At 40.9% G+C, this 288,358-nt stretch overlaps 1 protein-coding gene across 1 annotated transcript; it reads left to right on the top strand.

Annotated features, from left to right (window-relative positions):
• Window positions 1-108,291: 108,291 nt before the first annotated feature.
• On the top strand, window positions 108,292-287,615 carry adarb2 (adenosine deaminase RNA specific B2 (inactive)). Its single transcript, XM_058644435.1, has 10 exons — window positions 108,292-108,855; window positions 223,118-223,204; window positions 224,077-225,029; window positions 255,473-255,587; window positions 265,513-265,681; window positions 268,997-269,148; window positions 271,665-271,833; window positions 276,623-276,804; window positions 284,480-284,661; window positions 286,864-287,615. The coding sequence occupies exons 1-10, from the start codon at window positions 108,753-108,755 to the stop codon at window positions 287,038-287,040; spliced, it is 2,289 nt and encodes a 762-aa protein (XP_058500418.1). The 5' UTR covers window positions 108,292-108,752; the 3' UTR covers window positions 287,041-287,615.
• Window positions 287,616-288,358: the final 743 nt, after the last annotated feature.

The raw sequence follows: 288,358 nt of genomic DNA, 5'->3' as shown, positions 1-288,358 counted from the left end.
CAGAATATGTTTTAGACAAGATAGTCTGCCTTTGTCCTGTATTTTTTTCAGTCTAGTCAAATAATTCACCTTTTTTTTGTGTGTCTGCAAAAATAACCAAACAATGAATAAGAAGAGCAATTAATGAGAAGACATATTTATTATTAATTATGCTGGGGTTTCACAGATTTTTATTTTTTTGTCCCTGAAGGTTTGCAGGAAAACAAGAAAAGTAGGAGTAAGGGACAGTAATTAAACATTCAAGATAAAGATAAATATAAATACACACACTGTTCTTCAAAGCACAGTATTTGAATGCTTCTTAAACAGAGCTGAATGATTTTAGAAAATATCAAATTGGGATTTTTCGAAAAACATTTGATTTGCGATATAATTTATTTGAGGGTAAGTTCATTTTAATACTTACACATTACTATCAAAACATTCAGGGTTGAAGATGGATTAGATATAGTTAGTTATTGTAAATCAGTTGCATCATTGTGCAAAGATTTGTTCTCGTCATGATTAATATCGTGATTTGGAAAATAGAAAAATTAAATTGCAGCCTTTGCAATTTGGTAATAGCATTGTTTCAAAATTGTGATTTTTGATCCCTGCTCTTAAATCATATTTTGAAGGGGTTCTCTAAGTAGGAGAAGTCCTCAGGGGACGGCTGCTGGGCCGATCGGTGCAGATTTGTGGTCCCGTGGTGCTGAGCAGCACAGCTTGCAGACAACACGTCTGGTGCTGTGTTCTGCAGCTGGGTCGTGACGTGCGCTGAAGCCTTGTCACGGCGCTCCCACACCGCTCCTGTCATCTCCAGCATCTGCTGTGACTTCTTGTTGGAGAAGCTTCTGGAACAATCACAGTTCTCTGCTTGTCAGCACCTGGTGTTCCTGTCTGCTTTCCCTGCAATATGTCACTCACACACTCATGCACACACACACTCAGTGAGGTTTCCACGACTTCAGAGGATATTCGATTCACTTACATGCATTTCCTGGAGAAGTCTTACCATAACTACTACTGGCCTAATCCTAACCCTATCCTAACACAGAGCGTTGTATATACATATGCAGATATAAAGAGGCTATAAGGTTGTGCAATATAAAGTGTCTTATATCCTTTTTTCATCACAATCTGATTAAACATTTATTTTTCATTTTCACCATCTATAACAACACACCAAGTACTCCTAATGTTTAAAATCAGATTGAATTTGTGAAACAGTTCAAAGTTCACTTGGCTCGTTTGTATGAACAAAAAGAAAAAAAAAGGACCATTTTGTGACTCCTGCATAATTTTTGCTACTTTGTATCACTACTACAAACACGATATAAAATGAATCATAACTTTGACTCAACAACTCGTAAGAAGAAGGAAAAAAATGCATTCTTTTAAAGCCTGAATATGTGATAAACACACACCCCCAGGATGTCCATATAAGGAGTTGTGTATTCCCATGGCAATTAACCGTGGGTGCACCTGTGGCACAGATCCGTGCCGTGTGACCACTAAGGGTTAAAATGTCACAGGAAGAGACGTCCGACACGAATCAAGCCGAACAATGCCGAACTGTAGATCAGTTAAAAGTACTTATCATAAACGTACGTTATCATAAAAACGTGGGTTACTCTCCATCAATTGCCAAGGAAATGTCTCAAATTTAACGGGAGTCTGGTGTATTTAGTGTATTTAGTGGTGTATTCTAATGATTCAGTTACACTGAAAACAACTGCTTTACAAGTCACTAGTCACTCGTTTGTGTGTAAAGCAAGTCACAGCAGTTTCATGCAGTGATGACTCCGCCCACGTCGAGTACTATTTGTGGTGGAAAACCAACCTAAACCGCGTCGTGCTGTGGCATAGTGGAAAAGGGCCATTACTCTAACTTTAACCATCGATACTCCTGGTGTTAACCCCAACCCTAACACTCCTCCTTTAACCTAACCAGTAACTTTAACCTAACCTTAATTTAAATCTTAGCCCTAAAGTTAATGAGTTCCGCAAAAATTAGGTTCTGCCTCATTCGGACCAGGTTGTGTGTGTGTGTGGGTATGCCAGAAAAGGTCCTGAGGAGGACTCACTCACACACACGACCATTTGCGGAGTGCACGTTATCTTAAAAACATGACTAAACTATAATCATAGTAATGTCTATATTTTCACAGTAGATAGTGCAGGCCTTTCAAATCTCCACAGTCTTTGAATCACATTAAAATGCAATTTAGCGTTCCCTATATTCAAAAAACAGCAGAAACCGCCATCTGCTTTGGTGTCACACTTTGACCCAGAAAATGCGAAGAACATTTATCAATACTGCGGAGAAGTGGACTGTATAAAATGTTTATATCTTATATACTGTGTGTGTGTGTGAACTAAGCTCGTTGTGCTCAACAATGCCTTTGTGCTGACACTGCAGGCCCCGGGCACTGAGAACGTTATTGTCTTTGTAAAGTGGATGAAGCCGCATGCCATTACTAAAGAGTCATGCACTACACTACAGTAAGACCAACGCTTGTTTTGCAAACAGCGTTAAAAGACATGTTGAATTATAAGCACGGTGCAGATTTAATATCTCTATATCATTATCACGTTTTTGCATAAAGGGATCAATGCAATGCATTTCAGTAAACATTCAAAATCATGTGGAAACAAATAACTAATCAGAAAGAAATGATCAATAAAATACATCAGTATGTTCTTTATTTTTAAAAGTCTTTAAGGACCCTGTTTTTTAGTCTGTTTTTGGTATTTTAAGTTATTTTAGTATTGGTAGTCTTTACTCTTATTTTATTCTTTTGTCTTATTTTGTAATCTCTTGCACTTATTTTTACCCCTTAAATGTACTTACTCTAACAAAGGTATTAGTATTGGCTGCTATTAAACATTATGTAAATGACACATATGGTTAGAATGAGGTTAGGGTTGGTTAAGGCCAGTAGTTATGGTAATGTCCTCTGAAATGGAAACCAGTCTATTTGTCCTTGAGGGAGTGGGTTGGATTAAGGTGGCGGTTCATTTTATTGTATTTGTATGAAAAGTGATATTTAAATTAAGTCTGGTTCATTAATAAATTGGTTGATTGACTGACCAGTATGTAAATTGTAGTAAATACAATATGACATTTTTTCTGTACTAAAAACTAAAAAGGTCTCGCTCTGTACATTTTAATTAAAAAATATACTGCATGTAGGTGAATGGAGTACACAATAGTTTAGTTGTAATAAATAACAGATTTTTAAACCAGAAGTTCCATGTATTGGACAATGTTCTGTACAAATAGTCTAACTTATAAAGTTCAAATACCACCTTAAGAACAAGAGTAACAAGATAACTTCAAGACCAGCTTTGTTTCAACTAACAAAGTGAATTTCTTCAGTTGAAATACTTAACATCATATCCTGTTAAAGAAGACCTGATACTAATGATTGAGACAATTAACTCAGGAAAAGGATTATTGTTGATTATTGTTGTTACAAAACAAGTGGCAAGTAAAGGCTTATTTTCCCAAACCAGACCATGAAAGATTTGTAATTATTGATTACTTTGATTGTATAGGTGCACACGATTTCAGGAGGTTACATCACCTCCCCCTCAAACCTTCCAGAACTGTTTGAAACTCAGAAGAAAAGATAGTGAATAAGAAAAGGTCTGTGGTAAGAGGTGAGGAGTTTTGACTTGAAGTTTTCACTTTCCATTAAAGTGAACTGATGCTGTTACAGAGACCAAATGGAGTCCGTGGGACTTTATTTTTGGACACTGTTGTAAAGATGCAGCAGTAACAAGACCTTGGTAAGGGCACATGCAGAACACCGCCGCATGGAAAAAACACAATGGAATATTGGGGCGAATGCTACTCTCGTAATTGTTTTGGATACAGAATAATGCTCTTTTTTTATGGCCCAAGTCGAATCATCATTTTTCTGCATGAACTCCATCGCAGTGGCAAAGAGAATAAAGGTAGTGGAAGCCAGACTTTTAGAGATCAATAAGCACAGAAGGTGTTGTTTTTTTACTTCTCATCACCATTACAATCAGTTTATGACAGGTTCAAGTCAAAACGGTGTCTATTTCAGCTGCTTCTTTGCCATTTAGGCCAAGTACGAGGCAGTGAGTGTAAGCTACCGAATCGTGAAAAGGTGGAAATATTGCATAGTTCTGCTTAAACAGCTTTGGAGTCATTGCGATGGTTAAATGGCTTGTTGTGGGGAGATTGGTGGCTGTCTCCACTCCCCCTATTGAGCTTAGGGTGCATAAACCAGCCTTGCAAGATCAGGGCCTCCTCAGCATCAGGAGGTCTCGCAGAGTAGTGTTTTGTGGTTTGCAATCTGAACTGAACTGAAATAATCATTTGTTCATCTCACAGTTCAACTAAGCTGAGCTCTGGGGAGACTTCAGAGAGCGCTGGGAACGAACGTGAGTCGTTCCCTGCACAAGTCGCTCATTTGTACACTGAACGTGTGTCCTGATATTCAGAGGCTTAAACTGTCATCAGCCTCAGCAAATCCAAGAACAATGCCGAAAGTGTAGATCAGTTAAAAAGCCTTAAAAATCCTGAAAACATAAGTTAATCTCCCAAATTTGGCAAGGCCATTTCTAAAATCCTCATGAAAAGTTTAATGAACTGATTCTAATGTAATAAACTACTTTGCCCATAACTATCCAAGTCTTGGTCTCTCTCACGAGAAACATAAATTGCTTTATGCTACTGCACACACGCCCTAGATCATGGCAGCAATACAGTGGTTTCAGACATTCATTATGGCAGAGCCACTGAAAAAAGAAGCAGAGAAAACTGTTGTCATAGGAAGCGAAGAAGAGGAAACGAGGGAGGGGCCACAGACGAGTAAACTTCAGATCAGCTTTTTTTTTTTTTTTTGAATTGTGAGAATTGCAAAACACAGCAAAAATCATGCAAAACAGATGCCGACTTGGCATCTTACTGTTGCACTTGTAAGTATCTTTGGGATAAAACTCGATGTCCTCTATGTATTTGTGTGTAGTTGCATTTTCTTGAGGTTTGCTGTCGCTGTGAAGGCGTTACCAAGCTCGAGCATGACTGTTGCTGGTTTGTTTTCGGTGGGTGGTTGACTGACTGTTCTTCCATCGGCATGGACATGGCTCCGCGGCTTGTGTTTGCGGGTGAGGATAAATTTGAAGACAATGGACAATGGGGGTGTCGTATTAATATATGCCGTAGAGAAAAAGGTGACATATTGACCAAAACTGAAAACTTTCCCCTTCCCTGAATAAGAGATTCCCAACTATGGAGGTATTTTTAGCCTCTTTACTATTCACACCATTCTTCAATCTCTTTTTTTAACCCAGTATCTTAAGTGGGATACTGTGGCGTCGCATCTCTTCCTCATCAATCATGAATTAATGATGAAATGATGATTAAAAGTTCCCTCACCTGACTGCTTATGGAGATGTATTTAGTTTGATAAATGAAGTCTCTCAATCAGGTCTGTAATCATCACCTGATTACAACATGCAAACACGCAGTGGTCCAGCCCCCCCCTTCCCCATCCCAAATGCTACTCTCATCCTCGCTCTGCTTTATTTGAATTAATCTGCTAATGGTGAGTAAACACACTACACATAATAACACATTTTGAATCAGATTCACTTTTTCTCTCCGTATTGAATTAATTAACACTTTAAAACACGTCAGAGACGGATTACATGAAGCTATGTCTTACCTCTACGATTGACGGGCCAGTCATTTGAGTGCTGGGGTCAGATAAACTCATCCAACAGCCAACAATGTGTCTCAGTTTAGTTCCATCACATTTGATGCAGACACAAGATTTCCTTATTGCCATCAAGATGCAGAATATGCTGCATGAGGTGAGGCATTTTTAACTCCTGAGCAACACTGATGTGTGATGCTAAATCAGGCTCTGGGACATGCAAATGAGCGACATCGGATTTTCAGGAGACTTGACTTTGATCACATGGGGAGTTGCCTACAGTCACACAAGTGAAAAGTCTTCCAACACAGCAGGAAAGGTGTAGCGTTGGAACAAAAACACATGCAACACCTTTTGTTATTGACTCTGTGCACATTAAGGCTTTGATTTGTGTGCAGTGAAACACAGTTTTATTTTTTTTATCACATCTCATGGAATATATCCCTACCAAAAAACATTTAATTGTGAAAACTGAATTTAGTTAGTTACAGAGTTGCTCATTTTTAAGAACTATGAAGGCAAATAGTCAGAAACGGGATAGGTTTGATTAGCATCAAAGCGACAGACTGCATGGCACACCTATTAAGGATGGGCATTTCAAGCAAAAATGCTATTTGAATATTCAGATTATTTGTCAAATATTAGAATATTCTAAAGTCCAATGCATGAGAACTAGTGTAAGTAATGTGGGGTTCACAGAGTGTGTAGCTAAAGGCCCATTTATACTCATACTTTGCGTTCATTTCATTGAAATGGAGCGTCATTGCGAGATGGTGCAGAATATAAAAATGTATTACGCATGCATTCCAAGACTCAGATTCTAGATTTCACACGAGATGCATTCAAGAAACCTCTTAAATGTCAATACTTCTGCAAACACGCGCGTAAGACACCTTGAAGCCACCATGTCTTTTTTATTCTTTAAATCTCAGGAAACAAGTGCTCTATTAATCACTGGCTCGTTTCCTTTTCCATGTGTGTTCTCTCAGTCTCACGTTAGAAAGAGGGACTTGAATTTGTCTTAGGCAGTAGCCTTCTTAGTGGTTGGTTGAACAGTCACATGGTCGTATATATCTGAAAGATATTTTTTGTTGGGAGCTCTTTTTAAAAAAACAAACAAAACAGAATCCAAAAAAGCAGTCTGCCTGATCCATCCACAATTTTTAGACTCCAATGCTGTGTTTCCATTACAGCCACATTGTTCAGTTCCAAATCATTAGAGATTGAAATTGATTATTCACATGCAAAATTTGACTAAAGGCATGACCATGTATCAGCTATAAATCTTGGATTTTTGCATCAGTCAGAGTCGGATCAGCACAGACCTTTGTCTGTGTCCTTGTTTTAGGGCCATAAATTGGGTTTGAACACAACAGTGTTTATTTAATTAGACACCCTGTTGGGTTTGGTACAGTAATGTGATGTGATAATATCTGTAAATCCGCATCATCAATTTTTTTTCCCGAGGCTTTCTGGGTTTACAGCATCTGGCAGTTATTCCCAAAAAATCCAGCTCCCCAGCTCCCCATCCTGGCTCAGGAGCCGGGGATATACAGTCGGGCATTGCAATTTTACTCCTGAAAAGGATCGTCATGAAATACTGATTATCTGACAAAAGGGAAATGAGACTATGGCCAGTGTTGGTGGGGTTTTCCCAAATCTGAATTGACAGGATGGCGGTGGGTGGTTAAGTTCAATCCACTACTGCTGATGAGCAGGCTGATTTCTATTAACCTACAGCCTGCAGATCAAACAGACCACTGCATGCTGCTGCTGGGAGACAGAGAAACTTTTACGACACAGAAAGTCTGCTTAATGGACTGGAAGATTCTTCCCATTTAGCCCTGTGCGGAAATAAAAGGGAGCCTGTCGGTGCTTAGGAAAAAATGGCTACTTCCAGTTAAGTCCCCCAGTGGATTGGAAATTAGGAAATTATAAGCAGAGTGATAAATCACGGCGGTGTATGCGCTCGGACATGAAAATGCCCCAGCATTCTCCGAGACTGGAGAATGGAGAGTGACGTAAAACTTCATATGAGCAATTACGGGAGGTGCATCACTGCCTGTCCCATTAGTTCAGCCACGCCTGACGGAGCATGCCCATGACTTGGTCACAATTTCTGTGTGGCTACTCACAGACAGACACAGTGGAGGCTCACACAAGCTGCCATTGTGGTTATTTTTAGGCACTGACACCAGAAAGTCACACAGCATGTCCTGTGTGTGTGTGTGTGTGTGTGTGTATATAAATGAGTATCTCTCTCTCTCTCTCTATATATATATATATATATATATATGTGTGTGTGTGTGTGTGTGTGTCTGTATGTGTGTGCCCAATCTAATCTCAGTGATATCTGTCATAGTTTGTCTCCAAAAAGCAACATTAGTTTTGATTCATTTCTTTGTTATGTTATGTCAGGCCAGACGTGAAGCCCACTGGTGACAAACAGCCACACAAGATTGGCGCTTGTTTCCCAGCCTCCCCTTTATTTGACAGCTGGAGCGCCCCAAACATGAGCAGACAGAGCCGGAGGAGATGGAGGAAGCCATGGTGTGAGATCATGAAGTGCTTAAAAGAGAAGCAGAGCGGCTACTGCGAGGGTTGGGGTTGGGGGTTGGGGGGGGGGGGGGGGGGTAGAATATTAACGCAGAGTAATCATGACAAACTAGATGCAAGTTGTCGTCGTAAAGAATCGTAAAGAGTCAGACGAGGATGGTTTGTGGTTATAGTTTGTCACAAGTAAAATAAAATACAAACTTTTTTTTGATTCATGCAGAATTTAAATGAATTATTTCCGCCTTTCTTCTTAGTTCTTCCACCGACTCATTCTATTCATAACGTCTTACAATGGTCAGTTTTCTAGCAGCACTGAGGCGCTCAAACCGTTTCAGGTCAGTGTAATCTAGCCAGCCACCATTTTGTCTTTATGTTTGTGCAAAAAACCTCAGTCAGGGTCTGATAAATCACAGCCCAGAAATAGTTCATGAATTAATGTTGTGGTGGTTTTGGTGGGAGAAAGAGAGTGTTTAATGTTGTGAAATAAAGCCTGTAATGAAAATAGGACCAGTGATGGAAATGGGAGCTGTGATGAAAGGTGTGGGCAGGAAAATCTTTTATATAAATTGTCTCTATGGGGTGGAGATGAGAGGTGAGGAAGACAGAGGGAGTAATGGCCAGAGAGCTGAGAGATGGTCTGGGATGACTATAAGATCAGAGAGAGAGAGAGAGAAAGTGTGTGTGTGTGTGTGTGGGGAGCTGCTGCAGTGGCGGCTGTGCACTGATCATTCATGATGGCACCTTAGAGGCCATCCTGTAAGGAAGAAAAATGAAAACTATTAAAGGCTCGCTGGGCTATGTTGGCTTTGGTGTGTCAGCAATTATTAGCCAGGGACAGCAGTCTTTAGGTGCTCAGATATAGAAGAGTGGGAGCTGGGACACTGGCAGAGGAGGGAAGGACACTGTGATCCCGTTCTGTTCTCCTCTCTGATCTATGCAGCAGAACTTTCAGTGCAGAAGAGACTTTTGTGTTTTGTTAATGGACGTTATAGCGTGCCAATGTAGAGGTGAAATTGTCATAATCCTCTAAATCCTTTTTTTTTTTTTCCTGACTCCATCTGGAGAGCTAAGCTGCCTGAGACGCTGCAGTGCGTCTGTATTAAGTTGTCAGAAATCAGCTGTCAGTCAAACGGCACTGTCCCCTCTTACCCGTGGATATTCTGTTGATGAAAGCAACGCTGTCTCTCTTCATCTGTTCATCCACGACGAGGTCACAGCTCACACTGCAAGGCCTATTCCAGTCCTGTTTGTTTTTACATTTCCATTTTTAAACGGGAAACACTGTGATTCATGAAAATGATATCTCAGGAACAATGGCAACGTTAAGAAAAGACCAAACAATCCTGGAAATGTGGGTTGATCTCCAATATTTAGCAAGGAAATGACCCCGCCCCCGTTGAGGATGTACTATATCGAAATGGAAAACCAACCAAACCATGTAGAAGCGAGCCGGGGTGGTACTAAATAGTGGATCACCTGGCCAGTCTCCGTTTTGTTATGTTGTTGTTAGTTGTATACAATATTTATTTTGTGTTGCTTTAATATTATGACTATATGAAAATCTGTTAAGCTTCCGTTTAATGTGTTCATGTTTTATTGTCATGGCTTATGAGCCAGGCTGTGACATCTGTAACAAGGATTCTGGGAATATGACTGGAGTCATTAATTCGTTCATTCATTTTCTACGGCTATATCCTCCCCATTATGGTCATGGGGGAGGCGGGGCTGGAGCCAGACCCAGCTGACATAGGGCAAAAGGCGGGGTGCAGAGATAGATAGATAGATAGATAGCTAGATAGATAGATAGATGGACCACAAACTATGTAGTCGTTGGAGTACAAATAATTCCTTATTAATAGTAGTAATAAACTTTTTCCAATTTTAATACAATTGTGAATATTCAATTAAACTGTTTGATGGATTATAATCAAACAAGTAATCAAATAATGTAATATTCATATCCGTCCCTATTCAATAATCAGAGTACTGGTGTCCATACAAAATACAGAACATGTATATTTAGATAAATGTGTTGTATATGGAAACTTTTTTTGTCACATTTCACTTTAATAAGTGACAGCTTGAAAGCTTATGTATAATAAACTATAGCTGGGACATTGTCATTTTTGGCTGCAAATATAAAGTACATGAGTGTGTTGTGTTGACATGTCTGAGAATCATATTTGCTTTTTAGGAAAAAAAAATTAAAAAAAAAAAATTAAAAAAATTAAAAAAATTTAAAAGGTCATTTCAATATTACGTTGCAACAATAAAGTTGCAAAGTTGGCAAGAGAAACTTGATTTATATCAAAGTGCCTCAGATTATTACTTTAATATTAGATTTTCCTCGTCAGTAGCATGAGAAAACGACCACAGGGACAGGCATTTAAAAAAAAAATCCCTTAAATGAAGGTCACCGTGTCCATTAATGCATAGCCTGCTGGTCATATTCACATATTGTATTATCAAACGTCTACCTGCTGGTGAATGGGGTGTCCTTGCATTTGTAGCCCCTGCTGGAAGACAGAACCCTCAGTGGACCAACTCTCATTACTCATTACAGTGTTTGAAGACGCGGGGGACCACCTGCGACACTTATAAATGACTTGCTTGCACAGTTTGCCTCGGGGCAGAACTGTGGTTCGGCCTGACCAGATGGCCTGTGATCGACTCTCATGTGGTGCAGCACACATGCAGCATGTGCATCGCTCTAGGGCCCCGTTTACTTATTTTAAAACATGTATTGTACACTGAGGTGAGAGAAACGCAGACTTCCATGACTCTTTCTGGAACATATTCATTTATTTTTTACAGATCAGCCCCTATTGGTCTATTTCACTCCGATTGTGAATCCTAAATGTGAGGCTGTCTTGGAAGGTTTTGTCTTTAAAAAAAAAAAGTCCTCTAGGATTCACAAGAACAATTGGTATTCTGCTTGTAAAAGAAAAGTTGTAAAAAAACCAAAACATGGATGGCTGTGTTTGTGACAGTAATCCATGTCGGAGCGGGAAGGTGACGCGAGAGGTCAGTGAATGTAAACGTTGCCGTTATTGGGGTAGTGTTAATCCCTCGGGCGTAGCGACTGAGCATGCATCAATCACAGCTGTGTGTGTTCAGAGGTGAGCCAACAGGCATTAACCTTGAACCAGAAGTCAAAGTCTGGCTGCTCCACCCCAGCGGCTACAAGATAGACCACCATTGTGTGTCTACTCGCACAAATACAAGCTAGAACTACGTCAAAGTTAAAGGAGACCTGTGCAGATAAAGCACAACTGCACAGTGATACAGTTTGCCGGACAGAGGGCCCTCGTGTTGCTTTTATTAAAATCATCAATGCTATAGCTTCTTCCCTTTTGAACGATGAAGTCACTAGAGTGGCGACCAATCAGGGAAAGAATGCAGATAGCTGCGTCATCATTTTCATTGTCTCTTCTCTTCTTGTCTCCCACAAGAAATAATAGGATTATAACTTCACCTTCTGATTTGAAAGAGAATTTGTGTAAAATATATAGTATTCAGATTCAGCCCTACGGTAGCTCAGTGGTAGAGTGAGTCGTCTTTCAACTTGAAGGTTGTGAGTTAAAATCCCTAGTTTACATGCCGGCGTGTCCTTGGGCAAAACACTTAACCCCATGTTTAATGGGTATGAAATGGGACATGAAATGAGAATTGGTGTGAATAGTTGAATGTCAAAACTGTAGTGTGTAAAAGCATCTTTGAGTGATCATCTTGACCAGAAAAGTGTTATATAAAGACAAACCATTTACCTGTGTCAGCTGGGATTGGCTCCAGCAGCCATTTTTCTTTATTGTTAAGCGTTATTGCAAGAGTTTGACACAAGAACTAGTAAAAAGTCAGTGGCTCTTGTCTTGAAAGGCAGGTTAACAATAAATGGTGCTATACAAGATTGGTTGATTGACTATTGGTCAGATGGTAACTGGTTCCTCCACCAGTTTCCTCCTCTTTTGTTTTTAGCTGCACAGAATGGGTGTTTTGTTTTTTTAATTAAATAACTACTGTCCTGAGTGTACTAAACCAAAAAATACTATAAAAACCTATATTTTATCATAAATAATACAACTAAATGTCAAATACAGACATGCATTTTATTTTTCTAAGAATAACATGTATTTATTTTATACTTCATACATAATATAAAATCATTTTAACTCCCTGAACGTGCCGTAAATTGTTTTCGACAAGGAAGTAGTCACACTTGTGCGCATGTGCAGAACAAATCAGGTAATGACACCGGGCGACACACAAACACTGACTACAGAGGGAGAAGCTTTTGCCTGAAACATTTGAAAGTTCTGCACTGCAGCTTTAAAACTTAAACCGAGAAATGCAGATGGCGCCTTAAAGGTCAAGGTCCATTTCCTCCAGCGTGTTTGGTGGAAATTGGTTTGAATGTTTGACAAGACAACAAACAGACACCTTAAAGCTCTTTAGCTGCTGAATCGTTCACTAAATACCTAGTTTGGAGGCTGTGCAGGTAATATACGGCGTTTGTTTGACTGCTGAAAGCAGTGAGAATGAACTTAACTGTAAAGTTTGTGGCGTGGAAAGCCACAACAATGAGTGAAAGCAGGCTAAATGCTGTGCGGAGGGAAAGAAAAGAGTTTGGCAATAATTCTGTACGGGTTAGTCGCTGAGAGTGACGCGTTTGCCTCAGCGTGTTTAATGTCAGACTGCACACAGGTGGCACTTATCAATAGCCACTGAATTTATTAGTGAAGGAGATGCACCTGCACAGGAAACAACAAGCTTTGAGGAGAGAAAAAAAATGATGGAAAGATTAGAAGAAGAAACTTTTAGTCTCTTTGTAAAAAAAAAAAAGAAAAAAGGGGAGATTTTAAAGGGCCAGTTTGTAGAAATCAGGTGGAATCTCTGCAGAAATACGATATGCGTTGGGTCCGTGCGCTGAAGTATACCACGGCCTCATATGTGTTTTTGCAGTTAGGACCCTTTATTTTATTTTCATAATCAATTCATCCGTCTATTATTTTCTTGTTTACTCAAGTAAATGTTTGGTCCATAAAATGTTGGAAAATGTTAGAAAATATAACATTATTCGGTCTTAATGATGTCTTTGTTATATGAAGCAAAGAAACCAGAAAATATTCACTGATGAGGAGCTGAAAACAGCGCTAATGCCAGTGTTTTGCTATACTTTATAATAAGTTCACCATCTCATTTGACAGCTCTACAGAGATCCTTTTGCATGTTTTTGTCACCTGATGATGACTCGTCATTTACACCTTTCATATGCACTTTTAACTGCAGACACAGATCTCGTTTTGATAGTATAACTGTTCATGTGGTATACATCATCAATACCTGTCTGATATTAACAAATGAACTGGGTTATAATATTAAAGTGTGGATGTGAGGCGCCTTTTTCACTTCATTATTTTCTCCTAACATAATGAAAAACAGATGAAGTCTTCACTGTGAGATGTAAATAGAGATTTTAATTTGTAAATCATTATAACTGTGGAGCAGAGTCTCACTTCTGTATTTTCAGCATCTGAAAAATACAGTGCTGCCTTGTGAGCGTGTAAATAGGAACATTTTACATCCATTATCAGAGCTGCAAGATTTCAGGTGATAGTTCAAGACGCCGCACTTTTATATGACAAACACACACCCACACACAACTGTACCATACGCACTTAAATAACACGAGAGGAAACAAAAGAACAATCCAAATAGTGTGATTATGCTTCTGCGCTACAGAAAGAATGGGAGTAATGTCCTCTTCCACAAGTGTTCCTTCCTGTAAGAGCTGTATTTGGCATTGTTATCTGTCCAATATTGGTCAAAATGAATTATGTTTAATTAAAGTCAAGTCTAATATGATTTAAAAAAACAACAAAAAACCCTCAGTATCATGTAAATGTCCATTAAGCACATGCTTAGAGAGGGATGAGAGGGATGCAGAAATCATGTGATTTTAAGATAAAAGAAGAAAAAAAAGCGAAACAGGAGAATATAATTCGACTGTATCAGACTGATATGAGTAAATATTGCTGGGGAAAAAAATATCGCTGTATTTCCAGATATCCTGTGGCACACTCAACAATGTCAGGTTGATTGTTTGACCGTTTTGTCCTACAGATTACATTTTTTTTTTCTTTTTTTTCCCTATGGTGAGAACTTTTTGCCTCGTGGCTATTTCAGAAAAACACTGAAGTGACTTTATAGCTTAGATCTAATCGTGCTTCCTCAGCAAGCGGCATCAGATAGGCCCCCACACCTTATCAGCCGAGGCAGGCAGAGGAATCATTTCAGCATCTACGTCCAGGAGGGGAGGGAGAGAGGGAGGAGCAGGAGTAATTCATGGCTGTAATAGCAGTGGTTGAACAATTAGAGAAACAGGACAGAGAAAAAAAAAACAACATAACACGAGTATGCCTCAGAGGCTTTTGTGATTGGAAACCAGGCGAAAAAGTAAATGAAGAAACAAGTGCAGACTTTTCTAAAAATTTCAAAAGCAGATGAGGTTGATAAGCCTGCGTAGCGTCGTTTGATTCCTCGGGGTGTCGAGCGGCTTTTGATTCCCCGCTAAGTTATATAAATTGTGCTCATAGGGAAAACATGGAAATTCAATAAGACCCTTTTGAGATGCACGTTTTTAGATTTTCACGTGGGTTTACTTCAGTTTTATCTCACATCAAAGGCAATTTTGGGTTAAAAAACAAACAAACAAACAAACTTGTTTGTGTGTGTTTTCTCCAATGAGACATAATTATTATCAACATGTAATTATCATAAGCTTGAGCCTGTACGGTTGCTGGTCTTGGTGTGGTGTTGTTTACATGTAATCAAGGATAAATCATGCTTATGATGTATTTAACAGATGCAAAGGTTGTAAAAAAATTGTAAAACTGGTCATTTTGCAGGATTAATTCACTTTGAACGATCATTTCCTTTTATGACTTCCTGTTATATCACAAAAACAGAGGCAGTACATTTACATGTACGTGTTAAAAAATGATGTATTATGGTCACATTATATAGCAATTAAAAACAGATACATTAGTCTGATTGAGCCTGATTGCTTTACACTAGTTTAAGTTATTCATTTTCTTTCTTTTTTTTTTTTTAAACAAGATCATTTTTTCTCACACAGCGTATATTTGTGTTAATTCTCATTCATAAAGGTGACAGTTTGTCCAAAGGTGTTAAGTCATACATGCATACAATAAACCTGATTTATAGAACATTATTATTCAAACTGAGTGTTTCTCCAATTTATGCAGTTAGGGTTAGGGTAAAAACAAACAAAAACAAACTATTAAAATGTCAGTAAATAGAAGAATTTTTAAACTGGCTCCATTCAATGATCAGGGTATGTTTTGGAAATGTATGCAAATTAGAACATTTACTAAGGTAATGCTTTTATTTGCACATTTAATCACGGCGTTTTGGAAAACGTGTTGTACAAAAAAATGTCTATTATTAGATGCACTCTTAAGTGTTCTCCCCTGAGGCTGCAGAGAATATTTCGTCAGCAGTTGGCGATGTTTAATGCGGAGCTGGGAATGATTTGCCACAGTGAAATGCAAAACGGGACAGAGGCACAAATTAGCCTGGAAAAGCCTGCTGCATGTAATTAAAGACCCCAATGAATTCCAATAATCAAATGGACCATCTCCTGAGAAAACTATTACAGGAGGATTATTAGTGTAGCAGGTTTGACTAATCACTCACTGACTGACAGACAGGTTCTCTGCCTGCAGTCCTGTCTGTCTGTGCTTTGACTGTAACACACAGACGTCATCTACACTGTAAAACATATCCGTAGATTTTACAGTGAAAAACTGTCAAACCATGACAGAAAAAGACCGTAAACTTAAAAAGAGTTTATTACAGTTTTTGTAACAGTGAAATACTGTAAATATATATAGTTGCTGAAACAGTCATTTTTGCAAATTTTTTCCTGTAAAAATTACACTAATCTACCACAGCTGCCAGTTTTAACGTAAAAACAAGTATTATTTTTTTTTTTATAGAATAAAGTAGAATTTTATGTTAAAAAATGCTGTTTTAGTTCATGGAGAACTCTTTTACTTATCCTTAACTAATACTTTTACTTTCAATTAAAAACAATGTTATTTATATGATAGAATATGGAAAAACCTCCAACCTTTACTGTAAAAACAGCAGTACTCCTTTACCGTAACGTAAGAAAAAGTCCTACCCTATTTATTACGGTAGAATTCTGGCAACCACAGCTGCCAGTTTTTTACCGTAAAAACAACAGTTGTTTTTTTTTTACAGTGTACCTTTTATACGAATGAATTAACAAATTAAATATGAAAAATATTTTTGTCAGGACGTGAGCACCAACTGGTGCAAAGGCCATATTGCAAGTGCTCTGATTATTCATTTTTTTCATAATTTTATTTTTTACGTTCACTTACATTTGAGCAGTGTTGGGCACTAGTTATTAGTTACTTCTCCCAAAAGGTAACTGAGTTACTAACTTGTTACCAGGGAACTGTTGCACTCCTTTTTATGAATGTTTAAATATGTCAAAGACTGAAACTTTAGATTCAAATGTATGTTGGACCAGCACAGGAAAGTCGGGGTACACCCTGGACCGGTCGCCAGTCCATTGCAGGGCCATCACACAGAGGCAAACAACCATTCACTCTCACATTCACACCTAGGGTCAATTTAGAGCGTTCAACTAATCTCTGCATGTTTTTGCAAAATGGGAAAAAAATTTAACAAACCTGATGAGCAGCATTGCAAACTAACATTTGGGGTCATTAACTCGTCAGGGAAAAAAGTTTATCAGTGTTATAACACAAGTGAGAAGTCGGCTCATCAGACTATTGGCTATTTAATATATTCTCCCATCCTGAAGACTGTCCATTTTTAAATATTTTTTTCCTCTTACTATGTCGCACCTTTGTGATACATTTATGTCTGTAGTTTGTAAAATCAAAAACATTTGTGCATACTAAATTGGTTAAAGAAAAGGAAAATGTCATCTAGAGCCCAAGCCACAAGGGCAACTGTGAATTCAGAGTCATACAAATGCATGTATGCATCTGGACTTCACACACACACACACACACACACACACAAGCACAGACAGTCAGTCAGTCCTATTGATGTCAACCTTTTGCTCTCAGTTATCATCTGCACACAGGCAGGCTTCATATTGAATCAGAGGGACAGGGTTAAATAGAACTGGAAGGCTTTCACTTTCAATCTCATCCAGCCTCCAACTTACATGCCTCGACCGACAGATTCAGGAGATAGGAGAGGGGCTTTGGATGTCAGCACGCAGGGAGAGGCAGCATGTTCGGGGGAGGTTTTCTATGCCGTGCATGTGTTTAAGAAAACAACAACACAGAAACACTACTTTTGTCTCTTTTTCCATCCGAGGAGCTACAGTTTAAAATGACAGCGGCGTTTTTCGAATAAGAAACATGATCTAAATGCTGATAACGCGTCGCCCGCTTTGATGCTTGTTTCTCCACAGCTGTGAGGTATTTACTACATCGTTAGCTGTCAGCCGTCTGCGGCTCCGAAGGACCCCCGGTAAAATTAATCAGTGGCATTAAAGAGCAGACCAAAATGTGTCACGCTTTGATGCAACCCAATGTGTTTATTGATTAATAAAGGGTCAAAGGATTCCATTTCCCAGATATACTGTCTCTGCCTGCCGCTGTTCTCTTTGCTGCCGAAGAGGCTCTTTCCCTCAGGACAAATGCGTTTCAGCTGAGCTGATCCAATCCCTTCTCTGCTGTTTTTATGTACTTGTGTTTAGCGCTCCCCGAGCCCCACTGACTACCTGTCTGTTTAGAAGCCTATAAACATAAATCAGACTTGTTAGGAGTCTTTTCCATAAATTCCTCAGTACATAAGAAAAAGCCACTTCAACAGATGGATGAAACTGCGTCAGGGCTTTTTTGTTCCTCTTGAAATGGATGAAATGAGTTTCTGTCCTGGCGCCGTTCGGGACATTATTGGTGCCATTAAAGCCCTGATGTAAATCTGTGCTAGTAAGCCCAGAGTCATCGCGCCAGGCTGTTGTTTTATGTCCACATCGCTTATGAATTACTGGATCAGATCGAGGGCCATAACCGATCCTGAAAGACATTGATTTATAATTTATACTACAAAGCCCAGAAGGCCAATTCCCTCTCCTCTGTTTTCTGTTCACAGACAATAGCAAACAGTAAACACAGCTCTTGTGTCATTCAATAAAAGTCTTCAAATGCAGTGCTTAGGGGTGTGAATCTCTCCCAATATGTATCACAATACATGGGCTTTGATTTGATTCAGGAATGATATTTTTTGAATGATTCAACACGATTCCTTCAATAGATATTTCATGAGAGACCAGAATCCTATTTTATTTGTTCCAAGAAAACTTGAGGTCTAATGTATTAATAAACATTTTTAAAATAGTAAATATAAAGTCTCTCTCTGACACACTTTGCCAGTCGGGGGAAATTTGTAAAAAACAGAGACAAACCCTAACGAAATAGTTATTACAATTTCAATTTCATTAAATTTTTTCTCATTACATAAATTTGAGTGCACAGTGTTGCTGCATTTTTAGCAAGCTGGCATTTCTCTTTTTCTGAGCATGCGTGATTAGTGCAAGAGGGGTACGTGCATGGAGGGAGGGGCAGCCGATGGCAGTTTGAGTGATGCATCACGATCCAATGAATTTGTTTGGGCTGTTCAATATGATTGGATGGTGTTTTTTTACAGGCCTGACATTTTTCATTGTCGTGACACTGCGTTAATTGGTTACAATCGAGGTGTGAATTGGATTTCAAGCAATACAGGTAAAAAAAAATGCTCCTGAAAATGATCTCCCACGCTATCTTTAAGCCAGATCATTTGGACTTGAGAAGTAAGGTAACACAACAGTAACATAAAGATGAAATGAAAATTTGTCTCGCAAAAGTCTCTAATGAGAGCTGTAAGACACCGCGAGGAAGAACCAGCACAGCAGCTTCATCAAACCACTTAACATACATTTATTTATATCTGTTTATGTGTTTGTATGTATTACTTTTATAAATGATGACGGATTTGTTTTCAACTGCAGCAAAGTTCACTCCTGCTACTTGATCTGTATCACAGTGGCCTTTATTTTAAGCCTAAATTGTTATTGTTATTCATCATAATACTTTATTTTTTTTCCTCTCTCTAGTCTTTTCGTTGGGAGGTTTGACCTTTGTTGTCCACCAGTGAAGAATCTCAGTCACCTCTGGCACTCCCATTTGTCCCCTCACTGCACTTGAGTGGGAAAGATAATTACGCCTCAAATGAAGCTCCGTTCATTGTGTCGGCCGATATTTAAAGCGCTCTCTCTCTCTCTCACACACTGACTCCCTCGGAGTACAATGGTGAGGGTCAATGGATCCACGCTCACCTCTTATTTACAAGATTCATGTTAAACTAATGCAAAATCAATAGCTCAGCACCAGGGAGAAGTTAGGGCTCGACTAACAATCGCTGAGAGCTACTTAACGCTACAACTGCCACAGCTTTAGTGGGCCGTAAAGGAGAGGGATGGGCGTGGGCCGGCACTCAATAGTGCTGAAGACCGTGTGTCCAGACTGAACACAGGGTCAGCTGCACATTTGCTCCGTCCACCTACTGTAATGTCCTTAAATATTTTATAGCCACTCAGTGTGCAGTAATGTCCTGGCCACTGGGGGGCAACAGAAACCAGCTATAAACACAACAGACACTGCTAACTTAAAGATCCAGTGTGTAATTTTTGGAGGGTTTATTGGCAGAGACTAAATATTCTATCAATTAGTGCCTATTCTACCAACATCTGCCTAAATGTATTATATAATTTGGTATAATTTGGTTTCCATATACACCATCTTGTCCCACCATGTTTCTACACCAGCTCTAACAGTGTCCATTTTAGTTTTCGTTACCACAAAAATGAATAACGGCATCCCTTCTGGTGTGTGAAGGCCACCGTAGTTGCCTGACGCAATCTGCAGTCCCACCATTAGATGTCACTAATTGTTACACACTAGACCTTCAGTGTCTGCATGTTGTGTCATCATGGCATTAGAATTTTGACTTTCCCTTTTGCAGGCAGAAATCCAAAACAACTTGGAAATCACACATTCCGTTCCTGCTCGTCCATATCCGTGCACATGGATATTTAAAGTTATCAGCTGCTTGCTGCTGCTTCACTATTGGAACTTCATTATGGATTTCTAGCACAGCTCAGCTTGACTCAGCTTGTTTTTTTTGTTTTTTTGGTAACGTCTGGTTTCTGGTCTGTACCTCATTAGGAATAGTACCTGGTATCTTGTATTTGCTACCTGCTCTGGCGAGGTTCCAAGAGAGCTGAGCTGATACTAAAATCCGACAGTCACTGTTGTCAGTGGAAGAGTCATTAGCGTGACTTTTGACACAAGAATCAAACCGTTCAATGCCACATTGATAAAAAGACAAACATTTAGCACGGGCATTTCTAAAATCTCAATATTGAACAAAGAAGTCTGGTCTATTTTGCAACAGCTGTGCTATGACGACCCCGTCTACACCGAGGAGGTACTATGAAGTAGCCTAATGGAAAGTCATGAGCTTGAAACAGGAATCAAACTGTAGATGCGGTTAGAAAGATTTAAAAATCCTGAAAACATCCGTTTATAAAACGACGTAACAGCAGTTTCGTGCAGCCGTGCTATGACAACCCCGGCCACGTTAAGGAGGTATTATAGTAACGGAAAACAGTGGTACCAAACCGAGTAGAGTCGAGGAAACGGGAAAGCCCGGAGGCTGAACCTGAAAACTAAAGTTGTGGGTCATGAAGCCAAAAAACACTGAGTCGGTACATTACATTTCACACACAATAATAATTATATACCATATAATTACTTTAAATAAACGTTAATATACACGTCATTTCTCATTTTCGAGTTGCCAGCACGACTTGACTTTACGAGCCAGTGATGTTCAGTAGGTACACACTGCTGCCAAGCGGTGTTGCAGATTTACAGCGATTTCCATCTTTGTGACTGAATTTTCTCTCATTCGAAAGAAACTCTAACAATTTATAAAAACATTGTCGTCTTCAGCACGTTTTTATGTCCGTATCAGAAAAGTTGAGAGATTCTGGGGCTTTGATGAAGGCCTCTGTGCTGTGATGAAGTTTAAAAGACTAATTTACTAAACATGAGGATCCCTAAATTATGTCTCTTCATCATGTAAAACTCCCTTGACACAGCCGTATAATATCCCGTAGACCTATAGAGACACCTCCACCTTATTTCTTGGTTCCTTGCACTTTGAATAGATCAGCACTTAAAAATCTGCCTCAGTGGCTCTGCTCGGGGGCGTGTATCATTTGGCCCCAAAATTCACTTTTCCCCACCACTAAGCACTATCTGCCTCGCACCCCCGTGAACCCCGGCAAAGACCTTGCCATCTGTCAGTGTCGTTTGCTGCAAAGTGGCTGCGATTAATTGAAAAACAATGACCGGGCCAAGTGGGAGGGTCAAAGCAATATGCATCACAGCCTCGCCGGGTCGCCTCCTCATTTCCTCATTGTCGAAATGCTTTCGCCTGACATTAGCCGCTGATGTCGGGAACACGTTGTGTCTGTTTGGTTTAGTATCCTCCCGCCTTGAGGCGGTGCAATCAGACTACAGTTCCAGAAGTAATCTGTGTCCATACTAATACACCTTAACATATATCACATGAGCATTCGGGTCTGGGCGTGCACATGTATGGTATAAACAGGAAGTGGATTCTGCTGTTCAGCTGTTTCCTAGATTTAGTATTGAAGCCACTTTCACACCAAAATTAGCTGGTAGATTACTGCTGTGTCACCCGTGCATGAAATGTGAATTTCACAAACATGGTGAAACGAAACAAAGCAGTCACTACGTTAGAGCGGAAAAAAACAATATATATACTGAGCGCTGTCGGAAGTTGTAAAATGTTCCCCACAAACATTCATGGCTAATGGTTATGCTAACCGCTAAATGTGTACACAAAGTAGCATTTCACGGAAAATAATCCTAGAATTTGTTACCAAAGAGCGAAGGAAATCAAAAACCCTATATAAACCCAGATTATAATTTTTTTTTATTTGGGTATTACCAACTTGAAACAATGGTGAAAAGTTAATTTTTTTCACCAATGATGAGATACAACTGAATAATTTTTACTTGACCTTTTCATTTACAACTGATAGTTGTGGCCGGTAAGAGCCAACTAGGAAGTGAATGTGGTTAAAGCGACACAATGTAGGATTTCAACTTTCAAATAATCTCAGAGTCTCGAGTTATTGGCATGTCTGTCATAGCCTATAGGCTAGAACGCCTGCATTGGTACAGTGTAACCTCTGGTTTCTGGTCCGTGCCACAAAAATAACTACAACATTGTACTTTATGGCATACGCTGGGATTAGTTTTTTGTTTCCAATATCTGAAAACATAAAACAATGTAATCATATTTGTATAAAATGCTCAAACTTAGGCTTCTGTACCTGGCCTGAAGATGAAGACCTGGTTGTTTGTACATTGGAAATCGCGATTGTATCCGATGTGTCCAACACCAGGTTTCAGGTGTAGCCAAAGCCGAATATGTACCTTGTCATGAAAACTGGACGTAGTGTGGATGCAGCCTTTGTCTCTGCTCATGTGACACAGTGCTTATCAATGCTGGGCGAGATAACATGGAGTTAATCTTGGAACATGAGGTGTCTTCCATAACAAAGCTCTGTACGAGTTATGAGTGATGGACACTGAAGCGCAGCAGGGAGAATAATCAGCACACAGGAGGTTAACAGTGAATGTGAGCTCTCAGCAGGACATGATACGTGTTATTCTTAATCCTGAACGCGTTCTGAGCACCTCCATCTCCAACTTTCAGCTCTCCTGCATCCCGAGTGAATTTTTCCTTCGTGTGATGGGTTTTCCTCCGCTGTGCAGCCTCAGCAGATCGAACTCCCCGGGACACATGCTTTCAAGCTTGACTGAGCAACTTCTCGCCCTCAGTAACCAGGTGAAGTGACCCTGTCTATATGCAGACTAACAGCTCGACACCGCTGGTTACAGCCACCCGCTCCATTTTGCTGACAATGTGATGTGGGCCGACGCATCAAAGCGACAGAGCGTCTCGATCACTGCCACATGCGGAATGGCCATCTTTATGTCAGCCACAGGACTCAAGCATCCATCACTCGCTGATCGATGACTCATGATGGTGGACCAAGGTGAAGGAATATGCTCAGACTTGAAAACATGAAACTGATTTAAATCCTGGCAAACACAAAAAAAAAACAATTTACATTTTAAAGCTGCAGTGCACAAGTTTCGTCGTCGCGGATGTTATTATTCTGCTTTATTTAATATGCATTTTATGAATAGACAAGCTGTAACATTCAAAAAGGGATTCCATTAGGGATAGTACCGGGTACATGGTGCTTTTTTTGGTTCCTGCTCTGGCGAGGTTCCAAGCGAGCTGAGCAGATACTGAACTGTGACGTCAACAGACTGCCGGGCCACTAATTGGCAGAGAGTGTCGTCACTGGAGTCAAACCGAACAATGAAACAATAAAAGAAGTCTGGTCTATTTAGCGACAGCTGCGCTATGACGACCCCGACCTAAATTGAGGAGGTACTATGAAGTAATGGAAAACGACGTGTCTGATACTAAACCGAGTAGAGTACTAGAACTGTATAATGGAAAAGTGCCAATAGTCTTCTGTATTACTGGCTGATGCCAACTAGGAAGTACACATTTACTGAATAGGCACCAGGGGGCGACTCTGTTGATTGCAAAAAGAACAAAAAGTTTGAATGGAAGTCGATGGTAAAATGACTTCTTACTTAACCGTTACAGTAACCATTTTCCTGAGAGTTTATGGTCTCAGTTCATAGTTTCAGGTTTTTAATAGCGCACACGATATCCGTCCATTTTGTAAAGTATGTTCCAATGGCAATGGACAGCTGGTATCATCCAATAGGTGCCTGGTGGTTGCTGGTGAGGTCAGTGAATTTCCAGGTGCAAAGTCCCATTGTGAATCTTGAGATTTCAAAATCACGTTCAGATTCCAATGGGTGATATCATGATCTGTTGACCCTGTTGCCTCTGTCTGTCTTGGTCTAGGTCTAACTGTATGATATGTGACCTTGTAGTGTGTACTGTATGTGGCAGCGTCTAAAGTCCCAACATGTAACTATTTACTCCTAACCATCCAGTCCACATAGACTTGTGGATCAATACTGTACATAAAGTGCTGATCCCAAATGGAATGCAGACTGTGGATTTGTAATGGCTGGTTGGAAGTGTCACTGTGAATTCGTCGTAAAAGACTAGGGCTCTGCAGTGTACCATATATAAATCGTGATTTGTTAGACGTGAAGAGGCAAACGACAAACTCCACTGTCCCTAAAGTGATCCCAGGCAAGTTACTTTTAAGTCACAGTTGGAAGGGGACGCAGCATGTAGCAGGACACGGGTATAGAATGAAAGTGCATTTCCTCAGAGCCTGTGTTGTGTTGTGCACCTATTACAGCAGAACACCACGTCCTGAGGAAGAGGTAAGATGTACAGAATGTGCACTGTAGAAGTAAGGTGAAGATTTAACTATGGGAAGAATTCTGTGCCACTAGGAAATGGGATTCTTTATATCGGAATGTAAACCAACTGCTCATAAAATCTGAATTTGAAACTGAATGCATTGCACTACAGCCAGTCAACTGTTTATGTGCTGAGTCAAGAGTCCATAAAACATCTGTAGTTCTGTGCTCGGCTGATTTTGCCTTGACTTGAGAGAAGGGGAAGTGAACAGTGAGAATTAATTAAAATACAATTTGAAATTAAAATTTCAATTTTTCAACAAAATCATTTTCAACATCAAGTTGAGTGATTCACATTTATATCAATTTCACTTCCTACTGGCACAGAATTATTCCCTAGGGTTATGTAATGATGTGTATTGCATAGTAATAACCTAAACTGAATAAAGTTATGCGGGTGAACACAATTCTCTTCAGTGTTTTGGTTACGGAATAATCACATCTTCAATGCTGTAAATCAAATTGTCATTTTCCATAAAAGCTGCGTCCCAGTAGCCAAGAGAAGAATACTGGAAAAACACGGCATTACAGCATGAATAGGATTGTCTATCATCAAAAAGCACAACCTGAATTCCAATGGATCAAGGTTGACATCTGGATTAGTAAAATGGCCAATCTCTATGACAATTCAGCAGACGGTCAACATCGTACCATGTTTTATATCATGTTGCTGGTGTTTGGGCACGTCGCTCAAATCAATCTTCTATTTCGTTTTTAGAACGGAGCAAGTCACGGTGTTGTGAAAATGAGATAATTGGCAGTTCTGTAGACGTTCCGACAAGATCGCAGCAGGTGGATGAGCCAATCAATAACTTATATTCTCCAAAATTAAATGTGAATCATGTCCATGAAAAACAATATCAGAGTCTCAGCATCTAGAATAAATTACATTTGTGCTCCTGGGGAAACGGAGAGCAGTAAGTGACTCTCTCTTGTCTGTATATGATCTTTAAAATGCTTCTCTTCCTCCTGTTTTTACCTCTGTTCTCACGGTGATGTCTTATCATCATATTATTATCTTATTAGGATGGGTTCTGCTTTCACAGCACATGTTGTTCTATGCTTTAAAAAAAGGCACAAATAAGATTATTATTTAGAGAATGAGTATGAGTCTGGAAAGGGTTTAGCCACCTCCCACTTCCAGCATGAACAACAGACATAGACCCAAATGCCTCTGTACGCTGTTATATGTTGGATATATATATATACAATGGCTGTTGAATGTCACTTCCCTGTGAAAAACCAGCTTGTGATTGGTTCCCTTTGTTGTTTACTGGGCCTCCCTTCTGTAAATAACAACAGGTGGTGAGAAGATGGTGCAGAAAACACTTCATATAAAGACAACTTTATTTGTTACAAGCCATGCATCAGGTCAAGCTCTGCAGTTTGAGAGAGAGAGAGAATGAGTGATTCGGCCGAATTCTAGAACACTCCGTCCTTGAGATCATACATTTTAAAGCTTATGTGACATCATCATCAACATCACATTTGCCCTTATTTGGTATTCTAGTTTCAGCACTGAGTTAACTTATTCTATGCTCTCTTATGATCGTAAATATTCCAACGCACAATAATAGATTTGACAGCGCTGCCGTCCAGTCTATATCTATCTATCTATCTATCTGTCCATCTGTCCATCTGTCTATCTATCTATCTATCTATCTATCTATCTATCTATCTATCTATCTATCTATCTATCTATACATCTATACATCTATACATACATCTATACATACATCCATCCATCCATCCATCTTGGTTTAGTACCGGAGAATGTTGAGCCAAAATTCTCTGTTCCATTACCATGTAATCACTTCCTGTCATTTATGGGTGGAGCATTAATATGAGGGCTGATTGGAGGTAGGGTGTGTGGGAGTGGCTGAATTTTATTTGCATTTCTCCAAACTGGAAAAGCAGAACAGCAACGATTCCTATAGATTATTCCACATTGCAGCCCTCCAGTTCTAACTTGCCATTGAGAATAACTTCTGATTGTGTTTCTGAACCAAACACAGCCAGCATTTCCTGCCACAGTGGAAATAAACAGCATCTCAGTGCTGGTGATGTGTTGGTGATATAACTCTCCTCTCTACAGTAACAACCACAATTCAGTGGTTAGTATACAGAACGGTAAGGCGGAATAAAGGTGCATCAGTCTCACTCACATAAACCATTTATAGTTGTCATGTCTGTCTCATCAATATTTATTTAGTTCCCATATTTAAAGTGACAGTGAGTAGGATTTATTGGCATCTATTGGTAAAGTTGCGTATTGAATATAGTGAATTTCTTTGACTGCTCATGATGGTAATATGAAGGGCTCATTTTGCCATAAAATAAAGAGTTAATAAATTATACACTCAAATATAATTTTGTAATTGGTTTTTGATATTTTCTTCAACCAAATGGAAAATAATTTTTTACCTGAATCTTACACACTGGACTTTTAAGGCCATCTCTTATTTTGTGTGAGCTTTATTTTGAAGTCTTCTTCTCTGGTTTCAAGTGTCTTCACTTTCTGCCCTCCTGTGTTCCCCGCCTCTTTGATTACCTGCACCTGCTCTAATGTGCTCCACCTGTGTTTAATTGGCTCCCCCTGACCTAGTATATCTATATATATATATATATATATATATATATATATATATGACTACAATTGGGATGTTCTTTGGATACTTCTGCCTGTGCTTACTACATTAAACCTTAAACCTGTTCTCGGTACTGACAGCAGTTGCTCGTTAAACTACCCTGCATGTGTGAGGCCTGTTGGAGGAAGCGGATAAATCTGGCATGAGAACAGAGAGCGTTACTTTGGAAACTTATCTTAACTTTCAACTCATATCAGAGGGAAGTTTACTTCAGCACTTGCGACATTTAGAGTATAAATATACCGCAGCCATTCACTCTCCCATGTCCCCGCTTTTATTTAAAAATACCTCTGGGAAACGCGTTGAACAACATCTTCAACTTCCTCCATCGCCCATCACCGAAGGATTTTCCACTGTATTTCTCTCGCTGTATAATTAACATTAAAAATTATTCATCTGATACTCGTCAAATTGCCGACAACCAGTGGTTATGTCAGCCACTGCTCTATGAAAGATGGCAGAGGGTCTCAATTACCTCCGACTGAACAAAACCACTGTCTCCAGTGCTTGATGCATGGCCTAATACCGCATGATTTGATTATTCTGCACAAGCAAACACATGCAAATCGCACTCCGGTTTGAAGTTGTTAATTTCTAAGTATGTCTAATGGCATATCCTGCCTGGTATTCAAAAAAATCAAAAAAATATGCCTGAGTTTGTAAGTTCAGATATATATTTTTAATTTACAGATGGGGACATTTTGTAAAAGGCTAGAAGAGAGTCCACTTACTTATTTTGTTTTTGTATTTTGTGTATTACCTCCTAAATAAAACCAAAATTTGCCTTTGAGGTAGTTTCTGCAAAGTAAAGGCAGATAAAACATGGGCCGACCTGGTTGTTCACTCTCCATCCAAGCCTTTGTTTTCCCCACTGTGTGGATGGCCATCTATCAACTTTACCAAGACACAAGGCAATGATTTTTGCTCGCATGAGTGAACACCCAGCAAAGCAATATTTCACATGTTAGTGCTGGAAAAAAAACCCCGACCCATCTCAGGGGATTTTTCTTACCGGAGTGATGTGGTGTTATACATCAAGAGTGATAGTCGTGGTTTGACGATGGAGTTGCAGAGAGTCGGGTTAACTAACACCAGACTCTGCTAAAACCCTGATAATACTAACTGTTGGCCTCTGCTGCACTGTGTGTTTAACCATCCTGCCTATATGTACAGCCTCAAGGAGCCGTTAACACGGGGGTGATGGGGGGAGGACAGGTTCAGGAATGAGCAAATCAGAGGGACAGTGCATGTGGAAAGGTTTGATAATAGCTGGCGGAGGCAAAGATTGAGGTGGTTATGGACACATCCTGAGAAGAGATACAGAGGCTCTTGGAAGAAGAATGCATGAGACGGTACATGGATGTGCTGAGAGAGGACATGAAAGTACTGTTAAGCAGCCATTAGTTGGAAGTCAGGTCATGTTTTAACCCTAACCCATACAAAAGTAAACCATTTTATGGATTCTCATAGCCACCAACATGAGTTTTCTATGTAAATATAAAGTAAGGCGTGTAGGTGGCTTAATAATCTTTAAAGCATAACAGTTAAAGCTGTTATAGGGAATATATGGTTAGGTTTACTGGTCAGAATTATGTGAATGTATTAGCAGGATTTAAAAGGATACAGCCTTTTGGAAATCAGGACATCAGGCAAAGAAGAGGGAGAGAAGACGCTTCCATTGGTTGTTTAAGTATCCATCTTGTTCCTGGCCCCATGATATCTTGCGTGAATTATTGGGTGTGACTTCTGATGTGTCCTGTTGAAGGAGAAACGGTGCTTTCCATCGTAACAGGATGATAATCACTGAGAGCGACTGTGAAATTTAACATGAGAGATACCTCAAAATGGATATTATCCTACCTCCGCCTTTTTCCACGCAGTCAATTTTGCAGTGTGAAAGTAACACTAAAAGTGTCAAATTAACACCATTTCATGTTTACACACAATTGGGATTTATGTTTAATTGAACTTTTATTGTTACTTTAACACTGCCAAACTACTTTATTGAATATATCACATACCGATATGTTCACATACCAATGTGTGTGTTGCATTGCGAGTAACGTAAGGTGGACTCAGGGTCCTGTAGTACCCCACTTCACCATCAGGTGGCAGTACAATCCTGGACGCAGGGAATAGGATGCATTGCTACCAAAGAAGAAGAGGACTATGCTACAGCTGCCTCGGACGTGTCTGGTTTACAGATGAAAGGCCCGTCGCGCAGGGCAGTCAGGGTGTTAGCCGGTTCGTGGGTTGCCAGGTTGAGGCTTGGATGACTATCCTTGGCAACCACTTCTTCTGTTGCCGAAATATTTTTTCTGCTTGGTGAGCAGGGCTAATACTCCACCTATAGGTGGGGCGCAAGTTCAGTTTGTGCATGTGCTGTCCGCGCGCACCTAACGTGCTCTTTGTGCGCGGTTCCAAAATCTGGGCTGCATGCGTAGCCCAGAACTGCAAAACTCTACTTACATCACAGACACCCCTGGGCTGAAAACACAAGCTACACAAACTGTCCGAAGACATGGTTGTTTGCACATTGCTTCATTGTTCGCCAGTATCGTTAGCTTGTCAACAAATGCATGTGTTAACTTAATGCAACATTATGTTTTACAACAGTTGTAACAGACAATAAATGCAGGAGGACCCTGAGAGCAAATCCTGTTACTTTAATTTAGAGTTCTTTCATGCAGCCCTCCACTTAATATCAGGATCTAATGAGTTATATATGTGTCTTTTTTTTAATTTATTTATAGACTTGTTTTGCATCACAAATACAATTATTTAGTATATAAAAACATCCATCCATCATCTAGCGCTTTAACCTACACCGGCGGGTCGCGGGGGGTGCTGTGCCAATCTTAGCTGACATAGGGCAATAGGCGTGGTACACACTGGACAGTTCGCCAGTCCATCACAGGGCCACACACATAGAGACAGACAAGTGAGTGAGTGAGTGACCAATTTACCTAATCTCCAATATTGCATGTTTTTGGACTGTGGGAGGAACCTGGAGAACCCCCCCCCCCCCACACACACACACGGAGAACATATCAAAACAGACATTTTTATTTTGAAATTCAATGAAATTTTTGTCAGTATGGAATGTTGTGGTATCATTTTAAGCTTATTTTGCCTGCAGAGTTGTTTTTCCCCTCAAAACGTTGGACTTCATTTCACTTCACTGACCAGACAAGATGCTGAATGACCCACAGGTCATTTGAGTTTGAGACCCCTGCTTTAGATACAAGTTAAGGGAAGACTTATCCATCCTCGTGTGGCCACAGGAGACACATCCATGATGCGTGTGCTACTTCACTCCACATGCGATCAGTTCACTGAGGAAGCATGTTAATAGCAGGTCTTGGATGCAGACAGTCCAGCATGTGTGGTTTCTGTGCAGTGAATGTCAATCTCCCTTTAAAGTGACCAACACGCAGTGACACCTTGCAAAACGAGTCATTACACCCCAGCCATTAGCCTCTCCAGTGTGGGGCATCATTTTTCAGATCTCAACTTCTCTTCAAGGTCGTGGTCTACAGTCGGGCTATAATTCAACAATCATCTTAATTAAGGAGGCCAATGATCATTTGAAAGGAGTAATGAAGTATAGAAAATGCCTACGTCAGACCTTATTAGTGCCAAGCAGGACACTTTTAGAAGTGATGAGCCATTAGCCAGAAGGATACAACCAAATGAACCGCTAATTAGCATCTCAAAGGAAACTTAAATTGGTTAATAATTATTGTGATATCTCCAAAAAATAAATATTGTCACATCGCCTGTCATGCACCGAGCCAGTTGGTGGAAATGGTAACATTTTGGTGTGGCATTAATCAGGTTGATAATGAATCTCCCTAATGTGCATGTAGATGAGCAACAATTATCCATTTTGTAAATATGTGTTAATGAACACATTTGTACGGATACATATTTTTGCCCCTCAAAAATAAAGAAAAAAAAACAAAACAAAACACCCAGCTCTTTGAAGTGTAAGCTTTTGTGCACAAGTGAACAAAACTCCAAACTTCAGTTGTTTGGACTTTTCAAATTGCCTCCATTTAGCAGCCATTCGTTCCAGAGGCATGTAATTGTGTTGCTGTCATACACTCCCCTCTCCCTCCTGATGAAGCTGTGGATTCTGAGTCTTTATCTAATTTATGCATCTCGTGAACGTAGAAGTCTGAATTTATTTAGCGCTGGCCTAATGGCATTCATTAACCTTCGTGACAGTGAAATGTTTGATTGGAATATGGCGTTTCCGCCTTCAAAGGGATGTTTCATTCCCTTTGCAATTGGAATACCTCAAATAGGTCATTAAATGCTATTTGACTTCAATCGTCCATTTTATGTATGGTAATAACGATACCTCATCACGCTAAATGTGCACACACACACACACACAGACACAGACACAGACACAGACACGCAGACGGTCCAAAGCAGGAAGTTACTTAGGTGATGACAGACAGTCACCAGGCTGGGTTTGAATATTAGGGCTTGATTAGACACAATGCATCTGGAGAAATAATTGTGTCTTATCATTAGGCTGATCTATGACTAATTATAGCTTGTAATTAATGAGCCCTGTGTTATGAGACTAATTATGTATTCTGAGTTGAAGTTTGCATGGTGTTAAAAATATTACAGCATTAAACTGAAAGAGCAGACTTTGGTGACTTAAAGGGAACGGAGCTCATCTGCTTTCTAACTTTTGCTGATGGATTGTGGACGCTGGATTTAAAGTGGAACTTTTGCCTTTTTCTCTTTCTATGGAGCCCTCCCACACGTTCGAAGTACATTTTTTATAACACCACCATAAACATCCATCCATCTATCACCTACCGCTTTATCTTCCCCCTCTCCTGGACATGTGCGTTTGTTTTCAATGCAACTGAGGAACACTCGTAAAAGGCCAGTCGGAGGTTTGCTCATGTGCGGCCCCATCATCATTTCTTCTTCATCGTTTCCTCTGACAATGGTATCTCTGCAATATATTATATCAAAAAAATGCTATAGCTGCCTTGATCTTATAGCCGGTAACTAGTGTGTGTTTGTAGTAGCATGAAGCAACTATGGGGAGTGGAGACAGCCCCCAATCTCCCAGCAACAACCCATTCAACCATCAGAATTACTCCAAAGCTATTCAATTAGGGTAAAAATCTTGCAGAGTTCTGCTTTAAAGTAACAGGACTTCTTATGTACAAACAAGCATCTTTTCAGACCAGGTACAGTAGCCTTCATGATAAATAATTTTATTTGTCATGGTACTAATTTTGTATTTCTTATTGTGGAATGGAACCAGAACCAAAAGTTCCATTCTGCCAATACAGGAGACGCAGACCTTGACGGAGGTGACATTTACCCTTTTGTAAGTTGACGTACCATCAAAATGATCTTAGAGACATTATTTGCATTGTTTGCATCAAGAAGACCTGGGTTCGAGCCCTGGTTCGAGCCTTTCTGCATGAGGAGAACATGCAAACATGAGTTTGCATGTTCTCCCGTGTATATGTATGTGGCCCTCCAAACAATATCAAGTTGTAACCAGTCATTTCTATATGTTTTTATTTTTAAATGAATAGATTAATTTTGCATCATAAATATGTTTTTTTTTTTATTGTTGCATATTAAAACAACCACTTGCTCTAAATTGACCATAGGTGTGAGAGGGTTCTTTGTCTCTATATGTGGCCCTGCGATGGACTGTCCAGTCCAAACCCCGCCTATCGCCCTACGTCAGTTGAGACTGGCACAACAATCCTCCTGTGGACGATATAGCGGTAGAAAATGGATGGATGGATTATTTGAAGGTGGAAATATTATATGTATCACTTAATCTCTGCTTTTATATATGTTTTTATCAATTAAATAAAAAGAAAATAGGTAATATCAGTATTTCTACTTTGGCAACTGAATAAAAAAAGAAGTAAAACTCAACCCTTTAGCACATTTAGCATCTCTCAGCTCATTGTTTTGTTTCTCAGGGGCAGCAGATCTCAAGCAAGGAAAAAAATGTACAATAAGACGCGTACTACAAATCATTTGAATTTTCTCTGTAACTGTCACACGTCAGAATTATTTGGGGAATCTTAAAACCACAACAAACCCTACATAGTGAAGCGGATTGTTTTTGTATGGTTTCCTGGGAGCAGTTACCCTGGCAACAGCTAATCATACATGAAATTGTTTTTGATAAATAATTTAAGAACATGCCATTAATTTGCATTAGTACAATTAGGTGAGGTGAATATTTTCGTTCTCAAACTTCATGAAACAGTTAAGTCGAATTATTCAGAGCATAGTGGATTAGAATGTATTAAAAGTGCCTTCAAATCTGTCATAATCATGTTGCATGACAACATTAAGGAAGGAAAACAAATTACAGGGCCAGCAAATTTACAAAATACTAAACCAAAACAATGTCATAAAGTATGTTTTTTTGACATTCAGATCACATGCTACATACAAAGATGAATAGATACAGACATCTGAGAACAAATGATCTACAAGAAATGAAATAATGATTGCATAAAATATTGAGAGAACCCCTGATATGACTCTCCAACTATTGTTTTTTTTTCATGTTTATTGATTTTGCACAATAAAGAACATCTATCTTACATATATACCAGTATCAGTTATCAGCACTAAAGCACCAAGCACTCAAGATATATCAGCATATTGGCCCTAACACATCTGTGGCATAAGTATTAGTCTGAATTATTCAGTCCATTGTTTAATGTAGGGACGAGCCAATACTGATACTTGGTATCGGTATTGGGCCGATACTGGAACTCACTGGATCGGATATCAGAATGTAAAATCTGATACAATCCAATGTAACATGTCGATAAAAATCAGCAACATAATTTTAGCTGAGTCCTGTTGGGGGCAGTTTATTATTATTATAATAACTATTATTATTATTATTATTTAGTTAACAAAGGTCTAAAATAACAGTATCTGATAGCTCTAATATAATAACACACTGATATCGGAAGATACTCCAGTTTATGATATTGATATCAGTATCAGACACAAAGTGGTATTGTGCCACCCCTAGTTTAAAGTAGATTGATATCAAATAACAGTTGTGATAAAACATTTAAAATGTATAAAACAGAGCTGTCTTTAATAATGCACATACAGCAGGACAAAACAACACAAACAGTACAGTGTGTTTTACTGGCAGTCACAAGCTCTAGTCCACTCTCGATTAAGCTTCTGACCAGTGTGACAAGGAAGTGTTTCCTTCAAAGGCGTTTTGGTCACGGAGTGATCCATGCAGCCTCCCAAGCGGACGATCACCTCCCTCAAAGTTATCCAAAACGTTCCGGCTCTGTGTAATGATTTTTCCAGACAGCTGACTGGCCCAGTCCACTTGTGTCACTCCACAGATTTCACCTGATAATACGCTTAGACACAGTGGCCGATCACATTCACCTGACCTTGCTGCGCCGGCTAACTGGGGAGAAGAGAGGAGGAAGAAAACGTTTGTGCTTATCTGTTCCATTCGCTGAAAGAGGAGAGATTCACCAGCACTCACTCCCCAGCAAGGCTCACATTGACTTTGAGCCTTTTGTTCCACTGGGGCCACAGATAGCATCAGTGTGGTCGCTGGAATCGTGCACACGCTCTCGAAATACAATTAGCCTTTATGAATTGAATAAACATGAGCAGTCTCTGAAGGGTGTGACTGATTTATCTGCCTTGTTTGGCACAATGTTGTCTCATTTTTGTTGTTTAGTTGCACTAATTGCATTTGTCATCGAAGGCAGCCCAAATCAGGCAGTTGCAGCACTTAATGAGATGCTGATGAGAGATTCTGAAATTTGCTCAGTGCTGATTTGGTGTCATTTTAGCAGGAAAAAAAATTAGGATAATTTCCACTAATGCCACTTGTTAATGTAATTACTCTGTAATTGCCTTATCAAGGTGTCATAGAGGAGTCAGGGCGAAAAATATCACCACCCCTCAGGGCCACTTTGTCACTCTCCATTTAGGTTTTGTTCCGTTAAATACACTACTGTGACAGACTGAGTGAGTAAAAGAGTTTGTGTGACATCTGTGAAGATTATTCGCTCATATCCACAGGCAACACACATGGTGGCGCGGTAGCAGGAACCTGCTGCATATAAATAGAACAGCACTGTGAGTGAGGGATACAACAAAATCTTTATACTTAGATTTTCTAAAGGAGGCCCTGCATGATTTAATTCATCTCATTAAATGTGATAGATGTTAAACATGTACAAGAGCAGCCTTTAGCATTTAAAATGATCACTGCAATCCCAGTTGAAAAGGTCGGAGACCCTGGTTGCTAAACTTTGCGAGACACATAAAGTTGAGGTGTTGAAAACTATCATTTTTTAAGATGCATGCGGTGACAACACATAATCAATGCAACGTCTCCCTTGCGGGTGGTTGCAAGGCAGTCGGTCAGATGTGTGTGATGAAGTGTGGCTGTGCTGCGAGGGGACAATTTCACAACTACACACATCCCTCCCGCCTACGCGGTGGTTTAGTGTCTCACGCTGTTGCCTTGCAGCAAAAAATACCCAGTCAGAACAAGGGCCTTGGAGCTGGCATGTTGTCCCTGTGAGTGTGTGAGTGTTCTCGCTCGGTCCTCTACTTCCCTCCCACATGCTACGGGTTAACTGAACACTCTATATTGACAATAGGTGTGAATCTGAGAGTGAATGGCTGTTGCGATCCCTGCGATGGGCCTGTCCACGGTGTACCTCGCCTTTTGCCCTGTGTCAGCTGGGATAGGCTCCAGTGACCCTTGACCCATTTAAACCCCTAAACCACTTCTTTTTGTGAGAGAACATTCTAATCTTCAGTCAACTTTAAGTTTAATTACTCACATATTCTCTTTCAAGGTTCCCTCCCTAGATACCAAGGTGCGAGGCCTCAGAAATCCAGTTGTTGTCATATGTATACAGGAAATACAATGATGGGCTCAGCATACAGCCTTGTGGGACACCTGTAGTGAGCACAGTGGAGGGGGACCAAGTTTGACAGTTGGTCAAAGAGGTTAGTGGGGACGTCTTCCCATCATCCCTACAGCTGACCCTATTGGGGTGTTGACCCCCAGGGATTGTCCCTCTTCTTGCTGAATGGTCCACAATTGAAACCCTGGCATCCGACACAATAGTGTAATATTGAAGCACTGCCATTGGCATTTTGTCTACATGGAAATGGTATTTTGGGAGACCTGAAAGACCAGATAGGGAATATATATATATATATTTCCACAGACAGAATTCGTTGCTTTTTTGGAGAAATAAAAAGTCGCCAAATTATCAACACGTGTTTATGTTGTTTGGTCTTCTTCTCTATTTTTGGTGTAGCATTACAGCACCACTTGCAGGCCTGGCATATGTACTACAGCATTATGAGCATTTTGTTTTTGGGGGGTTTCCGTATGGATGAAGGCATTTCCTGAAACGGTGCCATGGGCACGGCAAAGAGAACCGCTTTCCCTGTGGATAGAGCCTCAAACAAACCTGAGGTTAACAAATAGTGAGGAACATTAGCAGACGTCTCAGCACCAGTGCAGCTTAGCATATGAATTGGAATGCAGCCATATCATTGTCATGATCGAGGGCAGCCATGATGCCGACATAAGCACATACATGAGAGTCGTACAACCCACAATGTCGTAATCACCTTCTGATTGTGGTCTCAACACACAATATGACTTCCTGAGTATGTTTTTTTTTTTTTTGTATGTTCTGGTATTATTTATTTATTGTTCCATGCACAGTGAATGGATCTTTTTTTTTTTTCTAAATGTCAATAACCTGCTGTGCACAGCAACAATGTACAATCACTCACAACACAATAACTATGTACACTATTATCAAGTGACCCTGTACATGAGCTGTTATTCAGGTGTCTCAGGTTGTTGGTTGCCTGATTAGTCTTTATTCTTACTGATGTAATAAAGCAGGTGCACTTACCCTCTTTTTTTTTTTGCTTATTTATTTCACATTATTGTAATTTCTAAATGTCAGTTGTTGTTTATATACACATTTACATTTTGTGCAGCACTTTGGTCAACTGACATTGTTTTTTAAATGTAAATGTATATATGTATATGTATATATATATATGTATGTATATATATACATATATATATATATATATATATATATATATATATATATATATACACACACACACACACACGTGTGTACACATATACAGTTGGTCCAGCTTTCATGTACAAGTGGATTATGCTGGATTGCTCAAAGTAATATAACGGCACAAATAATCCTCTTTCAATATAGTTTATTTTAAAATTAATTCAATTAACAATAAACATATGTCAGTGGGCCTTACACACACACAGGGAGATATTGTTAATGGGAGTGTCAAATCAGAAAAGGTCTCTGTGCTGTTCCAAAGTAGCAGTTCTTTATTTATCCAGCCTTGAGACCGAAATACGTAAAAACAATCCACATTCATAAAGCTTTAAAATAAAAAAAAATATGGAAAAACAACAACAACAGTATTTCGTGTGGAGTGGAAGCCTAATTAATGTCACTGGTAAAACCTGTGTTAGTCCGAGTGCAAGGGAAGCTCTGCTTCCTCTAAAACGTCAGAAAATAAATGGTCAAATATTTACTCTAGTATTTGCATTTCATTATTAAAATTGCACCAGAACACAATCAACTTGTTCAGAGTCAGCTGTTCATCACAGTTCGTCTGACGTGGTTTTCTCTTCATACTTTCCCATAGCAGCACGGGAAGCGCATACACACACACACACACACATGCATTCTGTTTACTGTTGTGTCTGGCTCTATATCTAAACAGATGAGACGCCGCCGTGCAGCCAGACAGCTCTGAAGTGTTTGTGTCTGGTTTCGTTCTTCCCAAACTTTCTTGAACTCTCTTTTTTTTCCAACATCTTCTGTTGTCATGTTGCAAAGTCACAGGACTGTTTTGATTCCACCCATCCAGCCGCCGCTGGACGCTGACAATAACCACGACAGAACCGCTTGTCACAGTTTGTGCCATGAGGCTGGATGTTGCCCTTGGACCTGTCTATCCTATTTTCACAAGAGCAAAGCCCGTCTGTCATAACGTGTTACAGTGAATGATGGCTTTTCTGTTTTTTTTTTTCAGTATGGAGAAGCAGGAGGTTTTTATTTCCTCCAACTTAAAGGTCTTCTTCGTGTGACTGGACTAAACAAGGGGTGTGTTTGACGCACAGTGTGCAATCCATGCCCGTTTATGCAGCCTATCCCTTATTTCGCTCCACTATAAATAACCAAAACCGCTCCCTAATGGAGTAATTTACACACACCCTACTACAGCCATTGACAGGACTCTTTCCTCTAGCAAATGTCTGGCATTTAGCAAATCGATGACATGAGTTATGAAGAGGAGCCGGGGCCTCGCTGTGTCTCCATTCTTCTCAATAACAAAAGAGGAAGTGCCTTAAAAACTAGCATTGATGGGTTGTTGGAAGTTGCAGTCAATGAGCGCTCAGAGTTTCAAATTAAAAGGCTCTTAGGGTGAAAATTGTTCTCCCTGGTCATCCGTCATGTTGTTAGGGGTCTTTTTCATGGTGATTAATTAGAAAGTAAAAGGGTAAAAAGGAAGAGGGGGGTCAGAAATCCAGTTGTTGTAAAATCCCGGCGTACTTATCCCTCGCAGTTGTGAGTTAATGGCACCAGCTTTTACCTTGACTAAGTGTTATTGCTGCAGTCCATAATTTCATCTTGAAAACGGGCGAGGGAGTGGATCTTCCTTGTAGTAATTGAGTATTGATTTGAAAATAAACAGCAGCGAAACTCCCACCCGACTGACAGACCCATCTTTTGGATGGAACCGACAATAAATGGGCTCCTGGTTGGGAGGGAAAGTTATGGATCAGGATGATACAGTCAAGCGCGCCTTCTCCCCCCGCGATCTCTCTTCCAATACATATTGGATTTTAGATAACCCATTTACAAGGCCTGTCATCTAAAGCCTATAGTTTTCAGCAGGAAGATGATAAGTTAAAGCCTGGACTCTGCTCACAGCTACGCTGCTTATACTCCCAGAAGTACAGTATGTATCATGCAGGAAACATGTATTGGGTGCAAAACCAGAATAAATGGAGATTCCGAGATGGTGTTAAGCAAATGTTTGATGTCTAACATAATGTACGCTCTCACATCTGTCTCGCCGCGGGCTCATCCTTTATCTGAGAGCGTGGTAACAGTTCAACAGCTCAGTGAATCGACATAATATGAGGAGTCTAACACTTATGTCAGGCTGGCCGTTAACCTCTGCGTAATCACTGTTGAACTGTGTTCACACACCCAACACCCCTCCCCCCCTCCCCACACACCCCCGGGAGCCCTGGCTCTGCGCTAATGATATACAAATGTGCTATTCGTTTTCATTAGCCACCACTTCACTTTTGATTCAGGGGAAACAGTGGAGAGGGGGAGGAGTTGGGGGGGATGGGGGGTGGGTGAGTGTACATAGAGGAGTAACGCGCCGCTCTGCCAAATGACCTCTAGGTTGGTATCGGGCTGCAGAGCAGATGAACAGAGAGATACGAGCGTCACTTCATTCCACCGGCTGCCCTCAGAGAGCTGGAGGTGATGTCAGAGCGCGGCCGTGCCGCTGTGCCATTGTGTTGTCATTCACACCTGCTTAATGACTCATTATCATTCACATGCTAATGCTCCATTTGTTATCGGCGTGACCCCGTATCAGGAGCATTATGAACCCGTTATCTATATTTATCTTGTCAATTATTGATTGCTTTTTCCCGCCACACGTCATCATTAATTTGACATGCTGTGTCAAGCTCACTGTTAATCATATTTAAACAGATATGGGGGAGATAAAAATCAATTTTCCATTATCCTTGAGTTTTTTTTTTTCCATATCCATCCGGCACTGCCAAGGGGACTTGAGAGATCGGCTATGCATGACTGAGCAGATCCAAAACCCTGCAGGGTAAATAATCATCTAATTTGAGTTTTAATGGCTAAGCAGTCAAAAACTGGAAGTGGGTTCTTGAGTTCTTCTCATTTTATAATATAATGTCATTTTCAGATGTTTTACGGAGCTGCTGTTGTGTTTATTTTTTTATTTCTTTAACAGTGCGGCCTTGTGTCCATGAGGAGATGTTATCTCTTCTATCACCATGTGTTCCCTCTGCTTTTATGATATAGAATATCACTGAATGCATGTAAAACCTGAATAAAAATAATTATCTACAATTATATTTATATATTACATATTTTCCGGGGGGAAAAAGGAACAAAAACAAGCGTTCCTCTACTGCAGGTCAGAAAGACAAGAGGCCTAAAGAGCAATTACCAAGTGGAAGGTAATGGTGCGAGGTGCTGGAGGATACAAATGGCTGAGGAAGGGCACTTCACCCAGATAATGGGGTTGAAGGATTCTGGCGCGGCGAGATTCATGTCCAGACAAGGCTCCTCTGATGCAGTGACATTGGAGAGCCCATAAAAGCCATAGTATAAAATACAGAGGCGTTACCTTGAGCTAATAGGATCCCTGGCTTTTTGAAGGCGGAAATAGCAGAGCCGGACGTGGGAGACACAGAAACACTAATTGGATTCACCTACCCAGGGTTCAATAAACGAACATGAGCAGATCCATCAGAGGGGACGGAGTTTACTTTAAGAGCTCGGTGAGTTTAAGAGCCATGAAACAATGGTGGGAGTAGCACTGAGTTTTGCTTTCAACTAGTAAAAAGTTACCCAGCACAAGAAGCATTATAGTTTTTATACTTATATATGTGCGTGTTCCATTTTGTCAATTTATACTTTGATTGATAAACTGTAATAGTTATTTGGTTATTGATTGATTCTATAAAATATGCATGCATATACAGTAGTTAGTTAAAGTAGCTCTACTTTGACATGCATAGATAGTTCATTGATATTATTGAATTATTATATAGTTATATAGGCTATAAAAGGCTAATTCTGACTGAGAAATACAACATTTTGATGAAAACAGTTTGGAAGTTTTAGTTCTAATGTATTTATTTTGTGTTTCTATTTCATAATAGAAATGTTGGAGCCACTATTTACATGATTCAAATGTCAAAATATGAAAAAAGAAAGAAAAAATAATTGTCTTGCTTTCATCGGAAATTTGATTCATTGCTAAAATTAAAATATTTATTAATATAACTAGAAGGTCTGGTGTGTAACATGGCAGAAATGATATATACTAGCCATCGATATATAATTACTTTTAAAATAAAGATTGTTTTCATTGCTTTTAGATAAAGCTTTTGATATGTACTGAAGGCAAGGACCTTGCTTTAGGGAGGCCGCCATTTTGCACCACCATGTTTCCATAGTAACCCAGACAAGCCAGGCCTTTCTGGCATGTGAAGGCCAATGTAGTTCAGCTGGTTCAGTTTGTTATAATCTGCAATCTCACCATTAGATGTCACAAATTCTTACACACTGTACAGTCAAATTAAGTCCACATTTTCACTAATTTCTATTCACATCTTTACACTTGAAAATTGGTGTCCTTCAGTATAAAGTCTTCATGACAATCATGTAAACCTTTATTCCAGACCTTTCTCTTTGTGAAAAAAATGTCACAAACACAAAGTAAATGATTTATTCCACACACGGGGAATTGAGGTTTGATTCTCATCGTCTGTATCCAGCCAGACACTATTTAGGGATGCTGTAAGAAAAGCTCTTCAGACGGACTAATCTTTGGCCCGCTGACAGCTGTGTCCTCTTCCAAAATGAACACAAATTCCCTCAGACCTGCCTCTCCTCCGGCTCAGATCAATATGGCTGTGATAAGGCAGGGCATCTTCCAGGAGCTGCGGGGCATGAGGAAGGGCTTTGACATATCATGATCGGGGCTTTAATTACTTGGGACATGCCGCTAACTCTGGTGCATGTTTAAACGTGGCTATTTGGTGGACGTGTGTGTTTTGTACATGCGAGACTGCGTGTTCCTGCGAGCGGTTATCAATGTGATTGATTTCAGGACACATACATTTAGTGTACTAAGCAAGGCTTGTGCACTGGGGTGTTTTTTTTTATTTTTTTTATTTAATGAAGAATTGCTTCTATTACATTGCGGGTGGATGCTATTGTCATTCAGGATTCTATACATTTAGACAAGATTTTTACCCTAATTTAAGAGTTACTGTGATGGTTAAATGACTTGTTGCGGGGAGATTGAGGGCTGTCTATACTTCCCCCTACTGTATGTTTGTGGAAAACCAGCCTTGCAAGTTCAGGGCAATCATCCTGTCAATCATCCATAAAGCAACACAATGTAGTTTTGACCTTCGACTAATGTGTCTAGGATCACATCAACTCAAAGCCTGAGTGGGTCTGCATCACCTGCATTGACACTTCAGGTGTCCAGGACATCCATCATTGAGACATGAAGATAGATTTAATTACCATCTTTAGCTGGACCATTTTTAAATAAATAATTATGCCAAATTGAAAAATCACATCTGCATAATAAAATTTAAAGCAAACATGTTGTCATTTGGTGTTTAGAGCACAAAGAATATAAGCATGCTTGGTTGTTTTTTGCTTAAAGTGATTGTATTTACTCACTTTATAATGTTTGCTGTTGTCCTTCCCTTTAAATTGACAAACTAAACATAGCCATTTCTTTTAGATTCTACATACATACAGTTCTTTTCTGCACACTGGAATGAGAACTGAACGACACAAATGAGAGGAAACCTGTTGTTCCCTCTGAGCCCACAGGTCCTCACATAAATAGCTTTTAACATGGGGGATCGATATTGTTAAGTTGTGTTTAAATAGATTATTATGTCGAGAATTAGCCACCCCAGGGTCCAACACATGTTCTCAGAATAATCAAACTGGAGCTGCTCTACTCTCAGATGTTGTTTGCAGGTATTTTTTAATATTTAAAGGTAAATCATACAGTTCTTTTGCAATAAAGTGGACAGGAGAACAAGCTGATCCAGGTATTTATTGGACTTCTGCCTCAAACCCTAAAATATGACCAGAAAACAATGGATTTTTTTTCTTTGACATTGTTTTTTTCCTCCTTTGGTCGGATTTAACCTGTTACAATCTTATGTACATTATCCAATTTACTCTCTTGTTCCAAGTCAAGTTTTTTTCTTCTCCCTTGTTCAATAAGTTGTCCCTCAAGGGTGTGTTTTAGGCCCATTTGTGTTTATTCTCTTCTCCATCATTTGGACATTTAATTGCAGTAACTGTGGTTTGTTCATCACCATTATTGTCATCATACTCATAATCATTGTAATCATCACCATCATCATCATTCATTCACTTGACTGCATGCCGCAGCTGACAACATTATCTTTTGATACTCCATAGAAAATGAAATTATAGTCACATCAAAGTCTATTGTCACTGCTCAGGGATAAAATACAGACATGCTTGACATTTGACATCCACGGGTGGATAGAGGTGGGGAAGATATATCGTCTAAGACAGTATCGTGATTGTTGTTTGAAAGATTATTGACATTATCGATTATTTGAATAACTTTGCGAAATGAAACAGATTCAAAAACACAAACGACAAACAAATGCAATGTGAGAAACACTCTGGAACTACTTGATTCTTACTTTATTAAAATACCTTTATTACAGTAGCTGGTGTTTAACCAAAGAGGCAGTATATATGCCAATTTCTATTTTTAAGATTTGCACCTGCATGGATCAACAAATAACAACTAGGTGCACTGGTTTTCACCCCCCGAAAAAGAGATTTAGAGGTTTAGTTACGCGTTGAAAACAATGCTACCTTTTATTTGGTAAAGAGTGATATGTGTGTGTGTGTGTGTGTGTGTGTGAAATCATTTTCTCGCAGCGCTGCCACTTTACCGACAACACGGAGTAAAGGAGCTGGCTTATATTTTAGCATAAGTTGTAAGTGAAGCTCCGTGCAGATTTCAGAAAAGGATGGAGCATTACTAGATCATCAAAATATGAACTACTGTACTGTAATTATATATATATATATTTTTTTTTTAATTGGCACAGAAGAGAAAACAGTCAAAACCTTTTGACCTCATTAGAAATGATTGTCTGTGCAGTCAAGGACCCAAGAACCAGGCAGATATTTTTACTCCTCCTAAAAAAAAAAGCTTTACATCATGTGACAGTTGATGTGGTTTAGTAATACATATTTTGTTGTTGTTGTTCTGAAAGTGTGATTTCACCGGCGCTTCCTCTCCGCCAACACATCTTTACTTATCACTTCACACAGGTTGTTTTCACTGGAGCCCGTTGTGCTTTGTTTTGCCAATAGACCCTGCGTAGAACACAGCTCCATTCTTTAAAAAAAAAATTGAGCTAAACTTGTTTTACAAGGTTAATCCATTTCCGACAGCTCCGCTTGTTCTTCCAGCATAATAGGACCCCTAGTTCCTTTCATTTCTGGCTGCGAGTGTGCGTGTTAAAGTGAGAGAGTCTACCCAGCAGCCTTTGCCAAATCCATTTGACTTCACACAGAAGTTCATTTATTACTTCTTTCATGGGCCCTTTTATAATGTATGCTTATACAGATCCTAATGGAGATGTAAGGTAATGTGATTCAGCTTTCCTGAAAAGCTAATTCATCTTTCTAACTTTTATGTTTCAAAGACAACCTGCTCCGATTGGGTCTGATATTTTATTCACAAGAAACATTCGGTTTAATTAACAAAATGTGATTTTTCATGCTTCCCCCGTATTCCAATTAGGGCTGTGTATTGTTCAGAAACTGCTGATATGATACATATCTGGACTTGATGGTCTATATATAAGAATATTTGTGAAGACGTTGGTCTGGGATGGAAGGATTTGAATTTCTGTGCTGAAGAATGTATTAGAAGACAAAGAAGTGGAGTGGAACATAATGTAAGCAAGGTCAGTTTTTCCCCAAAAATAGTCAATTTTTTAAATAGTGGACGAAGGGAGAGAGAGACAAATGACCAGACACAACATAAAAACATATAAATACACCGGTCAATGACATAATACAGCATCATGCTATGAAATATTGCAATATTTAAGTGTGCTGACATTTTCTTACACCCCCTAGTTCAAGTACACAGTGGATATATGATGAAATGAAATTGTTTTTCATACATTCTAAAAAGCATTTTGATTATATACCAATGTTTATCCATAATATTTTGCAATCTGATCAAATCATCCTCAAATAGGCCAAAAATAGACTCCAATTTCACGTGTGCTCGAAGTGGGATGAGAAGTGGTTCATAGAGGAGAGTTTGGTGTGCTGATAAGTGGCAGATAGAGGTTTTACACTTGGCCGGAGCATATCGGTAATAGCTCCTGGAGCACAAGTGTATTGACTCCAGTGGAGGAGTGAAACGAGGAAGCATTTCTGTGTGTCGTTTGATGACGGTGACGCCCAGAAATGGAAGAGTGCAGGTCTACAGGGAAGAGTATCTGCCATAGAACAGATGTCCCGGTCACAGAGGCTGAGGGTAAAATCACAACTCCCGTTTTTTTTTTTTCCTTTTTTCCTTCCAGGAAAGTGGAAAATGAGTGAGTGGAGTGGTGCGTTGCTAAATTTACTCAAGTTTACAGTGTGTAAATTGTACAGATGGACTGTCCTTATATGTGTTTCATTTATTTTGTGTATATATATATATATATATATATGGTGGTAACTCAGTGGAATCAGAATAGACTGTACGAAAATATCAATTTTATCCATGAAACTTCCTGTCATAGGTCACCGATTTGCATCCCAGTTCAGCCGAGGTCTTTTCTCTGCCCCGGCTTCCTTCCAGTCCAAAAACATGCAGAGGTTAATTGGGATGTTCATCTCTATGTTGGCCCTGTAAAGGACTGGCAACCTGTCCAGGGTTTACCCAACCTTTTTCCATATGTCAATTTGTCGTTCTTTCTGTTTTTTTTTTTTTAAACCTTTGATTTTTATTTCTTTGTGACTGGTTTTCTATTCCTTCTTTTATTTTGTAGTATTTCCTGTTGTGTACCTCTTCCTGTCCTGGTTTCGCTCTTGATTGTCTGCCCCACCCTTATGTGATTCACCTGTGTTGTTTTAGTTTCCTCCCAGTCTTCCGAGTAAAGTTTTCTGTGTGTCAAGGTATTTTTCTCCTCCTTTGGATTTTTTTCGTGTTTTTTATTATTAAAGACTCTTGCAAAATTTTTGAAACCTGCCTCTTTGGTCTTTAATTTTTGTAATAACAGTTGCAGCTGTTGGCTGTTATTGGTCGCCCACTAAGCATGCCTGGACATGCTCATCCCCAAAAGCTTAAAGAGTCTACAAAGGAACTACCAATCTCTCTTGAGTTCTCTTAAAATCAATTGAAAATTATGTTATTATTTGGTGTTATCAGAATTTGTTCTCCCCTTTTGGCATCAGTTCAGTTGAAATAAACATTTATTTACCTTTTATATCTGGTTTTATATTACTTCCATTTCCCCACTTGAGCGTGGGTGGTAGCAGTCCATCAACAGAAATTGAACATTATTTTTTAAATTATGTTTGATTAGTCTGTTATTGGATCAAAAACAAACTCTTGTATTTTGTTCCCATAGAGTGAGCCTTTTATTTCACGTGGAGAGCACATTCTCTTCCACAAGGTTCATTATGTTTTACTACCATGTCCGTACAGAAGCCCAGAGTGGACAAATCAAACACTGGCTCTACAGAGGGCTTTTCAGTTTTATGCTGTCAGAGGGCCACCATCATTTCTCATCCATGGATAGAGAGTGTGAGGCAAGTGGTATTTAGTTTACCTCTAGATGCCAGTTAATCCAACACACTGGTCCTTTAATATTAAACCATTGTGATAAGGTCTGGAGCCTTTCCTCAAGCACTGATCTGCAGATTATTGTTGGAATCAAGTTTTAAAGTAATCTCCAGTGCTAATTTGATGCGTGCGTCTCATCAGCTCAAAGCAAACTACAGGTGTTAAAGAAGTAGTCTGACATTTTTGGAAATGCCAGACTGATACCACTCAAATGGCTGCACAATTAAAATAATAAGCTTCAGTAAACAACAGTGCTTGGCAGAAAAACTAAATCAATATAATGAACAAAATGCCCAGCAAAGTTTTATTATTCCCATTGATCTAGCATATTGAAAAAAAATCAAATTTTCTCTCCTTTGTCTATAGCCTGGATCACTTAAAAGGTTGTGTGAAGATTTCAATAATCCCTTTTAAAGCTTCTAACGGTTTAACACGTCTAAATCAGTTCATTAAAACTTCCTTTTTTTTCTCCTCACCACAAAACTGCAAACATTACAGTCAGCACTTAATTTTGGGGCCTTAAGCACACGGTCCAGAAGTGCAGCCATTTGCACTTTTTATAAGCTTCATCCCCACCTAGTTATTCTAAGATCTGCTGCTAAAGTTGTCTCTCATTCCCTTTCCCTAAGCTTAAGCCGTCAGCCCAGTAATACAGCTTGAAGAGCACATCTCCGACCGAGTTATTTATTTATATATGTGACTTTGGTTCAGGCAGCTACACTGTCATGGTGCAGCACATTATGAGACGAAAGACTCAGAAAATGTTTGCGTTACTTCACTCGTCTTAAGTCTCTGTGGTATAGCTTATCTGGGAAGCGCTGCGTTTGATGCAGCCAAGGTCCTTTAGATAAGTTAAAAATGCAGCCACTGAAGGGTTTAATGTATTTGCACACACGGTTTGTATGTCTGTATATGAACATTTTGAATATTTCCTCAAAAGCAAAGCTACTTGAAACATGAAATGCTGTGGCGTTGATAAGTCCCTCAGTATGTTTCCATGCACAGTTAAGCTGAGCTTCAACTATGCCTTTTATTTCTCTAACTATTGTTCAAGTAAAGCACAAATTTACTCATTTATTTATGTCTTCACCTCCGCTAGGCTAGTTGGCACATGTTAGCGTTAAGCTAGCTGTTAGCATATCAATCACATTACTCTACCGTAACTTCTCTAATGTAGGTCCACAAAGCATACAATTTGTCTCCTTGTCACTCCAGTTGTCTTCTTTTTCTGTGTACCAGCTTTTATTATTTTCCGGGTTAAAGTCTGGGGGTGGGAAATGATGCTAGCCATTGTTGGCCATTAGCTACTAGCCGATAGCAACACTCTACATCGTATTTTGCGCACACAAACAACATAGCAACATGTCCACAGTTAAGAATTAGACTACTATGTGTAAGACTGATTTATTGGGAAACAAATAACAAGTGCTGTTCATGGTAACAAGTTAGATACAATTTTTTCTAATGTCATATAAAAGTAGTATGTGAACACAAAATACCATTTTTTTGTTACTTGTAAAGCTACATCTTCTGTCTCTCCGGATCTACTCCATTGTTGTTGTTGTCACGCCATGAGTGATGCAGAAGACACTTCTGAAATCCTATCTGAGTGAACGAGACATTCAGATAGAAATGGATCTGTAAAAATCTGATTTGAATCGCATTTTAAACTACCAGTCTAAACAAAGCCTTTGTCTCAAGTGGAGTTTATTTATTTTTTTATAATCTATGGAAATTATTTTTCCTGTAAAGCCGTTATTCCAAGCTTTATCTTCCTCTAACATGATGAAATGGAGTGCTTGCAGTGTGTGGTCAGGCCTGCAGACAATTGTGTTTCTCATGCTGTTTCTCCCCACTGTCACCAACCGGTGAGGTGATATTTGGGTAACGGCAAACTGCGAGGTGGAGCATTATATTCCACCAGTGCGCCTGCAGTCAGCAAAGGGGAGGGACATCATGATGTGTCAGCTGGCATCACATCATGTTGGGCTCCCAGCAACGCAAGGGTCTCCGGCCGAATGAGTTTATGCAACAGTCAGTATGGAAAAAACAACGTCCTCAGTCAGATGCAGTCTGTGCACTCAGACATAATGGGAGCTGCATGTGTGTCCCAAAGTGTATTCAAGCACAGAAAAACTAAAATGCTCACAAAATGCTCGCACAACAAAAAATCTAAATGCCTCTCCTGTATGAATGACTAAATCAATAACTGTAATTTCATGATTGCCATAAACCCTTAGCATATATTTCTAGGCACATTTTAAATAACACTCTCACTCTGAGTTTTAAAGTCATATAAAACTTCCTTTACCTCACACTGTTATAGTCTTTATTATTCAAATAATTCCAGATCTTCCAGCCCTGGCTCTGTACTCAGATTGTATATATATTTTTTATCTAAAATCACTGGAATTATTTATTTATATTATACACCTTATATACACCTTTCCGAAGATGTATTTAATCTCTAATTAAAAAGGGTTAATCACAGATAAAAACAATACAAATACTTTCATTGCAGGTTGTGTGTAGGCATTACTGCAAACTTAACCTGCAGATCACAGCACAGGCAGTGACTGTGGACAGCAGGGGGCGCTGTATTCTGCCTTACCTGAGAAACACCTGTTTGGGTCCAGCAGACAGGACTCGGTAGAACAAAGAAGGAAGAAGTGTGGAATGAAATGAAATGACCACAAAACAATTCATCTGTTTTTGCTCTTTTTTGCATTGTTTTGACGTTCATTTTCTGGTTACTGGTGTTTTTTATCCCTGTAGGTTTTGTGGATTTCCTGTTTTATTTCGACACATCCTGTTTTGTATGTATATACTCAACTCTCACTCCCGGGTCTTTGCCTGGCCCAGCCTCTGCCCTGCCCTAATTAGCTTCACCTGTGTCCATTTGTGTCTTCCTTCCTAGTATGACATGACATGACATGGGTTTGATGAAATGCCATGTTGGCAGCCTAAGATGCAAAATTAACAAGATCTGTGCCAGATTCAACCTATCAGAGTTCACTGTGCACTTTAAATCCAAGAAGATTTACCAAAATATCTCAAATTGTTGAGCGTGGCGTGCTTTTTACGAGTTTGGAAACAGCCAGAGAGGACTTCATTCCAAACCTGCAGTGTCCTGACATCTTCAACTTCCTGATTAACTTCCATTCATCTTATTCCGGAGAGTCACTGAAAGTTTACAAGAGCCTGGAGGGAAACAAATGGACGCAATCAGACCCTGGAGTCTGCCGGCTAAATTGTCACTGGAAGGGTAAGTGTTGCATTAGCATTGAGTAACATGCTGTTAGCATTAGCAACAGGGAATGTAATGTAAACAATTGCTGTGTAAATGTTGCCGTGCAGACTATTGAGTCGGGCTAGATTAACAGCAAAACAGTATTTCTGATTTTCCTCCAAGTACCACCGGAGGAAGCTCCTGTACCACTGGTGGTACACATATGACAGTTTGAGAACCTAGTATATACGTCTATAGAGGTGAACAGCATTGTTTCCTGCCAGAGGGCATTACCTTGGTTGTGTGACGCTTTGCTGTTTGGCTTCTCGCATCCTGTTCTTCCGTGGTTCCCGATAATTTATTATTATGTTTTTTGGGTGCATTTGGGTGCAACATTGTAACCGTGACAGTTTGTGTACGTATTCAACAGAACATGTGACATTATGAGCATGTGTTGTATGTGCAGGCTTTATTCCTACATTCCCTAAATGAACATTATTTCCACTTGAATATGACCTGGCTGTCAGCAATTGAACCTAGTCTGAGGTTGGAGAGCTGGATAGCTTCACACAGTACAGGTATTACTGTAGCTGCTGTGACTCACAGTCTTTCCTTTTGTATCCTTTGCAATATGATGATGTATTTAAGCCATCATGCTGTGCTAATGCAGCCCTGCCCACTGCAGCATTACTCACCTGAGAACTCGGTCATAATGGGCACAATCGGCACACTGCTTTTTCCGCTGCTCCTGCTGCTCTTACTGTGCATCAAGTATTTCATCAGCGGCCTCCTCTGGTGTCACTCGCTAGTCTCTGCTGTGCAGGGATCACACTGATGAGAATAGAGATGTTTTGGCTGATGAATAACATGAATTTAGAAGATATGTGTCCATAACATATTGGAGATTGTTCAGCAGACAGTTGTACTATGTTTGTTTTTTTAGTTTTTTTAAACATGGAAGGGACAAGTTTTGTGTCTTTAGCTAAGTTGTAAATGTACAGCCACTTTCAGACTGTAATGTGGCTTATAAGGAGGGAAAATGGTCACAATTTAAGAAAGCTTTATGTATTACAAGCAAATAAGTTCTGTCATGTTGACTTTAAATGAGTATCGCATTACTTGATTAAGCCGATTTTAAAATGTCTACCTTTTCGAATTTCTGGTATTTACAATCCATGATGGTGAATTTTACTTCTGTATTTAACATAGTTAACACACACCATTAGTGAACACACAGACCAGGAGAAGTTGGAATTTAATCATAATTTTACCAAATTTTCTGGTATTTGAAGCGTACGGTAACTGTAATATATATTTTAAGACAACATTTGATATTTCTTCTAGTGCAGAACTTGTTTTTCAAAATCATTTTTTTCTCTTAAGTCATAAACAAGAGCAATTTCTCAGAAACAATGTTCATTTTAATTTCTTGAAAATCAAATCATTATTTGTAGTGCAGATACCAATATTTATTTGATACAACATAATGTAGTTCCTTTGTGCCATAAATGGGGTGGTCCCTGTAGCAAAGAGAAAAACACATTTTTATTCAAGCGTGTAGTGAAAGTGTAATTTTTTCTTTCATCATCACACTGTAAAAGTATTTAACACCAATATTTAAAGTGTAGTCAATTTTAGCTTTAAATAAAGATTTCTAACTTAAATATTTTATTTTAAAATGTAAAATATCAATATTTCATGCTAATCAGTATTAGTCAAAATGTTATTCCCATTGTAATTAATTCCACGTCAGTTTACCTGGTGGAAATTGTCCGTAGTATCCAACCTTTCTTTCTCTTCTCTGTTTTGTTGTGGGTTTAAAGCAGCCTACATAACATCATGCTAAATATTTATTCATGAACAAGAATCTGCCACTGCACAAAATGCTGATTCATGTTACAACACACACAGAAGTAGCTCACAGAACAGGGGAAACAAATAATTGCTGAACACTTTCAAACAAAAATGACCTTTGAGAGTAATTTGTTTGTAAATGTTACCTTTCAGTTCGTATTTACAACCATAATTAAACTGTTTATTCATCAAACACGTCCTAATTTTTGATCGCACTCCACTGTGCGTTTGTTTCTCGCGTGTCCTTCGTACAAAAGGCACTAATTAAAGATCTTTCGATACAGCAATCACCAACAGAGAGCGGCCTGTAAACACAAACCTACACAAATGAATGATGATAGGTCTCTTTGAGCATCTCGCCGTGACAGGACATGAATCAGTCGGCACGCGACACTGACTCATTCACTTTCAGCTCAAAGGAGAGTCGTGAAGCTTAATTCTGCTGAGGGAGTTTTCTGCCTCTCGGGTCCCAGAATCAGCCAGTCGTATCGCTGATGATGTTGGAAGAGCCACTCAGTGTGATCACTTTCAAGTGATTGGTGGAGGTGGGGGGTGAGGGCAATGAGATGTTTGTTTATTGAGGAGCCAGGTGCACATAACGGGGCCATTAATGACTGGAAGTTGATTACAAGTCACTTCTACAGCGTGATGCGGCACAGTTTAATCAGGAAGGAAAAGTTAATAGGTGCAGTTTCACGTTTGTTTGGGCATTAATAATATCAAAGTCAATTCATAGGCTTCTGTGGCACGATCTCTTAAGGCCCTGGTATACTTGCCGTGCACGCCGAAGTGTCCATCGCATATCGTGGACCCTGGTATACTTGTGCGTCAGGGTCCTGTAGTATGTGACTTCACCATTGGGTGGCGGTACAAGTCTGGACGCCGGGAATAGGACGCATTCCTTACCAGAAAAGAAGAGAACGATGCTACAGCTCCCTCGGACACAGGGAAGTCAGGGTGGCAGCCAGTTTGAGTGTTGCCAGGTCGAGGCTGGGATGACTATCCTTGGCGACTACTTCTTCTGTTGCAGAAAAAAATATTCCCCGTTTTCATATTATTTGTTCGAGATGTGAAATTTTAACTTTGGCGAAAACTTTACCTCACACAATGATGAAAAAACCAATTGGCGGCGAATCGCCAGCCAGTCTTAGTTGGTTCACGATGGAGGGAAACTTATCCCTCTGTTTTCACACCTGGAAGTTTCACGACAAACGCCAAGGCCAAGCCACAGAACCTGCCCCTGAGGTTTATCACCAACTTGCTTGTTGGTTGGAATTCTGTGTCTACAAGGAGACTAAAACATTGGCAGATATTTAATTACAAAGCTATTCTCGGTCTTCTTCCCTCCTAACTGTTGAATTTTATCAGTCAGAGGAGCTTCGTTCCCAGGATATAATCTCACTGTCTGAACCAAGGGTCATGATGGGTTGGTGTGTTTTGACCATTAAAAACACTAATGTAGACAAAGGTGAAGTACTTTAGCATCAGAAACATGAGCTTGTGGTTTGCAGAAGTGCAGCATGTTATTCTGGCAATGGTTTGAATGTCCGGATTGAAACTCATGTTATTGAAATCGATGAGGAAAAAGCAGTAAAGAAATGAATTCAGACTGTGTCGTTTCAAATAGCTGGTTTGTATTGGCATTATTTCCATATCAACGTTAATTATTCAACGGTTATTTAATTTTCCAATGAAGTCTTTAGTTCCATTTAAGATTTAAATCAATTTGGCCTTTGTGAGCCTCCATAGTCGGAATTCACACAAAGGAGTCGTGTTCCCTGGTTTGGACGGCGTCTTTAATGAGCACTTTTCTCACTGTGGAGACTGTCTGTGCTCTGCGCTCTAAGGCTTGAATATAATCATTCTCCACCAGTATGAAATAATGAAGGATGAAGGGTAAATGTTAAACAAGTGGCCTCCTGGGAATCCTTACAAGACGGTACCTGACGTGTGCGAGGCGTCGTAACACACACACACACACACACACACACAATATAATACAGATTAAACCTTATTAATGCAAACTCAAAGCCCGAGTGACGTCTCCAGCAGCTTAATGAGAAATTCAGAGGGAATCTGAGACTGATTATCAACTGCAAATGTGTTGTAAGGCTCATAATCAGAGAAGGTGGTACAGTGGAGAGGGAAAAGAGAAGGGAAACCAACAGCGAGCCTGAGCACTAATTAAACCGTACCTGCAACATGTCTCCTGCCATCTTCTTTACATGACAATGATGCCAAGGCCCCCGAGGAGAATTCACTCCTCTGCCACAGAATAAAGCTCCGATTTAATGCCGTTAATTGTCTAGTCCATCTGCTTTTTTGGCTTAAGTGACTAATGAATAAACATCACAAATTCTTTCTGTTTTTTGCAATTAAAAATCACTGTTTTCAGCTTGAAATCTTTGACACTCACTCACCCGTCGCAAATGAGCGTCCCAATGTCGGCGAGGTACTGCAAACTAAAAATGATAATCGCCTGATGATATTCTTTCCTGCTCAGGTTCACAGGGTTAATCACAAAATTAACTTATCATCTTCATCGCTGAAGTAATTAAGCAGCGCACGACTATTCACTATTCCCATAATTGAGGGTGAATAATGAGGAAGAGGAACAAAGTCTAGAGGGAGAGAGAAAGATGGAGGAAAGATCACAGATTTGTAATTAGGACACTTGATGGATTTTGTAGGAGAAATGTTGTTGTGCCACTTATGGCACAGTTCCATCGCTGTGATATAAGAGTGCGGCAGTAATGGGCGGATGCGTACACCGTGAGCAAATCCTGTTTTCATACCTTACTCTTAATAAACTACCTATGTGTGACTAAACCAGGCCAGAGTAGATTTATTTAATACACAGAAATAGATCCGATGATGCACAAGCCGCACATTAGTGTTCGTGCATTTACATAAAGTTTGCAAGTTTCAGAGAATCCGCCTCGTTTAAGGTCAGGTGTCGTGTGCGTGAGATCTCGCTGTGAGAATTTTTGGATCCTTCGTGTCGTTGATGAAAGAGAGTGAAACTCGACCTCTGCAGTAACGGAACGTTGGTGTCTATGTTCCTGCGTTTGTGTCGGTTTAAAGAAACATTTTCTGACTTAAAAAAAGAGGTTAAGATTAAAAAAAACTAATCATAATAGCAGTTTGAACAAAGAGGTTCGCTCTGAACATGCTGTCAAAGGCTGAAGGATTAGGGAGAAGATCTATTACTCTGGTCTGGTCAGATGCAAAAACCCGATATGATCTCTAAACCCTAGATACGTGTTAATGTGTCCCTGCTGTCACTTTACCAGTATATAAATGAAGGCACTCACACTGTACTAATTATGTCAGCCATATGGAGTTTTCTTTTTTTAAGAGAAGAAAAAATGCAGAAGAACTGAATTTAATCATGTTTGTGGAAAAATATAAATATAAAGAAGCAGCGCTAGTGTGTGAAGTGTGAAAAAACAAGTGCCAGTACTCCCTTTATCCATATGAGGTGTGTGTGTCTGTCTACGCAGTCATTATACACTATATTATGGACTTATGTTCCTATTAAAATAACTAAAAACTGGACACATTTTGCCAACTTTATACATTGAACATGTCCAACAATGATTCAAACTTCAAGCACACAGTCTATTTTATTTGCTGTCCCGTTATCATCCTGTCCTCCAGGACACAAATGTGGCAAGAAGTCAAATTTAAAAAGAAAAATCTACCAATATTGTTCTTAACTTTTAACACCTGAGCCTCAAAATGTCCATCTTGACCATTTTTTTTTTGGCTAATTTTAAAAGGGAACCAGAAATTATCCTGTGCTTTTGACAATTTTTCCAGAATGAGTTTCAATATCTGGCAGTTATTTATTTACAATAGTATTTACAATATTGCATGTTAAAATAGTGTATTAACAATTTAAAATGTAAACACTAGTTGTACACGAACACCAGATTTAAACTTGAAATTTGAACAGTATAAAACTTTGAAAATAAAACAAGAAATTAGTCTCAATGTTTCCAACTTTTCCGCTTTTGCGAGTGAAATTACAGTAATAACAGTTATAGTAACATTACAGGTGCGTTACTGTGATAATAATGTGCTCCAGCTTCAAATATAATAAGAAATGTGCCATTATACATTTTTAAAACTTGACATGATTTTTTTCATCTTGTAAAAAGCAACCACTGACTGCTGAGTAATCAAATCAATTACCTGTTTTAGCTAAATTCAATACATTACAGCCAAAGAATAATGTTCTGCACACTAATATCGGAATAAAAAAAGGTTTTCCCTTAGTGCATAATCCCAATAATTAGGTCTTATTTCAGGTCCTTGAACTAATGAATAATAAGTATAAGTATAAAATGGAATGAATAGGGGTAAGCAACTAAAATTATGATCTAATTGCACAGTGAGGTGATTGTGTTAAATAACTTTACACAGGGAGGGCTTTACAATTCATAATGTACTTGTTGGAGAAAAAGGTTGAGACAATTAATTCAAAGTGCTTCAAATAATCAAAGATGAGTGGCTGTGTCACAGTATGTATTAAATCTCAGTAAACCTGGACGCATCTTTATTTTGTATTGCACATACACATTTGAGTTAATTTCCTCAGCTTTTACATTGAAACGATGGGTGAAAACGGCAGTAAAATGTAATAATTAAGACTGTAGCATATTTTCAGTTGAGGGGCTACTATACTATGATATGAATGTATCGATTTAAGACATTAGTCAAACACTTATTGATATTTCACATTGAGAAGATGAGAAAAAGTGTAATAAAATGTAATAATGAAGAGTGTAGAATAATTTAATCTCAATAGCTATGATAGTATCAAATTAAGACATTCCTTTTTGTGTCATAAGAACATTGTGCTGAATTTTATGAATTTACTGAATGTATTTTTAACTCCCTCCACAGTTCATTAGAGCCTCACACGTATTTGCCTGGAGATACATGCAGCATACATGTGTCCACTTTCAGATGTTTGCTGTGTGTTTGATAGAATTCTCAAATGTGTCATTCAACTGCCACCAAATGTGGCTCAAGTCAGTTCAGTTTTATTTATATAGCCCAAATTCGCAAAACACACTTTGCCTCTGTAGGATTTTGCATCCGCTACCGATGGCAACATCCTCTGTCTTTGGTGAAAGAAGTGGAGATTAAGGCCATGATTAAGACTGGTGAATTAGTTAATTCAAAATAAATGTGTCCATAATCTCCAAGATAGTAACAACTGTTTGATGTTTTGTAATAGTTTAATTGCATTAAATCACTAACGACCAATGGCGTCTTTGCCTGAATGAATAACCGGCTCATGGCTAAATACTTTACTTAGTCATAAATTGTTGCATCAGCACCTTCATGTAATTTCACTGCAATATCCCTGCGTTGGTAATGTCATGACATGGGAGGGAATTGTTTGCTCAATATATCAAAAAAAAAAAAAAAACGGCTACAGCTGAATACGCAGCAGTCAGGAGAAACGCGTCGTTGGTAAGAATAGAAGCATATGTTTGTTTCCATGCTGGTTTAAAGCACCAAGAAAAGTAACAAATTGGCTTTGGAGGACACTTTTTTTCATGTGTGTGTGTGTGTGTTGATTGTTTCTCAGTCAACTGTGTGGACTATAAAGAGAAGTGCATAAATCCCATCACGGTGTTTGATTACAAGCAACGCAGACAGACAGCACATGAAAGCCTTGAACACTTCACTGACGCACATCTCATGAATTTCTCATTATAATTTGAGTCTGTTGTTTGGCTCTTATCCGAGTGTAACAATGGGGTAATGAAGCAGCATTTGCATAATGTGATGCAATGTGATGGTCTTAAGTTGAATCTTTGAAATGAAGCAGATGTAAGGCCTGGTGTAATGTCAATATAATGCCCTCAGATCTCAGTGTAGTTTTTATAAATGTCCAGGGGGGGACGGAACTCCACGTCTGCTACAGCCCTCGGCGCTAATGTTGGTTTAATGTGCAGGACTGTAGGTGTTATTAGGGCCATTATGTTTCCCAAAAAGACAGCATCTATCTCCTCCACATTTTCTGCACGGTGAGCACATGAATACAGCAAATCAATACAGAGAATAGCTATCATGAGAGAGCGCTGGAGCGTTCGTAAAAAGTGTGACACGGAAAGTGGCGCCCGCTATTTAACGTAACATACCCGTGCTCAATTTATTGACTGCTGAAAGAAATCAACAGTGGCAAGCAGCTTAGCAGCTCCCTCGTCCCATAATAGACTCCATTCATACTGGCTTTTTATTCCGCACGCGAGCAAGGTGACAAATGGACATAATGTCTGCCAGCCTGCCTCCTGAATTTATTTGATTATTTTCTTTCCCCTCACGCCTCCTCCTTCTGGCCCTCCCTTCACTTATGATCCTCACTGATGTATCTTGACTCTCTGAAGTATCCAGAGTAAATTCAGTCTGTCTGTATTGCTGTTTATAAATGCCACACTGCCAGGAATGATCTGCGTATGCAGAAAGGCATCCTTGACTCATCCCTGAATAAGAGAGGAAAAAAAGCAGGGCTATTTTTTTTTTTTTTTACAAAAAAGGGCAGAAAAGAGGAGGAAAAAAAAATGATTGCATAGGTTAGAGCAGACGTTCCCAAACTTAAGAGCCCCGGGGCCCGCTTTGAAATCTGAAAATCCTCAGGTCAACCTCAGGTCCATCAACAAGGTCTGTTTATTATTTGTCAGAAGTAGATTAGGACATAAAGAAAACTGTACCCAAGAATGAAAAGGATACATAAGAATAAAACTGTAAAGCAAATGACGCAGCTACATGTATGTACACATGTGCATAACATGTAACATTTAGAGTTAATGAAGTGGAATGTGTAATATTTGAACAGTGCAAACTCTTAAAGGTTGTAATTTTCTAACCATTTACGAATTAAAATGACCAAATGCACAGTGAGTGCAAATACTAGAAATGTTAGGCCTATGCTGATAAGCTGACACTGGATACTTGCACATAATATGTCACAATATTGCCATTTATATTACACGCTGTACTAGAAAAGAAAACATAAGACATTATTTCAATGCCATGGCTTTGTTTTATTCCTTGTAAGTATTTCTTAAAAGCTAGCGTACATATTTTACAGCAATTTCAAACTTAAATACGTCACACCAAACGCACATTTCCGCATCGCGCTGCGTCGTTCGTGCCAGCAAGATAATTTTTTTGTACTTTTACGTTACAATTACAATTGACCAGCTTCCTCGCTGACTTCATTTCAACTCTTTTCTTCTTTTATACGGTCTCTTTTCCATTATACAGTTCTAGCACTGCCCGACTCGACTCTACCTGGGTTTGGGTTTTAAGGCGCATCATTCATAGTACCTCCTCAACGTGGGCGGGGTCATCACAGCACAGCTCCGTCCAGCTCTCTCTGAATCCTCTCCTCAGCCACCAAACACAGGCACCTCTGCACCTCGTCACGGACCACGGTGTATTTTTGCGAATAGCAGCCATGTATCTTGTGTCAGTGACGACACTCTCTGACCAATCAGTGGCCGGCAGTCTGTTGGCGTGACGCTCTAATATCGACTCAGCTTGCTTTGAACCTCACCAGAGCAGGTACCAAAAAAAGCAACAGGTACCGTCCCAATTGGAAAAGGAAAGAAAAACAAGTTGAGTCGAGCCGAGTAGTGCTAGAACTCCTACTCACTCACTGTATGTATGTATATCTATATATATGTGTGTGTGTGTGTGTGTGTGTGTGTATATATATATATATATGTATATATATATATATATATATATACTATATATATAGTTTACTTGAAGCTCTTACTTACTTCTAGCTCTTATTTAAATGTTTAAATGCACTTATTGTAAGTCGCTTTGGATAAAAGCGTCTGCTAAGTGACATGTAATATATATATATATATATATATATACATATATATATATATATATATATATATATATATATATATATATATATATATATACATATACGTATCCTCCTGGCCTGAAACATTTTTTTTTATATATAAATGAAAAAAGTTCACTCCTTTTTTTTCTGAAGTGGAGCAAAACACCATCAAGCACCCAGTTCTTGTTTACTCATTAAAAAAAAAGTGGAATAAAGTCAGAATGACCATAATTCTATATGAAGATGCAGGTCATTAATGATGAGAGCATTTTATTACAGGTATAAATAAATATTTCAGCCTCAGAAGCTGCGTGTCGGTGATCTATCACCCCACTCCCAGAGATGGGATGCTCCCTGCGGGAAGATAATTCACTAGTTGTGGCTCCTGAGCAGCAGATGATCTATACAGTCCTAGAAAAGGTTATTTATCGCTTTCATAATTAAATTTGGTATCTTGGTGGAGAGGCTGTCGTGCTATGATTAATCAAAGTCCCACTGGCCAGAGCTGGAGAGGGCCAAGTAGCAGGTGTTTCTCACTCCAGCCTGAAATGGGGCTCCTGCATGCAGACATGCAGCACTGAGGTTTCTGCTGTGTTCAAACAAAGAAGCGTTGAAAAATTGAGCGAGATCCATAATACTCACAAGAGGAGCCCTGACAAATGAGATGATGTATGCACCACAGTTTGAGTCGTAAAAGCGCGCGTCCCGCAGCTCATTAGTCAGCGAAAATTGTCAATCATCAGGAAGTCGGTTAATCGCGCAAGTCAGTTTGTTGCAAAGGAAATAAACTGATGATAAAAATGATCATCATCTGCAGCATTGTTCTTTTTCTCACTCATCCTTACTTCTTCTATTGTGGGAACTAGACATGCATCTCTGATCCACTGTCTGACGATCGAATAACACATTTATCTCTGGAAGTTAGTAAAAATAAATATATATATATATATATATATATATATATATTATGGATGAAGTGGCTTTTCAGCCTTTTTTGACAGGAAATAGTTTTGGTCTTAAATGTGACTCACTGATTCACATACTCGTGAATGACAGTTTTGGTATCATGGAATCAGAACATCTCTGCTTTTGAAAGCTTATAATGTCTTAAACTGTGACACATTATTAATAAAAAAAAAGCATTCTAAAATGTTAATAATATATGAGAGCAATATACATCACAGAGCAATAAATAGCCATACATTTATTATTAAATAATAATAATAAAAAAATTAAATGAATTAAACTCCTGTGGTGCTGTGATATTGAACCACCCCTTTAAATAAATAGAAAATAATGGCCAATTCATTTATTTTTAAATGTCCAACTGAACAAAACCATACATTTAAGTGAGAGAACTACAGAAAAAAAAACTCAATAAAAAAAGAAATTAGTAAAATAAAATATCCAAGCCATGGAGTCCAGCTCTGAGCATAGTGGGCATTCCCTTTGAGAAAATCAGCACTTTCTTTGACGCCACAAGATGTTAAAGCTGCAAAACAGGCGCCAAATAGGTTCCCAAAGTCCAAGACCGCATTTATGAACAGCTCTTTTTTTTTGGTGGAAACAGTGTTTAAAACAGGAAGCAGTAAATCACTTGATTTACTGATCATTTCAGCAGATGGAATTACGTGTGAGATGATAATCCACTATCATTTAAAGAGACCTGTGATTCCCTGTGTTGTTGTTTTTTCACCTTAGCTAAATAATGAGCTCTTACTGATTATTTATTGATCAAATGTCCAAAACTACAAAGGCACGAGAAGAAGGATGACGGCGTCGTTCTCTTCAAGGAGCCTTTTAACCACAATCGTGTGTCTAATGAATATGAATGGGAGCGTCAGACTTTGAAAGGTGGCAGGGATTCACAGTGACCACATTAGTGTCACTGTGACGCTTAAAGTGGTTGAGTCGCTATGTCAACAGTGTGGAGAGGGGGATGAACTGACTACAGCACAACACAAAGTCAATATCCGTGTCGAGCACCAAATGAACACGGTGTTTAATCCTGTGTCCACAACAATAGTCGGCTCCATCGCCTTGCTTCGCCCGTGCTCAACTTCAATTTACCTTCTTCCACCACCAGCCTGCAGGCACACGCCGGGTTTATTAGACGCAGCTTTGTGTGTGAGAGAACATGTGATCCCAAGCCATGTGGATTACTCTCTGGAAATGCTTTTTCCAAGACTTGGTTTTAAAAGGGCTCAAATCGGTGGGAAACGTGACAGCTCCTGATGATCATCTTCTCACTTTCCTGACAAATGCGATTAAAAAGCCAGCCATTATGTCAAGGTGGGATTAGCAGGTATTTCCACTCTCTCTGGTTAAACTAGGACAAATTGAGTCCTGGAGCTATCGAGTGTTTATGTTAATTGACAGTGGAGCCACTTTCAGGTCTGTAAACAAGTAAAATACAGATGAGGAAATGATAAGGATATATTTTTTTTCTCCAATATTGCTGTGCAGGTTCAGAGGTTAATTAACGTGGAGCATAATGACATTAAGCTCAGAATCATGATCATCTCCTCCTGATGTTATCATACATCATGATGCCAAAGAACCAGGTTATTCTAAGGTAACAGGTTGTATTTTTTGCCTGTTGTTGATTCTAAGAAGTTACTCAATTTTACTTTCTGCTAGTTTTTTTTTTACTTCTCCCTCTCTACTTTTACAGTGATGTGCATATTTGATTTGGCAGGATTTATTTTATGTTTCCTGATGGAACCTGCATTTATCCAGTCGAGGCTTGGATGACTGTCCTTGACGACAACTTCTTCTGTTGTCGAAATGTTTTTTTCTGCTTGGTGAGCAGAAGAAACTTGGGATTGCCTGTGCGTTGATAATGCAATTTGTGTCATGTACACTGTGCGCAGAAGTATACCAGCGCCTTTAGAGTGTGCAATTCACCCAATCATTCGGGAGCAATGGGGATCGGGTACCTTGCTCAGAGGTACCCCAGCCCTTGATCTGTTCGGATACAAACAGGCAGCCCTCCAGTTACAAGCCAAGTTCCCTTTCCACTAGACGATGTGCTGCCCTTCCTTTCTGCTAATAAATGGTAAATGGTCTGTATTTTACGGTATACGGTGCTATTCTATTCTTCCACTCAAAGCTGCTGCTTCACTCACACATTCATATGTGTGTCTTGCCCAAGGACACATCGCCATGTAGACTAGTAGTGGAGCCAGGAATCAAACCTTAAAGTTGAAAGGCGACTCAAAGTTTCAATAGTGTACTCTGTCGCCACAAGGAGTAAGAACACATTTATAAAAATGAGTAAAAGATTTTATTAAAAAATAAACATGGACCTACTGCATTTTTGTTTTGCCATGTTCTTAATGATCGGACAATTAGAAATTCTTTATGTGTGTTTACAAATGTTTGTTCCGTATAAACTTCATAATGAAACAAAGTCAGTTAAACAAAAACAACATTTTTAAATAACCATTTCATTTAGTGTTTTTTTTGGATGGTTTTTAATTGAGTCAATACATTATTTGTATGACTCAATTGTTGAGGTTAAGCAGTTGTGTGTATCTTTTAACAGACTGAAGAAAGAAAAAAAAGGCCTATAAAGACCTTTTTATAATGCAGTAAATCGGGTCACAGGTTTCCAAAGATTGGCATTGGCCATAGAAAAATAAACCACATTGGTTCACTTTTATTAAAGAATGATTCTAATGAGTAGAACAATGTGTTCAGTAGATACCACCGTCTCTTTTATACGAGTGCATGCTGATACGAGTCTACCTCGAAGTATCTTTCATCAAAAGCAGTTGATTTCTCAATTATTATAAGTTGTGTAAGAGAAACCTTTTGTTATTTGCAGCTAAAAAGACTCATGGACGTGTACCGACACTGGCTGAGAGGTTCACTTTTTTGGTCTTCTTCACTTCACCATATTCATTTCATTCAACCCTAAGCCCATAGAATTGGATTTAGACCATGAAAAGACCAATCAAGGTGGTCAAAGGCCTTCTCTGCATTAACTGACAATATAGCTGATTATGTCTGATTATCGGATATTCACAATATGTATAATACAAGCAAATTGTCAGGTCTTTTTTTAACCCACTTTGAACTCAGTGAAGCAATTTGAGTAAGTACGTATTTAGCTGGCAAGCAAGTGTCTTGGATAATAATTTAATAACCACATTTATTAGAGACAGAGGGCAGTAATTAGGCTAGGCTCTTTAAATACAAGTATTATTAGTGCTGTAATTTCATATTTTATAAAAAAGAGCCCTTTCTAAATCGCTGTGTTCAACATTTCTAGGATTGGTTCTCTTTAAAATGTCTGGTTGCGTGACCTCAGCTCTTAGATTGTTGCATTGTCAAGGGAAAGTATTAACAATATTCTCAGTATTTTTGCCATGGGGATAAAGTTTAAGATGAGTTCTAACTTCCGAATCACATTCAAAGGCAGACCATATGTACCTCCCTTCTTCGCAGTCATGTCTCTAAAATTATTAATTTAAAGGACACGTATGTAACATTTGGGAAGTGTATAATCACTTTAAAATAAAAGTTGATACTATAGACAGATGTTGCTTTACAGAGACAGCCATCTTGCACCATCATGTTTCAACGGTAGCCTGGACAAAACCAACTGAAGCTTATTATGCAACCAAGAATGGCTCCACCCACATACACACAATGCATTAATCCAATACTCACTGAAAAAAGCCAAACCAATAAAGAAGGGGAAAAAAGCAACCTTGCAGAATTATAGCACATGTTGTGGAAATAAATTGTGGGAAATAAAAAAACACAACCATTCATTAAATTCGGAGACTGTGCCTTTACAGTTACTGTCCGATTCTTACACATGCTTTTGTTTTCTAAAAAGACACTAAAAAGGAAATGTCAATCGCTCCACTGAGAACTGCAATATTTTCCTTTATGTTTATACCAGCTCCAGTTTCCCCACAGGCCTCATTACAGTTGCATCCTATACCATCCTGTACGATACCTGTGCAGTCTGACTGTATTGTGGCCTGGCGTCAGTCCATCAGCTGGCCGAGGAGAGGGTTATTTTCCTGTGGTTTTATCCCTCTCACCTCCTCACCTGGCCACTGGCCTGTGGGCTGCCAGCCTCAGATGGTTAATTATGTCTTGTCTGAGCCGTGATCACCTCCCCCGGGGGCCCAGCAGCATAACGCCGTATCAGAGGCAGCCTATTGAACTTCCTCCCGGCCCACCGGGGTGTGCAACTGCCTGGCTAATAACGATTCATGCAGCTGCCAATCCAGCTGAGCTGCGCCATCAATATTCCCGTCTGCAGAATCACATCAATTAAGAGACCGGGCTCTGAACATAAAGACATGGGACAAATATCGCTCCCGCTGCGTTGATGTCTTAAATGGTGAGAACAGGCAGCTGATTGTGGAGGCGATATTTCATGTGTGAAAACTGAAAGACTTGTGTGCCAGCTCACTCAGAGATGAACAGATTCATGACGGGATACATCACAATGTGGGCAATGTCTTTCTGGCTGAGTTCAATGAGTAAACAGACGCTGACTTTGTTTCTCCTCTAAACATTCAAAGAAACATATTTTTTTATAAGAACATACTTACTTTTTAAGTATAGCTTACTTGCCATAGTAAGTTCACTTCAGTAAATCCAATGCAGTGCTACATGTGCTTTTGGATGTCACGTTATGTGAAAACATTGTAGTGTGGCTCAATTAAATTAAAGTCGTAATTAAAAATTAAAAAGTTCCTTTTAATGACAAAGTTTCATGAAAGTGAAGTCATTTTTCACAATAACAAACAACCCGACAGACGAACATGAATAAAAACCTAACCCTAATGGCAGAGGTAACACAATCTAATGAATAAACAGTTTGAATGACTTCGTAAACATATTGAATACATTGTTTTAAATGGTGTAACATTGCTTTCAAGGCCATAATGAAGTAAAGTCATGAAGTGACACTTTAGTTCGGCTCTGGGGGCACATCAGACAAAAACAGGCTAAGAACCATCTCAAATATGATTTACATCTTTGTACTTCAAAAATAAAACACATCACTGAGTAACTTGAAGGCTGATGTTAAAATTCATGGCACAGACTCTTAATGTGCCACCCAGGGAGGCATGTTAAGAGTCAGAGGCTGCCTTAATCATGCTGAACAGTGGGGAATGCCTCAGAGCTCCCTCTCTGTTCATGGCAACAGCAGTGAGTGCAGAGGATGTGAAGGGAGGGCCAGGCTGAAAACCCCAGGCCCTACAGTGCAGGCCGGGGTCATTATCTGCAATTACCCTGATTACTGAGCCCTTCATTTGAACGACTAAGGTGAAATTCATTTATGCCTGGTATTACCACCAAACTGAGCTGGAGAGATGTTCATTAAACAGTCAGTGAACAAGACCTACATTTCATCTTTGATAAACAGAGGACACTATTTAATATCATCACACTGAAGTAAATGTCATTGGCAACAAAGCCCATTCGTTTTGGAGTATTTAATGAGTGAATGTACTCTGCTTTTTCTTAACCTCCTAAAGGTATTTTTAATAAAACACAGCGAAGCCTCATTGCATTTAATAAAAGCACTTTCAGCATCCTAGTTATGCCATCTGTGAAAGTCAAATCCCCAAATACATAGTTATTGCTAATTCTCCCTGTGTCCTCAGACAAATATTGCTGCTAGGGAGCACAACAACTAGTGATCAATCATATCACCTCTTTGAACCTGCTATGCAATTTATTAAGCACTGAACAAATGGGCTGGAGCAGGCAAGCGGCTGTTCCCAGAGCCGGGGAATGTAAATCCAAGCAGAGTAACAAATTAGTCGGACTTTGCTCCCTTTTTTTTCCTGCTTGCATACTAAAAATTGCTGGTGGCCATGCAAAGCAGCCCATGGTAGTCGTTAAACTGAGAACGGTTATAGTGGGTAGTTTGTGTGGTAATGCTACAGTGCATTACCACATGATTAGGAAAACAGTGTTCCACCCTTACCTCATTTAAAACCATCTTCATTGTCTCATTTAATATGATTTTAAAGCTGCTGTTAATGAAATGCGTTACCCAGTGACATGGGTCTGTCTGAAGCAGCAATTTCACTGCGAAGTACCAGGAACCTTTTTGGAAGAACTAAAAGGTTCCTGCAGGCTAGACAATTTGCATGTAAAAACATAGAGTGAGAGAGATTTGGGGATCTTTTATTATTTATTTAAATGCTAGATTTTAGATTTTTCAGGATATCAAATCTAAAGATTAAATATTGCAACTAAAAGTAGCCTCCTGACTAAAATGGACTATGCAACGATGAAACTGTATTTACTGCAACTGCACTGCAAACTATGTGTAAGTGTAAGGACAAGAAATGATAACAGAATAAGCCCCCCCCATATGTTTAATAATTATTATATTTCATTTCAAATGTTAAGAGGTTATTATGTCCAGTTTTCTGTGTAGCAGTGTAGCTCACAAAATAGTATCTGTGCTCCAGTTTCTGTGATGAGAAGTAGCAAATACAGAGAAGTGTGGTTTCTTCTTTTGGCCACAAGGTGGAGTATCCGCTACAGTGAGCACTAAAGTCTCAATGATTCAGGACAATGTGTCCGATAACAACTTGCCACATATTGGACTCTGTTTAAGCCGCTATACACCCAGATGTTGTTTGTGTCACCACAACTGTCGCAGTCATGAGGCTCAGAATGTGTCCAGTGACCACAGGAGTTGGCCCACTGCCTTGTTGCGTTGCTCGAGCATGAAATGGCAAATTAGGGAAAGCACTAGTTCTGCGTGGAAATATTTTAGTCAAACAAAACACTTTCCACATATAAACACAGGCTGACTGGCCGCTTTAAAGGCCCTCGTATACTGAATATGGGTGGCGGTACAAGTCTGGGCTCAGGGAATAGGACGCATTCCTACCAAAAAAGAAGAGAACGATGCTACAGGTCATCCAGTTGGCCCTTCATGCCATCAGCCTACACCTTTTTACCATTAATTTTCCACAAAACAAGATGAAAACAAACAAATGACAGCACACACACACACAAAAGAAGCAATAAGAAGAACATAAAAAGAAACAACAACAAAAAACTACCTCTCTTTCCCTCCCTTTCTGCTCTGCTCAGATTGCATGGCATAAATAAATGCAGTTATAATCTACAGGTTTTAGTAGCTTTGCATTTTGACTGCTCACAGTCCTCTAATCCTCAGCAACACACCGCTAAGTTTGAAATTGACTGGGCGAGAAGTTTAAAAATATGTAGACTATAAAATAAATAAACACTTCAAAATACAGACAGACAGATATAAACTCTCCTATATAGCTATATTTATAATTGCTGAACTCCATTATGTTCCAAATATTCACTTATTACTTTACCAATTTGGGTATAAGCAGATAATTTAGGTTAACTTTATCAATCCCGGCACATTACACCGACAGCAATTGGCATCATTATTTTCTTGGGCTTCAATTTGAGACACAATTTAGGAACAAAGACAGCAGCGTAATTTGTGGGCAGTCTTGGCGTGTGTTGCGAATCAGAAAAGCGGGCGACTCGTCGGTATTTCCCCCCGCAGTACTCTTCATGGATGGAAATGGCATCACAAGTCTCTTTCAACGTTAATACCAGCCTCATACCGATGCTCCGACCTTGTTGTGAACTGCCCGGTATCTTTGGCAAACAGACGTTCCCCTGAAAATGGCAAAATGTTTGAAATACCTCCGCTAGATTTCCTCTGTACCATATGAGAGGAGCTTCTTTTTTTTTCTTGTACCCTCAGTGTCAACACTCCCCAAACCTCACCTTTTATCTGGCCATTTAAAATTCATAAAGTGTGACTGGATGATTACTTTTACACACACTGCCTTTGACCTCCCGCCGCTTCATTATCATGAAGCTGTGCAGAGGAGAACAAGTCATCGCCTCCTCTTTTGTGCCGCTGTAATTGCATTCTTAATTTTGGGAGGTGAGGAAAACTGATACTGCAGCTCCGAGCTCATAGCACCAGAGACCTTAGGAAAATAAAGAAGTATTGTGTGAGTCTGACAAAACAGACTTTTAAAATATGTAAACATGTTAGTCCGACTAAAAAACTACTAAATCAAATTTCTTAAAGTTGAACTAACACACCCAGATAATGCTTTAGTTGGACAAGCGTCGTACTCCAGCTATAGCCCAGGGTCTCTGCACGTGTGCCACAGTTCCCACCTCCTGGCTAATACCTGAGGAAGTTTGTACACAGAGGAACAAGACAACAGGGCTGGGTATCGCTCCTGATTTCCTGAATTTAGACGATTCCAATTCATAAGATCACAATTCAATCCCATTTTTTATTTCATTCCAAATTTATTTTATTTAGAGATGTTTCAGTGCTCTCCCTAAGTTGGTGTATCATAAAAAAATATTATTTAAATAAAAAAATGTATCTAACATGACCTCACAGTGAGATGCTACATTGATAATTCAAACTCTAAACCTGTTGAAGTTCAAAATATCCATCCTGCGATCACCACTAGACATGTGACAGTAATTAACCAGTTGTCCAGCAGAGGGTGCTGTGAGTGCAACTCACATTTCAATCAATAATGTCTTCTTAAGTGAACAATCACACCAAAGCATCAGAATGATAATTGGTGCGTGGAATCATTTCTGGTTCCACACTGTAGATGTCATGACCAAATCTGCACACTCGTAGCTGTTAGCTTTTATCGGAACTAAGAGCGGGACTATCGGGTTGAAGTCTTGCTTGGTTTTCATGGATTTTATGCTCTGCCAGCCTTTAGAATGACATATTTTTGAGTTAATTGGTACTTGGAAGACTTGGAATGGTGCTCAACATGCTAACAACTACCAGATAAACCAATAACTGCCTTTTACTAACAATTTGAAAGGGGGCATATAACTCCCAGCAAATTGCAGAGGTTAGTCTGTATGCAGGGACAGGGAAGTATTCCATTTGAATGTCATATTTGAGCTATAACTCGATTTTATATTAAAATGTTTTGATTGTTGTGAAGGGGAGTTTACAAAGATGTGCAATAGGGGAATAATGAAGCCAGACAGATTGAATTGTGCACTGACATCTACTTTGTTCCTCTAACAATCTGACTGATTCCTTGAAAACCTTGTCACTTCTAAGACGCATTGTGTAGACATATCTGCTCACGACCTGAGCTGAGGTTCAACAGACTTTTCTGAACTCTCAGTTGATTTAAGCTGAGATGAGAAACTCAGTTTCTCAGTTTCAGAACAGCAGACGGTGGTTTAGACCAATCAAATCAGAGTAGGTTCACTGTGAGTTGATTCTTTTCTCCTTTTATCTGATGTTTGATTTACCTCCCTTCCTGGAATGAAAAACCCAGCGTTTCCCAGAGTTCAGGGGTAACTAACTCAGAATTTTCACGAAAAACTTAAACTGACACCTTTTTGCTTGAGTGAAAGGCAGATAATGAGCCAGATATTTCATTCTGGAGGTGGTGGAGACCAAAAACAGAGCTAAAAGGAGAAGACTTGGGGCAATACATTAATTATAATATGAATGAATATGATATATATAAAAAAAAACAGTTAATTGCAGTTTTACATTTCATTATGGGCAGGAAATGTAGCACAATTTGCTATTGTGCATGGAATAAAAGAAAGTACTTAACACTAAGAGCATAGAACATAGAATATATATATAAAGACAATTATTTTCTGTAAATTGTGCATATTAAAGAAATCTTGCAATAATTATTATGATTACTTTATGCCTTAGTTGCATTAAAGCAGGGCTAACGAAACCATGCTATATTTCACAGTTCCATAGCTGCCGGACAGTAGAATGTGGTTTGGGGGTGTTGCTGTCTCTGTAGCAGCTGTTTCCATTGGAGCAGCTCAGGATGGGCTGTCTAAACATGTGTCTCTCTTATTCCTGACTGATGGAGGGAATCATGATGGAGGATTGCAGTTTTTCATGGTAGTACTTGGTGAAACCAACCGAATATCTGACTCAAGAGTGTTCAGAAGTTGGATTGTTTTCTTTTTGAACTCTTTCTTTGATTCGCTGCTGAACAGCTTCTAACATGTAAAGACGAATGTCATCCTGATGCTGATTTTTCCCAGCATATCCGAACCCCTAAACTGGTACCGCTCCTGACAGTGTGGCTCTTTGCAACCATCAGTAAATCCCACATAACCCTGTCAAGGTCGAGTTTTTATAGATAACAAGATTCTGTTGCGATAGTCACAACATAGATAAGAAATATACATTTTATAATCAAATATTGATTTTTTTTTTCTTGTTTTCAAGTGTGTGACATCAAATTGACTTTGTAGGAGACTCATATTTTTTTTTTCCGAGGGTGGGTTTGATGGTAAATACAAGAATGAATGAACACCAGCCTGTTTGATGGATAATAATGAATAGTAATAACTCACTCATGTTCATCGAATTTGAACTTTGTCACCCAGCAGGCACTGAGTGTTTTGTTTACTCACTAAATCAATGCCGTGTTTAATCTGTGAAATTCATATTGATCAACCAGGACATTTTCTTAATGTCAAAATATATTTACCAAAGGTCTTCTGGGAGATATTAATGAATATACATGATGCTGTTCCACTCTAATGTGTTTACCTCTGAGTCTTAGTTACTGTACGATCATACAATCCTTCTTTATTCATGGAAATAGATCATTTTTGGTATTTCAGACCACAGAAACAGTAGCCGAATCGATGAAAACAGCACTAGATTTGTTCGGTTATTGCTCAGCCATGCCCGCATTGCAACAGCCATCTTAACACTGCCTCCAATCGTCCTCTCTGTGATTATAGCTGTGCCTCCACTCAGGGGCAGCCTCTGGAGGCGGTTTATGTGTCTGCATAGACTGCAAAGGCTTAACCGAAATCAGACTGTCTGGTCCAAGGGATTTCCTTAGCGTGTTACTGCTGTCACCTAGCAACAGAGCTGTAAATGGATCACTAACATAACAAACCAAACCTAACAAAAAAAAAATCAAGTTTTAAAGGTCCAGTGTGTGCAATTTAGTTGAAATGATTTTCAGTTGGCAGAAAGTGAAGATAAATAAGTGTCACCTGTTGTTGTGTTTTATTAACACAGCACCACTTTGCACCATCTTTCATTCATTTTCCACATGAGGGTCGACTCGTGGGGGAAGCTAGAGCCAGTCCCAGCTGACATAGGGCAAAAGGCCATGTACATCCTGGACCGGTCACCAGTTCATCATAGGGCCAACATACAGAGACAGTTCCTGTAGTTCCTGTAGCACTGCAGAATATCTTCTTTCTTACATTATTTAACTATTACATATTGTACTTTTGATTATATTGCGATTCATTATGCAGGTTTAATCTGAAGCACGCAACCCCCGGAATTGAGATGCAGCTTCCAATGAGTGACGTTTTTGTTATCCTGTCAGTGAACTCTGCTTAAACTCCAACTACTGTTTCTTTTGACTCTTCAGTTGTGGAGCTGTATGTGCACAGAAACCAGATATAATGCACAGTGCGCTGCTTTGATAAGTTTTGAAATAATGAGCCTATAAATGTTGTAAAATCTGTCATAAAACAGCAGGTGAACTCACTGTGGATGTTTTGTTCTCTCACAGTTTATTGTGTTTGAGAGAAGCAGGTCATTCAGCAATATTTCAAGTTGGCTGTAAATAATACACACAAAAACACACAGATTCAACTTTGTTTCTCAGAGTATGAAACAGGATATCTGGCTGTTGTGTGATGAGCTCCTACAGTAATCCTATGAGGACATGGTGAGTGTGAGCAGATGAGGAGGAGGAACATGTGGCGATTAAATAGGTGCACACGTGTGATCTGTAGAGTATAATATCTGTCAAAAGAGAGCAGCGAGGAAAAAAAACAAAAAAAAAACACCTGCTCACGCTGCTACTAACATAACTAGACAGCAGTGGGCATGTGGCGATGCAGCCTCCCCGTGTAGATGTGGTTTATGTAGAAACAAGACTGTAATCAAGCACAAGGACAGGGTCTAATTACTCATCTCCTCCCTGTCTCTCAGAGATCACGTCACGGCTCGACAATTACAGGCTTTCATGGTGACCTGACACTGTCAGGGCCAGTCCTCAGCCTGACAGCACCTGACACACAGGTGACACACACACAGCATGCAACACAACTTTTAAGTTCTATTAGCCTTATTTGCATTAACTAAGAAAGCACAGGTTCACAAAAAATGGGTAATATACAGTATATATATATATGTTTAGTTTTGCTTTTAGCTTCTCCCTGTCTTGAGGTCACCACAGCAGATAATACACACGATGCGCGTTGGGTCCGCGTTCGTCCGGGATCGGGTACCTTGATCAGGGGAACCCCTGTTTGGCACCTAGACCTGGTGGGGACTCGAGCTGGCAACCTTATGGTCACAAGCCAAGTTCTCGTTCCACTTGGTCATGGGCACTTAAAATGTTTGGTGTTTAAATTACAGTTGTGCAAAATGATTTACTGAATTTTAGATTTATTTCTCTGTTTTTGATATAATAGATTTATTTTGCATCATAAATGCGTTTATTATTCTGAAGTCTACATCGTACCATATCAAAACAAGCACTTTTACTTTGAAATTCTGTAAAATATCATGACGTATATCATTATTGTGATATCATGCTGGAATATTGTTTTATCGTTGGCGCTGTTGTCTATGCAGCAAAAAAGATCTGGGTTCACAACCTGGTCAGAACAAGGGCCTTTCTGCATGGAGTTTGCATGTTCTCTCCAAATGAATTGGACACTCTAAATTGTTATTGTTTAAATTGACTATAGGTGTGTGAGTGTGAGAGTGAATGGTTGTTTGTCTCCATGTGGCTTTGCGATGGACTGGCGACCTGTCCAGGTTGGATCGCGCCTTTCACCCTATGTCAGCTGGGATTGGCACCAGCGGCCCAGCGACCCTCATGTAGAGGATAAAGCGGTACACAATGAATGAATGAATTTTAAGCCCATATTGCCCACGTGCTACTGAACAGTTGTTTTATACTTTTTTCTCTCTCTACACTACACTCAGGTCATTTTAGTTACCCCCAGGTAAAAGGATTGTTTGATATTTTTCCTAAAGTAAAATTTTCTCACTATAGTCATGTGTTTCTTATCATTTTCTTATCTTCCTGAATGGTGATGGGTATATTCTATAATTCTATTCTCTTGTCTGTTCTTTGTCATCCTTAATAAATCAAGCAGCTATCTTCCAAAGTCATGATTAGACGTAGACCAAATAATGAGTCAGCTGATTAATCGGGCTGATTTTTGCCATTTTATAATAATAGGTTGAATTTATTACTTATCTACGTTAATTTACACTTTCAAAAATCAAAAACTTTATGAGTTAAAGTTCAGGTTTATGATACGTGTTCCATGTGTTTAATTTTCAGTTCATGCATTATTTTTAGGTAAAATTTAGGTTAAAAAAAAAAAAGTACATATAGTGGACACACACAATGCACATTGGGGAGAAAGACCAGTGTTTATTTAACCCTTTAACACCGAGTGTATCGCAGAAGCTGGGAATTTGCACGTCCAAGCCAGCATGTAATTATTACGGTTATTTCACTCACACTGTTCTTAGAAGCTGGCGAATCAGTGTCTTTGTCACCAGAGAGGAGAGAGTTAAAAATACGCTTGTACATACTGTAAGTTTCCATCTTTTGGCCTGTTTTTGGACATTGAGACAAAAACTCAACCAAATGTTATTTTAAATATGTTTTATACTGTTCAGATTTCAAATTAACACGCAAAATTAGGTGTACAACTACAGTGTCTTTTGTTTTTACTTCATTTTAAATTCGTAATACACTATTTTAACATGCAGTAAACTGTAAATAACTGGCAGATACTAAAAGTTGTTCTGGAAAAATGGGCAAAAGCACTTACAGGACATTTTCTGACCTTGTTATGGTTAAAACAGGTGTTAAGGGTTAAATTTTGGGTATTTTCATCAATGTTATTTTTGAAATTATTACCAGTGTCTTTGTTCATAGTCAGACCTTTTATACCTGCAGCAGTACACGCCAGGGATGTGAATCATTTCTTTCTTGTGTAAAAATGTCTCTGTCCCGCTCTTGTCTCTGTATCTGTGAGTATAGCTTTGTTTAAGGATGATTAACTGTGTTTCAAAGAAAAACTGTGATGCAACAATGGCGTTGTCATGAAACGACAGCCCTCTGACCTGTAATGGAACAGTGAAGTACTTAGAGATTCCCTCACCTAATGGGCAAATAGCCTATCACGAGTAAATGTTTGTGCAGATGTGAATGTGTATCATCTCCCTGTCTGCTGTGCATGAATGTACAGATGTGCATGCACATACACACACAAACAGCGAACCCTTCCCCTGCTTTGCTCGCTGAGATTGATTTACCATTGTGTCCCAGGCCTGTCGTTATCACGGGCCTCTCAGACAGGCCTGCTATGATAGCTCAGGGAAAGTGGGACGGAGATGGCAGCAGGCGCATGATGGAGAAGAGCTTCTTATCGCCGATGGAGAGATCAATCATTCTCACACTGTGGGAGTGGGAGAGAAAGAGAGGGAGCGAGAGGGAAAGAGAGGAGCGCTGCTTTGGTCTGTTTCCTGTGTAAACCGTTTTACTCACTGCGAGATGTTTTATAGCTTCATGAATTTTAGCCAAATTTGACTTGTGTTTTCAAGTTTCCTTCAGAGATTTACTCCAAAGCTTGGTCAACTTTACCCCACTGACAGCAGATCTCCAATAGTTGCCAGTTTTCTTGTTTTTAACCAAAAAAAAGCTCCTGGAAAGAATTAAGTACGTCGTTTTTTCTGTAAGATGTAACATAAGTTACACAAGGAAGTGGGCGAACTCTTCAATCAAGTGTTGGCACAGGTGAGAAAACAGAATGTGGTTCTTTAGTGATTTTATAGGCAAGAAAATAACACATGATTCATAATGTCATCTAGACATTCATTTAAAAAGGATTGAATAGTTAGTGGATTTTATTTGACATTTCTTTATATTATTAAATAACGTTGTAACTTTTTACAGTATCACAGAAAAGTTAGTCTCTCTAATCCCTCCCTTCATATTTGATCACCTAATGTTTGTATGATCGTATCATATAAAAAATACAATAACCTGTTAGTCAACAGTGAAGGTGAGAACAGAAGTATGGACACTACAAGCTAAATTTGCAAAAAAAAAATACTCTGCATAGTAATAAATAATAGTAAATGGTAATAAAAGTAAGAAATGGTCAAATAAACCAACCACTGTTACAGTACAGATTATTTACATTTATTTTTTTTCTGTCTTAACTATTATTATATTATTAGGCATGCTCATTTGTTAAGATAAATACGTCACTCTGTGAGAACATGCGTGCAGCAGATATTATCCCAAAATATTGAAACACTGTCTTCCAGTAGACATGGCAACTTATTCTTTTTTCCCCCCCTGTCAAATAATATTATATAACATCCTTGGATACAAGACTAACCATTTATGGGAGATAAAAGATATGAGGTGTAATATTAAGTCCTGTAATTTGTTCTCCCCTCACCTGTAGTGTAATAGAGTACGATCATTAGTTATATTACAAGTCATCTGAAATATCTGAGAGACTTTCGACCCTTAAACATTGCTGCTGCGGGGGACACAAGTATCCTCATTCATCCTAATGGCCATTTAATCTACACTATATTGTGTGCAGGGATGGAGCAATTTCATGGATGGGCTATGTCCCACTGTATTATGTAGCACCACATGAGGTCCGAGCTTTGTTGCAATTATTCAAGTCTGAAGTGAAAATGTTATCGATCATGTAATTTCTGGGCACTTGAAATAGTAGATAGCTGTATGTGACTATAATTAAGCCTCTGGATTGCAGGGACAGGATGAAAGCACATTGACAGCAGTTTGTATTATCGCTGTGATTGTCATCCATAATATATGGAGACTATGTTCACCAAGATTGCCATCAGTTGGTTACAGCTCTAGTTTTTATCACCGAATTGAAAATGTACTTCTCAGCCATACTGAAATCCTCCTTGAATGTTAAATGTCCACCGAGTGTTTTGTGATTCGCTGCCAACACACTTGGTTTGTTGACTCATTTCCACCTACCTAGTACTGGCAAACTTTGAAAACCCACTAGTGACATATTTGGAGATGCATAATGAGGAGGCAGATGGCCTCTGCTGATGACCATGGGGTTTTGTATAATATCTCATCAGCAACAAAGTTGTTTTCAAATAAACACTTGGATGCATTCACCAACTGCTAGTTTCAATGCGTTTAGTTTAGTTAAGAACAGGAATCCCTCCCCCTTGCCCTTGAAGCTGGCATATTTAAAAAAATGTTCATGAAAAAACATATTGTGTGGATTATACGGATTATATAACATTGAGAATGACTCACACTTTTCTTCTGTATTGTTCTCACCGTGGTGTTCTAAAAACACACTTATTTCATGTCCACCCTGCACTGAAAAAAAATGATTTTGTGCTGTAGTAATATTTATTAGGTTAAGTGTCACAAATTTTACTTTATAATTGTAAGTATTAGTGAAAACTCAAATTATTTTTAGTGTCAAGATGCTGTGTTAGAATAATAAGCATGTCTTCTAAGGTGCACTGAAGGTTTCTGAAGCATTTATTTTTTCACGTAAGACAAATAAAGGTCTTGTTAAATTAAACAGTTGCCTAATTTTGGTCATTTTCAACATCATAAAATGTTGTGTAAATGTTACTTAAATATAGTTCATAAATAAAAGTTAGAAAAAGTATTTTAAAAATTTCCTTGAAAAGCCATTGGTTTTTGGTGAGATTTTTAAGTTTGAAGCAGTATTAATTACCATATTGACCATACTAATAATCAGCAGCAAATTAAGTGAGGTTTGCTCGTAAAAGAAACTTATATTCGCATGTTTACTTGATAATTACCCTTGTAGAATTTACTTACAATTTCTAAGTGCAAAAACTTTCCTAGGTTTTCCCAAGTAAATCCCACTCCCAATTTTTTTCAGTGTGGCAAAAACAGTATGAAGCATATCTAGGAAAATGGGCGTCCCAGAATTGCTTGCAAAGTAAATTTTATTCATCAATTAACATAACTGCACAGAACTCTGTAAGAAACAAGTTCAATGTTGGATCACAGAATCACCTCCCATGAGTTTATGGTTTGAACTTATATTTGTCGGAACATTTTTCAGGAACAACTGTACGGCTAGTGCTGTTTACATGTGGTGTGTGTGTGTGTGTCTACTGTAGTGTGTGCTGCGGTCGCTATAACAGGAGGAATTTAAGAATAGTCGCACTGGGGTTGGACTTCAATGCTCCCGCTGTTGTATCAGTGTTTGAGTTCCTATTCCACTCGTGTTGAATTGAAGCGTTGTGTTAAAAAGAACACTTGCTTATTCTCTGCGGGCGCAACTGACTGACGGAACAATGACTGAGGCGATACACAATGCAAATGGATATTGATAACATTTTTATGTTGAGGGTTTTTATTTTCTCCTTCAAATAAAACTTGTAAACCTGCAGCTTGTCTTGCAATATGTTGGTTTGTGTCTATTCCCTCATCTGTATTTTTGAAAATAGGACCAGCATTTTAAATAAAACAAACCAAAAAATCCAAACTTTTTACTTAAATGATAACACTGTAATGTTATTACCATTTACTGTTCCGAAATAACTCACACTCTCTCTCGTAGCCTCTTCTGTTTTTCACTCCAACATGTTCTCTCACTTTCTGTGCCACCCAGTTGTTTATGCAGTCTACAAGCATTACTGTGCTCTGAGAGCTGGCGCCAAATGTAGAAGGACACAACGCCCAAGGGTGATTTGTTTAACTTTGAAAGGTTCTTTGGTTTGTGTTAGATTTGCTGGAAGCTACACAGCAGCGGCAGATCATCTAGCCCGCTCTCCCAAGTGAGTATAGCCAACAGAGCCTGGGCGATGCGCGTGGGTAGAGAGGGAAAAGATAACCCCACCAGGGACTAAAACGACAGTCCTCATTTGAACAGCACCAGGCAAGCCATCCATTTAACAACACAGAAAACAAAAACCTCCAATGGATAATCCTTTCTTCCGAGTCACACTCTCCATCCCTCGGGAGTGTAATGTTGTTCTCTAACCAGCGGAGACTGAGTTACATGTATCTCATGAATCATATAAAAGTGCCTTTAATCCTCTAAAGTGAGGGTCTCAGGAGGTTGAGGTTGCAGGCGAGGAAGCACAAACTAAAGAGGTATAGCTGACAGAGACAACAGCTTGAGTTGCGGAGAGGAAGCAAGCAGAAGACGGGATTAATCTGCATTGCTGGGTCGCTGTCCTGCGAGCTGTCAATCTGAAAAGATGAACGTCGCCTTTACCTATGGGGTTATGGGTAAAGTAGAACATAGATAGGGCTGCTGCCTTGCTTTCCTCATCCGTCCCAACTAATCCAGCATAAGCACTTAAGCAAAGAGGTGTGGTGGAGATCACCTGAGCCTGTGGAGAATCAAAGCTGCTTCAGCAGAAAATAAGAGGAATTTCAAGGAGGGAAAAGCTGAGATGGATTAGCATTAAAAAGTTGACAAATGCAAAAAAGATACCCAAGGCGTTGGCAGTAATCTTAACCATGTATCAAAGTGCCTCTGGATTGCTGCTAATGGCAGGTATACCTGCATAAGTACCCATCAAAGAAAGCAAATGTTCACCCAATGAAAAGAGAGGTTACTTCATTTACCTCTGTGAAAAGCAAGCTGAGAAATGATGGATCTGGTTGAAAGGGTTCATTGTAACCTTAAGAGAAAACATGGTCAATGCACTGCCCCAATTTAAAATATAGAGTACTCGCCATAATTTAGCATGTGGCTCCAGCCTGTGCTTTCCTTGCACGAGCCCAGTAGATCCTTCAGTCATATTTCAAACCAAACATAGTAATATAATTTGACAAGTAAATTGCCTGCCTCTTTGTTGATAGTTATTCACTTAAATAATGAATTTTTAGTAATAGCCACAGAAATAATGCATACCGCATGGATGAAGGAGTTATTACTGATGCAGGATACACTTTAGGGATTTTTTTTTCTGACACTTGTGGAACTCCCGCGGGTCTGACGCCTAAAGCGAACCAGACCGTCTTAAGTAATTACTGCCTGGTCCAGCAGAGGGCTCTGTGAGCACAGCTTGGCCTTAGATGCATTTTTAATGCATTCTTGGATGAACGGAGAAGATACAGTGAAATGAGGTTGTATCATGTTTGTCATCATGTGTGTGTATGTGTGCAGGTGGGGCTTATAGCTGAATATCTTTGAACGAATAGTGTCTCACATGATATCAAACTTGAGTTTTGGGGAAAAGAAATCCCTTTGTTACAGTTGTATGTAAATGAAAGTTTGGGACCATTGATGGTGTTCCCATACATTGGACAGGATTTCCAGAAGCATCTACTTTATCATCTGAGCCACTGTCAGTCTCATGGTGGCGCTCTATATGTTTTTTTTTTGTATTTCACCGATTAAATATTTAAAGCTTTAAACGTTGTACATTTTACGACTTTATGTGCAAGACATTTAAGTCCTGCTCTACATGCGAGACTGTCATCATATTCAAAACGTACAGCTCCTCCTATCCTGAATAAACCGCAGGCATTGACATTAATAATCAGCTTCAACGCCACCAGAGCTGTAAAGTCTACTTGCACACCATTTCGTCTTGTCCTGCTCTTGATGCTTCTTGACAAGTTAGCAGCCTGATTTCTCCAGACATCTAATGAGCTAACATTAGCAGCCTGACATATACCTTGCTCTGTCAACTCTAATGGCTTTGCCTTTGAGGCCGTATTAACAAATGCAAAACCGAGACCAGGAATCAGTGTCTGTTTTTCCGTCTTTTACTGTCTAAACATCACAGTGCCCATAAAGTCCAATGAGGGGCCGATTGCTAACATAGGCTCAGGCCCTTTATACATGGAAACCCCCCAAAATGACTCTAAATGCTGTAGTACATATACTGGGCCTATATGTGTCACTAAAACCAGAGAAGAAGATGTTTTTCTAAATATGTCTTTATTCGAATAAGTATACATTACAATGTAAACACGGAATATCACGGAAACAGATCAAGCCAAGGGGACAAAGAAAAGAAAATAAAGTGAGCAGACCGAACAATCTCCAAACACAAGAAGAGAAGGATGACAACACCAAAAGACAGTGACAGTAAATGCAAACACAAGAGAGAGGCGGGATTATGATATCATTTTAAAAAATAGTGTTTCAGTGCTCCCAAAATGTTGTTTCTGTGTGGATCAAATGCCAATGAGAAAAGTAACTTCGACAGTGAGTTGGCAGTGAGCTAATTGTCCCTGCAGCTGCTTTTAAGTAATCATTCTCTCACTTTATACACAGTTGCATGCTGGACCTCGTGAGCGAGTGATTGCTGCACACAAAGGAAAGGAGTTTTGGAATTGAAGCCAGGCAGTGCACGGTACACATTATGAGGCTATGGAGGCCAGAACACTCTTGTGCCATTTTAGTTTAGTTTATTATTTATATGTGTGCAGCAATTTAGTAATGCTTATTCAGTTCTGAGTGGCAATTTCCACCTGCATTGTGTTGAGTGAAGTTGAGTGACAGAAACACTTGTTACAGCAGCCTAAACACAAAGCTTCCAACATGGTGTCATTGAAAGAAATCTCATTCCTCAGCCATCCTTAAAATATATTCTGCTATTATTAAGTTATTAGTTTGGTTTCTGAACTAAATGAATAATAATAATAATAATAAAAAGGTTTTAAATTGAAGTCCAACTACAATGTGTTATGTTGGGTGTGCAGGTGTTGCCATGTTGGGAGAAAATGATATATGTACATATACATATGAGATGTTTTAGTCGACTAAATCTAATCATATTTTATATTTAAAAAAAATCTACTGGGTCTGTTTGTTTTATTTAAATGTTTCTCTATCGTCCTATCTATTAATATTTCATGATTAAGGTTTGAATTTACAACAGATATATAACTGTTTTGATTTGAAGACAGTGAAACATTACACTTGGACTTCATCTTCATCTTCAGCAGGTCAATTGGTATTTTTATTTAAAATCCAAAATTACATTTTAAATTTAGCAACAGCTAAGCTGATAAAATAGCGTTGGGGTGGTACGTGAAATTCAACCATATGTCGTCTCTTCCCTTTCTTATTGTTTTCTTGTCTTTGTGTGTCCTCCTCCATGTTGACATCCAGGTAGATCAACCTAGCCACTGTACCTCAGAAAGAGATTAGTCTGATTGGATCACTTCTTATTATTCCTCTCTTCTTACATTTCCGTCTAGTTTTAGATTACGTCATAGTTTTGGCCAAAAAAAATTCATTTTTATTTACTTAACATTTCGTCGGTGAAAAAGAGTCGTTGACAAACATTTTCCGTCATAGTGTTTGTCAATTAAATCACCACTGACATGTGAGAAATGGAAAAGGCAGTGCATCGAAAATTCACTGGACTTGATTCTCTCACAAACCTGTGTAAAATTTCATAGCAATCTCTGTTGGCATATTTGAATCGGGACCAAAGACAAAAATTTAAATGTGTTGAAAGAATTGTATTGAATCTCATTCAAAGGTTAATACATTAAGCAGATCTCTTATCGTGTTGTCAATGCAGTTAAAAAACTAAAAACAGACAAGAAAGGGCCGTTATTCACAGGTGTTTTCCATACCTAGGTTATTTGTTTTCCATTCCATTGTGCTCTGTGGAATCATTTGACTGGACATCCTTTAAGTGTTGGCAGCTCTAATAGGGAAGGACAAACTGATAACGCAGCTGATTAGACTCTGATCATTATCTGCAGCTCCGTTTATGATGGACAGAATCAATTGCGGGAAAAGCGAGAAGCTAGTCCGCTGAAAAGATTGACAGCAGCCCACATCATGTAAAACCCGAGTCTGATGAGTTGATGAGTATGACTTTATCATAAGGTGTGAGGCTTTCAAAGTATAACGTTCAAAAAGTTCTGCCAGACTGAAAAAAAAACAAAAAAACAACAACTTTTCTCTCTTCCAGCATCCCATCAGACTGTAAATCGAGTTGCACGCGTTGTTTTGAAAGCTGACAAAACGGAGAACCTTGGATCATCACGCTGCTCCATCACTGTCCTCCCTTGTCTGACAGGCTCATAACAGCCAGGCCTGCGGTGTGTGTGGACGCACCCACTTTGGCACAGCCGTCCATATCTTTGAAGGCTTTGAAGAGGGAGACATTTGACACGGCATCAAAGACTTCTTTGAAAGACAGGAGAGGGAGAGACAGAAAAGTGAGGAGGCAAATTGCTGGACATTAGTCAACATGAAACAAGAGGGCAGGTCCTGCGTCATCAGCATCAGCCGCCTCAAGAGCCTCCTGGACTCAGAATGGCTTGATTATGATAATCTGCGGATGATGGTGCTTTTCGGTTTCACCTCAAACTTTGAGATTACACTCGAACCTTGTTTTCTGTTACTTTGATGTCCTTTTTGTGTCGCATGTGGTGACTTGCACACACATCCGGTAGGCGAGTAATTGCATGGCCTCCATGTCTTTTGAAAGAAACTTTCAAGTAGGTTAGAATATTTTTTTGTTTTTTTAGGAGGTGTTATGGGTTCCTTTTAGGTTAATGAGGTCACCAAGTTTTATAGCTCAAGAGGATGAAGTTTCTGGTCCACAAGCGTGGTGTGTGTCCACTTGTTCAGTTTCCCTGTGTAAGCATCACAGACCAGGCTTGCAAGATTTGGAGCATGCTGACACTGTATATTTTGTCAGTAAAATCCTTAGTAGGAGAGCAGAAATGGGAATAAACCAGGTCAGCGTCATTAGTGGGGCAATTTTATCTCCTTGAACTGACAACACTAAGCATTCAGTATGAGGAGCTGTTGAGTAACATGCATGCGGGGGAAAGCAGAAGCTGAAGGATCCATAAGAGGTAACGTTTAAGTTGATGAATCTTAACCAATGGAGGTGAACAGTGAAGCTGCTGTGGAGCCTCCGGAGACATTATTTGGCACTTTTTGGCTGCATGTCCTCTGGTGACTGCAGAATCAAGGTAGCCTAGCCTACATTATGGCTCACTTCAATTTTTTTTATATATTTTGATCCATTGACTATTACCATCTTACATGAGCATGACAAAAATCATACTGACCTGTTAAGATGTGCCTAGGGCTGGACGATCACGATATAACTACCTCATATTGGTCGGTATCGATAATTATTGATTATTTTTTATGACCTATTAAAAATTAAGAATAATTTAATTAAATAAATGAATAAATAACTTCAACAACCATATTCTAAACTCATAAACTTTCCTCTAATTTTAATCACAATCAGACCACACAGAGGGAAATAGTATACTGGCGAGTTAGTGTGTCCTTTGTTTCAGCGCTCATTCTCAGTAGAGCTTTTTTGATTTTATCCTAATGAAGTTTAGTGACTTGATCGGACGTCCTATCAAAACCTTTTTCTATTGATATTACGGAAGTTTCTATCGTGATACATATAATTATCCTATTATCGCCCAAGCCCTTGATGTTCCAGAGTTATATCCATCTCAACATGGGGCTTCCCATGTTAATTTTAAATTGCCACCAGATCAGGATGGAACTTAGTTGGATTTTTGGTTCATATCTGATGAGTTTTGACAGTTTTGTCACCAGTGGGTAGATTCTTACCAAAATTAAATGGGAATTGACGTAGGTGATTAGGTGACAGGAAGTTGCTAACAGAAAAATGGGCAATCTAGAAGAAAAAACCTATGCCGGTGGAAACATAACCTCCTTGGCAGAAGTAACAAAGAACTGCATGTGAAGCTGTTTTTTTCACACAAGTAGAGCTTTTGGTTTTTGTTTTTTTTACACATTTTTGGCGTTTCCATAAGGAATATTACCAAAATAACCATTCCATTTTTGGCAGCCTTCCCTTGGGTTACCAAACCGGCTCCACCCACAACAGTCAGCTGGTTGGCCAACCGAAAAAATGTAACACCCTTGCGACTGGTGTTTCTTCAAAGCCTGCGGTCTATTCTCAATCAAAGTTTGACGTCTTGCTGAGACGGCCACAAACCAAGAAAGCCAATTCTAAGGCTATGTAAATGCACACTTATACATAAGGGTAGTATATGAAAGTTCTGTCCGTAAACCCCTCCCTAAATATTACATACTGGAAACAAATGTATACAGATGATCTAGTTTGACAGTCACAAATACAACGTTCTTTAAGTTAGATGTTGCTGCCACAACAAAGTAAAATAGAGAACACCGAGCATTTTTGAATTCATTCGTAAGTCAGTGTTTGAATAATCTACGCTGTCAAACAGCTGCAAAGCTGTTTTTGTTGTATTTACTTTTTAGTGAGATGCCATGCTCCTCTCATATTACAGGACACACATTTTGTGGTTATACAAATCACTTTAATTCCTGCAGTGAAGCAGTGAAAATGTTGGTGCAATGACCTAGATTTTATTGTAAGTCAAGTGCAGGTGAATTTATGTGTGCATCCCGCACAATACTGTGAGATCCACTGAGAGTCTCTGCTGCAGCCAGTTCTGCGAGGAAAGTTGGAGTGAACCTCAGCTGCTCCTGTTCGTCCCATCAGGGCTGAACATCAGTCTCTGTCCCAGTGGAGGAAGAGGCGGACTTCGGGTCGAGCTGCCTGGTTTGTGGGAACAGAGGAGAGACTCATTAAAAGTGATCCTCTTGTCCAGCACCGTCTGATCACTTTTAGTCCCGCTCTCTGTTCCCTTTTGAAGAGGTGGTTCTAATCTCAGGCTTGTAACATCATCGTGGACTACCTGGGTTATTCTGATAATGAGTGAAAGGCCGTGAGGAAGTTCAGGAGATGCTGGTCGACTCCAGGCACCACTGAGTTGACTGATCTACTAAGAGCAAAGTGTTTGATTGTTAACTGAGTAAGAACAAGTCTGCACTTTTGAAACATGTGGTGGTGGAAAGTCAGTTAAAGCTTGCTGTCAATATTCAATATTACAATTAAAAGTCCTATTTGTCACACATTTTCAACCAAGAGACCAGTGGTTATATATAATGGAAAAAATTCCAAAATTCCAAATTACATGGGCTTAGCTGAATTACCAGAGAAGTTGGCATCACCACCTACCAAGTTGGTTCTGGTGAGAGACATTGTCGACTTTTTCTTTTTCAACTGACCTGATTTAAAACAAAAATCTGGAGAGAAGTGGCGTTTCGTGTACTTGATGGTGGCATCCATTATATTGTGTGAAATTGGGGGATGAAGCTGCATGATTCACTCAGTCATCCAAGAGTAACATACCAAAAAAAGTGAACAACCAAACCTTCCCCCCTCTTTTAACCTGAACATCAGGTTTCATGAATGTTATTCCTGTACCCGGCATCAACAAACACACAACTTGTAATAATACATATTTACCTTTTTTTTGTGAGACAGCTTCAGGGTTTCCCTTTGTCTTTCCCCTGCTCCCTGCAGATGCAAGACAGGCTGTGCTTTCTATCTTCCCTGTTACCTGTGTTCTGTGTGCAAAGAGACGGCGCAGTAGAAGTCACATCCCCTGAGGAAACTCTGGGTAAAAAAGAGGGGAACGCAGGGAGGTGGGGAGGGATTAAAGCACAGTGTAATGATGAGAGGTTGAGGGGGAGTGGTGCCGGATATGAAGTGAAAACACACGCAACAACAGACGTATGAATAAATACACCGCGTTTCATCGCTTGATGGAGAACAAACCTGCACGCAGCCCCTTCTATATGGAGATCAGAGACACGCTCGCAGTGCTCCGGGATAACAAGGCGCCATCAAAAACACTTTATAGAACCAACAAGGATCCACGCAAAACATGAGCGTGGAAAAGTGAGGGTGGAGCTGATCAGAGGAGAGTGTTTCCGTCTGCCCTCATTCCAAATTAAAGGCATGCTGAAGGGCAACGTGAACATTTTCAGAGGTGTTCAAAAAAAACATTAAAGAGCGTAGAGTGAGCAAAAATATATCTTAAGGGGAGATGTTTCTAAAGCAGAAGCAGAAGTGTGCAAGCAATTACTCACAAGCCTGATTAACTAAGTGTTACAGCTCTGCTTTAACGCGGCTCCTTCACAACGGAAATGTCTAACAAGGACAAATGTAGCCTGTGCAGCTTTGCACTTTGATTAGAGCTAAGTGAGTGCTCACTGTAATCCTCCAATCCTTTTTCGTCTCGGTGGGATTTAGGTGAGAATGATTTCCTCGCAGCGCTTTGATTCGTGGCCCGCGCTGCTCTTTGTTTGGGATGACAACTCGGAGTTTGTGCAGTCATTCCTCACACGCTGAAAATGTGCCCAGTCGCCCGCTCTTAACTTAGCGTCCGAAAAGCAGTGAGGCTGGGATTTACATGGCGTGATAGAGTTGTTGGTGTAACCCTTGACTTCGTCACCATGGTGAAACACTTATCTCCAGTGAAATGTGCACCAGTGGCTCTTTTGTTTTGCCCTTGCGGAAACATATTGTTAATTACTCTGTAGCTGTGATATGACAGGAAGGCTAACAGCGCCTGTGGAGGGTTCAGAGATGGCCAAGCGGAGCGCTTTACTGGCTCGGAGGCATGATTTATGATGCCACATTGGGAGGACTAAATCATCAGCGTGTGAGAGTGTGTGTTTACTCCACGGGAGAGTAGCTGATGGGACAGTTGATTGAAGTCTTAAAGTGTTTGTCGGGAATAAACAAGCTTGACTCCTTGACATTATTGTAAACTCCAACCATTTAGCAGTGCGCTGAGAGGCTCTTGATTAATTTGAACAAACGAGGGATTAATTTCCCAGCAGATTTAACAGCGTGTGCGGTTACATGGCGCTGTCATGTCTGTTCCTGCAGACCCAAAAACCCTGCCGTGTCCCACTGAGCCTCCTTGAAGGGGCAGGTCAGCAGTGAGAGATCTGCACTGGTGAGAACAGCAGTCGCGCAGAGAGAGGGCGACTTGATTTGCTTCACTCTCGAATGTAAGTGGCTAAAAATAATCCCTGATGGCGTCTTCCTTCACTCTTGCGTGGCATGGAAATAAAAGTCTCAAAGCTCCAAAGCCGTTGCCAAGTTTGTGTATATTTCTGTTTGTCCTGTTGAGTAGTGGAGTTAACTTCTGTCATCCAAAAAAAACAGAAGCATCAAAGGAAAGCAAATTAGTTTTTTATTAATTAGTTTAACAGATCTTCTTGGAATAAAAAAAAAAATCACATCCGTCTCCAGAGACGGTCTGTGAGATAATCAGTTGTCATCCCAGTGTCTACTTTGACAGTCTCAGGGTTTTTTCTCCATCATTCAAACTCTTTACAAAAATAATACATACATAAATGCATCAATACATCTACAATTAAGATGAAAAAGATATATATTTTTAATTAGTTGTTGATTTAGTGAATCAAATGAAGTTAACAGTACACTAGTGAACTATATTTACATGTACCAGTGGTGTGGTGGCATGCATGATATAATATTGATATAAAAGATTTTCTTATTATCACAAATTATGCAAAAAAAATAAAAAATTAAATAGAACAAAATATATTTCTATAAATTATAGCAATAATTAAATAAATATAGAATTTAAATAAAAAATAAGAACCAACATTGGAAGAATTCTTTTCATGATGATCCTTTTGTCAACCTCTGTTCCAATGTCATTGTAAAAGGTGCCACTGCCAGGAGTCATGAAGTAGTGATGATGGCAAATCAAATTGTTATGAAAATCAATTTAGAGTGATGTAAAAATAAAAAAATAAAAAAATAATTAAATGCTATTTTGCTATAGCTATTTTCACTCGTTTCATCAGTTAGCACGTAGCAGTTACTTAGCATACTTCATCTGAGCTTCATCATTTACCAGTTTATTCTAACTATCTATTTATTTCACCAACAATACATTTTATTAGAGAGACAGGATCCGCAAAGTCACCTGAAATTGCTAAAGCTCCAATTTATTTCTTCTTTTTTTATAGTTCTATGTTCTAAGCAAAAAATAACAATGCATACCCAGGAATTTGGAAATAATTAATATCACAAGTTCTTAACCTTTGTGTTATTGTATATAGCAGTTAAAACTATAGGGGGATCGATTAACTGCATGTTTCCATAATCGTATGACTGTATCGCCAGTGGTCAGTTTCACCTACATGAATGAAAATCGGTACACAATTTAGGACCAATTACCCCAACGCAACGGGAAGGCGGCCATTTTGGGGCAAGTTGGCGATTCTGCACCTGATATATTTGGACAAACTCCTCCTGGAGCCTGACTCAATCAACGTCAAATTTGATCAGGTTACTCTGGACAAGATGAGGATTAAAAGCTATCAAAAGCTTCACTTAATGTCACATGGTGTAGGCACTAGGGGGCAGCAAACTAACATTCTCATGACATGCCAAGAAACACTAAACTAATATAACTCCACTATACAAGGTCTGATCTGAACCAAACTTGCTATGATTGATCACAGTTCCATCTTGAAGATGTCTAAGAAGAGACAGCACACTGGGATTCTGAGTTTTGATTTCATTCAACCTGTGAGATTATTTCTGCCTCAAAAAAATTATGGAATTACTTAAAGCTTAGGACAGTTCTTCATGATTGGATAAGGTATGAATAATTTAATGTCCGATGATTAATCCAATGGCAAAGGGCCCTGCTGAAATACAGCACATCTGAAGGTAACTTTAGCCCTCAAGAAAGACGGATGTGGAGGTTTGTCATGTGATTTTCCAAAGGAAATTTCATCTCAGGCGCGACATAAATCTTACTGGCAGGAGAGAAATACAATAAGTTCATCATGAATACGTCTAAATCAAGCACTCCCACAGCTTGATTTGTCCATGCTCCAGGACGCAACATGGTAAACTGAAGTGCACATCACTTCCTGAAGTGAAGATTGGTCCGATGACTAATCCTGTTGTTGATACGGACTTCCAAGCGACTTTGATAATGAGCTTACAGGGTTTTCTGTGCGTTAAAGACTCTCATACTGTCAGTTATACACATTGCTTACTGAGAAACTTCCAAAACATTTTTTGAAGAGTGGTGGGATTAGCATTAAATGGTCTCAAACGCTCTCTCGCTCTTTCTGTCTCTCTGTTTGTGTGTGTGGCTCAGGAATTAGAAATAGTAAGACAGGCTGAGAGAGCAAACTACTTTACTTTCCCCAGATAAACACAGACGGCTGACAAATTAAAGGCAAAACCTAAATAACTGAGTGGAATAAGATACTGGAGGCAGATGTTTCCACACTGGTGCACTGCATGGTACAACTAGAGCAGACTTGTCCTGCTTATTTTGCAGAGCTAATGATTTTAATTTTTGTATCTTTCTAATGTCAAATTTTGAGTATTTTATTTAAAAAAAAAAAAAGTCATTTATCACATGACACATGCCCAGTTAGGTCTTTCGACTGCAGACCAACTGCACATGCTTCCTGTAGTATACTTTCAAGTACAGTTGGTGTTTTGCTCTACTTTTGGTTAAAAGAGAACGTGCAGAAAACGCTAACCATGGAGACTTGCTTGAGTTTATATGAGGAAATCCACTGGTACCCACAAATATACAACTTGGCACTCAAAGATTAGGCAATAGAAGGCGGTCTCCATAAACCAAAGCCTTTAACTACATACAAGTCTAATTAAAATAACAAAATAATAAAATTACTATACACTGATACAAACATACTTAAGGGTAGTATTCAATTTCTGCCAAGACGCCCTCCTACAGTAAATTGGTCAGTGTCAGATCTCAGTAAATCTAAAGCCGTGTTACGGTTCTGTTTGGTACAGTATTGTAATTTTTGTATTTCCATTTTGTATAGCACCAAAATAACCCGCCCTTATCATTCCATTCTTTGGCACCCTTCCCTTGGGGTACCAGATTAAAGTGGTACGGTACGTGACTCTCATGAGGAGGAGAAAGTGGTAGACAATGAGTGAGTGACTAAGATTTTGAATGAACTTTTACTGAAAGGACGATGGATGTGCAAGAAACTGAAATAGCCAATGTGGCAGTAAGAGGGAAAAGAAGTTTTGATCCGACAGTTGAAGATGAAACATCTATTCAATGTCTAGATGGTTTTCTTGCATTTGCTGCTTTATACTTTACATTGATTCATTTACATACATTTTTCCTCTCCTCTCAATGCAAGCTCTCTGAGAGCTGGGTACTGCAGTGTGTACCCAGGGGTTGAGGCAACGCCGTCGAATCCTTCGGCCCTGGGAATGGGTACGACAGGATGCTGAGCTTTGGTCGGGATTCGGTTGGGCAGATTGGGGGTTGCACACCTCCGGGTGCCGATGTACAGTTAATGTTACGGAGAACTGAAGAAAAAGTTGCTCAGTTGTTGTACTGCTGTGTTCCTCCGCTGTGTCAGTGTCGATCAAACGACTTCTCGGCTCAACGTCGTCTTTATTGACAGATAAAGAGAATGCTGGCGGCACATCTACATGTTGCCTAGCGGGGACTGGAATCAAACCCTTGACCTTCCAGTTGGAAAGACAGCTAACGCTTCCACTCACACACAGTTGCCAAGTGCCCTGCAACACTTTTTCTGCCCATTTCTCTAACTCTCTGGCTTTATACAGTTGAGGGACTTTGCTGGCATAGTGTTATTTGGTTCCACTGCAAATCAATACAGCATTGTTTTGATGGGAGCAGCCACTTTCAGACTTTGTCTCCATCCGTGGGACATGACGGCTCATTGGTCACTACGCCTCACTTGTCATCATCAAAACACCAAAATGATCCTTTGAAAGAATAATCACTCCGGCACGATCCAAAGATGTGCCGTGAATCTGGTAGCATGCGGCGTCCCAACGACTCTCCGTAAGACTTTAACTTGTGTTCGCCTTTAATTTATCACCAGTAAAACTAAGAGCAACAATACTATATTGCTTTACACTGTGAAAAACACAACCTGAATCAATTTCACAATTAGCCAGTTCAGTGTTTTAATTAAAAAAACAACTGTCGCCTTTGAAGAAATCAATTCCAACTAAAGAGGCGACTGAGAGAATTCCCTTGCCAGTAAACCATCCCTCAGTGCTGTCTATTCAAAGACGTGCACTCAGACGCTTCCGGCCTTTTCTTTTATATACTTATATTATGTTTTCGAATTTCCATTTAATGGTCTCCAATTTTCTTATTTTGGATGCAAAGTCTGTTAATGATTAAGTGCCTTAATGGCAGTTGTGTTGTATCAAGTTCTTCAATCCAAGAACAATTGACTTTGATGGGTTTTTTTTTCTACTATTTTGCATTTTACATTAGTAGATTATAGATTGTTGTCACTGTTTAGTGACAGGGAGATGATAGGGAGATGAGGGTTAACATCATGTTTTTTTTCATATGTAAACTTTATCTATTATTCCCTTTTCTCCTGGCGTCTTTCCTCTTAAGCTCTTATTGATCCCATAATATTGTAAAAATGTCGACATTTATATTAAATCATATTATATTATGTATTATATTCATTTCATATATATATATATATATATATATATATATATATATATATGTACATATATATATTATTAGACTGCCTTGTATCTTCTATCATTTACAAACAGTAGTAAGCTTCTTTTTTTTCTTTTTTTCTCAAATAAATGCCAAACAGATTTTTATCAAAAACCTTGTACAAGAGTTCCAGGAAAAATCAAAATGCTGGAGAGTGATTGACATTAATTTCCGTAGTGCTATATATTTACTTTTTGGGATTTATAAAATAATCGACTTACTTGTTTTTTCCACAGCAGTATTTTTATTTCTTAGCAGAATAGATGCTGATGAATTTCATTACAGGATTTGAATTCCTCAGTTCATGTTACACAGCGCCTGGTATTTGCAGTGTATTGTCTTTGACAGGGCTTTGGTTCCCACAGTTATTGATCTGCCAGCTTTAATTTCCATCGACAGCGCCGAGCTTTATCCTCAGCACTTGAGAAACTGCATACACCCCTTCCCTCACTTTACACACACTCTTTCCCTGATAAGAGACACAGACCCCACCCATGTTTACACATGTCCAGCATGTCAAGTGACGGCCATGCTGGATTCAACATGCTCGTCCATTTTGCCTGGGATCTCGTCTCGGCTGCTCAGTAAAGGGGGAAACTTCAAACGCTGCGGGTCTCTGACACAGTGATAAACCCTGCCTGATGAAACAGTAGAGCTCCAGAGAAGGAGAAGGAGGTGATAAGCTTAACTTGCGGGGGGGTGGGGGGGGGGGATTTAGCAGCTCTGTCTCTCGCTTCCTGCGTTTTGTCAAACACGATGTTGCCTTTATGCCCGTTTGTTCTTATGAGAAGCGGCAAAGTCGTGACGCTTGTGGCAATGTTAACAGAAACATGACGAGCACTGTACCTGATATAGAATATTGTTTTTAAGTCACTGTGAATTTCTCATCACATTTTTAAATTAATAAAACATATGCATTTTCAAAATAAACTAAAAAAAGAGTTTGTGTGTGTGTGTGTGTGACATTTTTCTCTCCCTGTCTAAGATACATTTAAAATGTTTTCTACCACCATCTACTGTTCACTTGGAGGAGTTGACGATGCCAACCATGGCTCCACAAGACTCCAGAATAGTTCAAAATACCTCGGTTTAATGCAGTTGTGATTAAAGTTCCAATGCAGACAACATGATTGTGACAAGAGATGTTCTCAAGCTGTTTGAAGAACTCCGAGACATCGTGTCTCCAAGGACACACACCAGTCAAGTTTGACTTATAGGTGTTTGCTCCATTTAGAAAGAATCCCCCTTCTTTAAAAGGACGTGCGCTTCAGTCATTCCTGTCTTTGTGCCGTAAACCCGCCACACCGAGCTTTTTACAAAGGCAGAGTTATTCACATCAGTTGAAGGTCCTCATCTTTTGAACACCATGGTGGCCAAGTAAATATCCAGTCCGTGGCAGAGGTGAATTAAAATAAAAGTTATTTACCTCAGCTTTTTGTAACATTGGCACGTAAAAGCTTTTGAGGCCTTTATGGCTTCTTTTCTGTCTGTTTGTGGTTAAATTTAGAAAGCTGTTGCTATTAGCAGGCACTATTCTGGAAGTGCCAAAACCAACAAGCAACATCTTTGCAGCAGAATGTACCATTCATGAGAAATGTAGGGTGTAAATCGACACCTTCATGATATGATACGGGTTCTTTGGACAACAATACAATATGTGTGTACATATATATATATATATATATATATATATATATATATATATATAATAAAAAACTGCCATAACTGTGAGATTTAGATAGAATACATTTTTAGTAGATAACATTTGATCTGACAACCATATTTAAGAACAGACATAAATGAGGATTTATTGATAATACTAATTCTTATTGATGATTCAAATCATTTATCAATACATTAGACTTTTGCTCTTTGAATCAATGTATCCTCTCCTATATACTGAGTCAGTTTTATGTCAAGCAGAGTCATTTCAACTGCCTCTTCCCCGTGCTGGTTTTCAGGCTAATTTTCCATGAAGAAACAGACTCCCGTCGAGTGAATGAATTGGCCCCATTGACCTGAAGCAGTGATGGGCAGAAACCAGTGTTCACTAAATTCATTTCGGTGAGTCACTGCTGTTCAGAGCATCTCTTTGTCATATAGGCCCCCGGTCTCCTGGGAGCCCTTTAACTCTGGCCTCATCAGAGCCCCACAGAGACTTCTCTGTCAGTCACCCAGACACCAACCTGTGATTGGATCAAAGATTGATTACACCCTATTCATGCGGCACCATCATTGGAGGACAGAACGGCATGCACCGCTGGTCAATGGGGCCTTGTAATCAGTGCCAATGCAACGGTGACCTGACGGCATGGTGGTAGGAAAATCACTGGGCTGATTTCAGCGCAGTCACGCACCGAGCAGCATTTAGTCCAAATCAAAATCTGCCGTGTCCTCACCACATACAAAGTTTATTGCTCAACCAGGATTGAGTTTGTAAAAGCGTTGAGCGATTTCCAGTCAGCTTTGATTAATCTCTGGTGAATGAAATAGAAAAAAAAAACATCCTGTAACCCTAATCCTCATTAATCCAGACATATATTACTGTATGTTTCATCTGCAAGCTTGATGCTCATTTAGTGAACAACTCAATAACGGCACATGAATGGTGATGCTCATTTCCATGCAAGTAGGAATTCAAAGTGACAATGTGGTTAATGAAACCCATGACTAGACTCTGTCATTTCGATATTCTTTATATAATAGAGGGATATTTTAATGATAAAATCCCTGCAGCCATCTGTTGGTGAAATGAAATGTCCGGCCCTGGCAGGAGGACTGGATGACCTATCGCTATCAACGGGCAGCATATGCTGAAGGCACAACCTTTCCAGAGCCACCGACCACCAGGAACCTCATAATCATCAAAACCTCATCTGTTACATTCATAAATCCCAGGCCGGTCTGGATTCTTGAGGATTTGTGAAACAGAGCGCACCATATGCTGCCGTTCTGTGCGCACATGGTCTTGTGAACAAAGAAAAGGAAATTAATTAAAAAAAAACTGGGGCTTGCTGGTTTGATTTTTAAGACCCTACAAAATATCACATGCGGGGGAAGGAAGCAACAGAGGCCACGCATTCTCATCTGTTTCAGCAATCAGCGATCCACAAGTGACAATGCTGTGGTTCCATCGTGGAACAGTTCGGTTTGGTACAGTTCAGTAGGGTTTGGAATGGTAAAGCCCTGGGTCAGGCTTGCTTTTAGACATATGAACAGTAGCTTTACTTGGTGGGATGTGGGCTGTGCATCCAACATCCAGCAGCTCTTTCTTTTCCGGCTCGGTTTGTGACAGTCTGTCTCCAAAACACGTCGGGCTTTGTACGAGAGTAGACTGGGAGTGACGTTTTTCACCCAATCCACTGACTGTCGTGGGTGGAGCCTGACCTTACTGTACCGTTTTACTCAAGGGAATGTTGCCTAATAATGGCACAGTGGGGGCTGGGAATTTTGGTACTATTGTGCCAAACCGAACCGTTCCACACGACGGCTTAAGGCTCACCGTACCCAAGCTACCAAAAACTTGCATTGTGGGATTAAGAAATTGAACTCCTTGCCAAAAAGAGTCATTGTCACTGTCCTACTCGTGTCATATTTGTGATGAAGTAAAGCGTGTGTGTGGTAAGGGAAGGCCTGTTGAGCTTTATGTTGTGTTATGTGTTTGTGAATACACTATAGCCGAGATGCTGTTGCACCGAGCAGAGGCAGTTTCAAGGATTACTGTCGGGGCGAAAAAGAGGCAATTAATCTCCGTCTTCAAAATGGGATACAGCTGAGCCTCAAGGCCTTTTAGATCTTCTTGGAAAATGATAAGCTTCTGTTTACTCATTTCACCATGACAGTCATGTGTGTGAACGTGTGGCATTTTCCAAACATGCGTGTGTGAGTGTGCAATTACAGCTCAGTTTAAGCTGTTTTTAGTGATGAAACACATTCAGATTTTTTTTATTTCATTTTTTTAAAGAGAGAGAGAGAGAGAGATGCATGCGTGAGAGCACCAGTGTTTGTTTGATTTAGTTTTGCTCATTTTCAATTACTGCCAGTTCCCGAGCGGCTCCAGCGTCCAGGGTGCTATCAGTTTGAACAGGGTGTTTGATCAGAACTAAGCTCTGCTGACATTTGATTTTTTTTTTTTTTTTTTTTAAACTTGCGTCCTTGTTCCTCATGTTGACGTTTGTCTGGTTAAAACCCAGAACAGCTCATAACGCTGGCATGAGCCAGGAAACTTGTTGTTTGTCCACAGCAGAGCTTTATAGAGCTATTTTTATCTTTTACAAAATATATGAAATCTGCCATCAGGGCTTTCGGTGGGGCTTCCAGCACTGTGTATGTCTGACAACAATGAGCAAAACAAAACTCAGACATAACGGTATATCACCCAGCCACCCCCGGCTGCAGAATTCAGCCTGATCAGACCTGGCATAACAAGCATCTTCACCTTCACAATAGTTCTCTCTGTCTGTCTGTGCAGATTTAACTCTGCTTCTGCCTGAAAACACAAAGTACAAGAGGATCAAAATGAAAAATAAATAATTTTAGCCTTAGTTGAACTTTGTGAACTTGGTTTATTATTATTTATTTTTTTGGTTTATTATTATAATTCAAGGTTTTGAAGGATGTTCCTTCCTCAGGTTCGTTTGGATCCTCGGTTGGAAAGAATGGAGGAGGCAATGTTGAGTTTGAGCAAAGCAGTGCATGTTTATTCTTGAGTTACAAGTGGCACAGAGCACCAAGTGTAACCCGAGAGTCGCAGCTGGAGTCTGACTCGGGTCCGGAATTCTGTGTATATTATAGCTGTCCTAGGGGGTCGTCTGAGTCGTGTGAGTCATGTCCTTATAAGGAGTCGTTTTGTCTGTTCGGGCTGATCTGGCAGTCAGTCATGTGTGTTATGCAAATCTTGTGGCACCAGTGTAGTGCAGTTAAAGCGTAGTTAAAGTCGTTTAAGGGAGTGAAAACAAGATATGAGACTGGTACATCTGGTAAACAAAATATGTAAGTCATGTCAGAGGAAAATACTGTCTTCAATTAATATGTAAGTCATGTCAGAGGAAAATACTGTCTTCAAGTAATATGTAAGTCATGTCAGAGGAAAATACTGTCTTCAATTTTAAGTCTATTTTAGTGCTCCACATAAATGTTAAGTTTTCATCCTTGCTTTTGAATCCATTACTTGATATTTTGATGTAGGACTGGGCTATAAGGAACTAACAAGATAAAGCAACATCCCATTCTCCGGTATCAATATAAAAAAGGTTCAATATGTAAGTGAAATTTTGCTTATCCAAACACACACTGACTCTTAAGTTTAAAACTACAATGAATCATTGGTTCAGGGGCAAAACTCAGTCTTTAACTATCTGAACAAATGAAAAATCATGATAATGTATTGCCTATATCACCATCCCTTTTTTGAGTGTACCTCATGTGGTCATGCTCCATCATCTTTTAATTGTATGACATAGTGAATATGAAACTGAAGTTTCATGTCCTTTCATGTCACATACCTGAACAATTTTCTTTTGTGGCGGACAACGTCACGTTTGGTTTGACAGTTTACGAACGGCCCGATAGATGAAAACCTGGGTGCAACGTGAAGAAGGAGACTGTCCTCCGCAACTCCCTAGAACCACCAGCAACAACAATGAAGACACCATTTTAAAGCTGTATTAAATCGAGAATCTGGCGTCTTATCCTGGAACCTTTAGTGCAGGGATCAGCTCCCAGGATCCACCTATAAATGTCCTATAATATGTGTCTTCCTACCATCATGGACCTATGACCGTATCAAGTGATAGCAAAGCAAAATCGATGCTGCGTTTGAACAATGGCGACAACTGAAAGCCCAGAACAGGCTGCAAAGTGATGACATGGTGGCTCTGTTTCTACTGTTTATGTCTTTGTTGTTTTTCATCATAGTTGTCAATTGAAGTATCCTAAAAACTTCACCGAAAACTACCAAAAAGTTACCGATGCTGCGCAGTGCTGAAGAAAGGGGCTTGGCCTTTTGAACGTAGCCTGTATCAAACAGTTTTTTCCAGGATCTCTAACTCTACCTTTAACTGTGACGTGTTTTTAGTCAATCATTTTGTAACTGGAGTAAAAGCAACACAAGTCGAAGCAATCGTCGTGATCTACGTTGACGGCTTACGTAGCAGACGCGGCGTTTGATAACTGTTCAACAAGGTCTCTGAATCCATATTGTCAGGAACTATTTTGAGAAATCTCTCCTTTTGCTCAACAGAGATAGATTTTTTTTTTATTCTATTCATTTTCTCCTTTCCTGTCTTTCACAGATAAGCCCCCCTCACCACTGAACACAATGGCTCCATTGTACTAAGCCACACAGCTGATAATGTTACGTGACATTAAGGCCAATGATGTTAGTTCCTATTCAGAGAGACATTTTGATTGGAATGAAGACTCACAAAGAGCGCTATAATATTCTGTGCTTTCACAATTTAAGGAATCCAATATTAAACACAATCACCACTGATCTGCATGAAACACATGCTCTCAGACTATTTCATTAGTCTGTGTGTGTCAGGGGATATTTTTTTTCCTGATATGGGAGAGTGAAGACTAACTAATCCAGCCATAATATCATGAAGATAGTCTTTAATGGTGATCTTATTCACTTGTGCATTTATAGTTGTAGAGTCTTGCATCCATACATTGACTTGCGGCTGCGGAAACAACGAGAATTCCCAATGTCATTCAACTCTTCTGAAGTAAGAACTCAATTGTTTTTTCCCTCCTCTTTTTATGTATAATAATATTCATATCCCCCTGAACGCTGACCTGTGGAAAAAAGGCCTATTTCAGAGCTGTCAGTGCAACGTCTTTATCTTCACTCTCCAACTGTTGGGGTCGGCCAAGACTCGACGCTCAGCAGACAATTCTCGCAAAGACCTAATGTGATTAATTGGTGTCACTTAAGCAAGGTGGTGTGAGGTTGAAAATGAAGAAGAAAAAAAAGGTCCTCAAGAGCAGATTGTTTCTGACGGAAAAAGGTACATCGGTGGCAGTTTATCAGCAAAAATGTAGCCCCTCTGGCTGAGGCTACGTGCTGTAAAATGAAATGTTCAATGTCACTTTTAAATATGACAGAAGAATGTAACCTTGAAACGAGACGCGGGTCGAGAGTTTACAGCCAGCCAATTAGCTGGCTTTGTGTTGATAAGAACTGCACGGTACGGGAAGGCATAGTATGGTTTCTAATTCTTGACATTTCTCATCAAAAAGTGTTCTGGTTAATTCCCACATGGCAATATAGGCTCAGTTTGCTAGTTTGTGCCACAGTTGGGTAGGTAAAGTGTGACTGGTAACTTGTACTAACAGCCTTGAGTAAACTCAGTTATAAATACAACCCAATGCACCAGCACATTGTTAACAAATGGCCTATTGCCACAAGGGAAAAAGAAACCAACACAGTCAAACTTCAACTTACCAAACTCATACCAGCTGGAGCAGCAAATCTCCCTGGCAACCAGGCTCTTCCCATCAGCCTCCTGCAGGGTGAAGCTTGCTCGGAGATAGTTAGCCCAACTGCCAAAAACTGCTTTAAACCTGAGTCCCTTAGGGCTCCTCCATACTTTTTGGAGTCGGTGTCTGCCGACAGTGACTATACGCATTTCAGCTTGCACATACATGACCATGTTCCATTCTGGTATCGGCAATCTACCAGAAAGTGGGAGATTTCATCCCAATGTAAATGTCTTTGTATTCTATGAGCCAGCAAACCATCGTCTATGCAAGTGCCCATGCTTATCGTCTTAGTCTTTGTCTTCTTCGACCAAAAACAAGGTCTATTTAAGACAAGAGACAAATGTATGGAAATGTTCCACCTCCTGACCATTCTGTTCTCTTGGAAAATGTCATCATTATTTGTGGGAGATCCCGTGGAGCTCAACGTGTTCTTGTAAAGTCTTGTAAACCACATGATCTTTGTCTGAAGATTTTCTTTTTACATAAGTGACCCTTGTTATTGTGGACGGCCAGTTACTCAGTAGGAGTGAACTCCCGTGTAGGAGGACCCCCTCCTGTCTTCTTCGTTCCTCTTTTGGCTTCAGCCATGTCATCATGCTTTTGTATCCTGGCATCATCCACCAATGGAGACCGAGACTGAGGTACTTGAGCCTTGTTGTTGTACTCAAAAGGTATGAAAGGAAGTGCATTTACCATTATGATTTGACACCAGTTGGGTTGAAGCTGAAATAATTTGGCTAAACACACACCATAAAAATGCATCAAAGCAACTCATTTACTTGATAGCAATGCACTGTATTTATAGTCAAATCTACTTGTTGATACTTAACTTTTACACCCTGGTATTTTTGCTTTTAGCTCAGATCAATATAGTTTATACTCCATGGAATTGGTCACATGCTGCAATAAATGAGCTCTGAAAATGAGGGTTGACCTATCACCACAATACACATACACTACTCAACCCATGCCCTTAAAGAACCTTAAATTGGCATCTGTATAAGTTGCCAACTCAACACAGTCGACCATTGTTCAGGAGAAACCGTTGGAAAAGATTAACAAGGTCTAGAAATATGATTAATCTCCATGGAAACACTTCACATCGTACCTGTTTCTAATTCCCCTTACATTCCACCACCCATCACTTGGCGTGATGGCGTTATATAAGTTTAATTGAACGTTGGATAACAGTATTTCCAGCTCATGTTGAATGAAGGTAATGGATATCTTGCTGTGTTTTTTGTTGTTTTTTCATCTCGGGTATAAAGAAGACCTGGAAGTTCTAGGAGGATGACAGGATGAAATCAAGACAAATGAATTAGTTGGAAACAGCAAACAATTATAGCGATTGACTGTTTCACAGCTACACTAGATTGGAATACTAGTCAATGTATTAAAAACAAACAAACATACCAGTGTTACTTTTGTCAGACAATATTAAATCTATTCTCTAAGACAAGACGATGATGAGACTGCACCAATGTCCTAAAATACTGACTAAGACTACATGCGTTATTGTTAAGTTGAGTTTAAGTTAAATTGTGATTCGTGTAATCCATCTTCTGTCACAAAAAATAAACATCCATTTATATAAAATATATCCAGTTATTCCATCCATACTTCCTGACACAGCAGGACCTGAGCGGACTTCTACATTCAATTCAGTTTTGATGACTCGATTCAAACGCCTCTTTTGTGACTCAAACTCTGACTCTCCGGGTTTAACCGCGCACGTGTTACACATTCCCACTTATCAGGCTATTTGCATCCACCCTTTATCTGCTTAGTGTGGATGCGACACACAACTGGAATAGGCGCAGTGAAGTGCCATCACTCGCTGCCGATTAGTCTGAGGATCGAGCAAAGTGGCTGTGGAGGAGAGATGGTCCCAGTCCTGCATACCTGCCCGTGTCAGCACCTGAGCAACTGATAAGGAAACAACCATGTGAGGGGAAAAAAAAGAAGCTTTAAGTCAATACTCACCCAGAGACTGACGAGGCTTCCATCTCCACCACATTAACCAGGCTGGGAAGGATGATGACCGTGCTTTCCTCTTCTCATAAAATTGTTACAATGTGGTTCAGAATTTTTTTTAAAAGAGCAATTTGGGGTAATTGGTTAGTTTTGTCTCTGTTTTCATCAACGTTGTGTGGAGCTCATTTAACAATGACAGGTGCAGTGGAGTAGCGTGGTCTGTAGTGACACCCCCACCTTTGCAGTAGCATCTGCTGACTTGTGTGAAACTTTCAATTACCAGTGGAAGTCATGTTATCATATTCGTGCAGTTGCACCAGCTTTTTTTTTTTGACAGCAGTCGCCTCTGTTTCATTTAACCTTGGTTCTACAATGCTACGTTCACACCAAATGCAAATTGTGCCGGTGGAGTGCTTCTATGCGCGCGGGGAAAGATTTTGACACTTTGGGGGCGGAGCCACTGGACTCTGAATGACAGCTCTCAGGGAGTTCGGGGCTGCCAGGTTGGGGAGTTTCAGGATACCGACAGAAGTCTTGTCACTAGAATCCCAACGCTGATTGGTCATCGTGTCAACGCAAATTCTTCACCAAAATTGAACATTTTCAGCCCAGTCACAAAAAAAAGATACTCTCAAAGAGTCAGGGGTTTCATAATAACCTACAAAACAGTACACGTTATGTATTTTCTTATATTTGATCACAAGACTGGATACAGTGTTGAAACCATAAATAAAATGTCTAATATAATGTTTAGTCTATTAATGAAAACAGAAACATCAACGTTAGCAACTGAAAATCTTTTTTCTTGATACTGCATATATGCACACATGTACTATCAGGGTGTGTGTGTATATAATGTGATGCTATGTAATATGTATATCACATTATTCAATATGCTTCTCAAAATGCTTTTCATGTAAATATGAATCAAAAAATGAGAAGTGCACGAAATGAGTGAGTGTGAGCAGTGTACTGATTGGCCTCCTTATCTTCAGATTGCAGGTGTCTGATTGAAGGGGGGGGTGGGGGGGGTAGCAGACTTGTTGCCATGTGTTGAGCTGTAATCTCAATTAAAAATCTAACTCTTTAATCCATAGATATGACATCAAAATAATGTCACGTGTTTGACTATATGGTAAACGCAGAACACATTCCATCATTCCATAGTGCATTTGTTTTATAGCATGTGCTGGATACAGATGTTGTGTTGCGTTTGCTTGTAGTTATGATTATGATACTGAAGCGTTGTAGAAAAGAAAAGGGTATAAAACTGTTGTGGTTTTAAAGGTACGGTGTGGTGCAACTGTTTTGGAGAATCTACGATTGATGATGTTTAGTTTGTCCATTGTGGGCTTCTGTAAAAACACAGTGGTCCAAAATGGTGGCCTCTGGAGAGATTAGCCTGCTCCTGATAAAACATATAAAAGACTCATTGTGGGATTATGAAAAAATAACAATTCATACAATCAGGGGATTTATGGTACAAACCTGGACCCTGAGAAAAATGAAGTATAATTAGTTTGTCTTAGATTTGGAGCAGCTCATGGCCAAGTGGAAAGGGAACTTGACTTGTGACCGGAAGATTGCCAGTTTGAGTTCAAGGGTTGGGGTATCCAGGGTTCAAGGGCCAAATGTGCTGACACAGCTGGCAAATCTTGGATGATCATGGCTCTATGTTTGTTCTGTGTAGGTCTCGTCTGCGTGCATCAACCAATGCATGAAACAGTAGGTGGTGTTGTAATAAACAAGGGTACATCGGTGGGAGGAGACATTTATCTAAATATCAACTTAACTTTTTTCTTGCACAAAATTCAAGCACTTTTAATGACCCATTTCTATTTTGGGACGGTTTTCAAAAACTTTCAAGGAGCCATGGGAACCCTGGTGCACCCCTGAGCAAGGTACCCATGGTTGCGTCAGTGGTTAGCTCTCTTGCCTTTGAAGCAAGAAGACCTGGGTTCGAGCCCCCATTGGAACAAGGGCTTTTCTGCATGGAGTTTGCATGTTCTCCCTGTGTGTGCAGTAGATAATGGATGGGCTGCATCAGGAAGGGCATCCAACATACAAATCTCTGTCAAATCATGTGTGTGGCGACCTCTAAACAAGGCAAGAAATGAGTAAACTGTTAATTGTCTTAGATTTTCTGCCAAAAGAAAATGATTTCATCTAAATTCCACATACTTGACCTTTTAAATGTTGTTTTCCATGCTATTTCAGTGTAGATGTCATAAATGATGTCATGTCACGGCAGCTGTAGATACATTGAATGCAGATCCAGTGTAGTAATGGTGGTAATCCAGCTTAGTGTGAACCTTTTAATGACACTGTGCGTACAATCACTGACCTTGCTGTACTGACCGACTGAGCGCACACACACACACACACACACACACATGCCTCTAACCTGTACCTCCGCCCCTCCCTCCCTGTTTGCTGTTATCTGTGTACACTCCAGCCCCCGAACAACCAGCACACCTTCATTACTGCCCCCCGATAGTGGCATTGGCAACTTGTCACTTGTATTGATTTCTCTTAAACTGCAATTTACATGGATATTTGTGGGTGTCCTGAGGGCAGGCTGCAGCCTGGCGGACAGCCCCAGCCTCCTCGCTCTTCTCTCGCTTCCTGTCCTCCCCAGCTCTCTCGGCTTTCTCCCTCTCTCTCTCTCTCTCTCTGCCCCTCAGGCTGGTAGGAAATGTTTCCACCCCACAACAGCACCTCAAAGTGACTTTTCAATCTGACATCAGCAAACATGTCGTGGTTCTTTTTTCTGCAAATAGGCCTGTTTTTTATATATATATATACTGTATATATATATATATATATATATATATATATATATATATATCTAAAATGGGTGAGAGCTGCTGAGGGCACAGAAGGTGTTTTTATGGAAAGTAATAGCTTTTACATGTAACAGAAAACTGTATTTTTTTTTCTTGACATCACTTTCCTTTATTCCTTTCATTGAATAAATGCACATGCGGAAACAAAAACTAACACGATGAAAACAGCCAGAGAAAGCTTGAGAAAAGCCACTGTGAGCCTGTTGATGCCTTAATAAATCTGCCATTTTCTTTTTCCCTTTATAACCACACTGGTTGCATGCGAATGTGTCCAGCAGTACCATAGCGCCTCCTCCCAACACACACCTGAACTTCTGCTGCAGAGAGCGGAGGAATAAAAACAACGACCCCGCAGCCAGGAAAGCCACAAATGCTTTGTGAAAGCCTCTCGACGCTGCGCTTTCACACAAAAGTGTCAAAATGTCACATTGTTCAAACTAAGTTGCAGCAAAACACAGTCGTCAGTGGAGGGTTTTTTTGTTTTTTTTTGTCGCTTGTGCTGAAGGTCACCTGCAACATTCAAGTGTACTTTCAAAATAAAAGAGAGCGTATGAATTGAGGCTTCACAATACATAGTTTTCAAAGTGAAATTGTAAGTTGGAGAAATGCAATTTGCAAATCACAAAGGCTTTAATTTGACTATTTAATGGTTTGTCTCTCACTGATTTGTAACACATGCAGTACCTGTTGTAACCAATTCGTACTATTAAGTTTTTATTCATTCCTTGCTGAAAATATTTTCAAATCTATAACTTAGTCAGGGCACCAGTGTGTGCACTGCCAACTTTGACATTGTTTGGATAAGAAATGCAAGAGATATAGGTAGAAACCTATAAGACCTGTAAGTTGCTCTTCCATTGGTTCCACCCTTGAGTTGGCATTGGCTCCTCCTGCTGTCAGTCTCTATCACCAACCAATCAGCCGCTGGACCTGTGCCTTACTTTGATCCAATCAACTGCAACTTCCTGCTGCTTTGAACACACCGGAGCCAAACCTCGTTCATGCCATGTGTCCAATGCTACGGCTAATCAGCTATGCTAACCGGCCTGTTGCCACTTGCTGTCCTGAACCTAAGGATCAATTCTTCCAAACCAACATCACGGTTCACAGAACCAGTGAATCCAGAGGACTAGAGCAGACTTACAGCAAGGTGAGCAATTGTTTGTGAGCTTCTATTTATGGACTTATGTCTGGCATTCATGTTCCTGTAATAAGTTAATGGATTGCAAGTTAAAGAAGCTTGAAAAAACTTTTTGTTTGAGTGGTAGGATTTTTATTTTTGACAGGTTGAAAGACTGAGGCTACCAATAATACATGTCTTGTATACTGTATGTGTGGCATTATTGAATCAGAATTGAAATTTAAATCATTTTTATTGAACGTGGATGTCTTGACTTGATCGATGCAAAGAGGATTCTTGCTGGTCGATAACTTCAAAACAAGTTGTGTCGAAACAACTTTTTAAGTTTTTATTTTCCATTTCTGTATTGTTTCTAGAATTTATTCCTCAAATACACTGCAGTTCTGCGGTGTGTCATTTTTCAACCGTAGTCTAACCAACAGGAACCTCTGTGTTAGATATCACTAAAAGAGTCGCTTCTGCCCTCTTCTACACAGTGCTGTATCAATCTGTCATTTCCCAATTTTATTATATAAAAACTTTGTAGTGTAATAGTAATGGTGTATTTCCACTAGCTCGACTTGACTCGCCTCACTTCGGAACGGCACCTGGTCCTTTTTTTTAGCACCTGCTGTGGCAAGGTTCCAAGCTCGCTGAGGCGATATTATGCGTAACGTTGCCAGACTGCCGACCATCTATACATGCGAGGAACATCTGTCACTTAATCACATAACTGTCCAATGGTAAATCTCACAGGCTTCAAACTTGACAGGTTGTCCAGATAGGAAATATAAGAAAATGTGACTATTCTTTTTTCTTTTTTTTTTTACCTTAAAGCTCCAGTGTCTAACTCAGGGGTCTCAGGCACCACGGCACCACCCCCTCATGATAACGCAGTAACAATATTTGCCATGATATTTTATAGATTAAATAAGTTTCTGTGTTGATAAGGAACAATATATTATATCTATTAATTCAAATTGATTGGAGGGCCACATTTCAGACGCCTGGTGTCACTTCTGTTGCCCAAAAACACAAAAAAAACAATTGAGGTTCATATTCCAACTGTTATCCTTCAGCAATTTCTCACTCCTGTTATTTCGTAAAGTTCTCTTTCACGCCACTCATATTTCAGAGGGGGAGGGGGGGACAGTTCCTTCACCTTAAGTTAACTGCCATTTCACTTTACTAGCGTAGCTGTTATGCTACTGCTTCCCCTTCATCAGTCGTGATGTGAAACGTAAAAAAGTAAAGTAGGAATACTTGTGCCGAAGTCACAAAATAGAGTTTTTCTTTTCTTTTTGTTCATAAAAATGAGCCAAGTGAACTTTGAACTGTGACATATTTCCAAATTTCACATGTTCAATCAAATTTTAAATGTACTTTTTGCTCAGGCGTATTTATATAGTTGGTGAAAATGAAAAAATCAGACTAGCTAGTGCTGGAAAAAAAGGATGTAAGACACTCTATATTCTTACAGCCTCTGCGTATACCGTACGTTTTAACCTAATGGAAAAAAAGCAGCCGTAATGCTCTGTGTTCTAAGGGTTACGTTTGTAAAAGTTAATCTTGTGAGGTAAATTAATGAAAGGGGGTTGTTAAAGGTAAAGTGTCACATTGTTCTTGTAGTACATTTTATATTTATGAACAAATGTTATGTTGATTTATTTGGATGCTAAGCAAACTAAGTAAAATGAAATTAAAATGAAATGAAAATACTCTGGTGTGTTTGCTTGACACATTTATTATAACATCTATTGTCTATTTAAAGCAGCAAATTAACTTTCCTTAGTAAGTTTGACCAACTTGAAACTTAGTTACTGTGTTAGTTGATGAACAATGGTTTACAATGAGGATTTTTCACAAGCTGAGTTTTGTTTCTTGTCTGTTTTCATGTTCTCAAGTATCACATCATTCTGTTTTTCCAGCCTGACGTGAGTTGTGGCAGCATGGGAGAAGTGAGCCAGCAGGAGACTGTAAGCCTCTCACCTGCTCCAGTGCCCTTGTGCAAGCATCCCTACCGGGCTGACCTCTGACCTCTGAGAAGAACAGACTTCCCCCTGCAGAAAGAAATAAAAGTGTGTGGACTGAGTGGAAATGTATCAAACTGGTGAAGAATGAAGGGGGTGTGGGCTCCAGGGTGTCGCTGCTGATGTCACAACTCTCAGACAAGCCACGATTGGAGCCTAATTAGAAAGCTCGGCAGCAAATAGATCGAAGCCCCGCATGATTGAATTCAAAGTGGCTGATGCCCACATTTCTGCAGGGGCGCGGAAAACTGACGGAGTGGAGAGAAGAGGGGAGCGGGGAGAGGAGAAGGAGAAGCGCGGCTGAGCTGCCACGCGCTGCGCTGCAAACAGTCTCTCCGCGAGCTGGAGTTACAGAGGTGACACGCGAACAGCGAGGCGCACACACACACACACACACACGCGCGCGCGCGCACCCCCCCAACCCGCTCCAGTTTGGAGGGAGAGCTGAAAACATAGAGTCCGAGTCTACGTCAAGAGCAGAGGACGCTGCGTTATCACACAGCAACGGAGGCTGAGGCGACACAAGTACAAATCAGAGTCGAGCCGCCGAGTCCAAGTTGTTCCCTGCGCTTCCGGCTCCAGAGGCTGCGCTGATGGCATCCGTACTTGGAAACAGCAGCCGCGCGTCCGGGGCTCAGAGCGGCCAGATGAAGTGCAAGGTGAAGAGGAGGAGGAGGAGGCGATGCAAGAGAAAAGGTAAAACTTTCACAACACTTTTCTGTCCTTCCATCCTCCTCCGTGTGTGTGTGCGTGTGTGTGTGAGAGAGAGTGTGCCGTTCTTTATTCTTCCCTCCTCCACTGTGAGCAGAGGTCGTGCGCACCTTGGCGGAGCAGCGGAGCGCACGGCACAGGACGCGCTGTCTTGGCTCACAGCCCCCGCGGCGGCTTTAGCTTTTTATAGCATAAAAACCCCAAAACAATCAAAAGTGTAAACAGGGAGAAATGTCAGCCGCTTCGTGGGTGAACAATAACAAGCTGCGACATCGTCCGTATCAACGACGCATTGTCTCTTCGAAGTTGCCGCTGCTGCGTTCACTGTCCCTAAAAAGCCCTCATTGTGTCTGACACCCAGGACTATGGAGACGAAGTGAAACTAAACATTTGCTTTAATAGTATAAATAATAAATGAGAGCTTGTGAGAAAGGTCTTTGTACTATTATTTAAACTATTTAACTACTGCATGCTGACGCAAAGACAAAGAACGTGTGTTTGGCAACAAATCCTGTTCAACTTCCACAATAAAATAAACAGCTTTCTTCTTTAATTTCTAACAGTACTTCCAGATAATGACACATTTGGATTACTGCGTTAAACACGCTCAATGTTGACTGTAAGAAAATTGATATATATATTTTTTTTAAATGACATATCTAAGACACATTTCAGAAATTCCTTTCTCTCCCCTCCTGTTGTCTTATTTAAAATAATTTCCCCTTCATGAGACTCTGGCATTTGCTGCTTTTAATTCAGCTGCACACTGAAAGTGTCAAGTTTGAGAAGCACTTCTGGGCCTGAAACAACTGAGGAAAAAAGAAGAATAATGCATCAGCAGTTGCTTTAATAAATCGAGGGAATGGTACATTTAGTGCCATGATTTTTATTTGTGTGTGTGTGTGTGTGTGTTTTAAATCATAACGTGAAGTGCAAAGAGTGGAAGAGTTCACAGTGAAGAGGTCAGCGTGTTAATTTTTCTGCGACTCACTGGAAGACACTCAATTATACATGTAATTAAAATGGAATAGCTGCTGATTTTCACCAGGCTGACGCAGAAAGACGGCGACATTTCCTCCTATTGAGCTTTCCTCTGTAGCCGCACTCCATAGGTGCTGACCACAGCTCACGGTGTGGGGTTTAATGCCCTGTAAAGTTCAATATATCTGCCACCTGACGTCTGTATATTTATGTCACTTCTCAGCGCAAATTCAGTGTCCAAAAGGAGAAAAGGAGTAGGAAAATACAGGCGTTTGCTCGCACGTTTCCATCTCACCACCTCTCACTTTGACACATGGTGTTTTCTCCAGTTTAAAAATGGTCACAATTCTACCACTGGGGGTTTAATTCCATGTTAAAATGCCTTGAAGCTTGCTGAGGAATGTTTTTTTTATCCTGTGCTGCACAGAGGGGGAAAAAATGGGGAAATAACGTCAAGAAAATAAGTTATTTAGACGCGTCAGGTGCTTTTAAGCAGGAGTGATGCTCCCTGATTTTGTTTTCATGATTGTTTGCTGAGATGTTTTTGCCAAGTTTCCAAAAATGAAGCATCAAATGCTTATTTTGTCTGGAGAAGCCAGACAAAGTAAGTGTGTGTGTGTGTGTGTGTGTGTGAGACTCTCTCTCTCTGTGTGTGTGTGTGTGTGTGTGTGTGTGTGTGTATTTCCATTTTCCACATTTTTTGGCACCGTCCTAATAAAAAAGGAGTCGAGACGAAAGCACTGACATGTAATATTTTATTTGTGTAACGGATGACTCCCGCAATCATTTGCATTGTCTATGCTTGGGAGCCGCCGACACGCCACCCCCATTGCATTGTGGAATATGGATGAACGCTCGGAGCGTGTTGACGTATCCGACTGCGATTGAATGCATAACGAGCTTTCATAAACACTTTGCACTTGTCGTCAAAGTACAAACAGACAACCGCCACCTCATTTCCATAACCTCTTGATTTTTAATAGCCCAAGTAATTGAGACAAGGCAGACAATACATAAAATATAGTGCTGAGGCAAATGTATTTACATAATGGAAAACGACAGAATTGGTTCCACAACATTAAGCATTGCATATGAGTATCACACAAACGCACGCACATTAGCTGACAGGGCTGCGCAGTGTGTTTCCGAACGGCTAATTTATCAGCGGCCGCTGATTCATTCTGATAACATGGGACATTAGGGGCCACATCCTGGGACGGCTTGTAAATGAACTGTGTCTTTGGGAAGTGCTGATGGCCGCTGACTCGAGCCAGAGCTGCGGGGAGGTTGGAGTGACTGAAACGCTCAGTCAGTCAGGTCCGAGCTGCCCGTCCCGTTGTTTCCCTCTCCGTCTTCCTCTTTCCTTCTCTCACTGCACACGGAGAGTTTTTAAGCTGTCCAAATAGAAAAGAAACAAACCCTGCACTTTGGGATTGAAGCATTTCTCATCATCATATTCCTTCATCCCCCCTAAATCTTGAGATTTTTTTTTTTTTACACAAATATTTTTTTGCAGACCTCAAGGCAAAAAGTCATCGAGGGGATTACTCAGGGCCTAATCCCTGCAGATTATTTGTAGATGAACTCACTAAAACCTGTGCACTGCAAAGGTCATGAGCAGTTTCCTCACGACAACTTTGATTCATTCTTTCCCCAAATCTTCTTTTACCATTGTTCATTTCTAAGTATGCAATGCAAATAATTACAAAGATGCAGACCAGAGATTTATGTGCTCACATCTTTTTGTCAGCCGAAGACTTTGCCTCGAAATCCCACCCTTGATCTGCATTTTCCTCTCTCTGCTGATACTCTGCTTGTTGCCTCGTCCTCGTACAGTATTGTCCGGGTTACAATGCCGCTGTCACACGCCTCGCTCTCGTCTGTATCTGTTTGCGCTCCCTTTAAAGCGCAGTGTTTGACCTGTGTCATCACTCCTGGAAGGGATTCATGGACACACTGTATGTGTGTGTGTCTGCCTCTTAATTAATCACAACCTTTTGATTTATTGTGTGTCATGTTGCCCAAAGGGGACGTAGGTGCCACAAAGAAAAGCCTTGTCGAGGTGTGCGAGAGTCCAGCGACACACGGGAGCGCGTGTGTTTTCGCTTAACACTGAACATTACATCACATGAAGGCAACAGTGTCATCTTATTTTGATTATACCGCCTAGTTTTTACGGTAATCACGCCGTAATAGCTTAGTAATAACAATGGGGAATGAGTGTGTAACATAAGGTAGGATGGATTTCAACTTAATATGATTTGTGATTATGATTCAAAAACCTTTTCACCATTAGTGAAGATGTTACACTAATGGTTGTCTGTTGTAATTAGGGCCGCAACTAATTTTAATATTTCCATCATCATTTGGGCCATAAAATGTCATAAAATGTTGAAAAATGTCGATCTGTGTTTCCCAGACCTTGGAATGATGACGTTCTCAAATGTTTTGTTTTGTCCACAAACCGAAATGAATCAGTGTTAATGATGTCTTTGTCAGTGGGAGCAGAGAAAATACAGAAAATATTCACATTTAAGAAGCTGAGATATCAACGCTGGTTTTAATTATGAAGAGAAACACTTGCATTTTTTCCAAATAGTTGAAAATAATTGTTCCTCAGACCTGGATATTACATTTTAAAAATAAAATGAAATGGTGTTAATGTAATATTAACACCTCATCACCACACTGTTGCAATTGAATATTGAATAAATGATAAAAAATATTACTAAATTGTTCCCATGTTGCTACTGTACTGTAATGTGTTACACGTGTGGCACACGAGTTTTACAGTGACATGGGTACCACGTATTCCTCATGTTTTCCCCCCACCTGCTAAAAAATAAGCACCACAGAGATTTATGGGCCAACATTAATATTATTATTATTTTTTTTTTTTTTTTTTACAACTACGCTTATCACCCTGTACTCTCGGCGTACAGTACAGTATATCAGTGAATCATCAGGAGTGCCGAGGGGCAAATGTGAAAAACACAGTGGAACATAATTTATGTAGCAATTACTGTTTATGCTGTCTCTCTGAGGGAGGCGGAGGCTGGGGTTGAGTGTGGGAGCGCCGATGGAGGAGGGAGGGTGAATTGTGGGTTGGGTTAGGGGTGGGCGGGTGTATGTCGTGCAGGGCAGGATGGGGTGAGGGTCATCACCTTCTCTGATTCTAGGCTCCTCTCTAGAGAGTCAAACAAGGGAACAGTCGCGGCGACCGGTGTAAATCCCACTGAGTCTCTCCCCCTCTCCCTCCCTCTCTCTCTCTCCGGGGGGATTCTTTGACTCTCTAAGGTGCAGCCGAGCAGCTGAGGGGAGACTGACGGAGGAAACGGCGGCTCTGCAGAAGCATCCGCCAGCCCTCGCTCCTAGTTCTAATGACAGTGATAAAGGCAGTTCGGAGGTGAGGGCAAAGGTCAAAGCATGGAGAGCGGAGGCTGAGGATCAGCATTTGACAATTTTCAACAAACCTTAATTCCGCACTGATTTGTTTTTTCTATCCACGAGAAAATGTCTTTTAACCCTTAGAACACAGAGCATTTAGCTACTTTTTTTGTTTAAACGTACAGTGTGTATACAGAGGGTATAGGAATGTGCAATATAGAGCGTCTTCTATGCTTTTTTTTCAGCACACCCGAGGAAATCTGATGAATAATCTGATGAATTATTTTCACCAACTATGCAAAATGAGCAACATGTACTCAAAATGTTTGAATTTGAGAAATTTGTGAAGTACGTCACAGTTCAAAGTTCACTCGGCTCATTTTTATGGACAAAAGGAAAAGAAAAACGTTCTATTTTGTGACGTCTGCACGATTATTGCTCCTTTACATCACTGCTAAAAATGAATCATAACTTTGACTCAACGACGACATAAACATGCATTTTGTTAAAGCCTGAATATGTGACCTATAAACACACACGCCCAGGATGTCCATATAAGGAGTTGTGTATTATTCCCACGGCAATTTACCAAGAAGGGTTAAGACCATAATTCACACGTAAATTCCACGTCAAAGTCTCTTTTTGAATGAAAAACTTGTATCTCTGATTACTGTGTATCACAGTGTGCTTACAAACGACTTGAAATAGCTTTGTTTCACATGGAGGATGATGCATTAGTTGACAGTGTTCAGTGGGGGGGAAAAAACCTGAAATGAAGCATAAAATTAAAAGTCGCCTTTTACAGTAGTAATAACAGGGGGAAAAAAAACCTTAATTTCATGTTGTCACCATTTGCTGTCTGTCGGTTGTTAATTTGTCAGATTTCCGTGACATTGAAGATTCCTCAAGAGAATATATATATATTTTATCGTCAGCTATTTTGCATTTATTAGACAGCAGGAAAAGTGAGAGGTTAATGATTTAACGGAGGTTCCCAGCTGGAATGGAATTAGCCATATTGTGGTTACATGGTGTCTGCCATAGACTACACCACACTTTTTATTTTTTTGTATCTAGCAGCTGCCTTTGTTGGCTTGTGCTGATTTAAAACTCTTGTATCTCACACAGAGAGCTAATCAGCATTAAACCCTAAATTGTAAATATCAAACGTGTTTAATACGTACGGTTTGAAATTGACTCAGATTCGTCCAATGATGTTAAAGTGTGTGTGTGTGTGTGTGTGTGTGTGTGTGTGTGTGTGTGTGTGTGATAATCTTGGTTCAGTCCCTCTTTCTTTTTTTTTCTTCTTCTTTTTTTCATGCAGCAGTTACTTCCTCAACTCCACTCGCAGCAGAGTAGGAGCAAAAAATCCTCAGGTTAACTCGAGCGTGGGCCCTTGCACGTCTCACCTCACCTCACTTCCTGTCTGACTCACTGCCATCATCTGTCCGGCAACAACCAAAAACTGAAGAAAGGGGTGAAAAAAAAAAACTTAAAAGAAAATGCAGCTGTCGGATTCTTTTAAAGCAAGAAAAAAAAACACACTCTGGCCTCAGTAAAATGTTCACATGGTAGAGCCAGACTGACTACATATAATATAATATAATATAATATAATATAATGATTTGTAATATTAATAGATATAAAAAAAATACTGAACCTAGTAGGGTTGCACAGATACAGTATTAGGAGTGATGATGAGGCAATTTTCTAATATTGAATTGAAATTTAGATAAACGCACACTCTTACTGACAGAACAACTTTATGTACGTGATCATCTTAATTGCCATTTATATTGTTATAATAATAATAATTATTATTATTACTATTATTATCCCCTATCAGGCACAGATAGACATACTCTTATTTGAATATGCCTCCTCCTAAGTTACAATCTTAGAAACAGACCAAATATATGATGTAGTGCAAATTAAATGGAAAAATACAATAAAATGATGACTCAGTCACTGTCGGGATTATTTTTAATCCAAACAATTCATATCGTCACTGTCAGTGTTTCTCTGCTTTGGCTCTGAGCTGCTGGAACACTCCCTGTGCACAGTAATTCTACAGCACATTTCAGACAGACAGTCAGACAGACAGACAGAGGGGCTCTGGTGCTGTAACAGTCAAGTTACTGGTTCCGGTGACTATGGGATGGCTCAATGTCGGAGCGCATGCACGCTTCTGTGAGAGAAGAGCAGCAGCAGCTCCAGTGTTAGCCCTGAAACACTTCTGTCACATTTGTTTGTGTTTGTGCTGATAACCACATTAAGAGCGGCGACAGAAACACCGCCGGCACATATGAGGTTAATGAAGGTCAGCGCCGGCGCGGCGCTCCCCTCTGTGCACATGCATGGCTCTGTGAATTTACAGGCACTTCCTGATTAAGCGTAGCGGCGGAGGAGTCGTCGGTTTAGGACACGGCGTCCTCTAACCGACTGTGCGTTTAGCTGTGGGAAAAGAAAAAAGAAAAAAAAGGTTATTACGACTGACTGTGGTCTCTAGAGGACCGCTGATAAAATGACCAAGGAAAAGGAAAAGCACAACTTTAGCACATTAGCATAATTAGTAATTATCTCATAATAGTCCCTCTTGGCTTTTCGGAGCTCGGCAGTGAGGAATTGTATTTAAAGTTCAGGCACACAAAACAAATTTGACGCCAAAACATTTCAAAAACACTCACGTGCGAGCGCCTCGGTCGGATTGCGCAGCAGGAAAATGAATCACAAGTACGCGGAAGCACAGACGCAGATTAATAAAGAACAACGTTCACAGACGACACTTTTGGTTAATTAGTTTGTTGTTTGATGTCTCCCACATTTGGACAGATAAGTGTGTGTTACTCCCCGTCACAAATAACTTGTTGCCATGGCGACACAAATACCATTTAATTGAGTTAGTCATGTGTTACGCTCCGTCAATATGTTCACAACAGCTTTTCAAGCCGCGACTATTTTTGGGGACACATGTGACAACTACAGCATAGTTTAACTGTGCTAGTGTGTGTGTGTGTGTGTGTGTGTGTGTGTGGCTGCAATGGAAATTATTACTGTGGACTGTATCGTGTGTGTGTGTGTGTGTGTATTAGAATAGATTTGTCTGGTTGTGTGTTTTTCCTTTGTTTTCCCAGCATTACTCATTTTGTGAGGGACTAAATTGCATAATGGGGACAAGAAGCAAGTCCCCATAAATGATGACATTACAAGGTGCAGACATGTTGTATAGTTAGGATGAGGTTATTTAAGGTCAGGCCTGTAGTAGTTACGTTTAATATTATGGTGCTTTTCCACTATACAGTTCCAGATTATCATCTTAACCCTTTAAAAGCTAAGCCTCAAAATGTCCGTCTGGACAAAGGGCCACAGAATGTCCTGTGACTAATCGCCTTTGCCCATTTTTCCAGAATATTCATATATATATATATATATATATATATATATATATATATATATATATATATATTTAAATATCTGGCAGTTATTTACAATTTACTACGTGTTAAATATACTGTTTTAACAATTAAAAAAAAAAAAAAAAAAAACGTTTTATTGGGGTAAAAAAACCCACTGTATTCGGAATTTGAACAGTACAACACATGTAAATGTTAGTCTTTGTCTAAATAAGCAAAAACATTGCGAGGAAAATGACTATAACAACCACATGAAAAAAAGAACCCAACAAGCCTGTATTCGAGAGGACATTTTCACCTTGTTGGGACGTTTTTGTCTGGTCCCCACAACTTAAAAGAGCTTTTTCAGGGTTAGGGGCTGGGGAAAGCATTATGTCTGTGATGTGTCCTCACTAAGATATCAAAACAAATGTGTGTGTGTGTGTGTGTGTGTGTGTGCACAGTTACATGCTGGTGTGCTGCAGTCAGTGGCGAGCTGTCACTCCTCATAAACAGAGACGTAGCGCAGCGAGTCAGCGGCATCATTGTTTCCTGTTGGTGTTTGTGCGTCTGCAGTCCACAGGGAAACACAACCTGAAAGAGTTCATGGGAGCAGGCAAATAAAACAGAGAGAGAGCTACAAAGAGGGGAAGCTGCTTCGCTGCCGCTGTCAGATTTTGAGCTGGCACTGAGGCTTCGGGTGTAACGTCGAATCAAAGCGCAGCCCTTACTGTTATCTTTGAGTCGCAGCGCTTATAATTCGGGACTTTTTATTAAAGGCTGTCCAGTGTACGGTTAACACATGACAACAGTTTAAATTGGATCTATGCAGAACTATTTTATCCTAATTTAACCGCTTCAGAGTGATTGTGGTGGTTAAACGGCTTGTTTGCGGGGAGATTAGGGGCCGTCTCCACTCCCCCTACTGTCTGTTTCGTGGCAAGCCGGCCTTGCAAGATCAGGGCCAGCGACCCGGAGTCCTAAGAATCAGGAGGTCTTACGAAGTCTCATTCTGGCTTTTTCTGAAAAGCGATAATTGAAAAACACAGAGGCATGCACAATGAATGCCGACCATGGACGTGGCTCCAGGGCTTGTGTTTTCAGGCTCCGTTAAACAAAAAAAAAAGCACATGGCCAGCAGGGGGCGAGGGGAGGTGGAGTTAAGACCAGACTTGCTTTAAAAGGAAATAATCTTTAATGTTTGAAACCATATAAAAACGTATGTGCATTGCATCAACAAAAACAAAAATCAGCGAATGTACACACTGCAGCTTTAACGGTCTTCGTCCTTTTATGTTACAGAGGGCATTAAATCACAGCGTGGACGTTTCCCTCGCCGTACTGTGTGATTTGTTGTATTTGTATGGCCCCAAAGAGATAAAACGATCACTTCCTTCTTTGTAAACCATTGGGAAACCACTTATGTTCATCTCTCTGCGCGGCTGAGGAAAGGATCCTGATTTACAGTTGGTCTTTACTTCAGATAAGACGCCGTGGCCTCGATTCACGATGCCGGGTTCAAACACGTCTGCGATATACTGTACATTAACGACGGCACAGCCTGATACCCCACTGTGCAGCGGTGATAGGTCAAAACATAGTCACGGCCCTGGACAGTGGCACTTGGCTTCCTCTGTGAAGCTCTGTCCACTCACTGTGTGTGTGTGTGTGTGTGTGTGTGCTACTAAATCTATTTTAGCTCATTACCATGTAATAACATAGAGATGGGCGATATGGCTCAATAGGTCCTCACCGAAAATGTTCCAGTCAGTCCATATTGATAGATATTGCAATCAGTGTCGGATAATTAAAGATAGATTTTTGCTCCCGATTGCTCCTGAAATTTGAAGAAACTGTAAAATGTGTAAAAATGGTATTATTATAATAAATTGATGTTGTTTTGCTATTAAAGTCACTTATATTGGGATAATTATTATGATGATACGTCACGTGATTCTGTCAGAGGGAGAAAAGGTCAATCTGAGTGATTCAATGATTTTTTCCTACTTTTTTTTTAAAAGAAATTCTTCAAAGAGAAAAAGGACATCACTGACGTGTTTTTATACATCTACTGTATGTTTTTGATCTTCCTGATTCAGTACCATTCCAGATTTAAAACCATATGTTTATTTATCGATTTGATGATCCACAAAAACTGAAAATGTCCAATATCCTCAGATTTTTAAGTTTTGTCACTTTTCTCTATTTTATGTCTTGGTGGACGTGAACGTCCTTTTCTTAGATGCTGATGAGACTAGTTTGTAGTTTAATACGACAGTATTCATCAAAGAAATCAATAAATAAAAGACATAACCAGTCATCATCACCAGTACGTAACAGTCTGCTCCTGCCTGAGGACGGCGTAGGTTTTATCTACACAACCTTCTTCATATGAAACACAATACTGTATTAAGTAAGTATTCTCCTTCTTTAACTAAATAGTTTGAGCACACTGTCATGACAAGCCTCCATGTCGAATGCAAAGTCCTGGCCGACACATCATGGTGGCAAAACATTTCTCCAGTTTATGATCCTAATTAGCTCTAACTGTGCCATCGGCCCTGAGTCATCATGCCTGGAGAGAGGCCAGATGATTTGACGGTCTGCAGTTTCCCTCCTCCTCCGTCGCCTCTCCCCTCTCACATCGTCCCTCCTCCGTCACGTCTTTTGTTTAGTTTTCTGTCTCTTTTCATTTTTCCCCTCTCTGTCCTCTTGCCTCCACTTCGCAGCAGCTCACGGAGTTGTTGTTATTGTTGTTGTCAGCCTCCGGTTCGCTTGTGCGTATTCACAGCATGGCAGCAGCTACTGTGAACACGGACATATTTCCGCAAGCGGAAAATAGCCGAAGAAGGTGATAGACTTTATGCACCACCAGAATCCTTTTTTTTTTTTTTTTGCCAGTAAGCTATGATTTCTTTTTTTTAATTAAAATCACATACGCAGGAATGCTCCCACTTTATCTGATCAGCTGGCTAACTGCTTCACTCTCAGTGACTTAAACCCCTGCACTGATGTCATGGCTCAGCCACGCGACGGCACGACTGGACCGTCGTCTGTGCTGACACAGCAAAGTTACCACCGATACCCCGCCTCATATGGAATAATGAAATTGGATGAAGCGGCTTAACCCATCCATTCTCTCGCCATCAGACTGGGTGCCTATTTGAGATAACGCTAATGAAGAGGACTTTAGTCAAGAATAGATGCGACTTATTGCTCCGGGTGTGTGTGTGTGTGAGGGGGGGGGGGGGGGGGCATTTATTTCCATTATAAAACGGAGCATTTTACAAGACGGCCTTTCCAAGAGTGAGGGCTCTCTCCGGAGGTCGGAGACGGTCTTACACGTTAACCTCCACAGGAGTGGAGTTCCCCATGTTGAGACACTTGAGCAGCACGTCTCTTCTCCAAACTGTTCTTAACCTTGATGCGAGTCCCTACAACTTTTGTGTGAGGTGGACACTCAATCATCATAATCACTGCTGTCCATCCTTGATGGATTTGTTTTAGGTCATTAATATGAGTCTGAGCAGCCGGAGGAGACCATACCATTGTTCTGTCACCACTGCGTGTTTGACATTTTGTGTGTGTGTGTGTGTGTGTCCCCCCGTAGTAATGTCGGGCTCCATCTGTCAAGGTTTCTGTTCTTGTACAGCACTTACTGTATGCAGCTTACAATCATAACAGTGGCAGATTTACAACTTGAATCACTTGCTTATTTGCATTAGACTGCAGACAGAACCAGGCATTTACATTTGTTGTGTTTGATTTCTCGGCTGAAGTAACTGTAATAATAATAATAATAATAATAATGTTAACTAAATATCTGCAGATCCCAAGCAACTTAATCTCCGTTATTAAAAAAAAAAAAAAAAAAAGAAAAATCTATCTTTGTATTTATGGGACAGATATATATATACTTTTATTATACATGCAAATAATTGATGTCATGGTTGATTCACCCCAAATGCAAAGGATTTTTTTTCCCCTTACAATGGAACTACTTAAAAATGCATGCAGGGTGATGCAGATCAGATGAGCATGTGACGTTTGCATCATTCTTGTGTGAGAACCATGTATGAAGCGACGTCACAAAAGCACTGAGATTGAGAAAGAAAGGTAGAAAGAAACACCCGACGTGAGCCGACGTTCACAGGTTGGGTGAAGAATGTCATTTAACGAGATCCTACAGCCAAACTCACAGGATGTGACCGTCGACTTCACATTTTGGTGTGAGGCACCATGATGCTAACAAGTAAAAAAAAATAACGGCACAATTCTTTCTTTCTGTAGCGTTATACACACCTAAGGCCTCACATTTCCGCATACATGACCACAGATCTTTCTGGTCTTTGTTACAGGGGGCGCTCATTTCAGTCCCAGTTACTGTCCTCTGTTCCTTTTATAGAAAATACTCTGTGTGTCCCCCACAACCAAACCCACACTGATAAAAATGAATGAACAAACTGGAACAAGGAAACACTAATATAGTATACACTTGCAAAATCTGCGTGGGATGCCCACCCACTGCTCCATTGACTCCCAGAGATGCTGAGCTTCCCTGAAAGTGACCATTTTGCCTCATTTGTCCAAACACTTTGGGTGCCGTGCTGCTACAGGAAGGTATGAAAAAGAAAATGTGATAAGCAGCTGACTTGGGTACGTGTGGACAGCGCATGCGCAAACTGAGTTTCCGCTCCACCAGTAGGCGGAGCATAAGCCCTGCTCACCAAGCAGAAAAAAACATTTCGACAACAGAAGAAGTAGTCGCCAGGGGTCATCATCCGAGCCTCGACCTGGTGACCCTCAAACTAGCTGACACCCCGACTCCCCTGACTCTTTTTCTTTGGTAGGAATGCGTCCTATTCCCTGCGGATTCAAGTTGACCCCCCACTACTGGACTAGGATATTTGTTAAAAAGAAAAATAAATATAGCAGGCACTGTTTGTGTGTACAGTCTCAAACTGTTGGGGTGTTTGTCTATGTATTGTCGGTAGATTACATTACACAGACCTTTGTACACACACAGAATGTGCTGGGCCTTAAAATTCGAGGCTTGACATGTCCACTGTGTGTGCTTGCGGTTGCTCTGATTGGCCGATCGCTGGGAATTAACAGTGCTTTAGCAAAAGGTCAGCTGTGCCTGCCTCCACTATCTCAAAGGATTCAGACATTACAATGTGAGCAATGAAACAAAGCATTATCTGTGCCACGAGGTCACTTTTGGAGCACTGGGATATTTCACTCTGTACTCATTGCGTGCATGATGGTGGTAGATTCATTGGAATAAATGCGCATTAGGTCCATGTGGCTGATGAAATTGCTTAATGGTGGATTAGTACATTGATAATGATGAGCACACACGTGAGCTTCCTGCCTGCTTCATTATTCTGTTCACATGTTTTAAAAATAACAGTTTTTCCCCTCTTCACCCTACTGTAAATCCTCTCTCATCCATCGATTCGAGCATCTTTAGGGGCTCCTTCTACGAGAGACTGTCAGGCTTATCTTGCAAATCCTTTAAAAGGTATTTAGAAAAACTCTTTGCATGCATTAACTTTGTCTGATGTCCTGCGTTTCACCGCAAGGGCGACCAGCACCGGCCAAGCTGGAGCTGTATATGTCCCCAGAGTCTGATCCTCGCGATATATGACGTCCCGTTTTCGGAGTTTTAACAGTCACACGGCATGGTATTTATTTTTCCTCCTTGCTGCGCCAATTTTGATTTGTACAGCTTGAAGCAGTGAGGCGTAATAGATGTGTTTGCATTTGCCGAAAAACTGAGAGTTCCAATCGCTCATCCGTCGCCTTTGATAGCTCAGGGTGTATTTGGCTTCACCCAGATAAGGCCTGAGTATACATTGAATCAGATTCAGTTGAATTGTTTGTACACATATGGCGCTTTGGCACTGGTGTGCTTGGATGAGCTTTGGCATGATGGAAAATTTCACGCCCAACCCCCTCCACTACCTTTACCTCCACCTCCACGACAATCCCACAGTGGAGCTCCAGGGCTGGAGCTGTCGGTGAAGGGTGAAGGGTGTGTGAGACCCGGGGCTATGAATGTTGCTTTGCGTAAAGGACAGACAGACAGAGAGAGAGAGAGAGAGAGAGACCCTACCCTTCCACTTTTAGATACAAGGTTCATGGTGTATCCCCATAAGTGTTTTTTTTTCACATCACCCAAGCATGGTTCCATTTTTCCAATTTTGGCAAGAATCTACCCCGTGATGATTTCATTTTTTAAAGAAATCTGAGTGTACGCAGGATCAGACGCACAACAGACAGTTTCATCCGGATCTCATCCACATTACAGATTTAGTGGCAATTCAAATTTAACATGGGAAGGCCCATTTAACAAATGCGTCCGATCTCAGCTTTCATCTTACCACAGGATGAATTTTGTCATGCTTATGTGCGATGGTAATAGCTATAGGCAGGTAATGTTCTATAAAGAAAGTCTTAATGTAAAAACGCAGGTGACAAGTGCAAAATAAGTCTTTGTGGAGGTCTAGCTCTCTGAGTGCTCCATGTGCAATAAGGCTCAAACCAATATTAAATGAATGGGCCTTCTTTTTGATGATATTTGGACACCACCCCCTGCACGCACACATAGAAATTAAACTTTTTATCACTGCTAATGATCTTACACCTCGTTCGCAGCCTCACATGGGTGTAGCTAACGGCTACGCTAACAGCTAAGTCCGCACTTACTACTTAGCTAGTGTTAGTTTATTAGTTTCTATGCTGTTGAATGAGAAATAATTCCCCACCCTGGTTTTCACCCTCGGTTATATAATAAATCATTCATGCTAATCAACGCTTTGAAGAAAACTAAAAACTAAAAATAAACATTCCCTTATTTAGCTGATTTAGGTGGCCGTGTGTGATCTGGTTAAATAACAGCAGGGGGAATTGTGAAAAAAAAACAAAAATGTTTATTTTTTTATTTAAGTAGAAAGTTAAGATATTATGATGCTTCATTTTTACATGACCTTACATAATCATGATGCCTCACAACTTGTGGTTGCTTTGAAATCACCTGATTCCAATTGTAGTGAAATGAAAACAAGTACATGTGAAGTAGACACAGCAGCTATAAAAGACATAGTTATGTTATTCATAATGGCATCATTTTTAAATGCATTTCAAAATTAAATACTCCTATACTTGCAAATGCAGATGATGACAATGCGGAGATTAACTACAGTAGAAAGCTGACGACAGTAGGTTGTTTTGGAACAGCTGCACAGCTTATACTGTATGACAGTCAGTGAGTTAAACGTATCATTAAGTTCAAATTACGGTTAGTGCCTCTTCCAAAATACAAACCATTACCTAAATGCTCGGAAACAATAACCGAAATCAAACTAATCCTCTGGTGTACTGATCGCAGCGCACCGGGGTTCTGCCACTAAAACAACAGTGCGGCTCCGAGCTGAACTCAAACCTGTGATGCAGTAAACTCGACTGTGACCCGTTGCTTTTGCGGAGAAGGAGGGGGAGAGAGTGCCAACAGGGTTTAATGATAATAGTCCTGACGATAGCAGTGATAATCCTCCTGCTATTCCTGCTGACTGCAGAGAGCCTGCTCTTTGTTCTCCGCTCCCCCTATTAGTGTGATGGAGGTTCATTTTCATTTGAATGGACCATCAGTTGGATAAGGAGAGACATTCTCGCTTGCACTCGCGTGCAGACTGGTGGAGGAGACAAATCGAGCATTGGGGAGAATATGTGCGCATGAAAGGATGCGGGCCAGATGAACACACACACACACACACATAAGAACAGTCTGTGCTTGAAGACAAGGGACACAACAATGGAGGTGTCACCACAGGTCAGTTTGGTGACCTTTGGTTTGCTAGGTGCTATTATGTCCTCGACTCCTGTTTCAGGAGAGATTCTTCCAGCTGTCGGATGAGACTGAGGCTTCACACATTAAAATGGCTGCTAAAGAAATAACAGGGTCAGGAGGTCACGGAGGCCTCATAAGGTGTTGTTTGTTGCATGAAGAGAATTTAGGTGTTGAATACACTTGCCAGTCAATATTGGGACACTGTAATAAAGTGCCTTCAAGTGTGGCCTTCTATTGCTGTAGCTGTATCTGCTTAAAAGTTTGACATGACAGATGTTCTACTAATGTAACTCCTTGAAATCCTTGAAAGGTTGTGAATTTGAAAAAAAAAAATATTCAAGGCCCTTGAAAGTTTTTGAAAATCACCCTAAATAGACATGGGTCAAGGACAATCAGGTGATGAACGTGCTGCTAAGTCAAATAAAAAGTAGATGTAGCTTTTTACAAGTTGCACTTGGTCCTTGAGGGAATTATTCCTGGAAAGTCCTTGAATTTGATGTCAACCAAGGTGTGGTAACCCTGTCTATTATTATGAACCAGTCTGGCCATTCTTCTCTGACCTCTGGCATCAACAGATGATGAGATGGTTGTGCATTCAAATTCTAGTAGATCAGCAGCCCGTGTGGCATCAACAACAACAAAACCACATTCAAAGTGACTTTACTCGCCTTTCTTCCCCATTCTAATGACTTATTTTTGCAACCACTGACGTCGCCCCCTGATGGAAACTCTAGACAATACAGGTTTCAGAGACTTCCACATTGGCTACTTTCTGGACCATTCTTGTATCATCTATGGATGCACCACCCTGTTGCTTCTTAGATTATAATTGCAAACATGTATGAATACTGAACAGTACAGTATGTATGTATGTATGTATGCATTAGTCGCTGTAGTGAAAACTTACCAGCCCCTCACTGAGACAGTTCACTGCTCAGAGTTGACCCTGAGTTCGCACTTGTTCCCTGTGGCACATTTCGAGATTGTACAGCCCTAGTGTGGTGCTGAATGGGCAAGCAGCATAAACAAGGCTCAGGCCAGGCTCTCTGTGTGGGCAGTTTGTCATGGCTGTGACTTCAGGGCTATCTAAATAGCAGCAAGTGGATGCGTTCATCATCACATTCATCCTTACCAGGGTGAGAGATGGATTCCCTCCTAGTCCTGCAGGTCATGAATTATCACCCACCAGAGGCTGCTGGTTCATACAGAGGTCAAAGGACTATTTGTCTTCAGGCAAGTATACCTTTCAGCGCCTGGACTCACTCACTCACACACATACGGAGAAAGAGAGAGACACCGTCCCACTCATAGTCACAGTGACATACTTGAGGACCCCACATCCTTCCTAAATGTATTTTTAATTTGTTTTTCTTTCTTTTTTTTTTATATTTTATCACCATTTACTGCTATATGAAAATAATTTCACCTAGATTGTACACACTGGACCTTTGAGCCAAATATGTCCTGTCCTGGCCTCAAAATGAGTATCACTCAAGGTTAATCAAATGACTTCATCTGCAGCAAAATGACAAGTGGGGTCTTTTTGGGGTTTTAAAGGATTTACGATTTTTTTTATTTCCGCACCATCACTTTTTACACTGTATTTTACGTGAAACGCCATCTCAAAGTGATTTTTTTATTTTTTTTAAATAATGCAGTAATGAACGCGGTGCAAAATGAGCCGAATGCATTCACACAAACACATTAGCCTCTAGCATCACCCACAGACCTGCTGGCTGTGAGCTGGAGCACTGTTATGTAATGAGCGAGAGTGCATATGGATCTTTGTTCAAACTGCAGAGCACATTATCATTAGTCTGGTCACAGCAAAAAAAGAGCGAGTCAACCCTGAATGGTGGACGGATCCACTGTGTTTCATTTGCACTCATTAGGCGTCTGTAATGAAGACTGCTCTGCTCCCAGTGAGGATTTACCTTTTTAACAAGAGACACTTCACTCAGCCGCTAACATCACCTGCTCAAATGAGATAAAACAACGTGAAACTCTAATTGTCCCTGAGGGGATGTTTGTTCCAGATGCTGCGAGTAGTAATGGATACACTTAAGAAAACTAAGACAATCATAATATTAATATTGCAGACTGATTATTACTGAAGTAGCTTTAAATTCCAGACCAATGATCCATGTCTTAAACATGAATTTAATTACAGTAAATAATGGATTATAGTTGTAAGTTAGAGACCGGAGAACACAGAACAAACGGAATATTCTCTATTTAATTTGTTCTTTTTCAGTTTTTTTTTTAAAATAATTAACATATGTATTCTAAAAAAATATATATGAATTACATGGTAAGATATTGTGTAGTTATAAGAGCTTAGTAAAATCTTTATTAAAATTGATAACCATTATTATGGTATATTAAAATGACAGTATATAATCCCATGCAGAGCTGGGTAATATGTCTTGTAAATAAGAGACTGTGACGACTGGACTCTGTTTATATGACTTCATGAAAAGCTGTCTATATTTTTAGAGGTTTGTACTTCTCACAGGACGGACAAAGATATCGACTCAGAAAACCCCCAGTAATGTCTGTATTCTCGCTGTTTATGATCTATATCATATACTTAAAATGGAGTTGTTTCTTTAAATTTTAGATTAAATTTCATGAGTTCCATATAGACTAACACTAATCATGATTCACATCACAAACAATATCTCATTGGATAAAAAAAAGTGATTGCATTATAGTTAAGTCAAGTTAAGATCAAATATAGGAGGTTAATTTGTTGACAATATGGGTCCCAAGTGGGTTTGTCCGTGGTTTCCATGGTGGCCCCCACCCGTGTTTGTCCATGTTACTGAAACCATATGGAACCTGCATAATTTGCCCACTTTGTACCCACTTAGTACCTATTTAGTAGCCAGGTAGTGGTAACTAAACCACCATGGAAACCCACAGACAAACCCACTTGGGACCCAGCCCGAATAAAACCCTTATGGGTCCCACATGGACATGCTGGCTGTCTTTAAGTGTAACCACAAGCAAACATTCACTTCCTGACTATAATAATGTCGGTAAAAGTAGAATTTATATTAACTGAAGGTAACAAGGTAAACACGCATTTTTCAGTAGAAACGACTGTGGTAGGATTTTTAAACTACCGTGGGTAAAAATAGTTCCATTAAACACACTGTGATAATCAGATTTTCTGTTGTCACTTTCTCTCTCTGTTCCTCATCAACCAGTTTTTAGCTTCCAGCATGAAGTCCTTCACACACCTGCTCATCATCGACTGCCTCTCTTGCCAAGGTGGTAATCCGATCCTTATTGGCTGCACACTTGGCCAAACTGCAGCGAAGCCTATTATTGTGCACTAAGCAGGTGCTGAGACGCATCGCTCCTTGACCACAATGCAGATTTGCGTCGAGTGGACATCGGGCAATCCATTTTTCAATTTGGTCTCTTGCCGGAGATAAATGAACAGATGTCGATTGATTTTCCTTCCTGTGCAACTGTGAGCCTTGTTTACATCTGACAGCCAGGGCGTTATACCTGAGCGGCTGTTTGAGATGCAGACGCATTATAATTAGACCGACAAATGACAGGGGACTTCAGTTACTTTGATGCCTCTTACTTTTTCTTATTTTTTTTACCTATTTGTTCAGTGAATCACCTGTTTGGCAAACAATGAGGTGTTGCAGTAAGGTAAAAGTCAGAGTGAGAAAACCTGTGTTATAATCACACGTGCACACTTGCTAAGTGACATCACTCATCACTTGTTCCCTGCCTTAATCACACTAACAGAAATACAGCAAAGACAGTGTTGTCACTTCTCATCCCCTGGAGCCTCAGACTCAACATGACACGATCACAGGAACCCCCCCCCCCAGCGCTTTCACAGCCATCTCTGTTCACCAGCTGGTTATTATTGCTAAAAATAGGCATATAAAACTGGTGTAGCCTGGCACCATCACACCCTAATGACGGGAGTCAAGTGGCGCGCGGCAGATATGCCCTCACATGAGCAATGTCACAAGCCATTTAATTGAGCTTAAGAAAGTGAGCGCTAGTTTTGTTTTGCAGTGAGGACCCCCCCCCACACCCCCAACCCTCCCACACTCACACTCCCCTCTCCCCACAAGGCATTATGTCATCTTTATTACCATCATCTCCATGATCATGATGGTTCTCTCTTCGTCTTGTTCCCTCCTCATTCTTATCCAGCTGTGTTCACTGCATTGAATGACACGGTCTATAACGGCCACCTCTTATGACAAATATCCCTCACTAATATTCACCATTAGACTAGAGTGAATGTTACAGTTCTGACAAAAACAACTACAGCTGTCGTGTTTCCCATAGTTACATGTGTGCAAGTGATTTCTGGTACCTCGATATCGAGACTTTAGTTCATCCACCATTGATCTTATCGAATATTTCTGGTTCTAGATGCAGCAGAGTTCGCAGTGGAGTTAGGGGACGCTAACAAACTCACTCAAAAAAATGTTGGACAATGACGTAACCATTGATTTTTTTTTTTTTTTTATCAATGTCAGCTAATCCTTGCGTATCTCTTTCGACCACAAAATCACTTTGCTCATACGCTGACTTATAATACACACTGAATTGCCTGCCTTCAATGATAATGCTACTGGATTCCTGTATGGGAATAATTTTATTTCCTCTCCACCTGAGGGAGGTCACAGATCAGCTCCAGAACTGGTCATGATTCAGTGTGTTGCTTCAGCACGCTTGCCAACACTGGATCTTTCTGCTCTTTACCAGAGGGGTCAGAAAGATTGCAAATGCCCCATAAATCCAAGCCACTGTCCTGACGGTCCCAGCTGCCTTTCAAGTGGTCAGCCATCCATGTCAGTGAGCGTGTACTTTGCACCACCACTGGTTACTAGGGAGTGCTGCGTATAGAGGGCTCCTACAAAGAGAACACAAAAAAAGAGAGGGGGGGTCTACAGGGAGGCAGCCGGAAAGTGGAGCAGCTCTGGGTCGCACGTAGTGCTGTAATGGTGGGGAAGTGGGACCATTATAGTTGGAAAATGAGGGTATTTCCCTGAGAACTGTGTGTGTTCTTGTTCATGTGTCAAAGGCAGCAAGACAGAATAGATAAAAATGAGTACATAAGCAGTTAACCTGTGTGTGTGTGTGTGTGTGTGTGTATATGAGTGTATGACAGGTGGGATAGTTGCCAGGAGACTTGTGTCCAGCTCAGAGATTAGCAGCAGGTATCACATCAGAGCAACCCGAGGGTAAGTGCATCAAATACATGACAGTGAAAGAATGTTGGTGGACCTAGTGACAACCTCTCTTATAGTTCAGAGGGCGACAGTTTGATAGATGAGGAAAAGGCCAGGAGGAGAGGACCTGAAGGAAAGGAAGTTGCACAACATTGCTCTGACAAAGTGGAACAGTGTCCAAGAAATGATAATAATAATAATAATAATAATAAAAAAAAAGCAGCAGTCACAAGAGCAAGACTGGATGCAGCCTGTGCACTCCTCAAGGTTCATTGAGTGCAATTACACAGAACAATAGAGACAGCATGGTGCTAGCTGACTGTGCTAAATACTGCTCCTCTCTGACACAAGAGGAGGCAGAGTGGCTGAGCCAGATCGAGATGCAAAAACTCTATCAGCTCCTTTTGTTCTTCCCCCGTTTCAAGTTGGCGCTGCAGCCAGGGAACCAGGAGGATGTCTGGATTATGTTTGGATGATTTGAGGCCAATTGCCGGTTTTGCCGAGGCGTCAGATGAAAGAGGAGGAGGGAATGTCAAGGAGATGTGAGTGGCTGTGATTATTAGAGGGTTGAGAGGACGATGGAGGGAGATGTCTGAAGCGTCTCCTCGCTGAGTCTCAGCTTGAACATGACAGACACAATCTCCCTGCCACGCGCTCTGCCTGCCTGGCTGGTGGTTGGGCTTTAGAGTGGGTGTTCTGGGTCTCTAATGATGCCTGTGGTCACATTGTGAAAGTCTGTTGTAGCTGCTGTTGTTGTGACAGTGGGTCATAATTAACAGTCAACCACAGCTCTAACTGCTGAACCTGTAGAAAGTACAAAACACGGAACTTATTGCAGTTGGCTGGTTGTTGCAAGGATGTTTCTTTCAGTTCATAGTTACTAGACACAGCTGGTAATGTTTCTATATGGCTGTGTCCTTCCAAGAGTTCTTTGCATGCCTAGTATTGACACCCAAACCTGGCCCATAAGTACTAGGCCAACACACAGAATATGGCACGGTGGCATAAATTAAGATTTATTGCACAATCAACTATTAGTGCATAAAACAGAGCATTAAAAAAAATAAGAGTTTAAAATTGGACCAAATAGATAATTATGACATGATCTTTTTTTAACGTATAGGCATTGTGAGCATTATCAAGGCCCCTCACTTTAAAAAAAAAAGTTTGAACAAATTTACAATAACTGGTAATTCATTAGAATAAATGAGACAGCTTACAGAGAGTTGCAGTTAGTCTCTCCACCAAAGCTGTCTGCTGAGAGGAGCCTCCCTCGTATCAGCTTGCATCTCCAAGGTGCTGTCGCTGCTGCAGCTGCCTTTGCCAATGTCACTCAGTTTGTACAGGTCCATCTCGTGCACAGTCCCTGTCGTATCATATGGTAGGAAATCTCTCGAGCACGCTCCGCTGGATCCCAAAGGGGTACTACTAGGTTTGCACGGTTGCCTCACAGCAAGAAGGTCCCGGGTTCGAGTGGAGGATGAGTAAAATGCAGAGGACGAATTTCCCCACGGGGATTAATAAAATTACCTTTAACTTAACTTTAAATGGTCTAGACTACAGCATGAATTTTGAACAGGTCATTATAGCTTGAATGTGAACTTTACACCCCTATATAAGGTGTATATAATGTGGCAGCCCTGCTGGCAATATGTTCCTGTGTGGTTGATGATTCATTGGGGATCTGCTAAAACACAAGGTACAGTATATTATAAATAGACTGCATCAGGTGGAGTGACTTTGGCCTTGACTGCTTCCTTAAATCACGTATCTACTAAGTAACTGAAGCATATACTGTACATGTTTTTTAAGGTTGACTGACAACTTTCACACTGGCCTATACAAACACAACCAACCACAAAAGAAGCTTGACTCCATGTTGAACCCGCACCAATAAAAGTGTTTTACTGGCTGCACGACATGGAATAGACTTCCTCTGTAAGGAAAGTCAATAACCATGGACTGACCTGAAGAAGCCTCTAGCATGAGAGATGAAATGTCTTCAATTTAACTAAAGAAAAATCCACTTGCCTGTAGCTGAAACCTCTGGATGACTAATAACCTTCACAAACTCGTCAACAACCATGGCATTTAACAAATGCATTTTCAAAGTAGGTAAGAGAAGCGTCAAGCAATATTTTAGTTACAGGATTTGTCTTTTGTTGTGACATGCGTCCTTGAATAAAAAGCCAAATTGTCATGGGTTTTTTTTGTTGTTGGGCATCTACCAAAGTGATAACGTGTAGGAGGATCGCAGCATACTGTAAAATACTTAATCCCTGCTCAAAGGATGTTGTCCTGTGGTGGATGGCAACCTCTAACCTCACTACTCCAATTTCCCTTCAGGCAGCAATAACAAATCACTGTGTTCATTATAAATTAAAGAGGAACACAGTCATGCCCCCATGTACAAGTTTGACACTATCTCACCCCTCTCTCGCTTTCTAAGTAAGCTGTTATATAATCATTTATAGCAGTAAACACGTTGCTGTTCACGCCAGGTGTGCGCTACACTTCTTAAAAGGAGGGTAACTCTGCCCTTCATAACATCACAGTGAGTGCTGTCTGTGGCATATGCTGTATTTTTAATTAAACAAGGGTGTTTTGAAAATCATGTAGCATGTCACATGCTAGCAGCTCACACTGGCGTTCCCCTGACGCTGACAGAGAAATCAAACGTAAAATGGAGCACCAGAGCGAGCGAGCAGCGATACAGAACAGATGTTCAAGGGAATGTTGACTTTTTGTTTGGCCCTTATCTTTGTTGCTGCCATCCTCCGATAAAGTGAGTGACAGAATTGGAAAGGGGAAAAAGAGGGAGGGGAGGGCAAGGAAACGACGGCGAGGGGAAGGAAAGGCAGTGCTGTTCGAAGTGCCGAGAGGAGGACGTGCTGGCAGGCAACTTGTTCCATGGCAGGAAAGTGGGACAGCCACACAGCTGTGTTTTGGCGTCGAGGGACGCTCGAGATTGGTGTCACTCTATTTCATTGTCAGGGAGAAGAAAGGGAAGAGAAACACGAGAGACGCTGTGATGTACAAGAGAGAGGGAAAAGATCAGGGAAACGTGGACACAAATTAAAGTAAAGGTAGAAACAGCTGCTCTTATGTTACCTGCTGGTATGGAATAGTAAGAAGAGTAAAAAGACCTGACAGTGGCAGTTGGATGGTGGTAAATAGAGGCGCCTCACTCTTTACACTGATGCCTGTGTGAGTAGCATGGTGACCTGGTGAGCAGGTCTGAGAGAAACTGCTGTTGTCCATGATTCAGCACTGGCATCTTTAAGATCAGCTCGATACTAACACACACTGTGGTCTGTAAGAATTTACAATTAGCCATTATTTGTATCCTTGCTGTGTGATTAATAGGGTGATAAACTCCTGTAGCTTAATTCAGTGTGGGTGTCAGGCTCTCTTCATGTTCAACCATTTCCTGTTTATTTTGCAGTTTAGGTATCTGCCAAGGTCAAGTGGGGCAAGAATAGCAAGGGAAAGTACAGCAACTCATGTCGCCACTTCAACCAAGTGCAAACATCACAAGAAAATCCCTCCTCTGCCATCTTTGTTGAGTGATGTTTTCAAGCTGGAAAGAATACTGATGTCTTATCGTAGATTGAGGGAGTAAATGCTGTGCCATTGTGGCCATGATTGCTTACCACAGCACTTGTGGCAGTAGCCTCAGACTTGGACAGAGTGAATGATGGCAGGCCAGAGTCACACCACCATTCTCCCTGTGTGCAGATATATGGGACAGCTCAGGTGAGGACAGATAAACTGGACCAAAGAGGGAGAACGAGGGCCTCTTCACATCCCTGGGTGTTTCCTCTTAAATTATCGCCCTCGTTTTGTGGGTTCACCCGCGAGACACTGTTATAGCTGAGGCCAACGTTGCTGCTTAAGTTCCCGAAAAGAAGAAAGTGTCCCTCTTTCCTTGAATGAAAAAAATAAAACAACTCGACAAAAAAAATGAAACAAAACAACAACAGATGAATGTGGAAAATCAGCCCACCCCTTCTTCTTTTTTTTTTTTTTGGTTTCGAGCACACTGCTGGTAAACAGCGCGTGAACAAGCGGGCTGCAATTTTGAACGCAGCTTTATTTTCCACCATTTATTTAAGCCCAAAATGGGTCCTGATGGAGTCATCAGCCCCCACTTGCAGGCTAATGGTTTAATTATGTCCATCTGGAGGAGGCTGGGAAGGGGAGCTCGTCTTACTCTCCAGTCATTCCTCTGGTAATTTGTCTTCCCCTCGCGCCCACTGACTGCTGCGCTGATGGTGCCGAGAATCGGTGAAGCATTCTGGTGGTGGATGAGCCTCCTACCTCCACCCAACTGTCAGCCTTCCTCACTTCTAACACTTCTGCTTTCTCTGTGGGGCTTAGTCAGATGCCAGAAGCAGTTTATTCTATGCAATCCTTGACCTTATGGAAGACAAGATGAATTTTCTCAAAGAAAGTCATTACTCCGATCAGCTGTAATGTGAATGGAGATAAAAATCCTCTTGGGACTAAGCCATGGAGACTTTACATTAAAGCTAAAATGTGATTATTGCTAATTAAACTCCCAACAGTTCCATATGAATGCATTCACTTTTTGGTACTTTATTTTGCCAGCTAATACAATTCCATACTGATCCAATCTTTTGAATTTTGAGAATGTTGCCAGATTTACATTACATTATATTACATGTCATTTAGCAGACGCTTTTTTTTATTTGCTGTCAGTGACATAGTATCAGATTGCACTTTTGAAGCAAATCCTGATTTATTAGCTGTGGCACTAATGAAGAAAATGTTAACCCTTATATCAGCAATTCAAATTAACTAGATATGCATAGGATATGCATATTCTCTCATTTGCTAAAGGTTAAACGGAAACATTTACACTATCTCATATCTGTCGCCCAGAAGACATCTGACTACTAACATCTCAGTTTAAAGCTGTAGTGTGTAACTTTTGGTGATTGTTGTTGTTTTTGTATTGCTATTGGTGTTAGTATCCTTCCATCCAAAAACCAAAGTTGATAATTCCATGTTCCAGAAGTAATACAATACCGTAGATGACTGTTCCATCAGAGAATCGATTTATTCAATGAAGTCTAGAAAACTGAGTATAAAAAGTATATTAAAAGTTTCCCTCCACTGCATTAGGGGGCAATATACGCCTTTTCAGCTTGATAGTATCAGGCAGTTTCCGGTTGAGTTCCGTTCTGATGCTTCCTGCTAGCCATGAATTTAAAAATATGCAATTCATTAAGCTGACAGGATTTATATTTGGTCCCGTTGTTAGCCCAAAAAAATGTACTGACATGATTTTTGCTATATTTTTGTTGCTGCTGTCTTATTCTTCTTTTATTTCTGGGTTTAAACCGGGGGTGAAAATTGTGGCCCATGCACAGAGCACCTAGGCCAGTCCGACCCTGGCCCGATTTATAGTGTACATGAAGTAGTAGTTTGATTCCCAGTGGCATTATTTGGAAGTTTTAGTCCAATTAAATTCACTTTAGTACAATTTTGGACTAAGATGTAAACCTGTGCTGTATTTAGTCCAGCTTTAGTCAGACTAACACAAAAAGTATTTTCTTGATCAGACGTGTGAGTGACAGTGGAGCACTTAACACATTCACACATCAAAGAGTTGTGTGAACGGATGAGCTGAAGTTGTATGTTTCTTCCAACACCAAAGCACTCCACGCTTCCCCCTGTTTTCGTCTCTCCTTGAACTCCCGTCTCTCGTGCGTCTGTCATGTAGCCGCGTGGATCAAGAGCTCTCAGATCACGTCCCATGGCTGATTTGTACATAATGGTGTTGTGTCATCGTAGAAGTGTGTTGTGCTGAATGGCTTTGTTAGTTTACGGGGGTGAATATCATATCATTACTTAGTCTGTGTATTGTTATGAGCAGACTAAGCTGTATTCCCCTGCCAAGAAGATGACATTGAATTACTTGTTGAGGAACTGGGTCAGTAATGAGCATCAGCTGCAGCTGTGTGTGTGTGTGTGTGTGTGTGTGTGTGTATGTGTCGTTAGATGTCGCTTGATGCGCATTGGTTCAACTAAAGTTAAATTTACCCAACAGTGTGTCAAGCCTTTGCGTGCAACTGCTGTGTGATAGACGAAAGAAGAAAGTCGGTGGTGCTGTCATGCGTCACAGCAGTCTTGTCTGGGTTTTTTTTTGATGTATCATCTTGGCTTCAAATTCTAGGTCAGGTAGTTCATTAAATTGTAAGATACTATTGCCACATTGTTTCAGCAACTCATGAAGTGGCTCATCCCTTTTGTGAGGGCATTTAACATATGAATAGCAGTCTGTTCTGCACAGGTGACCTAGTTACCTTTATACTCCTGAAAGCACACAGGTTTGAATCTGAAGGTCGTAATGACGCATAGCTGTGATATGCTGTTAGGCCATGAAGTGTAATGTTATGGCTATGGGCTCATGTATTTTATCAGCTTCCATCTGAATGAAAGCAAGCAAGTAAATGATTTTACTTTAAACTGTTCTTATCTGCTCTCGAGTGAAAAACTTATTTTACCTGAGAGCATTTGTTCTGTTTGCTGCGTCCGTGGAGGTCGTCGGAGCCAAAGCCCAAAGCAGTTTCCATCTCGTCTCACTTGTGCACATAAACGTGGAGGATTTATTGTTAGCTGATAGGTTTTTGCTAATAGACGAGAGCAAGGACGTTGTTCCTGCTCGTCAGCTGTTCTTGCCTTCACTGGCACCACAAAGAGCAAGTCTTTTGTCTGACATCGCTGCCGATCAAAGGGAGGGAAAGCATTGTCAACCTGTAGTCGGAGCCTTTGAACGTTCAAATCAATTCCTTCCCCTGTCTGACAGACGAAGGTGACTTTGATTCCTGTAGGGAGAGCATTTTTTGCAATGCTTTGACCAAAAAACTTTTGTGGCCTCGATAACATCGTCAAACACATGAAATAGGTGTGTGAAAGAAATGAATTAGTGAGTCATCAACATCATCTGTCATCACGTCTAGATATTTTGATATTTCTTGGGACATTTTTGCCTTTATTTGATTGGACATAGTAGCATGTAGGGGTGTGGGGCGGGGGGGCAAAGGACCATGGGGTGCGGCTTGGGGCCAGCTCTGACAACTGCACTATCCAGTGCCCCATGAATGCAAAGCAATTCATGTCAAATAATGATAATGGTAATAACGGTGTTGAACTTCAAAACCTTCTCTGTTCATTAAACCGGTAATTAGGCTGCAGGTCTAAAAAGAGCTTCAGCGAGGCTTTTTTGTTTATTGATGACACACAGACGAGGACGGAGGAACGAGAGGAGAGGGAGGAGGTGATGGAGGGGAGGGGTGGGGTTGGGGCTGAAGCGCTGTACGTTAGCAGCCGTCGGGGAATGGTATCGGCCTCAATTATGATGGGCAGTGGAGCGCTGCTCGGGAGCAGATGAGCAGAGAGCCGGCCCCAACGGAAAAGTCAGCGGTTGATAGCTGCTAATCCCCAGGAAGAACCGGGACAAACTGCTCACAGATGGAGCCACGCTATGGTCAAGTGTGACGCTGACTGTTGGCAGTGCTGCATAGGGATGTGATGCATGGAAAAGTGGCAACCGGTAGACTCAGAGAAAGATATCTGAAGGGTGAAGTCAAAAGTGAATGTCAGCAGGTAATATTTCAAAGGGGCTACAGAATTAAATGTGAAATCAAACAAAATCACCATTTTTGTGCAACTGTTTTCCTTGTTTTGGTTAATGAATCCAAAGATCATCGTAAAAACCCAAATACTGTCTTTGATAAAGACATTATAAAAATCCCATATTATTTCTAGTATGGTTTGTATGCTAGCAGCTTGATTCTTTACTGCCTCCATTAATATGACCTCCTGATGGTTAGTTGAATTATGTAAAGCTAAAAACTGCATGCATATGTTGATCCATGCTCGAGGTGCAGTACTGGGTGAAAGTCTTTGGCCACCATTAGATTTGTTGTGCAATGCTCTAATGATCGTATGCATCATTATTTTCAGTGCTACGCGTTAAAGTGTCAGTATATTCAGTGTGACCAACAAATGCACGACCCTGGCTCTGCAACTCTAATTAATGTTATTGGTAAAAACCTGTTTGTCCTACACTATAAAAAAATATACTGTAAAATTAGGATATTTTTTTTTACAGTGATACTGTTTCATGTCGATAAACAGTTCTATATTATCAGATATCAGACTAAAAAAAGAGACCATTTTGATCAAAATATCTGCATTGCAGTGCAGGTCAACAAAACTATAAGATTATAATAATTAAAAAAAAAAGCAAAACATGAAATGCTGCAGGATTGTAAATGATGACAGAAGAACAGGCTTTCTCCACATCTGCATCATATGTTTCAAGCTGTTTTTAACACATGAACACATGATATGTCCAGAGCCTTGGGGCTGGACATTTTCCAGAGTTTGCAGTTCACAAATGACGAACGCCATGGGAGATTGTGCGAAATATTCAGATGAGGGCTGATGCCTAACTTGAGCATGCAGGAGGCTGAACACTCACCCACTTCCTCGCAGTGAATTATCCAAAGCTTTTTTTTCTGTGCTCACTCAGACATTGTGTGGAGATTTTACTCAGGATCTGGCAGGAGATGTTCTGGAAATCAGGAGCTGGCGGTCTTATTACAACATTACCCTAATCTATTTTGCTTTTTTTCTCCTTTTATCTAACATAAGTCCACATAGCTTACATGATCACTGCATCCCTCACTCACATCCTGCTCACATGACATCGGTAACACAAATCTGTCTTTATAGCCTGTGCTTACCTTATTTACATGATATTTTGTGTTTGTTATTGTTTTTACAAAAATCCGATCCAGTGATTTTGACCAGAACAATACCAATACTCATTATTGTATCATCCTTATTAATTTGACATGTTATAAAGTTGCTTAGCAAATATACAGACATTTAACATTACACTTCCTCCTATCTGTTTTTTCATATATATATAGAGAGAGAGACAGATTAAGACAACTTGACAAGAGAGGGACTATTAGTTGTCTTTGTCCATCCCTACTGTCCCTTATATATACTGTATTTGCTGTACCTTGAATAGCAAACAGTGGACATATCCAGCTGTGTCTGTCCATTAGAAGACACAAAATGTCCCAAACCTGCATGACTGCAAAGTGAATCCAGCTTCCTGGTTCATTTAAAGACCAGCAGCAGAGCAGGGGACTTCCTCTGTGTGTGTAATGTGTATATTTGTGTGTGTACATGTGAAAATGTGTGTTATCATCATAGAGAGCTGAGGCGCCTCATCAGAACACAGATGCGCCCTGATTAAGGGTGAGCGCAGCAATGACAGAATTGCATTAGTGTGATGTATGTGTTGTTAGCCAGCAAGCAGCTAATTCCAAATTTAACACCTGATTCGCACAATGCAGTCACACCTGAGTGCAAGTCAAGATTTACTACCCTTGTCAGACCACTGATGGCTTTTATAAGTAATTTTTTCGAAGTCCCCGATTCATTCTTGCACAGTGTCACTGATAATGAATTATGATTCTGGGTCAGGATTCAGCTTAAAAGCAGAATTATAGTCATTTGGAAACTGGGTTGGCGACAGTCACTTGCCTGGAAGGAGAGCCCCATCCCCAGCTCCACCTCCACCTCCACCCATGAGGCTTGTTGAAAGGCACAAACCAACGTGTGTTGAAAGACAGTTTCATCATTGTCTCAGCTGATGCTAAATGATTGGCTCATGATACACGCCGCTCTAAAACGGTAATGGGGAAGTTCTAGTTGGCAGCAAACTGCGAGAGAGTACAGTTTCTTCACATACTCATAAACAGACGGACAGGACACCTAATGTTGCGCCAGCAGGCGTCACAAGGACCTCCCTGTTCAACACTCATTCCCGGTGATTCATAATGACAGTGTGTGAAGTCCTTGTGATGGAAAACAAGGGTCCCATTAATGTCAGACACTGCCAGCTTTTGTCTGCCGACAGGTTGTGTTATTTTGAACAGGTGTGTGCGCTGCCTTGTCCCATCTGGTGTATTTCCCAACCTGCTATTTGTCCCCTTCTTATACCTCTTGCCGTTTGTGTGTGTGTGTGTGTGTGTGTGTGTGTGTTCTGGGCTCTAGCTGTTAGTGGTGGTTGCTCCAGGTCAAGCTGGTCCTGTATAATCACGGTTGTGTCAGCAGCCCGCCTGCGCATCATTGCACAAAGATAGCAGCCTCTGACATTGACCCCATCCTCTCCTGCCTTCTCAACACACACACACACACGTTTGCAAATACCTATACGCGCCTCGAGTTATTATACTTTGTGTGTGTGTTCTTTAGGAGTACATAAAATTAAAGCAGTAGCCTTATTACCACAAATGGCTCTTAGATGAGCAAAGGTGACTTGGTTCAAGGTTCGCAGGGACGCGGGGACGCGTACCGTCTCAGAGATGCATCATAAGGGCTTGTGTTTGCTGAACTTGGCATGTTCTGTTTCCTTGCTGGGCTGGGCTTTGAACAGAATTGATTTGGGTCTATCAGTGCCAGACCTGTGGCCCCATTAGCTTAGATGTTCTTGCAGACTCACCTATAATGAGACACAACTTTGTTTTTCACTCACTCGCTTATTGTCTACTGCTTTACCTTCCACATGAGGGTGGCGGGGGCAACCCAGCTCACATGAGGGTGAAAGGCGGTGGTTAGACCCTGGACAGGTTGCCGGCCCATCACAGAGCCAGCAGCAGCTCACTCTTGTATTCACACTTGCAGTCAGTTCAGAGTGTCCAATTAACTTCTGTGTGACGCTGTCTGCTGTCAGAGGAAACTGGAGAACCCCGGAGAAAACCCACGCACACATGGGCAAGCTCCACGCAGAAAGGCCTTCAGCCAAACAGGGTTTCAAACAACTAATAAAATAAAACGTGTCTATAAATTGTATCTACATATTTTGTTCTAGAATGAAAATGCACAGTGATGGCACAATAATCTATAATCTAGCAGCTACAGTAGACTGCCCAGATGGTACAACCTCAGTGACATGGAACATGGTGACAGTGGTGAAGTGGTTGTAGCTCAAAATAATAGAAAAAATTATTCTTGGCTGAAAATAATTTCAAGAACTAAAACATTTAAAGGTTATTTTAAAAGTAATGGATAAACTAGAGCACAAAAAAAAAGATTGAAATGTCTGGACTGGTGGTGTCAATGACAGGCGGACCAATAGTGGATTTAAAAGGCCAATATAATAACAATAGTCTGAAGCATGAATAAGCCAATAGCCAATTAATTGGCCAGTGGTCCCCTACCCCCCACTGCAGAAATGACAGTGTCATGACATCCTAAGAAATTTAAATAACTATTCAGTACAATATTAAAAATGTTTTATAAATCATAGTGAATAAGAACATTGGCCGTATTTAGTGTATTTCTCCAATGACCTAATAACTAACTAACTAGTTTAACATACAACTGATTGCTAAATGAGTTTTGACAGTCGATGAAAGCTTTCACATTGTTCAACTTCTTAAATGTCAATATTCTCTGGTTACTTTGCTTCATATTACAACTGGATAATTTGGGTTTGTGGACAAAAGACAAAGACATTTGAGTCATTGTTTGGGAAACACTAATCAACATTTTCTGGACCAAACAACTAATTGGTCCAGAGGCCTCAAACGTGTGGCCCGTGTGGCCAGACTAGATGTTCAGTGGCCCCAAGGTCATTTAGGTTAGAGACCTGTTAACGTCTAACCCTAACCTTAACCTAGCTACATCAAATCCTAAACTTAACCTAACCAGTTCCTCAGGAATTAGGTTCTGCCTCATGAGGACCCGGTTACTGGTCCCGACAAGGTCAGTAGTTATGCCAGAAAAGGTCCTAAACACACATATTCTTTCTAATGTTTTTGTGCTTGTTTGTGTGAGAGAATTTGTTGTAATGTGTGCATGTGAGAGAGAGAGAGAGAGAGAGAGAGAGAGTGAGAGACGGAGAGGGAGGATTTGCCTGAGGACAGCAGTCATGCTCCATTAATTAGCACAGCAACCTGCTGACTTTCAAGTGGCAGTGGTAAAATTAACCCTGCATCCCTGAAAGCCCCTTGAAAACATTCTGTTATTCTAGCCTTGATTACCACTGTTTAGGACTACTGGAAATTTCTACATGGTACCATGAGGACATTATGTGAAAGTGAGGACAATTTGGCTGGTCTTTGAGTTCTGTCACGGCTTAAAAACGGCTGTTTGTGTGTTTAAACTTTAAGGCTTTAGGGCAGGGGGGTCAATCTCAAATGCCCTGGGGGCCAATGAGCATCTAGTCTGGTCAAGAGGGGGCCGGTCTAGAGGAAAAGTCGAAAACAAAAAAACTATTTAGTAGTGGATGGGAAATATTAGTTATTAGTTACTTGGCAAATAATGACGAGGATAAGTGTAATTAAAACAGCTTAAATATATGTAATTTAATGTTGAGTGTAATACATTTAATAAAGCATACAAACTTACAAATGTGTGACTAGTGACTTGTAAAGCAGTTGTTTTCAGTGTAGAATCAGTAAATTAAAAATACATACATACTGACAGTGACTGGTCTGTAAATAGGCCGAGCAAAATCACCTGCAGAGACAGATTTAATCCCAATAAGATCATTTGCGTCGTATCATCCTCCTCTTCCTCACACATACTTGGTATAGCAACATTTGATTAAGATGGAGCGAGCGATAAGGTGACTTTTGCTTATTTGTTTCATTTTCTATTTATATTTCCACTCCACACCGATCACATACTTGCGTTCCAGTGGCCGTACACGCACCACCAGTTTGAGAACCCCGGGGTTAGGGTCAGGGGCTGAAAGTGTCCTCACTAAGAATGTGTTGTACAAGAGTGCGCGTGTGCAAATGTGTGCATGGAGCCGTCAGATAGCATCTCTCAGGCCGAGCTCTCCTGCTGAGTCCCTGAAAACATTGGAGGGGAAAAAAGGCTCAGACTGGCTTTGCCTTTGTTAAGAATCAGATTGGAAAATGCAATCATAACAAAGTGGCAGCTGCTTTTTTCTTGTGTGTGTGTGTGTGTGGAGTGGCGGAGGTGTGGCTGGGTGAGCATTGGATATGAGATCAACTGTTTTTTTTTATGGCGCATGCAGACAGAGGACATTGTTACATTAACGTTACCATTTATTGTGTGAAATATGAAATGTTGAACGTTAATAGAGCGTAGCCATGGCCCGCCCACTTTTAGAACCGCTCTGGTTCCTGAAGTAAATCTCCATTCCTACATTGACATTTCAGAAAATCCTTCTAAAGATATTCTTCAGCCAGACTGAGCAAGTATAAGGAGCGAGGGGAAGAAGTATGAGTTTTATTATACAATGAAACACAATGAAAAGCATATATAATCAGTTGATCCTGTTGAAAATGATTTTTTTTTACAATAATAACAAGAATACCATGAATATCGTCCTGTGCCTAGCCATGAGTGGAATGTGACCAATATGTGATCAATATATTTGATCCAGAGCAAAAAACAAACACTGGGCGAAATGTAATTAAAGGCACGAGACTGTGTACGGAACTCCACATCTCACAAACCGCTGCGAACGATCCCTCTCCAACAACTTTCCATTACGCGTCTTAGATTTATCTTTGTTTTCTCCCAGAGCGTTTGTACTTTATTGTGTTTTGTGTCTTCTACATAAATAGTATTTACGTTACAAAGAAAACAGCACTGTGGCGTCTGCGGTAAATGTGATAAACAGTCGGATCGTATAGCACACATGATTTCCACTGTTGCAGTCAAAAGTTCCCATGGCAACAGCGAGCTCCACTAATCACAGATATCGCTATTACACCTGACGATTGTGAGTATAGTGTCGTACTTGTTGACGGTACAAATATTTGAACAGCATGTTTTTTCTCGTGCAGACTTGTGGCTTGAAACCGGAGCATATGTCACCGTTTCTCGATGCCGCCGCTTGTGCTGAAGTCGACCCTGGATCGCTACAGCGTTGTGGCTGCTAATCAGAACTGGTGCAGAGAAGTGAAGGGATTTGAACTGCACCGTTGAGTTCTGTATTCCACAGGGGGGAAAGGGAGGTGGGGTTGACCTATCCACAGTGATGCCTAACGTTTGCCACGATATCACACAGATCGTCTCTTTAACGCGCTGATTGAAGTGGAAACATGGAGGTCAGCTCTGGAGTCGTAGGTTTTCACATATGTCAACGGTGTTTTGAAGCGCAGCTCTCTGCGCTCTACCCGGCTCCCCCTCCCAGGGTTCGGCGGCCTAAAAGTCTTGCGGGATGTCACCCTGCATTATGACACCTCCCCACACCTCCCTCTGGTACAATTACTGACTGTCAGGATGTGTATTGACCTCACAGTGCAGCGCTGGACCCAGTGGCTGCTCCCCATACACACACTCACAATGCTGCACGGGGGAGACTGGTGCTCCCTCCTCACCCGCCTCCAGTGAGGGAGGAAGGGAAGTCGACTCCATGCGAAAGTAGAAATGCAAAGAGAATGTGAAATAGCTGCTGTCTGAGAGATGTGACTGGTTTTATTGTTTGTTTCGCTCTGTGGGCGAAACCCGGTGGATTAACGCTGCTTTTCAGCTCACTAACTCATAAGAGAGGGTTTTTTTTGTTTATTTTTTTGTTTTTTTATGAGCTACATTGTGTCATTTTTGAAAAACATAACACATTCCTTCTCTCGCAAATGAAAAGTGGAATTCAGGAGAAATGTTCACCTTTGTTGAAGTCACTGCACTCTCTGAGCCTCTCTGGTGCCTACACTGGTGTGAGGCTACTGGCAGCTAAAGTTAACATTAGCACACGAGCGTCAGAGGGACAAGGCTCAGTCACTTTGCTGACTTTATGGCTCCTCGGTACTTGAGTCACTGTCACACTGCTTTAGCGTTTACCACAATCCCATAATGCCAGTCATGGGTACTGTTCAGCAAGAGTAACATCGCCATGCACTGAGTTTTTGCCTTTAGGAACTATTACCAGAGCTATATGTCTTTATATATCCATATTATTCCATTATTTTAAGTGTAAATTATTATTATTATTGTTGTTGTTGTCTATTCTGTGTTTTTGTAGATGAATTGTGCTTTCTATAATTAGAAATAATTACTCAATCGATGCACTTGTGTTTCTTTCCTCATGGGCTATGTAGAATGACTTAATAAATAATGTCGAACGCTATAACCATTCAAATACTGATTTGGGCATTGATTACCATGGCAACAACTAAAGTCCTGAAGCATTTGGGTCAGGTAGCGTTTCACTGTGTTTCTTTGTCGTCTTACAGTCACAGGAGCTCATGCAGTCTTTTAGAAAATCTGCTCAGTCATTTAAACTTGAACTGTCAGAAAATTGTTGATTTAATTAAGTAAAAAAAAAAAAAAAAAACCTCCATGTTTTACTCAGTCATCCACAACGACTTTGCAGCTCTTTATACTGCCTGATTAACAAAAGCCTTTGTGGCAAACGCTCCTTTAAAGCGTGACCTCCATTCTTAGTGTGTACTTGGGCGCCGTGTTCTCGGCAGCAGACGTACCTTGTCTGGCCTAAACGAAGCACATCTCCGCTGCAGGGACTGTTAAACGCACCACTGCCTGTCTGTCAGAGGACGTTTCTCAGGATGATGCTGCCCGGGCAACGGCATACTGAAAAGCTTTAAGTGGACTCCTCTTTATAGCGCTGCTGCATCACAGCAACGGCACAGACTGACATTTTGTCTCCATAAATAACAGATTATCACCTTAAGTGTTCTCACGGGAGGGCATAAATATAAAAAAAAAAATAAGACTGTGTGTGTGTGTTTGGTGTTTCCGTGAGAAGTGGTGTTTGGCCGCTGTCTGCTGTCATCAGTGTGGCTCGCCAGTGAGTGGTGCTGACAGTTGAACTGGCCTGGATGCTGTCACATGTCCTTGTCAGTCCACAGTTAGAGGATGCACCTCGCTATTGTCAGCTTCTATTACCTATACATACTCACACACACACACACATAGGCTGGTGCAGCTCTTCGTCTAAGGACACTACAATGACTTCCATTCATTTGCGTGGTCTAAATAAAAAGCGTTAACCTTAACCATAATGTCTAACCCTGACCTTTACCTAACCACAACTCAAATTGTAGCTCTAAACTTCAAAAATGAGGTTCTGCCTCACATGAGGACCAGGTTTTTGGTCCTGGCAAGGTCTTTGCCTGTGCATGTTAGAGTTCATTTTAAAATCCTTATTATTTGTTTTTAAATCCTTAAATGGTCTTGCCCCGCCCCACCTCTCTGAGCTGCTTCATCCTTACGCTCCTGCCGCGGTCTCTGAGGTCAGCTGATCCGCTGCTCCTGCAGATACCAAAATCTAATCGGAAGCTCAGAGGGGACGGAGCTGCCACAGCATGTTGGACACGCCCCTTCACTGTCCAACACATCTTAGAACCCATTGTTACTCTATGGCTTTCAAACCAGTATGAGACGTTGGTAGTTTTATTGTATGACTTTTCCATTTGTGTTTTTATTAATACTTTCTACAGTATTTTATTGTTTGTTGTTAGGCCTATGATGTCATTTTTTATATTTTATTTGTCTTATTTTTGTCTCTGATGTACACTTTGCACTTTGTTTCAGCTGTTGTTGTTTTTTTTTAAGTGCTTTATAAATGAAGTTAGATTTCATTGGATTGAATTGGATTATTTATGCCAGAAAATGTCCTAAAGTAACACAAGTACACACACACACAGGCACTATGTTTCCATGCACATGTCAGTCGAGCTAGCTCAACTACAAAGCTACTATGCCGTTTAATTGGTCTACTGTCCTTTATACTGTATATTAGGCATATCTTAGTTGACCAATCTCATTTGAGATTGAGTCTGAGAGAGACGTGACCAATGGATGTTAATTAGATAGACCTACAACCAATGGTCAGTGATTGTTATAGTTTTTCAGGAGCGATTCAGGCTGCCATTTTGGTTGTTTACGAAAGCTGCTCACTTCTCTGTCTGGTTTCCGTTTTTTGAAGTTGTCCAAAATGATGTCCTTTGCCAGACATATCTGCAGAGCCCTATAGCTACACTCCTCTGGATGTTGTCATGTTTCTGTTGCTTCTTTTTCTGGCTTATTCGATTATTTCCAGGTCAAAGCCTTGGTGTGAGAAGTGTGGAACATGTGCAGAGCACCCGGGCAACTTTGAGTCCAATTTAATGTATACAGTACATTCAGTAGTAACCTGATGGCAAATTACATTATCTGCATGTGGTAGTCAGACTCTCGGAAAGTTTAGTGAAACAGAAATCTCCAACTTTCCTTTGGCCACATTTCCCCTTCTCACACATACACAGACTCACACATGCACACACATCCAGAGGGACCTTGTGACCTTCCCTGTCTGCCCCATCCTGCCCCTGTCCATGTTAAGTGTCAGTTCTCTCATGGCATCTCGCCTTCAGCTGCCGCTCCCTCAGGACAAGATCAGAACGTCCATACTGGGCCAGCAGGAAAATCCCTGCCAGTGCTCCCAGCGCCACAGCCGCACATTTACCACCTTCCTGCAGAAAGCGGCGTCAGTCGCCGTCGCGTAAATCGTCTTTTATTTTCAAACGCGAGCGAGGAAGAGGCCTTGGGGGAGAGGAGACGTTGCCTGGAACGGTGATTGAAACAAGCGAGGGGTGTGCTTGCTTGTCGCCGGCGCTCGTTTCAGGACGTCTGCCATCACGCGTTAGCAGCGCTGATCGGGCTCGCCTCTGGTGGAATGTAAAATGTTGCCTTGTCTCACGCTGACAGCAGCGTTGTCACATGCAGACTCAGGAGGAAGTCAATAAAGCTGTCGAGTGCTTCATAGGTTGTGCCAGTCATCAGATTGCAGCGCAGTGCAGCTTTAAATCCAAATGATTTTCTGTTGTTTGTTGTTTTTTGCGGTTTTCATCTCAGTAAAAGTTCAGTGTTTTTCTCATTTTGAACTGTCACATTGCGAGTGCATGTGTTTGTGACATGTGGATGGAGTGAGCGTTATCACAGTATGTGGATCTGCAAAGCCTGTCGTCTTGTTTTCCAACACAGAAATGCACACACACACACACACACACACACACACACACAGGATTGCACAGCTGTTCTTCTACATTGACTTCCATTCATTTGGACCGCCTCAACAAAGCGTGATCCTTAAAATCCGTTAAAATTGTAGCCCTAAACTTATCCAGTTCCTCTCAAATCATAGGTTCTGCCTCCTTAGGACCAGGTTTTTGGTGTCCATGAGGACCCCTTGTCCTAAGGTCAGTGTTTATGACAGATCAGGTTCTAAAGAGGTAACACACACACATTTGTGTCCATGTTTTTTTGCGGTCGAGTCACTTTTGTTGTGTGTCTGTGTATCCAAGCACTCACCCATAACTTCTGTATGAGCGACATTACTCCATGTTCTCCGCTCTCACTGAAACATATTTGCCTTATTACCAACGCTGTCTCACCGACATATTGTTTCCCAGCAACTAAACAGTATTCTCAAATTAGCTTTTTCTCCCACAGATAACTCCACAGATATGTCTAAGAGAGATCACAGTTGTGATGTGGCTCACCGGTGTTTGAGACCAAACACTGGTGTTTATTTAAAAGCCTCCACTGTCTTTTAAACCTGTGAGACAGTGTGTTTTAACCCTCAGTGGAGAGGAGTTTCCCATCGCATGCATCAAAAGTCTCACAAGCAGTGAAAGCAATAGCACATTGACATACACGTGTGTCTGTGCTCATGCAAATAAGTAATTAATAAAACTAAAAAGACTTTTTTTTGTGGGTTATTACGTAAGAAATGCAAGAGATATTGGTGGAAATGCTAAAAGAGTAATAGTAATAGTAGTAATAATGGTAAATGTTAGTTTTTGTTTACGTCTGAGGTCCCGGCAGAATAAGATAATCACAGCTCTAACAAAGATCATAAATATGAAGCCTTTAAAGGTCAAACATGTAAGAATTAGTGACACCCAGTGACTGACTGCACCAAATTTAGCTTTACCCCCCCCACCCCACCCTTCCCTTTACCAAGCGTGTCGAGATACTATACGGTGACCTTCCCAAACTAGAAATGTGTATAAAGCAAGGCCTTCGTCTATATTTAAATCTCTTTTTTTTTTTATTTCAAAGCAAACATATACAAGTTCACAAACCTACTAATGAGTAGAAAAATCAGCATCTGACCATGACCGTACTGCCCCTACTGTTCGTGTGAGTATTGCATCTCGTTGTGTCACACGAGTAACATTGAATTCTGACCGATGGCACAATCATATGTCACATTTACCGTGGGTAGAGAGAGAGAAATGTATTTGTGATGCAAAAATAAAAATGTATAAATGTTTGAGTAAAGTAAAAATGAGTAAAGTGTTTCTCCATTCCACGTCCTTCAAGCTGTTGCTGCAGGTATAATCGACCTGTCATGGCTGTGTTCCCATTACTTTCCTGTGCATCACTGCAACAGACACACACAAATATGAACATAAACTGCGACAAAACAAACTCTCACTTATGTCTTTAACGCCATGTCTTTGCCAGTCCAATTACATTTATCAATCTCATAAAAAAAATCAAAACAAATCTCAACAAAAGTGTAGGATTAATGTGTTCATTTTGTCGTATCTTGTCAGTCATCAGCCATTGCTTCACTTAATCATCGGCGATTTGGCTGATAAAAGCGAGTTTTGATGATTTGATAACAGTGGATATCAGATGCAGGGAGAGAAAAGCTTGTGTGAAAGGGAAAAAGAGAAAGAAAACCCCTCAGAGCGACACCACAATAATTAGCATAGCGGGAGAGTGAGACACAGTGCGGGAGAGATAATCATAGCGCCTTAATGTCTGCTGAATGCTATTAATCAGCAGCATTACCCATAGTGCCCTGGCTTTTCTCCACAGTTATCTCACAGTGCGGGGTGATGATGAGCCTCCCCTCTTGATCCAGAGCCGTGTCAGTGTGATGTGTGTGTGGTTATGATATTATGTTTAACACTCTTATTCTTCTTTGTGTACTTTCTTCACTACATACTTTATTCAAATGATTTTTTTTTTTTGGCATATTCGAACACAGTGGCTGCTCCAATAATGTGTGGAGATTTTTTTATTTTATTTTTTTAAACATAAAGCAATTTATACATCTTATCTTATCTTAGACATGTGTAGAAATGTAAATGGTGTTTGTTATAAGTTTTTTTTTTTTTTTTGTAGTTGAAGATTGTTCATTTAGTGCACATCTTTAAAAACCAAAGTCCTTAAACTGGTTTACTTGTTTAATTCAAATTCAGTATCACCACACTTGGGGCCACATGTCAACCTGTTCTCCCATAATGCATTTCCCTGGATGGGTTTGCTGCCTCGACGTTTGTGACACATGAGGTCAGAAAGGATTCTAAACTAACTTAAACTACAAGGACACACTATTTCGTGTAGTCGCTGCTATTCCTACATTTCCCATGATGCCTTTCAACCATCTCAGAGAAGTTGTTAGAAGTTGTCGTTTAAATGTCGACTTTTGAGGATAGAAGGACAACTGTCAAGATGTCACGAGTTTTAGTTTGTGTTCAAAGAAAATATGTCAGCCATCTTTGTCATTGAATTCTGGTCTGTTGAGGCTTGTGTCACTGGAAAACTTGACATCTTCTTCTATAATAGATTTTCCCCCCGTCATTGTTTGCTAATGCTTAACAGAAAAGTAGAAAAAAAAACGTGTTCTCTAAATGTCAAGCGACTGAAAAGTAGGAGTTCAATGCCGATCTTTTTTCATATTTCAAGCACCGTGGAGGAGGAGTACGATGTATTTTATCTTAGAGCGATGCTCTGACTGTGGAAAGACACTCTGGGCGTCTTAATGACGTTCTCAAATGTTTTCTTTTGTCCACAAATCAAAAGCAATTCTGTTCTAATGATTTATTTGTTATATGGAGCAAAGGAACGAGAACATATTCACATTTAAGAAGCTGAAAAGTGAGAGGGCATGTTTTAATGATTAAACAAAAACAACACTCAAACAATGATCGCAATGTTAAAATAAAAAAGTTTTTATAGTTTGGAATGGAAAAGTTGGAGTGAAGAGAAAGTGGGAAAAGATTTTCTGCCTTTTCTCTGCTAGATAAAGCTTCAACTGGATGAACTAGAGGATGAAAGTTTGTTGAAACATTCATGGTCTCCAGAGGATTCAGGAGTCCAACGACTGGTGAAATATGGTGAAGTATTGTAACATCACATGCTCCTGCTGAGCAGTTTTTTAAAGGCTAATTTCAAAGGCCTTTTGCTGCCTTTTCATCACATGAGAATCTAAAAAAACTGGTTAAATTCCTGTCAGCGTTGTTGCAATAGAGTTGCATTCTTACACCTGTTTATTTCAGAGGGAGGCACTTGTCGCATTACCATTTCATGTTGTTTTAAAGAGAGAAAGCAAACACCTTTTCTGTCAGTTGTAGTTCCAGGTGTATTACTGTGGTGCAGGAACGTTTCTTTAGAGCCAATATTGTGCCATAATGAAGCACCTTTAGCAGGAAAAACACTCATGAACAATTTTTCATGTGAAAACTGCAAATATTAAATATTGTATAGTGGACAACTGGATTTGCTTTAGTAGTTTAATATCTTTAAAAAGCAATTGTGACGGAGAACTCCAAAAGAGGTGTCACTGGACCCATAAGCGACCATGAATACTTCAGTTTCTCTCCGTTTTGCAGAATTTCAATGTTATTCTCATCGTCTTTATCGAGAGAATAATACCCACTGACATTGGCAGAAGCCTATTTTAATGCATACACTGTTGTTGATGTAACTTATGTACAACAGTGACCTTTAGTGTTAAAAACGGTCGTAGCCGTTATGCGATATGACGTGGATACCTTCTGGACTTTCAACCATAGCTGCGACCGATGTGTTTTCGAGTAACTCTGCAGACAAACCGGTGTGTGACGATGGCCGAAAATCCATGAACATCCAACATCCATTTTCCTCGCCATGAGGGTCACGGGTCTGTGGACCCTGGTATACTCGCACGTCGGGGTCCTGTAGTACCTGACTTCACCATCGGGTGGTGGTACGAGTCTGGACACTAGGAATAGGATGCATTCTTACCAATGCTACAGCTCCCTCGGACACGTGTGGTTGGAACGGCTCATCTGCTGAAAGGCCCGCTGGGCAGGAGAGTCTGGGTGTCAGCCAGTTCGAGGGTCGCTAGGTCGAGACTCGGATAACTATCCTTGGCGACTTCTTCTTCCGTTGTCGAAAGGTTTTTTTCTGTGGGGCTTAATACTCCACCTACTGGTGGAGTGGAAATTCTGTTTGTGCATGCGCTGTCCCCGCACACCCAACGCGTGGTTCCAAAATCAGCACGTTGACGATGCAAATTGCATCACGCGTACGATGCGAGTTGGGTCCGCAAACTACTGACAGAAAGATGCAAATCTTCTTGGTGTGAGGCAACAGGTGCTAGCCACGTGCTCCGCTGTGTAGCTGTTGAACGATTCATTTGGACAGTCTAAACAAAATCGTAGACAAATTTTAGCACTAAACAAAACCAGTTCCTCAGAATTGAGGTTCTGCATCATCAGAACCAGGTTTTGAGGGAACAAATTCTTTTCTTTCTTCTCTACAGTCTTGGCAAACCCACCTCTGCACTTCATTTATCACGATAAACGCCGCTCATTGCTCCGAGCACAAATACTGTATGTCGGTTGTTGTCTTTCACTCAAAGATCATTTATTTACTGTGTTTCTTCCTCTCTCCTCTCACTCTCTACATCTCTGTTCATTCTGACGACCGGGTGCATTGTGAGGAAATCAAACGTGGTTTTAATGATAATGGACTGATGTGCGAGTGAATGTTGGGAAATTGGAAGAGAACAGTGTGGTGGGAAAATCAGATCCAAACATCGCCAAGGTACAAACACAATAGGAGGTCAAACTGTTGTGAATGTGTCTTTTGTCAGTCAGGGCACGAGCAACTCTGCCATTGTTCTGCTTTTTAGAGAAGGAATTGGATTTTTTTTCTTGTTGGTTTTTCTCCACATGTTGGCTGCTGAATTTTCTTACTCACTAGTGGGCAGACTTAATTTCTGAGTGAATTATTCACAAAAGGACGCTGGCTGTACCTCTGACCGATTCATTTTGAATAGAGGAGGACAATGACTTCCGGAAATTGTTAATGGAACGTTGGAAAAAATAAACAATCAAGCTGTTGGGCAGTGATTTATTGTAATAAAATCAGGCTTTAGATGTTGGTTTGCACTTTATTGGTTTTCCAGTGTGTTTTGATCTCTCTAATGAAGTTGCCAGTTTGGGGGGAAACTAGAAATGACTGAAGTTGAAATGAGGTCTTGGTAAAGGTTGCTGTGATTTCACATGTGCCATTTTCCGCCCATGTATTTAAAACAATGTTGTTTATGTGCACAACAGTGGCTCAGTTACAGATTTGTAAATATGTCCTTGTCTCATTATCTTTTGTTCCCTGTCATTTTGAATGTTCCTCTTTTTTTTTTAATCACGGCGAGACAAAGCCTGCAATTTCATTTAATTTCAAAAACAACCTGAAATTGTGAGGGTAAAAACTGAAAAGTTGAGCAGAGACACTGATTATAGCAATTATAATACAATTAAAACATAGACGGATCATTTTCGGTAAATTAAATTAAATTCAGTTGACCTGAACAACCTTTCTGCCCGCTCAAACGTAATCAAATGCAGCGACGCAGATCAGTGCAGAGGCGACTGTCAATAGTTGCCACTCAGATAATAGAACTACCAGCATCAACTCAGGAGGACGTGTCTTACTACAGGTATTACGGTGTAATTACAGAGTTGTTTGTGGATTACTTTAAGGTAAATCCTTAATGAAATACGGTCTTTAAACTTCATTTTTAAACTCAACATTACAACACGTTCAGCGAAGGCAAAACACCACTACTGTGTGTGTTTGCATATATTGTGTGCTCAGGAATGACATATTGCCCTTTACCTCACCATACTGCAAAACACTTGACACGATGCAGGGTATAATTGCATTTTGCCATCACACACACACACACATGTAGGCAGCTTTTCTTATGAGGACATTGCAACTTAACCAAAACTAACCCGAACCATAATTATGACTGCACAGATTAGCTTTTGCCATATAATGGCCAGGCTTTGGTCCCAATGAGGTCTAATGGTTGCAGTTAGATTAAAAATCCCAATCAGGTAACAAAATTACATATACACATCGTCGCACACACACAGCTATCCTCACAAAGGGAAAAGGTCAGCATTTTAATAGCTTTGCTCCCTGTGGTAATCGCCTTTTTGGTTAGCCGTGCAAACTAAATGAAACGATGTCAGTCCACGTGTGGGGTTAACCTATGCTGCTCCATTTCAATAAGTGACGTGCCATTAGCCTTGCCCTCCACTGTGAGCTCTGTGAAATCGGGTAATCCACTGACTCACTTTGCTGCCCGTCAGCGAGCGCTGGGGGAGGGGATTCCCCCATTAAACTCTCATTTCATGTCCATTGTCACAACATGACTCTCTCCCACCATATGGCTGGGGAGGACCGGTTTACTCGTGGACACAGAGTCGGCCTGTAGCAACGTCCTTTTAGTGAAAGTGTCCCAAAGGGTTAATCAGAAGTCACTGTTAAACAGTTGATAAGCAGTTGAGCCATTGCTGAATGTTTATTCAGTGTTACAGGCTTAAGAGCTTGTTTTACATTCATTTATCAAATGTTGTAGTTCTAGGATTTACAACTTTTATGAAGCACTTTTTTCAGTGTACTGAATCATTAGAATGACTTAATTTAAAAAGTAGTTCAATCCTTCCTGCATGACTAGAACGCAGACTCTGTTTAACACAGTCACGGAACTGAACTAAGGCAGAGAGGGTTGTGATCACCAGCTTTTGGCAGTGTGGTCACTCCTCTGTTAAATATTGAAGTCTTTTTAAGTGATCTATTGTTCGGTCTGGCAATGTCACATTTAGTCTCGCTTAGAACCTCAATAAAGCAGGTATTAAAAAAAGTACCAGGTACTAGTCTTGTATAAAGTGCCGAAAAGGGATACTTGAGTAAAAGTACAAGTATCTTACCAAACAAATTACTTTGGTAGAAGTTATAATATAACTTCAGTAAAAGTCTTAAAGTACGACATTTACATCAAAAGTAATTTTTCTGATATAAAATGTACTTAAGTTTTAGAAGTGAAAGTAAAATAATTTAAAAAAGGGAGGAGTTAGGGCTGAGCCATGGTAGCTCATTGGTAGAGCGAGTCATCTTTCAATTTACTGCATAGCCCTGTATTTCTTTTAGCCTTAACCTCACTAACTTGTACCTAGTTGTACATGGGTCGTATTCAGGGTTTGGCGAAAACATAGTTTTTGTATCAATAAATAAATCAATAAATAATGAATAAATATAAATTGCATTGTATGCAATCACAGAAAGAGAGATAGAATGAACCAGAGCCAGGGCGACTAAGGAAAGAAATAAGAACATAAGGACAATAGACTGAAGAAACGCCAGAAGACGACGATGATGGAGAAAGTGACAGCAAATGCAAGCGCAAGAGAGACGTGGGACTGATTATCAGTCAGCCAATTAATTGTGCAGAGTTTTGACATTTGGCTTATTATTATTTATTTAGTTGGCTGAGTTCACATATTTCTGTTCAAATAAACTGGATAAACTGCATTAAAGTACATTCATCTCTATGTTTCTGTGTCTGCTGGCATGCAGTTTGGAGAGGCAGACCATAAGTGAGGCAATTTTGTGAATAATTTGTCATAATTAAACTGCCATAGAGTATTTTACCAGATGAAGGGCCAAAAACAAACCATCTACTACTGCAGCTTTATGGTCCTGATTATGATAGAAATAACACCTAGAAATGGTAGGACCATGGCACCTGTCTGTGTCATGTAATTGGTCAACAGTTTAAAATAATTCTGCATCTCTGGTTCAGAATGCACAAAACCCACCTGTTCAAGAAAGAAAGAAAGAAAGAAAGAAAAGATAGACAGATAGATTGATTCCACTCAGTCAACATCACACCATGTCAAGATTCTTTCCGATGATTGAACTCAAACATGTCTCCCATCCTCTGAGAAAATACGAGTGACATTTAACACTGCCAATAAATTGTATTAAGCATAATTGCAGTTTGGATTTCTTCATTCCTTTATTGAAGACGCCGGGTGTTGCCAGACGAACAAGCCTGAGATTAATTCCCTGGATCTGCATTTAAGTCTTTAGACATGGAAAATAAAAGCCAAACTAACAGAAGTAAATAGAGTTAGACGAGAGGCCTGAACGTCGGGTAAGTACGGCACTGCTTCTCTCGGCAGCGGCTCAAACCCTCTTGATTGGTTTACGAATGCATGCTCGCTTAGATAATCAACATAAATCCATGTGGGGGGATTTCTCAGTCCACAAGTGTGCCCTTCAGGGAGAGGAGAGGAATGACACAGGGCTCTGTAGTCGATGTTGTTTCCACACTAGCCGGTGCACGCCACGTCCTAATCCTTCCCCCTGGAACCCAGGCAGCGTTAAACTAACTGGAATGAGTGCCATGCAGGGAGTAAATGGAGGGAGACGACCGTCCACAATGGCCCCGGAAAGTGACTTCTCTTGTAAACGGGAGGATTAGAGGGAAAGAAATCCTCCTCTGCTTGTGTAGGCGTGCCCACAGAGACAAAGCTCAGTGTTTCCACTTTTTTCCTCTTGTACCTGCCGTACTCCAGCCCCAAGTGAAATGGGAGTCGGAGAGTAAGAGATAAACTACTCGTGCTCGTACCGTAGCATCTCATTGTGTGTGGAATTTGCTTTGCTGTAGCTGTTGTAGCCTTGATATCAGCGTGGATTTGGTGGCCGGGAATGTTTTCACCGTTAATGGATGAACCGCAGTGACACTGGGGGCTGTTTTTGTCACTTGGGATATGATACACGATACATGGCCCAAAAGATTGATGATGTCACATTACATTACATTGTGATAATGACAAGTAGCAACGCTGTTGAGGAAAACCATAGTTTAAAAACCAGAAATAAGCCGTTAGGCCGGTGTTTTTGCCTTTAAATAAAAATGTTTCTTGGTCAATTTTACTTCCTTTGCAAAGCAAACCAAATCCTATCCCATTTCCTATTCAGATTGGTTTTAAATCTTGGTTAATCATTAATTTGAAGCTCACTTTTCTTAACCATCTAATATCCCACTCACTCACCCACTCTTACTCACTCGCCAGTACAAATCAAGCAGTTTGAGGCTAATCATGCGACTGATGTCTCTCATTTTCACATTACAGCTTTAAAGTGAGCTCATTAAGTATTGGCCCTCGAGGTCTCTCCGATGTGCCGAGTGCATGGCAGGCAGCGCCGGGTGCCATTTGCATTCTGCACCTGACCTCCTGACAAATGGAATACAGGCTTTCCAGGGAACATGGACAGGCATGAGTGGAGAAAAGAGAGCAGCCCCACCGTCTTCACCACCCACACTCCCTCTCTCCAGCCAACACTTTATTTACTAATGCTTCACTCCTCTCTGCTCTGTCCTTCTGCACTTCGCTCTTCATCACCTCCATTGCTTGCCTCACTCCCGCGCTCCCGTCTTTCCTTTTTTTTAATGTCACTCTCTCATTCTTGTCGGTCGGTTTAGCGTCTTCTTTATAAATCCCGTGCTCGCTTCTCCCTCGTTCTCCTCTGTTACTTGCAAACGCTCACAACAATCATCCGTCACATCATGAATGCCGACTCATGAGCATTTTTGGCAAAAAAAAAAAAAACCTCAATGGAAACTTGAAATACTGCATTTAAGTTTTTTTACGCTTGAGGGAGGTGGAAAGGTTGGCGCAGTAATAAAAGATAAATGTGAATGAGTATGAACACAGAGTAAAAGGGGGGAATTGTAAATCATGTGACCCGTTTCATACCGAGACAGCGGGTGAGAGGAGGTGTGTGTGGACTGAGGAGGTAAACCACAACATTCTAGTACAGTGTATATATATATATATATATATATATATATATATATATATATATATATATATATATATATAAAATTTTATTTTCTTTTACCAAATCTTGGAAAATTTAGTCATAATTTGTGATCATTGCCCGTGCAAACCTAGTGACTTTTCTTTTCAAATGTGTCATTTAAATGAGCTGAGGGAAAAAGAGTGGCGTGCACCCATGATGAGGAACCAATGTTGTTCCGCATCATTGTTTTGTCCCGACACTGCACCTGATGATCTATTTTCCACAAGTGTTTTGTTTTAGGGTCCTGCAGCATCGGATGACACGTGAATACCAGTTCATTTCATTATGCTAATTCGTGATACAAAGTGTGGGCTGTGAGAGTAGAAGATGGTGATGGGGCCATTCAGTGACGTAGACTTGTCCCCGCTCTTCGAAGGCGTCTTCACTTTTCACCTTCCTGTTCCATTTCCTGCTCAATAAACAGCCGTGACGGATCATTTTCATATTGCAAATGACATGGATGCAAAAAAAACTTCCATCGCACCTTTTGTTTTATTTCATTTTTGTAGGCGTCTAATCAGTGAGGCTCCTCAAACGTCGCCAAATATTGACAAATGTTCGCGCGGTTACAAACGTATCGTTGGAACCAAAACGTCGAACACATGTTCATTAATAACAAGTCTTTGGTGTAAATATGGAAGCTAATCAGACAAACCTCGCCTTCTGAGGTAATCAGGAGATACGAGTGTGTGCGGGTGTGCCTGTGTGATCGGGCTCCCAGGTAATTATAGCAGACAGCTGCCATGCCATCCTGGATGAGTCCCACGTCAACAAGCCACAAACACACCCACACACACACACACACAGGTCCCACATCAACATGGCATCATTATTAGCGAAGCTGATGCCCAGATTTGTGTCACTTTATGCAGCGTCTCAGATAAGCCCGAGCAAATTGTGTCTGCGATGCATCCGGAGCGGCTTTTTACGAAGATGAGATGCACCTGCCGCGGAACAAAGCAGAGGGAGCTGTTGAGATAGTGGGTAAACAAATGACTCAAAGCTCGCGATGAAGGTGTGCAGGATGCGGATACTGTTATACAAAACACTCTCTGTCTTGAGTATCAATCAGGAGACACTCTACGTGCGGCAGCTGGTCTCATCTGGCTGACAGAGGCTAAAAAGGGAATGTGGGTCTCCAGCTTTATCCTCGCATCTTCACAAACCTTTCCCTTGATGCACCTTGATCTCTCAAAACACTGCCCTGTCTTTCCTTCCCCCCCTTGCTGTCTGCCTTTCTCTCTCATCTGGTCTGTGTTTGCCAGGTTTGGTGTGGTATCATGCTTGCATGCATCATGGACCCGCTAACAAATTACATAGAGTAGCCACTCCGCTTCCCCTCTCACTCAGCTGTCAAGTGGAGCCACTGAAGCATTCTCCCTCCACTTCCATCCATCCATCTATCTCGCCACCCAGCCTTCCCGTTTCTTGGCACACTCCTTCACCTGCTCACGCTCTTGATCCCCTTCCCATTTTCCCCATACCTGAGCACCCATCAGGGCCGCAGAAGTGTCTCCCTTGCTCTTCATCCGTCCGTCCGTCCGTCCATCCGTCCATCTCTCATTACTATTTCCTCTTTGTCAGCGCTCTGTCTTCCCACACGGATGCAGTTCTTCACTTGCTCTGCAGGACACCATCTGTACATGTATGTGTTAAAGACACTTACGCTGAGTGAATTCATTACCATCATCATCGTCAGTTAACTAATACGGCCACTTCCTCCAAAAGAGTCCTTCACATAGCTGGCTCTAGAACATAAAGACACTATCCTTGTGATTGCATCGCTCTCATTGCTTGCTCATTGAAGGTGGACATCCTTCCAAAGCTAACAGGCTAGGTTTATACTCATAAAGAACTACTTTGTGTGACGGGAGAATTGTTTCGAGCTGCTTTGAATGGGCAGATTCTCATACAGAGAAGTAATGATTTGTGGAAAAACCTTAGTTTTTCACCTACTCTGTCATACTGTTGCTTAGGTATGGACTCGGGTTGTGTGCGCCGTTGAGTATCATGACCGCTCCCCCTCCAGCTCTGTTTTCGGCGGTATAATGACTGAAGGAGGTGACGGTTTAGAGCTGTAATTGCAATCCCGTGATAATTTTGCAGAAGTTTGCTGTCATACCGTTTCATTCCCATCCCCAGTTCTGACGGCACATTAGCTAGAAACATCAAATATTGGAAGTGATTATCCATAATTTCTCTGCATCTTATACTGAGCTCATTTTGATCACCTGCTAAGGGATTTGTCCTTCAATGGAGTGGACATGTGGGCAGTGAGCCTGAGCGCTGGGTGTCTAATCTGACGCTCAGACATCAGCGCTACACACATTGAGCTCAGCTCAGGCCGGTCGGGTCTTCATGGCAGCAGAGGAGCGAGACATGGCTGTGATAAATCGCCTGACGGCGGAGCCCTGACCTCTGAAGGTCACCAGGTTGTTTCCTGTTTGATGAGCCACACACAGAATGCACACTTACTCATAACCATATACAAGAGCACACACACACACACACAAGTCGTCACACGCACCACTGGCTCGGCACCATTTCCACAGAGACAATATTCAGTTTATTTACTGGCCACTGAGGAGCTTTAAATATCTATGAGTCTCAGAATAACGGGTGTGATAGGATGCCTTGGCTCTCATTAGCATGTCACGCCATCATAATACCCCCCCCCCCCACCAAATGACATGTGACGAAGTTGAGATCGTAAATAACCCCCATGGTGTATTTGAACCTGAAACTGTATGGAAGGCCAGACTTTTCCCCCCATAAGTCAAAGCGGGGGAGCCATCTGCTCTGAGTCATCATCCCACACGTTCTCCTCCACCTTCCCTGACCTTCGTGGGAGTCAAAGTGAGGCCATCCTGGCCCCCCACCCACCTTTTGATACAGGAAGTGACCCTCTCTCTGACCACCTACTTTCTCGGGCAGCCCCATTGATATGCATTGCTCTCAACCTGACAGTGTTTCCTCTCTTGGGGCTGGTGGGTGGAGTGGTATAGGTCATGATACCCTGAAACCACGGGCAGAATGAGAGAGCAGCCGATAGTTTCTCAGCTCGGTCTGAGAGTGTGTGGGTGATGCTGTGCAGAATGCCGTAGCAGTTTAATTCTGCTTCCCCCCCACTGAATTGTTCCGTGGCACTTTTTGAGCCTCGACACAAAGTGCTTTCCACGTTGAAAACAAAACAGTAGAAATTAAAAACCCATAAAGCTTCCCATGTAGGACCTTCCTACACGTTTTTGGAACATGAAACCATATAGTACACTGCATTAAACAGCATGTTATAGTCCTAATGCTGTAAAGGCGCTGTTTAGTATAGTTCTAACTTTGTAAACTATATTAGAACAAAACATCTGTTTCAAGTCAACTGGATGAGCGCTGCACTACAGGCACACAAAGAGACAGCTGTAGGGGCTACGAAATGCTTCTCATACACTTTGAATTTGCCAGCGTCAAGTGTAGCCGTGCTGCATTGTAGTTCTCGTGTCTGTGGCAACATATTCCAATACAGAGGGGTAACCAATCAAATCATGTTAATACCTTCAGTTCACTAACACTTTACCATCCAAACAGATGTCCTCCTTTGTTGTCGTCCGTTGTTATGGCCAACGAGCACAGCCGTCACCCCGCCCACCAGATAAAGGTACCGATACCGAACCGTACCGTGATTGAAACGCGGCATAACATGCAAGTCCTCCTTTAATGACTCCTTAATTTATAGTATTAGATATTCTCCTAAAATAGAACCAGCATAAAAGATTCATGATACATATGAAGAGTTGTGTTGATCATCGTGTTGGAACAAAGTTCAAACACATTTTGTTATTAAAATTGTATTTTGTATGTGTGTTTTCTGGCCCGATTCTTAAATAGACCAGATGCTGCACAATGGAAGGTAACACTTTGCTGGGATTATAAAATCTAAGACTATAGTCATTTAAATGTTACACATGGCATTTGCTCAAAGCACCTCAGAACTCCTAGAAGACCTGATTTCACCAGCAACACACTCCCACTGTGAACTCTGTATGGCGCTGACGGTCCCAGAGTCTCTCAAATTGCCCAGTGTTCCCTTTTTGTCCCAAGATGGCCGAGCGGGTGCTGTACTGAGCTGCAGCTGCAGGTAGTAATTACTGATTAGGCTGTGGAAAGTGGGGACAAATGCACTGTATAATCAGAGAGCCCGTCGACTGTGGGAGCCTTTCACAATGGCTTGTAATTAACAAGATAATTGGTGAGAGATGGCAAAGATTTTGCGAGTTCTTCCTTATTTGCATGTCATTTTGCACAAGGTTTTTCTTCTTTTTTTTATGACTTCTTCTTGCATTGGTGAAGGTTGAGTTGCTAATGATACTGTGTCCTATGGTGTGACTTGCTTGTGATGTGGATTCAAACTGAGCGCATGCAGCCGCGGAGAGGAGCGACGCAGCGCGTGCACCTGTGCGAGATACAATGTTTGTTTTGAGTAGTAATTCAGAGTCGTCTTCTATACAAGTGCTATTTACACCGCTGCTCGTCATATTTATATGCAACGCGGGGATGTGCAGCAAGGCCTTTTAAGCATGACGTTATCTGGTGAGAAAGCCCTAGAAGGCTGCTTCTGCATCAGAGTTCCTTCTTTTAGCCCCTGAGGATGTCTCTCCATATGTATTCATTAGTGTTATTCTTACAATAAAGCCAGTAATGAGTGCTCAGGCTGCTTCTTTTCCAATACTGTTCACTACATTACATGCTCAGATAGTAAGATGTTTATCACTCCTTTTCCAATTATATTTCTCCAGATTAAGGTGTCGCTGTGGCACTTGTTTCCTTGACAACGCCATCGTTACTTCACCCGTCTTCCAAGTACCCTTAATCTGGGCGGATATGAAAACTCTTCATGTGTATTTTTTTCCCCTTAGACACACTCATGCTGCCTGTCCAAGCTCTTAAGCCCCCATCATGGGGTTTCTTTTGAGTGACTTAAATGGAAAGTGTGGTTGATGCTTGTTTTTTTTTTTTTTCCTCCTCCTCTCGCTTTCTCTTCTCTGTTCTGATTCCACCGCTCCCACTCACCCATTGAGTTTTTGAAGGGCCCCCCTGTTGAATCTCATACGCGGTGTCTCCTCATAATGTGCGGGATTAAAAAGAGGAAGAACAAACATTGTGTTTATTAGATTTTGTCTCATTGAAACGGAGAGTATGAGAGCGGGAGTGAAAAAAAAAAGGATCTATCTCTGTAAACTGATGAAGCATGAAGGGTTTTAATAATGTATAAGGTTTTCAAAATTCAATTTAAAAAATGTGTGCCATGAAAGAGAGAGAAAAAAAAACAGAACGACATAAAACAGAGTGTATATTTGACAGGTGACATGATTCTTTTTCATGTAATTGATTTGCTTTGCCATTTGTTTCCCCGTTTTTTCCACCTTTTGTGGAGCATAGGAGGCAGCTAGTGTGATAGATGAACTGGTGGAGTTCATTCCCCCCCCCTACACTGCAGGGTAGCCTCTGGTGCAATGAACAGTGGTGCTTTCTTGTGCAGAATAGTAATGTTGTTCACTTACTAAACATGTGCTGCTCTTTATTTCAACTTTTCCCCCTAAAGATGAAACATGGTAGTGAATGTAGGGAAAAAAGATTATTTTATTTAAATATCATGCATGTAACACTAATAACTTCCTTTTTTCTCTCTTTTTTTTTCATGGTCTTCTCAATCTTGGCTCTACCAGGTAGGAACCCTACTACCCTCAGTCTATTCCAAGGTGTTGTGCGTACGTGTGTGTGTGTGTGTTTGTGTTGTGCACATAAACCGACCAGCAGCCTGAACCAAAGGTCAGCTGCATGTTGTCACACATCATATGCATGCTGATGTGTTATAGTCTGCTGCAGAGAACCACACAGCACTCACAGTATCCAGCGCTTGTGTCACTGTGTGTCAGAAGTGTAGCCTCTAACGCACACTCGCTTCCTGGTGCTCGTTAGTCCCAGCGTCCTCACTTTGTGAGGAAAACTTTGTGCCACAGCTGCGGCGCACACCCAGAGCGCTGAACACATCCAGCGCTTTGACAATTAAGGCTGAAATAGCACAGTGGCAATTGTTCACGCCCATTGTAATTCTGTTTTGTCAAACCACATGCCTGTGGGTGATAGCCTTGCTGTCTTTGATTTCTCTCTTTCAGTCCATGTTTTTCCCCTCCCTCCCTCTCTTTCTTTCATCTTCCTTTTTTTTTTCCCCCCCTGCAGAATGCTCGTTCAGTTTTTTTTACTGCGGTATGAGACGTTGAACAGCTTGCGGGGCGGGAGCACAGTAATTACCACGGTTATGTCAGGCGGAGCTGAGGAACGTAGCCCGGGGAGGAGAAAGGCCACTGTGCGGTGATGCCCCCCCAAATTAATGGAGAATTGGAAATGAATCAATAGCTAATGAAAATGTGTGCTCACTCTATTACTGCTTTTATGATGGCTCTCGCCTCAGGCAGAACTTCCTGTCACCCCCGCTACACAGAGAGGAGCGCGGCCCATCTCGTTCTCCTTCATCACATTCATCATCATTCATCTCTCTTTACCTGTTTCTCTGTGATGCTTTTATTTTGATCCACCTTTCCCCTGCATCCCCCTCCTCCTCCTCCTCCTCCTCCTCCTCCTCCTCCTTCTGCTTCCACTCCGTTTTCCTTTGGTAACAAATTAATAGAAGTGAGAAAAAAGCCTTCATTTCATATCTAGAGGGCACAAATGAGGGCTGTGTGGTGGATGTTAAATGTTAAAGATGTTTTGCTTGTGTTGAGAGAGGCCGTGTTTCTGTCTTTACAGAATGATGAAATTGTAAGTGACTGTTCGCTAAGCTCTGCCTCCGTCCTCGCTGTGTTTACGCCTGTCAGTGTGATAATGGCGGCAGATTTACCGCTTAGTGAAATCCTTAGTAATTTTAGTTCCTGGCAAAGTGTCGACATCTATCGATGATCCGTACAGAAGACGTGATAATAAAAGAGCAGCATCATTGTATTGTACTGCTGGGTAATTAGCTATATAGTATAACAGTAAATGATGGTGATGGCCAGTTTATTTGGTCAGGACATGACCTTTGTTTGGATGCGTGGTCAATAGCGAGACAGACGGTTGTGAGGTTTATGTTTTATTGTTATTCTCGACATGTGCTGTACATTTAAGCTTTAATGTTACAGTTGGGATGTAGAAGAAGCAATTTAATTGATTTTTTATTTTTTTTTTCTGTGACAGAAATTGCAATTGCAATTTGATTTGTGATATTTTTAAAATTAGTTTTCAATTCATGCAAATTTGAAACACAATGGAGCATAAAGTTCCATCAAAATATATGTGTTTTTAATGTACTGTAATAAGACTTCAAATGTGAATATGTATTGCAATTTGATCATTTTCAATGGAGGTTTTATTTGTGATTTGAATTTAAAGCTGATTAATCATTCAAACAGTGCACTAACATTACATTGGATTCAGGCATAGTAGTATCCAGGACTTGCACACTCATGGTCAGTAAATATCCAAACAATAGATGTCTGATGTGGTTAAAGCCCCAGTGTGTAACATTTGGGAGGTCTCATTGAATATAACATCCTTTCTATACATGTAAGAAAAATGGCTCCGCTACATACATACGGCACATGAACAACTCCACGTGCTGGTATGTGAAGACCACATTAGTTTGCTGATGCGCTTGTAAACGGGACGGGGAGACACAGGAGTCGTTTGTTGCAATCTACAGTCTCACCATTAGATGTCACTAATTCACACAGGCTGCACATTTAGGCCTGCGTCATACTTTTCTGCACGCTCATCTCTGCAGAGGTAGCACAGCAAGCGAAACTATGACCTTATAGTTTATAACCATCACTACATGCAGCTTTAGCAGGTGGAGAAAGATTGATGGGTCTCCAGGAACACTCGCTATTGTTCGAGATTACTAGAAAAAGAATTGATTGTTGAGTTACATCAGCGGTTTGTTAAATATTTTGGATGGAGGCTCTCTGTCCTGAGTACCTGCCTCCACAAGAACACCAAAATGTACACATGATTCATACATACCTGATGACCTGAGGCAATAACCTTCTCTTAGAATCTTTGGAGTGGCAGCTAAAGCAGATATAGGAACTGTGTAGTGTGTAGTTCTGGAATTATCAATCGACAACACCAACAATGTGTCACCCTCCACAGCTTAAAAGGATCATCTATTGGGGGTAAAATTTAATTGTCCAGGAAGGAAAAGGAGATACATATCCAGGTTGTGGAGGGACGTGGAACTCATTGCACATTAGTGGACTGCTCCTGCTCCCCCAGGATTCACAGATCATTTCTCTGCTCTGACATTGTACATGCAGCACTGCCCTGGGGTGCCAAACAGTGCGTGACATCACCCCTCTCTCTCTCTCTATGTGTGTGTGTGTGTGTGAGTGAGTGTGTGTGCAGCACCTCTTGCAGACCGTGAACCCTCAGGGCCCCCCGTCATTCAAGTTATTTGCCTCTCGTTGTTAGCACGCAGTGTGATACTGTAGATAAACACAACAAAAACCAGAGCTTCACAGCTTCACCGCGGACACCGTCATTCCCATGAACTCAGCCTCAGGACTGTGTTTTATCCTCATTGCCACCAACGGTGTGTGGATTGTAGGTCAGTGTTTACTATTCACCCTGACAATAAATGTGTTGTGTGTTGTTCTCTGAATCGCACAGGCGTTGTCTTGTGTTCTTTCAAATTAAAAGTAGTCAATCTATTGACGAATCACTACAAATCGAAGCCTGTGCTCATGGCAGGTCTAGACATTCATTGTTGCTGCTAAATAAAATCTCTTTTTTTTTGTTTTTAATGGACTGTCGGCCATGCATTGCAGTTCTATTGCTATGAGTGAGCTTTTTATTGGCTCTACAGTCTGACCCTAATCTGTAATAAATAGCTGCTTTGTTCCTCTCTATTGCTGACGGATGGAATACGACAGTGATTCATGTATTTGTATGTGTGATGCTCACAGCCTGGTTTTCTGTTTTCTGAAGGGAGAACCAGCTGAGACACAGAAAATGATTCAGTTTTATTTTTGTTTTGTCTGCAATAACAGACGTTGAAGCGCCACCTATACCGAAGAGCATAAACCTACACAAATGGATGTTTATATTTACTCGTTGCACTGGTGTAATGGGAAGCACCTGTATCATCACTCTTTTCATTGGCAGCCGGCACTCAGCACGTCACTTCCTGTACTACAACCCCTGATCTCAAACCATAACAAACCATGTAACCATCACAAAGACTCAAAAGCTGTTACTTATTAGGGTAAAAATCCTGCATAGTCCTGATTTAAAGCCTTGAGATTTGGCCAGCACCATGTTGTGGTTTTCCACCAGATGGACACCAGTCCACTTACATGTGCTGTCAAGTTGAATCTAATCAGGAACATCATTTTCATTTCATTTTCCCAAAGACTCCCACTCAATTAGTGGAGTCGCCTCCGGTAGCTATTTACTATATTCTTACATCTGGATTGTCCTCAGTCAGTGAAACAGAAGACTACTATCTGCTTTTAATGTATGGTCTATGGAGAGGTCAGACGAGCTCAATTTAGGACAACAGCACTGGTGGTGACGTCAATCACGGAACAGTTGTTGTTATTTCTTGCTCGTCTGTCGTGTGTCAGAAAGCGTGTCCTGCCCTGTAGTGATAATGACCCCCACAATCACAGTTGATAGTGGTTGGACTCACAACCCAAGAACCACAGTGAAATCATGCAACCCACCTGAATAAGATGAATTCCCTTGTTCAGCACTGATGTAGAGGTGAAAGGTTCCATTTAAGCACCTGCACCACCAGACTCTAATATGAAGTAGATTTAAAATATTTATTGCAGGCGTCTTTTTGTTCTGCGTGATGAAACTAAGCTGATAAAACTCTCATATACCTACTTTTAGGGACGCACCGACTTATTATGTGTACATTGGTATTGGTTGAAATTCACCATGTCATCGGCCTTTCAGCAAATGGAAAATGACATTTGCAGATGTAGCGATTGGTGTTTATTTATGGACTGTTTAATCTTCTGATTGAAGTACTTGAGTAAGAGTCCAAAAGGCTCCACAACTGTGTTTTTTTGTGATTGAAGGTTTTATCAAAGGTTGTTTTAAGTTTGAATTCGTATGATTGAACCTAAAGGTAGACAGCCTCCTGTGGCAGCTCTAACTGTCGACTGTAAAGATAAAAGAAATGCATAAAAGACTGAAGGCCTGAAAGACTTTAAAACAGTTGTGTTTCATAATGAAGATTTATGTGTGTCCACTGCCACCACAGAACAAGTATAAAAAAGCAAACCCAAACTCATTAACACCACAATTAACACCTCTCAGTGTCTCATACTAACAAAAAAAACAACTGTCAGTTCTCATTTATTTTATTCATTAATTAATTTATTTATCCACCAAACTCAACCCCAGGTTTTTCTCTGATTTATTTATGACACAGTGTGAGCCTTTTTTTATATTTATTTTTAGAACGCCTCTTCTGGGTACTGTCGCTTCTTATCTATTTTAAAAGTTGATTCTGAAATGATTCTGTGCTAACGTTTACCCGTTCGCATGGCAAATAAAGGCCGTTTACCCTTTAACCCTTTGACAGCGAGCGTATCGCAGGCTTCACGTTTGCATTACCGTAATTAGACGACTCCAATGGTTTCTCAAAGCTGAGAAGTTGCAAGTCAAAGTCAGTTATTACGGTAATTTCTCTCGCGCTGTTGTAGGAAGCCGGAGAATCAGCGTCTTCATCACCAGAGGAGAGAATTGGGAAAAAAGCCTGTACATAGTTTCTATTTTTTTTGGCCTGTTTTTGCACATTGAGACAAAGACTCAAACAAATGTTATTTTAAATATGTTTAATATTGTTCAAATTTCAAATTAAACACCGAAAATCTGGTGTTCATTTACAACTTCAGTGTTTTTTTCTCAATAAAACTTTGTACCATGCGGTAAATTGTAGATAACTGCCAGATATTGAAGCTTATTCTGGAAAAATGGGCAAAAGCACTTACTCACAGGATATTTTCTGGCCTTTTTATGTTAAAAAATAAGCCAAAAAAAACATTTTCAGGCTTAGGTGTTAAAGGGTTAACATTACTTTTATCGCTATTATTTCAACTTTCAACTTTTCTCGAATTCATTTTGCCGTGAAGTCTTTTTTCAAACTGAATAAAAGAAAAGTTCTGTTGTTCCCTATTGTCTATTACTGTAATATGTATATCCAGCAGCATGCTAATGAAGAGCCTCTGCTTACATATCGGTTACATTAGCATGCGGATCAACCTGCTGGGCCAGAGGAGTCAAGACACCTCGAGGGTCAAGATCCCCTCATGTGATAAAATTAACCACTCACTGATATTCCTAGAGAGAGAAGGATGGAGAGGGAGGAAGGGAGGGAGGGGGGAATGAAGGGTAGCTGGCTTATCATGCCACAGAAACCTGCAATCATCCTTGGAGGCAGATTAGTGAGCCTGTGAATACCCTTCACTGCCTGAGCAGGTGGCCTCCCATACCAAGTGCAGCACATTAATCCCGACCGTTAACAAATAAGCAGCCTGGCTAATAGAGCACTGCCAGGGGCTTCTGTTTCCACCATTACAGCAGGACTCGTTTAATTTGTCTCTTCTTGTGACGGGAAGGAGGGAGCAGCAAGAGAGAGCGAGGGATAGTGAGCGGGGATCGAATGAGGTAGGACAGGGGGGGGGGAGAGCAGGGCAGGAGAGCTGGGAACATAGTGGCGGGAGTTAAGTAGCGGGTCTGTGTAGTCGGCACCATCACACACAGTTTGACGTTCCCTGTGAACGTTTGTCTGACTCGTCGTCAGTTTGAAATGATGTGAAATGTGTTTGGATGCAGCCCAGGAGACTTCTCAGCATTAACACGTGCTCGAAATCTTACAAATGGTCACATAGTGCTTATGGAGAAGTTCACCATACACACACATATGTTTGCACAGCTATTTCTTTTAAAACATTGGACTGACTTCTATTCATTTGGTCCAAAGTAAACATTAAAGTGTTGTCCCTAACCTTAACCCAGTTCGCCCAAGCTTAACCAGTTCCTAACAGATAAAGAGCCGCCTCATTTAGGAGCAGGTTCTGGTCTCCATTAGGACTACTGATCCTGACCAAGTCAGCGTTCATGCTAAAATACACTTATTTACATTCTTTTTTGTTCTGCTTTTTGCCTTGGAATATTAGAAAGACGTATATACTTCTTGACACTATACCAATTTTGCACTTTAGTTTATGACTGAAGTGATATGATATACATTTGAATTCTTATATGGTTATAAATGTGACTTCTTCCATCATGTATTAGTATATCCATAAGCATGCCTAATACTTACATACCTATAGAAGTAAGATATTGAGAATCATCACTTTTATTGGGATCAATTGTAATTGGTATTTTACCATAATTAACAATGCTGGGCTTCATAGTATATAGATTACACAAATATCCATGTATGACCTGGTTAAAAAAACAAAAACAAAACAATAAATGACCCATAGGATAGTTATATAAAGGATGTATTTAAATGGATGTTGTTTGCAGTGTGGGGAATCATTATGGTTTTAGATTGTCATCACAATCCACAGGTCCACAACAGCGGCGGCTAATAGCCAATTTGGCACATTTTAAATGATGTCATTTCCTAAACATTAATACACCTGCTGAGATTAAAGCAGCACATTTGATGAGTTTGCTTTTTGACCGGCTTCATTTTCATGCAGATGTCAAATTTCAGGTCACAAACAATGGAAAGACCAGCAGGGTGCTTACATCAGGGGGGAAATAAATCAGACCAGTTTAGATATTTGATTTACAAAACACAGTTTGCTTCACTGGGCAAATGTGCAATATGTGATTATTATTATTTGTTTGTTTTACATCACCCTCCCTCTCAACTGATGGATCCCCGTCACATGTGGGGTCGTCGCTGTCGCTCGGTGGATATAAGTGGCCAGTGATTGATTTGTGGATGTTTCCTGTGCTGCCTTGTTGATCCCACGACGGTCACAGGGAGCTGTAGTCTCAGAGCAGCCATGCCACTGACATGCGTTCAGCCGTAATGATCACCTCCAGCCTTTTCCCCTCAGTCATGGACAAATCAATAACCAGCCTGTCGTCACCACCCGTGGCGACCGTTTTCATGTCAGATTTTCCTCTTTATGTTTGGATGAACAGTTCCGAGCGGCCGCTCAGGGCCACTTTCCCCGTGTGGATGTTCTCTCTGAGCTGTCCGCTTCTCTCACTGTCATGGACTGAACAAGCTGCCGTTTGAACGTGGTTTTTCCCACTTCTCATCTCTCATTAAATATTAAAAATGTGTGTTAAACAAGAGCACTCAGAGAGCGCAGACCTCCACCAAGGCTTAAACGCTTCGTCACCTGTGTTTTACATCCTGAAATGTGATCCAAGTGGAGTCAGAGGACTTGACCTGCTAATGACTATGACCGTCTTATATCAGAAGGACAGAATTCATGCTGCTCTGTTAAGATGTTGCTGAGATAGATGCATCTGAACTTGTTTAAGAGGACTTTCCATGTTAACCCTTGAACAATGTCGGTCTCGACTTTTTTGTGTGTGCTTATTAACCATAAAAGCGCCAAAAATATTTTTTTGAACATTTTTCCAGAATAACGTTGAATATCTGGCAGATATTTAAAGTGTTCTGCATGTTGAAATAGTGTATTAACAATTTAAAAAGAAGAAATTGATTTTAGAGAAAAAAAAAACATTGCAGATGTTAATTTTGAACTTTGAACAGTATACAACATATTTACAATAACGTTTTTTTTTGAGTCTGTGTCTCTCAATGTGCAAAAACAGGCGATAAAGACGCTCATTCTCCGGCTTCCTGCAACAGCGTGGCTGAAATTACCATCATAAAATGTTGCAACTTCCCAGCTTTTAGAAACTATAGCACAAACCGTCGCGTAATTGTGTAAAAACCCGCTCTGTGTTAAAGGGTTAAATTGAAATTGAAGATTGACAACAGTGCCTGATATGAAGTGATCACCAAAATGGCGTTGCCTTACTTGCGTGACATCAGCCACTGGAGCTCTACACTGCCCCCAGCTCTTCCTGTAGTGCACTGCAGTTTCAAATGAACCGTTTCTTTTATAATCGACTCATTTACCAAAGACTTGGGAAGGGGAATGTTAATTCACTCACACTAGCTAAAAAAAACTATTTCCATTTGTTTAGTTTGGGTCAAACTCATTAAAATATATGTAATAATATAAAGGGGAAAAAAACTACATTTCATTTTATTTGAAAACAGAGAAATGTCAGAGCTTTTAGGTCCTTGTGCACCTTGACTACACTCCACCAAAGTGAAGTGAGGTGGTTGAATATTTTTTTCCGAATCCGCTGAATGAAAATAAAATGCACCGCTTAATGATGGTATCCAAACATGTCGCTGAAAATGTTCATATTACTATTCATGCCTGGGGTTGTTGTGCCTCATGAGGTTGCAGCATTCATCTCCTAATCAATTTAGCTCACTAGTAATGATATTTTAATCCATTTTACAGTTTCTAAAGGCAATAAAAAACCTAAATTGCTTAAACTACTGTCGTGTTCGATTACAGCAAATCTCTTTAGCGAAGACCGCAGCTGTAAATTAATTAAAAACAAGCGCCTTATTTGATTGCAAGAGCAGCTCATCATACACATTGCATTATTACGTTTATCAGAAAGTGTTGAATCGTGTCAGATTCAACTGAAAGGAATAATAGCAGAATGACAGCAACATTTCACTCACCTTTCCTGAGAATGTCTGTCCAACTGGTTGTGATTAGCAATTTCTTTCAGGGCCAAAGCAGGGCCCCCCCCCCCTCTTCATCAGGCCTTATTTTCTACTAATGAGGTTTATTAGATTACAACTCTACCTCACACGTTTAACAAAAGATTAAATTGGCAGCACTCTGCGGGGAATATGTTTGTGCAATACACGCGTAATGAGTGAAAGTTATGGAAATGTGAAGTGCTGAGCGGGAATAAGTCATTGGACATGCTGAACTGGGCCGGGGCCGGGTTCTGAGCGCTCGCAGAGGCACGTAAATGCTGTCGGATGTGTCCTAAGTGAAAGTGACGTGACAGCACTAATGAGACGGCTTCACATTACATGTGACTCCTGCCGGAGGGACACATTATAGCTGGCTTAATGAGAGGAGATATTGTACACAGGCACTTTTGGAGTTGAGTGATGAGACCGCCGGACTCGCTGCCGGGATACAAGCCACCGCAGCAAGCGAGTGGTTTGTTAAAGTGGCTGTCAGTGAGCGCGTGCACCGGCTAAATGCTCATCGCTGTGACTGAGGTGTCGGCGCGAGACTTTACACATTATGTTACAAATCTGTCAAAATGGTAAAAGTTTGGTTTGGAAGTGAAGGAAACCGATTCATTTTGGCTTTAAAAGTCTTTATGGTCAGAAATAAAAAAACATTTCACAGTTAAAGAGGAATTTAAATGTGTTTACATCGACAACTAAACCTTTTTATACACATTGTAATTAAATTATTACAAACAGACATGAATAACAACATTAAAGAAAGCTTTCAGTGGACTTTGTTTTTGCATATTTGTTTTACTTATTTCATTAAATGTAGTTTTCCTTTTTTAAAATGTTGTTCATAAATAAATTGTCTTGTATTGGATTGTTTTATCAACACATTAAACTCATCTATGTGCTCATAAGGGTACATATATATACTGTACATCACGACTTCATAATTGTCACAATGAATTAACAATAAAGTTAAAATAGACAACAGGTTTGCATGTACAGCCATATAGTTGCCTTACAAATCAGTAATAATATTTGTGTGACGTGAAAGGAAAAGCTTCACTGCACCGATGAAGTTTTATTCCCCTTATTAAATGAATAGTCAGTGTTGTTTCTTTCTTTTCTTCTGTGGTTTCACAGGAATAACTGCTTATTAGGGTCCAAGCTCACACAGCCCCATCGTAATTGCTCCGTTTATTAATTATTGCAAACACAACGGCAAAGGTCATTTGTTCCCCGTGAGTCACAACATTACATTTTTTAACTCTTAGACGTTTTTAAGAAGATGGCGGTGCACTTTAGCTCACCTGGTAGAGACGGTGCCTTCACCTCTCTCCCCTCTTTCATGCCACAATTAGAAATCTCTTTTGGAAAGATATTTTCAGAATAGTATCATCATTGTTGTTACCCCCATTGTAGCATTTTCTAACATTAAGTGGAGGATTTTGGAAAATGAACCCACTTCTCATGTTTTATAATATCAGTAAACATTTATCTGAGGAGTTCATGGTCTCCGTTGCTAAGTTCAGGTCTTCTTCAATAGCACATGATGTTGCCTGGTTGCAGGTGACGTCTGTGCCTTAACAGAAATCTCGAGATCTTCCAGAGTGGGTGCTCAGGTTCTTGTGGGTGACGTCAGTACTGGTTGTACAACACACAGTCCACAAATTCTCATAGCCCAGAGGCATCATGGGAGTGAGCCAGATCCATCCTATGATAGTTCCATGGTCAGACTTCAGCACTGTCTGTGTTGCTGAGGGATCCGTATCATCTACTGACTGTGTGTGTGTGTGTGTGTGTGTGTGTGTGTGTGTGTGTGTGTGTGTGTGTGTGTGTGTGTTGCTGCTGGGGTGGCGGGGGTACGATCATCTGTCGAGTTCGCCACAAGACACAAGTCACACCTCATTAGTAGGGAGTGAAAAAGAGAAAGTGATTTTGTCTGCTATGAAAGAACTCTGTCTGTCTGTCTCTCTCTTTCTTATTCACACACACACACACACACACACATAGTTGCACTTCTGCCCCAATTACCCCCATCCTGTCCCTTGAGCTGACGGGTTGAGTTATAGCGACAGGCACCCCTGTAGAAAGTGGGGTGAGGAAGTCAAAAGAGAGGAGGAGGAGGAGGAGGGAGGTGGATGGAGAGACGTGATGGAAGAGTGAGAGCTGGGGGAGTTCACACAGGGGAGGAGAACAGAGAGGGGAGCCGGGGGACGACATCACGCAGCACGAGGCAGAATGAAACATGTCTCCCCTGTCACCTGCCACACACTGTAAATGATGCCCTGTGAACCCCCCACTCCCACCCACTACTATCTCGCCCATCAGTGACTTATCTCCACAGCTAGAAAGTGTGTGTGTGTGTGTCTGTGGTGGGGGGGAGTAAGAGAATGGCAGAAGAGAGGTATTTATTTTACACTGTTCCAAAGTCACTATAATTTGTTAGAATCTCCGAAGACAAATATGACAGGATGGAATTACTCTGCTGCTACGGAGACAGTCATTTGCAAATGCCATAAAGTGCAGGTATTTCTCCGATCCGCTTAATCTGAGGCTCCTGTGATCCTCCTGTCAAGCATTTGTTTGCAGTGAAAAGCTTTTGCACTTTTCTGAGGGGGGAACAAATAAAAGGAATGGTATTTTACAGTAGTGATGGAAGAGGCTGGTGGTGACTGATGCTTTCTCTCCTTTGATGCCAAAATGTGTAGAAAGCTTCGGAGGCTGAGAGATGATTTTGACAGATGAACTGCAATCACAGGAACCCTCTGCAGAGCGTCAGCTATTACAGAGAGCATGTTTTTATTCCCAGATCGCTCTTGATTTCTCGCAGTTTTTTGGACGACATTATGGAAGGGAGTGACTTTATTGTGTAACATGGCAGCTGTTGCATGACAACTTGATATTTGACTGCTCTTAAGGCAAAATTCAAAACCGTTCCATGCAACGGGGCGCGTCTGAAGGCAAACGTGTTTACAACTGTTCCAAAACTTGATGTTGGGGTGAGAGCCTGCAGGCGAACAGACAAACCAGACATATTAATTGTTCAAACTGAGGTAATATTGCTCACCCTGCTGGAAGGCATTTGTGGTGCTTCACTTGTTTGTGATACACACACACACACACACAGACACAAAAAAAGCAATGTAGCAAAATGAAAAAAAATGGAGCTGGAGAGATGAGTTCAAACTCGGGCTAAAGGTCTACACCTGATGTCCTCGCTATTGTGAAGTTTTTGAGCATTTAAAACTTTGGAAGTTGTTGCCCTTTGGTTTAAAAATGAAAACAGGTGGTGTTTAGTGTTGTGTTTTAGTTTGGAGGAGTATAATCAGAGACATTTTTGAAGATTGAATGACTTTATTCCTCCCCCAGGGGGGAAACACACATTCACAACAGCTCAGTTAAGAAATGAGAATAGAATAAAATAAAATAAAATAAAATAAAATAAAAAACTTTGGACAAACACAAGCCCAGGGTAAGGGTTGTGTTCTAACCCTAACCCACAAACACTAACCCTAACCCACACTACCAGGTACAAGGTACTACCGCTAATGGAAATGCATAATAACCGTGCCGTACCAAGGCGAAATGAGTCATGCTAGTGGAAACACGCCAATACAGTTGCTTCCTGAAACCACAAAAGTGTTTGTATTTTCTGCAACTAGTGCAGGGACACACCTAGTGTATATGAATGGCAATGCAATCACATGATTATTATCAATAGTTCCACAACAGCGGTTCTGTTAATAACACAGCGTTAAAAGAACAACATTTCCATTTTGACTTTTTTGCAATTTGCTCATCAGCACCTGTGACCTGATTTGGAATTGGAAATGCAAAAACGGACCCACAAGACCTCAAAGATACTGTTCTTAAATGCAAAGAGAAGTCCTCATTCAGCAGCTTTTCAAATCCGTACGCATCAGCTTTACTGAGAGCGACGTGTGCGTTCAGTTTGTGTCGCCGGGTGTTTGCGGCGCCACGTCGTAGTTAACGTTGCAGCGCGAGAGTGCAGGTGTTTGCTTGCATTAGCAGCAGTGATGAGACGGTGACACAGGACACAGAATTATCAGCACATCTGTCAGTGAGTGACGAGTACAGTCGCTACCTTAATTTATGCATTGCTACTTCGTCTTGTCGCCGCTGTTCAGCTCGAAAGGATTTGACTTCCACCGTGAGGAAGGCAGGCCTCGGAGTGCGAAGGAGCAGGGGAGGGAGGGGAGGGGAGGGAGACGAGGGGGGGAATAACAGTAGAAATGTGACTGTTATGCAGCTCGCGAGTGCAAGCGTGGATTTTCTACTTCCTCTCTGACCAAATCCCACCATTTCAGGAGATTAACCTCGGCATGCGATAAATGTTCGACTCCTTCTTCCCCTCCAATTTCCTTGGAGCTAGAAACTCCAGAAGCCAGCGCAGCATGTAAGATAAAAAATGATCACCTAATTCACTCAAGCACAAAATACAATTCTGGAGAGAGGAGGAAATGCGGGCAGAGGAGAGAAAAGAGGAGAGGGAATGTGTCACCGGTGCACTGCCACACGTCCACTCTTCAGAATTCTCCTCCATCAATTATTATTATTAAATGAAGGACTTATTCAAACAGACCTGTGCATAGCAAATAAGTGGCGGCACTCTCATTGTCTGCGGAATTTCTTCTTTTTCTCTTATCCTGCGGGATTAATCGCATTGTTCAGCTCTGCCCGCGACCCGTGGTGCACCTCCCATGGCAGCTGCGCTCAAACCGCTGTTGATTGCCGAAGGTGCCCTCTGCAGATTGCTGCTGTCACTAAGCCATTTAAATGGAGTTGTTAATAAAAATGTAGTGATGATTGCCCTCCACTCCCCCCCCCCCCCCCCCCCCCCGTCTCTGCTCAGTGCTCCACAGATGGTTGTCACACAACTCATGTAGGATTTGGGCAAAGTGTCAAAGAAGACTTAAATGTTAAAGTAAACGTGAGATTAAATGCATGTTCTGTATCTATTCTTAGATCGTACATTCACTCTTGTTTGTTTGGCCACACAGTAAAAGCTTCTGAAAAATGATCCGTGACAGTTTCAAGCTGTAAGAGTTCACTCTGCACTTTAAATCTATGGAGGTGGAGCAATGTTTTACCCAACCTGACAGAATGAATATACCTGATCCTTACAATACCCGTCATACTTAGTAGTTAAGTATGGAAAAAGCCGATATTATTCCCGACACCTCCAACTTTCTGATATACTTTTCCCTGATGCATCCCAATAAAACATGTACAATACAAAGATATTGAAGTACAAAGCTGAAGTTGGCATCCAGAAGGGAAACTTCACTTTTCCAGTTTCTAACTTCAGTGCCGTGATTTACGACAGTACCAAATATGAAGTGACCACCGTTCAAGTGGAATCTGTTGCCTGCAGCTTCTCATCACGCGCTTGTTTTTGTGTGTGTGTTATGTAGCAATTATCCACCTCTGCCATCTTTGGTATCTGTGCTTATCTGGTAAAATGCTCTCCCATAAGCCTCTCAACACCTCTACCATCTTCACTTTTCATGAACAGACATATAGCATGGTATACAGTATATGCTGCCAGTTATATCTGTCATAGATGTGAATAATGCTGCGTCTGAGTGTTGCATGATGGTACTGCATGATGTCAGTGTTACCAGAGTGCTATACCTTTTACTCTGCTCTCCAGGAAGCAATATTTCAGGTTATTTCAGAGTAATGGTGTTTATACTTCCTATTTAGATGGGATTTGGTTTCATCATTGTAAGTGGGCTTGGATGTATACTGGGCAGATCTTGATTTTGGACCAATAGAAGCACGTGAAAGTTGTGCTTTAGTTCCTGAAAGAGAAGAAAGATGAGAACTGAGAGACAAACTACAAAGACATAAACACACTATACTCTACAGAGAGACACGAAATGTAATGTAAAATCTTCGAAACAACAAAAAAAGAGGACTTTTAGAGGCCCAAATCAACAACAAAGACACTTAAAACACCAAAAAGATGAAAACATACATACAGAAAGTGATGAAGCAGATAAAAAATAGATGCATTGTTACATGCTAAACATTTGCCTGAAAAATACAAAAGAATAAAACTTTTTGAGAGGGCCGTAAAGAATCTGCAAAAAGATATTGGGGGGAGAACAACGACCAAGCGCGACGGATAACATATCATTTGTAAATCGCTGCCACATGCCTACTCATGAATTTTGAACTGGACTTGAATTTGTTTTGGTTGAGCTTGTCTGCCAGTGTTCTGCCATAGCTGGCACTCGGCCTCAGAGCTTCATGTAAAAGCTCTCTGGGGTGGTTTATAACATGGAGATGTCATCCAAGAGATTTTTTATCAGCCAAATCTTGTCTCCAATGATCCATTAAAGCCTGGACGTGTTTCTCCACCAGTCCTCCCCTTTTGATTCCACAGTGCCGATGATTGTCTGACTCGTTTTATTTACCAAAATGATCCCACAATAAAAAACGAAACTGAGCTGCTGTAAATACAGTAACTGCAGCAAGAGGGATGCTGTACTGCAGCTGTACGTAGATAAGCAGCGTTTAGCAGAAAACCTGCACTTGCCGACAAGTAAAGCAATCACATTTTCCTCTGTCTGGCTCTCCTTGGCCAAAATACCTCCTACACAACTGAATAATGCATATGGACAAGTGTTGAACTAATTAACAGCCACCAGCCTACCTCCACCATGGAATCAGCTTCCCTTGATACAACTGGTCCATGAGCCCATTGGTGATGCAGCTGCCAGCGGTCTGTTATGGAGGTGGCGACTGATAGCGAGTGGGTGGATTACCATGGTGATTAGAAACAGTGGATCAGGAGAGGGCCCATTGAATTGTCATCAATACCCATGAGGTAGGATATCATGGTAAAGCAGTGCTTCATTTACCACAGGCGCACACACATTTAGTGCCAGTGGGCAGAGGTATTTAAATATTAGCAGAGGTGGGGAATACATAAACACTCCATCTTGTTGGCAGAGCGTGTTTGTCTGTCCCCGCAGACTGTTGAACGTATGCCATGGTTGTGTCGGCCTGCATCCGCGTGATAAAAGGAGGGAGACATTACACAGGCTTTCTCTGGCTAGACACACTAACATATTCATTAGTGAGGAATGACTGACCGGGCTGGTTGAAATGTCACTGGGCCAAATCGTCTCCCTGGACTAATGACCTTCATGTCTGCATTAGGAGTCGCTGTAAAATTCAGCATGACTAATAAGCATGAGGAGGTGGCGATCAACCGACAATATCAACTGTCAGAGTCCTGCATTTCTGATGAAAACTGTCATCAGAAACTGTAATGAATACGTTCTGTGGCACAATTTCCACAACATCTAACAACACCTAACGTCTAACAAGAGTAGTGGGTTAAGTGGTGGAATCCAAAATACTGTGTAAGTTAAATGTGTGCATCAGTGTCTCTGTGTCACCAACGACTGACCGTAAATCAAATTAACACAAACATTTGAATACAAAAAAAGGCTAATAAAAGCACTATAGATGTTCGTCTACAAATACAGTAATTTTAGGTGTAATTTAGTTACATTTAATAAAGTCCACCTTCATTATTTTTGTTCAATAAAAGTCTCCAGCTATGATTAAAACCTCATCATCTCAATAAATGCCAGGATTCTTCACTATGAGGCTGTGTGTCTTGCAAGTATTTCACAATAAAAGTCTTCTGTTTAAAAGAACAACGACGGGTGGATTCAGGGAACCAGCTTTTACTTTGAAACAAGAGCAGGACGTCTTATGTTAGGTAACATATGCGACCGATACAAACACTGAAACTGCGCTGAAAGATCGTTTAACTGTCAAACACACTTGACTCTTGGCAGAGAAACAGGCGAGAAATCCTTCTCAAAAAAAGGTGCATGACTTACGTGGGCAGTGTGGCTGTACTGAAATGGAACGCAAGACGATCAGAGAGGCAAACACTCTGCTCATGGTAATTTACCACGCATGTACAGTAAGTGGACTGCATTTCCTAGACCTCTAGTGCCATAAAGGTTGGAAAAGCTGTGCCAGTTACAGTATAAACGTTCCATCGAGATGTGGTAATTATTAATAGTTAATTTCAGGTCTGGGTCCGGATCCAGACAGTGGTCTACCTATTAGTATTTACCAACTAGTAAAAGTGATAAAAACCTGTACTAAATCAGGTTTTAATCACTCTCAAATGGGTTTCACCACTTTTACTTTTATGTAGAGCTTAGTGAATAGTAGAACCAAGCAGCAGAACCAAACACAAGCTCATTTAAGCTGTGTTTCCACCATGGTATGGTTTGGATTGGTAAAGCTTTGGGTCAACCTTGTGTTTCAACTTAGAACAGTATCCTTACTTGGTAGGCGGGCTGTGTCCGATGGGCACGACAGCGTATGTACTGGTGCGATTACAATGAGCGACAACATCGAACCCAACATGACAGACAATATTGGAGGACATGCAGTAGCTCCCTTTTCCTGTTTGTTTTGTGGCCGTCAAACTTTGTTTGAGAATAGACTGCAGGTGTAAGTGACATTTGTGACATTTTTTTTTTAGTCGCCCAATCAGCTGACTGTCGTGTGGGAGCCTGTCAAGCTCCACCCTGACCTTACCGTACCGTTTTACTCCGGTACCCCAAAGGAAGAGTGCCAAAAAATGGAATGTTAGGGGCTTGTTATTTTGGTACTATTTCAAATGGAAAGGTATGCCTAATACCAGACCATTCCACTCGATGGAAACTCAACTTTAGCGAGGAGGATGGCACTGTAGGAGGAGGATCCTGTCATCCTCAGGAGAGAGAGACAGAATCCACCTTTTACATGAGTAGGATGACACAGATTTGAATTCCCAGCACTTTTTCTGACCAAATAATCAAAATCAGGGACTTGCTAACTCTGCGTCCATCTCTTTAAATTGGTATTTCATTGAGAAATTTTGCTCCATGCAAATTGTGGTGGGGGACACCATACAAGTTCACAAAAGCACTGTGTGCCTGGATGCCAGATCTCCACCCTGAGCTCCAAAGGACTGAATGAAAGTACTCATACTTACACTATGAGAGACAATGTAGCATGATGAACTCATATAATACATTTTCTCTTTGCAAAGTGCTCTAAAGGAGCTAAGTGATTTAATGAAAAGTGACATTTTTTGACCAAAGTGTGAATTCATGGATTCACAGCTGTTATACTGCTGTCATGTTCATTTCCAGGAGCCCGGGCTGCGCTATGGAAACAGCTCTTGCAAATTGTCCTCGTTATGAAGTGTCTAGAGCAGTGATGAATAACTCTCATGGTAACTTTGTGTTCTGGGTCAGAGCAATTAAAAGCGGCCATGGTAGGACACGGCGCAACATGGCAACAACATGTCCTTGTCGACACCAGTGCCGTGAGTTAAAAGCCACATGGGCCATATGTGTTAAAGCACCTGACAAAATTCTCCCTCGCTGATGGAACGCTAAAAGCCCTTCTGAGCGAAGCCAACTGGGCCTTTTCCTCCAGCACAGGTGGCTGTCGACTCCAATCACGTTGCCTTCTGTACCACGCTGTTCCTCAAACGCTCCAGCCGTGTGCGGATTTTCTCTCACCACCTCCCCTCCTCCCCTGTTGTTTTATTCATAGGGCTTGGGGTTCATTTGCCAAGTCCTCTGTTGTAGATTTAAGAAGACAAACAGCACAGCAAATCCACCAGAACAGTGTTAAACTAAATGACATTTCGCTCTGCTGTCTGACTAATCGTAAAGAAAACGGTGGCGGATCAGTTCTTAAACCTCGAGTCTTCAGGCGGATATCATGCTCAATACTACGGAGGAATCCTTTGAAGTGTTTGTTGTCTTCCAGTGAGGCCCTGGAGGAAATGCTCCTCTCTCTTTCACACACATTTCTTGCGAGTTAGTTAATGGTAGAGAGGGCATTAAACACCACACTCCAGTGTATATTACCAGTCACATGTTAGTCACTCATGTCTCAGCAGCAGGATTTACCTAAGAGAGCTGGTACGAGCGTATGAGCCAAACACCAACACACACTGATTTACACAAGATACAGGTGAATTTGGCAGGTTTCACAGGATCATACACACAAGGACATGTGGACAAACAAACACATATGCAGATGATACGATGCGATATACCTTTCTTGTTCCACAATTGCGTAGCCTGGGACAAGAGGCTATAAAAACATAATAGAAAAGAAGACGACATCCAGGATGAACGCTAACAAAGGTGGGAAGCAAGAAGTGTGGGATGGCCCACTTATCTTTGGGTGAGACTCAACTCTGCATATTTAGAACAAGGTATCGTTCCAAGGAGTGACATTAAAAATTGTTTTTAGTCATGGTCGGCCAATTACTTGTTACTTCTTGAGTCACATCTGAACGGCTGCCATGCGCCTACACCGAGTTGCATATTTAGCCTTAAAGACGGATCCTGTCCAAAAAAAGAAATGAAACTATAGCAGGGAATATTCAGTGAAAGCCTACCTGTGCCAACATTGTGTGAGCGCTGGCAGCCACACTTCATACTGTCATAGTAATAAGCTGCAACACGATGGAACTAAATGAAGTGGTTTTATTACTTTCTCAGCGATATGTAGGGTATGAGTGTCTTTACTGCACAACTGTTAAACAGTCGTCAGCCACTGATGAGTGAGCCAATGGGGTTTGTTGTTTCTCAACAACCTGGCATCCATGTCAGTGTCCATCTCAGCCTTGTCTCAGTCTGTCTGCCTCAGACTGACAGAAACAACTTTCCTCCCCCTGTTTTTTTTTTTTGTCTGTGGGCACTCCGAAACTTCAGCGGCATCATGATGGTCATGCATGAAGTGTCCAATAAAGAGATACAGTGGCGGGCAGGTTGACATTTCTGTCAGCACCCCGACTGTTTGCTAAACCAACTGTGTCCGTGTTACTGGATATTTTCATCCGTGTGTTTGTCTTCAGGTTGTTTTGAAGGCAACACTGAGCATTTGCTTTTCTTCAAACTTTTTTATGTCAACCATCCATCCATCCAAGCGGTTAACCATCTGTCCCTCCAACCATCCAACCATCACTATTATTTAATGAGATGACATCGCACATCAAGGTTCATTGGCTGTGTGCAGACAAACCATGATTTAATTAGGACCGTCACTGAAATCCATGCCCTTGATAGGGAAAGCATTGGCTTCACAAAATAATGACACATTTACATTTAACCTTGTAACCTATTTCTAATTAGTCAGTTGGGTTTTTATACGATGGCAGAAAGTTCAACAAAATGACAAACAGATGTATTCCCAATTATCATCGTGCTTCCTTAACAGCTCATTATTCTTGCGTTTGTTTTCACCGTTCTCTATCCACTTTTTTTTGGCCCCTTAATTTGTACAATTTGTGAGCTGGTGGACCAGAGCTCTCCAGAGCGGAGAGTCAGAGCTGGCAGGACCTGAATGCCCCTCCTTGTGTTTTGACTGGCAATGCAGTTGCACCTCCAGCCAGTTAAAATCAATGGGGGCAATGGGCAACTGTGGCTCTGTGTGGAGCAGATGGCAGAAGAATGGCCCTTCCTCCTACTGTGGTACACTCAGCAACATACAAATGGGTCAGCTCTCATCACTGGTCACACAGTTTCATGAGGCCAGGCCTCTGGTGGATAGAGGTTGTGCAGCAAGGCAAAGTGACATCTCCTCAAACATGTTACCCTCAGATCTTGTGTTGGGTCAAAAAAATGACTGATAAATAATTGAAATACTAACAGTGGCAGCTGGTGTCCAGTCACAGTATTGTATCATGGGTCAGACATAAATAACATCAAAGGGTGGGTACAGTGTGTCAGCTGAGGCCAATAATGTTGAACAATCCCTTCTTAATCCTAGTTCATGGGAGGAGTTTTGCAACTCAAAGACACTGCTTTTCCACCATAGAGTTCCAGCACGGCACTGCTCGGCACGGCTCGACTCAGTTTGATATTGTTTGCCACTACTATAGTACTTCCTCTACATGGGCGGAGTCATCGTAGCACGGCTGCATGAAACTGCCATGACGTCATTTTAAACACTCAGTTAATTAAAAAGACTTGTTGACAGAATTGTTGAGTACTTCCTGGATGACCGGAGTGCAGACTGTTGGAGATTAACGCGTGTTTTCAGGATTTTTTAAGTCATTTTAACTGATTGCACAATTTGTCGGTGTTCAGTTCGATTCCCATGTTGCCCCGTCGTGCTCATGGCCGGCAGTCTGTCGATGTCACATTTACTATCGCCCCAGCTCGTTTGGAACCTCATCAGAGCAGGCACTAAAAAAGTACCAGGTACTAGCCGCGCTGAATCATGTTGGAACTATATGTGGCAGCAAGCGGTGTGTGTTTCTGTGGGGAGGGATTTGAATAGCATTTTTGCCTGAAATGCTTTAAATTGAAACCTGAGAATGAATACAACACCTCTTTATCAGAGAGTAAAATGGAGAACGAGCAATGAACAACCGAAATATGGCAAGAATTTTTTTCAGTTTTTTTCACTTCTTACACGTTTTTAGAGTTGTGCGTGAAAGATTAGTTTGTAGAAGAAATAGTCCAAATGTAGGTAGTTAGCCTGTTTACTTTTGGCAAATCACCAAATTAGCTGCAAAAAATAATTTTACAGTCAACACATTAGAATCAAATATTGTGAAACATCACAAGGTTCATTATCAGAGTCTGTGGTGGATGGATTTATTATTATTATTTTGTTTAATGTTGGCATAGTATCCTAGCAGGCTTCCATGCAGAAATGTTTAATGTTAGAAGTTTCAAACTTTGATCCCTCTGTGGTCTACTTTGTAAATCCACATCAATATTTACAAATACATAATGAAGCGGAGGAGGTTTCTTTACATTTTACTGATGATTTATGGCTTTTCCATCGCAGCTGGCACTTAATTGCTTGACATGCGTGTTAGTGTCACCCTCACTGTGGCGGATGGATGACTGCCAGCACAAGTGTGTCACACATTCATTCCCATGTGTTTTGCTTGCTCTGAATATGTATCATTCCATCACTCCTCCTCGTCTCACTCCCAGTTTCTCTGCCTGACTGTCTGTGCGTTCTCAGCATCTCTCTTACGCCCCTCTTTTCGCTTTCTTCCCCTCGTCTGTGCAGTAAATTGTCTGCTGCAGCAACATGTGGCAGGTGGTGAGAGGAAAAATCAACAGTGAGAACAGGAAAAAAAAAAAAGAAGAAGCTCCTTCCCTTGAGCTTTGCATGTCGCTACAAAAGGAAAACATCTATTACCACTACGATTGAATGATGTTCGCACAACTCTGAGGATGTTTCCTGTGTCGAGATGAATGGCGTTGTGCGACTCGATGTAGAGTTCCGTGTCCATTTCTTTGTTTGTTTTGCACTGACAGCCTCGCTGTCAGTAATTATAGCAACACATCACTGCCTTTCATGGCCTGCCAATCAAATCATGAGAGTTACTCATTATATCGCTGCCACATCTTGCAGTAATATTCTATGAGTCTCAGTGCTCTCTTCAGCTCTGGTTCAACAGAGTTAACCTGACACTTGTGCTTATGCAATGAGGACAGCAGTGCTGTTGTTACTCTACTCTCTATGTTATTCCCGTAGACCATATATAACAAGTGGGTGCAGTCTTCCGGTTACAAAACAAACTCCCATTGTGATTATGACAGTTTTTGAAAGTGGACATTTGCAGAGCAGGCACTTACTGGATGGTGCTAGCTGTCAATTACACTGTTTTCCACTCACATGTCTTAATTTGTTGAGTTTTTTTTTTCCTACACATGGGACCATCATTTACAAAACTGACATCATAATCTATTAAACCTGAAATTAGTTATTGAGATATTAAGTCCTTAGGAAAATATTTACTGACATTATAACTCATGCCGGAAAGTAGGCCAATTTTCCAATTGACTGGTATGCTGTGGATACTAGAACTGTACTTTAAAAGTTAAGTTGAAACGATGATGATGAAAACAAATCTGAACATACAATATGGGGATAAGGTAAATTGGACAATCTAAATTGACCATAGATGTGATTGTGAGAGTGGGTTGTTATAGTCACAATCACCATAAACAGTTCATTTCTAAACCTAACCTACAGGTAACCCTAACCAGGTCCTCAGAAATGAGGTTCTGCCTTGCATATCACACGCACAAAAACATCTGCTCTCTCCATCTTCCTTTCATCTCTATTTGCATATCTGTAGGTACATGCTTTTAGATCCTATTAGAGGCTGGTATCTTTTCATCCATTTGTCTCTTGGCTCACGTTCCTTGAATACCTCAAATACTCTGCCAGGTTGAATGCTAAGCAGTAGTTCTAGCTGTAAGACCCGGCAGAAAGGTCGTCTGAGGACAACACTTTTAACCCACGCTGGTGGTGTTGTCATGTTACTGAAACTTTGGTTTCTTGGAGATACTTCACTTCTACTTCTCCATCTTTTGGAAAAATAAGACTTTGATAGAGAAAGATCCGGACAAACTTAACTATAGTTTGTGAATGGCATTTTATATATGCAACTTTTTCTCTCTGTGTATTGTTTGTTTTTGTTAGATTTTGGCATCGATTTAGCTCCATTTGGATAATAATGCTGCTCCTGTGTGGAGGAGGACTGATGATTTCACAGCACCTATGTGGAGTCTAATTTCAATGGTGAAGTACAATGATGTAGTCTCATATTATTTCTCATCCTGACTAGTTTGGACACTAGAAATATGGGGAGGAATCTTTTGAAATGTTTTAACAATGGTTCCTGAGAACCAAGTGAGCTAATGCCAAAGCAAACATATATAGTAGGTGAGGGTTTTGGGGTCTCTAGTGATTTTGATGTGGCTCAACAAACAGGCACACAGGAATCAATTCAAATTGTAGTGACTCGTGGTAACGAGCAAAAAAACACATGTTGTGTTTGATAATTCCACCAAAATTAATGTTGACCTGAGGTGGCCTCTTAGCACTTTTTCCTAGATCTAGGTATGACATCTGACAGGTCCAGAAATGTCTACCAGGCTTACAATAATGAAATTACCTCCGTTTTCCCCCCCAAGTTGAAACTAAAAATATGTCCCTACAAGATAAATCTCATTATTTCAAAGACAGGTGCATTGTTTGCTGGAGACATGGAGGCCTGCCTTTAGCCAGAGAATGACATTTTGCTGTTCTCTGGTGTTATCAATGTGCTAAACGTCGATAAGAAAAACATGCATTAGGATGCCGGCATGCAAGGTAATGATAACCTATGCCAATCCTAATAGACTGTCAGAAATCTTGATTGAAATCTCCCGGTTTCGCTCGCTCTAAAAAGCCAATCAACATGCCTCTGCTTCCCTAACGTCTTTCCTGGCTTGTCCACGTTCCTAATGTTTGCCTTCTCAGACTGAACATATTTGTTTTGGAATCTGTGTGTGTGAGTGTGTGTGTATTGTTTAGCATAATGGCCGAGGGTCGAGGTGGAGTCAGAGTCCTTTGCCGCTCACATGAGATTTTGTTTAGGTGGAAAAGTCGGTGTGTTCAAGTCACGTTGATGCATGTTAATGTCATGGCGTGCTGGTCATAGCATTATAATGTTGCTGTGAGTGTGCAACAAGGAATATGTGAGGACTGAACAAATTACTCTCATGTGGAGCAGCGCTATTAGCAAATTTGCGATTGTTCTAAATTAAAATGATGACATAGGAAACAATTCATATCTTTGTGTCATGACCTTCCAGAATATAGAGTGGTTAATATTTGCATTGTATCATGTATTGATGTTGCATTATATTTCAAATCTGTCAGAAAAATTACTATTTGTTATTAAGAAACGATAATGTTTTTAAAAAAAAAACCACAACTTTTACTGTGCTGCATGCAATTTCCCAATGATGATGGTTGTTTATTCTTGTCATGGACCTGAAAACCTGTTTCTACATTCATAATCTATGAGAAGACTGTCTAATTTTATTCCACATGCTGCCATTCACATCCACTCCTTTTGTTTCTCTCCTATGTCTCGCTCGCTTTGCTGTTGCTGACTCGGTGAAGCAGGTAAGACTGTTATTAGCTCTCTCCTTTCAGATTGTGTGCTCTTTTTTCATGGTGTGTGTGTGTGTGTGTGTGTGTGTGTGTCTGTCAGAGATGGGTTTAGCTGAGATGAGTAAAGCTGGGTCACATGCTGTCTCTGGTGCTGCTGATATTGCTCTGGCTGTGGTGGGGGGGTTGGTGGTGAGTGGGATAGGATGGGCTTGAAAGACAAATGAAAGAATTATGACACACACACATACACACCCCCAAAGACACCTCATATAACACAATTTCCACCCATTGTTAGTACGTTACAATTGTACGATCTCTCGGTAACACGCTACAGATGACATGTGACACCTTCTATGAGTCAGTACAGTTACGTCAAGCTCTACTACGTAATGTGATTGGACGTCTGCACTTTCCCCAGTGTACAAGCACTAGTGGGACGTCCATTTATTCAAAGAGGTGTGCACATCTGGGCTACGCTAGGTGGCGATATGCCCCACTTTTCATATTGGTAATTCTGTGTCACATGTTTTCCAGGTGACCTGTTGTGTCACAGAGCAAAATAATTTAAGTTGGTAGATAGTTGGTAGCAAATCAATCACTGTTCCATCCATTAACTTCAAAATATGTATTTCTTTAAGCTGACAGAGCATAAATTAACAATCCTTGTCAGTCCAAAAGTGCACTGATCTGGATTTCTGGATACCTGCTTCTTTTGTTATTATATATATTATATATCGTATACGGAACAGTGAGACATGCACATTTTTGGAGCCAATGGTAGATTGACTACCTGCTGCATTATCTGTATGTTTATAAGTATTTCACAAAAAGAATAATTGGACTAATGCTTTTTTTTTGTCTGTCATGAAAACGCTCCGATTGTCTGAAGGCTGTGCCCCATTAATTTCATTGAAAAATGTTCAAATCTAAAATGAATTGTCCCCACTCTGAAGGCCGGACGATTGCTGTTACCAAGCGTCTTATTTTTAGATTTTATAGCTGCGCGCCTCAGTGACATCATCAGTGAGATGTGTGCACAGAAGTGGGGCAGAAAACGACCCCTACATTGACAAGGGGATGAATAGGAACAATTGCGTTTGTGCAAACTACAATTTGTGCAAAATATAAGAGGTAAATAATATAAGAGTGTAAACTGTTCAGTTTCTCAGAGAGCTGAAGTAGCCGGTATAGCTCCAGTGGTGCTCTGGGCTCTGGGTTTTATGAAGCTCTGGATGGTTTGGCACTGAAACTGCAGTTATAACTCCAGTTATAAGGTCAGAGAGTTCAAACTCGTACTGTGGTTACAGTTGTTTAATATTGCACAGTTTCTGTCGGTGCTAGCTGTTTGTGTTTCTTTGTGCACATGCTTCTGTTTACCACTTAAGGACCCTTACTGACATTAACACTGACCTTGTCAGGCCCAGTGGCTCTCATGAAGAAGCCAAACCTCATTTCTGAGGAACTATTTTTAGCGCTAAGGTTTGAATTGTGATTTAGTTAGTGTTGTACAAACAAGAAGCCAAAATATCTTGGATACGACTGCTGTCATCTTGCTCTGGTGATATCATCTGGTGCCAGAGTCTTAGCAGAGTAAGTAACAGAGAGTGAGGTTTGTCAAACTGTGGTATCAACGTCCTGCCAATATACCAGCTCCCAGTTTTAAAATACACAATTCAAGTCGGAAACAAAAACTAAAGGAACAAACCTCACATAAAATCACTGTAATTGTTTTTCGGGAAAATGTATTTGATGTGTGTCTAGATTTTGAGTTTCTTTAATGTCCCGTCTGCTAACATGGAAGGGGCAAGTTTTTGGGTCCAAATCAGGTCTACAAGTACCCTCACCACATGGCTGGGTGAAGACAGTGACATCATATAGACCAATTGTTTGCTTTTCATCACAAAAAATGACATACAAAAGAAAATATTTTTTTTAAATCAATCGAATATTAAATAGTTTATATTAGAAGAAAAAGCGTTAGTAAAATGTTTGCATGATGCTTTGGCCCGGTATTCAATTCAAATGAATTTGCTGCAACATTTATCATCTTTAGAATTACCTTTACATCCAAAGCAAATATGAGAGTGTTTGAGTGAAAATTCATCACCAAGGTCCTTCCTGTTTCCCTTTGTTCCTCACATTTCTTTGCATCGCTTGGTAACAATGTCACATTTCAATTTGAAAACCGATGCTGTGCATTGTAACATTATTTCCCGACTTAATAGAAAAGTCAACCTGAGGTTACAGTCAAATTCCAAGCACGGTAAAAGGTGTGAGGACTTTTCAACAAGTGGTTGTTATTTCCTAAATTGTAAAGAAGAAGGAGAGAGGGGGGGGAGAAAAAACAGCTTATTTTCAATTATTTCCGCCCCTTTGTTTCGGCATCGTCGTCTGAAGGTTGCACATTGGGAAGGACCTTAATTAAGATTTTTCTGCCTCGGGCTCCGTTTGCGAGCTGTATTACATCAGGAACGAGTGAGAGCCAGATACAGATCATTGGCTACCTGGGTCAAGTCATGTGATTAGAAGAAAATATTAACATTTTCCCCACAGCGACCTCTTTGACTTAGCAATCAAATGTGTTTTTTTTTGTTTTTGTTTTTTTCTGGAGAGACGGAGGTGGGTATAAACTCATTCCCTCCCTGTCATGGTGTCACCAGTTTTTGAGGTTACAGTGACCTTTCATTTGAGAAATATGAAGTGATGGTGTTCGTGTGCGGCATTTTCAGTGACGTGAAGGTTGCTGTTTTTGTAGAAAAGGTATGCAGGGCGAGGGAGTCCGACACCACTCGCCCGCTTATTGATCAGAACAACCTATTGAATACTATTTTAGTTTTTGCTCTGACCAGAGCTTGACTGTACATTTTTACCTCACATCCTGGCGCCGTCATTTCTGTGCAGTGACACAGATTTAACATTCACTGCCTGCAACTGCATGTTAATATGGCTGATGACTGGCAGCTGGATCAACGTATTGATTGAATTTAGTCTTTCTTTTTCAGAACCCCCCCTCTCCTCCCCCCTCTCTCTCTCTCTCCATTGCCTCCCACTCCTCCCTCACTCTCCTTCCTGTTTGTTTAGTTTTGAAATTCAGGCTGGTTATTACACGGAGAAGGGAGAAGGTTATTGCCTGCTGCGAGGGGGGCACTGACTTATAGTGGCCACCTTCTGTGCAGCTCATCTGTCTTTCTCAGCTTCTTCCATCTCTCAGTCATGTGTTTGCAGCCTGGCCTCCCTGCATGTGCACGGTGGCAGCCTTGTTTTATGCGGATCCCAGTGTGGGGATGAAAAAAAAAACAAAACAACTGCCGGCTGATCTGATGAGACTGAGTGCATTCATGTGTTTGACGGCTCAAATCTTGCTCTTTAGAAAATGAGCGGGGCTTTTCCATTATTTTTATTACTATTATTATTATTATTATTGTTATAAAACCCTTTTAAAAATAATAATAATAACTTAGATTTATAAAGCCCCTTTCACGTAACCCAAGGTCGCTCCTCCTCTTCCTTTTCTGTTGCTCTGACAAACGGTCAATACACTGACAAATATCCACTGTGCTTGTTAACAAGTCTGTTAGATTCAATGAACAGGGGCCAAGTGGGAGAATTAGCCTGTAATTCATCACATCAGCACACTTCCTCCTTGTGTTTGAATGTGATTTATTCCAACGTGTATTTTTTTTTTTTGCTCTATTTTGCAAAGCGGGTGCAAATATTAGCAGAATGTGATGTGATGTGAGGTATGGGATCAAATTAGTGAGGCTATACGGAGGAAGGGAGGGCGGCTGAAGAGACCGCTATTAGCTGTTAATTCTGAAACAAATTATGCAATTAGCTCTGGCGTCAGGATGTAGGCCATGAGAGAGGACAGCGTAACCTTCATATGATCTGTTCTGTGCTGAGCCGTGGAGAGAGAGAGGGACACAGAGAATTTCTTTGACACATGCAAAATGCTAACAGTATCCATAAGTGCCACTTTAGCTTCCCTTTGAGTGCTTTCTTTTTTCTTATTTATGGGGGGATTTTCATAATGTGTGTGTTTTTTTGTTTTTTTTTCTCTCTTCCGTTTCTGAGAAACACTCATGTCCTTAAAACAAAGGGGGGGGAATTTGTCTGTGCATATGAGATAATATTGTCTGGAGAGCCAATGCGATTTGCTGTGTGAAACAGAGGGGAGGTGTTGATTTCAAGGTGTGTTCGTGCATAAGTGACGCTGATGTGTGTGTGTGTGTGTGTATACGCCATCAACAAAGGTCTCAAACGGCCAATCTTAGCTCTACTTCAACGTCGGCACGACTCTTGCTGGCAATTGGTCCGTTCATCGAGGAAGTCATTAATTCTAAGTGGACCATTCACTTCATGTTGTGAGAATGCAGAACAGCGAGAGTCCCCCTGTGTTATTGATGTGCGTGACTCCACCGAAGCTGCACCCCGAAACAAACAAACCACAATAGATCATAATTCACTTGAAGAAGGTGACGCAACACTAATCGTTTATTTTAGCTGAAGAAAACACCAGACGCTGATGCAACAGTTGCTGTCAGAGAAAGACTTTTGTTCAAATCTGTGCTCGCTATGTCACATTCGGAGTATTTCCGGCTTCACATTCACACTACAGATGACACCAGATTTTTTAACTGTGGTTGTATAAAGTAGTGACACACAAAATGTCTTCATACGGAAAAGATTCGTAAAGAAACGCAACAACAAAATCACACAGAGGCTGGATTTTCCTCTTCTTTCTCATCTGTGATTTCATGTATGTTCATTATTCCTTTTTGAAATGGATCAGACACATGATGGCACCAACCCAGGAAGTCATGATTGCATCGACTGTTTATATGAACATTGACCTTCCAGTGGAGGATAAAGCGATAGATGATGGATGGATGAATGATTCGAATAACGATCGGGATAGACCAGCCCTGAATCGCTGTGAATTACATTTGTTTCTGAATGGGCTGTATTGGTTTTCGGTTTGACATGTTTACATGACATATTTTGATTCTGATTACTTGTTTCCATGTAAACATAGATACCGTCAGCGCTGACTATGACATGTATGCATATTAAATAGCTCTTTATTCTCGATCGTCTATCACCGATCCATGAAAACAGTTTCCAATATCCCAATAACACTTTTTCCAGTCAGGAGCCAGAACTCTACAAAGAGGCTGTTTGTTGGTGAATAGATGAATAAATCTCCTATAGACGGTATATGCAAATGGACATATACTCTTTGGGTTGCAAAACAGACTCCTGCATTTTTTTTTTTGCAAATGTAAATTGACAGAAGTAACGCGGTACCAGGCACCTGTCAATCACACTGGTGTCCACTCACATGTGCTTCATCACCTTTTTTCCCTCCAGAATTACAAAAAAAAAGAAAGAATTGAAACCATTAACTCATCAGTTGTTCTAACATTGTAAATCAAGAAAGGAGGAGGCTGATTTTCATTAACAACCAGCAAAGTACGTCCGTCCTAGGCTTTATTTTTCAAGCCTGACAGCTACGTCACTCTTCAAAGTCCTGATGTGATTGATTTATTTTCCTTTAATGACCTTTCAAAAAGATGAAAATGGCTGTGGTGTGTGTCACAGTCTTTTTGTGTGTATAGGTGTGTGTGTGTGTGTGTGTGTGTGACAGATTTGGGATAATGATTTGGGATGTTATCAGTGCAGAGCAGGAAAGTAAACAGGAGCGCTATCTGCAAAAGGTTAGCCATATGTTAAATCAGTGGCAGAGGACAGGAGGGAGAACAGCTGCTTCCCCCACTGCTATCTGACTACTCACAGACATTCACACACACACACACGCACACACACAAACTCAATGCCGCTGGGATAATATTGATTATTCTGCATGCAAAGGTTTTAAAGGAAATCAAAGGCGTCCTGAAAAGAAATGCCCAACATGTTACGATGAACTTTGCGTCTCGGGGGACGGACACTCCCCGTGGTTTCACCTGGAATGTGAATTTGTCGGTGACGGCTGTTTTCGCATTAACAAATGGCAGCCTCACATGTGGATGAGGCATCTGGAAGGCTGTGCAGACCAGTGATCAAAATCAAGCCAATGTGTAAACAAAACAAGGCGGCTCTGCAGTATTAGCCGGGCCAGCTGTCAATATGAAACGTGTGTAAATTGAGTCTCTTTCTGACTGTTTCCATTATTATTTTTGTTGTTTATCGCCAAGCAGGCAGCGATATATTAGATATACAGCAAACAGAAAGCTGATTTTGTGTCCGCGTTTATTTGCTCATCATGTCGGGATGCACTGCAAGGGGTTTTTATCCAAAGATAATGTGAAATTCAACCTAAAATGAGTGCGCATACACTGTAGTTGTGCATGATTATGCTGTTATCATAGATTTTATCTCTTTTTCCTGACATTTTCACAAATGATTATCTAATTGGCGTAGAGTTTCACACAGTGGAAAGCCCACAGTCTCCCATTATGCACCACCGCTTAATTAAAGTCGCCTTTCGCGCTCATGAAATCCTGTCACAAAACGCGTTCCACAATTCCTACATGAAGTCCTCTCACGCATAATTGTATTATGGACTGCATCACATTGTACCGCTTTAATTCAGAGCCTGCGGCTTACACACTGTGAAACAAAGACTCGAGCATATGTGAGATTCGCTGCTTTCTCTGTCTCGTATTGTGGCAGCGCCGACTCAGTGATTATTCCCTTGATAGTCTGGAACGTATCAGATCATCTTGTTCAACAAAATGTCAGGAGACTTAAAGCGTAAATCTAGAGGTCATGAGTTTTCAGAGACTTCACGGGGACAAACTTGTTTTTGCACATTTTCCAGTAAAATGACTGAAAATCCTGACTAATGCCTCATACTGGGATACAATTCTAAATGTGCTTTGAACATGAATAGATAAATAAAAAGTTTGTGTGGGGGAATATAATTTGAAAGCATGCAGGCATCCATTCAAACGTAACCTTCAATCAAATTTCCAATTTTCAAGATTCTGTCGACTGTTTCCTGCTTTGGAAGCCAACTGAAACCAGAGCCTTGACAAAACTACTAAAAACAGAGATGATTACTAAATGTAATTACATTCAATGTTTCTTTTAAAGCATTCTAAAAGATAGTTGTATATGTTCAAAAAAATTTAATATTAGGTATTATCTGCAGGCAGGACTTGCATTTACAGGAAAGCTGAACCGAAATCACAAAAATAAGTTTTAAACTTATTGGTCTTTCGACCTGTTTAGGGGTGACCACAGCAGAGTTTCTGATCCGCATTGTTGGTTCGAGATAGATTTTACACCAGATGTCTTTCCAGACACAACCCTAACCAATTATCTTGGCTTGGACGCGGCACCAAGAGAACACTTACACACCTGCACTGGCTTATAAAATTGCATTAGCGATGGTGCAGAATGTTTTGAAAACAGGCCAGATATATACACAGGTCCATGTCCACATTAAAGATAGTTAAATGTCTTTATGTCAAGGCACATTGTGAATATTAATATGCTCTGTGCAGATTCTGAGACACCATTATTTTGCCTCAAACAAGCGTTTGTTGTTTTCTGTCCACTAAGAAGTTAGTATATCAAAATTCATTACAATCTTTTATTGCAATAGTGTTTTTGGCCGTACTACTCTGCCCTAAAATCCTACTTGATTTATAACATCATTAAACATTTTCCTAAAGCTCTCAATTGCTATTTTCCGCTCACATAATGTAAAAGTACATTATTTTTAAAGGAAATTAGACATGGTCTACCCTGGAAATGAGCATATCCGAGGGACGTCTCAGGGTGAACAGTTTGCAAATAAAGTAAGAGATGGTTTGGTCACATGCAGAGTAGGGATTGTGATTATATTGGACAAAGGAGTTTGAAGATGGGGCTGAAGAGGAAGACCACAGAGGAGGTTCATGGATGTTGGGAAGGAGGACAGTTAACAGCAGAGGACACAAAGGGAGAAGCTGAAAGAAGAAGAAGATTTAGGGGGAATTACATGATAAAGCATGGCACATATGGGTGGACACCAGTGTTGTTAACTACAGTACCTAGTTCCTACAATTCAAGGATTGCATTTATACTCTGGATGTCGACCAACAAGGAACAAAAGAAAGAGTCCACCTTTTTGCCAATTATCAGATTCAGTCTCCAGCACTCCAGCGAGCAGCAGATACTGTAACAGCTTTGCCTCTGCACGCCTGCTCCATCACTGCTGCTGACACCATCCAGTGCAACACGCACATCTGGCACCTCCACATTCTCCACTTAGCTAAATTACATTACTTCTAGCCTAGCGCCTCTAACAAGGTGCTCTGTGTATTTCGATAGTCGGGGAAAACGGAGAGAGAACATGGCAAGAGACAAAGAAGTGGAGTAGCTAACATGGTGTTAACAATTGCTCAGTGAGTTCCTCTGCTTCCCATTACACACACTTTGCACCTTTTAACCTTGTTAGCGGGCCGCGGCAGCGCGCCGCCCTAGAATGCTTGTTCCGTAATTAAGGGTGGCTCAGGTGCTAGATTTATGGAGATTCGCAGTCCTGTGATTAAAATTGAAATTTAATTCTGGTAATCTGAAGGAAGTGAGGGAGAGGAATATTGAATGTGAAAGGGGAGGAAGGACGGTTTGGGTGGCTGGCTATAGCCACATATCAGGGGGAGATACTTCACACAGGCTGTTCAAACATGGACTTAAAACGGACTTATCTCCCAAAAGGTTAATGAGGAGCGGCTGACTGCGCCTGTTGCAAACGCACAACAGAGGTCTCATCTTTTACTGCACAGTGTGAAAACACACACACACACACACACGGGCTGTATAAGCTGCAGGCATCACAAGCCCACAGCCTCACTGATAGAATTCTCGTTTCCAATAACATCCTCAGACGACTTAATTACTTTTCCTTTTGATGCGACTCACAAGAATAAGCGGACTATAGATGGAATCTCTCTGTGCTCCGTCTGTGTCTCTCTCTCTGTGTTTCTGCCTTCTCAGTGATAGCCGATAATTTAGCTGTGGCATTTCAAATGGCAGGGCATGACTCTGAAGTCCATTTCCCTCCACTGTCATGCAGCTTATGGAGTACACAGTTCACGGTGCAGGGTATAAATGATGCGTGCACTGCTTTGTTGTCCTGTGTGCGGCTGGGGCGGGGTGGCCTGTGGTGGAAGTGGCACCAAATGAAGGCAAAGGAAACTATTTTGTGCACACATGCTTTCATCTCCTTGTCTTGACAAAAAAAGGCCTTTGTGTTTTGTCCTGTGTGTTTTTTTTTAATCTGTCTCCTGACCAAAGTAAAAATGTGCCGCTGTGTTCTGTACTTTTCAGTGCCCCATTTACGTTTTTGAACTCACCCCTTTATTCCCCCGTGTGTATGCGTTTCATTCTTTCGCTGCCCGTAGAATGAATAGAAGTCCTGACATCCATTAAATCATGCATTTCCTGGATGAGTAAATGTGTGTGAGACCATAATGTGCACATACATGAGCTTCTATACTTTCCTTTTCCATCATAAAGCTCTAGTGCAGGGGTGTCAAATGACCTGGGGGCCAATTCATGTCTGGTCAAGAGGGGCCCAGTCTACATTTTTTTTTAAAAAGAAAAGAAAAAGTTCAGTAGCAAGTGGGCAATGTGATCGTAAATTATAGCACAGTATTCCCTCATGATTATATTCCACAGAATTTCAAAGTAAATGTGTTGGTTTTGATATGGAATGATGTACACTTCACAATAAAAATGCATACATCTATTAATATCAAACACAGACACACATGAACCTATTTTAGATCAGATTCTAGATTATTATTACATTTAATAATGTGATAATCACCACTGAATGTCATGTTATTAGTATAAGTCAGATATTGCTAACCAATTTTGTTTAGCATTATATTCTATCACCTTGCTAACAGCTGTGCCTCAGCCCCACGCGCTGTGTTTAAAGGAAGAGGAGGTCATGTTTTCATTATGATTTTAAGTGGGGGGGGGGGCACATGTAATCGATAGAGAGGCCGCAATGTGGCCAGTGGGACGCAAGTTTGATGCCTCTGCTGTAGTGTGTAACAGCTGTTGCCAAAACACTGCTAATTTTTTCCACCCCCACAGATGTAACTCACACCTCACTCCAGGTGAGCCTGCAGATATATTCAGTATCTCACTCACTCATGTTTTTAGAGAAAGTTTGCTGCTGTGTCACTTTACTACTATAGCTGTTATGCTTCCGCCTTCCGTCCCTCAGTCACAAAACTCTGCTATGTTGAGAAATAGCAGAGAGTCATGATAAGCTGATTGTGTGAACGGGTTTAAATGTAACAGATATTCCATATTTTAATTATTAAAAGTTACAGATTACAGCTTTCAAGTAATTTATGTTTTGGAAGAGTTAGACAAGAAGACTGATACATTTAGCTTAGTTTAGCATAAAGATAGCACACAAATGAGGAAAGTTACCCTCTGATATAGCCAGTTAGCTTAGTTTAGCATAAAGACAGCCCTAAAAGAAGGAATGTTAGTCTTTGATACATGATGTAGTTTATTTAGTATGAAGACAGCACACACACGAGGAAAGATAGCCTATGATACATGGTATAACTAGTTAGCTTAGTGTAGCATAAAGACAGCCCTAAAAGAAGAAAAGTTAGCCTATGATACATGGTATAACCAGGTAGCTTAGTTTAGCATAAAGACAGCCCTTAAAGAAGAAAAGTTAGCCTATGCTACATGGTATAACCAGTTAGCTTAGTGTAGCATAAAGACAGTCCTAAAAGAAGAAAAGTTAGCCTATGATACATGGTATAACCAGGTAGCTTAGTTTAGCATAAAGACAGCCCTAAAAGAAGAAAGGTTAGCCTATGATACATGGTACAACCAGGTAGCTTAGTTTAGCATAAAGACAGCCCTAAAAGAAGAAAGGTTAGCCTATGATACATGGTATAACCAGTTAGCTTAGTTTAGCATAAAGACAGCCCTAAAAGAAGAAAGGTTAGCCTATGATACATGGTATAACCAGTTAGCTTAGTTTAGCATAAAGACAGCCCTAAAAGAAGAAAGGTTAGCCTATGATACATGGTATACCAGGTAGCTTAGTATAGCATAAAGACAGCCCTAAAAGAAGAAAGGTTAGCCTATGATACATGGTATAACCAGTTAGCTTAGTTTAGCATAAAGACAGCCCTAAAAGAAGAAAGATTAGCCTATGATACATGGTATAGCCAGTTATCTTAGTTTAGCATAAAGACAGCCCTAAAAGAAGAAAGGTTAGCCTATGATACATGGTATACCAGGTAGCTTAGTATAGCATAAAGACAGCCCTAAAAGAATAAAGGTTAGCCTATGATACATGGTATAGCCAGTTAGCTTAGTGTAGCATAAAGACAGCCCTAAAAGAAGAAAGGTTAGCCTATGATACATGGTATAGCCAGTTAGCTTAGTGTAGCATAAAGACAGCCCTAAAAGAAGAAAGGTTAGCCTATGATACATGGTATAGCCATATAGCCATATCCATATGTATATATATATATATATATATATATATATGTATATGTATATATGTATATGTATATATGTATATATGTGTGTGTATAATACCAAAGCAAATTGTTTTTGTTTTATTTATTCAAAAAATGTTTTTCCATTTCCTGATTCCTTTTTGAATAGTGCAAAGAACTAACGATATACACATGTGCTGCAGTTATGTAGATTATGTCATGTTCAATAACATATTCCTTATGAGATTATTCCATTTTAATGTTACCTCTCAGTTTCTGTGACCCTGGTGACATTGCACATTTCCTCTTACATCTTTGACGGAGTGTTTTCATGTGTGACTGTGTTTCGGGGACTTTGTTTTGTGCAGTGGTCGCGCCAGCGGTGTGGCGTCTCTCTGGCCGGGGCTGTGTCAGCTACAGAGATGAATAGCCTTCTGCTGTTGGACTACTAAGTATTCCAGCCAATGATGAATCACTGCTCTCACTGACACCCAAATTGGGTCCGGGAGCACAAAACGAAATAAAAAACAACAACAAAAAAAATGGAGGGCCTCTGGCTGTGCTGTCTCCTCATCTGTTACTGTGTCTCCGCCCAAGGCCGCACAAGGTATTCCCTCTCTCTGTTCTGCTCAAGGCCTCCGATAAATAGGAAAGACAAAGGGCCTTTCAGAAATGTGTCACACTCATATCGTTCCCCTTCGAGATGATGCTGCCATGATTTTTCTGTCCTCCATTTTAGAGTTGTTAAAAAAATAAGTTCCTGCAAAGCTGCATTGTGTAATTTTTGGTTTGTTTGTTTATGTTGTTTTTCTGCTTCTGTTTATTGTTTGAGAAAATGTGGATGTAGCATTATTTGAATTCTGTGTCCTCCATCATCCGATGTGACACGATATCTTAACACTGCTATTTTAAGAATCACAGAGATTCAAAGCATTGTCAAATAATAATATGTATCTACAGTTTTAAAACATCTTTTGCTGCGTCTTCTTCTGTCCTGTTACGTTTCTTTCGCTGTATTTCGTCCACTCACGGCTGCTGTTGTAAGCCCATGTTCTTCAGGCGGCGGGCTGAGTCTGTTGGCGGCGCATGTAAAACAAATCCCCCAACACAAGGAATGAGTTAATGAACTTAATGAGGTTTTCTAATTACAGAGGGAAGTTAGCCCATGTCAAATGGGCCTTTTCTGCCTTCCTTGACATGGATTAACAGCCAGGCTATTAAATCCAGCCCAGCATTACAACAGACTGGAGGACAGAGTGAAACACAATCAGTCATATCTGCTGTAAATCTGGCCTACATTCAAAGGCACACTCTCTCATTTGAAGTGAATGAAGCTTGTATTTTTTAGAGCAGACTGAGCGACCCCGAGGCAGAATGTGAACCTCCACTTGAAACCTGCTCATGGATGGTGGACGGGGAATAAAAACAGGAACAGAACTGTCTTAATGTCTGAACCATGAAGGCCATAACCTTCATATTAATGGCTGTATAATAAAAAAAGGGCATTATTTCATGAGTTTAGACTGTTACTTTATGCCATTTATTTTTTAACACACCTTTATTTCCCCTCCTTAGTCCTTTAGCTCATTCATGCTTTCCACTCCTTCCTCCTCCTCCTCTTTTTTTTAGCCTATTTCTGTCTCTGCCCTTGTCTTTCTTACTCCTCCGCAGTGGGATGATCATTTACTTTGTCACCATTAACACATCAAAAGAGCCAAGTGTGTATTTCAAGTCATCTGATAACTGATACTCTTTAATGGTGCACTGGAACAGTAATTAATTTCAAAAACATCCCATTTATTTGTTCTGGAAGTAAATGCTCCCGCCAAAGCGGCATAAATCCTGTCTGTTGCTTCGGCTCAAATTAATTTACATGTTGCGTCTCCTTGCATCCTTTGAGAATTTAATTATCTCAGCAAACAGGCTCTGGGTTTGTTGAATGTACATTCTATCAGCAGAGTTGTACCGGAGCCAAAATAGCACAGAGACATGTTGCTTCGCTCTGCCTCCTCTCTGTCATTCCAGGCAGTTACTTGTCACCAACACGGAGACAAAACTTTTAACAAGAAAATAACAGATGAAGGAGGGATAATGCCACTGAGTGTTAAATAAAACTGTGAATGCCAGCCGGTGGCTTTATCTATTCTTTAGCTACAGTCTCCACTTCACTTCCCTGTTAGCACACTTGATCCCAGTCAATCCTGAAGCCTCAGCACTCGGGATCTCCGAGTAGCTTCTGTCAAATGGGGGCAAAGCCGCTCCACGACAGGCACCTTATGATGAATCACAAAGTTCACATCAGGTAGACCCGCGATGCTTCCCTTGACCGTAACCAGATCAGTCAGAATGCTGCCACTGTTATCTTTGCTGTCAGATGTATATTAAGGTAAGTGAATGGTGAACTGATCGGATGTATAGCTGAAAGGTGTGTGACACACCGGTCCTTGTGTATTAACAACCCTCAGCTCACAACCAAATCAGCAGGAGGAGAGTAAATAAACTGATTTCCTGACTTTAATAATATTGGATTTTTTGGACAGAACAGGTCTGACATTGGTACTTAAATGCTCCAAAGATTATACATGAAATCTATATTTAAAACTGTTAATATAAATACAGATCTCCCTTTGCACAATGCTGATTAAGCCTATCCGCTCCACACGACTCTCTGTGTTTCTCAGCATAGAGCGCTTCAGATCTTGTGTCGCCTGGCAACATTCCGGCACTGCATACAGGAAGTGGTTTGTTTTATGTCAAGACAGATGGAGGCAAAGGCAACATTGCACGAGTCGAACCGTCTGTAACCAGGATGGCGTGTGCCTGCAACAGTCCACAACTGTTGTTTCTGTGAAGCGGAGTCTGTGATTAGTGGGAAGTTGAAGGAATTCATTTGAAAATACTTGGCCAACGAGAGCAAAGGAATCTTTAAGACAGGCATTGATTTGATAAATGAAGTTTCATGAATATGAATGAGGCATGTACGCAGCCTGACGCTACCTCCAGCTCTGAACATCAGCCTTCAAGATGATGCATGTGCTCATCTATCAACATATTTGCTCCATAATTATGTTTTGGTTTACACCAGGTTTTGATTGGCTTCCTTCTGGCAAGGAATGAATACAGTTGTTTGGGGTTGTTTGAGCCAACATTGGAACTCAGTCTGCACATTAACATTGTATAGACAGATGTCTATAATACATTTTATATTTATAATGCTAAAGACTGACCGAGAGTTATGAATTATACACACATCATAATAATTGGCCACTTTAGACCTGGTTGTGTGTCTCTAAAAGCCATAAAGTGACTGAAAGAAACGCACTGTCGCACACTGAGAACCACATTTCAAGATGTTTCTCACGTGAATTTTTAAACTTGCACGGCCTCGCTTTAAAAGAAAAATGTGCCAACGTTAAGTCATATCAGCAGATTCATTTAGATTTGAGGTATTTAGATTCCATGGGTGGAAGAGACTCTGACTTTTCCCGTCCTGTTGTTTAAAAATGGGCAATTCCAATATTAAATCATATCTGAATGATGCACACAAGTAAATACGGCAATAAAAGAGTTACAGCTCCCTGTCATCTTTGTTTTGATGGACAATCCTCGCTCAGCGCACACGTGCACACACACACACACGTGCAAACAGCCAGACAAACAGATACACACTTAAACACAAAGTCAGCATGAGTCGTTGGGGATTTTCTCACAAATCGCCCCCCTAAAGGGAAAGAGGCTGGCATAAATCAGCTTGTGTCAGGGCTACAGACACCCACGGCTCCTTATCGCCACACACAGGCGGACACAGTCACAGATTGATAGGTAGATAGTGGCTCTGACAGGCAGAGCGACAGGCAGCCAGGTACACAGGCTTAGAGAAGCATGTGCACAAAGTGGAGGCAGGCAGAGGGAGCCACTGACGGACAGGAAGAGGCAATAACACGGGCCAGAGGCAGTCATTACAAGGACACAGGTCACAACTGTCAGATGTGATGAAGGCCTTCTGGTCCTCATAATTAAAACTATAATTACCTACAAAGAACAGAAATGATGATGTCTCACTGGTTTGACCTCTTCTTCGGCACATCTGTCATCTTTCAGGATAGAGAAACAAAATCATGAAGACTGTTCCTGAAGAGTGAGAGAGTGAGTCACCATCCACCGTATCAGCCGCCAAGATATTAAATGTCAGAATGCAGAAAATCCAAATATAGCCCACACATATGCTATTATGTAAAAATGGATGTTGTATCTGGTTGTAAAGTGAACGATCTCAGTGAAGCCTTGAGGCTCCTGATTTGAATCTCGAGGCTTATCATCCATTAACTTTTGAAACATAATATATAAAAACTGACATAATATGCCATTGAAAAAGACCTAAAACTAGTGGTTGAGACCATTAACTCTTCAGGGAAATGTTAAATCACTTAAGTGAGAAGGACACTCATTTGCCCATAGACCTATACATAGGAGATGTGCTGTGGCTGCTACTGTTTTTAATCCTGCATCCTTTTCTTTACAAAGTGGAAGACCACGTCCATTTGTTATTTACAGTCTTTGAGCCCAGATGAAGACGAGACCAAGTCACTTACCAGTCACTTTATCAGAGCACTTTAGTAAATGTGTGGCCCCGCAATCGATACTCAGTTCTATCATGCTTTAATGAAAACATCACCCTCTTCCTCGCAAGGGCTGCCACGGAGAGAATATAACACTCAATATATTTGCTAGCTATATTTTTCACAATAGTAATAATATGACATTCGTTTGTAATTATCACATTGTTTTTTTTTTTAATTACAGTTGTCCATGTTATTTATTTATGATTTTATTGTGAAGTAGACATCGTCTCATAGCAAAAGAAGCACCTTTACTTTAAAATGTCGCGAAATATCAACATGAATATCTTAATTGCAATATCATGATGGAAGATTGGCCACGACTGAATTCCCACTTTTTTTAATTAATCAACAAACATTTCGTTCAGACATGCACTTCCAGATGAAGAACAAACCAGTTTGAGGAAGAAATGCGACTGGAGTAGTTTTATAATAATCGATAATCGAGAATTGTGATCTCAATTCTAAGCAAAAAAAATGTTATTCACATTTTTTTCCAGAATGTGCAGCGCTATTTTATATTTTGTATTTTATATGATATATTTTATATTATATATTATATATTATATATTTGATATTTGATATGTTATATTTTATATTATATATTTTATATTTTATATATTTTATATTTTATATTTTTATATTTTATATTTTATATTATATATTATATTAGGGGTGGGAATCATCAGAGACTCTCTGATACAATATTGTCACAATATTTAAGTCATGATATGATATTATCGTACTAGTATTTGCAAATTCCTATATTGTGATATACTCACACAACACACATACAGTATATACCATGCATGGGAGGGGTAGTAATAGGAAAGATATAAATCATATTTATGACGCCACATAACGTGTGCATTTTGTGCAGAAAGATCCCGACAACACACATGATTTTTTGATCCAAACCCCACCACTGTATATGCGTACAAACAGACAAAGCTTTGTATAACTGTCATGGAGCATTTATGGCACACTGTATCATACACAGCTATGCCAGACTCCATTTGTTTCTTCCCATCAGAGTCTACTAGAGCAGTACTAAGCTGGTGTTCCATTTCATGGGCTTGTCTGTTTGGGTCATGCACCATAAGCAGAATTCCCAGCCAACACAATCAGCGGATAATATCTCTCATCCCACTATTTACTCTGTGAAAGAAGTACACACTCTCTGTGTGTGAGGAGGTTTTCTTTTTCCTTTCTTTGTTGTTGTTGTTTTTTCGGAAGTTTTTTCTCCTTTTAGAAAATCTGTGTTACCTGGTTACACTAGGGAGGGTATCACGACACTCTCTTTCTCATAGTTCACAGACAAGCGCAACCTTGAAATGACTAAATGTGTGGTATCACCCTAGAAATAGCAGCTATCCGACTGAGATGAAAGAAAATGAAACCAGTGAGTGACTCAGAGAAGACAGAAGGAGATGCACACACAGCGCTGTTGAGTTTGTCATCTTCGCACACAAAGAAACACCTCTGTCAGAAAATAATAAAAATACAATATTGTGGTGCTTCTTAGAGGATTGGGAGTTGCGTCACAAGTTTCTTAGCAACAATGCATGTTATCACAGAGTTGCAGTCGAGATTCGACTTGGAACAAATAATGAGAAGTAATAGACAGCTTTAAGAAGTGTGGACATAGGTCAGCTAAGAATACAATAGAAAATGAAACCGGAAATGAAAGTCAAGACGTTAAGATTGGGAAGAAGTCTTAACTCAAATAAACTTTTCAGAGAAAAGACGTCGACCATGACAGATACTGATCTGCTAAATTCTAACAACCACCTTGAGCAACGAAGTGCTCAATTAAAGCAGGAGTATGTGAGGATTCAGCTAAGCTATTATTTCTATTCAGATTACCAACCTTGAAAGGCACATTTTATATATTCCTGTATTTCTGAATTTGCAAAAGATTGTTTTACTATATACAGGATGTAGGCCGGTAATGCAATATTAATGAAATTCTGGAAGATGCACTGCTGTTCTCTGTCTTACCAATAAAATCGAAGACACACACCGACTGCACAGAAGGAAAAAATGTGCACACACTTTTCATTTGACTGCACACACATCGCTCCCATAACTTAGGCAAAAAGTAAAGAGGCCCCTCTCAAAATAGATCAGTCTTCCTCATTCTCCAAAAGTGGAAAGCGGAAATGAGCCTCCCCACCACGAGTCAGGTGTGCCGCACACTTCAAAGTCAAAAGGAGTCGTGAATGCGGCACAAATGAAGCCTCCGGTGTGCTGATTCAAACTTCCACGTGTGGATAATGACCTCACTCTCCCACATGATTACTCATCATTCATTCAGCCTGAGCTGAGGTGGGAAGATAGTCCTGGCTTGTGGATCCGAGGCTCACAGAAGGTGATGGGGAGGAAGGAGGATTGTGTGAATGAAAGAGAAGAGAAGTGGAGTGGTTTGGTGCAGACTTCACGCTGCCCCCTCAGAAGAATAGTCAGCCAATCTGACTATTAATATAATAATAATATATTAATAAACCAATATGACGTTTGCCTCACCATGTTTGGCTTCATTAGCGCTCTTTTTTTTTTTTTATCGGTACTTTAAATGTGCTGTGATTGCTGCTTGTGTGTTTCTGATATACTTCACTGTGATGTTCCCTATACCTACAGATTTTCAGTCAGCCTGAAATGGTACTAAACTCTATTTATGCAGCTGAATTGGAGGCTGTTTGCCTTCCACTCCATCTCTGTAGGATACTGACTACTAATGATACTGGTGAGGTGCCTCTGGATAAGGCCCCTTCTGGTCTGCACATGTTTGAGGACTTATACATTTTCCAAGAAATGTAAAATGGCATAGATTTTAATAAATAGTTGTACCTCAGTAGATTGGCGACAGTTGGTTGATTATGTAATTCCTGAATAGTAAAAAAAAAAAAAATTCTTTTAGCATTTTATTTATCTTAAATTCATGGAGACTGAGACCTTTAAACCGTCGGTGCTCACGCGACATGGATCTGTGCCGCAGGTGCACGCGTGGTAATTTGCCATTGAAATAATACACAACTCCTTATATGGACATCCTGGGGGTGTGTGTTTATATGTCGCATATGCAGGCTTTAAAAAATAAAAAAACGCTTATGTGTTGTTGAGTCAAAGTTATGATTATTTTTAGTAGCGATATAAAGTATCAATAATTCTGCAGAAGTCACAAAAAAGTGTTTTTCTTTGAGTGAACTTTGAACTGTGATGTAATTCCAATTTGAAACGTGTTTATTATAGTAGTTGAAAAAAAATGTTTTCTTCATTAAATTGTTTAGGTTGTGCTGAAAAAAAGAATATAAGACACTATATTGCACATGTATATAACGTATGTTTAAATATAGTCATGGAAAAAGCAGCCAAAATGCTCTGTGTTTCATCTTAGTGGCAAAAAAAAATACAGCGAAACCCTTTTACCATGTTTGCATGCACACATTGTGCTGCTCTATTATTCAGGACTTTGGTGACACTCAATGGACCAAATATACTATATAATAAAATGTACACTCATTTCATGGCATGGCTACAATTCTTTATTTTCCATTTTCAAACCAGCTGTACAGTGATGTTCACACATTTGGGTATTTTTGTTTTTCCACCTCAGTTTTTAAAAATAAACCTATCGACATGAAAATGCAAAAAAACAAACACAAAAACACTGTTAGTGCTGTCAAAAGCATGCAAAGACATAAACGCACAGCGGGAAAGGAGAATCACTTATTTGGTCTTAAAATGAAGTTGGGTTATTCCTCAACATCACACTGGAATACAATGAAAACTCTGAATACAGTACACGGACATCCTCATGTTGTTCCAAGTTGCATTTACGACAGTTACTGTGACAGTTACAAATCAGCAAAGGCAACACTGTGACCAGACTTCACAAATTCACCGCTGATTTAGACGAAATGACATTTCCCTACTTTACCCATTCATGTGGCTTTTAGCGTTTTCCACACTGATTCAAGCAAATGGCAAAATATCTTGAAGTTACTTAGAATGAAATGCAAACACAAGGCTGAAAAAGCAAAATGCGGAAACCTCTGCTTTTTGGCTTTTTTATCCATTTAAATAAATGTAAAATGGACATTTCTAAGATATTGAGTGCTCCTGCAATTTTCCATGTCCCTTTTTAGTGAGTATTACAGCATCATTCTACCTTTCAACATTGATGTCATTCTTAAGTAGCTGAGGAAAGTGCTATTTTTTGTCTCTCTCTCTCTGAAAAATAGGTCTCCGTGCAACCACTGAGCAGTTTTTACCCAGAAGCCACATTTTCTGTCTGGTCTTCTTTACCCTTTTTTCATTGTGTCAATTTGGGGTCAAAATAAATCATCAAAATGATTTGTCATCCAGTGCATTAGGGATCATGTGACCTGTAGGAGTCTGTTAATGTAAATAGGGACATGAAGACCAATTAACAGCCTTCCAGACTGAGGCTTAATTTCTAAGTCTGGAAGCATCAGCATCAAACAGTTCTTTAATTGACTTAGAATCACACCAAATGCAGAGCATAGAATGGGAAAGTGGATATTATGAGCTGTCAGATTACATTCATCACATTCTTCTTTCATTTTTTTCCCCTCACTCTGAGGTTTGCATGGAAATCATACACCGAGAAAGAGACTAAAAACCTGTGGAATCTGAAATGTGGATGTGACCAAACGTGCAGGGTTAGGTGGGGATCAAACACCCTGCCCCCGGGGCCCACTGACATCACTCATTAGTTACAGTGTAAAGTGGTCAGCCATCATCCTAAAAACACTATCTTTGTTTTAATAATTTAAAAATAAATTACCTCATTCACTCTCTACCATATATATATATATATATATATATATATATATACTGTATATATGTATATATATATATGTGTATATATATATATATATATATATATATATATATATATATACATATGTGTGAATAACTTTATATCCCAACAGCTATCACTGATAGTATTTACTCAGTGACTCTCAGTCGTCTGGTGTTCACATTAAATCTCGGAGAATCTTTTTGGATTATCCCACCAGAACTTGAGGTTAGGCTGTTTGATGGCCCTCATCACACCCCACCAAACATGTTCATGAGCTGATGCAGGGAACAGCAAGTGCAATGCCAACGGCAGCAGAGGACAGGAAGTTATTCAAAAGATGACATCGCTTACAGCAGCTTTAATACAAGCGCGACAAACCCCTTTGGGTTTGTGCTTTTCTGGGAGAACTTTGGCAGAAGAGCTGCAGCAGGAGACTGTGCAGCAATGTGAAGCAAATACACGCAATAAAATCAAATGCAAAAGACAACACACTGGTTAACTAGTACAGTATATTTACCTCCTCACTCTGATATTTCATAGGGTGTTTGCCTTGGAAGTTATTCTTGAAACGGGTAAAGCACATGATGAGGTTTTGAGTGATCTAAGTACATCTTAAAAGTATATCTGAAAGTTACATATATCTAACCCTTTAACACCTTACTGTCAAAATGTCCGTCAAAATTTTGCCTGTTAAATATGAAATTGGAACAGTATGAAAAAATATTTACAATTTTTGAGTCTTTGTCTCTGCCAGTGGTCACACCCAAATGAGTTTTCAGCACATTCTATTTGTGTGGCAGCTTTAAAGAGAAACTCACTCACTCCCTGTGTCATTTCAAGTTTCCTCCCCTCTCCTGCCTCCCACCTCATCCCTCCCTCCCTCCCCTGTCCCCCAACTGTCAGCTGGCTTGTGTGAGCGAGTCCCGAGCGGCCAGCCAGGCCGCGTGAAACTTCTGACTAGCCATGTTCTTCAAACATCATGGCGCAACCAAAGCATGGCAGGATGACAGATAGTCCCTTCAATATATAGTGACAAACAAATTAGTGCAAAGATGCTTCTCGCTGCATACCAGATGTGTTGGGCGCTCTGGTACGGAACCGCCGATGAAAAACTGTCCACGTCCCATCTGTGCTTTGCCGCAGCCATCGGTGCAGCAATTTGTGCTGAACAAAGTAGTGCAAACAGCCAGCCTGATTATATGTGTCATAATGTGAGGCATAAAACACGGCTGGAGAGGATCGCACAGACGCTCGCAGGTTTATTTGATGAGATAAGAGGGAGGACGTTCAGCAGCTAAGGGCAGCGTGTAAGTGAAAAAATATGTGGATTTAGGGAGAGGTGAATTAACAGGGTGTTGGAGGAATAGATGAATCAGCTCATTGAAGGTCCACTGTGTAACATTTAGACAAGTTTATTGGCAGAAATTGAATATACTACCCGGAGTAAGTATGTTTCTATTTGTGTTTAATTGTTTCAGAGGAGAAAGTGGGGTGTTTTTTGTAGAATTGAATAGAATCAGCCTTTTATATGTACTTTAAGCAAAGGCCTAAAGTCAATCTACTTACACTTAATATATGCTCTAGAACAGGGGTGTCAAACTCATTTTAGTTCAAGCGCCACATACAGCACAATTTCATCTCAAGTGGCACAGACCAGTAATATAATAGCATAATAGACCTATAAACAACCAGAACTCCAATTTGTTCTACATTCAATGAAGTATTGTTTTACAAAACATGACATTTCTTGAGAAAAATAAGTGCAATTTCAACAATATTATGCCGAAGTTTACCATTTACACATCACACTGAATCTATAAAGGCACAAGCATTTAGTCACAGGTATCTGGAAGTGAGAAATAAAGTATTTCACATTATGATTTGACAAACAACCACCCACACTCACGGTCCAGTTTACCCATAATTCCCATATTGCATGTGTTTGGACTGTGGGAGGAAGCCAGAGAATCTGGAGAAAACCCACGCACACACGGCGAGAACATGCAAACGCCGTGCAGAAAGGCCCTTGTTCCGACCGGGTCGCGAAGATCTCTCACCACAATGCTCATTACAAAATAATGCCATAATAATCTACATTCCCCTATTTTTTAAATGTGAGACTTTACATTTTTAAGAGGACAAATTAGCCCGTGTGTGTTTTGCATTTTGAAGAGAACGCTCACCACACAAACATCCTCTTTGAGACACCTTATTACCCTGAGACACTTAGGAGGGTCTTTTATTTCTGACAATCTGTATTCTCACTTTTAGATGCCAGTAATTCTTACACACAGGACTTTCAGATTCAAATATATATATTTAACTTGCACCAAAACAGTCTCCAAGGTTCTTTTACCTTTTTGTCTCCATCACACCCTCCTTCTCCTCACATTGTTGATTTCCTGTCATAGTCGCCATCCGGTCCCGAAATAGTGGCTGCAGGTTTGTGACATGTATGAACCAATTTGCCTCTAACCTCACACCTACCTATTTACTCCCACGCTCCCCGAGATTGGAGACACACAGGGGTCACGGCACCATCCGAGTGCCATGTCAGCGTGCCTGTACACTTACTGCAAAGGCAGGCGGTATTGCAACATAATGTTTTCTGCAGCCGCGCGACACCATTTCAGCTCTAAGCGCACAAACACGCCGATCGCTGAGAAAGCAGTAAAAAAAGGCTCCATGAGTCACAGCGGAGAATGAGCAGATACAGTATTCATGTGTCGCATCAGTGCAGGTGACAGCGCCGTGTGGCGTCAGGCTGCATGAGGGAGTGCCAGTCTTTGACAGAAAGAGGGATAATGGTGGGAGGGAGATGAGCAGCGACACAGTGAGAGGCTGAGATGTTCCTGACCTGCTTAGTGTCATTACACCGTGCACTTATCTTGCGCGCTCTGCCTTGTAAATACACTTGAGTGCTTGTTATCAGACGAGCGCGGCAACAAACCTCATCCAGTTTTGAGTGCTCAGCTTCCTCTGCATGCTTGTAAATGAGTCATTCTCATGGATGACAGCCCACATTAATATTTTTTTTTTAAGGAGGGAAGCAAATGTGCATTAAATCTGCCACTTATGAGGTACCGACCGTGACATGTGAAGAACTTTGGAGACTTGGAATGAAAAAGAGTTTTGCTTGTTTGCTTTTGACTTACAAATGTGTATTTTTAGTGAAGGATGGCAACAGCAAAAGGGATTCATTAAACTTATTCTTATTTTTATTCCTGCTCCATCTCCATCTCCAGTCTGCACTGACATTTCAGCTGCGTTCACATTCATTTTAAGGCTCACGTGTTTCCTTTCCTTCACCCTTCTTAGTTCTCCGATGTACTCGTATTCACACACTGCAATTTTAGTGCTGAAAGCTTTTGAAGGCAATCCCTAAGCCATCCAAAGGCAACATGCGCTCTATTCAAGGTGCACGGTGGTAAAAAGGAAAAGATTCTGTGAAAAATTTATATTTTTTGTTACATCAAAGAACGTATCAACAGTTCAGGCTTGAGATGTGACATTAAAAAGCTTTTATCATGACACTTTTCTCCAGCCTCATCCCAGTGAAAATAAGACGTGAGTGCTTGAGGAGTCGCGAGGGGTGATAGGCGACGGTGTGCAGGACAAAGCTGAGGTAAAGTGTGATCATAAGGGCCGCTGTAGCATCGCACCGCCTGCTGCATCTCTGTGACAATCCACAGCCGTTACACACTCGGAGCAGGTTTCTCTGTGGCACTCCAGCACGGCACGTCGGCTCTCACAAGCAGGAGAGTGTGCTCACTGTCAAAAATGGAAAAGAAAGAGAAGAAGGAGTTGAGGAGAAAAAGAGTGGTGTCCCACGATATGATTAAGCAGTTCACTGTCCACCGGAGTTCTTCTGCTGATATACCCCACAGTGGAAGATATTGTTGTATCTGCAGCCTCTTCAGGTGTAGCTGTCTGTGAATTGCTAGGGGAGTGGTGGCTTTATACTCCACCTACCTACCGGTGGGGCGGATATTCAATTTGTGCATGCGCTGTCCATGCACACCCAACATGCTCTCTGCGTGTGGTTCCAAAATCTAAATCAAAGTGTACAAGGGCCTTAAGGCTGCAGCCTGGTTGTAATCCCAGGTTGGGTGTATCTATTTCATACTTTAATGCCATGTACTGTCAAAATAAAAAAAACAAGAAAATATGCTACTAACCACAGGGTTCCAACGGTCTAGTTTTAGTAGAAAGTAGAAAAACTATTTTCCAAAAGGTTTGTAAATAAGTGAATGTTTTGGAATTTGAGGACAGCTCCATCAAACTTCACTCACTTATGTTGCATGATGCATGTAGTATGCATTATGTTACATTCCACGCTAAGCTATACAGAAATCCCAAGCAAGTGCGTTTTTTTAATAATGTTTGGCTTTGGAATTTCAAATATAAGACGTGTCTCATGAGAGAGTCGACTGTGAATGCCGACTAAGATATTTCATTCCAAAAACCATGTTACATTTTAGCTACAAAGCCTCTGATAGAGCTACGTGTGTGCATCTACCTCATTACTGGGCTCAATGCTGTCTATAGGAGCCTAACTTTGTAAATGACTCGACTGAGTCATGGAAGTTTTGTAAAATATTGTGGAAAAGCTTTGAAAATGAATCGGTAAAATGTGTGGGAACCCTGTAACCACTCTGCCAAATTTGAATGAATACAACAGTGGCCAAATGTTTAAAAATTAGGTTTTCAACAGAGACGAACACGCACACATACACATATGCTTTAGTGGGGACCAAAGCTCATGAATGTTGGTGTTCATAGGTGTTTATAGAGATTATTAATGTGAACACTCTTGTATAAACCACCTTTACATGAACACTTTTATTTACAAATATGTGGAGAAGCAACATTTTCACTCTGCTCTTCTTTCAGTTCTTCTTCTGTTCTTCCTTTCCTCAGCTTTAGGAATTCTAAATAAAGTGGTTACAGCATTTGAGGAGGAGTTGTGCTAACTATGGCTCTGGTGTGCCACTGAGATTTTTTTAACCCTAACCCTAAAACTCCTGAACAGAAGTCTTTACTTTATAATTCTTCACACCACAGTTGTATTTTTACTTTTATTTTTATTTGACCATATTTTCTCAGATACTATTTTCTAACACATATTAAGTGTGAAGAAGAGACTTTGCTGCACAACATAATGTAGAGATTCAGGCCTTTCTCATAAATCTTTAAGTGCAGCTTCTGAAGAATTGTCCAAATTGTTGTGTCTTAAAGCTGGAACAGACAACACTTTGGGCTTAAATTTACCATAAATTCATTACATAGATAAATGTGGAATCTGCATTGTATTTATAAGCCATGAAAAGCAAAGGTCCAACAAGCTCAATTTACCAGAAGATCTAAGATTTCGTGCTGAATCCACAATAATGTGCATAGATTTATAATAGTTTATTGCCACACGAGCATTTCGGGCAAGACCACAGTGTGTAAGTCTGGCAATAACACAATAGATATCTACAGGTGTGGTAATTGTATATCTGTAGTGGGTATTTTAGGTAGTAAAAAGCTTTTTATTTACTGTGCGTGCACACCCACCACCGCCTACTGTCTGTCTGCCACCTTAGACAGAATGAATATGTGGGAATCACTGCTCTATATTAAAAGAAATGAGAGCGACTAAGCAGAAAGCCTAAAGGCATAAACATTAATGCCTATAGGATCTGCTCAAAAAGACAATAATACGGACTATAATGCAGGGTCAGTGTGGACGGTAATGATTCGGTGTCCTTGGTGCAAATGCAAAGCAGATGGCCTGGCTACTTTGTCCTCTCTGCTGCTAATCAGGTGCTAAATATCCATCAGTCTGCACTAACACACACTACATCCCCGTTACTCCCTCTGTCCTCTATTAAAAGATCATTTGAGTTATTTCATCGCATACACTGCAACGCTTTAATAGAGCAACTTTGATACGTTAATCTGAGCAAGGCAACACGGGAAATCACACATTGTTTTCATTGGTAAGAGACAACGGAAAACACTTCATTTTTACAGTCAGTCGTCTTTAGACAAGGTGAGAAAAACATGAACACATGGCTTAGTAAATGACATATTTACACACATTATATAGCAGATGCAGTACGTTTGATTCTTCAGAGAATCTGCTGTTGGTGGTTTGTACCAAAACTTTGTAGTCAGAGCTCTGCTGTGACGTAGGAGGTGAAATTTAAAAGCAAAATACTTTTCACTTTTACAGTGCAGTTACAGTCCTGCACAGCTAAGTGCCTTGAAATTGGGTGCTTCTCAATTCCTTTTATTACCAGCCGCGACAGACTGCTATTGTTTTCATAGTGTGTGTGTGTGTCAGTCAGTCAGGTGTCTGTCTGTCTGTCTGTCTGTCTGTCTGTTGTGATAATGTGCGATGCATAGGCAGAAACATTACACTTCATATCGCCAGCAGGATTTTCTACTCTACTAAATATTAGTGATCAAATCAAAATCCAAAACTCATAATAAAACCACATAACCATCATAGTCCACCAATGCATGGTGATGGCTTTTGTTTCTTTGTCGAGACCTGGTCATAATAACCTCTCGAGGTCTTTGGCTAATTCTTGCACTGTTACAAGGAAGTGTTTGTATAAGAGCAGAATTGCTCTGTAATAAAACTCATTTGGTTTTCCTCAGCCTTAGAATAAGCCTTTTGTGTGTACTGTAGCTGAGGACCTTGCTTTTCAGAGGCAGAAACCTCTTGCTGCCATATTTCGGGGTTCCGAAGCAGAAGCTTGCTATGCAGATGAGGACTTTATGACTTAATGCATAAACCAGTGAAGAAGAGCGTCATTCCTGCCTGTGGTCATCAGACTGTATAACTCCAGTCAATAGACAATGACTGTAATTACCACTGTTCCATAACCACTGTGCTATAATATCCTTGTGCTTTTGTGTATAACTGTGCTGCATTTGCATTTACCTTCATGCATACTTCTCATTACCGTAACTCCTAGACTGTTTATGATATCTAGAAAATTAAATAAAAAAACTATAGATTACCAATCTGTCCAGGGTGTTAGCCTTTAGCCCTATCAGCTGATGTGGAGGATAATGCAGTAGAAGACGGATGGATGGATACCAGAAAGCAAAGAAATAGAGCTTTGCGCCCATATACTTGTCATTACGGTATAGCCCTCAGGACTACCGCGGAACGACCATCCAATCACAGGCAAGTGTCTGATGCAGTCTGCACTCTCACCATTAGATGTTGCTAATTCTTACACAGTGGACCTTTAATGGGGTTACGATTTGTCCATTCTCTTCATTTCTGTCTAATTTCTCGACACAACCAAACTGAAATGCTTCAACAGGCCAAATTTATAATCTGCTGAGGCATACGCAATTTAAAATATCTTTGCTTCTCCCTCCTCTCTCCTTCTGCATCCATGCTCTTTTTCGAATTACCACTACTACTAGTGTATTAGTGTATTAGAAGATCCATGTACTGCAGTTACAACAATATTTGTGATGTATGGTGCAAACACACGTTGAGATATATCATTTATCATGGTGAATATCAGCATCGACTTTTATCCTGAGATTTCTGTGTTCACAAGTACACAGATTAAAGGTTTAGGGCGGTGTTTAACATAGAGTCTGTTTTTTTTTATTGTTTAAGTCTTTTCTCAGAGATCACACGAGACAAGTGACAGGAATCAGGTTTTAAATGCTGCAGAGACACATTGCAGCCTCTCATTTAGTGGATCAGTGGTTTCTGATCTGAGACATGCAGGAAAAAGAAAGATGAAGACAGGAGAGGGAGGGAGAGAGAGAGGAGGAGAAGAGAGAGGGAGAGTCAATGATTTCCCCCAGCGCCTGTTTAAATTGTGTCTCCAGTCGCTCATCTGACCCATTCGTTATGCTGAACCATGGGGGAATCTGATTGGGCTTATTACTCTCTCCTCAGACCTGATTCAGGGAACAGAGAGAAAGAGAGAGAGACAGTGTGTGTGTGTGTGTGTGTGTGTGTGTGTGTGAGCCTCTTCTCCAGTTCATTGTGAATAGACACTATCATCAGTGTTGTCACTATCAGGACTGTACAGCCATCTGACTATGTCCCTCCCTATCTAACCTGGCTCTCCTCTGCCTCCCTGCCATTGTGCAGCGCAAACAAATGAGCGGCGTCTCTGCTCCCAGTGTCCTGGCTCAGTCACGTGTGGACAAAGTGAGATGAGACTATCGGCATGCATTGTCTCACTCGTCCTCTTTGCTGGCGAATGAGAAGCAATGGCTGTTCTGTGAAGGGCGCGTAAGGTAACTGTGCATTTTATGAACTTTGAAACTGGCAGGATTTTTCCTCTTAACTTTACATTATCTGCCCAAATGTAATGCCATTGTCACTTAAAGACATTGGGGAGGGGGGGGGAATAGTATAGGTGTACAAAAGGTGGCAGAGTTGGACACCCAACATTGAACTTGTTGGGGAGTTTTCCAGATTCTGCCAAGCAACTTGCCAGGGCTGATGCATATATCATCATCATATATATATGTCCACCAGTATAAGATACAATGGATAAATGGATGTGCGTCACCTGACAACACATCACAGGATGTCAGAGCTTTCAGGTGTTCTCATAGTCTAATTCAGCCTCCATGACAGTGGCACTGTTACCTGCTGCTTACTTCAAATCAAGCACACTTTTATCAGGATAAAGAAGCTTGACAATGTAATTGACAAATGCAACATAAAATACTCATATTCAAATAATCTCATTATGTATATCCCATTATTATCTCTGCATACATATAATATTAGCACAATCTATTTAGGGTATGAACTGTTTTGATCACAGCTGCAATATTAACAATGAATCTGTCATTTGTTTTCCCAATAAATTGATTCGTATAGTTTGCCCCAAGCTTTAAGTATACATCTAAAAAGAAAATAGCTTCAGCTGGTAGGACTCAGGGGCATTCACACATCTTTGAAATAACGATAATGCTGTCTTAAAATATAACTACTTGTGGCTGTAAATTCTGCAAATTACCAAATTATCTCACACAGAGATCTTCCACAGGCTCTTGGTAGAGCAGTCCTCTTCCAACCGGGTGGTTGGGGGTTTGATCCCCTGCACCTCTCTACATGCCAACGTGTCCCTGGGCAAGACACTTAACCTCAAGTTGCTGCTGGTTGCTGTGCTCCAGTGTGCAAACGGTTATGACAGATGTGCTGCAAACACTGTGGATGGATGCACTGTATGAATAAAATGTACCTGCTATTTTCTGCCTGCGGGGGTGCGACATACCTTGGCTGCTATAACAGCAATTATTACAGGTATCTGCAACATTCTCTGCATTTGAGCTTCATATGATTAGAATACATGCATTTTATGACGTCCCTAAAGGCATTTTATTTTTCCAGTGGTGTCGGAGGGTATGTTGAGTAGAAGTTCCTTGAACACAATTGATCTATTGTTTATGATTATGTTCTTGAAACATCATTCACTCTCTTCCTTAATCACAGTGTAGTTGCAAGGATTGCTCCATTAAGCTGTTCTCTTGCCCCATTTAAGTGGTTATTATAATATGCATACTGTATATGAAGGGCTACTGCATCAGACAGTGTGAGCTCTCCGCCGTGGATTTTAAATGACGAGGCTAAAAGACATGCAGCGTCTCTGTGGGGAAATCGACCGCACCGCATCCCGAAAACCACCACCAACAACTGCCTCTGATGTTGTACACAGCTGCCTCATAAATCAGAGGCGAGCACGCTTGTGCTAACGCTTCATAAAGCTGTCAAAAAGCGATCAGAGGTGGCATTTGGAGGATGACCTCTAAACCACTCTGCTTAGCACGGCGCTGTTGATTCAGCGTCAGTGTTTTTGAAAGCGTGATATTTTCTTCTCAATAGCTACTTCCTGAGACTTTTGAATTGAACTGTGGTCCATTGAAAGTGAGAAGAATTGTTTTTGAAATTATGCAGACCTGGAGAGCTCTGGAGGGAAAAGCTCTATTGACTGTGAACTGAATCATCTGAATAAAATCGCCTGGATACACAATGCGAGCGGTTACTCTGGCTTTTCACGCAGCCAGTGAGTCCAGAACTCCAGCAAGCACCGAGGTATAGAGCAGATATAGATATTTGTTTTCTCTTTATGTCGTTGTTTTTTGTCGGTCAATCAGACATTCAGGGTTCTAAGAAGAATGACTTTTCATCCATGTCTTCTTCCAGTGACATTTTGCAAAATCTACATAAAGGATTGTTTGCACCACACTTTAAAGTCCTTATGATATGCTGTCTTACAGCTGTGGTACAGCATGACAACATAGCTAAGCAAGGAGGACACTTCTTACCACCGCAGAAATGCAGCAACTAGATATACTTGCATCCAAAATCTCCAAGGGGTTTCAATTGCCTAGCACCCTCTAAAATGTATGACATTTAAAGCCACCTATTCAAGATTAAAGCTTTAAAAAGTTGATTTTGATATGGTTTGCAAAATTAAAGGCTCAGTTTTATTGATCTGGTCCTTTGACAAACAGTGGGATTTTGCACATCAGCACTGATGAGCAGAGTGGCACATTTGCTGGCACCAAAGTCTGGTCGCTTCTTCACTTTTTTCTCTATGGAGCTTCCCCAACAGTTACAGAGTACATATTTTTACGACGCCACCATAAACATCCATCCACTGTCGACCGTTTTATCCTCACTGTCGTAAAAACTCACAGCCGACGCTTCACCCTCCCTTCCCCTCTCCTGGCCATGTGCATTTGTTTTCAATGAAGCTGGTGGACACAGTCCGTGGTAATTCGCTGCAAGTTTCTTCTTCCTCGCTTCCTCCGACAACAGTTTCCTCTGCTTCTTTTTCACTGGCTCTGCCTCAGTGAACGTCGTGAAGCAATTTGTGACTTCACCAGACCTCCTGATTCTGAGGCACCTCTGATCTTGCAAGGCTGGTTTTCCACTAGCAGAGGGGGAGTGGAGACAGCCCCCGATCACCCGCAACCATCACAATGACTCAGAAGCTTTTATATTAGGGTAAAAATCCAGCATAGTTCTGCTTTAACACATTTAGGCTTATATTATGCAGGGTTACTACTCAAACCTAAAACAATAAATCATCTCTGCTCATACAACCAAATGTTAACATGGTTGTACCCTCAATGGAAAACAACAGTAAACCTGCTGGTTTTTGTTAGTTTTAGTTGCTATCTGTCAATTTGTTTGCAGCTTTATTTTATTCTCCAAGGTGAAAACATTTATTAATGTTGTAGCTGTTGCTTTTAAAACTCATGACATGCTCACGTTGCACTCTGTGCATCCCCTTACACTCAATCCTGGTATCTCGTTGCCCAGTGGGTCTTCTTGCCTTGGCGCAGAAGCTGGCGAGTGGGTGTTTCAGACCCTTTGGCAAAATAGGATTATCAAATATACATGTTCGGCATTTCTGAAGCCCCAGTGTGAAGGCTTCAGCGCCTGTGAGTTAATAGCTGACCTCACTGTGTAATTTTATACTCACTGCGAACATGTGTCCGTCAATCTACAAAGCATTTTGTCTACAACTGCAAGAACGAGCTAGAATATAATGTACAAGCCAGCAGACACTTGCACTCTAATTTTGCAAAATGCACTCGTGTTTTTACTGTAACAATGTGGACTGATTTGAAAATGGCCTGGGTAATGACCCTGTCGGCCGAGGGAGTTGTTTAGGGCAGAATTGCTGCTTTTGTTGGGCTTCGGTCCATAATTAGGTCAGAATGCAAATGCTTCTATCGTGATGTTGGCCCCGTGAGGACGAGCATAGTGTTTACAGTGAGTCCACGTGTGTCTCAGTAACTCACTGAGGCCCTCTAGTGCTTCTGAGCGGCCGAGAGGTAGAGCGAGGGAGCACCGGGGGCCGTGCTCGTTCACAACCCCTGTGCTGTTATCAGAACATGTTTATTGCACTGTAATGGGGCAGAGTGTTTATACAGCATTTAGCTGTGTGAACATGTTGCTGCTTCAGGCCTAAAGGCTTCTGCAGGAGGGAGGCATGGACTTGACCTCAGCCTCACCCTCTTGCATTCCACACACCTACATAAACTTATTCTCCGCTCCGACTCTCGCTTTTCCCTACTTCATCACGTTTGCCCCGGCTTCTGTCCACCTCCGTTTCCTCCTCTCTTTTATTGATCATCAGCTGATGTTGGGGAAAGAGAGGGGCTGTAATTAAGGAGGCTGACTGGTCTGTCAATTCTGCTCAGCACGGCATGGAGAGCACCAGATCAAGCGATGGCCCTAATAGGGTTTCAGACTGTAAACAACACGCACACCTGGACAGCAGCAGGCCCCCAGGGACCAACTGGGGAGAGCTGCTGTCAACAAGTTAGCGCTGATAAAGAGAGGAAGTTTTCCACCACAGATGCAGTGGGTGTGGACAGAGGATCACAGACAGCACTATCAGACAAAGGAATTGAGTGAAAAACAGAACATCTGGTCTTGTCATGTTTTTAACTGTGTTGTAATTAAATGACAAACAAAAGTTAAACGTCACTTGTCAAGCTTGCGTGTATTTGATGGAGTGAAACGTTTTTTTCTTTGTGACGAGTTTGTTGTCATGTCACATTAAAATCTATTTGCATTTCTAGGTGCGTCACCGATTCTGAAGTGTTGTCGTTTGTTTTCACAAGCGGGAGCAAAGTAGTTCTCTCGTCTGACAAATAAAAAAAATCTGCTGGTGAAGATTCAGACATAGTCAATGAAGCGCCACTCCAATCAGCTTCAGACAGTGTGTGTTCTGTGTGTTTTGTGGGCGGAGCTTTGATTAGAAAACAAACGGGAGGAAGTGGGATGTATTAGTTGCATCCATATCCTTTTGCAACGTGTTCCAAATTCTTACTACACCGAATAATTTTCCTTTCCCAGGAATGTTTTTTACAGATGGATGCTTTAAATTCGGCAAGTGTGATCATTAGTACACATTTTTAGATGTCTTATTGTTAGAATGTTAGAATAAAACAAATATTGTATGATCCAAAGCCTTTGCTACATTATGAAGTTCATATCTCTTTTATATTATCGGAAAATTTAACTGAAATACAATCCAATAACTGAAAATAAATTCAAATTAATATTCTCTTCAAGATAGGGGTTAGATGCATAGTCACAAAGGCTTTCATTGTTTTGCTTTGTGTTAGATTTTGTCTTTACTGTCAACAATAATAAAAAACTGACAGAATACAGTTGTTACAAAGAGAACTGCTCTCACTGCCTGAGACATTATGCAGATTACTTCAGCCTCTGTTGTAGCACCTGATAATTTCTGCACATTAAAGGGACAAATTAGTGATTTATAGCAAGTTTATTAAAAGTCTTTGATGAATCTGACTTTGAACGGTCGTACAAACGAAACTCAGAGGAGAAATTAAGATTTGAATGAGGACGGAGAAAATGCAGACCTGATGTGTTGTACATTATGTCACTTTTTTCCTTTTCTTTATTTTATAATCCAGTATTTTCAAACTTCCCAATTCACTTTAACTGTATAATATAGTTTTCTCAGGGCTTTTAGACCCCACTATAATATGTATGTGTGTGTGTGTGTGTGTGTGTTTTGCTTTGTACATACTCCTGCTCACTTATGTTCCGTCTGTGTCTCTGTGTTGGGCCGACGCTGATCTGCGGCTTTGATCAATAAAACAAGCACAACATCTACGCCGCTGCCCTCTTGTTGACTCTTGTGTGTCTCTTGTCTCTCCTGCAGAGAAAGTCAGTATGCTGTCAGCATTGATCGCTCCCTTCAAGTACATAAGCCCTGGGACCAGCGGCACCGAGGACGAGGACAGTTTAAGTAAGCGGCTGCCTCTTTTCTTTCCCTCTGTCAGCGCGCTGTGCTAATTCCCTCAGAGGCAGGCCTAATTTGGAAATGATCTTTCTGTCACCCACATAATTCATTATTAGGGAAATGGGCTATTTAATTATGCACGGGTGTCAGCTTGCGCGCTAAAATCTGTATTATCTTATAAAAGTGAGCTATTAAATGTTACATCTGAGTGTTTGTGATAAATTAGAAATGGATATGTACTGCAGTCTACTTCAGCTCACCAGTGAATGCCATAACTTGATGACAGACTCCCTTTTTACCATCAACGTGGTCATGGCAAAATGTGAACAGCCAATTTTATTCCATCAGAAATGCAGTACTTCACAGCTTCCCCCCGTAACTAGTTTTGAAGAGCATGTCACAGCTGTTCAGAATCTGCTCTCACAGAGAATAACAGTGTGAAATAAAGCAGGCTACAGACATTTTCCCCCTCCTCTCCCACGCCACGCAATCCCCACTCCCATCACAAATAGGATTGCTGCTTTACTGTTGGCCACGGGGACGATGTTTCCCACTTACGGCACAGATTCCGAACCAATTTGGAGGCAGATTACAGGATAATTTGGCGGATAACATCGCCATTTTTAAGGGATTTGTATTTGTATTTTAAAAGACTTAAATATAATAGAGCCCTGTGGTATGAAGTGGGCTCGAATCAGGGTTGTAGATTTGAAGAAGTGTAGATTACCATTTCACTGTGTGTCAGGTGACTCAATCTGCCTGGAGAGATTTTCCTTGATTCATTTTTTTCAAGAAGTATAAATGTGAGTGTCACATAAATGCTTTTTGTCATTTTTTTCGTCACAGTGAATGACTTTGTGTTTCTGTTCTCGTCGCAGGTACCAGCAGTGCGGAGGTGAAGGAAAACCGTAACTTTGGCAACTTAGAGGATCGCACCATAGGATCTGCAGAGTGCCAGTCACTTTTCCGCTCTGACTCTACAAGGGGTCCTAGTTCTGGGCTGAAGAGGAAACGGCCACTGGAGGAGGACAACAACGGACACTTGTGTCACCTCCGCCTGATCTATAAGAAACTTTCCTGGTCTGAGGCTCCAAAGAATGCGTTGGTGCAGCTGAATGAGCTGCGGCCGGGCCTGCAGTACCGCATGGTGTCTCAGACAGGCCCGGTCCACGCTCCGGTCTTCTCCATTGCTGTGGAGGTGAACGGGCTGACGTTCGAGGGCACGGGGCCCACAAAAAAGAAAGCTAAGATGAGGGCTGCCGAGTTGGCCCTCAAGTCCTTCATCCAGTTCCCCAACGCTCCTCAGGCCCATCTTGCCATGGGAAACATCTCAAACCCTTCAGCTGACTTCACCTCAGACCAGGCGGACTTCCCTGAGACGCTCTTTAAGGAATTTGAGTCTTCGCCGTGCTCTGACGGTCTCTCGCTCTGCAACTCGGAAGCTGAAAGCGAGCTACTGTCGAGCGAGTTACTGCGACATGGACGGTTGCTCCGCCACACCTTGGACCTGATGGTGCAGGCACAGCAGAGACTTGGTGGGATTGTTCCAGAGCCCGAGGCCCCCAAGAGCCCCGTAGCACTGCTGAATGAGCTGCGGCCAGGCCTGCGCTACGCCTGCCTTTCGGAGCGAGCTGAAGGCCGACGGCTGCATAGGTTTGTGATGGCGGTGCGCGTGGACGGGCGGATATTTGAGGGCTGTGGCCGCAGCAAGAAGCTGGCCAAGACCCAGGCGGCCCAGTGTGCTCTTCAGGCCCTCTTCAACATCAGGACGGCCCCTGAGGGGAGGACCGGCCTTAAAGCCAGCAGGAAGAGTTGTCCTCATTTACCTCAGGTGAGTACAGACACGTTGACGGTGCCTGTCTTTTGCTAAGCTTCTTTGGCAGCCACTTCATTTCCTACAGGGGCCTGTAATGACCAAACCAGCAGGCCTGCAGTGAAAAGCCAAACACCCTCCAACAAGTAATTAAGAAGGAGAGGAGATAGGAGATAAACTGAGTTGGGATGGAGGGAGAGATAGTGGCATTGCTGATACAAAAGATGTGAAAGCAAAGAGACATTTACTTTATCAAAATAAGTAAATATAATGAAACTAAATACTGCAGATTTGTGTTGGCGCCGTTGTTTTCTGCAAAGTCAGGGGACAATGTCTGTCTGTCTGACTGTTTGAATGGAAAAGTATTTAAATGGAGCTAATTATTGTGCTTCCAACATAAAAGAAATGTGCATCACAAGCCAAATGTGCATTTTTCCTCGAGTCTTATGTGTTTGCAGAGCTGTAATTGTCAGAGTTTTGTAATTTTCCCCATGTGTGGCATCACTGTGCCTGCAAACATTAATTCGATCTGTTGCCCAAAGGAGATAGAAATAGCAAAGAGCACACTGACAAACAAACCGCCCAATCCCATGCTCATTTACCCGAATATGTAAATAGCAATCAGAGCGGGGGAAACTAATTTTTGAGAAACTTGAGGAAATTGGAGAGCCTAAAGACACGGTGGCTGGATTGACTGGCACTTGTTGACAGCCATTTAAAAGCTCATTTCAGCTGCAGAATTGCATCCAATGTAGAACTGCTGGGAGTAGATAGTCACACTGATGTTAGTGGTCCGCAAATCAGCTCAGCCTTCAGTAATATCTGCAATTTCTTACTGTAATCCCATCTTCCAGATGAAGCTCCTGAATGAGTTGGTGAAATTGTGTGTATTTCCTTCATTTGAATAGGACGCACCCACGTGTTTGTTGCATGTGTTAATCAATTCAGTGAGGCTGGAGCAACTTCTCAGCAAATCAGAGGTGTTAATTGCTTGGTAACGACAGATGCAACAGAACAAATCCTGGTTAAAACATCCCTGATCGATGGTCTAGCCTGGCTAATGCCAAACTGTGTGTGGGTATGAGTCTCGAAAGGATATAGTCGCCTCCCACTTTCAAGAGGCATGTCCAGCGTGATGTTCTTGTTGTCATTTTCTTGGAATGATGGTGTCTCGTCTGACTTTAGCCTGATGGAGCTCCATGGAGCAAATTGCTTAAAGTGGAAATTGAAAGACAGCTGCCGTTCAGTGGCCGCCATGTTGAGTTGTTGAGATATGATTATCAGGTGAGACGACCAAGGATTGAGTCTCTGGAGTCAGTGACGAGTTCAGATGAGCGAGCTCGAGACGACAGCTCAGATCCGAGTGCCAAACATGATCAACGAGATGTTAACAGTATACAAAAGTTACTAGATGTCGCTTCTCTCTCATCGCTTCGTTATGCCCGCCTCTAGCATGCCAGGGGGAGAACCCTGTTTGTGTGTTTGATTTGATTGTTCCCATTTGTCAGAGTTTCCGTTGTTGGCCAAAACTGTGTCCTCACCAAACGTGTCGGCAGAGTGAAAGTAAATCGCTGGCAGATTTGGCCCGGGTTCACCCAGGCTTACCCAGGCTTACCCAGGTCTTTTTTGCCTCAGGCCCCCGAAGTCTCTTAAAACACTTCCTTCAGGTTATTGATGTGCTGGCAACTGAAAGTGAAACTTAAAATGTTCCCTCTTCTGTCCTAATACACCACAACGCAGCGTGTAAAGCAACACATTAAGCTGTTCTTATCCTTCCTTGAAACCCTCTGTCACCATCTTCTGTTTCTGTGGCATTCTGTAGGGAACGTGTCATATTAATATCTTTTCTCGCAGCCTAAAGAAATAAACTGGCGCCTGTGTCCTTCCCCAGAGTGCAACATCAACCCAACAAACCTGCACATGTTTGCCTGGGAGAAACTTTTTCTTTTTCTCCCCGCTGCCACGGTTTCTAAGAGGATTTTAAGAGGATTTGCTGCACCCATTTAGTTCCAGAAAGCACTCGCTTGTGGAATTTCTTGAAAGTCAGCCATGCTGTCTGCCAGGCTCAAGAGGCATTTTATTTTCATCAAGGAAGGACAGAAGCGCTTATACAATATGTAAACCTGCTCTTACCAACAATCACATGACCTGGCATGTGTTTGTGGGTACAGTGTGATACATGTCTCGGCTCACTCTCTCTCTATATATATATATATATTCCATTTTATTGCCAAGCACAAATTGCATTGGCAGGAGTTGACTACACTGAAGTACATTGGGGAGGTTTGCTAACTTCCTGTGTGTGTACCAGCTTGACTTCTCCTTCTGTTTCCTCTGGCTCTACCAGTAGCAGGATTTAGGTTTACTGAGAAGATGCTAAAGGGCCAATGCAGAATTTAACAATAAGCACTTCCTGAAGATATTAAGCCCTGGTCTTAGACTGCAACACAAATTGGGAGTGTGTATGGGTGTGTGTGTGTGTGTGTGTGTGTGTGTGTGTGGATGCATAAAACAAAGGTAAACCAAAACAAACAGACAGCCACTCCGAGGCTGATGGTGTGTGTGAGAGAGCGAGAGAGAACCTAATTCAGTCAGATAAACAAATATATGAACCCAAAAAGGTACTGTCTGCCTCGCCTTTTGCCTTTTCACTGCGGTTTTGTGTCCGATCACAGTGATCAACGAGACTAAATATGTCATTCAGATAATAGCCCGACTCTGGATTGTCCAAGTGTATTATATTATATTATATTGGCGACATACAGAGAGACAGCAACAGGCACGCATGCATCAACCCAGTGTGTGAGAAACAACACAGTCCGAGGTGAGGTGAGACGCGGCCGCACCTCTCATTTCTCCCCCTGTATTTGAACAGGAAATGTGCAAATTCAGGGATTTTGAGTCTAAAAATGATCAAAATTATTACTGTTATTATACAGACAAGTGGACTTTATTTTATGTTATCATTATTAGTTTTTTTTACTTTACTTTGTTAGGAATCCAGCGTATCCGGAGCAAACCCAAGAGCAAACGGGGAGAATATGTAAACTCCACACAGAAAGGCCCATAGGTCGTACCGGGTGCTGTGAGGCAACAGTAAAGTACAGTAAATGATCATTTTGCTCAAGAATTGTTGTGGAAAGGTTCGAAGCAGACATTTTGTAGACATTTTCAGACACGTCTTACCTCAGCATGCTCAACCCAGCCACCACTCCTCACATGAATCTGGCAGAAATATTCCTGCTGTTTTGTTAACAGCTAAAGTTACTTTGACGACATCAGAGATGACAGAGCATGTAGCAAGAATTAAAATAATGTAGCCGTATGCGTGGGTTTTCTTTTCTGACCAGTTGACTCACTGAGTCTGCTGTTGTTATTTCTGTCAATAGGAATGATGACGATCACAGGAATGAACAGCAGTGTCTGTGTGTGACCTCTTCGTCCTGGCACAGTCCAACATCTCCAGTTGGAAAAAAATACTTTATTGTAACAGAGCCAATATCTTGAAAACCATTTCTGAAACTAAACTGTGACAAAGTAACGTTGAATGCATTAACCAGGGTTGATTTGCTTCGATATAGACGCTCAAGGAAAACCAGCAGCTGACGTCTAACTCAGGGTCAGAGGTAAAACGCTGGCACTTCTCCGTCTTTTAAAATGGATTCAGGGACACAGAGAAGATGAAAGGGGATTCAATATTCATATATAGTGACGATATCTATGGATTCATCTGCCCTAAGGTAAAATGTGTTCTTAGGCCCCTGTTGACCCCCATTAAACAGTGAAGTCTCATTATTTCCTCAGGAACCTGGACACCAACATCCTCTCAGACTGAAATGGAAACATTGTTGATAGCCAATTAAAAAAAAATCCAAAACTTCCCTTTTACCAGCTTATTAATCTACATATTTATACTTCACAGTTTCCTGTGAGCACATTTTTATAGTCAGTGAATATTGATGTATTGTATACATTTGCACTATTTTATTGACCAAACAATTAACTGATATATTAATGCACAGATATATGAATAATGAAATTAAATGTGGGGTCCAGCATTACTGTTGCTCATCGATGGAATACTCTGGAAAACCAAGGACTCAAGGAAGAAATGTATTCAAACTAAACTTTATTGAAACATTTACAAGGTCTGCTTTCAAAGTCTGGGCCACAACATATAGACAATGTATATAGGAGCTTAGGATTTGCATTTAATGCAATGCCCTGAGGGAAACCTGGGGTTTTAATTCCTCTGACTGTCTGGGGACTTTCCGTAGTCGCCTCCTTTGCCTCTTTGGTGAACCAGGCTTGGATGGAGACAATGAAAGTAGACCTCTTGCTTGAGGATATTGCATTACTGGAGCAGAGAGAATATGAGGAGTAGTATGAGTTCAGACTCGGGCTGAGCTGAACTTCCCCCTCCTGCCAATGAAATATTTAAACTCACCTGAGCTTCACCATGCTGTATCCTTCTCTGAGCTGCTTCCTGCTTTCACATACTTACTAAGGACTAATCCCAGGAGAGTGAAAAGTACACATGGCCACCTGCTATAATATGTCTCTCTCCCTCCCATGCTGATGTCTGTGGGAATTGACTTAAACAATCACAATCACAGAAGAAAGGGAGAGGGCATTGCACCACAGTCTGCTTGACATTAAAGAGCTATTTATCTTCCAGCATGAACTTTAATTTTTAATTTCTTCATTTAACCTTTATTTATCCAGGGAAATAAAGTGGAAAAAGTGGTGATGTCTTGCTTTACATTGACTCACCACAGTCATTTATATTTAACAGCTTTCTTCTTGTGGGAGTCAAATGCCTTGTTCAATGGCATGTCAGCAGCAGGAAGATTACATTATGTAACATAACATTTGATTTTCTAATATGAATTTGCTCTGTAACCCATACAACTGGTAAGAAATACAATATAAAATCATTATTTTCAAATGCATAGTGGCCAGGAAATGTCCCTAGTTTTAAATGCACAGTAGGTAATTTGTGGGGTCTCTAAACTAAAACAAACAACAACATACTGGTTAGTAATACCAAACATGTTATTGTCACTAACATCAGTTTTTCTTGCTGTGAATGAATTCTACAATATGATCTTGTTTTGTATGGTTACTGTAGTGTTTTACAGTTAATTTACATCCTTGCAAACAGTTGTTTTGTCTTTTGTCTTACTGCAGACTTTTCCTAATTATGTATTTTCAAATGCAACTTAAAACAAAAACATCCAAAACTGGTTAGTGCATTTTACTATTTTAGAATTTATTTGAACATAAAGAACAAAACTCCATATGCAGAACGTATTTTTGAATAAAAATGCTATGGTAACATAATCCTTTCTTCAAAGTAAAATAAATCATTGTGTGTCTTGTATTTGGTCAAGTGCTGATATTGAGCTATATGATGATGACATGGACTCAAAATCAACATCACTTAATCGGGTCTTGGTAACCCACTGCAAGTGAGAGAGAGAGACTGAAAGTCTATATTATATTCTATAGTTCTTTAGTAACTGCTAAAAAATCCACAAATATTTAAATGATGGCAACTCCTGAGGCCCTAATTCAAAACACATACAGACATAATTACTTGTTATTTTTCCACATGGAAAGCATCTGCAGTTTTTACTAAAAGCATTTATTTTACTGTTATTTTAATTAACAATATGAGGAATTATGCAGCAAAGAGCACAGCAACTTTTTAGACATGACTACACATCATGACATTAGAGTGTTAGCCTTTTGTCTCTGTTACCAATTAGTACGGAGCTGTTGTTGAATCCTATCCACAGCACTCCAGTCACTGGAAAACATCCTCGCCCTATTAAAGCCTGTGTACAGTGAAGTGAGAAAGTGCTGGAGTAATCCTGACACCCATTTTACCGAAGTGGAATGATTACCACACCGCTCAGGCCTTGATTGGCCACTTAATCTCCCCCTCGCCATCACATACGCAACTGCGGTGTTGCCAAGTCACCTGAGGCGGATTCTTGTGCAGCAGGTCCATGAGGAAGGACAGTGCAGAGGTCAGCGGTCAGGACGCTGTGCTCTGCCACCTCAGATTAAGGACCATTTGAAAGGGGAAGTTTGATTAATGGCACAGCTGAATGAAAATGTGTATAATGAACGAGAGAGGGCATGGAAATTTAAAGGTATATCTGCACTTAAATAGTAAAATATTTCTATTTTTCGTCATGTCAGCCGATGGCGAACGCGACCGCATGTTGTCCTGTACTTGTCCACGGCTCAGTGTGAATTGATTTAGTTATCTCTGAAAGTGAAGCGTCGTGGATAGAGGAGGATACAGGGCTGGTCAAGTGGAGTAATTTCCCTGCGATCCGCCACAGCAAATTGAATATGATTTCAGACACGTGAAGGTGACCCCCCGTCCGCCGCTGAGCCGCTCGCAGATTGTTTTCTTTGTCTAATCTCTCCCACTTCTAATCTGTCTCAATATAAACAGCTGTGACAGGCTGATCATTAATTAATATTGCCACAACAAATTAGCGACAACCGTCGCCGGGCCAAGCACCCAGTCTGAGAGAGAGAGAGAGGTGTGAACATCGCATTAGAGAGCAGTTGATTAACAGCATCAGAGACCTTGCAGATAGTGTTACAACCTCAGCATGTGGACAGTGATGGCAGCAGATTCACACGTAATGACAGCGACTGCCACAGTCAACTGTGACTATCACCACCCAGCTGGTGTTGTCATGACAGAACCTATGCATTTATCACTTGCTGCTCCTGCAGCAGTAGTAGTAATACAACGTTTCTCAGGGATGTCTAGTCTAATTCTTCACACGGTTTTGGAATATATGTAAGGGAATATTTCAGGCCCGTTAACAGCTGTCTGCTAATGTGTTTTTCCCTCGACAAGTAATCAGTGAGTTTATCAACAGAACGTTCATCATGAAATGCTTCATTATTAAACTTACTTTTCACTTTTGGTTTAAAAAAGAAAGTGTTGCGAGCGGCTTCTTATTAATCATTCCCCATTTCCGCTGGTTGAAAAACTTAAATTAAATCCCAGGTTTAAACACTGTTTAAAACGCGGTTTTCACATCGTTTTGACGCCATTAGTCCCCGTTGACTTTGAAAGTGAAGCCTACAGGAAATACAACTGAAGTAGTAGTCACCTGCAGGGGCGACTCCGTTGTTTGGATTTGGCATGCGTACTTCTCATTACCGTAACTCCTAGACCATTTGTGATATCTAGAAAATTCAACGACTTTGGACTGCCAATCTGTCCAGGGTGTACCCCACTTTTCACCCTATGACAGCTGAGATTGGCACAGCAACCCCCATGAACCTCATGTGGAGGATGAAGTGGTAGAAGATGGATGGATGGGTGAATACCAGAAAGCAGAGAAATAGTGCTTTGCGCCCTTATACTTGTCATTATGGTAGCCCTCAGAACCATCCAATCACAGACGCCACACGTTTGTGACGTCAGCTTCTCAGTACCGTAATTCCCAAAAGGTTGAATAACTGCCGGATATTGAAAGTGAAAGTTATCTTGGAAAAAGGGGCAGAAGCACTCACTCACTGAACATTTTATTTAGCCATAAAAATCTAAATAAATCCAGGTGGCCTGAATATCATGATGATCATAAGAGGGTTAAATGGGAAAATGAGCTTGTGTCTCACTTGGTTTATAATGTCAGTACATATTTTCAATTTAATAAGCTCAATCAGTCAAATATTACTGTTGCTTGAATAATCCAAATTTAGCAAATACGACTGAAGTTTATGACGTGAGTTCTTTCACCATGAGCATTACAGCGTCTTGTTTTTAAACAAAAAAAACTCCTCACAATCTCTGTAAATGGGTGCAATAGGGATATCCCAGCGTGCATTATATTGTGTATCTCATTTTAATTTGTACCTTAGTGTGCAAAAAGCTGCTGTTTGTGTCTGCACTGCCCTTTCAGCAGCCACTTACATCATCGCGTGGTATTTAAAGAGAAGGCATCATGGTGGAGTGGAGATTTGTGCGGGAAATTGCTGAACAATAATGCAGCCCCATCTGAATGGAGCACCTTGTACATGGAAAGGTTAGAATCATCCTCACCTGTCTAATATGTATGCAAAATGTGACCTATGAGGCTGCATTCTGTCAAATCTAATATACAGCGTCAGCATGCAGCAGCTTTGAGGGAAAATCCCTCAGCCGGGAGTTGCGGAGACGGGGTTGGTCGGGTCAAATCACCTCACATGTGAAGTAAAACACCCCTGTAATCTATTCCAAAGAAGCGCAGTACTCCAGTCCACAACCCCATGCTCACTCCACGGTATCCCGAGTCACTTGCTACTAAGTCCTCATTTCTCAGTCCTCCATTCCTTCTCTCTCTCTCTTTCTCTCTCTCTGTTTGTCACTCCACCTTTCCCCTCCGCAGCCCCCAGCTTTGAGCCAGAGCACAGCTATAATCATTTCTGAAGAACCTCTCACACTTCATTAAAAGCATAATCAAGTTCATTACAATTTCATAGGCGTTCAGGTACCAAATGGCTCCCGATAAATCATGACTATTGGTCCTGTGTGGCTGGCATGTGTAGGTTTATCTCCGGCTCTCAGGCAGGAGAGGGAGGGAAGAGGAGGGAGGAGGAGGGAGGACCGGGAGGTCTGAATGTCTGGCCTTTAAATGACCTTCCGCCGTTGATGCCGTGGGCCGTTCATGTCATAATGGAGACGTGCATTGACACGTACAGTGAACAGATCAAGGGATGATTTAAGAGAAGGGTCACCGCAACAGAATGGGATTTATCTGTAGCTGTTTTCAAAGAAGTATTGTAATTACGTCTGGAATTAATTGTATTTAAATATTGGACCAACTTTCATTACATTTTCTGTCAACTGATAGTGAACATAACGTTCTGTATGTGCAGTATACAGTAGGACTGACCACAAGAATCAAACAGAGTGGATCCAAATTGAAACAGCCAAAGTGAAACCTTCGTACATACAAGAACATAATTGTTAAGTGCATTAATGTTGTCGCCCAATGATAATTTAATGGAGCTACTAACAAATTGCCTCTATAGAGCTTATTTTCAGCGGAAAAGTAGTTTGGCTTTACACAGCAGGCAGGACAACTTTAACAGAGCAAATGACTTCTAGAAACACATGTGTCTTGTTTGCTGACAGTTGGTTTAACAGAAGCTTTTTATGGAACAGGAACGCAAACAACCATACAGAGTTCATCCTCACTTGGCTTGTGGCTGAAAGACTTAAACATGAAGAAGTTTGTTTCACTTTGTTGATAAAAAAAAAAAAATAAAAAAACCCCTCAGAAGACCATCCAGTACTGGAGAAGTGGCTACACTATGAAACGCTGGTAAAGTTTGTTAGTGCTCTGAGTTGGTGTCCCAAGTAACAGTTGAAATAGTTGTGTAATTACATATTGACTTTTACTTATGAATTGAATACAGGAAGTGCCACACAAACACAGGAAGTCAGACCCTGAGTTACTTTCACGTCCAAAAATAAGGTCATTTAGCCCCAACGAGTTGACATGTTTCAACTTTGGCGAAGAATCCTGCTGACACGATGGCGAATAAGCGTCGAGATTCTCAGGATGATACGGCGTAAGTGCTAGCAGCCAGACTCTCACACTTTTTGTGGGTGGGCACTCAGAGCTGTATGACACAAGTATGCACTCTATCTCTTGTGGAAACATCTGCAGAGAGGAAACCGCCGCCATAGCATGACAAGCAGCTACTTTCTCTTCATCGGCGACGCGATGCACAAACAAGTGATCCAGCCGTGCCATAGAAGCGATTGGCGAACTCAAGTTCGTGATGGCTTTAATGGAACAGACATATATTTATATTTCAAATGTATGAACTGCAGCTTTAATGTTTACTATTTATTTATTTAGAACAGTGGAAGAATGATGTGTCCACAGAGAACACAGCTCTGAAATCATAAACAGAATCATATTTTTGTTAAAACATTTTTTTTTAATGTTGTAGCAGCTTGGCTTTTGATCATATTGTAATTAGTTTACAAATGTGATGCTGACATTTCAGAGCGTCCTGAATTTATTGCACATGCCTGAGCTGCTGATTGTTGATTTGGGTTTTTTCACAGATTAATAATCAGCCATGAGACCATTTTGTTTATCCTCTCATAAATCGCAGTCATTTTTTGAAATCTCCTGCCACTGATCACCTCCCTCCATCTTCTCTTGCATGCCTGGCTGATCATTTGCACCCACTGGCCTCCCCCTGCACTCCACTTCCCCACTATATTATTTATACATATTTATATATTTATTTAATCATTATTTTATGCTTCTACCCCTTATCCTCCACGTGAGGGTGTCAGCTGACATAGGGCTAAAGGCGGGTACACCCTGAACAGTTCATCAGTCCATCACAGGGTCACATACATGAACAAACAACCACCCACTCTCACATTCACACCTATGGACCAATTTAGAGGGTCCAATTTACCTAATCCTCATATTGCATGTTTTGGACTGTGAGAGGAAGCCGGAGAAAACTCATGCAAACACAGGGAGAACATGCAAACTCCATGCAGAAAGGCCCTTGTTCCAATCGGGTCGAGCCCAGTAAAGGGCCAAGCTGATTACCCCTTCTTGCCAGGCTGTACACAAAGCTAAACTAACAAGCTTCTAATAGTAATTTCCAGCAGGCTGTACAAAGCTTCAAAGTTCCTTAACACAGTTCAAAGGTCTTTGTTGCAGTTCAAAGATCTTCGACGCAGTTTCAAGTTGTTTTCAAAGTCCTTCTTCTTTTTCCTTATAATTTCCGGCAAGTAGTGCTGGCTGCACTGTAGAGACATAAGATCTGCAATAATCTCCTAATCTGTCTATCAGACAAATGTCATTTCTCTCTTTTATCACTGTTTTCACGCTGCTGCAGATCTGCATAAATAAAACCACAAAAGTTTCTCATATGAGCGTAATTAGTTGAATACTGGGAATAAATGTAACAGCAGTCGTTCGTTTCTCTCTTGACTAAATTATCCCACAGATGAGAAGAGGGGGAGGAAAAAAAACAAAAACATCTGTTAGCACTGTCCTGCTCTCTGGGTCTGCAACGCGCCTCCCTTGGGCCAGACAAAATGGGAGAGGCTGAAATAAGGTGTGTGTGTGTGTGTGTGTGTGTGTGTGTGTGGTAGCTGGTGTTGAGGAAGGATGAGAGGCATGCTGTGGGGGGAGCGAGGGAGGTGAGGATGGATGGAGTGCAGTGAGGGGAAAGAGAGGAAAACCTCAGCGGAACAAAAGACCTTCAGGATTAATTAGGCGTCAGATTGGTTGCAGGGCGCAGCGGGGGGCGGGGGGGGGAGAGGGGGAGAGAGATATGGGGGGGGTGATGTGGGTGAGTTTAGCATTCCGGGAAGACCTCATGTCCTCAGCTCTCATATTTCAACCTGCCTGCCCATGAGTATACAACAGCCAGCTAGTTAAGGCCTGTGCTGTGCCTGCAACCACTGTCCACACTGGGTTATGGATTGAGCTCCGTCTCCATCTTCATGTATTTTTATGTTGGCCCCCCCCCCCCCATTGGGCCAGAAGAGGAAACACAGAGGTCATACACAGCGGTATGTAACGCATAATGTTTACATGATGGTTTCCATGTCCACGCATATTTTGTAAATGTGATCAGGTGGGGAAATAGCGCTTTTCTGTGTGCCTCCACCCCCCCCCCCCCCCCCCAAAGCTGTGTTTCCACATCATGGTGCGGTTTTGACTGATCGAGCGCCACCCCAGACCTTAATGTACCATTTTACTCTGGTACTCTAAGGAAAGTGTGCCAAAAAATGGTAGGGGTGGGTTATTTTGGTACTATTACGAATGGAAATGCAAAAAACAAGATAAAGTTTTTTAATACTCAATTTTAACATTTATAACATAAAACACCAAACATAAATAAGAACTCCCCCCCTGTCCATACAAACTCCAGCCTGTCATATTTCTTTTTTACCAATCCATAATAGAGCAGTCACTGCCCTGGCGCATTCATTGGCGAGATAGCGACGTGTTCTGTGCCAGCCTCGGCGAAGATTAAATGCGCGGCTGCTCTCGCTGTGACTAGAGGTCAAGTTGATAGTGGGACAGTTTGACCTGTTATTCAAAGCAATGTAAAAAATAAATGGGTTAAATGTTTTATAAAACCCTGTTAGTCATATAACGCCGCTCTTTCACTGTCCCTCAGTGTCGCCTTACAGGTGTCCTTCCACATCTGCAAGAGACACACCGTCCGCTGCATTTAGATGCTCAGATCAGAGTGTGAGACAACAGTGGATATCAACTAAGCCTAACCTGGATATTTATCCTAACCTTAACCTCAGTGAATTCTATTGCATACAAGCCAGGTGCAGGAGCTGTGGGTAGCACTCGTCTATTCCCGAGGAGCAATGGGGGATTGTGCCTTGCTTAGGGGCAAACCAGCCCTTGACCCACCCCTGGATTTGAATCAGACTCAGAATCAACTTTATTGGCCAAGGTTTGTGCACACAAACAAGGTTTGACAAATTTGATTAAATATATAGACAGAAAAAGATACTTTTTTTTTTTTTGACCAAAAGATATAAGTATAAAAAGTACAAGTTATTGAGAATATAACAAAAAGGACATTCACATTCACATACCGTGAGTGTTTGAATGTATATGTGCGAGATGTCCTTTAATTGTTCATTTGATTACTCTATCTGTGGCGGACAGCGGTCTGCAGAAACTGTTTCCTTACCCTGGACCTGTACAGGTCTTGGATGGACGAAAGGTGATCTTCTCTGCAGACCTGATTGTCTTTGGCACCGTTTGATTATAAATGCACAAAACAAATGCAGCTATAACCTCGACAAACTTTTGTCTTTATTATCAGATGATATTTTCTTGTTTTTAAACTATTCCCTCCACACCAGCTAAATTGCTGATTCAGGTCACAGGCATCACCTCCATATTTGAGAGGCAGACCCAACTCTGCCTGTTAATACCGTCTCCGTTGTCATTGTCACAGAGGGATGTTTTTGGCTTGACCTTTGACGGCACGTCTTCCCCCTCTGACACAGGAAGTGCTGAACTCCGCATACAGATGACAGACGGTTTTGTCCTCGTACCGTCGTCTCCCTGCGAAGCACTTAACGGATCAAATGAGAGCCGCTCTGAGGGCGAGAGCAAACCGTGCGCGGAGAACATTTTTACCAATCATTCCCACAATCACAGAGGTGGCTCATACATCCCGCTTTAAAATATTACAGCAGTGGGAACTTTAGAACAAATTCTTTTGGGTAGATATAGGCTGATTAGCCATTTGATCGCTATGCAGGGCAGTGATAAAGCTTTGACAGATTGTATATGGAAAAAAATCACAGCATGAATAGTTATCATCTGCTCTAGACAGGCTGAAAGGAAAAGTTTCCCCTCCCTGTGGCATTTAAGCTTTTAAACTAAGGAAAGTTTGAACCATCTTGTTGTACTTAAATGGATTCCTAACAGTGGTCGCAGCGCTGTCCCCACACCCGACTCACACAGTGTGGCTTTTAATACACTTTTATGCAATATGTGTTGTAAAAAGCACCTGGTCGTACGTCAGGAGGTACATAACAAATCCATTCCCACTGCCCTGTTCCCTGTCTCTGCCTCAGCACCTGCTCCGCCTCCTCTGTGCAGATGATGGACCAGCAGCATTCCTGCTGACGCACAAATTAAACGCCACGGCTGCGCACAGATGCATAAAGGTTGACAAGAGGGTGTTTTCTGCACTGCCACTGAAAACTAAAGTGGCTTAAAACGTGCCATATATATATATATATGTATATATATATATATATATATATATATATATATATATATATAAATATACAAACTCACAAGTAAAATAAACAACATCATCAGTGATTCTACACTCTTGGCTTCTTAGCTGATAAGACAAAAACCAAAAAACTAAAACTAAAAACAACAAAAAAACAGTGTAATGTCAGACAGTGCATCTGTACATGTACAAGTATTTTGGATTTATTTAAAACCAATTGATGTTATTGCAGTTTCTTAAATGTGAATAGTTTCTGCTTTATTTTCTTCTATGAGTCAGGAAACGGATCTATCTACGGTTTTGGTGACAAAACAAGTTATTTGAGGATGTCATTTTGACACCACCCTACATTTTATTAACTAATCCTTTAATGGAGATGTCAGCTTCGTTTCTTGTGTGTGAATGGCATGTGTTACTAACAATAACACTATTATAAAGTTCATTAGAAAATGCAATTCGACCAGTGAGGAGATGTTGCTTCTGGATAATGTTTAAAAAAAACTGAAGCATTTATAAATCCCTCCAGAAAACTCTCAGCAGGGTCATTTAGGTCATTAGTGCTACAAAGTATAATCGACTAAAGAACCATACTCTCATCACTTAATGAAGCCTTTTCTTCTTCTTCTTCTTTACAGTACACAGATAATTAAGTACATGTGTCGTTGTTTGTAGACTCAGGCCTTCTGGATTGTTTTAATTGTGTCTTTCTGTCAGTGTTGAGCACAAACTCCCACACTCTTATCAAGTGGCACTCACACATGTACACTCACACACTTACCTGTATATTATACATACACCACACTGTCATTCGCACACTATTGCAATATGAACGGCACCAGCCTCTGTATCGTGATGCGTATCGTACCGTGTGGTTGTAGTAAATACCCCTCCCTACTCTCTATCCTCCTTCACTCTCTGTTCTGCAACAAAGCTTCTTTCCCTGCGAGTGTCTTTGTAGAAACATATTCGCAGCTTTGATGTGTTCAACCATGGCATCGAACAAGCAGCCAGACGTGCAGTGTGTTTTTTTTTATCTCACTGATCTCCCTAAAGCGTCGCCTCGCCAGCCGTTAAGGCAGTTTGTGGAGGTGGAGAGACGATGATCTCGCCATAAACCTCTCATTTGTGTTTTCTTTTTTTCCCGATCACTCCTCATCTCACACGGGCGTGCGTTATGAGCTGCAGGGGAGGACAACATCACACGGAAAAGGAAGTACCGAGTTAAATCCTGCGTGTGCTGACACGCATTCATTAGAGGAAGTGTCTGACACGTCGGCAGCAGCAGCAGCAGCAGCAGCGTGGCAGTCGCGTTTGATTCTCAAAGGGAGGCATGGACTTAAAAGTAAAACATTCACTCACATACGCCTACAATAGGTGTAGACCTTCATTGTTCTCTTCACCTCAATACTCCTCGATATTGACTCTCCTTTCAGTGTATTGTCATGTCTCCCCTGCTGGAGGAAGCTATATGAAGTGAGTGTGTAGCTGTGCACACATTCAAAGGTCTGGCATACAGGGAAAGAAAAGGTGACAAAAGAGAGCGTGTGCATTTGTTACAGTCTGTGTGGCTGTTCTGCTTACTCTGCAAACGCCACGTGACACATTTTTAGTAAATGTTAAGAGAGCAGGGGCCGCAGACTGATTTCCCCGCCGCTCTGAAAAGGCTTTCTCGCGCAGTTATTTGCATTCATTTCATCTCGGGGCTGCGAAGTGTGTATGTTATTGTGTCATGCGTGTGCGCGCGGTGAGACTGTTTAAGCCTCTTCTGTTATGAGATGTTTGTTAGGAGCCACATTCGCTGTTTCCTTCCAAGGGCAGGTGTGGATTTAACAGCAGCTGTCGGCAGGATAAACACGTCGCTGTTGTTGAGTGAATACGTCGCGTCTCTGAAATGTCAAGTGAACAATCATGTTAGGAGTTTGACAGCTGTATATTATTGAAGCTTAAACTAATGTACAAAAGCTGAGCGTTTTGCCTTTTACTTTTCTACGATTATAAGTTTCTTGCTTCCCTCTGTGGTTGAAAGTTTGGAGCCTTTTCACTGAGGAGCCCTTTCATCAAATATGTACGAGAAGGGGACCCCCACCAATCTTTATAACAGTGAATGAAGATTACACCAGGGTTTCTATGTTTTTTATGTTTCCATGCACAGCTTGCGTAGCTCATCTATGACATTAAATCAGACTTCTTCCTTTGTCTTAGTAAACAAGAACTAGACGGTAATCGACTTATTCTATGAAATATGTCGGCCTCCGCTCTTCCTCCCCCCAGCTTGTGGCTAGTTGTGTGCATGTCGAGCTCCATAACAAGTCTGATGTTGTATTGCTGTTGTGTTATTCTTCTGAGTACCGGCTTCTTCTATAATTTTTGGGTTTAAGGCGGGACTTGGGAACTGTGGTGCATGTGTAGAGCAGCCAGGCCAGATGGAGCCCGACTCTGGTCTGACTGAGACAGTACATTCAGTAGTAGCTCAACCCCAAATTGCATTATCTGGGTGTGAACGTCCAACTTTGAGTAATTCAGTCTCCTACAAAAGTGTCTTTAAAGTCTGGTTTCTCTGGGTTCTCCGGGTTCCTCCCACAGTCCAAATACTTGCAGATTTAGGGGATTAGGTAAATTGGACACATTTTAAATGGACCGTAGGTGTGAGAGTGTGAGTGGATGGTTGTGTGTCTCCATGTGATGGACTGGCTTTGTATGTGTTGCCATATACTTTTGTTTTGTAAGCAATTCAATAATCTATTTGTGGGGAAAATGAAAACTCACAGAGACAGTAGATAATAGGACAGGTTTGGTGCAAATTATGATTAATTGACCATTAATTAGTTTTTGGTCAAAGCTGAAAAAGTAATTAAATCCTTTTTTTAAATAGATGGATTAGAATGTTTTTCTTCATTGTGATATAATTTGATTTAGATAGTCTTAAGTAATACTTAACTAATATCAAAACTGTCTCCACAAACACCATAGGCCCATTAGCTGAAAACAAAGTTAGCTGCCTCCCCGGCTGCCTCCATTATTTTTACCAATCCCCCTTGTGTCAGTGAGGCGCCCCAAACCAGCACAACATTGACATTTCCTTGTTGACTGTTAGGAATTTCAAAAAGAGCACCGCAAGCTATGACTCAAATGTCAGCCATGGTGCTGTGGTGGAACCCGACTCAGTGTCTGATGATGTATGGCTGGCTGTAGGGCCTTTTGGCCTCAGCAGCAACCACAGACATGACATAGAGGCTGGTCCACACTTAGTCACCAGCAGAGGGACGCCCGCTGGATAAATGACTCCTTCAGAATCCAATGGACTCGGCACACATTTGAGAAAATATGGCCTGGAAAAGTCAGTCTTATTCCACACTCAGTCATAAAACAGAAAGTCAACCAGAGGAAGCAGAGTAGATACTGTCGTTCATCTTATTCCCATTGTGATAAATAACCTACATTATAATAACTGAGCTGCATGTGTAATTTGTTTTCCACGAGTGAAGCTGTGTTTGCGGCACATTGTACCTTTGACAGCACAAAACGTTAGCACCAGTGTTTGCCCACATACGTGTCTCTAATCTCCACACTGCGACCAAAGGCAACAGATGCTCACATGAAGCCTTCAAAGGTTGGCGCCGAGGTTTGACGTCGTGCTGATTTCCAGGGTCGAGTCCGATATCTTCAAGAGCAATAGAGATGAAGCAGCTGCTGCTGTGTCTGGTCTGGTCTGGTCTGGATGGAGCCTGACACACTCGTCCACCCATCGCAGTGTTTTAGAGGACATGAAAGAAGATGCTCGTCCTGCCACTGCAGCCTATTCACGTCAAAAACAATTACTGCTGTTTTTAATTTTTGCAGTTTCTATCATTTGCATTTTTCCGTTTATTTTCTGTCAAGTGGAGACTCTAAAGTAACCACCGATACATGTGAGAGTGACGAGGATATTTGTCTCTGCATGTTGGTCATGGTGATCTCTGGAGAGTGCAACCTGTCTCTCACCCAGCGTGAGCTGGGATTGTCTATAGCTCCCATGACCCTGAAAAGGGGAAAGTGGTACCGATAATGGAGGGATATTATTTTTTCAGTGAAAATGTTTTTGATTGAGAGTAGAGCACATGAAGGTGCGGAAAGGTTTTGAAAAAATGAATGGCACCAGTGCCGTTTAAAGCTGTCAGAGTTCAGTGTGCACTTTAATCCATGGAGATTGAGCAATATATGATGACAATGAACATTGGACATTGTGGATGGAGCCAGTATAGTCCCACACTGACCGTTCCATTTTACTCTGGTATCCTTATGGGAAGGGTGTCAAAAAACAGTTGGGGCTGGTTAATTTGGTACTATTCTTAATCCATCCATCCATTTTGTACCACTTTATCCTTCACACGAGGGTCATGGGGGGTTGCTGTGCCAATCTCAGCTGCCATAGGACGATAGGCGGGGTACACCCTGCCAGTCTGTCACACGGCCAAATAGAGACAAATTCACACTCACACCTACGGTCAATTTAACGTGTCAGATTTAACTAATATTGCATGTTTTTGAACTGTGGGCGGAAGCTGGAAAACCTGGAGAAAACCTTTGTGCACACGGGGAGAACATGCATTATTCTCCCCGTATGTACCATACTGTACCAAGCTCTAGACACATAGAGTGTAAACCTGCATTACATTTTTTTAAAAAGCTGCTGCCTTGGCCAACATTTCAATGGAGACTCCTGTTATATTTTTAATGCAGGCAAACATTCAACTATTGGCTTTTCTTGGTAAAATATTGCAAATCTCCACATCCAGTAGTGTGTTTCCACTTTGCATTACTCCATTTATAATTGATTTAAGGATTTCCCTGTAATCACTACCTGGAAATATATACCTCATTTCCTCTGCTTCAGTTTGATTTTAATCTCAGAAAATGCAGATGATTAATGATTCTGTTTCTAATGGAACAGAACTTGGTGCATATCGGCATGACTTTGCAGACAATAAACATTGAAAACATAAACCATGAATCTAGGATTTGTATTGATTATTGTGCAGAAAAGCATTGAACATTAATTCCTCCTTATTAATGTTGTCAAGATGTAAATAGTAAAAGCAATTGCTTATGCTGTGAGTTTTTATGATTTTTATAATATTTGCCTTTTTATATGTTTGGTTTCTTTTCTTGCTTGTTTTTTTTCCCCTTCCTCTCAGTCAGGTAGTTTTCTTTCCACAATACCGTGAGCCTTGAAGCAGATTAGTCCACTCCATCTATTATATTAGCTGTGTACTGTCCCTAATAAAGTGGCTGTTAGTGACATCTGGTGTGAGAAAAAAGCAGGAAAGTGTGTCATTTTAAACATTTAACCTTAACCTGTCTGTAGGCTGCTGGCTGTGAATATACAATGGCAAAATATACTACAACAACTTGGTGATGGCATTAATGAGGTCTGGAGAAGGCACACACACACACACACAGGTTCCTTCAGGCATTTTGTTAGGAAACTAGAGCAGCATTTTGGCAAGACATCCTAAGAGCTGCTAGAAAAATGTTAAGTGTTGACAGTTCTCCAGCATCCATTATTGTTACTGTCTTCATGTGATTCTTCATCACAGTGTGTATATAAATATTTCCCTCCTGAATGACTCAGCACAGCTTGATTCCACTGTGCATGTACAGATTAATGGGAGTTTTGTGGGGCGTTTGGAGCGGCCTCCTCCTCTTCCTCCACCTCCTTTATCCTCTCTTAATCAGCTGCACGCTGTAGATGATAGACTCTTGTTAAATCATCATTGCTGACCCTCTGCCTCATTCCCCTTTGAGTGTCTGCCTGTCCACCACCCCTCCACTCTCTCTCTCTATCTTCTCAGTTCAATAGTATTTTCTTTTCACAGAAGTCCCTCTGCTGGCTCTTGGTGCATAATGTATAAAGCCACTGGTGTGTGTTTTACACTGCCTGACATTATTAAGTCGTTTCAGGCATATCGCTTCTTTTATCTCCACCATGGAGGTTAAACAAAAGGGAATTATACCAAAACAATTCAGACACACTCAAGCCTTTGTTACCCAGAACCTGTCTTTTTTCACCTCCCTCCCTTTTCCCTCTGTCATCCGCTCTCTCTTGTGCATATTTTGAAAAGACTGACTCAGAGATAGGACATTGGTCTAGTCTAAACACTTATCTCATCTCTTAAATGACAGGACTTAATAAATATAAGAGACGCTGCACTGCTATGAATCATCATTCAAATCAACTCCTGTGTTGAGGCAATTTTCCAGGAGAAAAATGCTAAGTGTATTGCCTTTGTTGAGATATTGGCTTTGTTGAGCACATTCAAAGAGAGAACAGCTTCATGTTAAACTGAATGACTTTTCAGCTGTTTTTCATGTGCCAACGTGACACATGTTGCCCCATCTGATTGCTTGCTTGTTATCAGTGGTTTGTACCTCTGTCTGCGCTGTATATCAGGTTAAAAGATGATTCCGCAAATAGAAGGAGTGAGCATGCTTACAGTGGTTGTTAATGATGTCACATGGGTTTCCTGAGCTCAGATTTGAAGGGAAAATTGGAATTGGAATTTGGAAATGTATACTAATTTTCCAAATCCCTTATATATCCATTTCAGGTGAGTGTACCTGGAATGTGTTGGATATTGGAAAATTTCATTATTAAAACTCATATCAATATGACTGCTACTAAACTTTCCTATGTTTTGTGGAGTTTGGCTGTGTTTATGTCAGCGTAAACAGGCATATATACTGTAAATGCTTCTTCACTTCCACTTACTTAATTTTCATTGTAAAAGATAGATATAAACAATGTGGGTACTGCATCAGTGTAACAGTAATGTTCCATAACTATACCTACCTACCTATCTACCTACCTCCTACATACCTACCTCTACCTCTCATTATTAAAACTAGCTACCCAACCTCCTCCCTACCCACCCACCTACCTACATATCTACCTACTGTCCTTCCTTCCTACCCACCCACCTACCTATCTACCTGCCTGCCTACCTACCTACCTACCTACCCACCTACCTATGGATGAACAGTGTGGGTACTGCCTCAGTGTAACAATAATGTTCCAGTTTGGTGTTCAAAATACACCTAACTACCTACCCACTATCAACCCACCAACCTACCTCCTAGCTACCCACCCTCCTTCCTACCTACCCACCTACCTTCCATTTCCCATATTGTATTAATGTTGTATCATACTGATTTATTCAGCATTTTTGGTCCAATGTTCTAATGACAAACACAGTTTCTTCACATCTACATCGCTCCAGATTTAAACCTGCAGCAAGATCAGTGTCAGCTCACTGTAAGGATGCTGCCATCCTCATGAGGCAGAGGAAAGCATTTCTGTTGGGAAGAGGTTGGAGTATTTGGGGATCTGGCATGCACAGTTTCCAGGCAATAGCCACACCAAACATGACGCCGCAGATGGGTCTGGCTATGATAGCTTCTATATTGGCATAACTGGCTTAGCTTGTTTGATCAGATGAGGAGAATTTAGCCTGATAATGAATTTTAGAGTCAGTCGCGCTTGACATCTGTGGTTGGTGGTTATGATTCAGTGGCTTCAGCTCATTTTGGCTTTAATGTTGGAAGTTTAATTTCCCAAATTAATGTTTGGATTTAGGCTTAAGAGCATTAGTGTCTCTGAGCAGATGCAACCAATCAGGGGGCATATGAAGTTAGCTGTGACCAAAGTTTGGGTCTTGCAGATTCATTGGAGTTTTATGTTATCCATGAATTACTGGGTGATAGCTGAAACATATGTCCTGTGAACTGATTAAACATCTGTTCTTCACTCTTTTCTCTGCCAGTGACATGCTGACAAAGGCCTTCAGTTATACTGGTCTTTGGTTTCATTTCACCCTTCACCCTCAGCCCCTTAAGCCCTACCCTGCCATTCTGTGCACTCACATATAGACGTACTCAGTTCTGAATCGTGTTAATGTAGAGGACCACGGTGGCATGTAGGGGTGAACTAGCCCTTTAAATTTGGTTTAAAGGGCATTGGTTAGCAAACTGTGTTTGCAGTCACCTTTAATGCAACAGCATGCCAAATGTCTGGCAAAACATGTTGCATCCGCTTTTGTGATGACATGTCATGTTCGTGAATGGTGTCCCATTTTGTTGGCTTTAACAACTTCAACCACTGCCCCCTCACTCATTTCCAAGGAGGATCGAAGGGCTAAGGGTAGTGCTAAAAATGAGAAATGGGTCTGGGCCTCAAAAAAGTTCACATCATAGGCCTAAAGTCAGGAAATTAGTTCTCAATTTGAAACAGTTACTGCAAATGGCAGCAGAAAATATTGGTACTCAAATTGTGAACCATGGTGGAGGAAAGAGAATGGAAAAGTTGGGTTGTATTATTGTTAAGTATTGCACCAAAAGAATAATTTGCAAACTAAATGTCAATCCTATTTTATGTTTGTTGACATGTTTCATGTTTTTTTTATGGAAACCTTCAATAAGTTGATGATATATTTCAGTTTGGACCAAATTATGGACCAGTCAATAACTACAAATCCCAGTGTTGTATATCCAAAGCCGTCCGTGGCCTGTGTCGTGCTGCTCAGATTGGATGGTTCCTCACAGAAGAACATGGCCACAGGGATTGACTGTGGCTCCAAGTGGAGAATGAGAACAAAATAATGATCAAATTCTATTTTTAGCGTCACTGCTCAGGAGTGATGTTCTTGGCTTTTGGATGAGGCTGTGATCCACTGTGGTATCTCATCCTTGACTCTGATCCATAGCATGTGCACAGGGCTCATCATCTCTGTTTCCACCTTTTCAAGCCTAACAAGGACTCTCTGCTTGAGCTCTGTTTTGCTGTTGGAAACCTGTGGTGCAGTGTCCCACCTCCTTCTCCTGTCTCTCACCTGCACTGGGGGGGAAAAAAAACAGATCAGTTTAACAACGTCTGCCACTCATGCCCTCTCTGGTGCTTCTTCGTGTGCCTTTGTTCCCGCTCGCAAACATCAAGCGTGTAGTTTGAAAAGGAAAAACCTCTCCTTTTATGATGGCAACGGCCATACGGTGCAGCCTGATCTGACTGGCAAAGCCCTGCTGTTTAGGCAAAAAAAGAAAATGTAGCACACGTAGATGCACACACACACACACACACACACACATCGAGAGGAATCTGTTGCACAGGCTGCAGGGCCATCTGGCCATCACATAAGCAAGGGTTGAACGTAGTTTGAGGCAAGGTGCTGAAGTGTTTCACAGCACTCTCTGGGTGGCAATTTGTTTTTGTCTCATAACACAACTGTGATTTTTGCTGTCACTTAAAGTCTTTACATGTTCAGTTTTCACATATAAACACCTGACAGGGAAATATCTCATTAAAATTAGGGTGGAAAGAGTTTTGCACTCTCTACTCCTTTTCTTTGCTTTGATAAATACACATAAATGCACATTTTCTATCACGGAATTATTGAAAAGTTGGTTAAAATTCAAATACATTTTAATGGAAGCCTATAGTGAGTAAAAGCAGTGGCATATATATATATATATATATATATATATATGTATATGTATATATATATATATGTATATGTATATATATATGTGTATATATATATATATATATACATATACATATATATATTGTATGCATGTCGTGCTACACATCTAGAGGATGGTGAGAGGAGGAAAACTAGATTTTAAGAGAACATGGAGTTTAAACAAGAGGGAAATCTGTCTCGCCGCGAGGAGTCGAGGTTTTTGAGAATCTAAAGGCCCCCGGAGGCAACGCTTCCTTCACATGAATAGATATCCATTTTCAAAGGCTGAGGGATGGAGAGAAGGATGGGTGGGCTAGTGAAGGTGGTGGTGGTGGGGGAAGATATCCAGGCAGAGGGCAGACACTATTAAAACTCAGGAGAATGAATTGTTAAATACCTCTGTGAAGAAATATAAGACATGGCCCCGTTTTTATGCTGCCTGGGCCACTCTGCAGTTGGGTGATAAGGTGGTGGGTTGAAGCATGTGCGTGTGTGTGTGTTTTCCAGAGGGTGGGGTAAAACTAAGCCCACATGCACCCCAGGTGACACACACACACATGTTTGTGCAGCTATCCTTTTAAGGACTGTCATTGACTTCCATTAATTTGGACATCTTAACCCAAACCATTATCTATAACCTGTTAATGCCTAACCCAGAAATGAGGTTCTGGCTCATTAGGACCATGTTTCCCATATGGTCAAGTGGTTTTGGAGTCCTGGGTTTGACTCCTAGTGGGGAATGACATTGTTTATGGGCAGGCCATGGCTAAGAGGAAAGGAATTGGGCTTGTAACTAGAATGTTGCCGGTCCAAATGAAGGGCTGGGGTGCCCCCGAGCAAGACACCCAATTCCCCATAGCTCCTCTTCCTGACTTCTGTAAAAACGATGGGTTAAATGCAGAGGTCAAATTCACTATCACTAATTGGTGTGTGTGCAAAAATAACTAATTCTAATTATGGTCTCCATGAGGACTGCTGGTCCTGACAAGGTCAGCGTTTATGTCACAGAGAGGAGGTAACAAATTCAAAATATACACACACTACTGTCTCAGTTTTTGGAAGCATGCGGAGAATGTTATAGAAGGCCTTTAAATACAGCCAGTGATGAATCTGGAGTGATTGTTTCCCTTAAGGGCCTTGGGGATAAACAATAAATCATATAATTGAGCTTTTTCTTTCCCCTCTCTCTCTCTCTCTCCCTCTCTACACACACACACACACACACAGAGTCATACCATCACCTCCATCAGCCTACGCTCAGACTTCTAGGTCAGGCAGTGGAGAAAATCTACCTGATGACATTTTGTGTTTCTGGCACAATATTGACGCAAGGAGAAAGGCAGCAGTAATGTGGGTGACCTTCCACATTACCTTGGAGACATATGTAAAAATATATATGTGCACCAACAGTTGTGAAGGGGTAGAGGGGGATAGATGGATGGTCAGATAAAAGAAAATAGGTCAATTTATTGAAATTTCCTCGAAAATGTATATTCTTTTATTACCACAATCTTCACGTTCATCAAAAGCTCTTGAATTAATCTAGCTGTGTTTGTGATTTTCAGTTTATATGGAGTAGACAGAAATTAAAACCACCTTTACTAAACTTTTGCCATTTTTAATAATTGGCATCAGTCGATTATTTTTAATTAATGACCTGATTATTACTTTAAAATGAGACTTTCTACATGTTTGCTTTTGGAAACTTAATAAATACCACTAAGTTGTTAAAACTTCAACAATGTTTAGTTTTTTGATGATCTGTTTGTGCTTTATTTTTTATTTTAATTATATAAATGCACTACAGTCCAGATTGTTACAGCCCGGCTCTAAGGCTGCAACAAAAATTGGGAGAGGAGACGAGGTTTAGTGCAAAAAAACAATTATTTATTTACAAAAATGAGGAAACATGACATCAGTGTCAGTCGTCAGTTAGTGTAGGCAGGTATGGGAAATAAAACTAAAGCAAAACAAACAGACCCACGCTGATGGTGCGTGTGAGAGCGAGAGAGAGAGAGAGAGAGAGAAAGAGAGATGAATGGGGGAAAGAAGGCTTCTTAAACCCATGTGGTGAAACAGTCCGGAAGCAGCTCGTCACCAAAATAATGACCCCGCCTCCCCAAGCTGCTCGTTAGAATCGACCATTTCCACTTTAACTAGCTGGTTAACATGTCAAGCGACGTTTGGAAACTGTGGAAAATGCATAGAAAATATAAATACAATATCATTTCACTCCCAATTGCATTATCTGGATACGTTAGTCTGACTTGGAGAAATGAGTTTGGGTGAAATTCTATTCAAAGTAGCATGTTTTTAACGCTTGAATTCAACTTAATGTCAAATATACTGAGTGTGTGACTAATGCATTGTCATCTTTTCAACATTTACGCCCTAAAGCCTCAGTGATTGCATATAAACCTACTATCGTAATAGCCATTAAGTGCAGATTGTGTCAAAGGTCAGTGGATCAGTTTAAATGCAGCTCTGTACTTCAGCACTTTTACATCAGGGCTAATTGGGAGACCGCTGCAATAAATCTCATCCAGTGCAGCTGCAGCATTTACAAAAGAACTAGTGCTGCTTTCTTTACCCTGAGGAGGCCCACAGGAATTGCTTAGTAAATTGGTCAGAACTAATGCAGGAATGACGCCAGGTGGGGCGAGCGACACAAGAGCCACCGCAGCAGTTTTCATTCGCAGCACTTCCTGCCTGAGATTTATCAGTTAGCAGCTGAAATAGAACCAAATTCCCAAATGTAGCAGCACTGGTGTAGCGATAACCTTGATGCTCACCCAAGAGGAATTCAGCCAGCATCATGCCGGCACCTCCCGCTCTGGCTGTGCGGCACTGATGTTCTGTCTGACTGTGGAGCAAGATCCTTGGCCCCATTTTTCTGCCACATTAGGCCCACATTGAAGGTGGCACTCAACTTCCCCACTGAGGAAAGATGGTGTGAGTGTGCCTGTGTGCTGCATGTCACAGAGGGGGAAAAAAATGAGCCAGAAACCAGTGAGAATTGTTGATACAAAATGGCAGCTTATTTTCCTTTTGTGTCAAGTGATAAAGATTATGTTGTTGCCTCACTCTGTGTGACAGGATGAGGAAATAACAGGTTCTGGCGCACTGTTGGCACATCACTGCCCTCTAACACAAACCAGCATGAGAGAGAAACATGACAACACAAGAGGAGGAGATGAGGAGGCAAAGAGAGGACAGAAAGACAAATAACGAAAGGCAACAAGAGTCTCGGGAGTCGGACTTCAAAAGATGATAAAAGAAAAGGAGGAAACATGAACTGACGGAGAGGTGAAGGAGGAGAGGGAACAAAAGCTGAGGAGGGGGAAGAGGGAGCAGGAGTGAGCTGTGCCGTTTGCCAGGGTCTACTCCACCTTTGCTCTCTAGGCCTTTCTGAGCTGCCACCTCCTCTGACCTCGGTAATGTCATCAATGAAAAGGGCTTTTAGGGAGGATGGAGGACTTGACTCCAGGTTGAGACTGTGGCCGACACCAGCTGACGCAGCCAAGCCCGCAAGGGTACTGGTAGAATTAATTGGATGTCACTTTCAGGTGCAAAGAACGAGGCAGCATTTATTTTTCTCACACTTTTGTTAACCGTGCTGCATTCGAGGGTTCGGACTTGAGTCATCTCCAAACAAGGTGGCTTTTTTCTTTATGAAACATTTGTTATTAACCATTTATTATGAATAGCTTAGAACCATTGCAGACTGCGCTAATGGATGTGTTATTTCAATGAATGTATTTGTTGATCAGTGTTTAGGTTAATAATGTAAAAACAAACAAACAAACACTATCCAGAGAGACCAATTAGACTTAGGATATTAACATACTGAATGTCAATGAAACACAAGGAAAAGAATCTTCACATTTGGCAAGGTTAAATAAACAAATACATTAAGCATCACCAAAAATGTACCAAGATATTGTTTTATATGCAAACTGTTCTTGTGACAGTTATATCTGTGATTGGGTCACATGGTGCAGTGGCTATCATTGTGTTAGATGTTACAGAAGTGGCTTTGAAACCACCAGTTTACAAAGGTTTTAATAACTATCTATCCATAGGATTCCTACCATAAATAACCATATTGTCATGTGAAAAAGTTTTGTCGATTTAAAAGTATTTAACCATTAGTTACTGATTTTCACACTCAATCTGGACGGAGATTTTCTGTCTCTGTCACTGCAACATGAGCTGGACTCCACAAACACGCTGACAGACATGACGGATCATTCATGCATAAAATAAACGACATGATCTTAAAGTTCGGAGACAAGCTTGTCGCCAGTCGCTCAGTGTGACGCGACTGGTGCCGCTTCTCGGAAGCTTGATAATGGAAACTCTGCTCAAACTTGTATTTCTTTCACGACATCTCACCACGTCCCTCTGTTCTGTTCTCCCAAAAATAAAACCGCCTCAGACTGACACCGGCAACAATATGTGCCTGTGCATATGCACACATGGGCAGACACACCACCCATCACACAAGCTGTGAGCACCTCCAACGCCAGCGCCGACTGTGAGAGCATTCAGCAGACTGAAGAGGACCTTAATGTGCAATATGGTCAATAATTCAGAGGCTTTCTCCCTCCCTGTGTCTTTTTTTCACCCTTAATCTGTCTCATTTTCACTCACTCTATGCGTCTGCCACTGTAGCATCTGTTGTCCTTCTAGCTATTGGGGGAACAATCTGTGCAGAAAGCCCACCGTGCTGCCACTCTGGTGCCATCTCCCGGTGATCCACCCATGCTCCACGGTTGGTGTGAATGCTGCTCTGAGACTAAGTCCTTAATTACCACAAGTGTAAAGAGCCTTAAAGGTTCACAGGGCTGTGCATGTGATCGTCTGCATCTGTTCAACAGTGTTGAAGTAGCAGAAATCTGAAGTTCTGGCAAGGCAGAGGACATGGACTGTGATGCTCCTACATTCATATCGTCAAGTCTTTACAACTCTGTATTTTACTTGGTTGCTTCACGGCACAAATGAATAGTTTACAGCAAAACAGAGTCTTTTAAAGTGGCATATAGAGAGTTTAAAGGAAAAACTGAAGAAAGCAAACTCTAAGAAACATTGAGCTTCTGTCTTGTGTAAAAAAAAAAAAAAAAAAAAAAGCTTATTAGGTTTGGGAACGAGTTAAAATTTGACATAAAGAGCCTTAAAGGTTCACAGGGCTGCCAATGAGCCACAATTCACTTGACAGTAGGAGCCAAATAGCTCAAACATTTTAAGGAAAAATAGGTAAAGTTTCTGATCCGAGCTTTTCTCTGGAGCTCCAGCAACAACATGTTTTGTTTTCCGCCTCGAAGTCTCTTCTCTGATTTGCTGACTGCTACTTTAGCTTTGTAAAACTCACCAGTAAATATCAGTCAGCTTTGAAATGAGCCAGGCAGGCATTTAAATTTAGACTAAAACGCTCCAGTAGTCAGGGAAAATAAAGTGAAGCCACTCCTCTGGCATTTTATAGCCTTGTGAGGACAGTGACATATTGGCTTATTGACATTCAGTCACTTTTCACTGTTTACCTCCACAAGTGTCATCATGTTGTATTTTTAATTTGTATTGTGGGTTTGTCCTGACAATTTGGACCTTTTTTTTAACCACTGTTTGCTGTGTGCGTTTTACTTTTAGTGTTTTCACAGTTTCCCTTTTTATGCAATACTCTATATATGTTGCTTTATATGAAAGACGTGTCACTTTGTTGTCAATTTGTCACCTCATGCGGCGACTTACCAGTCATCATAATTTATCCAAAATTCAGACTCAAATTGTCTCCATGTGGTAATCTAATCCTCGTGTTTATTTCCGTATATTCTGCACAGGGAGTGATATCTTCACTTCTTTTTTATGTCCATCTCTGTCATAATAACAGTAGCATAACACCAGTGTCTCTGAGTCTCATCACCTCTCAGTCAACGATACATGCATGAATTGACTTTAATGGATGGATAGATAGATAGATAGATAGATAGATAGATAGATAGATAGATAGATAGATAGATAGATAGATAGATAGATAGACAGACAGACAGACAGACAGACAGACATACATGTGATTTCAATGTTTCCACTTTGCTTATTCCCATTTACAGAGATATTCCGTGTTTTCATTCAGGTTTATTTATTTAAGCACTAATTGAAAACAGGTTGATGGAAACCCACTGATGGTGTTGATGGATAAAAAGATACTCGCCGTTTTAGCAGGTTCTGATTTCCCTCTGCGCCGCAAGTGCAAAGTGTTTTCCACAGACACACAGTGCAGATTTCATCTATAAATAGCTGTGTGTTGTGTCCACATTGATTAAGTAATGTCTCTTTCAGTATTTAATCATAATACATGGCTGATAATCACTCTGGCAAAGTCATGACTGAAACCTTCTACTCAGCAAACACTCAATAAATGATGTTTATTAACTCACTTTTGTTTATTTTATTGTCTTACCTTTTAATCTTTAAGCACTTGTATTTATTTTTATTTCACACACAGTATATGCACTTTAACTTGACCATATGTACTTGGCACTTTGGAAATACAACTGCCACTTTAAAGACCCCTCAGGGAAGTGTATTCGCATTGTTATGGATGTGTGCTTTGAAATTGTTATTGTTTTGTGTCCTCTCATATTTATCTATTATGGATCCCGAGGGAAACACTGTTGTGTGTACAGCAAAGTGATAGTAAATCTGATTTTATTAGAGCTCGAGCGCCGACTGGTGCAAAGGCCCGATTATATCTGCTCTGATTATTCTTTTTTACATCATGATGATAATCCCACAACCCTCGTGTGGAGGATAAAGTGGATGAAGATGGATGGATGGATGGATAATCATCATCTTTTTTTTCTTTCTTTCTATTTGAGCACACTTTTGACAGCCGTGCAAACCTAGACCTGCAAAAACTGCAACCTGGCCAAGTTTTATGGCAAACCCGTGAATTTGGCAGGAATTACACTTAAAAACACATTTTTACATTTTGTGTTCCCACTAGCCATGCCCAATCAGGAGCGAGGACTATAGTTTATTAAACATTTTATACTATAGTATTGGAAACATCACTAAAATTACGTATAGGAAACATTTGGGTGATTTCTTTGTGTACTTGTGTACATCATGATCAAAACTGTGTGTGGTCTAAATTAAGGGTGCAATTGTGTTTTGCAGGACTTTGCCGATTCAATATTCCACTTGGTGAGGGAGAAGTACCGGTCACTGGTTGGCGGCTGCAGTCCTGCACACGCTCGACACAAATCCCTGGCAGGCATCGTAATGACCCAAGGTATGGCAAATTTCATTGACTGTTATATATCACTTTGAATTATTGAGGCGGTGCAATATAAAGAGAGCGAGGGGAAGGAGGGAGTATGAGGAATAGGAAGGAATTCCAGATTGAGAGCGAAACGTAAACTGGGGGTGAGGAGAGAAAGAGAGTTTCTCACTCCATGCTGTATCTAGGGCTCATACATGAGACTATATCTTCCTGATAAATTATTGACTATTCAGAGCCTCTGAGGAGAATCATACATGGTAGTGAGTGTCACTCATCCCCACTGCATGCTGGACTCCCTGTGCTCAGGCAACTTTGACAGGAGTTCCAGATGCCACACAGGAATTCTTAACTAGATCAGTTTAAAAGTTAATCTGAAACCCTGACTGAGTGACACACACACACACACACACACACACGGGAGGAGCAGTGAGGAGGAGGAAGTGTCTCACTGCTGCTCTCCTGCAGCATGAAACAATGAGTTATTACTCCGCATTTATTTTTCATGCTTTATTTATCTTTCATGTGTGGTGTTGGTTGCACATTACATCAGGCCTCCCACTCTTGGATGAGTGTGCACGGAAGGCACACACAGTATGTACAAACCTGACACATCCGACACACACACACAAACACACACACCATGTCTCTGAAAACAATGTGTACACATCGTGTCACACATGCCCACATAGACCTCAGGATAATCTCACTAAAAGTCTTTTTTCTTTGTTTTCTAAAACAAATCTGTGTTAATTTCACATCTTAACTTACCACAGTATTTGGCAACACATTTTGCACAACACTTATTCATTTGTGTTTGTTTTGATGCTGTTTATTTACATGTTTATTTGCATTGTCTTTAGACACAGTATTTTGCTACCCACCTGTCTAACGTTCATGTATGTTGTTGTGTCTTGAGCTGCTACGAGAAGCTTGAATTTCTTGAGGTTTATGAAGTATCCATTTATCTGTCTGTCTGTAACTGTAACTGTAACTGGGGGGAGGGGCTAGTTGGAGGCTGTAAAGAAGCGCCTCAAACCATCTGAAGTCATTACTGTGTTGAACAGCTTCCACAGCAACAGTATCTAAGGCCGTACCCATTCAATGTGTACGTCTGTTTATTACCTATATCTCTTGCATTTCTTATCCAAACAATGTAATTTATACAGTAGATAGACACTCTAGACAATGATAGTTTATGGCTTAGACACACACAGTTTGGTTACCATGACTTCAGAGGACAACTTACATTCAATTCCTGGAGACTTACTCTAACCTTAACCATAACTACTACTGGCCTAACTCTAACCTTAACCTAACCTTCACCTCATCCTAACATGCCTTCACCTTAAAATGTAATAATTTACATTATGCATACTCGTGCTTTTTGTCCCCATAATGTGACTGTGTAAACAGATTTAGGTCCCCACAACATAAGTAACACCTGGAACACACACACACACCCACAGAGGAGCGGCGTTATCTCCCTGTGTGGCTGCAGGCTGTGGGGCTGTAGGGTCAGTGAGGAGGGATTGGTATCGCTGCTGTCTTTGGAGTGCTGCAGCTCATCTGCTTAGACTTCAGTGAGACTCATCCTGACCTAATCCAATCCCTCTCCTCTCCCCTGCCTCCCAGTAATTGCTTCTGTTTGTTTATTAATAGCACACGTTATCTTCAAAGATCCAGACGCGAGGCTGCCAAGTATTCGCAGCGAAGCAGCAGCGGTGGTGGTGGTGGTGGCGGCGGCGGTGGCAGCTGCATTAGCAGCGGTGGTGTGGTCAGACACCAAACTTGACAGGAACACTGGGGAGTCCTATTTTGCCCCCACCCACTACTCTCTCTCTCTCTCTCTCTCTCTCTCTCTCTCTCTCTCTCTCTCTCTCTCTCTCTCTCTCTCTCTTCTTTCTCTGTGTGTCTCCTGGCTCCGCTCTCACCTCAAGAATATTAATCAGGGGTCCGTCTATGAACCGTAGACCAACCACTACCACCACCTCCCCTACACCCTTGCTCTTGCTGGAGTCACACTGAAACAGCTGGGCAGCCCACAACCTAAGTGAGATTAGTTTTCACCACAGAACAATACACAGTTCACATTAACAATGTAATGTATGATGCAAAATGAATATAAAAAATAAAAAATAAATTAGATAAACACAGACAGCTGTAATATAAATTAATATCATATAATTTTATGTTAAATACATTTGAAAGTGTGATTCATATAACTTTAGGTATTATTATTATAAAAAATATTGCTCTCATTATATTAAGGGGCGGGCCACATAAAATCGAGTGGGGTATCGCGTGTTTGAGACCTCTGCTGTATGTAGTCCGTAGTCTCTGCATGTCACGCCACAGTAGTTGTACTGTGTGCTGTCGGTTACAGAAAATGTTTGCAATTCCAGTTTCAAAATCTGATATTAAAGAGTTAGTTTTGCTACTGGAAGACTGCGTCCATTTGTATATACAGCTCACGGATGGGACTAAAGAATCATCACTGGGACTGAAAGAACGTGATGAGAGGATTTCAAGCCAGATGATAATAAATGGTGGTTAAGCAGTGGTTATTAGTCTGCATATCCATTTTCAAATACAAATGGTTTTCTTCTTGTTATCTGTTTTTCCGGACGCTGCAAATTCTCATGTTCAATAATTACATCCGACAACAAAAACAGAAGAAGGAAGAAAAAAGACCCAGAGCCCAGAGTGTGTCGCAGCAGCACAGAGAGAGATTTGAGAGCTTCAGTGGCATTTCACAAAGAAAGCCTTATATGTTCAAAGCAGTTGCCTGTTGAAGCTAATAAAGATTCAACAGGGTGCATTCTCTTCTCCGGCCAAGATGTTGCGGAGCATTTTCAGACATTTTCTCTCATTCAAACAACACACGTCGAGTGACATTCTGGGAAATCATCCCACATCTTGGGAAGAAGGAAAAAAAAAAACACATGAAAGATAGGATTTATGGAGCTGGAGCTAAATGTCGTATACATGAGTTTACTAAACGTTGACCTTCAGAGCACATTACGCCGTAGAAGAAATTGTTTTAATGCCTGCTTTATGGTACTTGGAGATAATGGACAGCTTATTAGGATACATTTCTCCCTGTTGTGTAACCAGTGAGAATAAAGGGATTCACTAGCGTCTGTTCATTGCAGTTTGTCACTCAGTGGTTTCTCATGATGATTGCCAGTAAATTAGTCTCCACCGCCAGTTCTTACTTTCACTTAAAATTGCTCGTGTATACCTGTATCACTGTTTCTGAAGAAGTCCACAGCAGGTCACTATTGAGCACTGACCACAATCAATGTGCGGATTATGATAAACCTTTTAAAATATTGGTTGGTTACTTTGTATACCCATAACTTCAAACTTAATGAATGCTTTACAAAGACCTGCTTCTATTCCACTCTAATTCAGGAGGTTGTGACCATGTTTCCTGCTAATTGGTGCAAAGAAAACCAGTGTAATATTCTAATTATATGTGTATTTTTATGATTATTAGTATTATGATTATGCATTTATTAAATGGTATTTTGTTTTTACTATTGCTGAAAGCTGCAGTGCGTAACTTTGGTGAGTTTGCTGATGTTATTATCTGCCTCTGTTCAGTCTTTGCAAACAGATTTGTATACTGTGTCCATTATGTTCATTAAACAGTCGTACACATGGAACTGTTTCATGGTATTGCTAACAATGGCTCGCCGTGGATAGGTTTCCACCCATGTTTTTTTCTGACTTCACAACTAGAAAGCAGTGTTGTCCCTCCCCATTTCCAACTTCCGACTTCCGATGTAAAGGGAATGCAGCATAACTCAAAGTCATAATGTCCCACTAGACTCTATTTTCATGCCCATGTGGTACCTAGGGTGACCATACGCCCAGATGTTTCCTCAGATAAACAGAAAAACAACACATGCAAACATTTTAAATCCAGAAATGTTCTGCTTACTGGCAGTTTGTTCTTTTGCCATTATGAGTGCAATAAATTAAGACTGTGCACTTTGCAAGGTATTGCTTTCGCATCTCAGTCGTCAGTTTTTTAAACAGATGTTGTGAATTTTGTTGTGAATAAATACAAATACTGTGAAGAATTTTTATTTTTTCTGTTATACAACCGTCATGTCATAAATTAAATAGACTTGCAATGAACATTTCACAATGAGTATCTCAGAATCACTGTATTATAATACCATCGTTTATCATCATATCTGACCGACTCCAGTCAGTTCTTGACAGGGAAATTAGAAAATCTCAGTTTCCACCCCTGTATCAAAGAGCTAAACATTAGAAATCAGTTTAGTAAAAGATATTCTTTAATATTTTACTTAGCTCTGGTTTATTCATCACTCTAAAAACAGTAGCATTAGCATTATCTGGCTACTTTAAAGACAGATTAGTGCATCAATTCCTGAACGCACTAATGCATTACTGGTATCGTAATCGGAGCATCTCTCAGTCACACATGGACTCGACAGCCATCAGGGGTTCAGTGTCTTGTCTAACGACACTCTGACAAGCAGACTGGAGGAGCCAGGAATCGAACCCCTGACCTTCTGATCTCCTGAGCCACAGCCGGCCCACCGTGAGGCGGCGTGTGCTTTGTCTTCCACTTAAAGACCACTGACAGCACTGTGCATTGAGCGGCGTAGTGCAGTTGCCAGAGTGAGCAGGTGTATCAAACGTACTTTATTTCTCCCCACAGGGAAATTCTTCTGCTGCAGCCTCACAGCAACACACAGCTCACCGCAGTGCAAAGGACACCGAATATAAACAACACGGGCTATTTTGTATTTATGTCTTTGTGGGGTCTAAAAGACGGAATAACCTATCTTTGTGGGGACATTCTAAGACCTGGTTTTAGAGTTACGGTAAGAATTATGATTAGGTTAGGGTTAGGGTTAGGGGCAGGCACTTAGTTGTGATGGCTTAGGTTAGGGTAAGGGGCTAGGGAATAGGGGGCATTATAAGTTGTGGGGCGACGGTAGTCGTCTTTTAACGCAAAGGTTGTGGGTTTGATTCCAGGCTCCGTTAGTCTGCATGCCGACGTGTCCTTGGGAAAAACACTTTTTTTAAGTGTGTATAAATGGGTATGAAAGTGTGAATGAGTGAGTGTGAATAGGTGAATGGCAAAAGCAACTTTGAGTGGTCACCAAGACTAGAAAAGTGCTATATAAATATAATATCTAGAATATCTAGAGAGATAGACACAAACTTTGTGTGTGTGTGTGTGTGTGTGTACAGTGCTCCAGGCCTGTTACTCAACGCCACCTCGTCCCCTTTAACCTTTTCTTTTTGTCTCTCTGTGACGCGGCTGATTATTCCTGGCTTAAAAAAAAAAAAAAGGTGCCTCTGGGTCTCTGACGCTCTCTCTTTCATTCATCCCCATGTCCTCCTCTCTCCTACAAACTGAAGGCAACCCTGGTGCCAATTTCATGGCAGGGTAGCGAGCGGCGCGGCAGAAATTATCCACTGCAAAATTGATCTAAACAATCGCAAAGTGGAACGGCGCGGGGAAAGCGGGAGAATGAAATTGGGAGAGTCTGTTACCTTTTTGAACTTGTGTTATCATGGAGGAGGAATTGGGGTGTAGTGCTGACAGGGAATGCCAATTGTTGAACTCGTGAGATTATTGTGGCACAATACACTCATACATATTGAATGTTTTCTGTGCAGTTGTACAGTAGATTCACCCGGGGGGGCATTATTTCCTAGTCATTCACTTTTTTCTTATCCTCCATCGGAGTTACAGCAGAAATATGCTTCAGTATTTTGATTAAAACTGATATGTAGTACATATTATTAGGACTAATTATCTAATGTTTAATGATTTCAGCCACATGACCCCGTTATCCTCAGTTGTTGTTCCTTTGTCAGCTTTTAATTTATGAAAAAGAACAAAAAACAACAGACACACTGAATTTTCTTCTAGCTTTAAAATGCATATTTGTATATTTCATTTTTATTTAACCTTTATTTAACCACAAATAAAATGTGTCTTTTGCAAGAGTGTCCAAGTCCAGACAGACATCAGTACATAGAGTTGTAGAGCACGGCAACAACTATTCAATTATACAGCTCACTCAATATGATGTAGAACTAATAAAATATACATAAAAAACTAAACTTAAAAACTTTTTATGTTTACAAAGTGCAGTATATATCACATTTTGAGAGTCTAGACAATTTTGGAGCCTGTTCCAGGAAGTAATTCAGTATGGACTCTTGGAACTGGCAATAAGTCTAAGTCCTGGGATCGAAGACAATCACTCCCACTCGTAGTGTTCTGGTGGATGTTGGCCTGAAGACAAGGTGGGAGTAGACCCAGGACGGACTTATAAATGAAAATATGCCAGTGTTTAAATCTGCGGCAAGTGGACAAGTCAGATCATCCAACACAAGCATACAACAAGCAGTGAGAGTCATCTCTCTAAAGTTAGTGATGAGCCTCAGAGTTGGACCTCAAAAGACTACACTAGACAAGACTTAATTTTCCTCAACAGCGTTTCCGGATTACATCCACATGTATTTTAACCTGGCCCTATTCAGACCGGACAAAAAGATGTTTGAATAGCCATCCATATTCACTTTTTCAGGGTTTTGAATGTTTGGTTCAGTTCATGTGATTTCTGCTCTCTTCTACTGTAGATGTATAAGTGTCTCTTTCAGAATTGCTAAATATCATTTCTTATTGTTAATGTTGAAAAACAAAATAACCTTTTTTCTCATGTGAGTTAGGGCTGCAACTAACGATTATTTTGATAATCGATTAATCTGTCGATCATTCTTTTGATTAATCGATTATTGATCGGCGTCCTGCTTAATGGCGCTTAGTGCCACGGCTTTGGTTGGCTTACTGCCCCACATTAGGTGGTAGCAACTGTACGTGTAATAACTTAGACCCAACTAATCGATTATTAAATGAGTTGCCAACTGTTTTAATAATCGATTTTAGTTGTTGCAGCCCTAATGTGAGTATTTTATTCTTTCACCATGTGATGACAGATAGATGTCTTTACTGCTCTTTAGAAACAAGAAAAGTCATCTCAGGCTTGATTGAACAACATAAAACGTGATCAGCGCAGAACATTTTTCTCATTTCAGTTTTAAGACCATAATATTTCTTTTGAATTTTTTTTCTCTGTAGTTTCCAAAGGAAAATTTGGATTTCTTCCACCCTACCTTAGACTTTCCTTTCTTCTGTATGCCCCCCCCCCCCACACACACACACACACACACACACACACACACACACAGGCACACACTCCACCCTCTACCCTCCTTCCCTTATCAGGCCTTTACCGCCACAGTGCCATCTGGGCTGAGGCAGATAAAAGCTCATGTGCCGGGCCGGCGGCGCCTGCGGGTCTGCCAGCAGCCAGTGAAGCCTGACTTTCAGAGGCGATGGAAGAGATTTGTGGCAGCATAGGAAGGAATGGCATGACGTGAGCGTGCTGATCCCAGACATCCACAAGCCCTTGTCTGTCTGTCTGTCTGTCTGTCTGTCTGTCTGTTAGCGAGGTGCAAAGACTTGTGATATGCGATCTCTCTCCTTATTTCAGTACCAACAGAGTGTGTGCGTGTCCTCTCATACAAAAACAGTCAGTTACCTGGAACTCTGAAGGCTCTGATTGAGCTCACTACAAACTAAGATTGCTTAACACGGCAACAAAGTAGAAATAATTTGATATTTGTTGAGGGTATTGCTTAATACTGTACTAATCCATCAGCTTTTGAAACTAATATTTCATAAAAACAATTGTTAAGCTTCTATTAAATTATGATATAATGCAGAGTCTTGTTGCGGTTCCTCCTTGTGCATGTGTCACATGTGACACAGTTTTTAGTTCCATGTGACCTCATGTAACCTCAAAGTGGCCAAACTGTCTCATTGTGACTAATTGTTATTGTACGCATAGTCTCCCTGAAGGTTTGCCTTTCTGGTGTTTGTGCATTTAACCACCAACTGGTACAGTTCAGTTCAGTTTGGTGCGCTTTTATTCGCTCTTTAGTGAAAAGTTATGACGGTACCATAACAGTTTACTAGTTCTGTTCTTCTTTATTGATAGGCTACACTGTGTCATGTTGCCCTATTTAGAATTAGAATGAGTTATTTTTTGCACACACACCAATAAAGTGATGGTGAGTTTGATCTCTGTATTTAACCCATGCTTAACCCACACACATAAACGGGACACAGGAGGAGTGGGCAGCGCTTATCTGTGCTGGACGAGCAATGGGGATCGGGTGCCTTGCTCAGGGACATCCCAGCTCTGACTTGTCCTGGGATTTAGACTGGCGACCCTAAGGTTACAAGCCCAATTCCCTTCCATTTGACCTTGAATAGCAAAACTGTAGAGTAAAGCAGCTTCAAGTGTTCATCAAGAACTGCATTTGACCACTAAATACAAATGTAGCTATATGTCATTTATCCTAGTAAACAATCCACATTTTACATTTGCTCGTCATCCAGGTATTTTCAAATTAGAGAGAGAGAGAGCATCTGCTTAGCTGGTGTTTTGGAATCCTTTGGTTTTAGACTCCAGTGTGAGGTGCAGAGCAGTCTGAATGAGAGGGCGTGGTGTCAGCACAGTTCATAGATGGAGGGGATCCAGCTAATCCTGGCTGGTGTGGTGTGATAGTGGACTCTGAGAGAAACACTCACTCGTGCTGGGGAGAGAAGTGTGGTGATGGAAATGACCCAGTAACCAGAATGACCTCTTCTTACGGTTCTTCCTCAGGAGACATGAACATTCTGTGGCCTTTTATATATGTATTTTTCTATAAAACCTTCATTATTTTCATGTCCAAGAATGGCGCTTTACTGATTATGTATAAATACGTACCTTCCTGACAAGGGAACAGTATTACCATTTATATTCTTAACACATTGACCTCACTTTCACTGCACTGTTGTTTTTGCATTTTGCATTTAAATAAATCGAACTGTGTTATCCTCATTTTAATATCCCTGGTGTTGTTGGATGAAAATCCCTCCTACACATAGAAAAGTGAGAAAGGACCATAGACTTCTACTGCTTTAGCCTTCACATTAGGGCCAATCCCAGGTCAGATAGGGCGGGGTACAGCCTGGACAGGTCGTCAGTCCACTGCAGGGACAACACACAGAGACAAACAACCATTCACTCACACCTACAGTCAATTTAGAGTGTCCACTTGCATGTTTTGTTTTTTGGAGAACCCACACACACACAGGGAGAACATGCCAACTTCACACAGAGAGGCTCTCGATCATATACTGGTGATAGAAATGGTTGTTGTCTTCAGTTTTGAAAAGTGAAGCCTAGGGAGTAGAAGTCTATGGGGAAATGAGTCCACTTATCAGGATTTATAATGTCAGTTAATGGTCTCAATCTCTAGTTTGAAGTCTTCTTCAATAGAGCATGATGTCCTTTTTGCAAATGATGTTCCCATTTAGAGATTAATGGATGATAAAGCATGGCACATAAGAGTGGAATCCTGTGTGACTGACGGCTGGATCTTCCAATAGGAAACTTGGAATTTCTGAGGTCATGGTGCATTTCCCACTCGGAAACTTGGAGCAACCTCACAACCCTGACTTTCCGAGATGCCTGTCATCGTAGAAACACTGTCACTTGTACCGATAATAGCACTTCTGTCATATGTGTTTCACAGTAAATCAATCGCACACATAGTATTGTTTATTTTTTTGAACCAAAGACATGTTGATGTGCCATATCCAGTGTTGTTATCAATTGGTATTGTGGAAAATGGCTAGCTCGAGGTATGTTTGTGTTTCCAATGCCTGGAATGCAACAAAACAAAAAAAAAGGCAAATTTTGAATCTCAAGACTTCACTTTAGGAGTTTGTGTTGCAACCGGAAGACTTCATTCTCTTTTTATAAACAGTCAATGATTAAGAAATCAATGTAGTCAATGTGTGTGTTTTTTTTCACAGGGCTGGACCTGAGGCATGCGCAGGTGGTTGCCTTATCCACAGGCACCAAGTGCATCAACGGGGAGTATCTGAGTGACCAGGGGCAGGTGGTCAACGACTGTCACGCTGAAGTCACGGCCCGCAGAGCCCTGCTACGCTTCCTTTACTCGCAGCTTGAACTCTTCTTAAGGTAATGACTGTACCTTCAGTACAGGTACTTTTTTTAAAAGCTCTGCTTTTGCTCTCTGACAGCTGTGTGATATTTACAGTTTTAGTGCCCTCAAGTAGCTCAGCACAAGCCTTCGATCAGTGGTCTGGAAAGCTGTCTTATTACTGACCAATCAATTGCTTCCATCTTTGCTGAAAATATGAGCTTTTGGATTTATTACATGTGTTTTAACCGGACGAAATGGTGGATTTGTGTCATGCTCAGCTGTGTGAGCAGGTGAGGCAGAAGAACTAACAATAAAACCGGGTAAGAATTCTCAATTATAAATAAGCAGGTCTTACAGTACTATGTAAGGAAGGATTAGCAGATAAATCCTCGAAGACAGTGGTTCTCAAATCAGTACCATAGCTCACTGCTATTGCAATTCTGACACACTCAAGGATTAAACCTCACCTAGTCTGGTCACCAGTACGTAGCTCATGGTGGCTGTTGCTATAATCAAAATTTGACATGGCTATTACAGCATCACAGACATGTCTTACAATAACAATATTGTCTTGTAAAAGTTAAAATACTGAAAATCCAGCACTGGTTGGATGAGATTATCAGTGATGTTTCAACATGTAAGTAATACTTTTGTATTTTATTTGACCATGTGTTAACCAGTACCTCGGCACTGGTACATTTGGAAATCTTCTGGAGTATAAGAAGTATCAAGCAAAACAATGAAAGGTTCCAGTGTATAATAATTAGTGACATCTGCTGATAAAAACAAATGGAGAACTCCTCTCCTCACTTTTCCTAGCACATCAGTGAACTCCAGTGACCTTCACAGACCAGAAAGGATGTCAATCCCCTTTCATTGCATGCAAAATGATAAAGAATGAGCCTGCACTGGATTGTCCATTCAGGCTTCTGTACAAACACTGCAAGATGGCTGACTCTGTAAAGCAAGGCCCTTGCCTAAAGTATGTATTAAAGAGTTATTCTTAATATGTACTTACACAAACTTTAAAAGGCATTATCTTTACTTTCTGCCAGTAAACGCTCCTAAATAATAACCTTTGATTGTTAACTGCTGCAGCAATGTCTGCATGGGCTTTTTCATTTTAGTTCACAACTTGCCTGGGACCATTTTAGCATGCGTTGCATTATCTTTTTTGCTTAACATCACTGAATATGTTGTTTGCTGTGACCTCCCGCTGCAGTGCCACAGAACGCTCTCTCTCTCTCCTCTATAATAAATGTCACTGAAGGAGCCCCACTTTGTCCACTGGACACTTTTCAATAATCAGTGAGCCATATGTGTGCTGTTCTCTCCAGCTAACTAAGCATGCTATCACACACTCAGCTGGTTCAGCTCAAGGTCTCTGTGGCCTATTTGTTTTTAGCACCTTTTTGTCCAGTGGATCTGCTCTCGCAACCTACACATTGTGCTCTGGTGCGGAAAAATCTTTCCCAAAAGATTTTTTGTACCTGGAGACAGCCGTGATGAGTTTTGACTCTAACAGCCTCCGGTGCACAAGCATTTATTTTGCTTTCAAGCTCCCCCAAGAGGAACTTCATAGCAAGGCTGATTCATCAGATTAGCGGCGAAAAGTCTACATGGTTGAATGTCATATTTGCATACACACCGCTGACTTTTTGTCATAGCACAATGCTGGGTGACACTTTTGCCGCTGAGTAAAATGGCTAACGGGGGAAGATAATTCATAATGAAATGACCAAACCAAATGCCACAAGTGCCATATTTACACTCAGTGAAAGGACATCGGAGACAGACGAGAGGTATATGTAAAGAGTGCAGCCGTGCTTTGCATTGAATTGTATAGTTAACTTAGATCAATCCTTCAGCACGTTGACCCAGATTTTTAATTAGACAGGTTGTCCAATTGATAGCCTATGCTGTAAATCAGGCCATTACTGACCGGCCCGTGTAAGGTAAACACATCATACTGTACATGCGTTTACGAATTTATGAAGCAACTTTATGTAGGTTACGTGAGATGCTCATCAGAGATGTTAGCTCATGCTAAAAAAACAAAATAAAGAAAGCTGTGTGTCAAGGGTGTGGAGAGCAGGTTGAATTCAGTTTATATTGAAAAACGCAATGCACGTTTTGTTCACTATTGTTTGGGGAATTTTGATTGAATAAATGATATAATGTTGGTGTTCTTACGAAACCTACTTCAATTTTTCTTTTGCTTAATTATACAATGTATTCTTACCAGTTGCAGTTTGTCAAAATTACACTATTTACTGCTTCTTATAAAGAGATGACATTAATATTGAGCAGAATTGAGCTCAGCCTTTTGCCCACGCTGTTCTAAATTTATTTTTATTTGATTTTATGTACCAGTTACACAGTGATCACTAGCACTTTCTGACAAAAAGTAAACATCTTCCTTCTTTGAATTTAACCACTGAATTAGGGGCAGTAAGGACGGGGGCTCAGTGGTAGAGCAAGACGTCTTTCAACTGTGGGTTTGATTCCCGGCTCTGGTAGTCTACATGCCGATGTGTCCTTGGGCAAGACACTTTTAACCACACGTGTGTTAGAAGAAAGTGTGAGTGAATGAAAAAACTGTAGTGGTCATCAAGACTAGAAAAGTGTTATTTATATAAATACAAACCATTTACCATATTAGATTAAATTAGATTAGATTAGATTATACATACTGTTTCTAGCTGTGTCATTTCTGATGCATAACTGCTCCTTCATGTGCAACCTCAAGCAAATTTGGGTCTGAATCATATATATAATTTTAACACCCCTAATATATGGCATATGAAAGTGCAATTAGTGGAAATCATGCTGCACCTCACATTAGTTTAAATTCTGTTACATGTTTATAGATTAGAGAGACAGATATTGGGTTAAATTGACAGAAATACTGGTAAATTTCATTCAAGAAGATAAGGAATACTCCTCGGTGAGGTCAAACCCCCGACTGCGATAAATGTCCCTTCGTTGACAACATCTTGTCTTCGTCATGTGAAATACACAGTTTCTCATTTTGTGTAACCACCTGTTTTATCTTGAACAATTCTGACCCCTATGATGACACTTCCATCACTCAAATACAAAGCATGTATAGACCAGTAGGTTAAATGCCCTCCCCCTGTTTCCCCTGAGACATTCGGACAGGCTGAGTAATGTCCAGTGGAGCGTCTGACAGCAGGAGAATGGGCTGTGGTCAGACAGAGGGCCGGTGTCCATCTCTCTCTCTCTCTCTGTTTCCAAACAGCGGAAATCTATTTCCCGTGCTGTGATGAATGGTGCCACATTTTTCATCCATCTCTCTTGTTCTTGTTTTGTGTGTGTGTTTTTTTAAGTAAAAGGCCAGAGGACTGGGAGGAGTCGATATTCGTGAGGCACAAGGAGTGTGGCTACAGGTTGAGAGACAACATCCATTTCCACATGTACATCAGCACCTCACCGTGTGGCGACGGGAGACTCAACTCGCCCTACGAAATCAGCGCGGACTGTAAGATACTTTTGTTTTTCTGTGGTTTCAGTGACAGTGGAGACAGAAAAAGAAGTCTATTTGATTACATGCAAACACACGCTGCTGTTAAAGTTATTCAGAGCCTATCTGTCGCCACACTGCGCTGACTCAATGACTTTTTATTACTGGAAATACATTTGACATTTATTTAGACAGATTATTTTCTGGTGGCCTGTGTTCAGAAATGTAATCTGAATGACAGTTTCCAGACATTAAATACGTAAATCTCTCTCATCTTTCATCACCAATTCAAGCTGCTGCTCAGCGCTGAGAGTATGTGTATAAACACTACTGTGCCGTACGTGATGTGGTTTTTTTGGTTTAAATGGGCCGGGGTTGGAAAGTGAGAGAGAGAAAAGATGATGGTGTCACATCAAAGAAGCCTCTGAACTTGACGTTTTTAGCCATTAAACCTTTAAAATGATGTGTTTTTGGAGATTAGAAAATGACTGAGCACCTTTTTCTTGAATATTTCCGAGCTGCAATTCTGGGTTTGAGTTTATAGCAAAATAATTGAATTTATTGAAAGAAACAGTAGTTATCTTCAGTATGCACAGTACGTATGCTTCTCCATATTGTGGAAATTCAGTTTCTTTTGTTAATTTTATCAATTAAATACATTTGATTTCTACAGTATAGTGTAATTGCACATAATATTTAATCTCAAGGCTCTTTACATAAGGTCACCTCACAATATTATAGAAAGAGTGAGAAACCTGATAGTTCACACAGTTAGAAGAGTCACAGCACTGATATAATCATTATCCTAATCCTAATTCATTAGAGCCCAGGTCACTAATAGCTGAACCCAGGTCTGGATCCTGACCCAGAGACTGTCATAGGAAGAAAAGGACAAATTACTTTATGTATATATATATATATATATATATATATATACTGTATATAGATATATATATATATATATATATATATATATATATACATCATCATCATCGATATTTGTCGCATTTATTTTTTAATTGGCCCTAGAAGTCCAGGAAATGCACACCAATTACATGCACTGTATATTACCATATAGTGACTTTCAGCCAATCATATTAGTGAATTTGGGCCACAGCGGATGCATGAGCAGAGCGTCAGCCCCACTGCCCCCATGAGAAATGCCTTTCATGTCCCTAAATCCATTCAGTTTTCAGCACTTTTTCAGGCTTTTATTGTGAAATATTTACAATAAAAGCATTGAAATAACAGACGCGCAGCTTCCCACTGAAGAGTCCTGACATTTAGTTGATTGCAGAGCAGTATTTAAACGTATATGATGACATTATTAAAGGTAAACCCTGTGCAAAAGCATACCAGACTCGCACTCCCTGTGCGAACAACAGCGAGTGAGACACTGCAGACACCGCAGGGGGAGATGAGAAGTGAGGGAAAAATACATGATGATAATCAGAGAAAAGTGACTTCACATGGTGTGACCTGAGGAGAGAAATGTAGACAGCACACCACATCAGTTTTTATTTTAGTCCTTAAAAGTATTTTAGTACGTGCATCTGTGCTGCCTTTTATGTACAACATTAAGTCAGTTGTTGATGCTGATGCACATATTTAAATATACATTACATTGGATTTAACCACTTGAACAATTGTGAGACAATTATGATGTTCCACCTTTCAAAATTGTATTTGACAGAAAAAGGAAGAAGTGGAAAAAGAAGAAGACAGTATAGTTGAGCAGTGGTGTCAGATCTGGATCCTGCAGCCCTGGAGACGGACATTAAGAATGAGGACACAAAGATAGACAGGACACAGAGAGGAAAAGCACAAACTTGGAGAGGAGAGAAGTTAATCAAGATGTCATAATGTGATTTAAATACAACCAAATAAGGGAAAGTTCCGGTTCACCAAAACCAGCCTTAACTACAAGCTTTATTGAAGAGAATGTTTTGAAGTTTAACCTTAAATGTAACCTTCAATCAACCATATTAGTTCATATAGAGGTCACTCTTGTGACAGTGCTTTGCATGGTGGAATGACTTGTGTTATGCGTTGTTTGCTGTAAACAGTCTCAGTACAAGGGAACGTCTCGTCCTCCCTCCCAAGCCAGAGACGAGCGGCGAGAATCCCATCAATTGCGTGCTTCATTAACAGCTAGACAGTGAACACTCTCAGAAAGCATCTAATTCCTTAAAAAGATGCTATTAACCTCGTTTAAACCTTTGCTTTCAAAGGAACGGAAGTATTTGTTGTCTGTTAGAGATTAATGAATTGAGCTTGAAGCTGCGTGAATGAATTATCGCTGTCACTGGAGGAATGATAAACCACCAAGTTGGTGTCACTTCATTAAAATACAAGAATAAATCTTTAGATAATTAAGTTGTTTTTTTTTAGATTATATGCAGCTAGTTAAACATGGACGCCATGCACGGTAACATTCTGTTTATTGTCTTCACTTTTCTTGACTGCTGCATGACACGACTCTCTGTCATCGCTGTTGTTTGTGTGTGTTTGTTTGTTGTGTGCGTCCGACACAGTACACAGCAGCAGACACCTCATGAGGAAGCACCGCAACCACCTGCGGACCAAAATCGAGTCAGGCGAGGGAACGGTGCCGGTGCGATGTCGGGGGGCGGTCCAGACGTGGGACGGCGTCTTACAGGGCGAGCAGCTCATCACTATGTCCTGCACGGACAAGCTCACCAGGTCAGTGAGCTCAGCTGATACATCTGGGTTTAAAGCTTCCTTGTTTCACCTCTTTTTCTGACACATTTCACTCAATGTTTCTGTCAGTCAAGTCACTAAATTTGGGCAAAAATATAATGCCTGTACTAAAAAGCAAGATCTGAGGCAACATGTTTCTTTTATATATATATGTATATATATATAATATATGTACTTTATTAACATTACAAAGGATACGTTTCAACGTCATTCCATTCATCCTGCCATATTTATACCTTTTTACCAAAAGCATACATTTTACCTGCCAAATAAACAAAAAAAATATACTGTAAGGATATCAAGGATGCTAGTTATCCTGAGTTTGTTGGTGTTACTTCATACCATTAGAAATTAGCTGCAAAAACCTGGTCGGTCAGTTTAAGCATCTTTGAGTGTCCAAAAAAGCGCTATATAAGTACGATGTAGTATTATTATTATTACTGCCCCCACCCGCCCCTGCGCTGTTGCTGTATAGCCTGAAACGCTCCCTCAGTCAGGTCTGACAGTGTTAGACACTGCCGCTTTAGGTCAAGATCAACAACATCCACAGGTTTATATCTGAAATATCATGTTCTTCTTTTCTGCAACTATCAGTGCTTCATTTGATTATTAGACACAAGAAAACCAAACTATGATGAACAAAGAAAAAGGGATTGATGGAAGAGTTTAACTTTATTAGAGGATTAGCATCAACCTGAGAGGAGATGATCTTCTTTCTAAAATGTGCTTCATGAGCCAGGTGGAGATTTGTCTGATATTTACCTTTGCATATAAGTCTGTGCGTAGGTTGATGTGTGTGTGTTGCTGTACAGTATGTGAAACCTTTCGTAGTCCATGTGACGTATGTTGATATGGATTTCCCATATGTGACTTAAATGGCTAATCCCCTTTTAATGAATACATTTGTTAATCACGTCTTAATCTCCGCATCTGTCACGTGGACTCTCCTTTCATTCACAAGCGTCTAACCACTGGTTTCTATTTATTTGTTCAGGTTGCACATGTGGTTTCTGTACTTATTCCAATAAAAACTTGATTAAAACAGGCTCACCAGTGCTGGCAGATTGTAATATATAGCAATTATAATGTGTTTACTCAAACATTGTAGGACAGATGGTAATGCTGAATAAAGACAGCTTTACTTGAATTAACACATTGTTTCTATGTGCTAAGAATAAAAGCATCTGTCTGTAAAAGTGGGAGAATCGTAACAGGCAGAGCGATGGAGTATTGAATAAAGTCAGGTGTTAAATAAAATGAACAGAAGGGATTTTTGGCATTCTTTTAAAACAACATATATCAATAAATATTGTCAGAAGCCATAGAAAAATGACTCACTGTTTTTAGAGATAGCAGAGAGGGCAACATGGGCTACAATCACAATTGTCTGTAGTTTTATACTTTTGTAAGGGCAATTAGTGTAGGTAAATATTGCTGTGAAATGGTCATGGAAACCATTAGATTCAGTGATTACACAGATTATACATCTTAATATTTTAGCTGTTAACACTCCGTGCCTGAGGAGACGATAAAGAACGAGGACCGTGATCCTGAGTGAGTTACACTGACCTCATTCAGAGCGAGAAAGACGCCGTGTAATGAACTCACTTATGATAAGTACAGTAAATCCAGGTGTGACGCATCGGTCAAAACCACGGCTGCTTTAAAGACAGACCACGTAGCGTCACGGGCTGATAGAACAGGCCGGAACAGAGCGTGACACAGTCAAAGAGAAAAGGAAAGAAAAGTCATAAAGTCAGTGAAGTGACTCAGTGAGGTCAGCGAGGTCTTCTAACATTAGCAGCAGCAAAAGCACTGAGTGTTGTTTCTTCTTTTTGCCTCTTTTTTAACGTAGAGGATTATACAAAACATGGAATTTTGACTGGAGGGCAGAAAAGTCTGTGGCAGATTTACGCCACTGTATTTTAACATTGGCGACAATGGTGCTACATCAAGGGCTCAATATTTTCTCAGGTGGCACTTGGTATAAAAAGAACCACTGCTGTAGATGAATTCAAAAAATGGGATTTTAATGATTTGCTTATCTCCACAAAAATGATAGTCATTCACAATTCAGTGGCTTTTATTCTGAAAAAAGATGAGAAAAAGAGCAACTTTAAGACACGAGTAACATTCTGTGGCCCATTGAAGGGAATTTTTTAAACCAACACATTTCTGAAATGTGTCATTTCTGTACAAGATTGAATAGTTTAGATTAGAGGAAAAACGATGATTAGGAAAAGCAGGGTTTGCCTCATTAAGATATAATGTTTTGGCCGGGTGTTCGAATGCTTCCAAATATACTTGCTGACCCATTCAAAACTACACAGAGAAGGTTCTCACCAGTGATATTTCTTCACTTCTACACTTTCTCTCAAGCCAGTTTTTAATATCTTCACAGTTGTTTTATCATAACTGGGCCTCAACAGGAACTGAACCCATGAATTGGACTCAGTAAGAACCACACTGTGCCAACTGAGCCATACAGACCCACAACTGAGCTGCTCTAGTGTGTGAAAGAGAGACAAAAAAGAAAAGAAACACACACACACACACACAGAGCGAGAAGAGAGAAGAGAGGTGAACCCTTCTCCTATGGAGCCACTGTTAATTTGACCAATTTGATTCAGTTGGCCCAGGCTGGAGATGGTGTGATTAAATCTACCCAGGTCACCAACGAGGGTGAAAGCAATTACTTTACAAAAAAATAGAGTGAGGGGGGAAGGAGAAGGGACATGCTGCTTTTCTTTCTCTGCCACCATCTTCTCCCCCCTCCACCTCACCAGGCCAGACAGCAGACGCAGCTTCTTCTCTTTCCATTTTTTCTTTTCCTGTTTTTATCGCTGTAAATGATCGGTGGCCGTCGTTAAAGTGAGTGGGTCACCGAGGGCCAGTTTATCAAGGTCAGGGTGGAGGATGGAACTCACACACACACACACACACACACACACAGGCGCAATCTTTAAGCGATCCCCTGGATCCTCTTTTTGTCGTCTGTCACACTTTAGTTCTTTCACTTTATTAGAGTGGGATCAGCTTTGAGCTTTAGGATCTGTGGCCTCTGCATAAACATTTGCAGTAATAGCTGGCGCCTCATCTCGTTGTCACTTCACCTGATGAACATCGTTTTGTTTTCTTAAGCCGAGCCCACCGAAGCTCCTTTGCTAATATTTGATTTGAAGTCGACAGCTGGATTTAATTGAGGGGCCTAAATGGCTCTCATATAACGATGATGTTCTCCATTCCACTGCAGTTTTATGCAGATGAGCACATTACTTTAATGGTCGGCGTTTACCAGGGGAAGGAAGAAAGGATAGATGTGGAGAAACAGAGCAAGGGAGAGAGGGAGGGAGGCAGAGAGAGAACAGAGGCCCTCTCCCCTCTTTAATTTCACACACCCGAGCCAGATGGCTCTTTTCTTGCATGAGATTAGAAGATGTTTCTGATTCACAGTGTCGCTTTCTGGGAAAATTAATATTTCAGGCTAAACTGCTTCTGTTTTGTTGTGTGTGTGTGTCTGTGTGTGTGTGTGTATGCTTAAACAAAGCTCCTCCCTCTATGTCCAATAGGGGAGGATGGATGGTGTTGACAGATCGCAGGTAAAGCGCAGGAAGGCGGACGCTGCTTCACCAGCACGTTCCGCGGGGGCTCCCAGAGAGACGCTGATGTTAATTGTCGATGCTCGGGAGGTGAACGAGGCCGTACTGAGTAATTATTAAGTTGACAAGCGAAAAACGAAATAAACAAGCAAATAAAGAGACACTGATGAACAAAAAAGAACAATGACGGGAAAATTAGTAGCATATTGTCAAGTCTGTGATTGTGCCTCAGATGTGAGTTCATTAGTTCAACGTACACGGAGAAGCCGCTCTCTCTCTCTCCCCCTCTCTCCCCCTCTCTGTGAAGGGCAGCAATGATAATAAACAAGGTAATTATCATTTTCCATCCATAAATTAGCATCTGCTGGTTAAATAGAGGGGATTTCAGCAGTAGGTGGCACATGACCAGCTGGCTACAGTATCAGGTGTCGCTGTGGCTGCATGGCAGGATTAGCCCCACAGTGATTTTGTGTCACTTGTGGATTCTCCGCCCCCCTCAAAAACAAAAAACAAACACTGAGGCAAATGGTTTGTGGAAGTTATTTTTACCCTCCTTTTCCTGCAGTGCATTAACCCCAACAGCACTGATGAAGGCGCACATGGTAATGTGTTGCTCCATGACGTGAATGCTGATGTGCTGACCTTTGGCAGCGATGATGTTGCTGGTGATAATAGTTTCTTTGTGCGTGCGTGTGTTTATTTATATGTTTGTGAGGTCCAAAATTTACAAACCTATGTCTGTGAGGACATTCTGACCTTGTGGGGACATTTTATCTGGCCCCCACACATTTAATGGACATTTTAGGGTTAGGATTAGAATTGGTTTAGGTTAGGGTTAGGGCACTTAGTTGGGATGGCGATGGTTAAGGGTAAGGGGCTAAGGACTGAGATGTGTCCTCCCTAAAATATAAAAAAAACAAGTTTGTGTGTGTGTGTGTGTGTCTGTCCATCACGTCTCACATCAAGATAATGATCAAATTGTTTCAACCTGTCACTAAAGCTACTCCCCATCTCTCCTCTTTCCTCCCTGATTCCCCCACCTCTCTGTCCACTTATCTCCTCCTCTTTCCATCCTTCATTCCTCCTTTCTTTTCCTCACCCACATTGTCGGCCCACAACTACATTTTCTTTCTTTCGCCCCCGTCTTCCCTCTCATTCTTCGCTCCTTTTAGATGGAACGTCCTGGGCCTGCAGGGGGCGTTGCTGAGTCACTTTTTGGAGCCGGTGTACCTGCACAGCGTGACCGTCGGCAGCCTGCGCCACACAGGCCACCTGGGCCGTGTTTTGAACCAGAGACAGGAGCGCCTCGGCCCACTGCCCACCACATACAGACGTAACCAGCCCCTGCTCAGCGGTACGACTATGACACACACAGTCTGACGCGTAACATCGTGATTTAGTGGAAATACATTGAGAATAGGAAGATGCCACTGTCAGCTCAGGGTCCTTAGTAACTTAGCTGCAGGCAACCAGGACAAGTCTGTGTTACGATGGTTAATCCAGTGCACGCTTTTTAAAGAAACGGAAAACTGTGCATTAAAACTGCACAGATGTGCATGACCCCCAAGGAGCAACGCAAACGAAATGACCTGAATTTGTCACATTTGTTGACAGGTGACGAGAATAGATACAGATATAATAGAACACAGTGACATGTCGTCATGTCGCGTGAAACGTGTTCACAGCAGCCGGAGAGTCTCTGGAGGGTACAGACGAGTGGAGTGGTGCCTGGCTTGAACATGCAATCAGCGGCGGTCTTGAACATTCAAAATGCATTCTCAAATGACATTATCTTGAGGTGAGACATAGGGAATTGGCAGGAAAAAGCAACTTTTACAGACATGTACATACATACACAGACACAGACGTTTGGTAAGGTCCATACTTGAAAGCAGAATTCTGTCTTTAAATGACACTCTTCTCAGAGTCTTCTCCGCCTACCAAGTAAAGGTACTGTTCTCAGTTGAAACGCAAGCCTGACCAGCTTTACTGCTCCAAATCGTGCCATACTGTACCAAACCGAACTATACCGTGACTTAAACACACCAACAGAGCAAGGACAGAGGTTCAGGTGCAGACTAGGAATGAATGAGGAATCGTTGCATCTATTACAAATCAGCGACATGATTCAGAAGCTGTGGCTCAGCAGTAGAGCAAGTTGTCTTTCAACCAGAAAGTCCGCTAATGCACATGCCAATGTGTCCCTGGGCAAGGCACTTAAGCCAACACTGCTCCTGATGGCTGTGCCGGCAGTGTGTGATTGGGTATAAAGGATTTGTGATAGAAAAAGTTGACTGAATGTGTGACTGATGAGTGAGAACTGCAGTGTAACGCAGTCATCAAGCCTAGAAAAGCACTAAAAAAAATACAGACTTCTATTTTCTATTTTCTTAGCAGCTACACTGCTATGAGATCTTGTAGTGATATACTGCAATAACACACATGTAACATTGATTAGAGTAGTTTTAAATTTAAGTTTTAATACACTGAAACACACACAATCTAATTAGGAAATACACCAAATTATTTAAGATGTCAAGTGAAAGATTGTTCCCTCCCTCTGTCGCCTCCAGACCAAATCAATGACAATCCCACGTACCCCTGCTTCTTTACAGTGACACTGTACCAGTCAGACAACCAACAGGCAATAAGTTGTCTGCTATTTCTGCCTCCGGGGCTCCACTGAGACCCCAGGCTTTTGTTTGTAGTGAACATGAATACTGAATGACACCCAACTCGTAGAAACTGCATCAGCCATCACAGATCTAGGCCACTAAGAGAAGCGGTGCGACAGAGACGCGGCACAATGTAGGACGCATTTTATTGCTGGGGATCATTGATAAGAACAAAGACTGGTGACAAGAAAACACATTATATCCTGACACATGCACACAATGGGATAAATCCAAATTTAATGCCAGATTTTTGATTTTTTTGTCTCAGTTTCCCAGTGAACTTATTGAAGGGCACAGGAAGTCTTTGTGTTGTGGGGCTCTGCTCCGGGTAATTGACTGCCAAGAGGATGAACACTTTGTGAGGCCTATCCTCATCAAGATTGATAATTGTGCTGAATTGTCCTCTGGTGATGATAGCTGTGATGAATTTTTTTGTTTTTTTCACTGAATCCCTTGATCACTGCCCCAGTGAGCATTTCTCATGATTTGCTTTATTTAATGGAGTCATTTGACTTGTCGGGCATTGAGGTTTTGGTTTTTAGATTTTACAAGCTGCAGTTAATATCGGTTGAATCATGGTCCAGCATGATCCATTTGTTCATCACTCATACTTACTCTGTTAGAATATTAAGTTATTCACTCCAAAAACTCAGTAAGTACACGTTATGTTCAATGATAATGTGCCTTTTTCCCCCCATTAACACAAGAATGATGCTGCAAAATGTCCTGTACACTGTTTCTCAGCGTCAGTGGATCATTTACGTCACTGAATTACTTCCGTACAGTTGACCCATCTCCTGATATCAATACAAAAGATCCATTGTGGGGCAACAATAAAATAGGATAGTATTTTATCTTCAACTTCTGCCAAATACAAATCCTTTCACCTAAAAAGTCTGAGGGTGGGAAATGTCTATACATGCAGTTGTAATTTGACTCTCAATCACATTATCTACGTGTGATGCTCCAATTTTGAAATTGTCTCTTCTGTCTCCTGCAAATACTCTGTCCTCTCATTTTCACAGAGATTGTGTCCCAATCTGTCAGGTCTTTGCACCTGCACTGCCTTGAGTAGCAACAGTCTATTGAAGGGTAGAAGGGTGAAGGAAGGGGAGGAGACGAGAGGGAGGAAGACGGACGGAGAGTGGAGATGGCCCTACACCAAATCAATGTAATCACAGTCCTTATCAGACAGCCATTCAATCTGAAGGGAGCTCGGAAAGAGAGAGAGAGTGAGAAAGGTGAGGCTGAGGAGAGGAGTGGGAGACAGCAAGTCAGGAATGGAATGAAAAAAAAAGAGAGCTCCGCTTGCATTCAGATGTCTGTGTGCAGATCTGCACACACCTCCCTCTCATCCCCTCCTCCGTCCTTTCATCGACTCTGATGAGCTCCGCGCTATTGTGTGTCCAGGGTTATTTAAAAGCAAACACCCCCGGAGGAAATTCCCAGGGAGCCCCTCTCTTATCACAAGCAGCCAAAGCAGCCACACCTGAACCCCCGAGGACCAAACACATCGACAGACTAGCGTGTCCTTCGCGCTCGTCCTTGCTGTTCAGTCTTTTCAGAAACTGTGGCGAGGCTTTGTCATTTTGGGGATTAAAGGCATTTAGAACAACAAAAGAGAATGTAAACATTAATAACAGGTTGGGGTTTTTTGCTGTTGGCTGAGAAATAATACTCGTTTCACACCTACACTCCATTGCCACTTCACATAATCACTGTTAGTGATGTGATATTGTATGTATCAACAGTAATTTAATGACATCATTTCACATTTTACCAGCTTTAAAGACCAGTGTGTAGGATTTAGTGGCATCTTTTAGATTCCTGTGTTGGACGTCGCACTCTCACTCGGCAGTCTGTTGACGTCACATTTTAGTATCAGCTAAGCTTGCTTTGTATATCACGAGCCAGGCATTGCACAACTAATCTAACAATGATCAATGCAACCGTGTGCAATATCCAAATCAAAAGACTTTGATGACATAAACATGACGAAGCGGCATTATTATGAAATTCTGCAGTGGTGCAGGAATTCCACTGCCCAAAAGTTTTGCTCTTCAGATGAGAAAATATGTTTTGTTTGTTATCCTCAAAATTGAACATGCAAAACAAAAAATATAAGTCGTACCAACTGTGTATTATATATCGCCACTGTAACTGCATTGCCCCTGCACTACTGCCTTTGGGTTGCTATATAGCTGAGATGACTTTGTCCCGGAAATGTGACTTACCTCAGTGCAGAAATACACAGGAAAGCTTTATTTAAAATTCGAAAAGATGAGGTATTGAGTTGAGGTGAAGAACAGAAAGAGGAGCAGACCCCTGCTGTGAGGCTGCAGGTACCGCTGACATTGTTTTTAAGCAAGCAAGTTGTTTGATACCGGTGCGTTGACATTTATATTCTGTACAAACACGAACAAACGGCAACGTTCAGCTTCTTTGGTCCTAATTTCGAATTTTGAGTCAATCATATCTTTGTGAGGACATTTAGACCTTAGGATTTGGGTTATAGTTAGGTTTAGGTTAAGGGATAGGGTTAGTTGTAATGGTTAAGGTTAGGTTAAGGGGCTATAGGGGTAGGGTATAGGTATTTTTTTAGCTTCTCCCTCTCTATGGGTCACCACAGCAGATCAGAGATGTTTTACAGCAGGTTCCCTTACTGACACGACCCTCCCATTGGTCCGCACTTGGGACCGGTACCAGGAGTACCCTGGATGTGGTCCACCCCATGGCTTGGGTCACCTTAGAGTGTCCAATTAACCCAATCAATTGGGAGTAATGTGGATTGAGTACTCAGATTTCTGTTTCAACTAGGCCATGGGCTGCCCCTCATTATGTGTGTCCTCCCTAAAAATGATGTTTGTAGAATGTGTGTGTGTGTGTTTAGCTCCCGCAGTGGACACGCCCCCAGTGTTTCAGAGCAGAGAATGTTGCTAAATTGTATTCATTATCTTTAATGTATCTATAGTTTTCTACATTTAGCGACTTTTTGTAATCATTCAACTTTGGCACGGTGGATAGTAACACATTTTCCTGTGGGGTGACAAAATCAGAAGAGATCTTTTTCATTACTTTACACACCTTTGATAGTCATAAATATGCATACTGTATGTCTATGAATCCCTTATTCTGCTTCTTTCATGTGTGCCAAACACTTCCCGGAAGAGAAATTGATCAAGTCTTCAATGAGGGAAAAATCAAACTGGCTATTAGAGAAACAGTGAAGTCAAGTCTATTCAATGGATGAAATGAGCCATGAATGGAGCAGGAGAAAAGAAGAAGGCAGGATGGATCGGGGGGGTCTTTTGTTCAAAGTGTTGTGTCTGCACAAGAGAGAGGAGATGGGTAATAAGAGACTTGGAGGATTGTTTCCATGGCAGGCAATTCATTCCAGCTCTGTGGTGCTACAGAAGAGAAGAGCTGAGATTGGTGAATAAAGGAGTGAGGATGGGGAAAATGACTGTGGCAAGACGGGAGATGATCTGCAGGCATGTACTGTGATATTGTACATCAGGTATTGTACTATAACAAGCTGTCTGTCAGACGGCGAGATCAGAGGCAACTGTTGTTCAGTCGTCGCTGAGAATCTGTCTGCTGATTCTCTGTGAAGCCTCCTGATATAACAAATAACTGGGTTGAGAGTGAAGGTGAAATCCAAGGCAGCGCTTCCTTCCTGAAGACAGTTTCACAGAGTGAGTGTGGATTTAACGCTAGAGCAGCACTTAGCTGTCACCCATTGTTAGCACAAATGTAACATGAAAACGTGTCTGTGACAGTGTGACACATATTGCACACAACATTTCTTCCACTGTACCTGTTTCGTTTATAAGCAACAAAGAAACAAGTCTTTCTCTTACAAAGTGGAGTTATTTCCGTAATGAGGCCATTTCCTGCAATCTAATGTGCAGTTTGCTTCTTTCTATATATATACTGTATATATATTTATATATATATATATATATATATATATATATATATATATATATGTTTAATAGTTTCTTGCATTATTATTTATTATACCTGTAGTTAGATCGACTGGTGCTGACTCCCAATTGTATCCACTATCAGAGGCGCACTGACACGACAGGCATGTGAGGCAAATGTTAATAAATAAAGGGGCCCCCAAAAAACATAAAGTGGACCCCCGGGAGCCGGTCCTAATGATATATTTTGCGACGACATCCATGAAGTCCCTAAAAGACCCACCCAACAACTGTTTTTGTGCATAGCTTTGAGTTCTTCATGTTTAAAAACAAATGTTCATGAAGTTTAATAAGCACTGATTGCATTTTTATGCAGGCTTAGGGTGTACAGGTGAGGAGGGTGGGGAGGCATGGTGAAGGACCCCAATTAGCTTCTTTGCCTGGGGCCCGCCAGAGCTAGCATCACCTCTGTCCGCTATGATTATTATCGTCATCTTTTTTTTCTTTTTCTTTCACTTACCCTTTCAATGCACTTTTGCACAAAAACATCAGGACCTGCAGAAACTGCAAGAATTAGAGTTAAAAACTAGGAAAGTGTTCACAGCGTGTTGAGCTAATGGAAGCAGCTAACAAGATGCAATCAAAGACCGTGGTACATTTCATAAGCCCTGTGGAATCTACAGCATGTTGAGCTTAGAGGAGCAGCTTCAAGATGCATTCAAGGAACCTCTTAAAAATTCACCTGAAGTCCACTAACTAAATGCTTGCTGTCGCTGCCATCTTGTGTAATAGATGCACCACAAATGAGGTATAGGCACTAGAGTAGATTTTTTTATTTTTTATTAATTCATTCATTCATACATGCAATAATTGATAACACGTTTGTTTGGTATCTTTTTAATATATTACGAATAGTCACAGTAACTGATTGACTTTTTATAATCAAGCAAATAATGAAATAATCATGCTAAACCCTATTAAAAACACATTTTAAAATGTTCTAGTGCCATGCAATGGCAATTGTGGTGGCTCCACACCCCAACATGCATGGGGGTGTGAGGGGCCCGTTCAGTGCTGCTTGCGGCCCGAGTTATTAATGCGTAATACTATTTTTCTTGGACATTTTTGCCCTTGGTCCTAATTTGTTTCAGCTACATTTCCTCCTTAGGCCGAGCTCCCCATGTCCAACTGCTACTCTCCATTTCCCTCAATCTCTGTTTCTCTCCCCTCGCTGAAGGCTTGGTCTGCTTTTGTTACTGAGGCAAATCATTTCAGAGAAACATCCAAAGAGGGTGGGACAGAGAGGCAGACAGTCCATTATAGAGAAGAGTTGATGTTTGTGACTAGAGATCTTATTTGTACACAACACTCAAACACATGAAGGAGCAGACACAACAGGAATACATTGCTTCTGTGCTCAATGGTCCTCCTGTTCTCACCTCCCTCCTTCTCTCCCTCCCTCCCTCTCTCTCTCTCTGAGGGTGTATCAAAGCTTCATATAAACAGCCCTGCAGTTTCAGGCCCAGGTTGACTTGGCTTTTGCAGCGCTGCAAAACTTTATGTCTGCCATTAGCCTCAGGGAGACTGTGAGGGAAGGGTGAAGGAAGGTTAAACGAAACAGCACAGCGGAGGTTTGAAAGTAAAAAAACAAAAAAAAAAAAACACATTGTTTCACATTTTCACTCAGATACTCACAAATGAATCACATTTTGAAACACTTTCATCTAATGTTTTGCGTCTGGATCACCCGTGGAGTAGATCTCGATGTTAAAGGCGACATAGAATGCTTGTATCACACATATATGTTAGTTATGGAGGTCTACTTACATATATTAACTTGTTTTCATGATTAAAAACCTCCTAATCGCTGCAAACGAGCCGATCAAAATATCTCCTCACTGACGCTCTCGTCAGCCGCGCTGTTTCAGACCAAACAGTTGCTGTGATTGGCCAGCCAACGAGAGCTTTCCTACTGTCCTGTGATTGGCCAGGTACCTGGAAGTGACGTAATAGATAGGCCAGCTCTCAGATACACAGCTCCCTCTCTGGCACGGTGGATGCTCTGCATCTCAGCAGCTACAACGAGACTAGTTCTTCTTCTTCTTCTGCGGTTGAATGTACGCAACCGGATGTGCCCGGACTAGTGCCCGCACCGGGAGGCGCTACGGTGGTGAGGATTTCTGATGACGACATCAAATTAAGGAAGTGTCGATCCGCTTCGCAGAGCCCAGGAAAACAATACAACACTATTTTCTCAGCAGTGGCTGAACTGTTTGTTCTGAAACTTTAGGGTTTCATAAACGCGGTAATGACGCAGATACACACACAAACGCAGCGTTAATTGGAGCTTCCGGTCTATGTCACCTTCAAGCTACGGTCAAACAACCCACATCTATTCATTCTCTCTGCTGTTTTGTCGTCCCCGCAGGGCTGAGCAGTGCCGAGTATCAGCAGCCGGGTAAGGCCTCGTGCGTGAGCGTCAACTGGACGCTGGGTGACGCACAGCTGGAGGTGGTCAGCACTGCCACGGGACGGAGACGGGACTCGGGGACTCCCTCGCGTCTCTGCAAACATGCACTGTTCACCCGCTGGAGTAGACTCTACCGCAAGGTGAGGGCAGAGGGAGGGAAGTTAACGTCAGAGCAGAGCAGACTAAATGAAATTTACCAGAAAGGACGCTTCAAAGCAACACTTTAGGTTAGAGGCTCAATTGTATTTGAGGCAGCCGGGAAAATACAAAGACAGTGTAAGGTGGCAGGCAGTTGGCGCATTTCCAAGATGTGCAGGAGCATGAAACGATCTCAGCTTAGTCATCAGTGTGCAGAGACCTAAGAGGAGTAATCAACAATAAAAAAACAACAACACAGGGAGCATTTGGCTTTGTGGAAACCTCATAAAACCAGAAACAAAACTGAACTGATTTGAAGCCTATTGTCAGCCTAACCGACACTGTCATAATGTAAAATGATCCAGGTGACTCCATGATCCGTGTTCCGATACTGAGTTTATAGTATAAAAACATGTAATATGCAGCAGTGAAATCCTGACAGAACCAGTGGCTCCCCTGAGTCTACACTACTCACTACTCTTTTCTCACAGTAAACAGTTTTTACAGTAGAAGAAGCACAGCGGTAACATTCCTCGGTTTTGCAGCGCTAATACCAGCATGCACAATTCTTGTTATGTCAATTAACAACTGCCTTTCACAGTGGAAAATGTGAAGGTGATTCAGGTTCAGGTTTTGGGAAGTGGGAAAAAAATAAGTGCTGGTCTGTCTATCTGTCTGTATTACTAATTCTTTAAACACTAAATAATGACATTTTTCAGTAAATAAAAGATCCTAGAAGATGTTATTGATGGTCACAACATATATTTATTCAAATATTTTGATCATATTGGAATAAGTAAAACTCTTGCGAGGACGGGTGAATGTGACGTAGTTACATTAGACATCCTTTTATTATGAAAACAGAAAAGTTTGCAAACCATTTTACATTCCTGCACCAAAGTCCATAGAGAAAATCAATGTTTTTAGCGTACAGGAACCGCAGGAGCTGCTGGTTTACTGCTGCCTCTTTGATAACTTTGCATCAATCAATTCAAACCGGGAAACACGAAAGTCACAGAATAAATAATTTAGGTTTAATTTGAAGTTACTGATGGAACCAGCAGATGCTAAATGATACCTGCGTGCTATTGAGTACAATCGCAGATTATCTCTATGGTCTCTGGTGCAGGAAGTGAGAGCTTTATAAACATTAATTTCAAATTGTAAAAAGCAGTCTAAAAGGCAAGCTAAAGCAGCAAATATGTTTTTTTTTAGATGCTGTAGACTATTGCAGGCATAAATGAATTAATTTACTGAGTCACTAAATTAAGTGGCTAAAGTAAAGTAAAGCTCAGTCGGTGCCACACTCCAAAAATCTCTAATCTTTCCGTTTAAGATGAACACTTTAATTGGCGTGAGCGCAAACAATAGTCACATGTTTCATCAGAGTGCTTTACTATTCACTCAGATCGGGACTCGTGCGCACACACAAACACGTGTGCGCCTATTAAACTCAGTCACAGAGCCATGTGGCTGCAGGTTAACGCTCTGTTAAGGATATGGGGAATTTCCTCTCTGCCGTAGATAATTTTGTCACCCCAGCAACATCTGCTGTCCATGCGGCTTATCAAAACCTGGCAGCATGGATCTTTAACGGCGGCACGCAGACCCCAGCCGCTGTACTTTCATTTCCATTCTGAAACTTTATGTAACAGACACTGCCTGCGTCGCCAAATGGCGGCCGTTAAAGCATAATGACTGTGAAACCATAATTATTTGGAGGAGTACTCGAGGAGGCCCCCGCCCTAACTGCTCCCCGCGCGCTGCATATAGGGGCCACGCAAGAGCAGTCGCACTAATCTCCAAAAGAAACTTTTGCTCTCCCTCTCTCTCTCTCCCTCTCTCTCTCCCTCTCTCCACTCATTTCTCTGCTCAACTTCATTGTTTCCCCTCGCGACAATAGGAACGCACAAAAAGCACAGAGAATGTTCAATTGCTTGTGAAATTTAAATGGGGAGATTACACAGCTGTTGAAGCCCCACCACCACCGACACCACCTTCCCCACCCACTCAGATGCATTTGTGCCGGCTCATTCGTTTTGTTTTTGCCTATCTGTCCTCACCCACCCCAAGAAACCTTTAGCCTCTGTGCCCGAGCTTTACCCTTCTTTCGTTTCCCTCCCTGTATCTTCATATCTCTGTGTCTATTTTACCTGACTCACATTCACTTGCTTCTCCTTTTCTGCACCATTCACCGTCACCAGTTGGGGATCCACGTGTCCGGCTCAGAGGACCACCAGCTCCTGTACTGCGAAGCCAAGATGGTGGCGCGTCCCTACCAGACAGTGAAGCAGCAGTGGTTCAAGTCCCTGCAGGAAACGGGACTCGGCACCTGGGTGAAGAAACCACCTGAGCAGGAGCAGTTCCTGCTGTCGGTCTGAGGAAGAGTGTGTGTATGTGTGTGTGTGTGTGTGTGCGAGAGATAGCGATAGAGAGCGTGAGAAGAAGCGTTTGTTAAACCTTTATTTTTTTAGAGTAAGATGAATCTGTACATTTCACCAACATCCTGTTTTCATACTCCCATGTCACCTATCCTCACATCATAACCCCAGCAAATAAAAAAAACATGGAGAGGAAGAAGAGGAAACCAAAAAATATGGACCTATTTAAACCATAGATATGATGGATGTAGCAGTCAACCACCAGGGGGCAACTGTGCTGATTGTAAAAAGAAGGTTTGAATGGAAGTCCATGGTAAAATTAGCCAACTTCTCACTTGATCTATAACACCAGTAAACATATTCCCAAGGAGTTAATGTTCTCAATGACACATTTCAGGTCTTCTTCGAAAGAACCTGATGTCAATTTGTATAAATATGTTCCCATTTAGAGGAAAATAGACAATTACATGTGGCACATTTGAGTCTGTGTCGTCCAATAGACCCTTTCATTGTATACAAACGTTCCAAGCCTAGCAAGGATGCATCAGAAAGAGCTGATAAATGATAACTTACATGAAATGAAGTGAGCACTACAAATGCAGTGGCATCACCCCAGTCTTCTCTTTTTAATGCTTGGCAAATTTGAGATCCTGTTGGGATTCTGAAGAACTTGCTGGTTCTATTTTCACAGCCAACAAGTTAATGGTACAAGTGTGTTTTCTGACCCCAAACTGTGCACGCACATTTCTGTGACGTAGCTCTCAAAGGGTCTATAGATGCCTGGTTGCAGGTGACGTCAGTCGAATACTTAGATCCTATATAAAAATGGACCTCCAGGAAATAATCATATACTGAGAACACAGTTTGAATGCAGCAGCAGCAGCAGCAGCGTCCGACACTGGAAATGTGTTAGTCAAAACCAAATCACTTGAAAAACGGCCAGAATTTGTGTAGTCTGATTCCGGGATGAGGGAAAATGAGACCACTTTCCACTTTATAACATCAGTAAAAATGTTCTTGATATGTCTCAATCACTAGTTTTTGATCTTCAATAGAACATGGTGACGATTTTGTAAATTATGTTCCCATTGAGGGGAAATAGACAATAAAGTATGGCACTTTATAAGTAGATACCAGTGTGATTGACAGCTGGTATAATCCAGTTTCTGGTTGCAGGTGATGCCTCTGAACTTCCACTTATACGAAACATCAACATCTCAAGGATTCAAAAACGGGACTGCGTCCATTTTTACATACAGTTCTATGGTTTGAAACCCACAAGCGCTCACATTTAACAAACACGACAACCACTAAACAA

This window comes from Solea solea, chromosome 1 (assembly GCF_958295425.1).
Source record: "Solea solea chromosome 1, fSolSol10.1, whole genome shotgun sequence".
In the NCBI taxonomy this organism is placed as follows: domain Eukaryota; kingdom Metazoa; phylum Chordata; class Actinopteri; order Pleuronectiformes; family Soleidae; genus Solea; species Solea solea.
This window is presented reverse-complemented; position numbering and strand designations above follow the sequence as displayed.

What these genes read in the sequence shown, in the direction of transcription:
- adarb2 (XM_058644435.1), top strand. Translation starts at nt 108,753, where the DNA reads ATGGCATCCGTACTTGGAAACAGCAGCCGCGCGTCCGGGGCTCAGAGC. An exon ending in CGAGGACGAGGACAGTTTAA is followed by an intron (nt 223,205 to 224,076) that starts GTAAGCGGCTGC and finishes TTCTCGTCGCAG; the next exon opens with GTACCAGCAGTGCGGAGGTG. An exon ending in TAACCAGCCCCTGCTCAGCG is followed by an intron (nt 276,805 to 284,479) that starts GTACGACTATGA and finishes TCGTCCCCGCAG; the next exon opens with GGCTGAGCAGTGCCGAGTAT.